The sequence below is a fragment of the Nuphar pumila genome, chromosome 17 (genome assembly GCF_984573655.1).
Source record: "Nuphar pumila chromosome 17, dmNupPumi1.hap1.1, whole genome shotgun sequence".
NCBI classification, from domain to species: Eukaryota; Viridiplantae; Streptophyta; class Magnoliopsida; order Nymphaeales; family Nymphaeaceae; genus Nuphar; species Nuphar pumila.
Genome location: NC_143265.1, coordinates 22,025,006 through 22,307,182, shown reverse-complemented (window position 1 = coordinate 22,307,182; position 282,177 = coordinate 22,025,006). Strand labels below are relative to the sequence as shown.

The 282,177-nt window shown below is 38.1% G+C and overlaps 2 protein-coding genes across 3 annotated transcripts; one reads left to right on the top strand and one right to left on the bottom strand.

Moving 5' to 3' along the window:
• Positions 1 to 16,007: 16,007 nt before the first annotated feature.
• LOC149811789 (NAD(P)-binding Rossmann-fold superfamily protein) lies at positions 16,008 to 36,569 on the bottom strand. The gene is made up of 12 exons (XM_089992620.1): positions 36,433 to 36,569; positions 36,222 to 36,277; positions 36,100 to 36,133; positions 35,257 to 35,355; positions 34,860 to 35,008; positions 34,024 to 34,062; positions 33,838 to 33,930; positions 33,649 to 33,747; positions 33,213 to 33,317; positions 20,195 to 20,278; positions 16,870 to 16,935; positions 16,008 to 16,254 (listed from the first exon to the last, which is right to left on the bottom strand). The coding sequence occupies exons 1-12, from the start codon at positions 36,500 to 36,502 to the stop codon at positions 16,165 to 16,167; spliced, it is 984 nt and encodes a 327-aa protein (XP_089848746.1). The 5' UTR covers positions 36,503 to 36,569; the 3' UTR covers positions 16,008 to 16,164.
• Positions 36,570 to 161,968: 125,399 nt separating this feature from the next.
• On the top strand, positions 161,969 to 258,864 carry LOC149811788 (chromatin modification-related protein EAF1 A-like). Of its 2 annotated transcripts, none has more exons than XM_089993731.1 (21): positions 161,969 to 163,139; positions 163,239 to 163,293; positions 163,705 to 163,802; positions 163,889 to 165,293; positions 165,370 to 165,489; positions 165,702 to 165,965; positions 168,225 to 168,422; positions 169,941 to 170,021; positions 175,594 to 175,657; positions 175,740 to 176,326; positions 176,401 to 176,454; positions 191,885 to 191,942; positions 192,031 to 192,227; positions 194,466 to 194,519; positions 194,607 to 194,687; positions 194,863 to 195,000; positions 195,174 to 195,290; positions 256,415 to 256,512; positions 256,597 to 256,767; positions 256,843 to 257,239; positions 257,407 to 258,864. In XM_089993731.1, exons 1-21 carry the CDS (start codon positions 163,051 to 163,053, stop codon positions 258,733 to 258,735), a joined length of 5,655 nt encoding a protein of 1,884 aa, XP_089849857.1. In that variant the 5' UTR covers positions 161,969 to 163,050; the 3' UTR covers positions 258,736 to 258,864. The 2 variants fall into 2 exon arrangements, with proteins under 2 accessions (XP_089849857.1, XP_089849858.1); XM_089993732.1 differs by having other exon boundaries at positions 161,970 to 163,139; positions 168,234 to 168,422.
• The last annotated feature ends 23,313 nt before the right edge of the window (positions 258,865 to 282,177 follow it).

Sequence of the window (282,177 nt, the reverse complement as noted above, 5' to 3'; positions counted from 1 at the left end):
TGATGTGGATCAAATTCTTGAAGACCTTGCTCCTAATTCATTACCCAAGTTCTAGATATTGACCAAGTAGTTTAAGAGCCTAGATCTAGCTTCAAGGATTCAAATCTTGCAAACAGATCCAATATAGCTAATCTAGACTCTAGATTCATGCTCCATTTGAAGTAAGTCACCTCAGTTAAGCGGGACATTAACAATGTGAGAACCGGCCTTGGGCGCCCCTCTTGGAGCATTAAATGCAAGTAGGACCTACATGGGGCATTCCTCTAAGAAGGGCTTGGAAAGATATGTGGGCCCTACCTCTTGGGCACCGAGCCAACCATGGCTCTAGTGAACTCTGCAGCCCTCTTAAAGGTCCTCTCCATAGAATTAGTGCAGCTCTTTGGGTTTTCTCTTTAATGGACCTTGCCCCGGTAGACCTTGTGAATTGGGCTCCACATTAATGCGTCAAGTAAAATGTTCTATCTAAGAATGACAGGCTAATCTATTTTAGATGTTTATTAATTATTATACCTTGTAGATTATGTAGTCTCGTTAGCCTATATAAGAGGCTCGTTATATAGTGTATGATATCATATAGAAGAATGAATTGAAAATTAATCATACATCCTACTCTTAAACATGTTTTCTCTCTATCTTTGGACGCCCTCCTTTCTTGGATGTTTCTCTCTCCTTCTTTACCCATGTGAGTCCCTACCTCTCAACTTATTCACCCTTTCTAAGGGCTCTTCCGTATAAGTTAAAAGTGTTGAGACCTTCCCTATGTCATGAGACTCAAGGACTTAGGCATTGCTCAAGTCAGTGGCTAAGCTAACTCTCCTTGGTGAACTTGATGCCCTACAGACCCTCAGCCTCTGCCCAAGCCATGGACTAAGCCTAGACACACCAAGTAAGTTAGAACAATACTTTTTTAAGCCTAAACCACTCCTTCACCTCTCCAAGACCATTAAACTTAGTTCTAAGCCTAAATTTTGTTTATTGTAAATTGCAGAATTTGACCCAACTTGTTTGAGTCATATCTCTCAAACCAGAGTTTATTTAAGGCTGAAACTTTAACCCTAGGTTCTCTCACGTGTTCCCAGCCTACCCTCCAAAAAACAATATTTTACCCTAAACCAATTATGAGATCCAGATTTTATACTTAAACTTATCTCAGTCAAAACACAATCCTAACTCAGTATAAAACCCTAATCCTGATCACCTATTCTCGATTTGGTATCTCCCAAACCCAGTGAAGTTAGGCCTTGATATTTTAGCAGGACCTCCTTCCACGAGTCTAGAGCCTTGCCCTAAAGTATGGTAATTTTTTTTGTAGTAGTTTGAGAGAAATGAATTTTAAGGCTAGAGAGGAGAGAGAGGCTCCAAGAATTTGTCAAGAGATGGCTCCCTAAAATCGTCCCCCATAGGGGCCTTTTATAATATTTTTTTAGGTTTTAAAAAAATGACAAGTTTTGAAATTTTTGGACTCTAAAGGGGGGGCGATTTTTGTAGAGGATTACCTATATACCCCTAGCCTAAATTATCCTAATTAATACGTAATTAACCCCTAGCTAAACCTAAAAAATCCCCAAATGTGATGTCACTTGGCATTTTCCACGATTGGGTTTTTAAAGTCCTTTAAAAACCTTTAAAAACACTAGTTTTAAAATTCAAACTTCAAAATGAGTTTTTAAAATAACTTTTGACTCTTCTAAACCTCTAACACTAACCAAGACACTGACTAACCCTAATCTAGCCCTGACTTACTCGAATATGGTGCCACTCCGAGTGGGGCCTTCTTGAGTTTTTCAAAAAGCGATTTTAAAACTTGAAATTGAGAAAGTTTTCAAAAGATTTTCAAAAGTAAACTTTGAAATTAAAATTTTTGAAATGGCATAAGGTTCTAACTGGGTCAGAACTCTTCTGGATATGGTGTCAATTGAGTGGGCCCACATCGAGTTTTGAAATTTTTGAAATAAACACTGAAAACAGCTTTGAAAAGGAGTTAAAATCAATAATTGGAATTTAAATTTTTTTAAAAATGGAGTCTCAAGCGAACTGGAACTCCGGGTTAGAATCCTGAACTCTTAGGATTCTGAGATTTTGGATTTTAAAAGCCAAATGAAAATTTTTTGAAAGAATTTATCAGAAAATGGTGAAACAGGTTGAAAAATACAGTCAGGGTTAGACTCCTAACTCGACCGAAACTTTGAAATAGAGTTCTGAACTAACTGAACTCTATAAAATGACCTAATTATTGAAAACAAATGGAAATAAATGAAAAATGGAATAAAACAGACTTCAAAACAGACTCCTGGGACAGAGTCCTGATCAGACTGAAACTCCATATTTTTTTTTGGTATTTTTCTGAAAACAGACGAGAGAACTTGTGAAAACAGTGAAAACAATAACAAATATTGAAATAAAATAGAGTTTTGATTCAACTGAGACTCTGGGAACAGAGTCCTGATTGAACTAGGACTCTCAAATTTTTGGATTTTCTGAGAAAACAAATGAGAGAATTTTGAAAAACAGTTAGAAACAGGATGAAATTGAAGTTTTGGTTCAGAGTCCTGATCTGATTAGGGCTCTGAGAAAGAGTCCTGATTCGATCAGAACTCTAAGAATTTTGGTTTTCTGATGAGCAAATGATGAATTTTAAGCAAAGTTTTTGAAAACCAATTTCGGATAGGGTCCTGATTCGATCAGGACTCTGGGGTAGAGTCGTGATTTGATCAAGACTCTAAGATAAAATCTCAGAATTTTGAAATTCTTTGATAAAAGTGTAATAGTTTTGGTAGATTGAAAGATTTCTAAAAGATTCTCTCAAAATTGAAATCAGGATCAGAGTCCTGATCCAACTAGGACTCTCTGAACAAAGTCTTGTTTTGACTGAAATTCTGAATTTCTTACTCATTTTGAAAGATTTTGAAAGATTTGATTGAAAATAGATAAAATAGCTGTAAAAGATTAGAGTTCTAATCCGATTAAAACTCTGAAGAAGAGTCCTGATCCGACTGGACTCTTGAAGAAGAGTCCTGATCCAACTAGGACTCTAAGATTTTGGCCAAAACAGAAGATTTTGAAAGGTTCTCTTCAAAAACAGGTAAAAAGGTAGTGAAAATTAGAGTTTTGATCCGACTTAGACTCCGGAAAAAGAGTCCTGATCCAACTAGGACTCTAAAATTTTTGAGATTTTTGATAAATGAAGGAATCCAAAAGTGACACCACCTAAATGGGCCTCATCTGAGAATTAAAATCAATTGAAATTGAGTTTGAAATGAATCTAGATTGTTTTCTGAGAAAACATTTCGAAATGTAGGGTCCCGGGGGTTGGAAAATGACAGAATGTTGAATAAAAACCCAGGTTTGGAAATTGATTTCGAAAGAAAAAGTTTTAAAACTCAAATCTGGATTAAATATTTTGAAAACAGGAGTGCTGGATCTCGAAAATGAGATGTAATGACATGCAATGCTATGCAGTGCAATGAAATGGTATGCCGAATGCATGCAATGACACATGAAATGTGAGCACTGGATAAAAGTGAAAATTTGGTGTGTTTACAGATGTCCCTCTTTGTTGCTAAGCCGGTTGAAAGCCGAGCTTAGTGACAAAGAAAACACACCAAATTTGGATTATAAAAATGCCCCAGTTTGGAAAATTTTAGCTGGGTATGAAAGAATCAACTCTGATGGTGATCATGATAGGTGTGAAATAGAGAATAAAGAAGAAAAATTTTACTTCAAAAGGAAGTGAGATTCAGGTTTTGCCCTTAACCTGGATGGGACAAAAAATACCTCGTGTAGAAACGAAGCTCAGGTTTGACCCTTAACCTGACCGGGAAATGAAATACCTCATCAAAGTGAAGCTCAGGTTTATACCCTTAACCTGATCGGGCAATGAAATACCTCATCAAAGGAGGCTCAAGTTTATACCCTTAACCTGATCGGGCACAAAAATGAACGGAATCATCGAGAGAAGAGACCGTGATGGAACCTTCGGATTTTGCACAATAAATCCGACAGGGGTTTTGCAAAAGGATGGAATTGGGGTCCCTAAAGTTTGAAAAGGGATTTGATTTTGGGCGCCTCATTGCTGAGACTAAATAACTTTTGAAATTTCCTTTTGCTGGAATTGGTGGCTTAACCTCAAGCCAAAATTGGACTGTCTATGATGGGACAGTGGAGACACAGGGAAGTGTGCGAATCTGAGAGCCCAGGCGCTCAGATTATACCAAAGAAGGGAAGGAATCTTGAAAACTCCCGTTATCAAGTCCTAAAAGGGATGGTGTCAGGATGTGCTAAAGATGAACCTCAAGCTCTCGATTCATGTCAGGATAGCCAGAAAATATTGTCAAAATGTTGAAAATTATTGTTGATTCAAAATAATTGGAAGTGATGCACATTGTTTTAAAGATATTCCCACTTTTCTACCTGAAGTATTACCTCTGACTGAGCTTAACTTCGTAGAATCCGGATTCGAATTCAAATTGCTCGCGATTGACTTTCTTTCAAGGAAGCTATTAATTTTCTTGATATGAGCAAAAAAGAGAGTATTCTTGATATTGCGAGAGCTATTGGTGAAAGAATATTGATAAAAGAATTTCACAAAATTAAAAAAGTTCTTGATAGATTCAGCAGTCTGATATCCTGGGATTCTTTTCTCACGATGATCTTTCTGCCCACTTTTTCTTTTCTTTTTATTGGCAGAATTAGAGCTCTCTTGGGTTTTTGGGATTACATCATCCTTCATTTTGGAGATGTCCTGACTTTTCTCTCTCTTTTTTTTGGAAGAGTACGTCACAAATTCCTTCATCTCAGAGATGTTCAGATCTTTCTTTTCACTCAGAGATTATGTTGACAGTTATTGGCTCTTTGGCGGGAAATCTCTTGATGATAGCAGAAATTAAATATCCTTTAGGGTTTGTCGGTAGGCTCATCACACTCGCCTTCATCTCGACGGTGATCTGAACTTTCCCTGGAAGGATTCGTCACAACCTCCGTCATCTTGAAGATGATTCAAATCTTCTTTGGCCCCGGGGGTCGACTCGCTTAATTTGCCTTCATCTTGATGACAATTGAGAGTTCCCTTTTGCAGATATTTAATTGCAGCTTAGGTGTTTCAGGAGATATGAAGATTGAGTGGATTTTTTTGTATCACCCAGGATATTTCGACTGTTTTATTTTTCAAGAATGGTCTTTAAAAATGTGCTATTGACTGCGATCAATATCAATCACTCATGGCTTTGCAACAACCTTGAATATTCTTTGTTGGCCATATCGCGGATTTATTCTTCATCCTTTTGGTTGGCCAATAGAAAGATTTTGAACTTTGAATCCTTTTTCGCGAAAGCTTTGTCCTTTCGAAAGTAATACTGAGGGTATTCTGAGGTAATAATTTTGTGCAATAAAGATTTTTGAAATCAACAAATATTCGATGACAAATTGGCAAAATTTTCTTGAAATCCTTTGTGAAAGCGAGCATTTGAGGCACAACGCAACACATCTATGACAGGAATTCTCTTCTCCTTTCCCCAAAGGAGAAGATTTAGAAATTGGAATTAGAAATTACTCCTCTCTTCCCTGAAGAGAAGGTGCTTGCAAAACGAACTTTCGAAGAGAAATTAAGCTTTTATCAAAACTTTCTAACATTAGACTTCTCTTATAGAAAGGGGGCCGGTATTGGTGAGGTCAGTGAATTGGTCATGACGGAACGAGTCCATCATACTCTCCCCGAAAAGAGGGCCCTTCATGATGAAAAGGCCTAGTCTGAATATATGGTCACAAGGAAAGCGAACTTCCGTCGAAGCTCTCCCTGAACTAAGAGTTCCTTGTATGAAATTGGAATTTTGTTTTGCAAACGGTTCACAAAGACACGAGTCCCTTCAAACTCTCCCTGAAAAGGGGCTAAGTGAACAAATTGGATAGCATGCGAAAAGAACGAGCTCCCTCGAACTCTCTCTATAAAAAGGGTCTCTTGCAAGAGAAAATTATTGAAATTGGATATTGGATGACCAAAAGGTCGAAATTTGGAAGTTGGAATTTTGAATTTTTGAAATTTGAATTTTGATATTTGAAATTAGAAATTAGAAATTGGAAGTTTGGAATTTGGAAATTGATATGCAGAAATTGAAAATTGAAAATTGAAAATTTGGAATTTGGAAATTAATATTTGGAAATTTGAAAATTTGGAATTTGGAAATTAATATTTGGAAATTTGAAAATTTGAAAATTTGGTAATCGGGAATTTAAAGATTGGAAATTGATTGACTCAAAAGGTCGTCATTTGAAATTGGAAATTGGATGACCTGGAGATCAAAATTATGAACGACATTGGTTCACTGGGAACGACATGGGTTCAATAGGGATTCAGCCTAAGAACGACATTGGTTCACTGGGAACGACATGGGTTCAATAGGGATTCAGCCTAAGAACGACATTGGTTCATTGGGAACGACATGGGTTCAATAGGGATTCAGCCTAAGAACGACATTGGTTCAATTGAGAACGGCATTGGTTCACTGGGAACGACATGGGTTCAATAGGGATTCAGCCTAAGAACGACATTGGTTTAATTGAGAACGACATTGGTTCATTGGGAACAACATGGGTTCAATAGGGGTTCGGCCTAAGAACGACATAGGTTCAATTGAGAACGACATTGGTTCACTGGGAACGACATGGGTTCTGTAGGGATTCAGCCTAAGAACGACATAGGTTCAATTGAGAACGACATTGGTTCACTGGGAATGACATGGGTTCTGTAGGGATTCAGCCTAAGAACGACATTGGTTCAATTGAGAACGATATTGGTTCCGCAGGGGTTCGACCTACGAACTATCAATTCCATAGGGATTTAACCTAAGGATCATAGTTTAAGGAGGAATGATTCCAACTTGTGAGCTTTAAATGGACCAGGTGCTGAACTGGGTTTTTGAGGGAAGATTCGAATCAGAATTCAACTCTTCAAGGAAAAACTAGATGAATTGGATTTTGAAAGAAAATTCGAGTCGGAACTCGGATCTTCTAGACCAACTCGCATAATAGTTTAAGTAGAAGTTCAAACTTTTAAAGGAAAGCTAGGCGGATTGGATTTGGAAGAAAATTCAAGTCGGAACTCTAATTTTGTAGACCAACTCTGAAGGAAAAGAAAACTCGGGTCGGAACCCGAATCTTCGAAGGAAAACTAAATCCATTGTGGAAGGAAAAGAAATTCGAGTCAGAACTTGAATTCCGGAGGAAAACTAGATTAACTAGAAGGAAAGAAGATTCGAGTCGGAACTCAAATCCCGAAGGAAAACTAAACCGGTTAGAAGGAAAGGAAATTCGAGTCGGAACACGGATCTCGGAGGAAAACTAGATCAACTAGAAGGAAAGAAGATTCGAGTCGGAACTCAAATCCCAAAGGAAAACTAAACCGGTTAGAAGGAAAGGAAATTCGAGTCGGAACTCGAATCCCGGAGGAAAACTAGAAGGAAAGAAAATTTGAGTCGGAACTCGAATCCCGAGGGAAAACTAGACCGGTTAGAAGGCAAGAAAATTCGAGTCGGAACTCAAATCTCGGAAGAAAACTAGATTAACTAGAAGGAAAGAAAATTTGAGTCGGAACTCGAATCCCGAGGGAAAACTGGATCAATGTGGACACTGAATTTTAAAGTGTACCAGTGCGAACACCGGATTTTGAAAATGTACTAATACAAGCATTATGTTTTGAAAAATTACCAGTATGAATATTGGGTTTTGGAAGATTACCAGTACGAGCACTGGATTTTGGAAGATTACCAGTACGAGCACTGGATTTTAAAAAGATTGCCAGTACGAGCACTGAATTTTAGGAGGTTATCAATTGACGATGGCTCGGACGACTTGCCGGGGTCTCAAGATTTTATCCCTTATCCTGAATGGGAAGTTCGATGCAAATGCAAATTGATGCAGATGAATGCAGGTGAATGCAAATGCAAATGGGTGCACATGCGTGCAAAATGAGAGATTTGTTTGATTCTGCCTGCATACAGAAAGTTTTGAAGCCAATTTTCAAAATAATGCCCCAGTATAATTGGGGAGTGAGAGTTTGGATGAAAGGATAAGTAATTGATATTTGAAGAATGCTTTCTGACTTTTGATTGATTCGGAGACTCTGAAGAGGATCATTCCTCCTAAAAAAACATTTTGCAGAGAAGGAGAATAAATGTGGCACCGAGCTTGCGGGAAAAAATAGACAACTTTATTGATATATTGAAGGAAAGTGACAACTCAAGGAAAGACAAACGGGATTGTATCATCCCATAAAAACAAGACAAGAAATTGGAAAAGCACTAGTGTTATAAATTTTTTTGAATGATTAAGGAAAAGTGTGACCAGGATGATCGGTCCTCCTTTTCATCTTCAACGAGGAGATTCTTGTTAATGTCGTCTTGAATAATATTTTTAAAGACAAAGCAGTGCTCGTTGTCGTGACCCATTGTCCGATGGAATTTGCAGAACTGATCTTTAAACCTTCCCATGGTCACAGTAGGATCCGCTATCTTGGGGAGTCTAACCGTCCCTTTGGCTATCATATATTCCAAAACTTGCTCCAGTGGCTGTTCTAAGGGAGTAAAATTGCGATCGTATCCCCAACCATGATGCTTTGGTTTTTCTTGGAATTTTAATTCAAATTGGACACTTGAGGAAGAGTTGCCATTTCGCTTATCCATTTTATCCTTTCGACTCATGAGGTCATTTCTCTCTGGGTTTGGGTTTTCTAAGCCTCCAGCATGATTTTTTTTACCTCCTCTTTTGCTTTGTTCATTGCTATTTCTGGTGGAATTGGTGAAAACTGTGGAGTGAGCCTTCAGAGATCTGACTGTGTCTTTTGCCAGCATGTATTCCAGAAAAGTCTCGAATATTTGATCCAATGGGGCCATCTTGCGATCCTGGCTCAGATCATCACGCCACACCTCTTGTCGAATGCTTGATTTCTGCTGAGACTTGGATAAGACAGTCGACTGGTATTCTTTCTTATTCTCAACGAAGAAATTCTTGTCGATATGATCTTGGACAATGTTCTTGAAGACGAAACAGTGGTCGGTATCATGCCCTACCGCCCTATGAAATTTGCAGAACTGGTTTGTGAATCTTCCCATGACTGTAGGAGGATTTGTGACTCTTGGAAGCTTTACCAATTTCTGGGCCAACATATATTCAAGGATTTCATCGAGAGACTGCTCGAGAGGAGTAAACTGGCGATCGCAATCCCAGCCGTCCCGCTTTATCTTTTCTTTCTGTTGATTCAATTTTCCATTCTGCTTTAAAGATTTCTCTTTCTGACTTGTATGATTGCCTTTATTATCTTTGCACCCATCGTGGTTGGTATTGACAAAGAAGGCGGGATTCGTCTTCTTTTTTGGATCTTGATTATTCCTGACGGGGGTGATGCTCTTGTAGAGGTTTTTGCTCGTGAAGACCTTCTTGCCTTTGTCGCGGGCTTGCAAATCTTTAATCTTCTTTGCCATTTCCTTCAGCTGTATTTGGACTGGATCATCCATTGCTTGATTTTTCAATTTATAGGTTGTCCCTTGTCTATGAGAGGATCTTTGAAGTGCTTGATGAACTTCATACTCTTCATCGGTGTCACCTACCGATCCTGATTCATCAGATGTATCTTCATGTTGGATATGTTTCTTGGATAGCTTCAAACATTTCTTGACTGACCGACCTTTTGCCCTCTGCCTGACCTGAATCTTTTCTGTACTAGCTTCGGTTTGTTCTGCCAGCATTTTGGTCATCATTTCTTTGAATATGGCATACATTTGGGGATCGATGCCATCATCCTCCTGTTGACCCTGACTCTAGATTGATCGAGGTGAGTCCATTTCTTCTTCTAAAGCGATTGAGTATGCAACACCTTCGACTGATGCAATTTTCTTTCCTGACCTCGTCTGAACCGTTTAATATCACGAATACTCTCTGCAGGGCAAAATTGATGGTTAGGCTTTTGAAAAAGATTTGATTGGAGAAGAATATTTGTTGAGAATTTTGGTAGACAATTGAAATAATATCCCATTACTAGGGATTGAGTCGTCACTGGAGTTACGACAATTGCGCTGCTATTCTTTGCAAAATAAACAATTGAAAATATGCCTTGTTACCTAGGCGAGGTTGTCAAACCAAAGTGAAATGAAGATTAAAAGAATTTTATTGAAAATATGATTTTAATAATACATTTGACAGAGGGGAGGAGACAAACAAATTTTCACCACTCTTGATAATCAGAGAACACTCGTGGACCAGGAAAATAGTGAGAGTGACAAAAGAATCTCAGCCATGTCTGGCAGAATGGTATGCTCCGGACCACTGATCTGATGTGAGATCAAACTCTGGCAAGACCCCTGATAGTGGACGAATCTCTACACGCTTTTGTCTCTGAGAGAACTGCTTGACACACCGCTCTGGATGGTAGTATGCGCAGAAGAAGGGACCAAGTAGCCTGAACCGATTGCCGTATGCATAAGTATATCTGGGAGGTGATTCCTGACGATCAAAGTAGTCCCATACGACTTCTTCCTCCTAAAGGTTATCGATCAAGAACCGGTATCGCGCAACTGGAAGAAGCTTTTCACCATTGTATCTGAATGAACTGGCTCAGGCTGGCACATGTCAGAGGAACCAAGATTGCAGGGCATAGGTACATCCTTCGACTAGAATCAATTCTCCAAGTGTGAAACGAGTTAACCCTCAGTATAAAAAGGCGAGTGCGGCCATGGCAATGGAGAGGTGGCTGGTCTGTCGACTTCCCCACCTTCGCAGAAGTTGGACTATCCTGATATCTATGTAATTCCGTCCATCGGGAAAGAGAGCTAATCCCATTGTGTATATGACCATCGCGTGCTGGATTCTTTCTCGAGCTGTTCGTGACAATGGGCTGACCTCCGCAAATGCCCCATACTGTCTGTAGATTTCGAGCAGGTCCACATATTCGTTTCCATCCTCCTCTATCAATGGCCAAGACTTGCGTCCTGTCATGCGAGCTAAAGCGTCTCGGGGGTCCAAACCCTTGACATTAATAAAAAATTGCTTCTCCAATGGATTTCCAGGCTGACCGGCTGTCTCGGGCAATCCCATGATTTCTGAAAATTCATCTATCAGCAACGTCATTTCTCCCCATGGGAACCAGAAAGTAGAAGTGCTCGGATTTCACCGTTCTGCTAGTGCATGGATCAAATTGTCGTTGACTGTCTGCTTTCCCACTGCGGACACCAGTTCTAACCCACAATCGTCCAAGTGGTCCAAAAACATACGAGAGAAGTTCTTGAACCATGAATAGTACCACCGGGGAAAGAAGGATTCAGTGCTGAGGACTCGATGCTCGAAAAGACTTTGTCGCACCTCGTAGGAGATGTGACCCTCAAGGAAGACTGAATCAAGCTGACTGGATGCCATCAGGCTGGAAAACATAGAAAATTGGAATAAGACTTGGGAAAATATAGAGATTTAAAAAAAATGTAGGCAGGATAAAATGAAGTAGGAAATTCGAGATCCAGAAGAGAGAAAGGATGAAAAATCACCTGGAGTTTTGAAGGAAATTAAGGAAAATTTGGAAAATCGTTCAGGGTTTGATGAAATATGAAGGAATACTTCATAAAATGGAAAATGAAGCATTTGAAAAATCGTCCAAGGTTTAAAGCATGGACAGTATATGGAAATGAATTGGGGATTTATGAAAAATCGTCCAGTATTTTGGAAAATTGGGAAAATATGGAAAATAACAAGGAAATGACTATAACACATTCTGCACAAACAAGTATGCACATACAACATTCCCTAAAAGCTGACTCTAGATGCACAAGTTTTGAAATAGTTGTAGGACCTTAATCCTAACTCTAAGGTTCAGATCATCTGTGTCCAATCATGTTATGCCTATATACTCAAGCTAAGGCTCGATGTACGTGGCATAAAATCAATTTCTCCGGTTCAAGTTTTCCAACATCCTTGAGCACCTGCCGATATACGTTGGACTATGGCCCTTGGTACGTGACAGGGGGGTTTTCACCCAAATAGGTGGCCCAGTTGTGAGGCTCTGTCCCGAACTATGGTTCTGGAAGAGAGCCCAGCAACGTGAAGACCGGGACAATATAGGTGGGGTGGTTTTTGAAAACATGAGCACATGCAATCAAATCAGAAGGCTCTAAAACCTAAAGAGATAGAGATTTTGAAAAATTTGAAGAAGCAAACATTGTTTTCAATCAAACCTAGATTGAGGAGGGTTGTATTAGACCTAAGTCTATGTGAGCATGAAAATTTACTCCTCAATATGGTCCTACCAAACCATACTTAGTCTATATGAGATCCATGTCAGTTGGGTTCAAGTCTAGGCTCCTAGGTTCACATGATATCATGAAATAAAAGTTGACATTCCATGGAACACGATTTTGACAATTTGAACTAAGTAGAGCATTAGATTGATCAGGCGAAGACATGTCCCATCACGGTCGCCAAACCTGTTATCATCGCAAAATTTTTACTTCTGCAAGTCAAACTGACCTTTGAAAAAGATTTTGAAAATAACTCGCCTCCGTTTTAAAATGCGGGATAATTCCGAAGAATGGGACTCGCCTGTAGGTACGAGGTTCAACCGTTCCTGGCGCCTTTACCAGGGGTAATTGAACCAAGGATCAATTGTATGCTTTGCTCTGTTCAACTTGTCTAAACCATATTTTAATTCCTAAATGCACAAAGAATCAGGCATGTGCTATGAATTTTCTGAAAATGCATATTTGAAAACATGATTTTTGCTTCAAAGATTGGAAAATATTTAGAAAATAAACTCTTTGAAAATCGTGAATCATGATTGAGATACTATATTTGAGAAAGTGAAAATCGATTTCTGAAGAAATGTAAGGATTTTGTGAAAATCGATTTTGAGAAATGTGAAATAACTTTGGAAAACTTGATTTCTTTGAATTCAAACTTTGAAATTGAAAATATAACTTAGAAAAATCGAATTTGGAACTTGGGAAATACTTGAAATATCATTTGAAAACTTAGAGTTTTGAGAAAATCGATTTTAGAATAAGACTTAGAAATTTTGAGAAAACTGATTTCTCTGAATTGAAATTGAAATTTGTAAATGCATGAATTGAATGAATATGGATTTAAAATACTTGATTTTGAGGAATTGAGAAAATCTTTTTGTATTTTTGAGAAATGCAGTGCATTTTGAAGTTAGCCTAAGAGTGTAGGCTGAATGTGGCTAATACGAAGATTATAAATCTGGGTATCATTCGTATTCTGACTATGGCCATAAATACAAATTCCACCAAGTTTGTCAACTCCGTAAAAGCTAGTGCATGTGTCATTCGTGTAGACCATGGTGAATTTATAAAATGTGCATGAATTGACCTACATAGCAGTTATATATCAAAGTTTCACTGTTTCACTTGAACCCCTCAGCTACTTGTATTTGATTTATAGGCTCTTGTACTTGTTGCTCACTTAATAAGGGCTCTCTTGAGGGGCCTTTTAGGGACCTTCAAGAGACCTTTGAGGGACCTCAGAGGGTTTTTCAAAGGTACTTTTGAGGGCCTATCGTACGCACAATCACTTTCTTGCAAAACAAAAAAACAAAACAAAACAAAAACAAAAAAAAAACTATGCCAAAATCTAAGATTAGTTTTATGAAAAATCAAGAAAACAAGATTTTAACAACCTAATCTAACAACTATAACAAACTTTGTAACAAACAACTAACTAAATAACAAACTTGATAACAAACCAACTACTTGGAACAAATACTACCTAATTCAAAATAAACAACTAAAACAACCTAACTAATTTTAATTCAAGAAAAATGTGAACTTAAACTAACTTTATTAAAACAAGAAAGAAACTAACTAATCTTGAAACAACTAAACATGCACAACAAAAAGTATTGAATAATTCTACTCTAACTAATTAATTTAGTACTGATTTTAGCAAATGACTAATGCTGAAATTATGGAATTAACTAACTAGTAAAGGAAAATGTAGGTTGCAAGACTAAATGTTCAAAAGAGTCTAAAGAAACAAAAACATTGAATCAAATAAATTAACTAAGTAATACTAAATAACCAAAAATCTACTTGCTGAATTGTTATACTAACTAATGAATGAAATAATAAGACCAGGACGTGAGCTATACTAAATTCTATTTCTAAAGCAGCCTACAGGCAACAATAAATTACTTGGCTCATGCATACAACCAGAATCACTCATGTTGCATCTTATGCTTTACCTAATGATGTGATTGTGACTTGTGCACATACACATGTTCAGTCCGGCATACAAGAAACTCCACTGACAATACCAGTCGACCGAGTCACATGACAAATGTGATCCTTGAATCACGATGGAACTTTATAACACCAGCATATACCAAGGCTCGTGTAATATATTTACCTTGATTTATATAGATTATAAACCACAGATTCACATATGAAATCAAGACTTCGGATCTTGATCACGCCCATAGATGTGGATATCAGAATGTGTGGTCTAACAAAAGCATGTTGATCTGCATGATTCATAAAATCACGTTAAACATCATAATCTCGTCTTGTCATGAATGGGATTCAATCAACTGGTTTAACCGTAATCAAAAGACCGATAAGACCTGCCTATATAGACATATCACGTTTGGTTTTTAAGTAAGAACAAACAACGTGCACTACAACTGAAACTTGTCTATTTGATGCTGAAATAAATTTATCCAAATCTCTAGATGCAATGAAACAAAAATAAAGAGAAAAACAATGTTAAACTATTGCAATAGATAAGAACAAGCAATCTAAACTAGATGTAACAAGTATGCAAAGATTAAACTATGCTATATGCAATGCTGAAATATTTATCGTATATTCTATGAAATAAATAAAAACTAATCTAAATCATAAACTATGGAGAGACAGAAGAAAAGAAGCAATCACGATCTGCTTCCGACGGAGGGGTTGAGAAAAAGAAGTGATCTTTCTTTCGAGTTACATGTACCTCCAACTTTGAGGACAAGAAAAAACCGACCCCGAAAGGGATTAGAAGCAGGAAGAACAAGGAGGAGAAAGAGAAAAAGTAAAAGGGAGAACCAGTTGAAAACGAAAAGGACGAGGAAGAGGGAGAGGATGCTGGCGTGTTTTCTCCATAGAGAGACACCCCTCTCAATTGAAAAGTTATTTTTTATACTAAAAATTTAGGTTACTCGATTTTTCCTAAAACCCCCAGTTAATTTTCAAATATTTCAATTGACCACTTCTAAAACAATGTATTTTCAGAAAAAAAATACTTCTAAACCAACTAAAATATTAGTTGATAGTTCCTAAACTAATTAAACTCCCAATTAAAAAAAGTCATAAACTATTCAAAACACTGAAAAATGCAGGAAAGAATTTAAATATGTGATTTTATCTTTATTTTGAATTTCAAAGCGGTTTTTCAAAAACATTAATAAGAATGAGCTTTTAATGCCTTTTTCGATGGATCATGCATATATATATATATATTACAGAATTTATGCATGATCAAAAGGTAACCGTGGTGTAGGTTTCAATTGATTATGAGAAAAGATCCAATGAAACAAGAAAATCGAGTCCTATTATATTGATTTAAAATAAAGGGCTAAGATCCATCCAAGACATGTTGCCTTAAATAAAGGTTTTACTTTTGTAAATGGAATTTGGAAATGAGGATAATCCGATTTAATTTTGGAAGACAATTGGTTTGGATGAGGGTTGGATGCACTTTCTAAAAACAATCTGAATCCGACACTTTTTGCTTTAACAACAAATTAATGTGTTGTCGAAACAACCAAAAACATTAAAATTGGTTTCTTCAATAAATAAAGCCAATTCCCCATACTCTTTCCATAATACTAGTAGTCTGGATAGGATTCAAATTCAAAAGTATATGTCCCAAATAGATTGATGAGATTATCCGTGGTTTTTCTCCACAGCATTAACCAAAAAGCAACCACTTCCAATCAGAGAAGAAAGAGTACCAATCAGTGCATAAAGAGTACCAATCAGTGCATAATACGGATCATTTGTATTTACACCATTTAATTCTGAAATGGATAACACTGTTACACTTGCTTATGACACTAGATTAAATTTGATACAAATTTATATAGTTTACGTAGCAGTATGTTTAATTCGCAGCTTAGGCTACCGTCTTATTGGCAACTTAGGCTACCTTCTTTCCTTTACCAAATAGCAGATTCAACCAGTAAGTACTGGAATTTTGTGCTGCTGCCTCTACACGCTTCCTTCCAATCTGGAAAAGTACAATACAATCAATCACAAATTAATGCACAAATCATATGTGATGAATGCAGAAAAGCCAATGAACCATATCCACAAACAGAACACAACATTATGCCTATAAGCCCTTTTTTTTAGTTACAAGAGAGATCCAGAGACTTGAGCGGATCCTGTAAAACGCTAGGTGAGATTAGCAATCTCACCCAGCGTTTACAACCACAAAACCCCTCAGTACAAGTGGGACCCACAGAGGGGTGGGTTTTGTGATTGTAAACACTGGGTGAGATTGCTAATCTCACCCAGCATTTTACAGGATCCGCTCTCTCCAGAGACTGGTAGCAGGTAAGTCAGACGTCAACCCCCAGCAGGGGGAAACTCCATGGCTAGGACCCTCGCCCCAGGGCCTATGCTACGCATTGGCTAAGCCTACTGAGCAAAATCAAGATAAAATTACTACAATATTCAAGGAACATAATTATGCATTTACATTTTATAGCCACCCACAATCACAACAATGACTTAATGGTACTTTGGAAATAATTAACCCATTTCACTTTATTATGGCAAATTAACTTATGAAATATTATAGTGATATCACATATGATTGAATATTCACTAGACAAAATACCGTATCCATGAGCCAGTAGCCAATGGTTGGCATATATTGGGTCAGATACATCACAAGAAGCACAGGCTGCAAAATAAATAAATCCCATTTAGTTCATGCAAGTAGAGATGAACATAGCATTCAACCTAGTTAACCAAGGAAATGGGACTTTGTATATAAAAGTTTAAAAAACACACTTAAAAACCAGGCAAACTTAAGAGAAGAAAATTACAAGCACTACTCTGAAAGCAGAAATGGTTACAAGCATGTTATCATACAAAACAGGTGTTCTTGAATACAAGTTGATATGTCTAAAGCACTGTCACAAATATCGGCGATATTTTGAAAATATCGTGAGAAATACTGAGACTTTAAGGTGGCCGATATTAAAGGTAATATCTCACGATATTTTCAACATATCGCCAGAAGACAAAATATCCCAATATTATCACGATAATATCATGATATTTTTGGGGAAAAACTCTTTTTTTTTAAAGTTTGCATCTCCTATTTTTTTGTTTCTTTATATTTTTGGAAGAAAAATAATGCAAAACTTATTATTTTCTTAGCTTTTTGTTGTTATTTTTTTCAATTTTTTAAACTCACTGGAATTTTTCAACTTTTGAAAATCTCGCCGAGATGATACTGTGAACTATACAGGTGACTATGGTCTAAAGTGACATCAGGAACTGGTTTCTTGGAGCAGCTCCGCATACTATGAACAAACTTTTCTGGTACTAATATGGCTGAAACGCTGACACCACCCAGTGTGTTCAGCACCTAAAAAATCAGATTTGAGAACCATTGACACCAGAATGACAGCAGAACTAGCCATTTTTGGTGTCAAAACCTTGAAACTAGTCTGTCGCTCTTGTTATCTGGGTACTTCTACCATCTGGTCCGAGTCCACAGTATGTTGGAAATAGCAGGGCAGGAACATAGGTAAATACCAGATGGCACTGTCCACCTACGATCAAGCAGTCTCTGGAATCTAAACAGAAACTGTGATTTACATGGTACACACCGTATATTATTCAGTTTCTCATTGTGCATGTAAAAAACTACATCCATATGGTGTCAGAAAATATACATCTTCTACTTTAATGATAAAATCCCGAAAACAGCAGATACACAAATTAGCAAGTAGGCAAGCATGTACTCACATACATAAGAACTCATATAGCGTTTCTAGCATCTTATATATGAAAATTAATATCAAGTTAATGGTCATAAAATATGAATACAAACACATGGACCAACCAAATTTACAAATAACACATAGACCAACCAAATTTACAATACTGACAATCAAATACTCTACCAAAGCAGGTGGTGGATCTGCATGGTCGAAGAACTTGCTTAGTTAAAATTTTTCCTAGCATATATGAAGTGCAAGACAATCATAAAAAGATTACATAAGCAAAGTTCTTAATCAAAGCTATCAACATGTAAATGGGCAGGAAGAATGTGATAAGTGCTATAATCCATTAAAATGTCCTAATTGGAAAATGATTCAACACCAATTCAAGACTTCATTTATTAGATAAGTTAATTCTATTACTAGATACACCTTCCTACAATGATAAAGATGAAATCACCTGAAAATCTCAAATGCAATCTCATATTTGATGCTTTTTCTCGGGAGGGTCCAAATAACAGAGTTCTTACATTACCTAGTACAGTAGCAGTGCACTACAAAGTAATAAATGCAATAGCAGATATACATGCTTAAAAAACTAGATTTACTTGGTTAGAATGCTTTCAACAAATGTTCATTAAAACAACACTTCTGACAGATTTCACTAGAAGCCAGTAAACTTTTACTTACTAAAACTAGAAAAGATGTTATATTCGGGCTTTAAATTTGCGTCAGCTTCTTCATTTCTTGTCTGCGACTTATTTCAACTATTTTACAACATACTTTTGTTTTCACCATCATAGTCTATTTTAAGGTTTCTAAAGCAGGAAGCAAAATGATGAGCAATGTCTAAAGTGGAAAGCAAGAAGCAAAATTTATTCAGATCTATGCAAAGTGAAAGTAGCAACTTCCTAGAAAGCACTAAAAATTGACTTGGGAAGTTTCTAAAAATTCAGAAGTAAAAAGAGTCAACACTATCACACTATATAACTACAAGTTTAGAATTAGGAAGTTTTCAGATATTCAAAGTAAAAAGAGTCAACATTATTCACAATATATAACATTATCAAGATTAACTGAGTTCTTGATCTATAAGAACAAACAGTATATGTTTATAATGCCTTTTCCCCCAGTAGTCAAGCTGCGGGACAGTCCTTAATGGTTTTCAAACCCGAGATACCTCAGGATACAGCTATTCTAACCAGTCCAATTAAGATAGTTGAACCCATGTTAATATAAAACATGAAATCGAAATGATTTTTTTTTCTACTGTATAAATATAAAGGCAAATCCCCATATGAATATTTTAAATCCAAGCAAAAATCATTATTCACTAATATCCTATTATTTGTATCGAACAAATGAACTTCAGAATAAAAAATAGTAAGCTAGATGCATATGACATAGTTCATATAACAGAAAGAAGATTTTGAACAATTAAAAGTGGGGAAAATACGATTTCTTTTCCACAGGAATCACAGTTCCATAATTTTTGTAGTGGAAACAACTCTTGTTCTGATGTTTGGGATCCAGTATTATCTCCTCTAGAGAAATGCATTTTCATGATATAAGGAAGCAGCTTGCCTAGCTTCCAACTGTGGAGCATCTAGGGAAGAGGCTGTGAGGATATGCAGGAACTTCTGTTAAACTTTACATATTCCAACCCTTGCAACCAGTTCTTAATCAGTTTAAAATTTTGTAAGCTGCTAACCTGGCTGTTCATGATGATTTTTAGATTTTCCTTTCAGGCAAAGGCATTTTATTGAACACATGTTATGTGGTTAATATGTGAGATTTGTTTTTATTTGCATTTATCACCTTTAATTCAAATATATACACGGTTTCAAAATCAATGTTGTGCAACATAATTTCACATAATAGAAGGGCCAATATTTCATTTTTATGTGCTTTTTATGCAAACTATAGGTGATCATTTAACTGTCAAAAAACCTTGATATACACAGTAAGAATGAGAGAAAAGTTCCATGCCATTCTTGACAGGGATTTCCAAAAGGCAGAGATAAAACTGTCTTCAATATGTTCAATTCTCAATGATGAACACCTACTACTTGAAAACTCTACATGGTGAATTTATAAAATATCTTATATCAGCAACTTAAATTTCTTTTATCGCTGCACATGTATCAGCAGGACTGTATAGGTAGCAGGAAGGCGTGTTCAAGAGAAAGTTCAAGGAAAGTGCTTAACCTGATATGATATCCAAACTTCTTTAATTCCATGTGTGGCTGCAACAACAGTAAGCTCAGCACACCTGTTTGCTGGAACACGTTTCTGATGTCCAAAGAGATGGATCAAATACTATCTCCAGTGAAATCATACATAATGGACCAAATAATCCAATACAAAATGCACAATGTGAAAAATTTCATTTGCAATGAATAAGAATTTCCAAAAGACAAACAATGGAACATTTTCCTTTTAATGCGCCATCATTTGAAGCTGATGATGAGACAATATAGTTAAAAAATCTCAATCTGCTCCAAATCCAAATATTTAACATTGTGTCAAGAAGTCCCATAACAGAACAAGAACATTGACATGATCAACATTTAGGCTCTATTTGGGAGATGGTATCTGTCCTGGTTATAACAAATCCTGGATTTGACAAATCCAGAATTTGAGAGCAATGAGATTTGCCAAAACCCAACAGCTGTTTGGGAGCCAGTATTTGGCAACCAGATGGGGTTGGAATCTTCTTGCCAACTGCTGGCTCCCAAACAGCCAATGGAGTTTTATCAATACAAGGGTCTCTTCAGTACCTTATGCTGCAATTGAATTCTTCAAACTTGATGGCCAGATAGCTCACATGTTTATAATATAGGATTTCCATTCGTTTTGCATATGGCATTGATTTATCCTAGAAGATCTTACTTCCACTAAAACCATTATCCATAGTGCTATAACAGTGAAATCAATTTGAGCATTGTAAACAAAACACCATTATCTGTGACATCATCATCTAAACAGCACCTATAAATTTATGAAATAATGTCATCCTTATTCACTTGATGTTTGAAATGTAGTGTAGTTAAATCCAACAACTTAATCCCTTGTAACTTGTCATTTGAGATTTTAAACTGAAAGTTCCATAGCTGATGCATGTGTTGGGAGTTGGAACAAATAACGCTTCCATGATACTTGTCACTTCCATCATAGAAATGCACTGAAAGATATCTAGTTCCACATTGCACAGAATAGGTTTACCATGAAACCTTTTGTAAATCATAAGTAATAATCTGAATGCGCATTTATATCCACCAAGACAATGAACACCCCCAAAACATAAACCTATTAGATCACGCAGCAGCGTGATTGATGTTAATATAATCCTTTTTTTTTAACAGCAAGTGTGCTTTAGTTAGTATAGGTTCTTAACTTATTTCAATAGTTTTAGTGTTCTGTTTGTCAGATTAGGTGCTAATTAGTATTTTGCATGGTAGATAGTTAATGCTTTGAGGTTTTTGGTAAGTAGTAGTCCAGTTCACGTTTCATTCTTTTTCATTAGTTAAGTCAATAGGTCAGAGTTAGTATTAGAATTAGTTATAGTTTCATATTATTTAGTTAGATTCAATATTTTGGCTGGTTCTTATCTTTAAGATTATAGTTGGTTTCAAGTTTTATCTATTAGAAATTTTTTATTGCTTAGTCCATTAAATAAATCAGCATTAGTTTAATTGCTTACATTAGCCTTAAGTTTAATTAGTTAGAGTTGATGAGTTTGTTAACATAGTTAGTCTTAGATTTAACATTTTCTTGAATTCAAGGAATTAGTTGTTTCAAGTTTGTTATTAACTAGTTAGAATAATAGTTTGTTACAAGTTTTTAGTTAGTTATAAATTTGTTAGAGTTAGTTTTAATTCTTGATTCTTGTTTTTATATATAACTAACATTTTTTTTAGAAATTGTTTCTTGCAGATTGTTTTTGTGTTTTTCTTTTCTTTTTGTATTTTACAGGGAAGCCCATGTGTGTGCGAAGAGCCCTCAGAAGAGCAATAGGAATAAAATACTAGTAGCTTGTTGGTTCAACTGAAGCAGTGCATTGCAAAGGAGGCATACCACAAGCAAATAAGACCCTTTTTCTTTTCTTTTAGTTTTAGGGTCATTTATTTTTAAGTTAAAATTGTAATAAGGCCTCTTTATTTTTTAGCCCTCCGCATAGGGTAGTACATTTTATTTATTTAATTATTTTTATTCAAGGCAATAAAGATTATAATTGTGTGGGATACAAAAATTGTTAAAGACATTCGACTCGGACTTCACCACTACTATGATCCGAAAATTGAAATTTGGTACATGGTTTACACAAGCGATTTTCATTGCAAAACCCTTTTAAAAATACTTTTTCAAAAAGTTGCATCTGGCGGTGCCCCTCTATTACCATAAAAGGAGAAGGGGGCAGGAGGGCTCTACCCTCCTGCGTTGGTTCAAAAGAGGAAGAGGAGAGCCCTCATGCACCTGTCGACAGAGAGAAAGGGCAAGAGGGCCAGCACCCTCCTACCGGCATCACTCAGAGAGAAGACAGAGGAGGGTCGGCGCCCTCCTACCGGCACCACACGGGAGAACAGAGAGAGGGGGAGGCAAGAGGGTCGGTGCCCTCCTGCCGACACCACATAGGGAGAAGAGAGAGGAGAGGAGAGAAGAGAGTACATGGGAGAGAAGGGGAGACGAAGGAGGGTCCTGGCGGAGGGGGTCGGGGAGAGAGATGAGCAGGAGAGGGGTGCATAGGGGAGAGAGAGAGAGAGAGAGAGGGGGGGAGGGTTGGATCCGATCGGATCCAAATTGGATCCAAAACACTTTTTTTTTTTAAAATGCGGGTGTTACAATAAGCATCCCCCTGTCTCACGAGGGCATGCTTGCTCGCTATGCATATGTCTGCATTTGGGGCAGACATCATCGGACTGTTGCCGGGGTTGGGGACCACCGTGTGGTCTCTGCCTCTTGACCGAAGGAATGAACTTCTTTCCTTCGTTGTTTTGCCTTTGGAAAGATGGTCGCTTAACTTGGCCACCTGAGGGAACCTTCTTCTGATCACCAGCAGCAATAGATGGTTTCTTGTTCAGGACACCTTTAGAATGCTCTCAATCGTCATTTAAAAGGGTGGTTGCTGCAATAGCCGCAAAGAAAGTCGAGGGCATACTGGTCAGGACCCAGTGACAGAGTCCTTCATTTAGTCCTCTAATGAAGTTTTCGGCCCGCTCACGATCATCCTCGAACAAGCTGGAGTAGTATCGCTCCAAGTTCTGAAATATCGTGGTATAATCCAACAGACTTAAGTTACCCTTGCATAACTCCAAGAATTCTATCTTCTTTTTATCTCGTACTTGTGGGAGAAAATAGTTTGCCAGAAAGGCTTCACGGAAAGCTTCCCAAGGAATAATTGTTTCTCTAGAAAAATGAATACCCCGGGTCGCATCCCACCATTTTTTAGCGTTATCCTTAAGTCGATAAGTACCGAAAACTATTTTTTTTTCTCGGGTCTCGATAGTACTTGGACAGCTCGCTCGGTCTCCTCGACCCAGTTTTCGGTGAGCTTAGGATCGACCTTGCCAGTGAAGGTCGGGGGATCCAGTTTCAAAAAAAAAAATCATAAGTGATGATGTTATGATGATGGTTTGTGATGCAATGGTATGGTGTGGACTCGGTACACACCGATCCACGATCTAGGATCAAAACGGATCCAAACGCACGCAGAAGCTTAAACGATATAGAGTCTGAACAGAACTCTGAGAAACAGATTTTCGGGACCCGAGCACTGTACTTTGATAGAAGCGGTCCAAATGAAAGTTGTGTGCGACTCACACAACTTTCCAACGAATCTAAATACACCAGATTCAGAGTAGGAATGTCCGTTCCACGAACTCGGAACCGGGACTGCTAAACAAGTCCAAAACAGACTGGCGGTTTTCACGGACAGACTGGTGGAAGGGATTTTTGACCCCTCAAACGTTAGAGTTTGCGAAAACTCACAACTAACAAAACAAAGATCAGATCCAGACTTTTTCAAAACACTAAGAATCAGAATTTTCTGAGTTTTCTACAACCCTCTATGACTTTTTTAATTTACGAAATGATGAGTTATTGTTGTAGGAATTAAAATTCAAATATTCGACAACGGAAATTGATATTTTTGAGGAACTTAGGCAACGATTCAATCAAAACACAAAACATGAACAATGTAGATCTAGATTCTAGCTTTCCATAAAATCAAAAAAATTGAAATTTCATGCAGGGAATCTTCAGATAACTAAAATACACCGAACACTACTACGAAAGTTCTGTAACAGGAATGTAACAGTGGACTTCCGTCAGTCCGACACCTTGACAGCAAATTTCAAGAGTTCAAACGAACGATTCTCGAAAAACTTTCAACTATAAAGTTATAGGAAATTGTTTTAGCTTTTTAGGAAGCTAAAGAACGCGAAAATTCGTTCAGTATTGAGTCCGACACGGAAGTTTTATTAGGGACACCTTTGTTATCTTGTAACAACGTTTTGGTCTTTTTTATAGGGTCTGAGTTCATTCACACACATCAATAATCCGAAAGAACTTGAGACCAAACAAGACAAATTATAACATAAAACACTTCTAATCATGTATTAGCAACTCTCTAATGATCTAATACAACTTAGCAACGATAAATCATGAACAATCGCAAAACAAATGCGAATAAGAGTGCCAAAAAGAACTAGAACGAAGAACCGATGGTGATATTCGGGTTGGGATCGATAATGGCCGTCGTTGGGAAGCAACCAACGCCACAAGATGAACCCGAACAGTAAGAATGGATTTCAGCAACCATAAACAAGTTGTCACAACCATCACGAGAATGACTTCTCACAAGTTCCACTTCTCTACTCACAAGATAACATGTTTCTTCCTTTCTTACCAAAGCACCACACTCAAAAGTATCTCACAAGCACCAACCAGCCACCACCCCCCACAAAACTCACGATTTTTCAAAAATGAAGAAGAAGCCCCCCTCCCCTTGGTCGACCTCCCCAATTAAAAGCATTGTGGCTTGGGAAGGGCCATAATAAAGAGGCCATGGGCCTTCCCAAGCCTTGCACCAAAAACGAGCGTGCAAGGCATCATTTTTTTGCCAAGAGCTAATAAATATCCAACAGCCCATTTTTTTACTTTGTACTGATCAACAAGATTTGAATGAGGTCGAAGATGGACCACACTCATGTGGCGCCAACTAAGATCCCTCATTGAATATGGATCTCGATCTAGATCCAGATCGTGCAGTTAAATGGATCCTGCACCAATACATTAGAGAAGCGAATATGCGAAAAATAAAAAACTACCCTTGGACCCCATACACCCTCTAGTACCACAAAAAAATCCTATAGGGTATCAGAACTATGCTCCTAAAAAAAATAAAATAAAAAGATTACATGAAATAACTATTGCTGATACAATATCAAAAAAAAATTCATTCCACAATAGAATCGAAACAAAAGAAGGGGCACGACGAGCATCAGCTAAATGGTAGATCCACTAGGACAAGGACCGTCCTGCAAGTGTGTGGATCGCCTTGGCTAGCGATGCCCGAAGCGGGTCTGGAGAGTTGGATTGGGATCCAACTCCGCTTCTGAATTCTGAATCTCTAGATGCTCTATATCAGTTTGTCTCAGTAGATGCAGCTTGATCCCTTTGAGCATGAACTTGACTTTGCATTGCATTGGTCAGGGTCTTGAGGGAATCCATGACGAATCTCCGTTATTCAGACTGTTTGTCAGTTGATTCGCCATTCGTACTTTGCATTGTCCTTTATTCATACCAAAGGATGGCTAAGTCAGGATTTGTTTAAAGAACTCAAAATCAAAATGACAAAATTTATATATATTACGAAACATCTTACAAAAACCTAGCACCGCTGGTTGATAATGCAAAAAGAAAAACTTGTCGCAAAAAGAGTTCACAGACTCTGAAATAAAACTATAAGTACCAACTCCCCTCAAGGACGGTTCGAGTATCGTCTAACATAATTCCTCGTGTTGCCAATGTGCCTAAGCCTGCGTAAAGGAGAGGGGGGTAAAGTTGGAGTTTCATTGAGGGCTCCAGGCCTGTAAGGGGTGTTGTTGGCATATAATGTGGTAAGTCTGGTATATAGAGGGGTGTAGATTCGGGAGTCTTGAAGTAGTTGGGAGAGTTGTTAGGCAAGTTGTTGCTTTGCGTACCCATTGAGTCTGATGATACCTCAACATGTCCGAGTATTCCTTGAGCACCCTGGACTAAAGAAGTTGCGCCCTCCAGTCCCTGGGCTGCAAATTGTCTTTTGTTATTACCTTCTTTAAGGTAACAAATCTCAATGGAATGCCCCAATTCTCCACAATAGAGACACTCGTCCTAAGTGTCCGGGGGACCTTCAACATCTTGTGTGCCAGATGCAATCTACTGATTGACGAGTACCTGAGACAGAATATGACTGTCTTTCCTAAAGTGCAATGCAGCCCATGTTGTGGCTAACGGTACTTGGTAAGGAAAAAGGAGTATGAGTCCCTTTGGATCCTTAAAGATGGGTGGAGGTGGTCTGTTAGCCCAATAATTTGACCAGGATGTCAGGTGTCCATTATTTCCTATAACAGACCCCATACCACTCATTGGGCGGTCACGCGTCCTACGTGCTCCACCCCCATAGGCTCTTTCTGCTTTAGCTGGCAGATCCATGCCTTGCATGGCTACCGTATGTGCATTGCCAAGACCGTCGTCAGACATAAGCTTCAAAAGAACGTAAAAAATATCTTTTTAGTCTTATCAAAGCATAAAATGTATCAAAATGTTTTTCTTAGTATAACAAACTTAGAAAAAAGGAAAAACTTATACTCAGTGCGATGTGGATGTCGGATGATCAAGAACCAATGTATTCTCTGTCGCTCTGATACCAAAGTTGTAAAGCCCCGAAATTCCGAACTTGTAAATTTAAGAAAAATTTTGAAACTTTGCAATCAATCCTTTTTCAGAGTTTAAAACAGTAGTTCAACGAAAAATAGTGTTTGAAAGAACAAGTCAACGGACCTTGGGGGCATTACAAGTGAACTTTACCTTTGCATAGAGATTTTGGATCTTCATATAATCATTGAAACTACATAGCTTTAAAAAGTTTTGATAAATAAAGTTTGTATAAAAGAAGTGTTACAAAAGAACCCTTATACAAAATTACAAAAAAGGACATGTTTAGGAGTGAAACAGCAGAGAGATAGTGGATCTTTGATATCATCACGTCATCGCGGCATCACCTGTGGTATCAACTTAGTCATTACCTACATCCCATGAAAACGGGTCAGACTTATGAAAGCCCGGTAGGTGCATTGATAACAAAAGTCAGCACAAAACTAACATATGTGTTATACATTTCGCAACATGCATTTTTAGAATAAGTAAAAATGAGCATGGAAATCTTGTTTCAATAATTACTGACCTAGGGGTATGCACATGATAAAACGTAAAAATAACTGAGATTGTCTGAGGTTTATTATTCTATGTATTTTGATACCTCAAACAACTAGCTGAGTTTGCTCCTAAGGGGATGACCTATTGACCAAGAGAGAATTCCTCAGAAGTATAAACGACAGGAGATGCATCTAAACTTCTGCAAAAGTCAATGGGATCTTAGAATAATATTTGGTAGACCAGTCCCCTAACTCCGATGATCGGAGACACCGAGTAATTGCTACTTGAGGAGCATAGTTGTTAACAACTTATCCATCGAAGTTTTTGTATCATCTCATCCTCTCTCTTAAGAGAACCAAAGAGACAAATGGGTATGTCAGGTCTTATTTTAACTAACAACTCATTCTACATGCTCTGGTCTTTTAAACCAAATCGAGCATCTTGCCTGTGACGGCGATCATTTTATTTATGTGATTTTCCTTAGCCAGGTGCTATGTTGCACTTTGAGGTCATAATAAACCTTTAGTTCATTCATCGTTGTACTAACATGTCGTGCATGTCTAACAATACCAATACGATGGGGACGATGCGAGTTTTCTCAAAAGAAAACCCCAACCACAACGATATCCCGCGCTTTAGATCGGGACCGATTTAGAAAGGGGGTTTAGAGGAACTTTTCAATGATAGATGGTTTGTCTGGTAAGTATGGATGTGACATCATTGGTCCAAGTATACAAGGGAGTCTTGCCATAAACCTGAGGTAAGCTATGTATGAAATTGTTAGGTGATGCGAATATGCAACCGTAAAATATATGTTTTACTTTTAAAGACATCGAGGAAATACGAGCTTGAAATCTCACTTGGGGATTCTTTCAACGGTAACCATGCCAGAAATATGAAGTCTCGTCTGTTGTGCTGAATGATGCACTGAAAATGGTTTTTATAGTGTTGCGAATAGAATGATGTAACAAACTTAATTTAACAGAATAAGTGACCATTGTGTGGCAGGGGTCGAACCCAAACCCAGTTCGAGTCAACTAGACCGAGACGGGTTTTTACTACTAAGCCAGTCTCGGTTTCCAATCGAGCTGGCTTGATTCCTAATCGACTAGGGACTGAGCTGAGATCAGTTGGGCCCGAGATCAGCTTAGTTCTGGCCAGGCCCAGGGAAGCAACAGCTGTTGTTGTTGTGTACGAGGGGCAGTGGCCAGAAGAAAAAGGGGGTAGGGCAGCTCGGTGGCTCGAATGAGCCGAGCCAAGCCCAACCTGAGCCCCAAGGTCCACCTCGACTTGGGGCACCCTGGCGAAAACCGAACCTAGGCTAGCACAACGACAACCCCGCTGCCACAGCCTGGGGCAGTGGAATAGAGCCACCACCCTGGTGGCTCTGGTTCCCCGTTCGAACCACACGAGAGGGGGAATGGCTGCCCAAAAAAGGAAAAGTAGCAGCTGCCTAAAGTTGCTGCTGATTTCCCTTTTCAGAAAAACCCACTGAAGAGGGTGCTAGGCACCCTCTCCCTAGCAAGCCAAAACCACCAGTGGTGGCTCTGGTTTGCCAACGAAAAGTAGGGAAGAAGAGGGAAAGGCAGCACCCGGGTGGTGCTGCCAAGCAGGGTGGCAGCATTGAGCGATGTTGCCACCAGAGAGAAAAAACAAAAAGGAGAAGGGCGGCACTCGAGTGGTGTCGCTGCTTCAGGCAGGGTGGCAACATCGAGCAATGTCGCCACCACTGAGAGAAAAAAAAAAATAGGAAGGGTAGCACCCGAGTGGTGTCGCCACTTCAGGCAGGGTGGCAGCATCGAGCGATGCCACCACCACCGAGAAAAAGGGAGAGGGTGGCACCCGAGTGGTGTCACCGCTCAGGCAGGGTGGCGACATCGATCGATGCTGCCGCCACTGAGAAAAAAAGGGGAAAGGTGGCACTCGAGTGGTGCCACCGCTTCAGGCACGGTGGCGGCATCGAGCAATGCCACCACCACCGAGAAAAGGAGAGAGGATCTGAGAGAGAGAAAGAGTAGACTTACAGGGAGAGAGATTCTGGCGTGGGTCTCCAGCAACCAGGAGAAGACGCAGAAAGGGAGAGACGGGGGCGTAGAGAGAGAGAGAGAGAGAGAGAGGAGTGTAGAGTGAAATGGGGAGAGAGGGGAGAGTGTTGTGTGTTCTCCCCCAAAGACAAATTCGCGTGTTCCAGTGTGTACGAAGGAATATCTTGGGACCCGCGATAATTCATATGCCAATGTTACCCACGATGAATTTATAATAAAATAACATATAAAAAAGGTAGATATAAGTTTGACGAAAATGTCCTTTGATAGCTATTTACGAAAATACACGTTCAGACTCAGCGAAACGAACCTAAAGTGCGCTCTCTTTCTTCTCTGTTTGAACTTCCCGTCGTCATCTTCTTCTTCTTCCTTCTCCGTGAAACACTGTAAAACCCTCTCTCTCTCTAGAGAAGAAATTAAGGGAGGCAAAGAGTCGGCGATCCAATAGTGATCGTCGTCCTCTTCCTGCTAGCAGTGGCTGGAATGCTGCCTTCGTCCAGCGGGCAACCGACTGCGGTGGCCCCTCCGCCGCCTTCGAGGGATACCTACAATAAAATCTTCCTCCAGTACGGCTTTCAGGTGAGTGAACTGGCGCGTCTACCACTACGTCGGCAATACTTCTGATCAGGGTTATGCCTTCCAGACCACCCTGACGCTGCTCAACACGGGCATTCGCACCCTCAAGTCCTAGCGGGCATTCGTCAGGTTCTGGCACCGCGAGGTCCTCATCTCGACCTTCGGCGTCGTGCTCTCTGACAGGACCCACCTCCTCGCCAATGTCAGGAATGGCACGTTCCTCTCCAGCTTCCCCGTGACAGACCGCTAAATCGAGTAGCGATTTACGAAAATCGCATAGCTAAAAAAAATGGCAAATCGCTATGCGATTTTCGTAAATCGCTATATCGAGTAGCAATTTATGAAAATCGCGTAGCGAAGAAAAAAGAAACGGCAAATCGCTAAATCAAGTAGCGATTTACGAAAATCGCGTAGCAAAAAAAAATGACAGATCACTACACGATTTTCGTAAATCGCTATATCAAGTAGCGATTTACGAAAACCGTGTAGCGAAAAAAAATGCTAAATCGCTAAATCAAGTAGTGATTTACGAAAATCGCCTAACAAAAAAATGGCAAACCGCTACATGATTTTCGTAAATCGCTATATCAAGTAGCGATTTACGAAAATCGAGTAGTGAAAAAAATGGCAAATCGCTAAATCGAGTAGCGATTTACGAAAATCGCGTAGCAAAAAAAAATTGCAAATCGCTAAATCGAGTAGCGATTTACGAAAATCGCATAGCGAAAAAAAAGGAAAATCACTAAATCGTGTAGCGAAAAAAAAACGCAAATCGCTACGCGATGTTCATAAATTGAGTAGCGATTTGCGTAAATTGCTAAATCGCGTTGCGAAAAAAAGGCAAATCGCTACGCAATTTTCGTAAATCGCATAGCGAAAAAAAAAATTGTCCTTTTCTAGAATTGTTGTTTCATGACACCAATAGCGGGAAAGGGTGTTACGAAAACCGCGAGCAAGAAACAACCGAAGGAAACAAGAACGATCAAACAAAACAAAGTAAGGATACATAGATTTACGTGGAAAAACCTCCCCTCAAATCTGAGAGGGAGTAAAAAACCACAGCCGCCCAGAAGAAAAACTTTATTGCTCTTTTTCGACAGTTACAAGAGGTAAAAAAAAGAAAGAATTTTTATACAAGGCAAGGGCGACAACCCTAAACCTAAACAAGTCGAGTCTAATCCATAAGAAACTGGGTCTCAAACATAAGCCCAAGAAAAAAAATCATCAAAGGGGACCCGCGTCGAGGGGAGCCCTCGGACCCCCCCTTCTGTAAGGGCAAAAACTCTGAATCAAGCTCCACAACTCATCAAAGGGTACTTAAGTCTTTGCAACTGCTCCTTTTCTAGAATCGTCGTTTTATGGCACCAATGGTAGAAAGGGTACTTAAGTCTTTGCAACCGCACCAGTCTCCGACGCTAACTGATGCTGACAAACATGGGGATACGAGCCGCACGTGCTTACATACATGGCGCTCATTCGAACCCGCGAACACGCACCTGCCTGTTCGGGGGGTGCACATATAACCTGCTTCGGGGAGGGAGGGGTGGGCTTCATTTTTTAAAAAGAACCCCCCCCCCTCGTGGGGGGGTTAAATAGCGTAACGGGGGGATGTCGACATCCAACCCGGATCCGGGTTGGATCTGGTCGCATCCAACCTGGATCCAACCCAAAAAAATTGGGTAAGAGGGGGCGTTTGGATTGGGTTGGATCTATGTGGGCCCAACTCAATCCATATATATATATATATATATATATATATATATATATATATATTGTTTTTTGACAGGCCTTAATTTTTTTTTCTTTTTTTTCGCTTTTGTGATAAAAAAGCTGGAAACTGTCACCCAAACAGCCCATGTTGAGTTGGTTTTTGGCAAACCAGGTTTGCCAAAAACCTAGTTTGAAGCAAAAACCTGGTTAGACAAAACCAGATTTTGCCCCCCTGTCATCCAAACAGGGCCTAAAAAATGCAAATATCCAATAGTTAGTGTTGCTTATAGTGAAGGTAGGTCATATAAATGCATCTATCATGGAAATTTTCTTATTTGCACCATATGATATGACAGGACAAGCAAAGTTTGAGTGGTTTCGTTGGGTTTACAACCTTTTATACAAGTATCTAAACTTCTTAGTATCACAAGCTACACAAACACTTAATTACCTATTGTAATAGCTTTATTAGCTTCATTTCTTAGAAGTAGCCTTTCTTTTTTCTTCAGTTGTTTTTGACATAGATTACATATTGTAATAGCTTCATCTGCATGTATGGTGTAATAGAAAGATACCTTACAATATTTCATAATATAGCATTATGCTATTTAATAGCTATGTCACATGGACTCTTCTAGAGGGTCGCCACACCTGTGTCGACGTGATGCAACGTAGGTGCGGGTGTGGCTATTTTAAAAATCAGCCGCACCGGGTGCAGTCAAACTTTCTTGGGTGCTGTCAACCGCACCCAAGATTATAAGTGTCCAAAAATGGACTCGATCAACTATGACCGAGTCCATTTCGGTCAAAAAAATTTGTGTTTTAAGGGGGAGGGGGGGTTAGGGCACATTTGCACAAAAAAATTGGGTTCAACTTTCTTCTCCTCTCAGTTTGGCAAGGGCCGAACCCAACCTTGGGTTCAACTCTCATGGTTGCTGGGTTCAGCAGAGCAGAACCCAAACCCATGCCTGGGTTGCTGAACTCAGGCCTGCTAGTTTATACTCTTGGGTTTAGCAGAACTGAACCCAGGGTTGCTGGGTTCGGCTCTGCTGAACCCATGGGCAGTGTTTCTGGATTCAACACAACCTAGGCCTCCTAGTTTATGCTCCTTATATGATAATTATTTTTATTTCATTAGTAATGCTAACTTAAAATTGTTACAGTATATATATAGATAGATAGATAGATATATACCCTCCCCATACCCCGCACCCATTTTTTTAAAGTGCTGCATCGCTGCACCCGCACCCGCATCTGCACCTACATCCGCACCCGCACCTATGTGACATTTAATAGTGCTTATTCTTTTGCTTTTCTAAACAAATAGTGCCACCAACTGCTACAATCCTCCCAATTACAAATGAAGAATGTGTTTGATGTTTCACTTTGCATTAATATAACAAAACATTTTGCTTCCAACAATAGACAAAATAGATCAATTTATAAATCAATACTCATTCTCAATCATGACATAGTACCTCAGTATGAGGGGATTGTCCAACTGAACTAGCAACTCCAGTACCCTTTGATGTGTCTATTGGCCCTGGACAGACAATAGTCACCTTGATCCCTCTTTGACATAGCTGTAACAAGAAGCACAGTATCAGGAAACAAAGAATCCAGAAAAAAAATAGTTTGTATTATGTAGCTAGAAGTAACAGCATCTTGAAGATTTCTTAACAGAGCAGAAAGGCTAACAGACAAACATAAGGAATCCTATCAGAAACCACAAAAAACAGTACACGTCAAATACAAAAAGCAAGTTACTTTTTACACTTTGTTGAATAAAAGCAAAAAAAAAATGTATAGGAACTAGAAAAGAATAAATGCCCATATCATGCAATAGATGCAAGGGAACCTCAGAATGTCCATATATGTTTCATGCTAACAAATGCTTTGATGAAATATACTTACCTCAGAACGCAGCGTATGGAAATATCCATTTATTGCATATTTAGAAGCAGAATAAATGGCTTGGCCGGGTGAAGGTGTTTTCCCTGCAGCACTGCTCATCTATGGCAAAAAAGAAACCAACAAAGATAACTTGAAAAAAGAAGGTTGATGATCAAATAAACGAGGCATAGAAAGGATTAGCTATTTTACCACCACAAAATGACCCTTTCCCCTCTTCAGCATGAAAGGTGCAAGGTGTCGAGTAAGAGCGATTGTTCCAAAAACATTCACATTAAATGTCGCCTGGAACAATGAGATATGTATTAACTTTTTCCTTTAAAACAAGATTTAAAGCGCCTACATTCCCAAAAAAAGAAAGCAGGTTCCTTTTGGTACCAGAAGAGCTTCACTAGTTGTATCCAGAACTGCTGTTTTCTGCAAACAAAGATGGAATGAGCAAAACTAAGTAAAGCTGGATATGTTGCTTTTGGAGTGCTAAAAGGCCACATTAAACTACATGAACAGACAATTCTCTGCTTGAATTTGTTTCAAACACTGTTCTCATAGAGTTTTCTTGCATGACTGCTCATGATCTCAAAGGTGCTCAAAAGGAAAAAAACTAATCACCAAAAACAAATATTTTGGATCCAAATAATCCATCTCCCTTGTTTTGGTAGTGAATGTTAAAGCTTATTTTACTGATACACGAAGACGACAAAGTCCAACCTGCAGGTTATACTTTCCTTTGATGTTTGAAAATAAGGCATAACTAGGCCACATCCTGTTTATTAGACTATGTGCAGCCCTTTTCTCTTATTTGAGGAAAAACTAGTTGACATGAGGGGATACTTTTCATACTGCATTCAAGACCTCATATTTCTAAGTGTTAATATAAACATTGAGCATTCTTTAGTGGTTAGCATATTCTGATGTTTTAATTTTTCCCCATCCGAATTAATCTAAAGATATCGAAGCCACAAGTATCCCAAAGGATACAAATCAGATGAACAGAATGAAGAACTCAATAGAATTGCAACGAGTTGTAGCAAACATGATCAGCAGCATCAGAATGCACATAGACAATTACCTAAATCCTTAAGTTGAAAATAAAAAGTACAAATAAAGTTGGCAGAAAGAAACACCTACTGTTATTGTGATTCAAGTAATTGATGAAAGGGGACAATTAAGGTTGTTCATTTCCCATAGAGTTTTTGAATAAGAGGAGCACTTACAGGGCGCTCATATGCTGCATTATGAATCATATAATCAACACCACCAGCAGCAAAAAAAGACTCAGCTTTCACCACTGCTTCCCTCAAGGAATCTTCACCAGATGCGAGATCCAAAGGTAAAATTTTCACTCCATCTGGGACATGTTTACCTACAAAAAGTACTGCACAATGAGGATCTGGGTACACCAGAAAAAATAACAAGTTTCCATATATGTACAGACATATACGTTTGTGCGTGTATATATATACACATATACGTGCATACATGTTTATTTGTATACACACACATGCATATAGATACATATACATATTTTTATATATTTGTTTGTGTAACATATATATATGCATATATATATAGAGAGAGAGAGATGAACCACCATCACAGAGAGTTAACTACCTTTCAACTCTGATTTGACTCTTTCCAGTTCAGATTCTTGCCGTGCAGAAAGGATCAGCTTTGCACCTAAACTCGCAAATTGCTTAGCAAGGGCCTCCCCTAAAAATTAAGGGTCAACCACCATAATAATTAGTATTTTTCACTCCTCTTTCCCCCCTTAAAATTAGCATGAATCAACAGGTAGTAGAGCATGATATAGTAGATTCCTAGCAATAGAATACGACCCTAGTCAAAACACATACGTTTCTCTCGTACACTATGGGAATGCTGAGATTACAAACTATTGTTCACTTCAGAATGATATTAATTTACTAAAATTAGAAAATATCATCACTTACAGAATTCATTTTCAATGTGAATATCCCAAAGCTAGAAGGAAACAGACTGCAAGAGAATTTAACAGTTTAGACATGGAAGTAGGGATGGTCTAACTTATACCCTGTACAATCCGCGTCACGATTGCCCTTATTTTCAAATACCATGATGCGTTTTCAGCATATATTACTAGCTCCAGTTTTTTCTGTTTTAGCATCAAACCAGAAAAAAAAAAGAAAAAGGAAAAGAAAATTGAGCACTTGAGTATTGTCAAGCGGATTTAATCACAAGAGACAACAGCCCTTCTACTAATAAAATTGTTCAATGAATAGTAAAATTTTAAAAAAACGGTTAAGAAATATTACCCATTCATCAGCGCCGCAACCAAATACCTCGACTAACTTTTCCATGAACAATATAATTCTCACATAAACCAACATAACTAACCAATTCAAAAGACTTCGAATAAATGAAGAGCACGTATTAAATCACAAAAGAGCTGAAAGAAAATTCAAAACGATGGCTTACCGATTCCACGGCTCGCACCCGTAATCCACACAACCTGAGAGCGACCAACATCCGGAATCCGATCAAAACCCACATGTAAACGCACACCAAAGAGAATCAAATTCGTCGAAGAAAGATCCCACCTTATCTTCCACTTCTTCGCGCTTAGGCGACCCTTTAGCTAGCAAAGTGAAATCCCCTAAAAACGAAGACACCGGACAAGAAAAAAACTTTCAATTTTGCACACTCTCTAGTCGAATATTTAGTTGCACTCCACGCAAATGAAAGAAAGAAGACACAGACCCTAACGGAATAAAACAAGAATATGCAAATCGGCAGAAAAACAACGCGCACCATCGGCTGTAGCGAATCGAAACGCCAGCAAACACGCCAAGAAAACGAAGACTAAGACGATGAGTAGCATTCTCAGAGAGAGAGAGAGAGAGAGAGAGAGAGAGTCCGATCAAATTGAGGTAGGAGCAAACTTGCTTGGTCCGATAATGGTCATATGTGTGGAGCATGGTCCTGGTCCTTAATCATATCGATATGGGCCAGATGGGTCATTATGAGCTTATGACCCGACTAACGTCGTCCAACTGCCCCCTTGACTGGGTCCCACTCAATCTCACAATTTTTGTAAGGATTTTCTTGGCCAAAAAAAAGCTATAAATTAAAAAAAAAAGGAAGAATGATTGGAAAGGATGAACATATATAACGTTTAAAAATAAAGAATATAAAACAAAAGTTAAAAGACTGAATTTATCATTATAAAATCGAGATATAAGTTTGGCTAAGGGCCATCCTTGCCTTATTGTTCATATTCAAATTAAGAATTTAAGAGATGGTTGATATGGATCGGGATGTCAATCCACATCATAGCTCATTCACCGGGTGGCGCTTAGACCCATTACTTGATCAAGTCCAAAAATCTAGCACGTGGAATCATATACCACCTCCACGAGTTAATTTGAGGACCAAACCCATTTAGAGTAGTGAACTTATGTTAGGCATTTATGGAGTATGAATGCATGTGCTCAAGAAATTCGGATCAGCTTATGACATGGAACGTGGATTTTCAAAACCGAATGTTCGAGCTGCATTGCTTTTACTTTTAGTGCGTCCTCCTTATAAACTTGTAGGTTGGATATTCCAGGTCTAGATGTGTGTATCATCTTGTTATAATTGACCTACTAAAATTTAACCTAAAAGTCAAGCTCTCATCATGTGATACTGATAGTTGGTAGACTACGTCAAAGTGACGCAATTTTCATGCTGACGTGTCTAGCTACGGTGACATGACCAAACTGATGAAAACAAACAATGACACGTACAGATGGTATTTGAATTCTTTAATTGTTTTTTAATAATGTTTTATATAAATATACATTTTATCTATTAATATGTCAAAAATTCATTTTGTGTTGAATTAAAAATTAAAAAAAAGCATGTCTTTGTGCCTGTGTTTCAAAAACATATTTTGAAGTTGTGCATCATATTTGCGTCATGCATGGGGGGTGTACCCACCTTTGTAAAAGATGTAAAATATAAAGGACACAAAAGGTAAAGAGGTTTAATGACCGTCGTAAACATTGCCTACGAGGGCTTTATTGATATGATAGGGGACACTTGTAAATGTGATGCAAATAGGTTATCGGATTTGCAAAACTACAATATAATTATACTATAGAATTGAAAATCCAACTAATAAAAGAGAAATCGCAGTAACAAGAAAATAGCATGAAAATAAAATAAATCTAAAAATAAGAGTGTTGGAAATTTTGCTTAGGCAACTGAACTTGAACTAAGTGCGCTCGAAGGCACGCGTATACATCAGTGGCGGAGCCAAAAGTTTTTACTTGGGTGGGCAGACTTCGGGTCTCGGGGACAATGCTATGATCTTGAAGGATGATCCATTTATTCGGACCAGTGGCAGAGCCAAAAAAATTTCGCTGGAGGAACAGTCGTTCGTGGAAAGATAAAACTTAAATAAGCCTTTGAATTAAAATAACAATTGTTACAAACACAAACAACAAAATTTATGAACATAATAAGATAAAACCTTAAATTGTACTTTTAAACTAAAATAAAAATTGTTCACTTAAGAAATACAAACAACTAAATTCATGAAAATTTTACAATTGGCATCTTCGATTTTTCATATTTTGAAAACAATTCATAATTGCATCATCACTGATGGTATCAAATGTCTCATTCTCTATGTAAGTAACCAAAGCATCATTGATCCATTCATCTCACATTCTATTACGTAGACGACTTTTGATATTGTTCATAGCTGAAAATGTTCTTTCAACACTTGTTGTTGCAACTGGCAAAGTTAATGCCAACTTAATCAATAGATACACATGAGAAAATACAATGTGCTTTTGAGTTGCTACCATCATCTTTGCTAGCTCTGCTAAAGATTTTAAACTTGAAAACTGATCACTGTTTTGCTTTTGATATATATATATATATATATATATATATATATATATATATATATATATATATATATATATATATATATATATATATATCCAATTGATTTTTCAATCTAATTATGTTTACTTTAGAAAAGTTCTTAGGGTAAAGCTCAGCAAGACAAATCAACTTATCTTTATCAAAAGCAGAAAAAGAATTCTTTGGACTCAAGCATGCCATTGAAAGGAGGAGCTCTGTATTTGCTTCAGTGAAACGATCATTCAACTCTTGAAGTTGCAAATCAATAATAACATAAAACACATCAATATGATAATGATGCAATGTGGTGATCTTTTCAACCTTACGTCTTGGTCGTCCTTGAGGTGTATACGAGTGCCCTAGATCAGGAATCAGAATATCAAATCTCTTACAAAATATGAACACTTTGTTTATGAGAGAGTCTCATCCATTGTCTCTCAGACCTTAAAGGCATTGTTTTGATATAGTGACTAAACTCATAGCATTTACAATGTCTTGATCTTTTCGCTGAAGTGCTTGTGAAAGATCATCAGTTATTCCCAAAACTTTACACATCAAATGTAAGCAAAACACAAATTCAAAATCTTGCAACTAATGATATAAAATAATTACATCTGAACTTTTTCTTGAATATGTATCTTCTGCAATGAAATCTAAGACTTGAATAACAGAAGAATACATATCGAGTAAATTAACCAAAGCATCATAATGAGAACCCCACCGAGTATCACCAGGTCGTTTAAAACTTATTTCTTGATTTAATCATCGTCCTGTTTCAAGTTCACCCAATGCAAGTGCTTCAGCAATTTGCATAAATTCTGTTTCTCGAATAAGCTCAGATCTCTTGTATGAAGTGGAGAAAAAAGTTGACAACCTGCCTAATATATTGAAAAACACATCAAGCAATGAATTTTTTTTTTGCAACACCAACTAATGTCAATTGAAGTTGATGTGCAAAACAATGAATATAATATGCAGATGCATTTTCATGTAATATAAGACTTTTCAATCCATTAAACTCCCCTCTCATATTACTTGCTTCATCATAACTCTGTCCACGCAAACTTGATATGCTTAATTTATTCTTACAGAATGCTTCTTCAATTGCTTGTTTGAGTGACAAAGAACTTGTTTCAAGAACATGCACAAGAGTAAGAAATCGCTCAGCCACTTGACCTTTTTCATTAACAAACCGTAAAACAATAGCCATTTGTTCTTTAGTTGATACATCATGAGAATCATCAAGTAAAATAGAAAAAAAGTATCTCCAAGTTCCATGATAATAGCATTTATGGTTTGTATAGAAGCAACATTGACAATATCCTTTTGTATATCAGGAGATATCAATTTGTTATTTTTTAGAGCACTTTTCAATACAACTTTATTTATGTCATCATTGATCTTTGCAAATATCTTCAACAACTCAATAAAATTTCTTCTATTAAGAGATTCTTCAGCTTCATCGTGCCCTCGAAATGTCAATCCTTGACTTAACAAGTATCTGATTGCATTAACAGTTGCCCAAAGGCGAAGTCTATATTCATCTTTCTGTCAAACACTTTGTTGATAAAGTATAGAATCAATATGTTGTTTTTGTTGCATCAAATTTTGACACTTCATTTGTGCTGAATTGTGAAAACTGTTAGAGCTTCCAACATGTTTATCAAACCTCTTCTTGTCTTTCCAGTTATCAAATCCTTCAGATACGAATGTCTCTACACTAATCTTCTCTGTGCTTTTTGGCCTGAAAAGATAATATTGCAAACAATATGCTTTATGCTTACTTGTACTATACTCCAACCAATCCTTATACTCATCATACCAAGCTGGAATGAACCTTCGTTTTTGGTGGTTTAGTTGAAACATACAATCTCAAGGTTGACAAGGACCTCAGATCATATATGCTCTACAAACATTATCTTGGATATTAGGATGATAACTAGAAATAGAAGGACAAAGTGCAGGGTCTACAAGTAACTCTGATTCATCATTTTCTGTTTTGAATATTTTCTGACTTGGTTCTCCTTCTCGAGTTACAAAAGATTTATCAAAGATTGACCTTTTCGTTATAAACTTATCCATTTCTACGCAAAAAAAAAAATATGACAATGTTATATAAGCCAAATCTCATTGCAAAAAAAGATCGAGTAAAATGAAATGACAACAAGAACAAGAACAAGAACAAGGTAGGGGGCGAAGCCCCCTGTTGGCAATCAGAGGAGGCAATGGAAGCAAAGTCCAGTGTCAGTCCAAAAAATAAAGTTCTTGATGAATGATAATTCATTTAGCCAACTCATAACACATAAAATTGGCCATTGAAATCAAGATAAATAGGTTTAACCTTCTTTCATAACAAGCTGTTAGAATGCCTACAGCCTATGTCACATGGATACGACTGCGGATACAAGAATACAACTATTTTTATGAAGTTTCCAGTATGACTTGTATATAAAGGGATATGGAACAGCAGTCAAAATGGAGTACCCATGCGACATAGCCTACAATAGAACTCAATCAAATTCTTAACTTTTAATAACTTCTTTTCATAAAAGTAAATAAGGCTGAGCCTAAAACTAGAGAAACAAAATAATGAAATATTAGGTACATAAGCTTGCTAGCCAACACTTGTTTACTTAATTAAAAGACTTTTCTCTGAATACTACTGGTTGTTTTCCGTGATAGATATGAGATCTCTGCAAAATATTAGATTCTTTTTAACCAGTCTTAGTTGTTTCTAGTGGTAGACCTGGTATCACCAACCAAACATGGAGGCCCTTTTTTGGAAATTATGAACATCAAATTAGTCATAAAACACAAAGAAGAAACAAGATGTCACATTGTCCAAACCAAGGATTTATATATTTAACCCAATATTTTGTTGTTAAGATCCTAAAACATCCCAAGGCCAGGTAAACTTTTGACCCTAAATCATCTACCAAAAGTTAGCTACAAAGGTTTGATGAATCATACCAACAAAAAGGAAAAACAATGAGCTTAACATGCATGTCATATTTGTCCTAATTTGACAACATAGCAAGACATAACAATTCATTATATCTAAAAAGCATTTCTGGAAGAAGTCACACAAACATACAAAAAGTAAAGCCACAAACAACAACGCTCAATCATACCAGTGCAACAATACGCATATCCAGTCCTACTCTGGCCATAGTTTGTCATAAGCATTCTGCAATATTTTTTCCATACTGCAAAGCAGAGAAGAAATAAGAAAGCCATCATTCGCTTATGATATAAAAAATGCTTAATAACTAACATATAAAATCTCGAATCAACATGAAGTGAGAAAGTCTGCTGATCAAATGCATGCTAGTGTATCCTGAAATTTAGATGAATATGGCTCCTAAATCCAGATAACATATATTATACCAATTTAAGATCCATTTCATGAAGACTGAAAATGAACTCATACTAGAAAAAATTGTGCATCTCCAATGACTGATAAATCAAAGCAAAGCACCATGCCAATACCAAAACCATTGGAAAATAACGAGCAGTAGACAAGTAGCCTGGGGTAGGACTTTCTAGGATTATGTATTTCCAATATCAAAGGTAATTCTGAAGTTTGAATTAGTTTTCTCTAAAAGGAGGATGCTGCCACTTGTGACACCCACCTTTTTCCCCATTTTAATTTAAGAAATTCATACAAACCATAAACTGAAAGAACCACCACTATCAAAAAATGCATTGGAAAAGAGACAAGAGTGTGAAAGAAAAACAATTATGTGGGGCCATATAATGTGCCTTTGGGCTCTTCAGTATGTGCAATCATCAAACAATTCTGTGGATCGTCGTCGGGGAGCCAACAATGATTTCTATCTCCAGGCATCGCCGTTTTCACCGGAGATTTAATGGCTTCTCCTCTATAAGGTCAAGGGGGTTTTAACTTTTAAGCTCTGGCCGGCCATTCAGCTGCCATCACCGGAAAGTACAAGGGATCAGACGTCGCCGAAGTCCACTGGGCACAGTGGTGGAGCCAGGGGTGGGCATGGTTGGGCGTCGTGTTGGCAGTCGTCGCCGGTAGGTCTTTCGGTCGACGACATGGGTCGTTTGATGCTTTGCGATTTCTGAGAAACAGAAGGCTTCGGTTTCTCAGAAACCGCAAACAGGGTTATCGTGTTTGCCGATCGACTAGAAAAGCAAGAGAGAAGGGGTAGGGACTAGGGAGGTTACCTGCGACAGTGCGACGGCCGACGACTAGCGATGGTTGCCGACGAAAGGAATATGGCGAAGGTCTGACTGACTGCGACATCGGTGCCTCGCGTCGTCGGAGATTGCAGCAGAGAGGGAGAAGCTCGGAGGGGGGCACCGCGGGTTCACTGAAGGGAGGCCGACGGCATTGCAGAGCACAAGGGAGGAGATTTGGCGAATGGGGTTGTTGGTGACAGATGGGGAATGCCGAAACGGAGGGGCATAGCACATAGGAGAAAGGAAAACTGGCGAGGGTTTTACCCCTCGCCCCTTTTGGCAGGCTCTAGACTCATCGAGAGCCCGGGTACCGGGTCGACTCGGTTTCACGAGTCTCGATTCGACTCGATTTCTCGAGTCATGAGTCGACTCAGTTTCAAATTTTAGGGTGGGTGGTCGCCCACCCATGCCCACCTCTGGCTCCGCCACTGGTATACATGTGCTATCTTTCAAGCGATAGTTGCCCCACTTCTGATCAAGTCTTTGATGCAATGAGTACTCTTGCAATTATGCTCCCAGAATACTATCAAGTTTTTGCCTACTCACGAAAATTTGGTTCATGTCGTGCACTAGATAAAAATTGGTTCATGTCATGCCTGAATTGGGTATGGATCTTGAGTTCAAATATGGGCATGAATCAGAATAACAATCGGATTTGGATATGAAGGAATGGATCTGAATAACAACCAAATCTAAATCTCAATAATTGATCTAAACTGCAACTCAATATGGATCTGAATTACAACTGGATTTGTATCTGAATAGTAATTGGATCTGGATCTGAATCTAAATCTAAATAATAATTAGATCTAGATTCAAACTGTAATCAGATCTAGATCTCAAGAATGCATCTGAACTTGAACCTTGAAAACCAAAAGGGGAGAGCGAGAAAGAGAGAGCAGAGCTCGTGGAGAGGAGAAGAGAGAGAATTCATGAGAGAGAAAGCATAGGAGAAGTGAGAATAAGATGAGAGTAGTGGGAGAGTACTAGGGTTTATATAGGCCCTAGCTTGCAAGCCAACAATTATCAACCATGACTAGCCAAAACACTTAGTCATGTGCCCAAATGGCTAGCCCAATAAAGGCATAAAAAATAGACAAAAATAGAGAGTCCAAAATTGACCTTTACTGAGTCAAAGGTCAACGGTAAACAGGTTTGGGTGGCTATGGACCGTTTGGACCTTTAATGCCCATTCAAAAACATTAGATAAGGTTCAAACTGATCCATATAAGATTCAAAGATGATTAATTGCAAATTCAAATTTGATAAATGGGCTTGTCAAAGTTGGTTTTACACTTGAAGATTAAATTTGTCTCAGGTACTAAAAAGAAAGTCAAAGCCAACCCAAATCGAACTGAACCAAGTTGGGTCAGGCCGAATTCAAATCCAAGTCTAGAGTCCAAGGCCCAAGGTCTAAGAATAAAGAGATGTACAAGCCCAAGATCTAATGCCCTTGAGGGCCTTGCCCATTAAGGCACCACCCCTCTATATAAGAACAAGAGGTTTCCCAATATCCTTTAATATGTGACTAAACTTTTATAGAGAACACAACACAAACAAACTTAAGAAAATAAGAAAAAAAAGTAGGAATAGTTTTGAGCCAAAATTCAACAATCATCTGCGTAGATCAAAACCATAGAAAATGATTATAGAGGTTGTTTGTAAAAATTCAGTGCATAAGTGAAAGTACCTTTTAGGTTTAAACCCCCACGTTAGTGTTACTTAGTCTTAGTCAGTTTGTGACCTCAATAGTGATAGATTTGAATTGAGAATCCAAAATGACCTTATAGACATTGTGACACAAACTTTATGCACATTAAAAGTCTTGTATTGTTGTGATCGTTGCAAAATTTTACTTTTAAAAGTCCACTTGACCTTTTGAAAAACATTTTGAAAACTTGCCTCCATTTTTTAAAAATACGGAAAAAATTGGGAAATGGAATCCGCCTGTTGGTACGAGGTTCAACCATTCCTAACGCCTTTACTAGGGGTAATCGAACCAAGGATTGAACTTTATGCCTTGCTTTGCTTAAATGTCTAAGTAATTATTCTAACTCCTAAAATGCACGAAGAATCATATATGTGCTATGATTTTTGAAAAAAAAAACATTATTTTAAAAACATGATGCATGTTTTGAAAATTGCTTTGGTTTGAAATTGCCTTGAAGTATTTTAAAGTTGAATTCCCAGCGATTTGGAAAATTGCTTTGGAAGTATACTTAAGAAAACTGCTTGAAAATATCTTGAAATGATTTTGAAATTGATTCAAAATTACTTTGAAAAATATTTAAAAATTGGATTAAAATGATTTCAAAATTAATCCGAAATTACTTTGAAAATATTTGAATTTTTTTTTAAATCATTTTGAAATGATTTTAAAAATTAACTTTGAAAATATTTCGAAAATCATTTGGAAAATGTTTGGAAATTGGTTTTAAAAATAACATTAGAATGATTATGAAATTATTTCGAAAATCATTTGGAAAATGTTTCGAGATTATTTTGAAATGACTTTCGAACATGATTTGAAATGATTTCGAAAATCACTTGGAAAATGTCTTAGAATTGATTTAAAAATGAATTTGAAAATATTTTGAAAATCACTTTGAAATTATTTTGGGATTGGAATTTAAAATCACCTTGAAATTAAAATCAAAATTAGAATGAAATTACTTTGAAATTGTAATTAAAATTGAAATTGAAACTAGATTGAAATTGAAATTGAAATCACTTTGAGATTGAAATTGAAATCACTTTGAGATTGAAATTGAAATTACTTTGAAATTGAAATTACTTTGAAATTGAAATTACTTTGAAATTGAAATTAGATTGAAATTGAAATTACTTTGAAATTGAAATTAAAATTGAAATTGAAATTGCTTGAAAATTGAATTTGAAATTGTGTCATACGCAATTTAATAAAGACGAATTTGCCACATATCCATGACTATGACCATAAATATGTTTTAAATGCTTCTTATTAAATTCAAAATATCTTAAAAATCTTTTAAAATATATAATAATTTTTAAAAATAGCCTAAAAGTGTAGGTTTTTTGTAACTTAAAAGAAATTAATAAATATGAATTTTATTTGTATTCTGACTATGGCCGAAAATATGAATCCTATTAAGTTTATTAACTTCTTAAAAGAAGGTGCATGTGTTATTCGTGTTTCACCATAATTGAATTAAAAAATACATATGACAAACCATAACAATTAATATTGAAAAAATAAACTATATGTAAATGCAATCTATCTAATGCAGAAAGGAAAATTTTCACTATTTTTTTATATTTAATTATAATTTACATTGAATAATTGAATAATAAAACAAAAAAATAAAAGAAAATGACATCTTGAGCTTTTCTTGCAAAATTAACAAATATGTTAGTAGAAAAATGTAGGCTTTTATGAATTTATCCCACAATATCAAAAAATTGAAGGATATTTTTCAAAAAAAAGTTTTTCCCATGCTTTTCATAAAATCAAAATCATGAATGAAGTAAAGGATGAATGCATGATTTGATAAACCATCAAAATGAGTAAATTATGGAAAATGAATTTTCAAAATTAGAGGAAAATGACCAAAATACCCCTAAAATTAAGACTATGGCCTTAAAATTAGGGTTTTTTGAAAAAAACATTTGAAATATATATCACATGAAAGCTCAAAAGTTTATGAAATTGATTGGAGAACTTACTAATGTGATTAAAAACATTATCAAAATACGAGATCATGAAAATAATATTTGAAATTGAGAAATTAAGTGAAAAAATGCCTAATTTGTCCATGTTTTAGCAAAATTATGATTTTTTAGAAAACCGGTTTTGAAAAATTCAATGAATGAGATGCTAAATGACCATGAAAATTTTTAAAAATTGGTGTGGAGACTTCTAAAAACCCTAGGAAAAATTAAATATTTTGGGAAATCATTGAAGAAAAACCTGATTTAGTGTCTTCGATCAGATTAAAACAAGATTTTGCAGAAATAAAATTTATAGGAAAACTTGTCAAAGTGTTTTGGGTGAAAGAGGCCGAAAATAACTCAATTAAAGCCCAAATTTGGGTCCATGGATTCAAGATACATCAGAAAAATATCTCTTTTTTACAGAATGTAAAAATTATTTCTAAATCTTTAGATATTAATGAAACAGTGAAGAATTAAAATTTAGAAACAAGAGATTAAATTTAATAGACGTGTTTTTATAATTTGGATGTTTCAGATTCTAAACCGACCAATTTATCCCAAATTTGTGGGAGAAGTTGCTTAACAAGATCAGTAAACTACTTTAATTTACAGAAATTGAAAATCTATTTTGGTTTGGGCATGGTAACTCTGCAATGTCACTGTTCAAACTCAGGAAATAAACCTGTTACAAAACATAGTGTTCTGTAACTAGTCACGGTTTTCAATAAAAATGAAATACCAAATGATCATAGAAATATCTAAAATTTGATAGAGATAAACTAAAAATGTAAGTGAAAAAAACCCTTTTTACAGATCTGGAAAACGATGTCCCATTAGGGAGATATGATTCAGACAAGTTGATCCTAGGTCTGATCAATGCCTGAGATTGCAGACAGACAAGGTTCTAGTTTCTGATAAACATAAAATAAAAATCAACGATAGAAATTGCTCAAAATTGGCAGAGGTAAACTAGACATGTCAATGAAGAAAACCCATTTTATAAATCGGAAAAATCATCTCCCATTAGGGAGATATGACTCTGACAAAATGAACTACGGTCTTCGCAAACTCTAGTGATACATAATAAAACAGCTACTAGAGGAAGAAGAAGGAAGGGAGAGAGAGAGAGAGAGGGGGGAAGAAGGAAGAAGGAAAGGAGAGAGAGAGCCAAAGAGGGCTGGAGAGAATGGATTTCTTGGGATTGGTGCCCCCCCCCCCTTTGAGGCCTATGGCCTCAAGGGGAATTAGGTTTGGGATTTTTTGAAAATCCCAACCCTGCCCTTGAGAGAAAAGACAAAAAGAAGGGCATTTTTGTGATTTTTTCCATCTTTCTCTCTTTTTTCCTTTTTCTTTTTCAAATAACCTAATTAAGGTTTATTTTGATTTTCCTAATTTTAAACTAATTAAAGTCTTAAAAGAAACCCTAATGTGGCAACACCTAAGTTGGCCCCACATTGGATTTTAAAAGCATTTAAAAGGATTTTTAAAAAAAGTTTTAAAATCAAAGTTAAAAACAAAGAAATAAAGGTGAAAAACAAAGTTTTAAAACACGACTTAGCATGAAAAGGGGTGATTAAAAAATAAGGCCACTTAAGTGGTTCTTTTGGATCAAATCGGATCTAAGATCCATTTTTAAAATACAAGCTTGATGAAACCAAAATAAAAAATCTGATTTGGATCCAGATCTGATATATTTGAAAAAGATATCTATCTGAAAACATTTCAAAACATCCGATATAAAGCATTGGGTTTTGGACTTGAAAGATTTGTTTTGAACCCAAGTTTGAAATCAGAAGACAGTTTTGAGTTTAGATCTGGATCCGAAGTTGGAAATGACAAATAGATCTGAATTATAAATTGGATCCGAATTAAGATAGAAATGGATTCTGGATCCTAGAAATTGAGGAATGGATCTCGAAATAATTGATTGGCTCCTGGATATCTAATGAGATAATTCGGGTTCAGAGAGTAGATTGGACTCTGAATTAGATAATAGAATGAATTGAATAAAATATCCAGGTCCAAGGTAGAAAATTGGTATTGGATATCACATCCAACATTGGATCTAAGATCCATTTTGAAATATGGGCTTTATAATAAAATCCAAATCGAAGTTTTAAATTGGATCCAGATTATTTTTTAAAACATTGGCTTTGAATTTGAAATGCAAGGATTGACTTTGAAATTGGATAAAAATGGGATTTTGAAATTGAATCTGAATCCAAAGTTTTGAATAAAATTGGATCTGGATCTCAAATGATGAATGAAATGATGGGGCGAATCCCGAATGATGATCGGGCCCTGAACATAGACAATAGAATGGCTTGAATAAAAATGTGGGTCCAGGATTAGAAATTGGATATTGGATCTAGCATCGGATCAAGCCCAAAATGAAGTTGAATTCCGAATATGGAGAAAATATCAGGTAAAAGAATGGATCTGAGTCCATATTGGGGATTGTCCCAACTTGAAAATTAATGTTCTAAGCAAATTATTTTGTTTTTGTTTTTGCCCTGCAGGGTGTAGAGTAACACGGTACTGGACTGATTTAAACTAATTTGAACTGAATAGAACTGAAATGAACTGAATCAAAAGTTAGTTATACTAAAGTGAACTAAATTTGAAGCCAAAACACTAGTTGGGTTGACTGGGATTAGCTCAATTTTGACTAAAATGAGCTGAAATGAAGGTTTAAGAATGTGAAAAGTAACTTTGAACTGGAACTGAACCATTAAAACTCCTGATGAACTCAAATTACACACATGAAAATAGGATCTACTAGAATTTTGACTCACTCGGATTCAATTGGATGAGATTCAAGCTAGAAATTAGCTCATTTCACCTTAAATGAACTAAATTTAGCTAGAATGAACTGACACTACTCATTGTTAGCTTAGGGAAACCAAGAATGAATGATATTTTGACTTCTCTAAACTTAAAATGAGCTTGGCTGAGTCTGACTGACAAGGGTTTAGGGATGACTTAGGGGTAAAATGGTAATTCTATTGACAAAATAGGGTAGAATAACCTCTAAACTAGGATAGACCTAGTGGTGAGGCTCATACACTGCACTGTAGGGGTTTGGCATATGTGAAATGAGGGTGTTCGGAATGGACCTGAAAAATTTGGAGTATTTACAGATGCCCCTTTTTACTGCTAAGCCTGTTGAAAGCTGAGCTTAGTGGTAAAGAAAAACACACCAAATTTCAAAATAAAAATGCCCTAGTTAGAAAATTTAAACCGAGTGTGAAAGAATTGGTTTTGAAGATGTGTTATGGAATGAGACAAGAAAATGGAAAGAAAATGTGACCTCATGGTATGAGGCTTAGGCTTGACCCTTAACTTGAACGGGACGAAAAATGCACCTCATGGGATGAGGCTCAGGTGAAACCCATGATCTGGATGGAACAAAAATACCTCATGGACTGAGGCTCAGGTTTAATCCTTACCTGAACGGGGATGAAAATACCTTATGGAATGAGGCTTAGGTTTAACCCTTACCTGAACGGGGACGAAAATACCTCATGGAATGAGGCTACAAAAGACACAAAAATGGGATTTCCTAAAGCTTTGAAAAGGGAGATTGAAACTGGGGCGTCTCATGACTGAGACTAAATAGCTTTTAAAAATGGCCTTTTTGCAAAACTTCAGGTTTAGCCCTTAACCTGAATGGGACAAAAATACCTCATGAACTGAGGTTCAAGTTTGGCCCTTATATGAACGAGGATGAAAATACCTCATGGGATGAGGTTGCAAAAGGCACGAAAATGGGATTCCCTAATGGTTTGAAAAGGGAGATTGAAACTAGGGTGTCTCTTGACTGAGACTAAATAGCTTTTGAAAATGGCCTTTTTGCAAAAATGCAGGTTTAGCCCTTAACCTGAACGGGAACAAAAATACCTCATGGAATGATGCTTAGGTGTAACCCTTAACCTGAACGGGTACAGATATACCTCATGAAATGAGGCTCATGTTTAACCCTTACCTGAACGGGAATGAAAATACCTCATGGAATGAGGCTTATGTTTAACCCTTACCTGAACGGAGACGAAAATACCTCATGGAATGAGGCTGAGGTTTAATCCGTACCTTAATGGGGACGAAAATACATCATGGGAATGAGGCTCAGGTTTAACCCTTACCTGAACAGGGACAAAAATACCTTATAAAATGAGAATGCAAAAGGCACAAAAATGAGATTCCCTAAAGCTTTGAAAAGGGAGATTGAAACAGGGGCATTTCATGACTGAGACTAAATAGCTTTTGAAAATGAGCTTTTTGCAAAAATTCAGGTTTAGCCCTTAACCTGAAAATAACTGTCTATGGCGGGACAGTGGGAAGAGCGGGGAAACATGCGCATCTGAGAGCCCGAGCACTCCGACCAAAAAGAAGGGAATGATCTTGAAAACTCAAGTTATCAAGTCCTAATGAAGGATAAAACAATGCCAACATATATCAAAATGGACATCAAGTTCTTGCTTCATATCGGGATAACAAAAAAATATTGTCAATAAGATAAAACTTATAGTTGATTCAAAATGATTAAAATGTGCATATCTGTGCAAAAAATATTTGCTTTTTCTACCTAGAGTATTACCTCTAATTGGGCTAACTTTGTAGAATCAATAATCAAATTCAAATTTGTTGTTGTTGAGTTTTTTCAATGATGCTATCTAATGTGGACTCGGTAAGCACCGATCCAAACGGATTTCAACACGCGCGAAAGTTTTTTCACAGGGATGAGTCCAAACAAGACTCTAGGAAACAGGGTTTTGAGGACCCGTGTGCTCTGTTTCGACAGAGGTGGTCCAAAGGAAAGTTGTTTACAACTCACACGCCTTCTCAACGAATCTAAAATCACTGGATTCAGATCAAAAGTGTCCATTTCACGGACTCAACACTGGGACTGCTAATCAATCCTATGACAGGCTCTCCGTGTTTGGTAGACAGCCTATTCAAAGAGGTTTTTGACTCCTTAGATGATGGAGTTTGTGAAAACTCTCAACAGATGAACTAAAAATCAGATCTTGACATTTCCAGAAAGATATAGCTCAAAATTTTTGAGCAATCCTACATACCTCTACTAAATTTAAAAAAATCTCTGACGATCTAATTGTTAACTAGCGAAACCTAATAAATGGGTTCTAGTTGGCCACGTGAATCACCTCGGATTCGGGCATGCAAATGAGAATTTCAGAAGAAACTCTGAACTTCACTATTATATAGCCGGATGTTAGCTAATCAAACTAACTTTCAGATTTTGATTTTACATCATAAATAATTAGATATTCAAAAATTATGAAGCCATACACAAAATGCTATAACAATGAATATTATATTCAGACTTAAAAAAAAGTGCAAAAAATGAATTCTTTCAGACTACTTGCAGGATGAATTAGTTAAAATGGAAAACATGAAAATTATAGATCTTTGTTTGAGATTTCTATAAAATCAAACATATTAGATTTGTATGGAAAGGATCATGAGAAATCCCCAAAATTTAAAACATTATTCACAGTGTTCTAGATGGGACAAGATCTTATAGATTCTATCCAATTGACTACTTGACAGGAAATTTCTGGGATTCTGTCGGCCAAATCAGGTTGCGACATCAACAACAATGTTGCAGGTCCATATCTTAGCTTTCCAAGAAGCCTAACAATACCAGAATTGGACCCGTATCTTAGCAGATACAGTTGATTCTTTAGAGTTGTCTCTGACAACTCCAGAAATGGGAATCCAATTTTTTGACAGAACTTAAAATTAGCATAACCACGATTTGCAGGATGTTAAAACAACTTCAATGACTCTTAAGAACATAAACAACATCAAATTTCATTCCTTAATCATTAAAAATCAACTGCATATTGCGAAAAGTAGCAGAAAGTAAGAACAAGTTTGAAACTTAAGAACAAGAGTTCGAGAAATCAAACAAGGCTCGGTTGATGACAAGGGGAAAGATATAAAGGTGCAACAGTCGGATCCTTCACCAAGTGACGAGTGGGGTGAAGGTGAAGGTGCAGACTTTTCCGAGATGCAACTTTCATGACTTTCACCAACAAGGTCCTCCACGAAACAAAACCCCCTCTCCTTTACCAACCAAACAAGAAGAACACTCACAACACTCCCTTTATAAAACCTTCACCATTTTCGTCCTTTTTTTTGTCAAAAAATCAATGCCCAGCCCTCATGGTCGACCACCATGAGGGTTTGAATTCCTCAATAAGGTGTCATAATGTTGTCGCCCACTTGCTCCAATCATGCACAAAGGGAGGTTGACTTCCTGTTATCATTGCAAAATTTTACTTTTGCAAGTCAAACTGACCTTTTAAAAAAGTTTTGAAAATAACTCACCTCCGTTTTAAAATGTAGGAAATTTTTGAGGAATGGGACTCGCTTGTCAGTATGAGGTTCAAACGTTCCTGGCACTATAACCAGGGATAATCGAACCAAGGATCAATCACGTGCTTTGCTTTATTCAACTGTCTAAATCGATGTTTATTCCTAAATGCACAAAGAATCAAGCATGTGCTATGAATTTATGAAAATGCAGATTGAAAATCATGATGTTTGCATGGAATACTTGAAAATTACTTAAAAAAGAGAACACCTTGAAAATCGTGAATTGCATTGGGAAAACATTTCTGAAGAAAAGGAAAATCAAGTTTTGAGAAAATCAATTTTTGAGAAAATCAATTTTTGAGAAAATCAATTTCTAAGATAGGATTTTGAATTGATCAAAAGAAGGGGCGTGTGGCTCTGTGCAATCTTTTCAGATGCAGTCTAACCTAGATGAATGAATGAATGCAATTGACAAAAATATTTTATGAAGAATTTGAGAAATCATTGATAAAAGGATTTTGTGCCTTATAAAATTTAGATGAAATAAATCATTTACATATCTCTGACTATGGCCACGAATATGTATGGAATATAGTTCATTTGATTATTAAAGGAGGAAATACTTAGAAAACTTTTAGAAAATATGCCATGATTTCTGAAAATGCCTAAGAGTGTAGGCCATTTGTGGCTTAAAAGAAGATAAATCTGGATATTGTTCATATTCTGACTATGGTCACAAATACGAACTCAACCGAGTTCATTAACTCCTTATAAGCTAGTGCACGTGTCATTCATGTAAATCATGGTGGATTTGAATATGCATGAATCATCATCCATCACACATTAACATTATTGAAAAACACACTATATGTAATGCAACCCTATTCTAAGTAAGAAATTAAATTCTTATTACAAATTATTTATAATTTACATCAACAATAAATTGAAATAAAGAAAAGGAAAATAAAGCAAAATACAATCTTTAATGTTCTTGCAAAAGTAGCAAACTTGTTAGTGAAGTTTTGTCGGCTTTTCAGGATTTATCCAACAATATTTAGAAATTATTGTATTTATCTGGACATAAGCCTTTTTCCATGTTTTCCTGAGATAAACATAATAAAAGATGATGCAAAATTGAATAAAAAAAATAAATAAATAACTTTGAAATTCAGAATTTTGGGAAAAATGATCAAAATGCCCCTAAAAGCAAGACTATGGCCTTGCAATCAGGGTTTTCAGAAAAGATTTTTGTAAAACTTTTAATTCAGGGATCAAACAAATTTAAATCAACACCAAATCAGGTGTGGAGCACCTTAGAATGATTATAAACATGATCAAACCCTAAACATATAAAATATTTTCTAAAAAAATCAAAATATTATAAAATAATAAAAATTTTCCCATGTTTCAGTTGAATCAGGACTCCACGGGTATCCTATTTTCACAACTTAACCAAATAATGCATCAAATGAATTCCAAATTATTAAAAAACAACATGGACACTTATGATAACCCTAAAATTAAAGTACAATAAAAAAACTTATTTTTGATATTATTTTGATATAAAAATTAAATAAAACCTAAAAATATGTGATTTTGTCGGCAGACACGTACCTGTTACAGTGTCAGACCCGAATCGGGTATCAAACCACCATAGAAATTTATAAAATTTTATAGAGAGATACTAGACATATTAAAAAAATATTCTCTTTTACATATTGAAAAAAGCATCTTTAGTTACGGAGATATCATTCTGGCAATATACGCTTGATTCCGGCGAACATGTAATGGCTCTAAAAAAGACAATTTTAATCTTGGCTTAATTAAAAATAGAAAACAATGTTCAAAAATTTCAAAAATTACACTGATAAAACTAGACATGCTTCTGAATTTGTGGCATCTTACGGATCAGAAAAATGGTCTTCGGTTAAGGAGATACAATCCACGTAAGTTGACCTAGGGCTTAAACAATGCATAACAGTCACTGTAAAATAGATTATGATTTCTAATAGAGTAAAAATAGCAAACGACCATAGAAAAATCTAAAAATTTCACAAAATATAATAGACATCTTGACAAATACACTACTTTTCATGGATTATTGATTAGATCTTTGATAAGAAAGATAATACTTCAACAAACCGTACCTGATTCTGTATAACATTTTCACGGTACAGGAACCAGGTTTTGGTTTCTGATTTTTTTAGCAGGGTTACAGAAGTCAATATAATCTGAATTTTTTATGGAAAGTCACTGACACATGCGTGATTCAACACTAAAAAATTAAAATTTATTGACAGAAAAATGCACATGAAATAATGCTATTTCTGCATGCCCAGAATCAAGAACACATATTATCAATAAAGCACATGAATAAACCTACTTTAAGCATGTAAAAACCATTAAAAAATGCAAATAATGTAACGAATAATGATTTGATGCTTAAACACATAAAATAAACATTAACATAATAAAATAAAATAAAAAATCAGGGAAAACACTATTAGAAATTTGATTTAGCCATTAAGAGAGGGATTCGACCTATCAAACGGTCGAATCTCGATCTTTTTCAAGCTTTTTGTATAGTAAATGAAAAGTAAACATTGTTAATGGATCAAAACGTGTAAGGTACCATCAAATATCAGCTAAACATCATCTTGAGGTCCTCACATGATTTTTTTTGAAATAAAAGAAAAGAAAAAGCATGCTAAAAAGGGCGACAATGGAGATTTTAATAAAAAATAAACAAAATTAAGAAAAGGGAAAAAGAGCTTACCTTGGAGCTTCAATAGAGGAGGCTGGAAGAGCTTGAGAGAAAGAGAGAGAGAGTAGAGAAAAACATGTGTAGGTTGACCAAGAGGTTCCCTATTTATATTTTTTCAAAATCATTAACTAGGATAGAGTTTTGAGAGTTTTATTTTCTCAAAATTCTTCCTAATTAGCTTAAAAAAAGGAAGGGGGGTTCTTAATTGGGTTTGACCTTTCAACCTTCCTAATTATACTCTAATTAACCTAATTGAATCCTAGTTAGCCTAAAACAAGTCCAAATATGGCACCACCTATTGTGGGCCCATATTTGATTTTAAAACTTTAAATAAAAGCTAAAACAAGGTTTTAAAAATATTAAAATGAAAGTGAGGTTTTAAAATCGCTTTTGACTCTAACCTAACTAGGACACTAGTTAATCCTAAGCTAGCCAAAGTACTTTCAAATGTGGCACCACCTAGTGCGGGCCCCACTTGTTTTTCAGAAAACGATTTTAAAAACCTGAAAATAAAGGGGTGAAAAACAAGATTTTCAAAAAGGTTTTAAAACAAGAGTTGAAAATCAAACTTCTAAATCCTCTAGAGACCTAGATGAATTAAAAATCTTTCGAATGTGGTGTCAGGTGTATGGGCACCACATTTGAGTTTTTAAAAAGGTTAGAATGAAGGTTAGAAAAAAGAAGAGTTTTTAAAACATATGAGAATAAAAACAAAGAATAAACTCGAGAAAATTAGAGTCCTAAACCAACTGAAACTTTTGGCTAGAGTTCTAAAATTTTGAAACTCTTAAATTTTGGGTTTTGAAGGACAAATGAAGAGATTTTGAAAGATTTTCTCAGAGATTAGTAAAAATTAACAAAAATAAAAAACCAGGGTTAGAGTTCTAATCAACTGGGACTTTAGAATAGAGTCTCAAAAATTTAAAACTCTTAGAATTGAATCTATTTTCAAAAAACAAGTGAAATAAAACTAAAAAGATGAAATCAGAGTCGAGTTCTAGACTGACTGAAACTCTGGGGGCAGAGTCCTAAAATTTTGAAACTCTACAGTGAAGTCCTGAAATTTTAAAATTTGATTTTTTGAAGGACAAATGAAGAAGTTTTTGAAAGATTTTAAAAAAATTGAAGTCAGGGTTAGAGTCCTAATCCAACTGAAACTCTAGAACAGAGTCCTGATCCGACTAAAACTTTAAAATTTTGATTTCTTTCAAAGAATTTTTGAAAGGTTTTCTCAAAAATAGGTGAAAATAGCGATGAAAGATAGAGTCCTAATCTGACTGAAATTCTGTGATAGAGTCCTAGTCTGACTGAAACTCTAAAATTTTTGTCTTTTGAAAGTCAGATGAGAAGGTTTTTAAAATCAAGTGAAAAATAAAAATAAAGGATGAAATCGGGATAGAGTCTTAGTCCGACTAAAACTCTGGGGTAGAATCCTAGTCCGACTAAAACTCTAAAATTTTGGGCCAAAATAAATGAAATTGACGAGTGATAGGACTACCTCTGACTTAAAACCAAAATGAAATTTTTAAAAAAGTAAAAAGACAGAGTCCTAAGTCAACTAAAACTCTGAAATTTAAGAAATTTGGATGAAGGAATCCAAAAGTGACACCACCTAGATGGGTCTCATCTGAGAATTGAGATCAATTAAAAATTAAGTTTAAAACAAATCCATATCGATTTCTAAAGAAAATATTTTGAAATATAAGATCCCGGGAGTTTACAAGTGGCAAATATCGATCTAGAACCCAGGTTTTTGAAATTGATTTTGAGATAGGGTTTTAAAATCAAATATGGATTGAAGATTTTGAAAAACTAGAGTGCTGGATCTCGAAAATGATATGCAATGACATGAAATATGATAAAATGACAGGAAATGATATGAAATAATATGAGATAACATGAAATGATATGCAAAATGCAGACCCGGGATGAGGGATTTGAAGTCCCAAACCTCTGGCAGAGACAAAGAATTGAATATTTCTATTCGAAGGCAAAAATTGATAATTAAAATTGAGATTAAATTTTGAAGTATTTGAATTTGGGGCAAAATTTGGGCTCTAGATGGCCCTTGATCAGATGTCGACCAACTGGTTCCCTGAAGAATTTAGAGAGTGGGTCCTAGTGGCAAGAGGAAAGGCTTTGTGAGCGAAGGTGAAAAATTTGGGGTGTTTACAGATGCCCCTCTTTGCTACTAACTCGGTTGAATGTCGAACTTAGTGGTAAAGAAAAACACACCAAATTTGGGCTATAAAAGTGCCCCAGTTAGGAAATCTGTCTGGGTATGAAAGAATTGATTCAGGTGATAGTGGTAGATAGAGAATGTAGAAGAAAATTCACCTCATCAAAATGAGGCTGAGGCTTAGCCCTTAACTTGAATGGGATGAAAGATACATCGCGGAGGAGGCTCAGGTGTAACCCTTAACCTGAACGGGTATGGATAAAATACCTCATAAAGTGAGGCTCAGGTGTAACCCTTAACCTGAACGGGTATGGATAATGAAATCCTCGAATGAAGAAACCATGATGGAACCTTCAGATTTTCATAATAGATTCAAGAGGGGCTTGCAAAAGGTAAAGAAAATGAGATTCAGGAGACAATCTTGGAAGATGAATAAGGCAATTCTTTTTGAAGAAGTATAAGGCAAATTTTTCGTTAGTGCAAAAGACGAATAAGGCAACTCTCTCAAAGAGGGGCAAGGGTGATTCTTTCGACAACACGAAAGATGAATAAGGCCATGTGAGGCAATTCTTTCGATAATGCGAAAGATGAATAAGGCGATGTGAGGCAATTCTTTTGACAACACGAAAGGTGAATAAGGTAATGTGGAGGAGCAGAGTGATTCTCTCAACAATACGAAAGACGAATAAGAAGATGTGAGGCAATTCTTTCGACAACGTAAAAGATGAATAAGGCGGTCTGAAAGAGCAGGACGATTCTTTCAACAACGCGAAAGACAAATAAGGCTATCCAGAGGGGAGGAGTGAGGTGAATCTTTCGACAACGCAATAGACGACTAAGGCTATCCTTTCAGAGAGAAGTGAGGCAAATCTTTCGACAACGTGAAAGACGACTAAGGCTATCCTTTCAGAGAGAAATAAGGCGAATCTTTCGACAACGCGAAAGATGGCTAAGGCTATCCTTTCGGAGAGAAGTGAGGCGAATCTTTCGACAACGTGAAAGATGACTAAGGTTATCCTTTCAGAGAGGAGCGAGGCGAATATTTCAATAACACAAAAGACGACTAAGTCTATCCTTTCGGAGAGGAGTGAGGCAAATCTTTCGATAACGCGAAAGATGAATAAGGCTATCCTTTTATAGAAAAGTGAGGTGAATCTTTCGACAACGCGAAAGATGACTAAGGCTATCCTTTTGGAGAGGAGTGAGACGAATCTTTCGACAATGCGAAAGACGACTGAGGCGATTTTTTCAGAGAGAACTAAGGTGAATCTTTCGACAATGCGAAAGATGACTAAAGCTAGCCTTTTAGAGAGGAGTGAGACAAATCTTTTGACAACGTGAAAGATGACTAAGGCTATCCTTTTGGAGAGGAGTGAGGCAAATCTTTCGACAATGCAAAAGATGACTAAGGCTATACTTTCAGAGATGAGTGAGGCAAATCTTTCGACAACGCGAAAGACGAATAAGGCTATCCTTTAAGAGAAGAGTGAGGTGAATCTTTTGACAACGCGAAAGAAGACTAAGGCGACTCTCTCAAGAATGTATAAGGTGATGCCAGAATGTGTCAAAATAGACATCAAGCTCTTGCTTCATATCGGGATAGCTAAAAAATATTGCCAAAATGATAAAAATTATAGTTGATTCAAGATTATTGAAAGTAAGCACATCTGTGTGAAAATATATTCTCTCTTTTATCTAGAGTATGACCTCCAGCTAGGCTCACTCTATAGAATCCAGAATCAAAATCAAATTAATGTTGTTGGGTTTCTTTAAGGAAGCTATCCATTTCCTTGATATGAAAAGAAAGGAAAGATATTCTTAGTTTCATAAAAACGATTTATAAAAAGGATATTGATAAAAAAAATTTACATGAATAAAGATTATTCTTGGCAGTTTTGGCAGTTTGATATCTGAGATTTACCCATGATAATCCTTTTGTGCTCTTTTTAAGACATAGAGTTTGAGTTTTCTTAGGATTTGGTGAGAATTTCATCACATCAACCTTCAACTTGATGATGTTTTGATTTTCCCTGGAAGGACATGTCACATACTTCTTCAACTTAGAGATGATCCAAGTCTTCTTTGGTCCTAGGAATTATATTGATAATATTATCTCTTTTATTGAGGTCTCTTGATGAACTTTTGCACTATTTTGAAACATGAAAAGTGAACTCTCTTGGGATTTGGCGAGAATTACATCGTATCAACCTTCAACTCGATGACGTTCTAATTTCCCTTGGAAGGACATATCGCATACTCCTTCAACTTGAATATGATTTGAGTCTTCTTTACTCCCCAGAATTAAATTGATAAAATTGTCTCATTGGATTGAAAATCTTTTGATGATAGCATTGATCAAATATCTTTTAGGGATTGGTGGAAGATTCATCACATCAGCCTTCAACTTGATGATGATTTAAACTTTCCCTGGAAGGACACATTACATACTCCTTCAACTTGGAGATGATCTAAGTCTCCTTTGGCCCTGGGGGTCTAACTCATCCATCAGTCTTCATCTTGACGATGATTGAGAGATCCCTTTTGCAGATAATTGATTACAACTTGAATGATTAGAGAGATATTGAAATTGAGTGAATTTTTTTCTCTCGGATATTTTTATTACCTTATTACCAGAAGAATGATCTTTAAAAATGTGCCATAGCTATGATCAATATCAGTTCACTTATGACTTTTCAACTTCATTGAATTTTTCCTTTACCAGTCATATCGAGGATTTTTTTCTTCATCCTTTTAGTTGACCAACAAAAAAAGCTTGAATTTTCTTCTTTCTTTGCAGAAGCTTTGTTCTTTTGGAAAGAATACTGAAGGTAATTGAGGTAATTTTTTGTGCAATAAAAGTTTGAAATCAACAACTTTTTTAACGACAAATTGGCAAAATATTATGAAATCCTTGATGAAAGAAATTACTTGATATCCGATTGACATATTGTAAACACCCCAAATTTTTTAAAAAATCTCAAAATTCCCTTTTTGCCCTTGTCCTCATCTTTTGAATAAATCGGGTTAATTTCTAATCAAAATTCTATTTATTTCTCAGATTCATTGGAATCCGGATTCAAATTTTATATTTGACCCAATTTCAGATCCAAATTGGATATCTGAAGCCAATTTTGATCCCGGATCTTCTATTCTTCAAAAAATCAAAAAAATCAATTCTTCATATTTTCTTAGATATTTTATCTGAGTTCATCCCAATTCGAGGTTGAAACTCGAATATTTACCAAAAATTTCGGATCCAGACCCGTTTTAAAATCCAATTTTCAAAACTGACCCTCCATTTACCAAAAACCTCATTTCAGAAAAACTTGCAATTTCAAAACAAATATTTTATAAAAATCTTTCAAAAACTTCGTCTAGATCCCATCTTTTAAAAATCCTCAAGATTTTTTTCATATTTTCCTCGTATTTTTAGAATTTTTGTCAGAAACACAATTTTTTTTTAAAAAATATATATTAGTTTAAACCCCTTTTGAAGAAACCATGAAAATGAGCCCCTATTTTGAAATTTTTAAAAAATTACAAGGATCAATTTTGAAAAAGGCCTAACGGCCTTCTGTTATAAAACAGAGGTCGTAGGCCTCCTCTCATCCATCGCCTCTTTACCTCCCCATTTTCACGATCGATCGCCTTCACCCCAGCACCCTTCTCCTTCTCGAATGATCGTCTTCACCCCTCCACCCTCGATCAAGGCATCAAGCCTCTCCTTGATCCCCTTTTTCTTCTTCTTCTCCCTCTTTCCCTCTCTTTTTTTCCCTTCCTCTCTGTTTCTTCACTTTTTCTCTTTTTGGATGGACTCGATTGAGCTTGCAGCAACATAAAGAGAAAGCCCTTCTCCCTCCCGATTAAAGCCATTACGGTAAGTGCCCTTCCTCACCTCTTGTTTCCTTTTTTTTTGGTTCTTTTCTTCTTCTTTTTTTCTATTTCTTTTATCTTAAGCACCCATGTAGGGTCGATTTGCTTATAGCAAGATCGGCCCACACCCGTGCAATATCAATGGAATTCTCAAATTCCAACATTCCTCTGTTGCCTTTGCAATTTTATGTGATTTACATGCTTTGATATGAGTTAAGTGTCTTTAGATTATATATATTTTCCTCATTGCCTTCATACTTAGCATCCACGGTGTTACCTATACTATTTTTTTTATCAATTTCTTGCATATTCTACCTCGATCGTGCATTTTATACTATTTACTTGTATGAATTAGCATCTGCACATCATCTGATCTTGTTATCCTTGGCAGTAAAACACCAACCAATTCATTTTTGAATCAATGGCTATATGGGTTTGCCATCTGGATTCGTAGTACCAATGTCTGATGCATCCAGAGCTATACGTTCATTGTTTTGCTCTGCTAGCAGGCAGTAGGAATAAAGAAGTCCATTTATCGTGACTACACAACCCAGGGAAATGATCGGGTTACCCTTTTCTCGGGGCTCTCTATCACTTCTGAAAGTTCTTTTGGTCTTTCTCAATTTCGGTTGGCATAGGTCTGGTATTCATGTTTACTGCCTCTTGTATGCTTGGGCAAATGGAACCAGAAACGGATGGCTCAGTGTTGACCCTGTCTATATTTCTTATGGAGAATGTATAGATTTACATCGACCCCCTCTGCCTTTATGTATTTTATTCGCTGCATCATTAGTCTCCCCTGTATTTTCCTTTTTGGATTGATCTGGAATCGAATATAATTGCAGCATATCCCCACCTCATCCACTGTAACAACATATACCTATTTATGCTCACCTAGCACTCATCTCATTGCATGCACCTTAGCTATATTGCTTATATTCGATCCACCGCAATTCTTAGTGATAATGTGGAGATAATGAGCAATGATGGTGGAGTTGGTCAGCAAGATAAAACAGGTAAAGTTGGCTCCACTTCAGAAATTAAAAACAGAAAATAAATTATGAGAACAGTGACAACCTGCCTAAATCATGTGGAAATGCTCAGGTATTTATGTTGTTGTTCACATTTTTCTTGTTGATAATGTCAAAAAGGTAATCTGAACATCAGTAGAAAAACTACAGATTCATGAATCAAATGAAGATATCGTATTGGATTTGTTGAAGTTCCCGCACATGAAGCATGAACACGAAAAGACTCGTTCATTGGGCCAAGAAAGCATGGAAATGCTCAAAATAAGAACAAGCCTCGAAGAAAAACTGAAGCAGAAGGGCATACACTACTCAATGATGCCTGAAAGAAAGCCAAAAAAAAAAAGGGGCTCCACGGACATCAAAGGAAAAAGATGAATTTGTGGATGATTCTGTTGATGAGGATAGAGTAAAGAATGTACCCACTAAACAAACAAGTGACAAACAAATGGTGAAATTATCTCAAACTTGTGGCTATGGCATGGAAGGCAGCTAAGAAGCCCAAGGTACCGTCTTACAATGCCCACTTCTTGCATCTCTATCCCCTACATCGTAGCACTCACTTCATGGTGTCACTTTCACCATTGCTACAACACCACATAGCATATTCATAATTGTAGCATGCGCCTCAAGCCCTGTTTGCAACATTGAGACATTCCATCTGATATTCTTGATAGAGTTGCATTTTGTATTAAGATGCGGTAGTATCCATCTCTGTTGTCAATCATCGCATCACTGCTCATATCTACTGTAATGTCTACATTCCATCAAGCACCCAGCTATACTTCTCCACACACCTGTTACACTACTACAACATCCCTTCACTTCTCCACTTGCATAGGCACAACACAGCCTCCCTTCACAGTACCCACTATGCTCTTGTCTTCCACCTGCACTATACTCTATCACTCCTCATATCCACTGTGCACAACACTATCTCACCACTATCCAACACATTCAATTCTACCCACAACACTTGCTACCTACCACCTTGCTGTCACCACATCCATACAGCAGCTGCCTAGCGCATTCCCATCTACCATTATGCACCTCCACCATATTATGCACATGTATATTCCACCTACTATACACAGATCCATCATCCCCTGTAGTCTCACTTACCACTAGCATCCAGCATCCACCTACACTATATACCAGCACTGCACTCATATTTATGTTCACCTCTCACAACTGCATTCATTCTTATATCACCCACTTACACCATCTCCACTTCCTGTGCACTGCCTATCACTTATAACACACCAGCTGCACCTATACATCACTTCTTCATATCTTCACCCTACAGCACCTGTTACACATTTTCATGTATATCAGTCTTTTACCTGTTGCATCCTCCACTAACAACACCTTTTCACTTCCTGTATGTATACCTACCACATACCTTCACCCTACAACACCTGTTGCACATTTCCAGGTATATCAGTCTTTTGCCTGCTGCATCCTTCACTAACAACACCTTTTCACTTCCTGTATGCATACCTACTACACACCCTCACCTTACAGCACCTGTTACACAACACCTTCTTCATTTTCCTAAATATTTGTTGTCTTCCATCTCCCTACAAACCACACAATATACTTGTGGCACTTCACATCTCACTTCATTCACCAACAACATCATCACCATTTCATCTGCATTTTCGGCATCACAACCCATCCCATTGCTGCACCACAATCACTTATACATTTGCGCATCATGCAATGCCTTTCATGGCTTTAGTGGCATGTGTATTTAGCCTTCTCATTGAACCTCCACCATAATTCTGGTTTGTATACTTGCTAATCCCATTCATGCATTTCATATTCACTGTAGATCCATGTTTTCATATATTTCCATTTTAAATGCATTCTCATAAATAGCTTTTCAATAGCATAGACATGGCATTTCATGCATTACCTAGGCATCCTCATATATATATATATATATATATACACACACACACACACACAACAACCCATGTATGGCATTTAGATGTTGCATGAACATTCTCTATTCAGACACATGCATGATGTAACGCCCCAAATATTTAACTTGAAAATTTTGGAATAATTTTTTTTTTTCTAAACAACGGAAAAGCTTTATTAAATCCTTAGTTAAATTATTAGGGTGGGTTACAAGTAATAGCACAGACTCAAGGCATTTAAGTAAAATAAATTCTTGCATTGAAATAATACAAGTTATCATTTACAACTCGAAGATTTATTACAAGTCAGAAATCCTCAGGACATCCGAAGAAGATATGGTCACATAGCACTGTCCGCAGCGACGACAGCAATTACTCGCCATACTGTTTCCTGAAAATATTAAATCAGAAGGAGTCAGACTACCACGTCTGAGTAAGAAGCATAATATCCATATGAGTGTGCACAATGTCATGTGTACAAGTATATGTGCAACAAGTTTAGATAGAACTAATCACCATTTAACAATTGATAAATGTACAGGTCACTAAAGTCAAGCATTTCATGACGTATTCCATCAACATCAAAGCATGATCCATCATATGCATAAACCATATTCATATAAGTAATAACAACTTTGAAACTAATGTGAATGTACACCTGACTTAACTAAAGCATTTCATGTAAAGTGTGCATAAAGCACAAATATCACTATTCAACACATTGTTCATAAGTTATCACAATTTCTATGTAAAGGAAAACCAATTTGAATCATGCTCTACAGGAGTCACGGCTTACTCCAACAATTTCAACATTGAGCAGTATGCATCTACTTAAAAATCTTTCTTAATGCACTAACTTTATGTTTCATCTTGTAAATTACCTGATGGGTACGCACAGACATTCAACATCGTAGCGGACCGAGACCACACGGGGGTCTATTATTTTATAACCCGTGTGACTAGCCGTACGGATATCCAAAGGGGACGGTTCACGACCGAGAGAGTACTCCCCAATGGCTAGAACTAGAATTAGGATGCACCTTGTACTTCTGCAGAAGACTTGGATCTACCACTTAGGACGCATTGGTAGTCCTGCCCCCCCTAACTCTGAGGACTGGGAACCGGGTGAGATGCCTCGCTCTCACCAAAACAAAAATTGTCCCACGGAGCTTGTACCATCTACCATCTCCAAGGTAGATCATGGGTCTGGTAACATACACAGTCTTTCAGATGTACCCAGATCCCTGGGAAAACCAATAACATATACCATTTTCAGGTATACCCAGTATCCTGGGAAACCAGTAACATATACCGTCTCAGGTATACCCAGAATCCCATATTTTTATTTTAGGTGTGCATATATTTTCATTCTTGTCTGATTAAGTCTAGTAACATACATTGTCTTTCAGATGTACCCAGAACCCCCAATAGAAATCGGTAACATATACCGCCTTTCAGGTATACCCAGAGTCTAAAATTTTCATTTATGTCATCATGTATGAATTTAACTTTTGATTTTGGTGCTAGGGTATACATATCGTACCCTATTGGTTATGCCGCAACATGGCATAACCCAACTTTACCAATTCATAAGTGCACGTATGGCACTATCAGCTTTTTGCGAAGCTGTAAGCTCGATTTTAAGCTTTCACATGATCATAGCATGAAGATGTCCTTTACTTTGTAAATTTTTCTAAAACAAACATAGATAACCTCACACAAAACATGTCGTAACACTTACGTACAAAATCATAAATCAATTTATATGCAAAATGATTAGCATCATGAATGCTCATACGACACCACAAGAGTTGTGTGTGCTTAGTTTCAACCTTGGACCATCATGCCCCTATATATATTTATTTTATAACAAAATCATATATTTAACCATAGGTGAATCCTGCATTTAACTTGGGTTCCAACATTCCTATGTCAACCACACCCCAAAACAATGTGCAACAAGATTACGTCATTAACCTCCCATTCATTTGGCTCATTTACCAATACGTACCATTTTATTCATAAACAGATAATAAGGCAATTCATCATACTATTTAATCATGAACACTATGGTGATTTTGCCATGACTAATGTAGGTGGACCATGAGGAGTTTTGACCAACTAGTGGCATGTATACTATAGTGAATTGCCAATGCAATACAAATGTATGTACAAAGTGAATTTCCTTCTTTCTTTCTTTTTTAGATATAACTACCGTAGGAGTGGAGTGACAATCTATATCCATAACAGGTTTGGATTTGTCAATGTATGACACTTGTTAATGTGATGACTGCTTTATGCCTCCAATAGATTTGCATATGTTGGAGTATGACATTTACGAATGAAATTTACAAAATTCCAAGAGTAATTGAGTTGTATACGGCAAGCGTAGCACCACCTTTAAGTTGCTACAAGTCGTAGATGATTGTAGTACGGTAAACAAATAATGGTGCCTATATGACGGAGATGTTAGGAAATGACCTAGCAATGCATCCAAGTATGAACACGACCCATATATTTTAAGTGCAGGGTTTACGCTAACCACACACTACGCAATTGAGTTGCTACTCAAGAGGTAATTAAGGGCTATTTAACTCTGTTTCAAATCAATATTTGAAAACAGCAATTCAGCAATCAAATACCCTACCAAATCAAGTTACAAATGATATATTCATGTCATTAGAGCATTTCACCGAATAGTTGGTGAGCGCTCCCCAAGCAATGCACGAACATTGTGTGGGTTGTCTGGGTACAACACGAAAATTATGAAACAACAATATATATATGACTGTATAACTCAAGAAATATTCAGATTCATATATATTTCAGAATACATGTTAAAATCAAATGAAATGGAACCCATTTGATGCTCGAATAACTTATTGTCCAAACAGGATTTTCATAGATTCAGATAGAACACAATATCACAAAAACTATATCATGTTCTACTCAAATTCAGTAGTTTTGATCAAGCACAAAAATCAGCATGTAGACAGATTTTATTTGGCATCAAATCAGATTTAGACATAGTCTAAGAAATACAAAACGTCTTTGCACATAATACAGAAATATGTGACATTTTAACACGTGAAATCCATATCCAATGGGCGATAAATAATCAGATCTCTAACACATATAAGCTTAAGCAAATGACATGGTTATCAACACTAGCAATAAAAGAAAGAGATGTCAAAGGACCAAAAGTTTGGAACCAAGTGTGATTCACGGGGCCGTTTGGGATGTTTCCACCAAACTCTTGGTAGGCGTCCCTCAGCTTGCCTAGAAACTGCACTTTGGGTGGTGTTACATCACATGAAAAAACTCAAGAATCAAACATGTCCTAATCAGCAATTACATCTAGATAATCATCCAAATAAAGCTAATTGAAAATTTCAGTTTTAACCTATCGAACAATTGATAAACAACAAATTGCATCAATAGTGGGCTTTCACATTCATGATTGTTCATTATCGTCCAACATGCACAGGAAAGAATAAATCAGCATATAGTTCAATCCTGCATGTTATTATTATTAGTATTATTATTATTATCTTTTTGAACAAAACTTAAAAATGAAAGATCAGGCCTATATTTTGAACAGTTCTCATGCTAGATCAAAGTACAGATGTCGAAGGAAACCCAGCGCTACTGCATAGCAGCAACACTAGCACGTTGTGAGCATGATTCTCAACATGATATGTGCTATCCAAGGAAAAGAAAGCCATATTCGATAGAAATAAAATGGGTAGATAGCAATACAATATTTGATATCCATTAATAGGACTGATCAAAACGAGATTTTCAGAAATTTTCATCATAAACAGAAAATCGTCAAACACACTCAGCTTTGTTTATGTCATACCACCCTATTGCTGAAATGAATATTTTCTGAAAATCACAACATGCATAATCGATATTTCATAGAACCTACATTCACTTGCATCTACTTAGGTTCACATGAATACATGGTTTTAGACTTACATCTACAAGGAAATATGCAACTTCGTCTAATTTCATGGTTACTTGTTGAAATAAATATATCACAGTAGGTGTATTTGCATGGCGAAATGCATATACATGCCCCACGACACTGCACACATGCATAGATAAGTTATGCCCTTACCTCTTTGAAGATCGAATTCGGAGGTAGCCGTGCTTCCTTCGCTCGGGCATTGAACGACCTCAAGCAAGCTTCTTGCTGGAAGTAATGGAGCAAAACTCCCGAGGATGAGCCACCCGTCCAACAATGGAGTCTACGCTTATGGAGAGAGAGAGAGAGAGAGAGAGAGAGAGAGAGAGAGAGAGAGAGAGAGAGAGAGATGAAAATGATGGAGCCCAAAATGAGTTCACGTTTTTCTTTTCTTTTCTTAAGGCCCACCTTTCCCTAATTAATCTCCTTCATTTAAGCATGATTTTTAATTTCTAAAAATTTTAGAAACTGTCCACCATTCACGTTTTTGTAACTCCCTCCTCCATATTCAAAATTCAAGAAACCCTTCCACCTTCCATTAGCCATTATTGAGTTTCCCATTTAGGAATTCATCCAGGCCCTTCCATGTATGCCTCCCCCAACACGTCTTTATTGGGGAAGTTGAAACGTCTTTCCCCTCCCCCCTTTAAAAAAATTATTTATTATAGTAAGTTGAAACGTCCTTAAAAAAAAAACATCACAAGGGGATTCGAACTGAGGACCTCTTCTGTAAGGGGTAACGAGCCCCACCAGTGTGCTATACACAATTTTGTTGCATATCTTTGCAACGAAATTTTATTTAACCACTTATAGACGTTCGATGGTTTTTTTTCCAAAAATAACGTCTTAGGTATTTATTTCTTTTTCTCTTAGTAACCAACCTCCTTAATTGAGGTCTTGAAACTCCCCACCCAAATTTCAAAATTTGGGTGGCTCATTATTTTCTTTGTTTTGAGACCTCCCCCATTAAGGTCTTCTTAATGGAGGAGTTATTACACAATTTAAATCTTTTTTACAAAAATTGTCTTTAATAAAAAGATAACGGTGCACAGAGGGATTTGAACACGAGTTCTCTTCTCTAAGGGGTAACGAGCCCCACCAGTGCGCCACTGTTTGTTTCATTGCAAACTCTTGCAATCGTAATCCTTTTATCCTCTTTTGACGCAATTTACAAAATAGCGGATTTTAACAAAATCTCTGGCGTACACGGGGATTCGACTCATGTTATCATCCTGCTAAGGCAACCAACCATACCAGTGTGCCAACTCTTACTTGGTTGCACTTCTTTGCAACTAAAACTACTTCAATGATGAGCGATGTTCAAAATCGCGTAAGTAAGACGTACAAAGTGGCGTGAGCACTGTTTATGTGGAATCAAGTCCTGAGAATCATAAATCAAAGTCATAATATATATGACTAAAAAATCCTCGAGTTTGGGACCCAAACGAGGAAAAAACCTCGTTATTTCATGTGAATTTCTGGAAAGCGTATATTACTAGGATATGGTCTTAACGAGGGCGATATTCACAAGAGATGAAACTTTAGAGATGTGCTTTGCGAATTTAACTATAATTGAAAATTTGAAATTTGATTTTAAGTGGGTTTCGACTCCATCCAAGGTCCGAATCCATATTTTATATTCGAATCCAATTACTGGATCCGTTTGATCCAATTAGATTGACTCTTCATCCTTTTTTTCGTATCCATTTCCAAGAATTATAACCTTTATTAATTTTGATAATTGTCAAAATTTTGCGGGTTTTACACATGACCATTCCATCATTTTCATTCTAAATCCAATATGATGTTCATAATCACTCTTTGTAGTTATCTATTATTTTGTGTTGATCCTGTTTTGCAGGAAAGATAAAATTCTTTCTTAAACTAGGATTTTTATCATTTCAATTCCAATTTCAAGGTTGTAATAGTTAGATATTAATGAGAATTTTACATTTTCAGCTTAGAATAAAGTGTATGAGCATGTAAATATCATAAATTACCTGTTTCATATTATTTTTCTTTTATTTAAAAAAAAAATCACAATGGTGAAACATGAATGACACGTGCACCTTTCCAAAAAGAGGTAATTAATTTGAAGTAAATGATTCACATTTATGCCCATATTCAAAATGTGGACAATACTTAGGATTTTTATCTTTTATGAAATAACATTCGAACCCCACTTGGGTCTCTTTTGAAAATCATCATATTTTACTGAAATTTTCTTTCTTTATCAGAATTTGACATGTAAATTAATTTGAAATATATTCATGGCCATAGTCAGGATATATGGACGGTTAATTTCATTTCAAATATTATAAAGGCACCAAAAAATTATTTTATTCTTTATCTTAATTTAAATACACATTATTTTATAATACATCTGTGACCATAGTCATGAATGTAGTATAACTTCAATCTTATTTCAATTCTCCTAAAGAATGACATATGCTTTTTAAATTCCAAGTTTTCAAATTCTTTCAAATCATTCATCATTTAGGATAGAATTGCATTTCTTTTTTAAATTATTTCAAATTATCTTAAAAAATCCAAGTGATTTTGAGATAAAATTTTCAAATTTACTTTTCAAACCATTTTCAACTGTTATTTATCAAATCAAATTCATCTTCTATCCTCCAACTCCACTTGATTTTAAATCTTATTTTTTGAATTTCCAATTCTTATTTCTGAACTTCATATTTCCAAAATTTCCAAATTTCATTCAAAATTCTTTATTTCTATCTCTATTTTCAAAATCCATTTACAGTCTTGAATTTTCATTCAATTGTTAATCCATTTACAGATTGAGATTTACCTTGAAATTCAATCCAACTCTCCAAATTATCTTCTCATTTTAAAATTCAAGTTTAAATTCATGTGTTAGTCTCTATTTTTCACTTCAAATTTTCAAATCTCCAAGTTCTTTCTAAAAAATTTTTGAGTTTGATTCTCAAAATTCCAATTCACTTTTCAAAGTTCTGAGGTTGATTCTAAATCCCAAAAAATTGATTTTCTCTCAAGATAAATTTCAAGATCAATTCAAGATTTTCAAATCCAATTCTCTTCTCAAATTCCTTTCCCAAATTTAAATTGAATTCTAAATTCAAATCTAAATTCTATTTCCAAAGTTCATTTTTTCTGAAATTTCAAATTCTAAACTTTTTCTTCAAAATTTCTATTTCAAATTCAATTTCAAGATTCATTTCCAATTTCAAATTTTATTTCCAAATCCAGTTTTCAATTCTATTTTCTAAACTCAATTTTTGAATTCCAAATACACTTTCAATTTCAAATCTTTCTCCTTCAAACCCAATTTTTAACTTATTTTCCAAATTTCTGATTATTTCAAACTCAGCAATTCAAAATCTCCTTGTTCAAATCTCACATTTCAAGTTTTGATACAAAGTTTAACTTTTCCAAATCAACTTCAACTGTTTAAACCATTTTTTTGAAATGCTTTCAAACTTATTCCAAAATCACTTGGAAAAATCCAAAAAATTTGAATTATTCTTTTCAAAAGCATGCATCTTTGCATTCACATTGCACAAGCATGATTCAATGTGCATTTTAGACTTAGAATAATTTCTTAGATATTATTTAGGCAAAACAAAAGGCATTTATTCGATCCTTGGTTCAATTACCCCTAGTAAAGGTGCCAGAAATGGTTGAACCTCGTACCAACGAGCGAATCCCGTCTCTCTATTTTTCCTACAAATTTTTAAAAACGAAGGCGAGTAATTTTTAAAATATTTTCAAATAAAGGTCAAGTGAGACCTTGCAAAAGAGTTCCTCTTTTCTTTCTCTTTTTTTTTCTCTTCTCTCTTCTTTTCTATCTTTTATCCCCTTCAAAAAGGGAAAAGAGGCTAGAAAGGAAAGAGAAGGAAGAGGAAAAGGAAAAGAAGAAATTTTTTGCAATGATCACAGAAGTGGCTACCGTGATGGGACTCGTTTTTGTCCGGTCAAATTTATGTCTTTTTTGTTTTGCTTTGATTTTGTCTAAGTCTTTATTATTCAAATGTCAGCTTCATTTTCATGCAAACCTTAGGAGCCTAGACTCTGTCCTAGCTGACATAATGCATATAGGATTTAAGTATGGTTTGGTAGGACCATATTGAGGAGATCTATCCATGCTTACTTAGACTTAGGTCTGAAATACAACTCTCCTCAATTCTAGGGATTGAATGCAAACAATGTATGCAAGTGTATGCTTCTTTTGATCTTCAAAATTCTATATCTTTAAGACTCTGCATTAGAGGCATCTAATTTTTTGCATGTTGAACATGTTTTCAAAAACATCCCTACCTATATTGTCCCGGTATTCACATTGCTGGGCTGTCTCACTGAACCATAGTTCAAGAGAGAGCCTCACAACTGGACCACTTATTTAGGTTAACACCCCCCTACCACGTACTTAAGGACCATAGTCCGAAGTATATCAGTAGGTGCTCAAGGATGTTGGGAAGCTATTACCTTAGAATCAGAGAAATATTTCTATGTTATGTACTTCGAGCTTCAGCCTGAGTATATCAATGTATCTTGATTGGAATAAGATTATCTGAACCATAAAGTTAGGATTAAGGTCCTACAAGCCATTTCAAATATTGCATTTAAAGTCAGCCTTTTAGGGAGTGCTGTTTATGCATCATTATTTGTACATCTGTGATTATGTGATGTTTGTTTATTCCTTATATATTTCCTTACATTTTAACTTTTCTAAAAACCTTGGATATTTATTTCAAAATTTCTTCTATTTTTCAAGATCCAGGTTGTATATTTCTTCTTCTTTATTCTTTCATAATTTTCTTAAACCCTAGACATTTTTTTCAAGGTTTCCCTATATTTCTCAAAATCTAGGTATATATTTCTTTTTCTTTATTCTTTCAGAATAAAATTTTAAATCCTAGATATTCCTTTTAAGATTTCCTTGTATTTTCATAAAATCTAGGTATATATTTCTCCTTTCATATTTCTTCAGAATTGTTTTCTAAAAACCCAAGATATCTGTTTTGAAGTCTTCTTCTATTTTTCAAAAAATCCAGGTGTATTTTTCTTTTCTTCTTCTGATTTCTTCAATTCTTTCGATCCTGCCTGCAACTTTTCAGATTTCAAATCCTGCCATCTATTTTCAAAACCTTTTTTTTTTTTCCTATCTTTCAGTGTATCTTCTAAATTCTAATCTTTGCCTTTTTGTAATAAAAATCTCTTTCGTCAAGTGATGTCCTTTTCAAAATAGCATTTGTTCATATTCTAATTGTTTATTCTATCTCACAGAGAAACAATGTGATTGTCGCAATTTTCTGTGACGACCCAATCCCTAGTAATGGGGTATCTTTTTGTCAACCTGATTCCTTCTTTTGTCAAAATTTCTTCTAAAATTCTTTTTTCTAAACATCCCATTTTTAATTTCTCCTATTTTGCTCAAATAGTCTTCTTCAAACATTATTCTTTCTTCCGTGTTATATTGGGGCATTTATTTTTATTATTTTATGAAAATTCATTTTTCAGAAAACCTGTTTGCAGGCAAGATCAAACAAACTTTTTTTCCTCAATTTTTATCAATTTTCATTAATCTTTTGTCAATCTTTTTTTTATCCTTCTTTATTAATTTTTATCATTTTTTCATCAATTCTTTCAATTTTTGTTAATTATTTTTATTCCAACCCCCCCTTCAGGTTAAGGGATAAACCTGAACCTCGTCCTTCGAGGTATCTTCTTCATTTTCCCACTCAAGTTAAGGAATAAATCTGAATTTCCCTCTAAGGTTAAGGGATAAACCTGAACCTCGTTTGTCGAGGTATTTCTTATTTCTCGTTCAGGATAAGGGATAATCCTGAATTCTTTTATCATCTTTCCCGTCTCTCCATTTTTCCCACAAATTTCCAAAAATGGAGGCAAGTAATTTTTAAAATATTTTCAAATAAAGGTCAAGTGAGACCTTGCAAAAGAGTTCCTCTCTTCTTTCTTTCTTTCTCTTCTCTCTTCTTTTCTATCTTTTATCCCCTTCAAAAAAAGAAAAGAGGCTAGAAGGGAAAAAGAAAAAAGAAGAAAAGAAAAAGAGGATTTTTTTTGCAATGATCACACATATTTGTGACTAAATTCTCCTCTCCTTTCCCCAAAGGAGAGACTCAGGCTTGACCCTTACCTGAACGGGTAATAGAAAAATACTCATCTCTTCCCTGAAAATGAGGTGTTTGCAAAATGAACTTTCGAAGAGAAATTAAATTTTTGTCAAAACTCCCTAACTTTAGACTTCTCTTATAGAAAGGTGGCCGATTGGATAAGATCGATAAATTGTCATAGAAGAGCAAGTCCATCATGCTCTCCCTGGAAACAGGGTCCTTAATGACGGGATGGCCTAACAAAAAATATTGAGGGGTCACAAGGAGAATGAGCTTCTGTCAAAGCTCTTCCTGAAAACAAGGTTCCTTGTGTGATAATAAAAAAATATTTTGCAAATTGTTCGCGAAACATGAGTCCCTTCAAACTCTCCCTAGAAAAGATGTTCAACGAACGAACAATAATTACATGCGAAAAGAATGAGATCCCTCGAACTCTCCCTGGAAAAAGGGTCCTTCACAAGGAAAATGATTGATAATTGATATTGGGCCAATTGGGAGCGAGTTCGACACAAAGGTCAAATCTTGAATGGCCATAATTGGCGGATGCAACCCGAAGGTTGGAAAATAATGATTTTGATAGAATTGATAACCTGATAGTTTGCTTGATATAAACTGGTTGACCTGGAGGTCTTCTTGGTAAACTTGATTGATCCAGAGGTCTGCTTGGTAAAATTGATAACCCGAAGGTCAGTTTGGTAAACTTGAATGACCTGTGGGTCTGATGAAGATTGACTGGCTCACGAGTCTAAAAATTGGCATTGAGCCTGAATTTTGATGCGGGACTAGTGTTTGGATTGAATTTTGGAAGAGCGACTAGTATGAAAGCCGGATTTTGAAGAAGCACCAGCATGAACACTGGGTTTTAAACAAGTACTAACACAAACACTGGATTTTAAGAAAGTACCAGCATGAACACTGGATTTTGAAAAAGTACCAGCGCGAAGCTAAATTTGGAAGGAACGTTCAAGTTGGAACTCGAATCTTCAAAGGAAAACTAGAGAAATTGGATTTGAAAGAAGATTCGAGTCGAAACTCTAATCTTCTAGACCAATTCTTGAATTTGAAGGAAGGTTTGAGTAGGAACTCGAATTTTCAAAGGAAAACTACATGAATTGGATTTGAAAAAAAATTCGAGTTAGAACCCGAATTTTCTAGACCAATTCTAGAATTTGAAGGAAAGAAAATTCGAGTTAGAACTCGAATCTTTAAAGGAAAACTAAACAAATTGGATTTGGAAGAAAAATCAAGTCGGAACTTGAATTTTCTAGACCAATTCTTGAATTTAGATTTGAAAGTTGGCTTGAAAGCTGAATTTTGAAAGCTCGATCAGTGCAAGGACTGAATTTTAGAATAGTTCAACCGGTGTGAAACTGGATTTTGGAATAGTTCGACCAGTGAAAACTGGATTTGGGTGGTTCGACCAGTGAAACCGAATTTAGGAAGTTCGACCAGTAAAAACTGGATTTAGGAAGTTTGACTAGTGAAAACTGGATTTAGGTGGTTCGACCAGTAAAAACTGGATTTAGGTGGTTCGACCAGTGAAAATTGGATATAGAGAGTTTGACCAATAAGAAACCAGATTTGGAGAGTTTGACTAGTGAAAACTGGATTTAGGTGGTTCGACCAGTAAAAATTGGATTTAGGTGATTCGACCAGTGAAAACTAGATTTGGAGAGTTTGACCAGTAAGAAACTGGATTTAGGTGATTCGACCAGTAAAAACTGGATTTAGGTAGTTCGACCAGTGGAAATCGAATTTAGTAAGTTCGACCAGCGAAAACTGGATTTAAGAAGTCCGACCAGTAAAAAACAGATTTAAGAAGTTCGACATGTAAAAACTAGATTTAGAAAGTTCGACCAGTGAAAACTGGATTTAGGAAGTTTAACCACTGAAACCGGATTTACGAAGTTCGACCAGTAAGAACTGGTTTTAGGTGGTTCAACCAGTAAGAACTGGATTTATGTGGTTCAACCAGTGAAAACCAGATTTAGGAAGTTCGACCAATGAAAACCGGATTTAGAAAGTTCGACCAGTAAAAATTGGATTTAGGAAGTTCGACCAGTAAAAATTGGATTTAGGAAGTTCGACCAGTAAAAACTAGATTTTGGAAGTTTGACCAGTGAAAACCAGATTTAGGAAGTTCGACCAGTGAAAACCAGATTTATGAAGTTTGACTAGTAAAAACTGGATTTAAAAAGTTTGACCAGTGAAAACCAGATTTAGGAAGTTCGACCAGTGAAAACCAGATTTAGGAAGTTTGACTAGTAAAAACTGGATTTAAAAAGTTTGACCAGTGAAAACTGGATTTAGGTGGTTCGACCAGTGAAACTGGATTTAGGTGGTTCGACCAGTGAAAACTGGATTTAGGAAGTTTGACCAGTAAAACTGGTTTTGAAAAAAGGCTTAACCCGAAGGTTATTTTGGCATGACTGGTGAAAATAGTTTTGATAAAAGACTCGACCCGAAGGTCAAATTTGAAAAAGACCGGTGTTTTGAAAAGTGCTTGTTAATTGTGATGGAAGATTTTCAATCTTCACCCTCATGATGGCCCGGATAACTACCGGAGTCTCAGGATTTATCCCTGATCCTGAATTGGAAATAAATTTGATGCAAATTAATGCAAATGGATGCAAATGAATGCAAAACAAATGTAAATAGATGAATGTAAATAGATGCAAATGAATGACGAGAGACTTTGTTTGATCCTGCCTGCGTAAAGGACGTTTTGAGATAAAAACAGATTTTCAAAAAAATGCCCCAGTATGACTAGGGAGTAAGATATTGGATAAAAGAATAAATAATTGATATTTGAAGAACGCTCTCTGAAGATAACAAGGGAAAAATTGACGATGCGCTTCTTGATTGATTCGGGAGGCACTCTGAAAGAGGTCACTCCTCACAAGAAGACCTTTTGCAAAAAAGAAAAAATAAAGAAGATGGCGCCAAACTATGAGGAAGATTGAAAATTTTATTGATGAAAGAAATGGGACCACATCGTCCCTACAAAATGACAAAAGAAAAATGCAAGAATGAGAGAGTATTGGCCCTGTCGCTCTTAGGATGCTGATGAGTTGGCCGCTTTGTCCTCTTCTTTGCCTTCAACAAGGAGATTTTTATCAATATAGTCTTGAATAATATTCCTAAGAACTAAGCAATACTCGATATCATGCCCCATTGCCTAATGAAACTTGTAGAATTGATCTTTAAACCTTCCTCTAATGACAAGAGGATCATCAACTTTTGGGAGCTTAATAATCTCCTTGGCCAACATATACTAAAGGATTTCTTCACGCGGCTGTCTAGGGGAGTAAAGTTACGTTTAAAACTCCAATTGTCATGCTTCAACTTTTCTTGAGTTTTTGATTTTTAATGAAATCTTGGCTGGGGAGGCCCATCGTTCTGCTTGAAGATGTCTCTCTTTCTGCTTTCCTTGTCGCTTCTAGTGGTATTCATGGTGATAGGTGCCTTTTTCTTGGGGTCTTGACGGCTCTTTGAGAGCGTAAGGTTCTTATATACACCATTCTCCACCCCCAATTCGCGCCATTCTACTCGTTTTGTTAATTCAATGAAAGATCGCGATGGGGAGGTAGAAATGAGGCCTCTCAAAGGTTGAGAAAAATTGTTCAAAATAATTAACAATGTATGTTCTTCTGATATTGGACTCCTCATTTTGTTGCAGGTGGATCTTCACCTGTGAATGAAGTCCCTGGCCTTTTCGTCTTCCTTTTACTTCAGGTTGCAGAGGTGATTCAGAGTGGGCAATGCCTTAGTATTGAACAGAAATTGCTCGATAAATAAATTGATCACCTTGTCGAACTCCTTTAACTCGATGGGATTGATATGCTTTGAGTACCACTTGCCAGCGGCGCCCTCCAAACTACGTGGAAAACAAAGGAACAAAGCTCGATTGTCCCTTTTTAACTTGGTGCATTCGGCGAAAAACATGGCGAGGTGCGCTTTAGGATCACCAGAACCATCGAACTTGATAAATTTTCTGGAGAGATTCTCAAGACTATCATCCCCTTCTAAACCATCATAAAAATTCTCACTCATGAAGACTTTCTTGCCCTTGTCACGGGCCTGCAAATCTTTGACCATGCGGGTCATCTCCTTTAACTGAAGCTGGATAGGATCATTGACTGCTGACTGCTGATTGGTCTGTTTGGTAGACTCAAGCTCTGCCTCTTGTTCTTCATCTGAGGCTTCTTCCACAGAATCTGCCCCTTCAGACTCGTTGTCCTGCAGAACCTTCTTTTGAGCGATTTTGATATGTCTCCTGATGGTTTTGCCCTTAGTTTTTTTCCTGGATGGCACCTTTCCTAAGCTAGCCTCAGCTTGCTCTAATTACATCTTGGTCATCATTTTTTGGAATAAGGTATACATGGCAGGATTGATGTCATCGCCACCTTGCTAACCCTGTCCTCTGGCCAAACTTGGGGAACTCATCCTTTCTTGCTCGCTGCTAATATCACTGACGTGCTGATATGGTGCAGTCTTCTTGCCTGATCTGGTTGAAACCATTCAACAATGTCGATACTCTCTGTAGGACAAAGGGGATAGTCAGGATAAGAAAAAATTTTGAGGGCAACAATTTGAATAAAAAGGAGAAAAGGAAAATCTGATGAGATTAGGTCAACAATTCTGAAAGGATATCCCATTACCAAGGATTGAGTCATTGCTGGAATTGCGACAATTGCATTGTTACTTCGACGAAGGAAGAACACAACTAAGGTAAACCAAAAGGGAAGGTGGGCATATAATTTTCCACTACCATGATCATGGAACTCATTGGAAAATAAGGAGAAGAGATTTTGAAAACAAGATTGAAATCCATGAGAAAAACACATAATTTTTCTTAAAGAAAATAGCAGGCAGGATCAAGATAATGCTGGAAGCTCGAGATCCAGAGGAACTGAAGGATGGAAAATCTCCTGGAGTTTTAAAGAAAATAGAGGATTTTCTGAAAAATTGTACAGGGTTTGATAAAATCTTTGTAGAAATAAAGAGAATATGAGAAAATAAATAGAAAATAAGGGATTTTGAAAATTGTCTAGTATTTTTAGAAAAATTATAGAAAAATATAAGAAAATAAAGGGAATAAAAGAAAATACTTAAAGTACATTCAATCACATCCTGCACAATCAAGTATGCTCATACAACATTCCTTAAGAAGCTGACTCTAGATGCACAAGTTTTGAAATAGCTGTAGGACCGTAACCCTAACTCTAAAGCTCAGATCATCTGTGTCCAATCATGCTATGCCGATATAGTCAAGCCGAAACCCGATGTACGTGGCATAAAAATAATTTTCTTCGGTTCTAGGCTCATGTTTTCCAACATCCTAGAGCGCATATCGATATACTTTAGACTATGGCCCTCGGTACGTGTGTAAATACCCCATTTTTTTCTCATCCATTCTCAGACACCCTCTTCTTGCAGATGCCAACCCTGGTAGGTCAGTATAAGAGTCCAGCCCCAAGTTTGTCTCAATTTAGGTGTCATTTTACCCCCCTTTCGCCAAAAAATTACCATTTTACCCCTAGGTTATCCTAGATCTCTGTCAGTCAGAGTCGACCAAGCTCATTCTTAAGCCCATAACAGTTAGAATGACAGTCATCTCTAGCTCACCTGAGCTCACAATGAGCAGATCATGTTCATTCCTACCAAAATGGGTTTATTTCTTAAAAAATGAGCTCATTTCTAATTCGAATCCAAGCCAATTGTCTCTGAGTCAATCATTCCTACTCAATCCTATTTCTCTAAGTCTATCTTGAGCTCGCCAGAAGTTCAAGTGCTCCAATTTCAGTTCAAATCCATTTCCCATTGTCTAGGAGTTCATTTTAGCCCATTTCAGCTCATTTTAGCTGAAATTGAGCTAAGTCCAGTCAGTTGAGCTAGTGTTTGAGGTTCAGTTTTAGTTCATCTCAGTATTATTGATCTTTGTTCTAGCTCAAGCCCAGTTCTTGTTTGTAACTCACTTCACTCCAGTGATCATTTCTCACCATTTCTCCAAGAACTGATATCATTTCTCGATTGTTCAGTCTAAGAGTTTAGTTGAGCCAGTGTCTTGTCAGTTTATTTGAGTTTTAAAACCCTAGAACCCAGTCCATTCCAGTTCGGGCCCTGTAGGGATAAAAACCATTTCTTGAATCATTTTGTTCATTTTTATCAAATTTATCACTTTTTAAACTAGTACAACTGTCAATCGAGGTCCAATACCTAAAATCCTTCATCCAAGGTTTGCATTTCACATGGCATTCCATATCATTTCTCATCATTTCTTATCATTTTTTATCATTTTCCATCATTTCTCATCATTTCTTATCATTTTCCATCATTTCAAATCATTTCATTACATTTCATCTCATTTTTGAGATCCAGAACTCTAGTTTTAAAATTTTCAATGCAGATTCGAATTTTAAAATCTTTGTCAAAGTTCAATTTCAAACCCTGGGTTTTTAAAATTAACATTTTTACCCCAAGACTCTAAATTTTGAAATATTTTCCTGAGAAAACAATCTGGAATCCTTTCAAACTTGCTTTTCAAAATTTTAAATCGGATTTGCTCCGTAAAGGGGTATAGAAATTTCAAACTTTGGGTTTTATTTCAAAATTGCCAAAATCTTTCATTTAATCCCAAACTCCTTTCTGAGAAATTTTACAAAATCATGTTACTCCCTTTGTTTTTGTCATTCTTTAAAAAAAAAGTGGGGCCCACTCTAAGTGGCGCCACATTTAAAAAAAAAATCAAAATTAGGATAGGTTAGTTAGTAAATTCTTGTTTAGGTTAGAATTTTTAGAAAATTCCAAAATAGAGCTTCGGTTTTGCTCTTTCTTTTTTTTAAATTCAATTTCAAGTTTTAAATGAAAAAGCTTTTCTAAAAAAAAAATGTGTGGACCCCACAAGAGAGGAGGTGACCCCCTCTCTTTCTCCTTCCTTTCCCCCCCTTTTTTCCTTTCCTTTTCCCTTTTCCTTCTTTCCTTTCTTCTTTCCTTCTTCCTCTTTCCCTTCCTTCATTTCTTTCCCTTTTCTTTCCTTCCCTCCTTTCTTCCTTTCTCCTTGTTGCCACCCTCTCTCTTTGCTAATCCCTCATCTCTCCTCTTCTTTCCTTACTTAGACCCCTCTCTCTTCTTATTGCCCCCTCCTCTTTCTAATTCCTTCAAGTACCATACGACTGGGCTATTCTCACTCCCTTTCACTCTTCTTTTTAAATCTCCACTATCTCTTTCTCTCCCTCTCAACTTCTCCTATTGTCGCCCCACTCTCTCCCTCACGTATCTCTCCCCCTCTCTTTGTTCCCCCTGGTTGCAGCCACCAGCCACAACACATCAGCCACCTACTTTTGCCCTTCCAAGACCTCCAACCGGCGCTCCATAGCTCCCTCCTTCAGTTGGTGCTCCACCACCTTCTCCAACAGTGCAGTCGGCGCTCTACCACCCCCTCCAGCAACCTCCTGACTGCAGCCCATCTTCAGTCTTAGCAGTAGCCTCTTCACTACAGCCCACACCCACCTCCTTCTTCCTTCAACCAAGCATCCAAGGAGCAACCTTCTACAGTTGCTACAACCCCAACCGGTGTACAAGAGCACCAAGGTAACGATCTCCATCCATTTTCTCTTCTTTCATTTTCTTTCTTTATATTCGTATTACTTATCACCATGAAATATAATGGGAAAACAGTTTTGAAACTGGATTCACATTTGCATAATGTTTGTTTTGAGAATAAAAAAGAAAAGAGGTAATATGTATTTTGTCAATACTATGATTACTGAAGGGATTCGTCCAATCGATGGATCGAATCCCTCCTATAGATAGTTCACATTGATTAAAACCATCCTCCCTAGATTTTGTTTTGTCATAGCATCAAGATCATATGATTTCCATGTTAGATACGACGTTTAGGTTCATTGCAGCTCTTTTTATTATATCATTCATATAATATAGACTTATTAATTTTCATTTTAGGTTCTGTAGTGTTTTAAATCTAGGTGCATAGTACAATCATTATTTCATGTGAAAATTTTTGCCAATAAATCTTTCTAATTTTATGCTGAATGCGTTTAATTGTTCCTGATTTCCTACAACAAAACCGGGTTGATTTGAGTTTTGTAACTCCATTTAAAAAATAAAATACCGAACTGGGTTTTAGGGCTGTGATATTGCTATCTGTGATTAAAGTTTAAATGGTTAATTCGAGATCCCCCTCATGGGAGATCTGATTAACAATCTGAAAAATACAGCATGTTCACACAAAGATCTAGGATCTTCCTTGATTTTATTGGAATTTTCTGTTAATATTTATTATTTTTCATAAATCTGTTTTTCCAAACCATTTTGTAGCACTTGCTACAGGTCATTAGAGCTTTAGGTCGACTTAGGTCGATCATAGCTCCCGGCCTGTAGGTCGGATACAGGGTCTATCAAAAGAGGAATTGATTCTTAGAATATATTCTGTTAGTACTTAGAGTTCCATGATTTTAGGCATTGAATTACTATTTGTTTTAGAATTTTGTGATAGATCTTCTAATTCTCTGTTCTAGTTTATTGATATGATTTAGATCTTTGTTAATCCAGTGTGTCCTCTGCAACCGTAGATCCAATGATGAAATTGTAAAAATAGGATATGGTCCTTTGTTTGTCAGAAATATCCTCCTAAATTTTTATGCATTTTGGCTACTGTTTAGTATTTTTCTCATAATTTTAGAGAAAATCCTACCATTTCTCATTAGTCTTTGATTCACCGGAATCTGATCGGTATTGCTGGAGTTGTAATTCTCCAACATTGAACTAGTTTCTAGGGTTGCTAAACTGAGAGGAACTAAAAAGGCACTGACTCAACTAAACTCCTAGCTAGACTGGATGATCGAGAAATGACATAATTCTCAGATAAATGATGAGAAATGAACATTGAAGTGAAGTGGGTAACGAGATTATACTAAATTTGAGCTAGAATGAAGGTCAGTAATACTGAGGTAAACTAAATCTAGAGCTCATACACTAGCTAGACTGACAAGACTTAGCTCAATTTCAGCTAAAATGGGCTAAAATGAACTCCAACGGTATGGAAAATAAATTTGAACTGGAAATGGGCCACTTGAACTCTTGGTGAGCTCAAGTTAAACTCAAAGGAGTAGAATTAACTATAATTGACATACTTGAGAACAATTGGCTAGAATTCGAGCTAGAATTGAGCTCATTTATCAAGAAATGGATCAATTTTAGCTAAAATGGTAAAAAATGGATAGGATTTGTTCATTGTGAGATCAGAGGAGCTAGAAATGACAAACATTCTAACCGCTTTGAACTTAAAAGTGAGCTTGGTTGACTCTCACTGACTAAGATCTAAAGTGTCTTAGGGGTAAAATGGGAATTCTATTAACAAAAAGAGCGAAATGACACCTAAACATAGAGAGACTTAGGGTTAGACTCCTAAGGGGATTGACATCTATTGAAAGGGAGTGTTTGAAGATGAACAAGAAAAATTTGAGGTGTTTACAGATGCCCCACTTTGCTACTAAGCTGGTTGAAACCCGAGCTTAGTGGCAAAGAAAAATACATCAAATTTGGGCTATAAAAATGCCCCAGCTAGAAAAGATCTGACTAGGTATGAAAGAATTGGTTCTGATGATGATGATAGATATGAAATGGGAGAATGGAGAAAAAGATTCACCTCATCGGAATGAGGCTCAGGCTTGACCCTTACCTGAATGGGAAGAAGATACCTCGTAGAGGAGGCTCAGGTTTAATCCTTACCTGAATAAAAGGCTTGAATAGAATCCTCAAGAGAAAAGATTAAGAAAGTCATGTTCAGGTTTGACCCTTACCTGAATGGAAGGCTAGAGTAGAGCCCTCGAGAGAAAAAATTGAAGAAACCATAACAAATACCTCATAGAAAATGAGGGGTTGCAAAGAAGGCAATGAAGATGGGGTTCCCTAAAAGCTTTAGAAAAGTGAGTGATCTTGGGCGCCTTATGACTAAGACTAAATAGCTTTTGAGAGATGGCCTTTTTACAAAAATGATTCAGGTTTAACCCTTATTCTGAGAGAAGAAAAATACCTCGTAGAAGAATGAGGTTCAAGCTTGGCTCTTAACCTGAACGAGGAGATGGAATCCTCGAAAGAAGAAACCATGATGGAACCTTCGGGTTTCACACAATAAATCTGAGAGGGGTTTTGCAAAAGGAAGAAAATGAGATTCTCTAAAGCTTTGAAAAGGGATTGATCTTGGGCATCTCATTGCTGAGACTAAATAGCTTTTACGGTGACCTTTTGCTGGAAATATAGATGTTGGCTCGACCTCAAACCAAAAAATGAACTATCTATGGCGGGACAGTGGGGAACACAAGGAAGTGCGTGAATCTGAGAGCCTAGGTGCTCAAGTTAAAAAGAAGGAAAGGATCTTGAAAACTTCTGTTATCAAGTCCTAAAGAAGGATAAAACAATGCTAGGATATATCAAAGATGGACATAAAGCTCTCACTTCATGTCGGAATAGCTAGAAAATGTTGCCAAAATGATAAAAGTTGTAGTTGATTCAAAATAATTGAAATATGCACATCTATGCAAAAGAAAAAATATTCCCTCTTCTACCTAGAGTATTACCTCCAACTGGGCTAACTCCGTAGAATCCAAAATCAAAATCAAATTATTATTGTAGGGTTTTTTCAAGGAAGCTATCTATTTCCTTGATATGAAAAGAGAGGAAACTTGTTCTCAGTATCATAAACGCAATTGGATGAAAAGATATTGATAAAAGAATTTCACATGAATAAAGATAATTCCTAGTAGATTTGGCAGTTTGATATCTGGGGTTTACCCATGATGATCTTTTTTCACTCTTTTGAGACATAGAGATTGAGCTTTCTTGGGGTTTGGCAAGAATTTCATCACATCAGCCTTCAACTTAGTGATGTTCTGATTTTTCCTGGAAGGACATGTCACATACTTCTTCAACTTGGAGATGATCCGAGTATTCTTTTGTCCCAAGAATCGAATTGATAATATGGTCTCTTTGATTAAAATCCCTTAAAGTCTCCTTTGGCCCCGGGGGTCTAGCTCATCCATCAGTCTTTATCTTGACGATGATTGAAAGATCTCTTTTGCATATAGTAAATTGCAGCTTGAATGATTGAGGGGATTGAGTGGATTCTTTTTACCGCGTGGGATATTTCCACTACCTTATTACCAGAAGAATAGTTCTTTAAAAATGTGTCATAGCTATGATCAATACCAATTCACTTATGACTTTTCAACATCATTGAAAAAGCTTTGAATTTTATTCTTTCTTCGCAAGAGCTCTACCCTTTTAGAAGGAATACTGAAGGTAATTTGAGGTAAATTTTTTGTGCAATAAAAGCTTTCAGATCAACTACTATTTTTTATGACAAAATGATAAAATATTCTTGAAATCCTTGGTGAAAGAGAGCGTTTGACATTCGATTGACACATCCGTGACTAGATTCTCCTCTCCTTTTCCCAAAGGAGAGACTCAGGCTTGACTCTTACCTGGACGGGTAATAAAAGATACTCCTCTCTTCCCTGAAGAGGAGGTATTTGCAAAACAAACTTTCGAAGAGAAATTAAGTTTTCGTCAAAACTCTTTAATCTTAGGCTTCTCTTATGAAAAGGTGGTCGATTGGATAAGGTCAATAAATTGTCATAAAGGAACGAGTCCATCACACTCTCCGTGGAAAGAGGGTCCTCGATGATGGGGGGGCACAAGAAAAATGAGCTTCCGTAGAAACTCTCCCTGGAAACAGGGTTCCTTGTGTGACAATGTAAACACCCCAAATTTTTCAAAATCTTTCAAATATTCCCTTTTTGCCCCTAAATTCATTTTTTGAGCAAATGAGTCATTTCAAATCTAAATTCCAGTTCATTTCTCAAGTTTTATTGAAATTAAATTCATTTCATATGTTTAAATTGATTTCGGATCTGGATCCATTGTCCAGATCCAAATCTAAGTCTCCTTGTTCAAATTTTAAATTAAAATTATAGAAAATACCAAAAATAGTTTTTAAATAGCTCGGACAGTCCATTCAACATCCGTTTGGATCCATCACATTGTATTCCTCGATTCGAGTGTCAAAACTCGAACATTTTCTCAAAATTTGGGTCCAAACCCATTCTTCTGAAGAAATTTCCCCGAAATGGTCTGAAATTCTCAGAAAAATACATTTGTAAATATTTCTCAGAAAAATACAAAAAAATTAGTGTTTAATCTTTGTTTTCATGTAAAAACTTAGATTTTTGTTCCAAAAATACAAAAAATGGAAAAATCATGAAAAGAACCAAAAACATTAGGGAAAAAAACTATGAGAAAAATAAATAAAATTTTTTTTTTTACCAAAAACCTCATTTTGAGCCATTTTACAAAAATCTTAAAAAGAGGGAATCCTTCTTTTGGAAATTTGAGAAAGGGGAAAACGGCCATCTCCCGCACGCTCCTTCCTCTCATTCCTACCCTCCATCTTCAACAACTCCTTCTTCTCTCAGCCTCCCATCTTCAACTGACCTCACGCTCAAGCTCTCGATTTCCCTTTAAGAAGAGGCCTTTGAGCCTCTTCAAAGGGATTCGTCTTCTACCCCTCCACCTTCTTCTCATTCACGGATCGCCTTTCACTCCACCATCTTCACGCTTCATCCGATTCTTCCTCCTTCTTCCCTCTTCTTCCATTGCTGCAGCAAAAGCCTTCTTCATCCCCTTCGCTCTCTGCTATCTCTCTTCCAATCTTAGCAGTAACGGCAAGCCAGAGTAAAGCCACGGCATCACCAAGTTTCATCAGCATCTCCTTCCCCTCCTTCAAAACTCTGCGAAACTGAGCAATCCCAGCCCTCCTCCTGATTATTGTAGATCAGCCGAAGAAAGGGGATTATCAGTTCCAGCAAGCATCGATCAAGTTCCCCCGATCCTCCTGCAATAGAAGGAAGGGAAGATTCCCTCTCTTGCTTCAGTCCTGCAAAAACCAACTCAAATTTTGGATTACTTCCCAACATGGTACCCTATCAAATGAGAAGTACACCTGGATCAACCTTCATTGAGTAGACTATTCTGTTGAAGCGGTTGTTTGATAGGTCTCCCATGGTGGTGCTGTCATGCCAACATCATAAAGCACTTCCAGAATTTGCTAAAAAGTGGGTCCTCCTTCCAAAAAAAAAAAGGGGGAAAACTACATGCATCAGAAAGGTACCTTACACAGAAGATCGCTTACCTGGAAAATGAAGCCTACGACACTACCAGATTTAATTGTCTTAAAGACAATCATTCTTCAAGGCTTTGGTAATATGAACTTGCAAAATCAGAGTGGACCATATATTAAGACCAGTGGCAATGAGCATAGGAACCAAAGAAGAAATTCCACCTTGAAGTGGAAGAAAATCTCTGTTGATTAAAAGAAATATATTTCTGGATTCTGCCCATTGTTGGTAGACTAGCAGAATCCTAACACACTTGCTGTCGCCATAGAGTACATTGAACCTTGGACATTCAGCCGAATAATCAAATCTATTTGGTGGCAGATTTTGACTCCATACATGTAGTCTGAGTGGAAAATTCTCAATTAATCCATGGAAGATGGCTTTCCAAGATGCCTCTGAAAAGCTTTGTCCTGCTCGAGTCGGAGGCCATGAATGTGGTTGCTTACCAGTACTAGTAAGACTGGCTATATGTGGCTAGGCTGGGTGTAGCTATGTTCAATGCCATTCTGTGTGAATCAGCTGGTGATATTCCAAATGACCCTATTTCTGATCCAATTACTAGTTCTCATGTCATTCCAATTACAGATAAAAAGTTGCTGTGGGGGTAAGGGATAAAATGCTGAAACATTCATTCAAATCTCTCTATTTGCTTGATGCCTGGAGTAATATCTTGATTCTTCTAAAGGATATACTTTTGGATGGATTTGTCAGGAAAGAGGTATGTCCAACGTTTGCTGCGTATCTCATAAAATGAATCTTGCAGAAATTTGTCCCTGATGAATTTTATCTTGAATCTGCTCCTGAGGCAATTCGTGAAACACTTGATCTGGAGAGTTTTCTTGATCATGTTCCATCTGCTAGAACCAAGCCAATAAGCAGCTGCCCATTCCCTACCTATCCTCACTGTAGCTATACTTCTTCACACTCACGCTGTAGCACATCCATCACACTTCCTGCTGCCACTGCACTTAGTCATAGCATCTCTACAACACTTGCACATTCCCATAAAATTTCTCACAACCACCCACCGGTTGCACCTATCAAATTTTCACAGTCACTGTTCACCTGTCACCACAACACCTAATTTGCACAAACCCTCCACACAACAGCTTCCATCATATGGCACTATGCTGCCTCTTTTCACTCTCACCTTTCCCTCAAAACCTTCTGTTGTAAGTATCTCAACAGCACCCTGCTGTTGCCGATTCACTAGCACTGTATTCTCCAGTCTTCACCTCTGAGAAATACCACAGAGCTGAAAAACTTTTTCAATGATTCGCAGAGAAACACTGTGGCTTCTCTTCCTCATGGCAGTTCACCAAAAGAACTGCCATAAACTGTGATTTCCCATAAGTGGTTCATCACAAGCTGCTTGGCTATCATATTTCATAAATGGTTCATCTTGGACCATCTCGGTCCTTGCTTTCATCCAGCCTCATTACCTACAGTCCACTAACTCATTTGTCATATATATATATATATATATATATATATATATATATATATATATATATATATATATATATAACATATGCATGTATATATACATATGTATAAGCATATATATCATCTTTCCATCATTCATGTCTTGATATATGAACATTTTTAGATATCCATGTGATATATGCAATTTCTTTCCATTTTTTATTATTAATCAAGTATTTTGCAGGGAATGTGAGGAGAGCATCATCATTTGAGATTTATATTTTCAAATATAAACTTTGTAATAATTTAGATCTTAATGAGAATTTACGTTTCTTGCTTTAGGTAGAATGAATGAGCATTGTAAATATCATAAATTGCTTGTCTTCATGTTTCCATCTTTATTTTCCAAAATCTCACAAATGGTGAAACACGAATGGCACGCGCACCATTCTGTAAGAGGTAATTAGTCCTAAGTTGATGATTTACATCAATGGCCATAGTCAGGATGTAAACAAGACTTAGGTTTTTTATCTTTTACGAAATAACATTGGACCCACACTGGATCCGTTTTCAAAATTCATCATATTTCCTCAAATATTTTCTTCTTTTATTAGAATTTAACTTAAAATTAACTCAAAATATATACCAATGGCCATAGTCAGGGTATATTGAGAGTTAATTTCATCTTAAATTCTATAAAAGCACCAAATGTGTTTCATTCTTCACCTGAATTTAAATATAGATTATTATATAATACATTCAATGACCATAGTCAAGGATGTATTATATCCTCAATCTTATTTTAATTCATCCAAAGAATGAAATAGCTTTTCAAAATCCAATTTCAAAATTCTTTTTAAATCATTCATCATTTAGGATAGAACTGCATCATATTTCAAAATTACTTTTTCAAAACTCCAAGTGATGTAAATATCTTCTTCAATCAAATCTTCAAATCCTGTTCATCTTTTTCAAATTATATTTCATTTTCCATCTCAGAGTCCAATTTAACTTTGAGATTTCAATTTCATTCCATATTCAAAAATCCCTAATCATTTTCAAAGTTTAATTTTTACTTCAAAAATTCAAATTCATTTTCAAAAAGCTCCAATCAAAAGGTTCAATCTTAACTTTGAGATTCTTGATTCATTTCAAATCCCAGGATTAAATTGACTTAAGATTCATCTGTATATTCAACATTCAACTTCTAAAAATTCCCTTTTCCCAAACTCAAATCAGACTTAGAAATTCTTGAATTAACTCTAAGTCTATTTTTTTTCTAAAATTCAGCATTCATATTGGATATCAGACTTCAGATCCAATTCCTCTTTAGGATCCAGAATTCAACACTCATGTTGGATCTTAGACTTCGGATCCAATTCCTCTTTAGGATCCAGAGTCCAATTCCACTTTTGGATCTTAGACTCCAAATCCAATTCCTCTTTAGGATCCAGAGTCCAATTTCACTTTTGGATCTCAGACTCCAGATCCAATTCCCAATTAAGATCCAGAATCCAATTTTGCTTTGGATCTCAGGCTTTTAGATCCAAAAATCCATCTTAGGATCCAGAATTCAATCACACTTTGGATCTCAGATTTCAGATCCAATTCTCCTTTAGGATCCAGACTCCAATTTCACTTTGGATTTTAGACTTCAGATCCGAATCTATTTTAGGATCCAAAACCCAATCTCCATTCCCAATTCTAGATTTCAAATTCAATTCCACTTTCGAAATCTTACTTTCTTTTTCTTAAATCCATGATTAAATTCAAAGTTCACCTCTGACTCTGAAACTTCATCTCCTTTCATTTTCAAAACTTTAAATCATTCTTTCTCTAAGTCAAAGATTTACTCTTTCGACTCTGATTTACTTAGACTTAGAAATTTTCTGATCTATCTCAAGTTCTAAGTTAGATTCAATCATTTCTTCACTCCTTTATCAAGTTCAAATCAGAATAACTTGGAGATTTTCAAAATATCTTTCAAAAAGAGCATACATTATTGCATTGCACAAGCATGATTCTTTGTGCATTTAGATCTTTTTAGGATAAATTCTTAGATTATATTTAGGCAAAGCAAAAAGGCATAGATTCGATCCTTGGTTCGATTACCCCTGGTAAAGGAGCCAAGAACGGTCGAACCTCATACCGACGAGCGAATCCCGTCTCTCCATCTTTTTCCCGCAAATTTTCAAAACGGAGGCGAGTAATTTTTCTAAATATTTTCAAATAAAGGTCAAGTGAGACCGCGCAAAAGGATTCCTCTTCTTTCTTTCTTTTCCCTCCTCTTTCTCTTTTCTTTCTTCTATTCTTCTCCCTTCAAAAAGGAGGAAAATAGAGGTTAGAAAAGGAAAAGAGAAGGAAGAGAGAGAAACAAGAGAATAGGAAAATTTTTACGATGATCACAGACAATAAAGATTGTTTTGCAAACTGTTCATGAAGAAATGAGTCCCTTCAAACTCTTCCTAGAAATAGGGGTTCAGCGAATAAACAATAAAGACATGCGAAAGGAATGAGCTTCCTTGAACTCTCCCAGAAAAAGGGCCAGTCGCAAGAGAAGATGATTGATAATTGAGATAGTGAGCCAATTGAAAAATGAGTTTGACATGAAGGTCAAACCTTGAAAGACCATGATTGGCAAATGCAACCCGAAGGTTGGAAAATGATAGACTTTGATAATAATGGTAACTTGAAGGTTTGCTTGATAAAATTGGTGACCCAGAGGTCTGACTGACAAAATTGGATGACCTAGAGGTCTGATTGATAAAAATGGGCATTGAGCATGAAGTTGAATTTGGAAGTTCGACCAACTCGAAAGCTGGATTTTGAAAGAAAATTTGAATCAGAACTTGAATCTTCAAAGGAAAATTAGAAAGTTTGAGTCAAAACTTGAATCTTTGAAGAAAAACTGGACCAACTCGAAAATTGGATTTTGAAAGAAAGTTTGAGTCAGAACTCGAATCTTCAAAGAAGAAATAGAAAGTTTGAGTCAAAACTTGAATCTTTGAAGGAAAACTGAACCAGCTCAAAAGTTGTATTTGGTAAAAAAACCAGTGCAAAGCTGGATTTGGTGAAAGGACCGACGCAATGTTGGATTTGGAAAAAGGACCAACGCAAAGCTGGATTTGGTGAAAGGAGCGATGCAATGTTGGATTTGGAAAAAGGACCAACGCAAAGCTGGATTTGGTAAAAGGACCAGTGTGAAACTGGATTTGGTAAAAGGATTAACGCAAAGCTGGATTTGGTAAAAGGACTAGTGCAAAACTGGATTTGGTAAAAGGACCAACGCAAAGTTGGATTTGGTAAAAGGACTAGTGCGAAATTAGATTTGGTAAAAGGACCAATGAAAAACTGGATTTGGTAAAAGGACCAGTGAAAAGCTGAATTTGAAAGAACCAGTACTAAATTGCATTTGGAAGGACCAGTGCAAAGCTGGATTTGGAAGGACCAGTGCTAAACTGAATTTGGAAGAAGCGACTACTCTGAAAATATTTGAGGATTGTGACAGGAAATTTTTTTAATTTTGCTTTCACCATGAGTTGTCATAAAAAATTGCCAAGGTCTCAGGATTTATCCCTTGTCCTGAATAGGAATTGATTCGATGTGAAAGGATGCAAATCGAAGTGAATGGGTGTCGATCAATGCAAATGAATGCAGATCAAGGCAAATTAGTGCCAATCGATGTAAATGAATGCAGGTCAGGACAAATAAAGGTCGATCGATGCAAATGAATGCAGATCAAGCAAATTGGTGTTGATCGATGCAAATGAATATAGATCAGGCAAATAGAGGCTGATTGATGCAAATGAATGCAGATCAGACAAATAGAGGTCGATCAATGCAAATGAATGCAAATCAGGCAAATAGAGGTCGATCAATGCAAATGAATGTAGATCAGGCAAATAGAGAGACAATACTTGATAATGCTTGATACTAATACTTGATAATAAAAGATGATGAAGGATGGTGAAAGATTTTGATTGATCCTACCGACTTACAAGACATTTGAAAACAAATTTTCAAAAGATGCCTCAGTGTAATAGAGAAAAGGGTATTGGATAAAAGAAGGATAATTGTCATTGAAAAATGCTCTATGAAGGCAACAGGCTTCTTGATTGATTCGGGAGGTACTCTAAAAGAAGTCACTCCTCGCAGAAGATACTTTGCAAAAAAGGAGAAGATGGTGCCAAGCTATGAGGAAAATTGATGATTTTATTGACATATTGAAGGAAAGAAATGGGATTACATTGTTCATTCATAATAATGAAAAAAGGAGAAAACATTGGCATTGGCATTTTCTTGAATGATCGAGGAAAGGTTCGGTCAGGACGGTCGATTGGCCCCCTTCTTTGTCTACCACAAGAAGCTTTTTATCGATGCAGTCTTGAATGATGTTTTTCAGGATAAAGCATCGTTCAGTATCATGCCTCATTGCTCGGTAGAACTTGCAAAAATAAACTTTCCATTTCCCTAGGGTGACTGGAGGATCGTCAACCCTTGGAAGTTTGATCATACCTTTTGCAAGCAGGTATTCAAGAATTTCCTTGAGCACATGATCTAGAGGAGTGAACTAGCGGTCATAACCCCAACCATTGTGCTTTATCTTCTCTCGAGTGCTTGATTTCTGCAGGGAGACAGAAGGCTTGTTATCATGCTTGAGGGCATCGCCCCATTAGCCTTTCATGTTGCTGCTATTGTTTTGGCCCGTGGTGTTGGTTGCACAAGTGGCTCACACTTTTCTCTTAGCATCTGAGCTATTTTTTTGAGAGCGTGAGGCTCTCATATACATCATTTTCTATCCCCATTTTGAGTCATTTGGCTCTTTCTATCAATTTGATAAAAGATCGCGATGGGGAGGTAGAGATCAGGCCCCTCAGGGGTTGTGAGACATTATTCAGAATGACTGACAATGCATGTTCCTCTGATATCAGATTCCTCATTTGATTGCAGGTGGATCTCCATCTGTGAATGAAGTCTTTGGCCTTTTTGTCATCTTTTTGCCTCAGGCTGCAAAGATGGTTCAATGTGGGCAAGGCCTCAGTATTGAATAATAACCGTTCGATAAACAACTTGACCACCTTATCCAACTCTCACAGCTCGATTGGATTAATATGCTCAAAATATCATTTGGTTGTTGTGCCTTCCAGGCTGCGCGAAAAGCATCTTAACAAAGCTCGATTGTCTCTCTTAAATCGATTGCATTCTGCAAAGAATATGACCAGGTGAGCCATGGGATCGCCAGTCCCATCAAATTTGACGAATTTGCGGGGGAGATCTTCCAGACTATCATCTCCTTCCAAGCCATCATAGAAGTCTTCACTCGTGTAGACTTTCTTGCCCTTGTCGCAGGCCTGCAAGTCTTTGACCATATGGGTCATCTCCTTAAGTTGCAGCTGAATTGGATCCTCAACTGCTGGGGTTTGAATCCTTAACTGGTTAATGTATTCGGGCTCTTGAATAAACATCTCTTGCTCTTCTTTACCTCTTCTTTTGAATCTACCCCTTCTGAAGTGCTATCATGTTGAACCTTCCTCTCGGCGATTTTGATGTATTTTCTGATGGTTTTGCCCTTAGTCTTCTTCCTGAATGGCACATTTCCTGAGCTAATCTCAGCTTGCTCTGATTGCATCTTTGTCATCATCTTTAGGAATAACTCAAACATGGCAGAATCAATGTCATCGTTGTCGTGTTGGCCCTGTCCTCTGGCTGAACCTGAGGAACTCATATTTTCTTTGCTGCTGATATCGCTGACACGCTGGTATGGTGTAGTCTTCTTGCCTGATCTGGTCTGAACCATTCAACAATGTTGATGCTCTCTGTAAGACAAAGGGGATGATCAGAATGAGGAAAATTTTTTTAGGGCAACAATTTGAATAAAAAAGATAAGAGAAAAATCTGACGATATCGGGTTGACAATTTTGAAAGGATATCCCATTACCAGGGATTGGGTCATCACTGAAATTATGACAATTGTGTTGTTACTTCGACGAAGGAAGTACGCAACTAAGGTAAGCCTAAAAGGGAAGGTGGATGGATAATTTTCTACTGCAATGATCGGGAAATTCACCAAAAAATATGAGAAAAAAATAAGGTGAAGAGAACGGATAACAGGATTAAAATCCAGGAGAAAAATACATGATTTTTGAGGAAAATAGCAAGCAGGATCAGTGTATAGATAGGACCTCGCCGTTTAAGAAATTTGAGATCCAAAAGAAAGGAAGGAAAAAGAAAAATTGCCTAGAGTTTTAAAGAAAAACAGAGTGTTTGAAAAATCATCCAGGGTTTTATAAAATCATTGAAAATATAAGAAAAATAAAAAAAAATTAATAAAAAAATGGCTAAGATACATTCACATCACATCCTGCACAAATAAGTATGTGCATACAACATTCCCTAAAAGGCTGACTCTAAATGCACAAATTTTGAAATAGTTATAGGGCTCTAATTTTAACTCTAAGGCTCAGATTATTTGTGTACAATCATGCTATGCTGATATACTCGAGCCGAAGTCCAATGTAGGTGGCATAAAAAGTATTTTCTCCGATTCTAGGCTCATATTTTCTAACATCCTTGAGCGCTTGCCGATATACTTTAAACTATGGCCCTTGGTATGTGGCAGAGGGTTCAACCCAAATAAGTGACCCAGTTGTGAGGCTTTGTCCCAAACTATGGTTCTGGAAGAAAGCCCAGTAACGTGGTGGGCAGGTAAAAATAGGTGGGGTTGTTTGGAAAAAATGATGAGCATGCAAGAAAATAGAAGGCTTTAATGACCTAAAGAAGTAGAATTTTTTAAAAATTATGAGAAGCAAACAATGTTTTCAATCAAATCCTTTATTAAAGAGGATTGTATGAGACCTAACTCTATGTGAGTATGAATAATGCCTCCTCAATCGGTCATACCGAACCATACCTAAGTCTACATGCTTTCATGTCAGTTGGGTTTGATTCTAGGCTCCTAGGTTCACATGAAATGGAATTGACATTATAGAATAACAATTTTGAGAATTGAATAGAGCAAGGTACAAGATTGATTAGGCGAAGACAGGTCCCATCACGGTTGCCAAACTTGTTATCATTGCAAAATTTTACTTTTACAAGTTAAACTGATCTTTTGAAAAAGTTTTGAAGATAACTCGTCTTTGTTTTGACAAATTTGTGGGAAAGGGACTCACCTGTCGGTACGAGGTTCAAACGTTCTTGGCGCCATAACAAGGGATAATTGAACCAAGGATCAAATATGTGCTTTGATTTACTCAACTATCTAAATTGTTATTTTATTCCTAAATGCACAAAGAATCAGGCATGTGCCATAAACTTTGAAAATTGCAGGTTGAAAACATGATGTATGCTTCAAATATTTAAAAATATTGGGAAAAAAGAGATGATTAGAAAATCATTTTTCACACTTGAAAAATATTTTTGAAGAAAAGAAAACTTGGAAAATTGTGAACTAGACTTAGAAAATATTTGGAAAACTTCTTGAAAATTGAAGATTTTGAGAAAATCAATTTTGAGGAAAACCTGGGTAACTTTGAGAAAATCGATTTTTCTAAGATGGAATTCTGAAATATATCAAAAGGGATGGACGTGTGTCCCTGTGAACTCATTTCATGATGCAATCTAAATCTATATGATGCATGGATACAATTTGTGAAAATATTTTCTGAAGGATTTGAGAAAATCATTTGTAAAAGAGATTTTTGTACCTTATAGAATTTAGATGAAATAAATTCGCTATATATCCCTGACTGCGGCCATAAATACATATTGAATATATCTCATTTGATTCTAAAAGTGAAAATACTTAGAAAAACTTTTAAAAAATGCAATGATTTCTTAAGATAGCCAAAGAGTGTAGGTTTTTGTAACTTAAAAAAAGATGATAAATTTGAGTATCGTTCGTATTCTTACTATGGACACAAATACGAACTACAGTGAGTTTATTAACTCCTTAGAAGAAGGTGCACGTGTCATTCATGTTGACCATTGTGAATTTGAAATATGTGCATAAATGATCAAATATAACAGTTACTATTTAAATTAAACTATATGCAAATGCATCCTAATCTAAACAAGAAAGTAAATTTTCTTATTCCAATATTATAATTTACATCAATAATAAACTGAAGAAAGAAAAAGAGAAATAAGGAAAAATATAATCTTGAGCTCCCATGCAAAATTAGCAAACTTGTTAGTAGACAAATGAGGGCTTTTCTGGATTTGTCCTACAACATCTGAAATTGAGAGATTATCCAGATATAAGCCTTTTCCCATGCTTTTTTGAAATAAATAAAGTATGATGCAAAACTAAATAAATAATAAAAATAAACAACATGAAAATTCAGAATTTGGAGAAAATAACTAAAATACCCTTGAAAATTGACATTTATTGCAAATTTGACATTTATTGCTTAATTTGGGGTTCAAACGGATTTAAAACAATGCCAAATCGGGTGGAGAGCACCCTAACATGATTATAAACATGATCAAACTCGAAAATTATGAAAATAATGGATGAAAACAATGAAATATACAAAGAGAACAAAATTTGTCCACGTTTTGGTTGAATCGGAACTCTACGGGCATCCTGTTTTTATGAAATAACTAAATAACATATCAAATGAATTCTAAAAATCATAAAAATCAACATGAACACTTTTAATAACCCTAAAAATAAGATGCAATCAAAAAATATATTTTTGGGATTATTTTGGATATAAGTCTTAAACAAAAAAGGGAAAAATATGCTATTTTACCTGCTATTTCGTATCAATCATGGTGTTAGTCCAGATTAACATATCAAACATCAATAAAAATTTATGAAATTAATTGAGAAACTAGACAGATTAATAAAAATAACCCTTTTTACATATTTGGAATATGATCTTTGGTTAGGGAGAAATCGTTCCGGCAATTTAACCCTAATTGTTGATAAAGTTTTAATAAGGAAAGATGATAGATTCCGATTTCGGTTAAAAATAAAATAGAACAACATCATCAAAAATTATAAAAATTTTAAAAGAAATAGTAGACATGCATATGAAAACACTCCTTTTTACAAATCATTAATACGATCTTTGGTTAGGGAGGAATCATTATGGAAAGTTGGCTTTGACTCTAAATAATGACTGATAAATGAAAAAACATGGACCTTGATTTTTAACTAAAATAAAATAGCAATCTACTTTTAAAATCTATGAAAATTAAACAAAATAAACTAGAGATTTAGACAGAAACAACCCTTTTTACGGATCATAGAGATCATCTATGGTTAGGGAGATATCGCTCTGGCAATATGAGCCAGGGTTTAGACATGCTTACCGGTTTAGGAAAAATAGGGTTTAGTTTTGGGCTAAAACATGATAATAACTGACCATGAAAATTTATGAAAAATTTATAAAATAAATTAGATATGCATACGAGCACACTACCTTTTACGGATCAGAAAAGCGCTCTTCAGTTAGGGAGATATGCTTCTGATAAAATGCTCCTAGTGTATCATAGTGTTTTCCTGGTTCAGAAAACAGGCTTCGATTTGGATTTTTGAAAACAAGGTTACAGCTCTAAAAAAAACTGATTTTTTTATTGAAAACGTAGACAGTTGCATGATTCTACCATAAAAAATTTGGATTTAAATAACAAATATAAATAGGTGAAATAGCATCATTATCAGACAGCCAGAATTGCATATCTCTGAGATAAAACCCTAATCATGATATATTTTTATTTATGCATGTAAAAATCATAAAAATATGAAATAAAGGACTCTTGATCATGATTGAATATGTAGATGATGAAAATAACATAAACGTAGCATAAAAAAATAGAAAAATCACTGGAGCATGGATCAAATTTGATTTAGCCATTAAAAGAGAGATTTGATCCATAGAAGGGTCGAATCTCGATCTTTTTCCATGCATTAACAAGATAAATGAAATATGAACATTATTCACTGAACAAAAATGTGTAAAATACATTAGATGATCAGTGGATCAGATTCTTGAACCATATACACATTTTCTTGAATGAAAAAAAAAATCTACACTACAAGGGTCGGCAATGGTGATTTAATGAAAAAAATGAATACAACAAATAAAAAAATAAAAATAAAGAAGTAAGATGGAGCTCACCTTGAGCTGCTTCAATGGAAGATCTGCTAGAGCAAGAAGGAGCTTGAGGGAGAGAGAAGATGGTTGGAGAGAGGGAGAGAATAAGATGGGTCAACCTCCCCTAGAGGGCCCTATTTATAGATTTTCAAAACTCTTAATTAAAGAGTTGGATTTGTTTTAAAGAGTTTCAAAAAATCAAAACTAAGGAGGGCGATTTTTCTTGAAGAGTTCCAACCTAACAAAACTCTTACTAATTAAACCTAATTGACTTCTAATTAAACTCTGAAATTTCTCAAATGTGGTGCTACTTATGTAGGCCCACATTTGGTATTTAAAACCCTAAATAGAAGTTAAAAAAAAACAAGGTTAAAATACTAAAATAAAGATGGAGTTTTAAAATCAAATAGACTTTGACTTTTCAAACTTCACACTTAATTGAAACTCTATTTAATCCTAAATGGGCTTAAATACCCTCAAATATGGCACCACCTAATGTGGGCCCCATTTGGTTTTTCAAAAACGATTTTAAAAGGGGAAAATAAAGGGGTTAAAAACAAGAATTTTCAAAAAATTTAAAAAGACACCTACATTTATGATTTTTTTTGTATTTTTGAAATAAGCAAAACATGGAAAAGAGATGAAATTGAATAAAGATGAAAAATTAGGGTTTGGTGCCCCCTGCAGGGTGGGCCCCACTTGAAGAAAATTGAGAAAGTTGAAAATTGATTTAAATACGAGTTCAAAATGAATCCAGATCATTTTCTTAAGGAAAAAACTTTGAAATAAAGCCCTCGAGGCTGTTCTAATGGAAAGTATCGATTTAAAACCCAGGCTTTTAAAATTTATTTTGAGTGAAAGGTTTTAAAACTTAAATCTAGATTTGAGATTTTGAAAACAAGAGTGTTGGATCTCGAAAATGATATGTGATGCATTGAAATGACATGAAATGCGATAAAATGATATAAAATGATATGAAATAACACAAAATAACTACAAAATGCAAATCCTGGATGAAGGATTTGAAGTTCTAGACCCCTGGTAGAGACAAAGAATTGAAAATTTCTGAACAAGGATGAGAATTGATGATTGGATATCAGATACGCTATTGGATCTGATCCAAATGTGAATTGGGTCTCGGATATAGCTAAAATTTTAAAGAAGGAATTGATCTGAGCCCAGATTAGCAGATGTACTAGTTTAAAAATTGATAAAATGATGTTTGAGACAAAATAATATGAGAAATGATTTTGCCTCTGCAGGGCAAAGAGTGACACTGAAAAAATGAGGTTTAACTGGTTTGAACTGGATTGAACTAGTTTTTAGGGTTTCTAAACTGAGTGGAACTAAAAAGGCACTGACTCAACTAAACTCCTAGACTGGATGATCGAGAAATGACATAATTCTCAAAGAAATGATGAGAAATAAACATTAGAGTGAAGTGGGTAACGAGACTGTACTAAATTTGAGCTAGAATGAAGGTCAGTAATACTGAGGTAAACTAAATCTAGAGCTCATACACTAGCTAGACTGACAAGACTTAGCTCAATTTCAGCTGAAATGGGCTAAAATGAACTCCAACAGTATGGAAAACAAATTTGAACTGGAAATGGGCCACTTGAACTCCTGGTGAGCTCAAGTTAGACTCAAGGGAGTAGGATTAACTGTAATTGACAGACTCGAGAACAATTGGCTAGAATTCGAGCTAGAATTGAGCTCATTTATCAAGAAATGGATCAATTTTAGCTAAAATGGTAAAAAATGGATAGGATTTGCTTATCGTGAGCTTAAGGGAGCTAAAAATGATAGACATTCTAATTGTTCTGAACTTAAAAGTGAGCTTGGTTGACTCTGACTGACTGAGATCTAAGGTGTCCTAGGGGTAAAATAGGAATTTTGCTGACAAAAAGAGCGAAATGACACATAAACGAGGAGAGACTTAGGGTTAGACTCCTAAGGGGATTGGCATCTATTGAAACTGGGTGTTTGAAGATGAACGAGAAAAATTTTGGGTGTTTATACTTGATACCAAGGCTTCTTCTTTTGCTCTGCCTGGTTTATTTGCACGGCTGGGATAAAGGCAGGTTGATTGAGACTGCCGACTTCGAAAGAATGATAGGATTCACCATCTTTGAAAGACTTGATGGAGCCCAGACTAGCCAAGCTATCGGTTATTTGGTTGTATTTTCTTTTGATATGACAAAGTTGTAATTCCTCAAAGCCACTGATGAGGGCTAAGGCAATTTTCTAGTAAGGGATTAGCATCTAGTCTTTTACTTGCCACTCAAGTTTGACCTGACTAATGACAAGCAATGAATTGCTAAAGGCATTCACTCTTTTGGCATTAAAATTTTGTAAAATTCTCAGGCCTTGTATTAGGGCTTCATACTCGGCCATATTGTGAGTATATTGAAAACCAAGCTTAAAAGAATAAAGGATCATTTTCTTCTAAGGTGCGATCAGTAAGATCTCGATCCTTATGCCTGTCATATTCTTGAAACCGTCGAAAAACAAGTTTTAAATTAGAGATTGCTGGATATTGTGAATATGCTCATTGGGGAAATCATCCTTCGCTTTGACATCTTCTGCTAGAGGAAAATCCACCAATTGATCTGCAATGGCTTGGTCTTTAATTGACTTTTGAGAAACATACTCTAAGTCATACTGTATTAGGAGAACTTGTCATTTAAAAATCCGTCCGTTGAGAAACTGTTGTTCAAGGATATACTTGAGAGGATTGAGTTTGGATAAAAATTTGATTTCAGATGTCAACAAATAATGTCTTAATTTCTGGCACATCTATACCAGAGCTTGACATGTTTTCTCTATATGAGAATATTTCTTTTCATAGTCGACAAAAGTCTTGCTTACATAGTAGATGGCATGCTCTATTCGACTGCCTTTTTCATATTGTGCTAAGAATCCACTAGAGGCATTTTGATTGACATAGATATATAATAGATGTGGCTTTCTCAGTTCTGGTGGCTTCAGAATAAGGGGATTAAGGAGGTATCACTTGATGCGCTCGAATGACTGCTGACGTTCTGGTCCCCATTCAAACTTTACTCCTTTCCTCAGTAAATGATTGAAAGGTTTGCACCTCATTGCCAAATTGGAGATTAACCGATGAATGTACTGAATACGTCCTTGGAGGTTGCATAATTCTTTGAAATTGGTGGGAGGTGGCATATCGATAATGGCTTTTGTCTTGGCAGGATCCACCTCTATTCCTTTTTTGTTGACCATGAAGTCGAGCAGTTTGCCTGATTCTACCCTGAAAACATATTTCTGAGGATTGAGCCTTAACTTGTAGAGAACGAGCCTTTCGAAAACTTGACCAAGAATGCTGATATGATCTTCTTTTTCTTTTGATTTAACAAGGATGTCGTCAACATAAGCATCCATGATTTTTTGTGTATTTGGTTATGAAAGATGATGACCATCGCCCTTTGATAAGTTGCTCCAGTATTCTTGAGCCCAAATGGCATGACTGTATAACAAAAGGTTCTACATGGCATAGTGATAGAAGTCTTTGATTGATCACGAGCGGCTAACTTGATATGATTATAACCAGAATATTCATCCATAAAAGAAAACATGGCATGACCTGTCGTGTTGTCGATCAAGAGATCAATGTTGGGGAGTGGATAATCATCCTTTGAAGTAGCCTTATTGAGATCTCTAAAGTCAATGCAAATTCAAATTTTTCTATTTTTCTTAGGGACTGTGACAATATTGGCCAACCAATCAAGATAATCAATGGATCAGATGAATCCTACTTTTAGTAGGTCCTCAAGTCCTTCTTTAACTTGCAACCTGACCCAGGGGTTCATCTTTCTTAGTTTTTGCTTGACCGGCTTGAAGTCTAGTTTCAGAATAAGATGATGCTCGACCAATTTGGGGTTCAAGCCTGTTATATCTTCATAAGTCTAGGCAAACACCTCTTGATATTGCTTAAGAAAATGGATGAGCCTCTCCTTCTCATCTGCATTAAGGCTGGTGTCGATCTTGAGGATTTTTGGATTATCTTCTGAACCAATATTGATATCCTTTGTTGGATCCTAAATCAAAGACAATGGCTCGTCTTGTTTCTAAATATGAGTGAATTCTGGCAGCTCTTGGATGGTTGGGTCAAACTCTGCGGGCTCTGCTGACCTCTGCTGACCTCTGCCCTTGCTTTTATTCGGTGGATCCTTGCCGGCCTTGGAACAACTGAGGAAAGATTGGGATTGACAATGAACTTCCTTATTGTTTTGGGAGGCATTCTGAAAGGAAAAAGATTTTAGGGAAAATTGCCCACCATGAAAGCCATATTGCAGGAGAAACAAACATAACAATAAATCATAAAGAAGATGGCATAAAGATACGAAGAAAAATGATGGTCTATTGATGATTGAGAATATACAAGAGGATGACCAATTAAGGAAAAGAAACTAGGACTGTGTCATTCTTACAAAGCAACAAGACGAAGAAAAAAAATGAGAAAACATTGGCATTGTCGCTCTTAATCTGCTTTTTTGACGAAAATGGTTCCTTTGTGCGACTCCCTCCCTATGAACCCCAATCCGGTTTTCTTTGGATGATAAATCAAGATAATGGGTTCTAGCCTACCATCTTCATTCTTTCCCAGGCCTCTGAAAGGCTGATAGTCATGCTTCAGTAGAAGATCAAATCCTTTTTTGACTTTGGAAAATTGAGGAAACAAGAGATGATCCTTGAAAGAAGTGCAGTCAAGATGCCCTCCAAGCTTGAAAAAGTGTGGTCTTTGCCATCAGACCATTGTCGAGACACTTTCTGCTAGTTGCGCCTCTTTCAACTTCAACATCTTTAGACTTTCACTGAGATTGATTTCGTCGCTTTCCCTAATACTAGAGATATTTGTTGTAAAAGTTAGGTGAGGAATCGTTGCCTGAGGCAGCCTTTCTTTAGGATCTTCACCCAAGATCATGAAAATCATGCCTCCTTTTGACCACTTGATGCATTGATGGAGCGTGGATGACACAACATTAACATTATGGATCCATGTTCATCCCAATAGGAGATTGTACATTGGTGGAACATTGACGACATGGAAAAGAATAGTATGCACCGAGTAGTTGATAAAGACTTCTAAGAAGATTTTTTTCTTTCATGGTCTATCCATGATTATCGAAGCCATAAATGGTGATGGGATCGGGTAGGTATTCTTCTTCTTTCAGCCCCAAAGCCTTCGCGGTCATTTTTGGGCAAATATTGACGTTGCTGCCTCCATGAACAAGCACATTAGGAACTGTCATTCCCCTAATCCTCACCATGATATATAAGGCATTGTTATGAAACGTGTGAGGCCTTGGCAAGTCATCATCAAAAAAGGTAATGGGCACATTGGTCATTGCTTGATTTATGATTTGCGGCATATCCTCAGGAGTGGTGCTTGGTTTTACCTTGATTTTCCTCAACAAATTGTCTAAGGTTTCTTGATGCTTTGAGGAAGCACGAGCCAGTTCAGGGATGGATACATTTGATAATGCAATAATCAGCTTCTGAACCGAATTGGTCTGCTCTTTTGCTGCCCTAATAATTTTTGCCTCTTTTGTCGGGACCTGCTTCTTAATAAACTTGTGGGGTAAAGCTGGAATCCTCTTAGCAACGGTGGTTTAGGCTTTAGTTGACTCCACCAATGAATTCATCTTGCACAAGGTTGAGATAATATTCAATTTATTTGTAGTAGAATGGGTTTGATGTAGGACCATAACTTGATGCTGGATAGAAATATCCTCTTTGAAATACGGTCAGATATGCTCTTGCGGTTGGAAAGGACATCTAGTGACGACTGCTGCTCAGTGGTCTGGAAAGGGTGCTAATAATATAGCTGGTTTGTCCTCCTCTTCATCTTCCACAAGAAGATTTTTGTTAATGCAGTCTTTGCACTATATTCTTGAGGACAAAGCAGTGCTCGGTGTCATGTCCCACTGTTCGATGAAATTTGCAAAATTGCTCCTTAAATTTTCCCATAATCATAGGAGGATCGACAACTCTTGAGAGCTTAATCATTCCCTTGATCAACATGTATTTAAGAACCTTTTCGAGCGACTGATCCAAAGGAATGAACTTGCGGTTGTTACCCCAGTCTTTGCGCTCTGGCTTATCCTGAATGTTTTCTTTTTGCTGGAAATTGGATTGAAAAGGCTTATCATTGTTCTAAAAAAACTTCCCTTTTTGACCTTTGTGGTCATTTTTGTGAAAATTAGAACCACCCAGGCTCTTGCTGTAATTGCTCTTGTTGCCTTTGTTGTTGTTGTTGTTGTTGTTGTTATTGCCGGCTGTATTGGCAGAGAAGGTGAAGTGTGCGTTCTTCTTTGAATCTCGATTGCTTTTAACAAGAGTGATACCCTCGTAAACTCCGTTCTCCATTCCCATCGCGAGCCACTCGGCTCGCTCTGTTAATTCAATGAAGGACCTAGACAGAGAGGTTGAGATAAAACTCTTCAAAGACTGAGAGAAATTATTAAGAATATTTTGGAGCGCATGCTCCTCTAAAATGGGGTTCCTCATCTTGTTGCAAATGGATCTCCACCTACAAATAAAATCTATGGCATTTTCATTGTCTTTCTGTTTAAGATTGTAGAGATGATTGAGAGTTGGCAGAGCCTCAGTGTTGAACAGGAACCATTCGATGAAGTGATTGACCACCTTGTCAAACTCTCACAACTTGATCAGATTGATATGCCTTCCAGACTGTGAGAAAAGCATCTGAATAGGGCCCAGTTGTCCCTTCAAAATCTATTACATTCTGCAAAAAAATGGCCAAATGAGCCTTGGGATCGTCGGTCCCATCGAGCTTGATAAATTTGTGAGGAAGGTCTTCCAGGTTGTCATCCCCTTTTAGGCCATCATAAAAGTCCTCACTGGTGTATACCTTCTTACCTTTGTCGCGTGCTTGCAAATCTCTAACCATGCAGGTCATTTCTTTGAGTTGCTGCTGAACTGGATCTTCAACTGGAATTTGAAGCTTGGACTTATTGACAGATTCAGGCTCAAGGATCTGCTTTTTGAATACCTGATGAGTTGGCAGGAATGTTTCTTGCTCTTCATCAGAGATTTTTTCTGTGGAATCTGCCCCTTCTAAAGTATCTTTATACTGAGCCTTTTTCTTGGTGATCTTGATATGCTTCTTGATCAACTTGTCCTTAAGTTTCTTTTTAGCAGGGACTTTCTTTGAACTCGCCTCAGCCTGCTCAGATAACATCTTTGTCATCATTTTCTGAAATAATTTATACATGGCTGGGTTGACATCATCACCGCCTGTCTGGTCCTGTCCTCTGACTGAAACCGGAGAGCTCATTTCTTCAGTGTTGTTCCTGCTGCAGTGAGGTGGAATAGTCTTCTTCTCAGACCTTGTCTGAACCATTCGATAATGCCAAGGTTTTCTGTAGAATAAAAGAATGGATAGACTGATAGAAGACTTTGAAAAAAAGTTTGATAAAGAGAATAATAAACAGGTAGGAGTTGGAATTAGGTTGATAATTGAAAAGAGTATCCCATTACCAGGGATTGGGTCGTCATAGAAATTATGACAATTGCATCATCACTCCTATAAAGAAAGTAAACAACTAAAATGTGCCTTGTTACCCAGGCGGGGTTGTCAACTATGACAAAAAAATGATGAATGAGTAAGAAAAAAAATGATTCAGGCTGACAATTAAGCAAGAGTGTTCTGTTACCCAAAATGGGGTCGTCACAGAGATGAGACAATTACGTTATTACCTTGGTAAAGGAAGTAAACAACTAAAATATGCCTTGTTACCCAGGCGAGGTCGTCAACAACGATGAGGATGCAAAAAGGAATATCATGAAGAAAGTAAATTTTATTGATGGAAAATCATAGACAAAAAGAAGGTGGGAGGAAAATCTCCTACCATTGTCAATAATTGAAAGATACATTGGGTCCCGGAAAGATGGAAAGAGTGACAAAAGCGTCTCAATTGTATTTGGCTTAATGGTATGCTCCAGACCACTGAGCAGACTTCAGATTGAACTCTGGCATGACGCCTGATAACATACGAGTTTCGACACGCCTCTGCTGCTGTGAGAACTGTCTGACACACCTCTCTGGCTGGTAGTTGACACAAAAGAAAGGCCCAAGCAATCTGTAGTGCTTTCCACGCGCAATGTGTAGCGAGGAAGTAACTCCTGTCGATTGAAGTAGTCCCAAAGGATCTCATCTTTATGCAGACTCTCAATCAAGGTGCGGTACTGAGGAGTAGGTTCTGGATCTTTGTCGTTGTATCTGAAGGAGTTGGCTTTTGTTGGCACATGTCAGAGAAACTAGGATTGTAGTGCATAGGTGCATCCTTCCACCAGAATTGAATAACCAAGAGTGAAGTGGGTCAAACCACAATAGAGAAATGCTAGGGTGGCATGGCAATTGAAAGGTGGTGGGTTTGTTGACTTCCCCACCTTCACAGAAGCTGGACGACTCTGATATCAACAAAATTCTGAACGTTCTGGAAGAAGACTAATCCTACCGTGCATAGGACCATGGCATGTTGAATTCTTTCTTCGACTGCTCTCGATAAAGTGTTAACCTCCTTGTATGCCCCATACTTGAAATAGAGCTCGAACAAATCAACAAACTAACTCCCATACGCTTCAATGAGTGGCTAGGATCTACGTTCCATCATTTGAGCTAGAGCATCTAGGACATCTAATCCCTTGACATTGATCAGAAATTGTTGCTCAATGGGATCATCTGACTGACCAGCTGGCTCCGGCAATCCCATAATATCCGAAAACTCATTCAGGAGCAGCGCCATCTCTCTCCATGAGAACCAGAAGGTGCAAGAGTGTGGATTCTATCGCTCTGCCAAGGCTTGAATGAGATTGTCATTGATAGTCTGCTTCCCTACTATTGATGCCAGTTCTAATCCGCAGTCCTCCAGATGGTCCGAAAACATATGAAAGAAGGTGGTAAACCAAGAATAGTACTACTGAGGAAGGAAAGGACCAGTTTTTAGCATCCGATACTCTGGGAGACCTTGCCTTATCTCATATGAGATGTGGACTTCGAGAAAGACAATATTGCTCTGGCTGGATGCCATTGAATATACTGGAGAAGAGAAAAAAGAGAATCAGAATGTTGTTAGAACACAAGATTTATTTGAAGAAAATAGCAGGCACGACCAGATCGATTGAAGATTTGAGATCCAAAATGACAAGGAAAGGAAAAAGGTATACACTTGGGATTTTGGAAAAATAGAAGAATTTTGAAAAGACCACGAGGGTTTGAGAAAATTATTCTGAAGATGCAGGAAAATATAAGAGGCAAGTAAGAATTGCAGTATTACATTCATATCACAACAAAGTTGCATAAACAAGGATGTGCATACAACACTCTCTAAAAAGCTGACTCTATTATGCAAATTTTGAGAAGGCTTGTAGGACCCTAATCCTAACTCTAAGGTTCAGATCATCTGAGTCCAATCCTGATATGTTGATATACTCAAGCCGAAGCTCGATGCACGTGGCATAAAAATATCTCTAGTTCTAATGTTATGATTTTCCAATAACCTTGACCACCTGTTGATATACTTTGAACTATGGCCCTCGATACGTGACAGGGGGGTTATTAGCCCAAATAAGTGGCTCAATTGTGAACCTTTATCCCAAACTATGGTTCAGGGAGAAAGCCGAGCAATGTGGTGATCGGGACAACATTGGTAGGGAGGTTTTAAAAATATGATTCAAGCATGCAAGAAATCAGAAGGCTCTAATGCAAAGGCCTAAGAAAGATATTTAAAATAAGCGAGCATACACTTGCATACAAGGTTTGCATTCAAGCCTAGATTAAGGAGGGTTGTATTTGACCTAAGTCTAAGTGAGCATGAATAGATCTCCTCAATTGGTCCTACCAAACAATGTCTAAGCCTATATGCATCAAATGTCAGTTGGGTCAGAGTCTAGGCTTCTAGGTTCACAAGTAGATGCTGACATTATGGAATAATAACTTAGACATTTAAGCAAGACAAGGAATAAGTTCAATCAAATGAGGACAGGTCTCATCTCGGTCGCCAAACTTGTGATCGCTGCAAAATTTTACTTTTGCAAATCCACTTGACCATTTGAAAAAGATTTTGAAAACTCGCCTCCATTTTTGAAAAATGCATAAAAATTTGGGAAATGGAATCCACCTATCGGTACGAGGTTCAACTGTTCTTGTCGCCTTTACTAGGGATAATCGAACCAAGGATTGAACTGTATGCCTTGCTTTGCTTAAATGTCTAAGTAATTATTCTAAGTCCTCATATGCATGAAGAATCATACATGTGCTATGATTTTTTAAAAAAATATTGTTTTAAAAACATGATGCATGTTTTAGAAATTGCTTTGGTTTGAAATTGCCTTGAAGTATTTCAAAGTTGAATTTCCAGCGATTTCAAAAACTGCTTTGGAAGTATACTTTAAAAAACTGCTTGAAAAATATCTTAAAATTGACTTGAAACTGTTTTGAAATTGATTCAAAATTATTTTGAAAAATATTTGGAAATTGCTTTGAAATGATTTCAAAATTAATCCGAAATTACTTTGAAAATATTTGGAAAATCATTTGAAAATGTCTTGAAATAATTTTGAAATGATTTTAAAAATATTTTAAAAATATTTTAAAAATTATTTGAAAAATGTTTGGAAATTGGTTTTGAAAATAACTTGAGAATGATTATGAAATTATTTCAAAAATCATTTGGAAAATGTTTCGAGATTATTTTGAAATGACTTTTGAACATGATTTGAAACAATTTTGAAATGATTTCGAAAATCACTTGGAAAATGTCTTGGAATTGATTTAAAAATGATTTTGAAAATATTTTGAAAATCACTTCAAAATTACTTGGAAATTATTTTGGGATTGGAATTTAAAATCACCATGAAATTAAAATCAAAATTAGAGTGAAATTACTTTAAAATTAAAATTAAAATTAAAATCACTTTGAAATGAAATTGAAATTAAAATTACTTTGAAATTGAAATTAAAATTAGATTGAAATTAAAATCACTTTGAGATTGAAATTACTTTGAAATTGAAATTAGGTTGAAATTGAAATTACTTTGAAATTGAAATTGAAATTGAAATCGTGACATACAAAATTTAATAAAGATGATTTTTCCATATATCCATGACTATAACCACAAATATGTTTTAAATACATCATATTAAATTTGAAATATCTTGAAAACTTTTGAAATATGTAATGAATTTTGAAAATAGCCTAACAGTGTAGGCTTTTTGTAACTTAAAAGAAATTAATAAATTTGAATTTGATTTGTATTCTGACTATGGTCGAAAATATGAATTTCATTAAGTTTATTAACTTCTTATCAGACGGTACACGTGTAATTCATGTTTCACTATAATTGAATTAAAAAATGCATATGACAAATCATAACAATTAATATTGGAAAAATAAACTATATGCAAATGCAATCTATCTAATGTAGAAAGGAAAATTTTCATAATTTTTTATATTTGATTATTATTTACATTGAATAACTGAATAATGAAATAAGAAAATAAAAGAAAATGACATCTTGAGCTTTTCTTGCAAAATTAACAAACATGTTAGTGGAAAAATGAAGGTTTTTCTGAATTTATCCCATAATATCAAAAAATTGAAGGATATTTTCCAGAAATAAGCTTTTCTCATGCTTTTCATAAAATTAAAATCATGAATGAAGTAAAAGATCAATGCATGAATTGATAAAACATCAAAATGAGTCGAATTTGGAAAATAAACTTCGAAATTAGGGGCAAAATAACCAAAATACCCCTAAAATTAATACTATGACATTAAAATTAGGGTTTTTTAAAAGAAATTTTGAAATATACATCACATGGAAGGTCAAAAGTTTATGAAATTGATTGAATAACTTACTAATGTTAATGAAAACATTATCAAAATAATAAATCATGAAAATAATATTCGAAATTGAGAAATTAAGTGAGAAAATGCCTAATTTACCCATGTTTTAGCAAAATTATGATTTTTTAGAAAACCGATTTTGAAAAATTCAATGAATGAGATGCTAAATAACGATGAAATTTTTTGAAAATTGGTGTGGAGACCACTAACAACCATAGGAACAATCTAGAGTTGAACGAGTTGGGAAATCATTGAAGAAAAACCCGAATAAGGGCCTTCTATCAGATTAAAACAAGATTTTGCAGAAATAAAATTTACAATAAAACCTGTAAGAGTGTTTTGGTTGAAAAGAGGCTTAAAAAAACTCCATTAATACCCAAATTGAATTCATAGGTTCATGACACATCAAAGAAACATCTCCTATTTACAAAATGTGAAAATCATTTCTAAAATTTGAGATATTAATAAAACATTTGAGAATTAAGTTTTAAAAATAGGAGATTAAATTTAATAGACATGTTTCTGTAACTTGGGTGTTTTAGATTCTAAACTGACTTAATTTCTCTCAAATTTATGGGGAAAGTTGCTTTAACAAGATCAGAAAACTAATCCAATTTACAAAAAATGAAAATCTATTTTGGGTTGGTCGTGGTGACTCTGCAAAGTCACTGTTCAATCTCAGAAAATGAACCTATTATAAAATATAATATTTTATAACTTATCACGGTTTTCAATGGAAATGAAATACCAAATGATCATAAAAAAATTTAAAAACTGGAAGAGATAAACTATAAATGTAAATAAAGAAAACCTTTTTTACAGATCTGAAAAATGATGTCCCATTAGAGAGATATGATTCAGACAAGTTGATCCTGGGTTTGATCAATGTCTCAAATTGCAGACACACAGGTTTTTGTTTCTGATAAACATAAAATAAAAATCGACCATATAAATTGCTTAAAATTGGCAGAGGTGAACTAGACATGTCAATGAAAAAAAACCTTTTTTACAAATCAGAAAAATAATCTCTCATTAGGGAGATATGACTTAGACAAAATGGACTAAGGTCTGAGCAAACTCAGGTGATGCAGAATGATAGAGTTTTGGTTTTTTATCACAATTAAATATAAAATGACCATGGAAATTGCTAAACATTGTCATGAATAAACTAGATTCAATCACAAAGACACTATATTTTTTGGATCAGAGAGATCATCTTTAGTTAGGGAGAAATCACTTCGGCAAGTTGGTCCTGATTCTGCTAAAATCCTGATGGTACAGAATAATAGGTTCTAACTTTTGATTTTTTAAGTGGGCCATCAGATCCCTAAAAATCATGAAAAAATCAAAGATTAATGGAAACACAATCATGAATCTACCATAAAAAAATCAGATCAAAGAGATGAAGATAAACCTCCAAAATTAGAGAGCCAATATGAGGCCAAAATCAAAATACATACAGATTGTAAAAGAGAATGAAAACATTTAATCTAATAATGCATAAGATGAAAATAAAAGCATAGATGCTATATTTTTGGATTTTAGATGAAGGAAAACAATAATCTAGAACTAAAATAATGACTAATATAGAATCAACAAAACCAAAATCAAAACAAACAAAGGCATTAAGCAATTGCTATAGCCGATTGAAGAGAAACTTGATTTTTTGAAAAATTTAAATTCTATCTTCATGATGGCTAAAATAAAATGAAATTGCAGAAATGTAAATCAACTAAAGTAATGAAAGAAAGTGAAATGAGAGAGAGAGGAGAAGATTACATGTTGTAGAGGAGGCTTGGCTGCAATTCCAATGGAGAAGAAGAAGTTGGAGGGGTGGCTACTAGAGGAAGAAGAAGGAAGGGAGAGAGAGGGGAAGAAGGAAGAGGAAAAGGAGAGAGAAAGCCAAATGGGGGCTGGAGCAAATGGATTTCTTAGGATTGTCACCCCCTCCCTAGGGGAATTAGGGTTGGGATTTTTTGAAAATTCCAACCTTACCCTTGAGGGAAAAGACAAAAATAAGGGCATTTTTGTAATTTTTTCCATTGTTCTCTTTTTTTTTCTTTTTCTTTTTCAAATAACCTAATTAAGGTTTATTTTGATTTTCCTAATTTTAAACTAACTAAAGTCTTAAAAGAAACCCTAATGTGGTGCCAGCTAAGTGGGTCCCATATTGGATTTTAAAAGCATTTAAGAGAATTTTTAAAAGGAAGTTTTAAAATCAAATTTAAAAACAAAGAAATAAAGGTGAAAAACAAAGTTTTAAAACAAGTCTTAATATGAAAAGGGGTGATTCAAAATGACACCACTTAAGTGGGTCTTTTGGATCAAATTGGATCTAAGTTCCGTTTTCAAAATACAAGCTTGATAAAATCCAAATCAGAAATCCGATCTGGACCGAGATCTGATATATTTGAAAAGATAATTTTCTAAAAACATTTCAAAACATCGGATGTAAAGCATTGGGGTTTGGATTTGAAAGATTTGTTTTGAACCCAAGTTTGAAACCAGAAGACAGTTTTGAGTTTAGATCTCGATCCGAAGTTGGAAATGACAAATGGATTTGGATCTCGAACCTTGAGTCAGAATCCATGTTTGAAAATAATGGTAGAATCTTGGATTGAAGATAAAAAATACTTAAAATGGATCCTGGATGATGAAAAGGATAGACCGAATCCTAGATATGCAGATAGAATTGGAAATTGGATCCGAATTAAGATGGAAATGGATCCAGGATCTTGGAAATTAAGGAATAGATCCGAAAATAATTGATTGGATCCTAGATATCTAATGTGATAATCCAGGTTCAGAAAGTAAATTGGACTCTAGATATAGATAATAGAATGAATTGAATAAAAGATCCAGGTCCAAGGTAGAAAATGGGTATTCGATATCAGATCCAACATTGGATCTAATATTGAAGTGGATCTAAGATCCATTTTGAAATATAGGCTTTAGAATAAAATCCAAATCGAAGTTTTAAATTGGATCCAAAATATTTTTCAAAAAGGCTTTTCAAAACATTGGCTTTGAATTTGAAATGCAAGGATTGACTTTAAAATTGGATAAAAATTGGATTTTGAAATTGAATCTAGATCTGAGGTTTTGAATAAAATTGGATCTGGATATCGAATGATGAATGAAATGATGAGGTGAATCCCGAATGATGATCGGGCCCCGAAAATAAACAATAGAATGGCTTGATTGAAAATTGTGCGTCCAGGATTAGAAATTGGATATTGGGTTTTGGATCCAGCATTGGATCAAGCCCAAAATGAAGTTGGATCTTGGATATGGAGAAATTATCAGGTAAAAGAATTGATCCGAGTCCAGATTGGGAATTGTCCCAACTTGAAAATTGATAGAATTGATATTCTGAGCAAATTATTATATTTTTATTTTTGCCCTGGACTAACACGGTACTAGACTGATTTGAACTAATTTAAACTGGATAGAACTGAAATGGACTGAATTGAAAGTTAGTTATACTAAGGTAAACTAAATCTGGAGACAAAACACTAGCTGGGCTGACTGGGATTAGCTCAATTTTGACTAAAATGAGTTGAAATGAGCTGAAATGAATGTTCAAGAATATGAAAATTGACTTTGAACTGGAACTAAACCATTCAAACTCCTGATGAACTCAAATTAGACACATGGGAAGAGGATCTACTGAAATTTTGACTGACTCAGATACAATTGGATGGGATTTGAGCTAGAAATGAACTTATTTCACTTGAAACGAACTAAATTTGGCTAGAATGAATTGACACTACTCATCATGAGCTTAGGGGAACCAAGAATGACTGATATTCTGACTCCTCTGAACTTAAAATGAGCTTGGTTGAGTCTGACTGACAAGAGTTTAGGGGTGACTTAGGGGTAAAATGATAATTTTGCTGACGAAATAGGGTAGAATGACCTTTGAACTGGGATAGACTTAGGGATGAGGCTCCTACACTATACTGCAGGGGTTTGGCATCTGTGAAATGAGGGTGTCTGGAATAGACCTAGAAAATTTGGGGTGTTTACAATTGTAGCCTAGTTTCATGAGTGTTATAGAAACAAAGTCCAAGTTTCAGCGACCCCGACCTTCACATTCATATAAGTGAGTCCATCAAGGTGTAAAATTGTTTGAAACACTCCAGCCATAAGATCTATGGATTTTATTAAGAGTTTAATTTGAACTCAACCTCTATACATAGGTTTTGAGCACTTAACATCAAGAATGGAAAAATATTAAGTGTTCAATCAAATCACTTAGAGACTTGTTCTTCTTATTGAACCACTTGACATGATTTGACCCTTATTATGTGATTGAGTTTTCAACAACAACGATTGTTTTTACACACTTAAGCATCATTCTCCTTGATGTCTTAAATATGATATTTCAATTAAGTCCCTTTGTTGACGAATCTGCTGAGTTTTGACAAGGTTTCACATATTCAATTGAGATTACTTTTTGCTTGAGTAGACTATTTATATAATTGTGCTTTAAATTGACATGTCTAAATTTTCCACCATAAATATTACTTCTCACTTTACATGTAGCTACTTGACTATCGCAATACATAACTATCAGAAGTATTAGCTTATCTTCTAACAATATCTTTATTAAGAAATTCTTTAGTCACTCAGCTTCCATACTAGCTAATGCTAGTGCTATCTACATTGCTTTCATTATAGAATGAGTTATCATAATTTGCTTATTGGATCTCCAAACATTTGCTCTAAATCTAAGGGTAAATAACTAATCACTTATGGATAATGCTTCATTGAAATCATAATATAGTTTTCATCATTGTACCCTTCAAGTACAACAGATTCTTTCTTATAGAATATCTCATAATCTAGTGTTTCTCTAAAATACTTTAGAACTCGATATATAGCATCTCAATGCTCTTCTCCTAGATTACTAATATATCAGTTCAACTTGCCCATGCTAAAAGTTATGTCTTGTCTAGTTTCATTCATTGCATATATGAGGATACCAATAATACTTGCATACTCTAATTGGGATATACTTCTTTCAATGTTAATTAACAACTTAACACAAGGATCAATCAGAGTAGCAACAAGCTTACATTCATAATGATTCTATTTTCTTAAATTTTTCTCAATGTAGTAGGATTGAGTTAATGCATAATCATTCTCGTGTCTAATCAACTTAATATCAAGTATAATATTAGCTAAAATCATATCATTCATGACAAATTTAGATTAAAAAAAAATTAGTATTATTTATGCATTATACATTATTACTCATGATTAGCATATCATCCACATAGAGACAAATAATTATAACATTACTACATTCTATTTTGTTATATATGCATTTATCAAAATCATGAATCCTAAATCCGTATAAAATAATTATTTCATGAAATTTATCATGTTATTATGTAGGTGATTGATTTAAACCATACAACGGTGTGATATAACCTTTAGGTTATTCTATATAATTTTATTTTTTTAAGACATCATTCAAAAAAATTATTTTAACATCCATTTAGTTAATTTTAAGGTTTTAAATTGATGTCAAAGCAACCATAGTTCTAATAAATGCAATCTTACTTACAGGATCGCAGGTGTCAAAATAATCAATTACAGGTTTTTTGTTTTAAGTCTTTAGTTACAAGTCTTGGTTTAAACTTTTCAATAGAGACATCGGTTCGAAGTTTTCTCTTAAAAATCTATTTGCATTCCAACAATTTAAAATCATGGGGTAAATCAACCAAACTCCAGGTTTTATTTTATATGATAAAATCTAATTCACTTTCTATAATCTATTTCCAAGAAGGGGCATAAGGAGAGGTCATATCTTCAGACAAGAAATAGGGTATCTATCTATCATATAGAGATGAAAATCAGAACTAAAATATTTTGGTTTTCTACTTTTTCAAAGTACATGCAGTATAGTGTTTGACCTAGAATATGAATCTCTATTTAAGATAAGACATGAACTAAGCAATGTGTCACCCCATAGATTATAATCTATAACAAAACTAATAAGTATTGAATTAATGTAACGACCCCAACTCCTCCCCTTTCTAAAAATGCATTTTTTTTTTACAGAAACCTTCCCAAGGATCTGGGGTCCTCACAGTTCCACTTTCCATTGGATATCCCATCACCACAAAGTACTGACAATCATCATCAATGAGTAGTAACACCAACCATTTATTTATGAACCGAAGTAAATTGTTATTACCATTCTTTATACAACCAAAGAGTACAAGAACTGAAGAGAACAACGGAGTCAAAAACAAAAATAAAATCCCTCTGCCACTGCCGAACTATCCACTCCAAAATGTGAACCTCGTCCATCCATAGTGAACAGCTCATCTCTCACTGCTCTCCATTTTCTGTAAAACCAACGAAGTAGAAGGGTCAGAACAAAATTCTGAGCACTACTATTTCAAGGAAATTAGGTGAGACAAAGATCATGAGTAAGATTTCATATGTTGGTTTGAGTGAGTGCAGATACAACCAACATGCAACATCCGATCATGCATAAGTGTAACAGATTTTTCATACTCACGGCTAAAGGACAGTAAGACAGTAATACATAGCAATAATAAAACATTTCAACATGCTTTTAAGAAATGAATTGCATATATTTACCGTATCATGAACTAGAGATCATTTCAATTGATGCATGACTTAGTGCAAAGAAGAAAATGCATGACTTCCTTATTATCTTACCTTTAAGTTTGAGTTTTCATTCCATATGCATGACCTTATTTAATGCGTACAACTTTAAGTTTTTCTTTGAAATTTCCATCGCCCGCGGATACACCAAACGGGTAAAAAAACCCCGAGGTCAAGTAGGTTCCCAGGGTAGATTAGCACACAAATTGGTATTTTATTACTGGGTTCCAACCTAACCCTCGACTGAGTCACCCTCGGAACATTAGACCTCCACATCTAATGTCGGGGACACAAGGGACACCCCACGCCCACAAGTGCCACTTCCTTTGGTACCAAACAAATTCACAGCTGTGACCAACACCACCACTCCCGGGTAAAGTGACGGGTTCTCCCTAAAACCGTGGCCAGGAGAAAGAACCTCCATATCGAGTTCTGGGGACCAAAATTCACGCACACAGAGTTTTTGTATCCTCACAGCCTCCCCAGGACTGGAAACTCTAAGATCTCCATTCTCCAGATGGAAGACCTCAGATCAAAAGTTACATTGTTCTTTATTATGTGTTTATTTAATTCAGTTCTAAATTTTGCAACACCCTATGCAAACGTGAAGTGTAAAGCTCGCATACACCCCTGCGAGAACTCATATGGGACTCCCGCCCACGAATACCATGTGAACAGTGTAGTAGTGTGCCACCATCTTACGTTGTGTAAGTGATGCAGCCAATGTGGAAACAAAACCAACTTTCTTAATAAAGTGCACAACTTACCACACCATATGCATGTACTATCCATGTACAAGTGTCTCTATGACACCCCCTACCTCTTATGCATTCATCCATCGATCATAAATTCATGACAACAATCCATGCATGATATCACATTTTAAAACCCACATTGATCCATATATGCACATGAGGCATTAAACAATACATACTTCCATGTAACATACCACATATTTCAACAAGCATTCATGATTAACACAAACAGCAGTATACTAACCAAGCTCACATTTAACTATCATGAAATGAAATGCTATCATTCATCCATCCATCAACAATTGTGTAAATCCCAGCACCTACTATGAGAAGTAGTTAGGCTTGCCACACTCGTTCTTTCGTCCTACTGTCTAAGTGGTCCACCCTACTTAGACTGCTGGCTGGAATTGGGTCATCCAGCCCATCCCTGATCATGTTACTGCACACACACCATCTTAAAACGAAAAAAAAGAAACAAACAGGCTATTCCCCTACGACTGGTGGTCCTTATAACAGAGAAAACACACCATTAGCAGCCGATTATGGAGAAACAATAATAGCATCTAGAAGAAATGCTAATAATGTCAGTCATTGGTACCCAGACATCTGTTGACAGGGGGATCCCCTGCAAATCCTTATAACATTAAAATGAACATCTTAAAGTGCATTATGTAAATGTTTTAGATTTAAAACATGCAGAATGTATACTTAAAATATTTCAGAAACATAGGCTTAAGAGTGTCACTATAAATCCCCAACTATCACCATTGCTCTCATGAACTGCAAATGAAATTTAAGAGTTATTTCGATACAACTCATAACTGGTTGAGTCCAACCCTCAATACCTTAACACAACTCAGAAAAATCATAGACTTCAGCAGACCCATGATAAAAATGACACTTCACAGCCCTTAAATTATGGTGAACCGAGCTGCTGATATGAGACTCCCTCATACATACACAAAATTTAACCCACTGTTGCAACTTAGTATAAAGCCCATGATCAAGACTATTGTAATCAAATGAAAATTGTAAAAAGATACTACGCATAAAGTAACTTAACATTCATGGTTTTAGTTCTATCAACACCCCTGTACAGGAGAAATCAGATTTTCTTTACGGGAATCGTGTTTACCCCAAAATCGACAGATGAAACCCTAGATTAGGCAAATCAGGTGCTTCCACACTGATAACCTAAATTACTACACACCAAACCAAAAATCGGTGTAGAGCACGCATGTAAAGTCAGGGATTTACATTGACAAGTTAAACCCTCATTGCTGTCCGAGTTAGGACTTCCCCTATAACCCCTCACATGGAAGATCCGAAACCCCAAATTCACCGATTTGGGGTTTTAGGTTTAGGGCTAATGAAAACCCCAAATCCTACCCTCAAACCCTCATACAAGATCGAACCCACGTTCGATCCCTCACCCATTTCCAAGAATAGCCATACCTTTTTACGGTGATTTCCGGCGGCTGGTGGCTTCCGTCGTGAAGAGGTGCAGGCCGATGGTGTTTCCCCCCCTACAGCCGTGAAGGGAAATCCTCGCAAGAGCCTTGACGGGTGCGGAAGGTCGAAGCTCCTGCCGTGAAGGGCTCCTTCCTCCACTGTGTGCGCGTCGGTCGTGAGAGGGAGGGAGGTCGAGTGGGAGAAACAAAACCTGAATGTGGGGACTTCCCCTCCTTTTTAATGCCGAGCTCCCCCCCTTTCCACCTCCTTCCGAGAAAAGAGGGGTTGGTTACGTTCTGCGTAACCCCCCTTCCACCCTCTCGACTTCTTGAAATGCAAGAATCGTGCTTGAGGCACGATTCTTGATTTTTGTTTCATAAGGCTCGCACTCGGGTCCGGGTCCAAACCCTGCGACCCGCAACACCCGATCCAACATATACTTGGATCCGGGTCTTTCTGTGCTAACGGATCCTTAGTTGGATCCTTGCGGGTCCAACTGTGGATCCGACCCTAATACCTGAGTATATTTCTAATTAGATTTATTATAAAAATCTGAATTTAACACCCATTTATTGATTCCTTTATGGGTTCGGATATCGGGTCCTAGACCCAAATCGACTAAATATGCCCTAATTCTTCTGGATATTACAATTAACTATAGTATAAGAGTCTTATTCTTAATTTCAACATCACCATTATGTTGATAAGTATACCAGTATTTTGTCTATGTATTTCATTATTTTTACAAAATTCAATTAACTCATTCACCACCTCTATCAAATCCAAAAGATTTTATTTTATAATTATGAAAGTTTTCAACCTCGACTTTGAAAATCTCATTTTTTTTAAATAATTTGTTTTTTTATTTTCATGAGATAGTCATAAACATATTTTGATAAATCATTAATAAAAGTTATAAAATAATTGTTACCCCCATGAGTTGGAGTATTTTTCAAATCACATACATCATTGTGCATTAAATCTAATAGATTGAAAAAAAATTCTGACTTTTTCACAAACTTTGTTTTAGTACAAACATCATATTTTCTAACATGTTCAATTTTGTATTTAAGAATAAGTCTTAAGTTATTCATGCCTCTCAAAGCCTTATAATTTACATGTCTTAATCTAGCATGCCACAAATCATACAAGTCAAGCATATAAACAAAAACATAATCAACTTTATTCATTAAATTGAGCTTGAACAGCTCAGTGGTGACATAACATTTGCCTACAAAGTTGTAGTTTTTCAACAGTATAATAATGTTGAATTTTTTATAACTTTAAAACCATGAGTTATAAGCAAATAGGCAGATATAAGATTTTTCATAATAGTAGGTACGTAAAATACATTTTGGAGGGTTAAGCATTTTTTGGAGGTGAAATAAAATTTTACACTCTTTTTTCCATGAATCTTATTTTCATGTTTATCTCCCATGTATATCTTATGGTTTTCTCCCACTGTTTTGTATATTTTGAACATACTTATATCATTGCATGAATAGATTATTAATCCAAAATTCATGTATCACTCTTTATCCAAATTAATCAAGAATATCCCACAGCTTCTTTGACGTAGCGACTTTCGAGTAGAAGTCGAACAGGGTATCAGAGAGTGCATTCAGTACGTGTCCACAACACATGAAGTCATCTTGCTTTGACTTTCATCTTTTGTGATTTTTATCAATGATTTCATCCTCCTATTCTTCCGAACAATCCTCTGTGAGCACGTACACCATATTTGCAATTGTGAGTAAGATAAACACCTTGTGTTACCATTATTTAAAATTGTTTCTATCGAACTGGGACAACTTGGGCAGCTATTGGTTTTTAACCTTCACAAGCGCTATATATAGTACTATCGCTTGAAAATTATTGAAAAGTTTGCTTAACTTAGTAGGTTAGGCAACTGAGCTTAAACCAGGTATGCTTGAAGGCATGTGTATACATGCACTATATTTCAAGTGATAGTTCCCCCACTTAGGATCAAGTTATTGGTGCAATGAGTACTCCTACAACTATGTTCCTAGGATACAACCAAGCTTTCACCTACTCGTGAAAAATCAGTCCATGCCCTGCACTTGGTGAGACTTATAACCTCGATACGAACTACCATGAACAACCTCTTAACTAGGATAAGAAGATCTAGGATTGAATTGGGTATGAATCCTGCATTCAGATATGAGCTTGGATCCAGAATACAAGTGTGTATAGATCAGAACAACAATTGAATCTAAATCTGAATGAATGAATCCGAATAGCAATCGAATCTGGATCTCAATACTGGATCTAAACTACAACTAGATATGGATATGAATTATAAATGGATCTATATTTGAATAGTAATTGCATCTGGATTTGAATTGTAATTGGATTTGGATCTCAAGAATGGATCTAAACTTGAAACTCAAAAACCAAAAGAGGAGAGAGAGAGAGAGAGAGAGAGCAAAGCTCGTGGAGAGGAGAAGAGAGAGCACTCGTGAGAGAGAAAGCAGAGTAGAGGAGAGAATGAGAGGAGAGAAGTGGAAGATGACTAGGGTTTATATAAGCCTCAGCCTCCAGACCACCATAAAAGGCCTTTAAGAGGCCCAAACATTCAAGAATTATGGGTCATGGTTGGCCAAAACAGCTAGCCATGAATGCTCAAATGGCTAACCCAATAAAGGCATAAAAAATAGACAAAAACAACCATAAACAGTCCAAGATCAACCTTGACTAAGTCAAAGGTCAACATGTATAGGCAACAATGGACCGTTTGAACCTTTAATGCTCATGCAATGGGCAAGGTTCAAATGAATCTCGATAAGATCCAGGAAGATCCAAAGATGATTAATTGCAAAGTCTAGGTCAATAAATGGGCTGGTTAAAGTGGATTTTATACTTGGGGATTAAATTTGTCCCAGGCACTAAAAGAAAGTCAAAGCCAAGCTGAACTAAACTGGGTTGGGCGGGACAGAATTAGAATCCAAGTTCAAGGATAAAGATATGCACAAGGCCAAGATGGAATGCCCTTTAAGGCACCACTCATCTATATAAGGACAAGAGGTTTCCCAACGTCCTTCAATATGAGACTAAACTTTTTGCAGACAACACAACACCCAACAAACTTAGAGAAATAAGAAAAATAGTGAAAAAAATTAGAGATAGTTTTGAGCCAAAATCTAACAACTTGCATGTGTTATATGAATCTTTACATTTATCATTTTTTTTAACTCTCCAAAATTTTAACCCTTAAATTTCAGAGAAATTTTTTCCTTTTTAAAACTGCGAAAACAACATTTTTCTTTGGGTTAAACATTCTGGGTGGGTTACAGTGTAATTAATTATCATAATTGAATTAAAATGTGAGCATTAATATTTAATTCAGTTTCAATAATTTAAAATACATATCAAAGTATTTTGATAACAGTAATTATTTTTTCAAAATTATCCCCAAGAAAGGAAAGATTGGCACTCGATGTCGCCTAGGCATTTTGCATCTACTCCGCAGTTGCGTATCATAATCTACCTGAAACTTCATAAAATGAATCAGACTCGTGAAAGCCTAGTAGAAAATAACATACTTATAATAAATGCACAATATCAGAATACATTCAAGCACAACCTCATATATCAATCTATAACACATATCTTAGCATGCAATAAACATAAAAATCATGCTATCAACAAAATAACAGTTCAATTTGATATATATTCATTCATGCTATGATTTGCATTAATATAATAATTTATGTACATCTATGAACACTTACAAAATACATAAACATATGCAAGATGCATGAACTTACCATTTCAGTGTTGTGAGTCCTTCATGCATGAATAAGTTCTTATTTTCAATTATCATTTTCATGCTTAAATGATGCATGTCATATTCTATTTATATGCAATTCACATTCTTGTTCCAATTGGTAATATATGTCTATGGGTGCAACTCATACTCTCCTAGTATGGAGGTATGACCCAGGTTTGTATTTTCAAGCAATTATGCCTTATTAACCTGTGCCACGCCTCAACAGTGACTACTTCGAAAAGAAAAATATAATTTTAGAGAGAGTTCCCAACCTTCTGCAACCTGATATATCAGGTTTTCCTCATAAGTCTTACCAACCATATCACGGATAAATTATGCTAGTTCATTTGCTTATGAGTCCTGTGGATGAGAGACAAAAGCAACATTTCGTGCTAAAATAATATCCCACAAAATCGTTAGTACCAGACTTACTCTCTCAATAAGCCACAAGATAATTAATTTTAATTCAATTTTTTAATTAATTCACTTATTAATCATGTCAATGCAAACATGCAACCATATTTATGGTTTAAATACAACAATATTCATGGCACTCTATACATACTTTCGATTAGTCTCTACCATAAAATCAATACAATAATGTAATCATTATTCATTTACACAGTCAAAGTAGGTTAATCATTCATATTTATGTTTGCCTAATTTAAACAATAATGAAATGCATACAGTTAACATGCATATCAGTCCAATATCTCATTTAAGCAACAATAAATATGTTGCACAAAGTAAAATACAACTAGGCACCAACACATGTCAAACTGTGCAGTTTGGATCTTTGTTAACCCGATATTGGAAACCCACCAAAAATCATAGGGACCGAATTTCACTTTCAATATTTTATTGAGACTGCCCCAACATCTAAGGAACATTGTTCAAGAAATAGAATTGCAACATTTATCGTAATAAAATTAAAAAAAATCTAGGATTGAACCCTATTTAGGAAAAGTATTAGAGAAATCCAATCAACTGCAAAAATTTATCCTGGTTTGGGGAATTTCTCAATATTTACAGAAAAATATTTTGACAAAACTGTTTTTACATAATCCTTTTTTACATGTTACCTTTCACCCAGATTATTCACAATTTATTTTGATCGGTTTTGATTAGGGTTTTAGAACTTTTAAAATCTTTGGTTAGAATAGTTCCGTTGACAGGGCAAAAAACCTATGGTCTATTGCAATAGACGTTTTAGCCTAAATACTAAATCAAACAGAATAAAACAAGATTCTAAATTCAATTCATAGATATGTAAAACACTCCAGTATTTTTTTTATATATTTACTTTGTTTCATAAAGATATTGTTTTGTTTCTAAAACTGATCAGAACAAAAAATGAAGACAAAATATCAAAGATTTCAAACTCATAAAAGATCCATTAAGAAAGAATAATAATCATGTTACTGTTGAGAATAGGTGGTTTTTAGTTTAAGTTCTTTTATATTAGAGGTCTTTTGAAATTTTGTTCTCCTAACTACTTAGATGTAATTTTTCCTTTTAGCCTCTCTCTATTTAATATAGAGAGAAGCCCTAATCTAAGATGTAACGAGATTAGTTTTCTGTGCAGTTGACTCTCTCTCTCTCTCTCTCTCTCTCTCTCTCTCTCTCTACACAGGTGGTTGCTCCCTTCTACATGGTATCAGAGCCCTCGATCTCGGAAGCGTGATCACGAGAGGACTGATCTTCACCAACGAGAAAAAAAAACCCAGACTGCGTGAAATCAGGTTTGTTGTTGCACTATTGTGGAAGATCTGATAACAAATCTGGGATGTTACCCAGATCTGTCGTCAGATCTAGGAATGGAGCTTCTGTCGTGATTTCCTAGAGCCGTAACCATTTTTTTTGAATCTAGAGTTTTTTTTTTCTCTTCGTGGGAGTTTTTTTTCGTGATCTCCTGTCGTGATTTCCTGGACATTGACGAGTTCCTGTTGTTGTGTGCCTGCCGTGATTGACGTGTTGTTGGTTGTTCCTGCTGTTTGGGTCACGCAACAAGTTTTTGTGTTGTTGCGTGCCAGCCATGATTGTCATGTTTTCTGTGTTGACTGCGTGCCAGCCGTGATTTTCATTTTTCTGTGTTGATTGCGTGCCTGCCGTGATTCTGAAATTTATTTCCTATGTTTGCTGCGTGTGATCGAGATATGATTGATCTATTTAATTGTCTTCTGAAGACTTATTGGTCGTTATGCCTTATATGTTCGGGGAACAGCAGTTGTCGTGATCATCTGTGTTGCAACTGAATATTATCGTTGGTCGTGGTGTGTTTGGGTGCAGCAATGGTCGTGACTCCCTGCTGTGTCGAGTTTTGTTTCGTGCTGTGTTAGTTTAAGCTATCCCTCTGTCGTGAAAGCAGCAGGAGTGATTCCCTGCTGGTTGTTGGTTTTTTTTTTTTTTTGGGGAAACAGCAGGGCTGATTCCTTACAGTGTTGGTAAATTCTACTTGAATACTTGTTGTTCAAGTGAGCAGTATGGCTGAAAATTCGAAATGTGATTCTAAAATGGAACAGATTGGGGAGTATAAGGCTTTTGCCAACCCCTTCTCGTACGGCTCTTCCGTAAGGTTGAATGAAACCAACTATGCCAGGTGGTCCAGAACTTTTATGATGTCGGTATCTGGATGTAAGATCTCGTGTTTTCGGATCTTAGTCAATTCATGAAAACTTTGAAATTTGGCTAAGTCTGGTAAGAAAATCGTTTGAGGCTCGAGTTTTAGATCGAAGTCTTAGAGTTGGGTTTGACCCAAGTCTCATCAGCAAGGTCTAGGCAAGCCAATCAGAGTGTGGCAAAGAGTTTTAATTTCAACTTTTAAATTCGAGCAAAATTCAAGCAAAATTCGGGTTATTTTTTGGGTGAAATTTGGAATTTGATATTCAGGTAATATATCATTGGATGCGCCTCGAAATTTGGAGCGCACCGGTATTTTACTTTTTCAAATCCGAGTTCCGGTTGGCCCAGAAATCACGTTTTTCTAAAATTTTAGCAGCTTGTTGAAACGGATCCAAAATTGGATCGGATTACATTCAAGGTGTAGGATCCAATTTTTTATGGATTTGGGTCCTAGTTAGGTCCTATAAAAATCTGGAGTTGATATAAGTCTTAATCCAAATTTGTGTATGAGTATGGGTTTGGATCTTGGATCTTGGATCTTGGATCTGAATCCAATCCAAATCCAAGCTCAACATTTTTATGACTTTAAATTCAGTTGGGAGCTTTAAATTGGGGTTATTAACATATAAAAAGTCTCCATGGTCAACATGACCAATTTTGGGAACCTTTGAATATCTAATAATAAGTAAATTCAAAAAAATAAATTTATTTATTTAATTATTATTAGTAATTTTGGGATTTGGGTTAAGAGGGTTTAAGGTTAACCCTCTTCCCTAATTAAAAAGGTTATAGAGGTTTTCATACCTTTTAGGAAAGGTAGGTCAAAAAGTCAAACAAGTATTAATTAGTAAAGGAGTCCAAAAAAAATCTGGAAACTCCCCAAAAGAGAGAAAGACCTAAGTCTGAAAACTCTCTAAAGAGTTTCCAGCTATATTAGTAAGGAAAGGAGGGGGAGGGGGCAGCCCTTCTCCCTCACTTTTCACCCTAGACAAAAAAAAAAGAGGGGAGAGAAGAAAAGAAAAAGAGAGAGAGAGAGGGGAGAAAGAAAGGAAGAGTGAAGGAGGTAGAAGAAGAAGGTTGGCGGCATCGGAGCTCAGCCCACATGCCTTCCACAGCCTCTATTCTTTTTCCAAAAAGGTACGGGTACTCCTTCTTGAAACGAATGAGAAATAGATTAAAGATTGGATTTTTTATGCATCTTTTGATGGAAATCCATAGAGAAACAGTGGACCCTCGATTTCCACTGTTACCCCTTTCGCATATGTTGTATTTTTATTGTTTGAGAAAAAAAATCAGTTTTCGCAAAAAAAATCTGTTGTATGCTGTTGTTTTTGACAACCTACACAGGTCCAAACTGGACCTGTGTACATGCTGTTGGACCCAGCCGACTGAGTCGGCTAGGCTGGGTATTCTCTTTTAAAAAAAAAAGGTATATGCATTAATAAAAATCAGTTTTTTTTTCGTAATCTGTAGTGTTGTTGTTTTTGACAGCCTACACAGGTCCAAACTGGACCTGTGTACATGCTATTGGACCTAGCCGACAGGGTCGGTTGGGCTGGGTGTGTTCCTTTCAAGAAAAAAAAATATATAAAGTAATTAATGGTGGTTTTCGAAATATGTTATGCTGTCGTTTTTGACAGCATACACAGGTCCACACTGGACCTGTGTATATGCTGTTGAGCCCAGCCAGCAAGGTCGGCTGGACTGGGCATGGCTGTAAAAAAAAAATGTGTAAAACTTTGAAATCTAATTTTTTGTTGTGTTTAGGGTTCCGGCTGTTGGTTGGCTGACTGGCAGCCAGCCGAGTGGCACTCGGCTGACTGCCAGCTGCTGGCTAAGTTGACAGGCCCAGCCAAGTGCTTGGCTGGGTGTGTGGGTGGTTTTGGCAGTGTTGGGGCAGGCCCAGTTGACCCAGTCAGTGGGGTGCTGGCCAGGGCCTTGGCTTTGAAAAAAAAATATTTTTTTATACAATATACAGAAATTTTCTGTATAGGTGGGCTTCCTGACAGCATACACAGGCCCAAACTGGGCCTGTGAATATGCTGTCAGACCCAGCCAACAGGGTCGGCTGGGCTGTGTTTGATCCTTTTCATATATATATATATATATATATATATATATATATATATATATATATATGTATATACAGGGATGCTAACATATGGCTTCTCTTTGGTGATATGTTTTCCGGGCAGCATGCGCAATCCCTGTTTTGGGCCTGCGTATATGCGGTCAGACCCAGCCGACAGGGTCGGCTGGGCTGGGCGGTAGATCATAAAACTCTTCTCATGTGGAAAGTGTATCAAGTGAGTAACATAAGTGTGTTAGCATATGAAAACAGGGCCTGGTTGTATGATTTGTAAAGTTGAAATTCTAATCTCTCGATGCATGATAAATTTTGAGCATGAATTATGTACCTACTTTTTATTTCTCTATATCTTAGGAATTGAAGTGGTTTACATGTCTGGTGGAACATGCTTACACATTGATGAACTTGACGTGTGTTGTTGCATATACATAAATACATGAAAGTTCCTTTGTCCATCTCAATACGAATCATGGTTAGAAGCATGTATGGTAATGATTGCATAAAGATGCATGCATGCGCATACCATGCATATACACAGGAAAAAGGGATAACGTGGGCAGTTTATTTTGCACATGGGAATGTCATATTATCATGTTCATCATCAATGGATTAATTTGGTACATATATGACTATACCTTGCAGGCAAGTTAATACCACTGCATACATTACATATGGTTATGATTCTTGCATTAGTGCCTCGGTGATCAAAATGAATCATCGAGGGTTTGGTAAACCCGAGCTGTGTAAATGTTTTCCCTTACTCATTTCAATGCATTGCAAATATCATGCTTTATTAATATTTCAGCTTTATTGCACTGTTCTATATGTTTCCACATGCCGGAGTCCTGTGATGGCTCTCGCGAGGTAGATGCTAGTTTTTATCTTTCTTTTTGCATATGATGTTGCAAAACTTAAGAAATTAATTCTTAATAAAAAGTAATAATAAAGCACAGTGTAATATACCTTCTGGGATCACCCATCTGAAGAATGGGGATCTTAGAAATCCGGTCTTGGGAAGACTGTGAGGATACAAAACTCCGTGTGCTTAATTTTGGTCCCCTGAACCCGATATTGAGGTTCTTTCTTCTGGCCACGGTTTTAGGGAGAGTCCGCCATTTTACCCGGGAGTGGTGTGTTTGACACAGCTGTTGTTTTTGGTACCAAGGAAGTGGCACTTGTGGGCGTGGGGTGTCCCTTGTGTCCCCGACATTAGATGTGGAGGTCTAATATTCTGAAGGTGATTCGGTCGAAGGCTAAGTTGGGACTCAGTAATAAAATACAAATTGTGTGTTAAGCTACCCTGGGAACCTAACTTAACCTCGGGGTTTGTACCTGTTTGGTGTATCCGCGGGCAATGGTAATTAAAAAGAGAAACTTAAAGCTGTATGTATTTAATAGAGCATGCATAAGGAAACAAAAGACTTAAATGAAAGATAATAAAATGATTCATGCATTGCACAAAAGACATGCATTTTCCTGTTATGCATTAGATCATGCATACTTTAATGGTTCCCTTAATCAATACATGATGGTAAGTGTTGAATGTTGATTTCTTGTTGCATGCTGAAGTTTTAGTTCATGCTACTGCTTTACTGTCTTTGCATGTTTAGCATTTATGATTGTTGCATGAATAAATTCCCAAATGCTATAAACTGTCCTGTATGTATTTCCCTCAATTGTTGCATGATATCTTATCTTAACTCTTTAACTCACTTGTTTCATTAAGAAGTAGTTGTGCTTAGGATTTCGATTTTGACACCCTACTTCATTGGTTTTTCGCAGGAACAGGTGATCAGTGAAGTCGACAGCTACTGTGAGGGCGCGGGAGTCACAATGAGTTTTGACAGTTTCCTTTGTGGACAGAGTGGCTCTTTATTTTGGTTTTTCAGTCTAGTGTTCTTGTTATTTGCTTATTGTCATCAGTGGTTACATTACTTTCTGTTGAGTCAAACACTTTATTTTTTAGATTAGTTCTTAATTCATGAATAAAGGTATTGGTTAGTTTATGGATGTTAATTGCAAGTTCTTTTGTGGGTTATGGCTATCCAGTTGGAATTGGAACTGTGAGGACCCCGGGTCTCTGTGAAGTTTTCCGCACTGTTTTAAAAGAAAGAAAAAATCCGTATTTTCAAAGGGGATGAGTTGGGGTCGTTACAGGTTTGGTATCAGAGCCACCACAATTACTTGCAATTTTATCGGCTTTGAGTGTTTAATGTTCATAATTGGTATGTGAGCCCTGTCCTGAAGCGTCAACAAGTTGTGACTCGTCCTCCAGAGCAGTCTTCTTCACTGGTGTGGCTGTTTAATACTTTTACTTAATTTATATAAGTTTCGTGTGATTATGGTAATTATAATTCAATGTTCTTTGGTGTGAATTAAAAGTCTAGTGTGATTATGGGAACGATTATTGTTCGTGATCAACCCTAAGAGAGAAGTATCAATAAGAGTCTAATTTGTAAAAGGATGTGCATTGTAGATGTCGCATTATACCCGTAGAGGCTTTTTGTCTTCTACTGCTGCTTCCACGAACTGGCAGGAGCAAAGAGATTTCATGATGAAGGCCATCCATACCCTGACGGAAACCATGACGGCTCAGGCGACTCAAACAGCGCAGGCGCTGCAAGCGACTCAGAACCTCCAGGCGGCACAAGCTGCACAAACGGCCCAAGCGGCACAGGCTGCACAGGCAGCCACGCAGGCAGCGACTCGTGACCCTCCGGTCAATATTGTTCCAAACGCAGACGACATTTCTTTCGAAAGGTTTCTGAAGTTGGACCCACCTTCCTTTTCAGGAAAGGCAGACCCAAAGGCTGCCGAAAGCTGGGTCTCGGAGATAGAGAGGGTGTTCGACGTCTTACTTGTCCCTGAGGAGAGAAAAACACCTTTTGGCACGTACCGCTTGAAGGGCGATGCCAAGAACTAGTGGGACACCCTGCAAAGGGTGAAATTTGCTGATTGGGATGAAATTCCATGGGAGACGTTCAGAGAGGAGTTTCTGGACGCATACTTTCCCCCTTACGCCGAGGAGCAGATGCAACAAAGGTTCCTCGATTTGACTCAGGGAACCATGAGTCTCGTGGAATACACTACCAAATTCCGGAGCCTTGAGAAGTATAGCCCAAACCTCTTCAAGAATGAAAAGGCAAGGGTGGCCAGATTCGTGCGTGGACAGAAGGATGGGTTACGGACTCGTGTGCTTGGGGGTCGTCCTTCTACCCTGGCCGAGGCGATCGAGTCAGCCACCGTACTGACCGAGGACTGGGAACGATTCAAAGGTGGCTTTCAGAAGAAGGGTGGCAACGGAGGGGGTTCTTCAGGCGGGACCAGGAAGAATCCTTCAACAGGAGGGGGGGTGCAGAACGAGAAGAAGCAGCGGACCCATGACGGGCGACAGCGGGGCGTGCAACAGGGCCGACCTCAGCCGCAGAGACAACAGGGGAAGGCCCAGCTGACATGTCGCAGATGCGGCAAGAATCATCCACTAGGTTTTTGCCCAACGTTCAAGGGAGTCTGCTATCAGTGCCAGCAGCCAGAGCACATTGCTCCCTTCTGTCCGAACAAGCCTGTGGTTCCAGGTGGACAGCCGCAGCAACCTCAGCAGCAGCAGGGTCAGCGCAAGACCAATGGGCGGGTCTACGCAGCGACAGCAACTTCCCAAGATGATCAGGCTGATCTGATCGAAGGTATATTCTTAGTTGTCGAACACTTTGCACGTGTTATGTTTGATTTGGGTGCAACACACAGCTTTATTTCTTCCTCGTTTGCAAAGTTGCTTGATTTAGTTCCATCTAGCCTCGAGATGGCTCTTGATGTGATGTCACCTATGGGTGCATCCTCTTCCTGTGGGAACTATTTTCCATCAGTATGCGTGGTGATAGAAGGCCATGAGTTGTCTGCCAATTTGGTTATTTTGGATATGACATTTTATGATGTCATCTTGGGTATGGACTGGTTGTCCAAGCATAATGCGACCCTCCAGTGTCGGGGCAAGAAGGTAATCTTGGAGCACCCCAAATTGTCTGCATCGTTGTGTCATTCGACGAGACCGACCGATGGGGTGAGAATCGTGTCAGCTTTGAAGGTTTCCAAGTACCATAAGAAGGGTTGCATGGTATTCTTGGCCAGTGTTTCTGCTCAAGACAGTCAGGCGACGCCCTTGGATCAGTTAGATGTTGTCCGCGAATTTCCGGATGTTTTTCCCGAGGTTTTGCCGGGTTTGCCTCCGCATCGAGAAATTGAGTTCTCGATCGAGCTAGTGCCTGATACGGCACCAGTCTCTCGCGCTCCGTATCGCATGGCACCTGCTGAGTTAGGGGAACTGAAAAAGCAGTTGCAGGAGTTTCTTGACAAAGGATTTATTAGACCAAGTGTGTCCCCTTGGGGTGCTCCGGTCCTCTTTGTTAAGAAGAAGGATGACTCAATGCGACTTTGTATTGACTACCGCATGCTGAATCAAGTAACGGTGAAGAACAAGTACCCTTTGCCTAGGATCGATGATTTGTTAGATCAGTTGAGAAGGTCCAAGGTGTTCTCGAAAATCGATCTTCGTTCGGGATATCATCAGCTGAGGATTAAAACCGAAGATATTCCTAAGACATCATTCAGGTCCATATATGGGCATTATGAATTTCTAGTGATGTCCTTTGGACTTACAAATGGCCCTGCGGCATTTATGGATCTGATGAACCGGGTTTTCAGGTTGTGGCTGGATTCTTTTTTCATCGTGTTCATAGATGACATCCTGATATATTCGGAGAGTGTGGAAGATCACCGAGAGCATTTGCGACTCGTGCTGCAGACACTGAGAGAACATCAGCTTTACGTTAAATTCTCCAAGTGTGAGTTTTGGATCGATAGGGTGATGTTTCTTGGTCACGTGATATCCGAGAGAGGTGTAGAGGTTGACCCACCCAAGGTGGAAGCCGTTTTGTCATGGGAACAACCGAAGACGGTGACAGACATTAGAAGTTTCTTGGGATTGGCAGGTTATTATTGTCGATTCATTCAAGATTTCTCGCGTATAGCGGCTCCGATGACTCGGTTGTTGCAGAAAGGAGTGAAGTTCAAGTGGTCCTCTCGCTGCGAAGACAGTTTTTAAGAGTTAAAGAAGAGGTTGACCACAGCGCCGATTTTGACATTGCCTTCCGGTACGGGTGGTTTTGTGGTATACAGTGATGCGTCGGGGACTGGACTGGGTTGTGTTCTTATGCAGCATGGAAAGGTCATAGCATACGCTTCCCGACAGTTAAAGGTGCATGAGAAGAATTATCCCACACATGACTTGGAATTAGCGGTAGTAGTGTACGCGCTGAAGATTTGGCGCCACTACCTTTATGGGGAAACGTTTGAGGTCATGTCCGACCACAAGAGTCTCAAATATATCTTCACCCAGAGGGACTTGAATTTGAGGCAACGTAGGTGGTTGGAATTCCTAAAGGATTACGACTTCTCCATCGCTTACCATCCGGGTAAGGCGAATGTGGTGGCTGATGCACTTAGTAGAAAGGCGTCAGTCATAGCAGCTAGCTTGATTGGACGCAGTTGGAATCTGGTCGAGGAGTTCGTGCGATGACAACCTTTTTCTGATGACTCTGAACGCATCCTTTGTGCCGGGATGCAGGCCCGACCAGAGATCATAGATCGAATTGAGGAACTCCAATTAGAAGATCCGGACTTTGAAAAGTTGTGCGAAAACGCTCAGAAGCCAGAAGCGCAGTTTCGCCGGGAGGAGGGCGGAACCATTATGTTCGGAGACCGGTGGTGGGTTCCAAAAGCGTTACGGGAAGAGTTGATGAGTGAAGCTCACAGGTCGAAGTATTCCGTTCACTCTGGTACCACCAAGATGTTCAAAGATCTTCAGAGGACTTATTGGTGGAATGGGATGAAACGGGACATCGCGGAGTTCGTATCTCGGTGTCTTACTTGCTAGCAAGTGAAGATTGAACACCAGAGACCAGGTGGACTTTTGCAGCCTCTTGAGATTCCAGAATGGAAGTGGGATGATATCTCAATGGACTTCAACGTAGGGCTGCCTAAGACCCGACGACAACGAGATGCCATATGGGTGATTGTGGATCGTTTGACAAAGAGTGCTCATTTTCTTCCGATCAGGATTAGTCAAAGCTTGGCCGATCTCTACGTAGAGGAGATTGTTAGGCTTCACGGAGTGCCTCGTTTGATAGTGTCAGATCGGGATCCGAGGTTCACATCTCGATTTTGGTGCCAGCTTCAGAAAGCCCTTGGCACTACCTTGAAGTTTAGTACTGCTTTCCATCCACAGACAGACGGGCAGTCAGAGCGGATGATTCAAACGCTCGAGGATATGTTGAGAGCGTGCGCTTTGGATTGGGCGGATGATTGGGACAAACATGTGAAGCTTGCAGAGTTTTCTTATAACAATAGCTTTCATGCTAGTATTGGTATGGCCCCGTATGAAGCACTGTATGGCCGACCGTGTAGATCTCCAGTTTGTTGGGATGAGGTTGGAGTGAGAGCAGTAGAGTCTCCAGAAATCGTCCAGCACTATGCGGATCAGGTGCGTTTAATTCGGCAAAGGTTGATTGCAGCTCAAAGTAGGCAAAAGAGTTATGCCGATCAGCGGCGTAGAGAGCTCAGTTTTGAGGTAGGCGATCACGTGTTTGTTCGAATCTCGCCTACGAAAAGTATCTTCCGGTTTGGAAAGAAAGGAAAGTTGAGTCCTAGGTATGTTGGACCTTTTGAAGTCCTTGGACGTGTCGGAGAGACTGCATATCGGGTAGCACTTCCTCCTCAGTTTTCGCAGATTCACGATGTTTTTCATGTCTCGATGTTGAGAAAATGCGTACCTGACCCCTCACATGTAATTCACTATGAGGCGATCGAGGTACAACCTGACTTAACTACGAACGAGAAGCCGATAGAGATTGTGGAACGTCAGGAAAGGGTACTACGCAGTAGGACGATTCCGTTCGTAAAGGTGCGTTGGCAGCATCATGGGCTAGATGAATGCACTTGGGAGCCTGAGGCAGATATGCGCCAACACTATCCTCTTTTATTTGGTACGTTCTAATTTCGAGGACGAAATTCTTTTAAGAGGGTAGGGATGTAAGATCTTGTGTTTTCGGATCTTAGTCAATTCATGAAAACTTTGAAATTTGGCTAAGTCTGGTAAGAAAATCGTTTGTGGCTCGAGTTTTAGATTGAGGTCTTAGAGTTGGGTTTGACCCAAGTCTCATTAGCAAGGTCTAGGCAAGCCAATGAGAGTGTGGCAAAGAGTTTTAATTTCAACTTTTAAATTCGAGCAAAATTCAAGCAAAATTCAGGTTATTTTTGGGCGAAATTCGGAAGTTGATATTCATGTAATATATCATTGGATGCACCTCGATATTCGAAGTGCAATGGTATTTTACTTTTTCAAATCCGAGTTTCGGTTGGCCCAGAAATCACATTTTTCTAAACTTTTAGCAGTTTGTTGAAACGGATCCGAAATTGGATCGGATTACATTCAAGGTGTAGGATCCAAATTTTTATGGATTTGGGTCCTAGTTAGGTCCTATAAAAATCTGGAGTTGATATAAGTCTTAATCCAAATTTGTGTATGAGTATGGGTTTGGATCTTGGATCAGAATCCGATCCAAATCCAAGCTCAACATTTTTATGACTTTAAATTCAGCTGGGAGCTTTAAATTGGGGTTATTAACATATAAAAAGTCTCCATGGTCAACATGACCAATTTTGGGAACCTTTGAATATCTAATAATAAGTAAATTCAAAAAAATAAATTTATTTATTTAATTATTATTAGTAATTTTGGGATTTGGGTTAAGAGGGTTTAAGGTTAACCCTCTTCCCTAATTAAAAAGGTTATAGAGGTTTTCATACCTTTTAGGAAAGGTAGGTCAAAAAGTCAAACAAGTATTAATTAGTAAAGGAGTCCAAAAAAAATCTGGAAACTCCCCAAAAGAGAGAAAGACCTAAGTCTGGAAACTCTCTAAAGAATTTCCAGCTATATTAGTAAGGAAAGGAGGGGGGGGCAGCCCTTCTCCCTCACTTTTCACCCTAGAGAAAAAAAAAGAGGGGAGAGAAGAAGAAGAGAAAGAGAGAGAGAGGGGGGAGAAAGAAAGGAAGAGTGAAGGAGGTAGAAGAAGAAGGTTGGAGGCATCGGAGCTAAGCCCACACGCCTTCCACAGCCTCTATTCTTTTTCCAAAAAGGTACGGGTACTCCTTCTTGAAACGAATGAGAAATAGGGTAAAGATTGGATTTTCCATGCATCTTTTGATGGAAATCTATAGAGAAACAGTGGACCCTCGATTTCCACCGTTACCCCTTTCGCATATGCTGTATTTTTATTGTTTCAAAAAAAAAAATCAGTTTTTGCAAAAAAAATCTGTTGTATGTTGTTGTTTTTGACAGCCTACACAGGTCCAAACTGGACCTGTGTACATGTTGTTGGACCCAGTCGACAGGGTCGGCTAGGCTGGGTATTCTCTTTTCAAAAAAAAGGTATATGCATTAATAAAAATCAGTTTTTTTTCGTAATCTGTAGTGTTGTTGTTTTTTACAGCGTACACAGGTCCAAACTAGACCTGTGTACATGCTGTTGGACCCAGCCGACAGGGTCGGCTGGGCTGGGTGTGTTCCTTTCAAGAAAAAAAAAATTATGAAGTAATTAAATGGTGGTTTTCGAAATATATTATGCTGTCATTTTTTACAGCATACACAGGTCCACACTGGACCTGTGTATATGCTGTTGAGCCCAGCCAATAAGGTCGGCTGGACTGGGCATGGCTGTAAAAAAAAATGTGTAAAACTTTGAAATCTAATTTTTTTTTGTGTTTAGGGTTCCGGTTGTTGGTTGGCTGGCTGGAAGCCAGCCGAGTGGCACTCGACTGACTGCCAGCTGCTGGCTCAGCCGACAGGCCCAGCCAAGTGCTTGGCTGGGTGTGTGGGTGGTTTTGGGAGTGCTGGGACAGGCCCAGTTGACCCAGTCAGTGGGGTGCTGGCCTGGGCCTTGGCTTTGAAAAAAAATATTTTTTATACTATATACAGAAATTTTCTGTATAGGTGGGCTTCCTGACAGCATACACAGGCCCAAACTGGGCCTGTGAATATGCTGTCAGACCCAGCCGACAGGGTCGGCTGGGCTGTGTTTGATCCTTTTCATATATATATATATATATATATATACAGGGATGTTAACATATGGCTTCCCTTTTGTGATATGTTTTCTGGGCAGCATACACAGTCCCTGTTTTGGGCCTGCGTATATGCGGTCAGACCCAGCCGACAGGGTCGGCTGGGCTGGGCGGTAGATTATAAAACTCTTCTCATGTGGAACGTGTATCAGGTGAGTAACATAAGTGTGTTAGCATATGAAAACAGGGCCTGGTTGTGTGATTTGTAAAGTTGAAATTCTAATCTCTCGATGCATGATAAATTTTGAGCATGAATTATGTACCTACTTTTTATTTCTCTATATCTTAGGAATTGAAGTGGTTTACATGTCTGGTGGAACATGCTTACACATTGATGAACTTGACGTGTGTTATTGCATATACATAAATACATGAAAGCTCCTTTGTCCATCTCAATACGAATCATGGTTAGAAGCATGTATGGTAATGATTGCATAAAGATGCATGCATGCACATACCATGCATATGCACAGGAAAAAGGGATAACGTGGGCAGTTTAATTTGCACATGGGAATATCATATTATCATGTTCATTATCAATGGATTAATTTGGTACATATATGACTATACCTTGCAGGCATGTTAATACCACTGCATACATTACATATGGTTATGATTCTTGCATTAGTGCTTCGGTGATCAAAATGAATCATCGAGGGTTTGGTAAACCCGAGCTGCGGAAATGTTTTCCCTTACTCATTTCAATGCATTGCAAATATCATGCTTTATTAATATTTCAGCTTTATTGCACTGTTCTATATGTTTCCACAGGTCGGAGTCCTATGATGGCTCTCGCGAGGTAGATGCGAGCTTTTATCTTTCTTTTTGCATATGATGTTGCAAAATTTAAGAAATTAATTCTTAATAAAAAATAATAATAAAGCACAGTGTAATATACCTTCTGGGATCACCCATCTGAAGAATGGGGATCTTAGAAATCCGGTCTTGGGGAGACTGTGAGGATACAAAACTCCGTGTGCTTAATTTTGGTCCCCTGAACCCGATATTGAGGTTCTTTCTTCTGGCCACGGTTTTAGGGAGAGTCCGTCATTTTACCCGGGAGTGGTGTGTTTGACACAGCTGTTGTTTTTGGTACCAAGGAAGTGGCACTTGTGGGCGTGGGGTGTCCCTTGTGTCCCCGACATTAGATGTGGAGGTCTAATGTTCTGAAGGTGATTCGGTCGAAGGCTAAGTTGGGACTCAGTAATAAAATACAAATTGTGTGTTAAGCTACCCTGGGAACCTAACTTAACCTCGGGGTTTGTACCTGTTTGGTGTATCCGCGGGCAATGGTAATTAAAAAAAGAAACTTAAAGTTGTATGTATTTAATAGAGCATGCATAAGGAAACAAAAGACTTAAATGAAAGATAATAAAATGATTCATGCATTGCACAAAAGACATGCATTTTCCTGTTATGCATTAGATCATGCATACTTTAATGGTTCCCTTAATCAATACATGATGGTAAGTGTTGAATGTTGATTTCTTGTTGAATGCTGAAGTTTTAGTTCATGCTACTGCTTTACTGTCTTTGCATGTTTAGCATTTATGATTGTTGCATGAATAAATTCCCAAATGCTATAAACTGTCTTGTATGTATTTCCCTCAATTGTTGCATGATATCTTATCTTAACTCTTTATCTCACTTGTTTCATTAAGAAGTAGTTGTGCTTAGGATTTCGATTCTGACACCCTACTTCATTGGTTTTTCGCAGGAACAGGTGATCAGTGAAGTCGACAGCTACTGTGAGGGCGCGGGAGTCACAATGAGTTTTGACAGTTTCCTTTGTGGACAGAGTGGCTCTTTATTTTGGTTTTTCAGTCTAGTGTTCTTGTTATTTGCTTATTGTCATCAGTGGTTACATTACTTTCTGTTGAGTCAAACACTTTATTTTTGAGATTAGTTCTTAATTCATGAATAAAGGTATTGGTTAGTTTATGGATGTTAATTGCAAGTTCTTTTGTGGGTTATGGCTATCCAGTTGGAATTGGAACTGTGAGGACCCCGGGTCTCTGTGAAGTTTTCCGCACTGTTTTAAAAGAAAGAAAAAATCCGTATTTTCAAAGGGGATGAGTTGGGGTCGTTACACTGGACATCGTCGAAAACATATTCTGTTGGAAGACGAACCACCTGAAAAATTGGGAAAATATGTTACTTGGGATGAAGATAATGACATAGTTATGTCATGGATCATGAATAGTGTCGAACCTCATATTCCAGATGGATTGATCTACTATAATACAACCAAATTGATGTGGGACAATCTTCGTGATACATACTCACAAGAAACTAATGTGAGTCGTATCCTGCAAGTAGAACAAGAGATTTATAATTTGTAGCAGGGAGATCAGACCTTGGCCCAATACTATGCCTCTGTCAAAGTTGCATTTGAAAGACTTAATGCTCACAAGCCTCTTTGTTGCTCGAAGCAAAAGGATCATCAAGAACAAACCATGGTTGCTTGTTTTCTTAAAGGTCTTTCTTCAGAATTTTCTGTTGCAAAAGTTCAAATGTTGATTGGATCAGATGTGTTACGACAATGAAGCCATACATGATACTTCAAGTACAAGGTTTTGATGATGAGCAAGTGAAATCAACTGCATTTCAGCTAAGGCTATGAAGAAATTGAAGAATTCAGTGAAGAATCTTTGAAGACTAGTGTGCATATGTTTAATTCATTAAAAGTCTTAGATTCTTGTAAGAGCCTTACTTAGAGTGCATATTTAGGTTGCATTTCACCTTAAAAGTCTTTATAAAAACTTTTCTAAAAGAAACTCTTTTGAAATTTTTTTTAGAAAACTCTTTTCTTAAATTTTCATGTTTATTAGTCGACCAATAAACTTATCAGTCGACTAATCCTTTCGCGCCATATTTTCTAAAAAGTCATTCTTGTCAAATTAGTCGACCGAAGGTTTTATCTGTCGAGTGGACAGAATGTCTATTTTCTTAAAAATTAGCAGCAGTCGACTAATGGTTTTATCAGTCGACTGAACAGAACATGTGTTTTCTGAAAAATTTAGCAGCAGTCGACTAATGCTTTTTATCAGTCGACCGAACAGAATGTTTGTTTTTCAGAAGTTTTTAGCAGCAGTCGACTAAAAGCTTTTTCAGTCTACTGATGATATTATCAGTCGACTAACTTTTCTCAAGTCGACTAAGTTTCAAAATTTCAGATTTTCAAACGGCTCGATTAACAAATCAGCCGACCGACGATAACTGTCAGTCTACTAATAATTAACTATTAGTCGACTAACTGATGTTTCAGTCGACTAATTTTGCCGTTTTCCTGAAACTTCAAAAAAGGCGTGTCTTTTCATTTTTCAAACGTTTTGATCGTTCAAAATGGACAGTTTTGACACCCTTTCATACTCTCAACGTATGGAATATTTTAACTATAAATATGAGTGCATTCTACACTCAAAAATATCAAATTCAATAGAATTATATTGAATTACTTCTTGCTTTTCACTCCTATTCATTCAAGTATTTGTTTTCTCACTCACGTGATATTTTCACTTCAGTTTTTCACTCAAATCACTTTGAGAGATAGTGAATTCGTGAGTAGAGTGTTTCAACAACCTCAAAAGTCAATTGCATCTCATTTGCATTCAAAAGGAAGGCTCATAGGTTGTATTGTAAGTTGTTATTTATTTTCTATAAAAAGAAGGACTCCTTGGTATAAAGGAGTTGTTTGCTTTCAGTGGGATTGTTACTGAAAGTGGGACCGGTTATGGTCTGTGTGATCTTGTAGTTTACAAGGTTGATAGTGGAAAATCTCAAGCGGGTTTTGCTTGGGGACTGGATGTAGGTCGGGTTTGACCGAACCAGGATAAAATCTCGTGTTCTTTGTGTGTTTGCTTTGAGATTTGCAAAATCCTTCAATATTCCGCAAAAAGTTTTAAAAGCACTATTCACACCCCCCCTCTAGTGCTCGTTGCCTCGATCCTAGTGCACTTTCATTTGGTATCAGAGCAAGCTTTGCTATTACTTTGATTTGACCATCATCTAGCATGGCAACTACAACATCTCAGCACAAAGAAGGAAGCTCCTCTGTTCGTCCTCCTCTCTTTGACAGAACAAACTATGGATACTGGAAAGTAAGAATGACAATATTCCTGCAATCCATGGATCTCGATATCTGGAGAGTTGTTTCAGAAAAGTACCAAACTCCATCAACTGATTTCAGCTGATGGACCGATGATGAAAAGAAGACTGCTTCACTTAATGCCAAGGCAATGAATGCCTTATATTGTGGCGTTGACAAGGTAGAGTTCAATCGCATCTCTCAATGTTCTACAGCTAATGAAATCTGGCATACTCTTCTCGTAACACACGAAGGTACGTCAAAGGTAAAGGAATCTAAAATTGCTTCTTTAGTTCATAAATTTGAATTGTTCAAAATGAAGCAAAATGAATCTATATCGGACATGGTAACTAGAATGACCGATATAACTAACACTTTGAAATCCCTTGAAAAAGAATATTCACAAGTGGATTTAGTCAGAAAGATTCTAAGGTGTTTAACTCCTGAATGGGAGAGAAAAACCACTGCTATTGAAGAAGCAAATGATCTCAATACTCTCACTCTTGAAGACTTAGTTGGTAACCTAATGGCATATGAGGTCCAACTTCAAGACAGACAAGAAGAAGAGCCTAAAAAGAAATCTCTTGCTTTTAAGGCTACTTCTGACTCAAAAAATTCTGAAGAAGATGAAGATGAAGATATTGCCCTCATCACAAGACAATTCAGAAGATTCATCAAAAAGGGAAGATTTCAAAGAAAGGCAAAGAAAGCAGATTCTTCCATTCCCAATGAAGTAAAGTGCTTTAACTGCAAAAAGGCAGGACATATCAAGAAAGATTATCCTCTTCTCAAATTCAAGCCCAAGGACCAATTCAAGAAGAAAAAAACATTTCAAGCCTGTTGGGATGATAGTGACTCCTCTTCCGATGAAGAATCAAATGAAGAAGTCGCCAACATGTGTTTTGTAGCACAAGAAGATTTGGTAAGTCAATTTGACTATGATGAGTTATTTGAAGCATTTAATGATTTATATGCTAAATTTAAGAGTCTTAGTTCTAAAAATAAAGAGTTAAAAACTGAAAATTTAACTCTTGACTCTCAAAATAAAGTGTTACTTCAAGAAATAGAAGATCTCAATAAGGAAAATTCTTGTCAAGCACTTGAGATAAAAGAAATTGGAGTTAGAACCAATCTCTTACAAAATGAAATATTTAGTCTTAAAGAAAAGTCAAATGATCTTCTTTCTATAGTGACCAAATTCACAAATGGTCAAGAGAATCTAGAAAAACTTCTTGGTTCTCAAAGATGCTCGGTTAATAAAACCGGATTGGGATATAGCTTCTTTGATACTCAAAATAGACCAAACTATGTGGTGAAAAATCAAAGACATTATTCTCAACCTTTTGTTCATAAAATTAAACTTTCTAGTTTTAATAGAAATGCATCTAGAAATGATTATTCTAGAAATGTTTATTCTAAATTCTTTTATAGAAAAAATATTTAGTATCAAAGGAAACCAAAATCCAAATGGATATGGGTTCCTAAGACTAACTCTCATGGACCCGAAAATAGAAAGGGGTCAAATGCTTTGTTTTCTGATTTTGTTGTAGGTACACAACATAAGGAGCAAATGGATATTGGACAGCGGCTGTTCCAAACATATGACTGGAAGGCCGGAGTTATTTTCCACCCTCCAAAATAAGGATGGAGGAACCGTCACCTTTGGTGACAATAACAAGGGAAAAGTGATAGGTATTGGTAATATTGGTAATCCAAAATTTTCCTTGATAGAAAATGTTCTTTTAATGGATGGTTTAATGCATAATTTAATATCTATTAGTCAATTATGTGATAAAGGTTTTCATGTTTCTTTTGAAAATGATTTATGCTTAATTTCTGATTTTCAATCTAAAAAGATCATTTTTAAAGGTAAAAGAAGAAACAATGTGTATGAACTATATCTAGATGAATTACCCTCTTTTAATGAAAAATGTTTTATTGTTTCAAATGAAATTCAATGGTTATGGCACAAGAGACTTGGACATGTTAATTTTAAAAGTATTTCAAAATTATCCAAGAATGATCTTGTAAGAGGCCTACCTAGAATACCATATAAAAAGGATCACTTATGTGATGCTTGTCAAAAGGGTAAACAAATTAAGAGTTCTTTTAAAGCTAAAGATATAGTTTCAACAAAACGTCCTCTTGAACTTTTACATTTAGATATATTTGGACCATCTAGAATTCAAAGTTTGAATGGTAGCAAGTATGCTTTTGTTATAGTAGATGATTATTCTTGGTTTACATGGGTGATTTTTCTAAAAAGCAAAAATGATGCTTTTTCAGAATTTTCTAAACTTTGTAGAAGAATTACAAATGAAAAATCTACATCTATTATTAAAATTCGTAGTGATCATGGTGGTGAATTTGAAAATGAATCTTTTCTAAAGTTTTGTGATTTACATGGTATATCTCACAACTTTGCTTTTCCTAGAGCGGCTTCACAAAATGGAGTTGTTGAAAGAAAGAATAGAACTTTGCAAGAATGTGCTAGAACCATGCTTCAAGATAAAAATTTACCAAAATATTTTTGGGCTGAAGCAATTAATACAGCATGTTATGTCTTAAATCATGTTCTTATTCGACCAATTTTACATAAAACATGTTTTGAATTGTATTATGATCGTATACCAAAGATCTCATATTTCAAAATTTTTGGTAGTAAATGTTTCTTGTTAAATACCAAAGATAATCTTGATAAGTTTGATTCAAAATCAGATGAATCAATATTTCTTGGATATTCTTCTAAAAGTAAAGCATATCGTATTTTCAATAAAAGAACATCTTGTATTGAAGAATCTCTACATGTTGCATTTGATGAGAATTGTGAGCAGGTTATTCCTCTAAGCGAAGAAGAAGAAGCAACACTTCAAGAAGAACCCTTGATAGAGAGTACTTCTCAAGAAAATATTCCTCTTCAACCGGTTTGGAAATAAGATCCTAATCATCCACATGAACAAGTTATTGGTGAAATAAAGAGTGGTGTTCAAACTAGAAGGCAGTTAGAAAAATATATTGCAAATGTTGCTTTCATATCTAAATCAGAACCAAAGAATATCAATGAGGCATGTGATGATGAATTTTGGCTTTTAGCCATGTCTGAAGAACTTAACCAATTTACTAGGAATGATGTTTGGGATCTAGTTGATAGACTAAAGGATCATCCAGTAATTGGAACAAGATGGGTCTTCCGAAATAAGCTGGATGAAAATGGTGAAGTCATTCGTAACAAAGCAAGGCTAGTGGCACAAGGCTATAATCAAGAAGAAAGCATAGATTTTGATGAAACCTATGCACCAGTGGCTCGATTAGAGTCAATTCGTATGATGCTTGCTTTTGTTAGTTACATGAACTTCAAGTTATATCAAATTGATGTTAAGAGTGCATTTTTAATGGACACGTCAATGAAGAAGTTTATGTAGAGCAACCCCCAGGCTTTAAAAATGAGAAATATCCATAAAAGGTCTACAAATTGAAAAGAGCTCTATATGGACTCAAACAAGCACCAAGAGCGTGGTATGAAAGACTACGAAATTTTCTAGAACAATCTGGTTTTTCCATTGGTCGGGTAGACTCCACTTTATTTATTAAACATTTTAATTCAGATATTCTTATTGTGCAAATTTATGTCGATGACATAATATTTGGTTCTACTAATGATTCTCTTTGTAAAGAATTTGCTAAGGCTATGCAGGAAGAGTTTGAAATGAGCTTGATGGGCAAATTAAACTACTTTCTTGGACTTCAAATAAAGCAAACTGAAGAAGAAATCTTCATCAATCAGGCTAAGTATACAAAAGAACTTATCAAGAGATTTGGGATGGACTCATCGAAATCAAGAAGGAATCCTATGAGTACAACTACTTCTCTTGATAAAGATGAAAATGGTAAAAGTGTAGATACTAAGCTCTACAGAGGTATGATCGGATCTCTATTATACTTAACTGCTAGTCAACCTGATATTATGTTTAGTGTTTGTATGTGTGCAAGATTTCAAGCTAATCCAAAGGAATCTCATTTAACTGCAGTAAAACAAATTATTCGTTATTTGAAAGATACTTCAGATTTCGGTTTGTTTTACCCAAAATCATCTTCCTTTGATTTAGTTTCATATAGTGATGCAGATTTTGTAGGAAGTAAATCTGATCGCAAGAGTACTAGTGGAACTTGTCATTTCTTGGGAAATTCCTTAGTCTCTTGGTTTAGTAAAAAGCAAAATTCAGTATCACTCTCAACAACTGAAGCTGAATATATAGCGGCTAGTTTAGCATGTTCACAAGTACTTTGGATGAAACAGACCTTAAAAGATTTTGGTTTAAACTACTTCACAACAACTATTTATTGTGATAACACTAGTGCTATAAATCTTTCGAAAAATCCTATTCAGCACTAAAGAACTAAGCATATTGAAGTTAGACATCATTTTTTAAGAGATCATGTGTTAAAAGGAGATATTTCGTTAAATTTTATTTCCACTAAAGAACAACATGCCGATATCTTCACTAAACCTCTTAAAAATGAAGATTTTATGAGAATTAGGAGAGAACTAGGTATTTGCTCGTTTTTTTATTTATAAAAATGCTGATTTTTTAACAAAATCTCAAAATCGCACTATATTAGTCGACCGATAAAATTCTAGTCGACTGGTGTTTTTATGTATCGCATCATATTAGTCGACCGATATAGTTCTAATCGACTGATGATATTTTTAGAATAAGTCGCACTTTTTTAGTCGACCGATAAAGTTTTAGTCGACTAAATTTTTTTAAAAAAAAATTAAGTGAAGGGACCCGACACCCCTTGGATTTGTTTTTAAAACCCGTTTTTAAAAAAAAAAAAAAAGAGGCATCGTTTCACTTCGTACCTTTTCGTTTTTCTTAAAAACGAAACCCTTAAACCCCTCTTTCTCTCTTGCCTCTCTCTCTTCCGAAAAACCCTCGGAGTGCCGTTCGACTCCATCATCGCCGGGACTTTCTTACCGTAACAGGGAGACGCCGGAATCTTCTGGCCGTGATCTTGAAACGCCGGAATCCTCTTGCAGTGACTGGCGCATCTTCAAAATACGCCGGAACTCTCTTGCCGTGTTTTAAAATAGAGATACGAGTTAAAAGTCTATTTTGCTTATGCTATTTTTGCCCTTACTCTTTTTTATTCTGACAAAGGGGGAGAAAAAGATAAAGATAGCATTACATTGAAATTGCAGGAGATCTTGAGAAAAAGATGATAGCAATTACATTACAGGAGATCTTGCATGAGAAATGCAAAATTAAGAGAAAAAGAAAGCTTTGAATGAATGTATTTCTACATACATGAAGAAATGATGAATGGAAATGCAAACCAATCAATATGTGATATATGTGCTTTAAATGTGCTAACTTTTAATGTTTTGCAGCATATTGATAGGGGGAGTAAAATCTCCATCTATGCATCTAAAAAGTTTCATCTTTGATTAAGTTTGTCATCATAAAAAAGGGAGAGATTGTTACGACAATGAAGCCATACATGATACTTCAAGTACAAGGTTTTGATGATGAGCAAGTGGAATCAACTGCATTTCAGCTAAGGCTATGAAGAAATTGAAGAATTCAGTGAAGAATCTTTGAAGACTAGTGTGCATATGTTTAATTCATTAAAAGTCTTAGATTCTTGTAAGAGCCTTACTTAGAGTGCATATTTAGGTTGCATTTCACCTTAAAAGTCTTTAGAAAAACTTTTCTAAAAGAAACTCTTTTGAAAATCTTTTTAGAAAACTCTTTTCTTAAATTTTCATGTTTATTAGTCGACCAATAAACTTATCAGTCGACTAATCCTTTCGCGCCATATTTTCTAAAAAGTCATTCTTGTCAAATTAGTCGACCGAAGGTTTTATCAGTCGACTGGACAGAATGTCTGTTTTCTGGAAAATTAGCAGCAGTCGACTAATGGTTTTATCAGTCGACTGAACAGAACATGTGTTTTCTGAAAAATTTAGCAGCAGTCGACTAATGTTTTTTATCAGTCGACCGAACAGAATGTTTGTTTTTCAGAAGTTTTTAGCAACAGTCGACTAAAAGGTTTTTCAGTCTACTGATGATATTATCAGTCGACTAACTTTTCTCAAGTCGACTAAGTTTCAAAAGTTCAGATTTTCAAACGGCTCGATTAACAGATCAGTCGACCGACGATAACTGTCAGTCTACTAATAACTAACTATTAGTCGACTAACTGATGTTTCAGTCGACTAATTTTGTCGTTTTCCTGAAACTTCAAAAAAGGCGTGTCTTTTCATTTTTCAAACGTTTTGATCATTCAAAATGGACAGTTTTGACACCCTTTCATACTCTCAACGTATGGAATATTTTAACTATAAATATGAGTGCATTCTACACTCAAAAATATCAAATTCAATAGAATTATATTGAATTACTTCTTGCTTTTCACTCCTATTCATTCAAGTATTTGTTTTCTCACTCACGTGATATTTTCACTTCAGTTTTTCACTCAAATCACTTTGAGAGATAGTGAATTCGTGAGTAGAGTGTTTCAACAACCTCAAAAGCCAATTGCATCTCATTTGCATTCAAAAGGAAGGCTCATAGGTTGTATTGTAAGTTGTTATTTATTTTCTGTAAAAAGGACTCCTTGGTGTAAAGGAGTTGTTTGCTTTCAGTGGGATTGTTACTGAAAGTGGGACCGGTTATGGTCTGTGTGATCTTGTAGTTTACAAGGTTGATAGTAGAAAATCTCAAGCGGGTTTTGCTTGGGGACTGGATGTAGGTCGGGTTTGACCGAACCAGGATAAAATCTCGTGTTCTTTGTGTGTTTGCTTTGAGATTTGCAAAATCCTTCAATATTCCGCAGAAAGTTTTAAAAGCACTATTCACCCCCCTCTAGTGCTCGTTGCCTCGATCCTAGTGCACTTTCAAGATGTTCTCACTCTTGCTGATGCATACAATCGTTTGAGTAGACTTGCGATCTCTCTGCCACAATCTCAGCCTGTGACTCAGTCATCTGCTCTTGTTGTCTCATCTGGTTATGGGCGTGAAAATACTCAGAATATCAGAGGACGTGGACGTGGTATGGGAGGCAGAGAAAAGCTTCAATGTACATTCTGTGGAAAATCTGGACATTTAGAAGATCGTTGTTGGGATAAGCATGGTCGGCCAACCTCTTCTTCATCAAAGTCATATACTCCTAAAGCAAATGTTACTACTATCGAGACAACAAACGTACAGGAGAATATCTCTGCAAGTGACCGTAGTATCACCCTCAGTCGTGCTGATTATGAAGAGTTGATATCTCTTCGTCCTTTGAGTTCCATTTTCACTCCTCGTGTAGCTGGTGTTGCCTATTCAACCGGAAATCAACTTCATCCGACTGACAGTAAGTGGATTATTGACTCTGGTGCATCCAGACATTTGTGTGAAAATTCACTTGTTTTCTCAGATATAAAGGATATTAATGCTCATCGAGGAGTCTCATTAGCCGATGGGAGTTCCTGTCCGGTCGTTGGTCAAGGAAATATTTTTATATCCTCCTCATTATAGTTGCAAAATGTTCTTCATGCTCCAAACTTTCCTCAAAGTTTACTTTCTGTTAGTTGCCTTATAAGAGAGCAAAACTGTAGAGTAATATTTGATCTGATGGGTTGTCATTTTCAGGAATTGCTGACGGGGAAGAAGATTGGTGGAGGCTATGAAGAAAATGGAGTCTACTATCTACATCATCCAATGGGTAATGTTCATGCTGCAGTGGAACACTCATTCAGTTCTGTTTAGTGGCATCGTCGTCTTGGTCATCCTTCTTTGTCAAAGCTTTGTTCGGTCTTTCCTCAAATTCCTTCCACCACATTATTTCAGTGTGAAGCATGTCAGTTGGGAAAGCATCATCGAAGTTCGTTCCCTTCGAGTCAGAGTCAGTCTAGTAATAAAGCTTTTGAACTTCTTCATGCAGATGTATGGGGTCCTAGTAAGATTCCTACTAGGACTCAGTGTCGTTATTATCTTGTTATTGTTGATGATTTCTCTAAGTTGTCATCGGTATTTTTAATAAAAGAACGATCTGAAGTTCCAAGTATTATCAAATCCCTGATTCTTTAAATAAAAACTCAGTTTGAATCTATTGTCAAGATTGTTCGCACTGATAATGCTCTCGAGTTTAAATCAAAAGGTCTGTTACAATTTTACCAAGATCATGACATCCAACCATAAACTTCTTGTGCCTATTCATCTCAACAAAATGGGGTGGCTGAGCGCAAACATTGGCACCTGCTGGATGTTGCCAGGACCATTATGATTCAATCCAATGTTCCTGCGTTATACTGGGGTGATGCGATTACCACTGCTTGATATCTGATCAACCGCATGCCTTCATCTTTTGTGGGTGATCAAATTCCATTACATATCCTAAAACCTAATGCCCCACTTTTTTCTTTCTCACCAAAAATATTTAGATGTGTTTGTTTTGTACACAAACTTGGCCCTGACCGTGATAAATTAGCCGCTCAAGCTACAAAATGCGTATTTATAGGTTATCCAAAAAATCAAAAGGGCTATCGATGTTATGATCCTATTTCTTGCCAAGAGTATGTCAGTGCGGATGTATCTTTCTTAGAATCTTCTCCATATTACTCTATTTCCGGTTCTCCGTTGCAGGTTGATCCAACTGAGTCTTTTCCATTACCTATACATCATTTTCCTTTGGAATCTGTGCCCTCATTACCGAACCAAATTTCATCCTCTTTCAGATTTAATAATCCTCTATTGGTATATGTGCGTAGAGCTCCACCTCCGCAAGAGCCTTCATCTTCTTCTTCTTCTGAGGTAAGTTCTACTGACAATAGTGATCTTCAGGATGATGATAACAGACCTATTGCTCTACGAAAGGGGACACAACAATGTACCTTATATCTCATATCTCATTTTGTCTCCCATGCTAGAATTGGACATCAGATGAAGTCTTTTATTTCAGCCTTATCTGCTGAAACTATTCCTCTGAACTATCAACAGGCAGAACTTGATAATCGCTGGAAGCTGGCTATGCAAGAAGAAATTAATGCTTTAGTATCTTAGCATACCTGGGATCTAGTTGATTCCCCAGCAGATGCTGACATTGTTGGATGTAAATGGGTATATACAATAAAGTACAAATCTGATGGTTCTATTGAAAGGTACAAGGCCAGATTAGTAGCGAAAAGGTATACTCAGACATATGGTATTGACTTCTTTGAAACTTTTTCTCCTGTTGCACGGATGGGTACCATCTGTCTTGTTCTCTCAGTAGTTGTTCAGCATGGTTGGAGCTTGTGCCAATTAGATATGAAAAATGCATTTCTATATGGGGATCTATCTGAGACCGTTTACATGCAACAACCTCCAGGATTCGAGGTTGAGGGGGGAGTGTCAGAAGGTGTGTAGATTGAGAAAGGTGATTTATGGCTTGAAACAAAGTCCTCGTGCATGGTTTTAAAAGTTGTTTGAAGTGATGTCAAGCTTGGGCTTTAATAGATCAGCAACAGATCATACACTATTTATAAAGAAAACTAGCTCTGACATAGTTGTTATGGTGGTATATGTGGATGACATCATTCTTACAGGAGATGATGTGAAAGCTATTGAAGCCACAAAGGCTCATCTTCAAAAACACTTTGTTTCAAAAGACCTTGGTTCACTCAGGTATTTTCTGGGTATAGAAGTTGTTAGGAGCCGTGAAGGGATAGTTTTGTCTCAACGAAAGTATGTTCTTGATTTATTAAAGGAAACGAGCATGTTGGGAGCTAAACCAGCAAATATTCTCATGGACCATAAAGTTCAGTTGTTTGAAGAAGGGTCAAAACCAGTTGATAGCAAAAGCTATCGCTCTCTAGTAGGGAAGCTATTATATGTAACTGTGACAAGGCCGGATATTGCTTTAGCAGTAAGCAAAGTTAGCCAGTTTATGGACAAACCAACTGAGGTACACTGAAATGCAGCCATAATGATTCTGAGATATCTAAAATCCTCTCCTAGAAAGGGGTTATTGTTCAGGAAAGGTGGAACTCTAGAGATAGTAGCCTATTCTGATGCTGACTATGCTCGATCTGTAGTAGATAGAAAATCTACCACAGAATTCTGTGTGTTTTGGGGAGACAACTTGATTTCATGGAGAAGTAAGAAACAAAATGTGGTTTCCAGGTCAAGTGCAGAATCAGAATATCGGGCTATGGCCCAAACAGCTGCTGAATTGATGTGGGTTCGCACTGTTCTTCATGATCTTTAGGTGAAGGTTTCCTCTCCAATGACCATCATGTGCGATAACAAAGCGGCAACATATATAGCAAACAATCATGTCTTCCATGAGAGAACAAAGCACATTGAGGTTGATTGCCACTATGTAAGAGATATGATTCAAGTTGGTCATATCACTACCAAATACCTAAAGTCGGAAGACCAAGTTGCATATATGTTTACAAAGCCTCTTGCTAGGCCAAATTTCTCAAAATGTTGTGACAAGCTAAGCATGATTGATATCTATGCTCCAGCTTGAGGGGGAGTGTTGAGAATAGGTAGTTTTTAGTTTAAGTTCTTTTATATTAGAGGTCTTTTGAAATTTTGTTCTCATAAGGACTTAGATGTATTTTTTCCTTTTAGCCTCTCTCTATTTAATATAGAGAGAAGCCCTAATCTAAAGTGTTACGAGATTAGTTTTCTGTGCAACCGACTCTCTCTCTCTCTACACAGGTGGTTTCTCCCTTCTACAGTTACAATACATTCAATCACTATTTTTGATGCTCTAAACATATTTATAATATCATGCAACTCATCTTTGATCATATTTATGCTAATCTTGCTAAAATATTAACATTAATCATCCAAAAATTACAAAACCTTCATAGAATATCTCAAATATAATTTTATCTATGCAAGAATTACAAGAAATCTTAAACAACAAAAAATCATGGTTTATTTATGCAATAATATGTTGTTTAATCATGCTACATATGAACTAATCTTCCATATATATCCATACCAACATTCTTTATCATAACAGATCAAAACCTTAAAACATTTTTGCCAAAACCTTCTTCAAAATGATTATCGTGTATCTTTAACCAAGATTTAGGAAAGAGACAAATTTACACCATCAAGATCTATAAAGAAACAATAAAAAATATTCTTTTATATGCATGATAAATAAAATAATAAAATATAGATCTAACTATTCACATGATTTTTGCTTTTTAGGGTTTTGAAACTAGTCTTTTCCAAATCATTTTCTCAAAACTGATATTCCAAAATACTGTTTTGGGTTTTTGAATTTTTTTCCATGTAGATCTAATAGCCATAGACATTGTAGGCATAGATTAGATGTAGATCCAAGCTTCGGATAAAAAAGAGGGTATGCTAATGCATTCCAAAATCAAATATTATGAAAGTAGAGATTTTATACCGAAAATGTATTTCCCGCAACAATACCATTGTTTTTTTATCCACTTGCACCTCGTTCTTGGTTGCTTTAGCCTTCACCAAGGTAGTTGAAGGTCTCTAATAAAGGTCTGGACTACCTCAAAGGTGGGGAGGAAGAATGAGATGTGAGGAAGAAAAAAAAAATACACTTGAATAGGGGGAGGGAGAGAGAACTAACCTTTAATCCTCTTCACGAGGATTTCTATTTATAGATGAGCTTAGGCAAGAGTCTCATCTCTAATATAAGAAGTTGATATCTATTAATATTCATTATTAATAAAATAAAAAAATAAATTATGGATTCTAACTCATTAGAATTTGAAATTAATTAAGCTAGTGAAGAAATGTGGGGACTTCTTAGCCTTGCTTGGGCTCAAGTGACATGGTAACCTTCCAAGAGGCCTTGTGATTGAATATGTATGCTTAATTGTTTATGAACACTGATATTAAAATAAATAAAGTATGCATGGTAATGTGAATGTTTGGATGCATTTAATTGTTATGATCATTGCCTAATGATGAATGTATGCTTAAGCCAAAAATAAAATAAAAGAATTGTACAATGATACATGAAGTATGCGTTTTTAAGAAAGTGCATCCATAGGCCCGAAAGAGGCCAAATCCTTAAATCGGATTAATAAGTGTGTATTGCATGGAATTAATAAATTTTAAAAAAAGGTTTAACCATGTGACACTAAAATACGATGCTTGAAAGGAGAGGACAAACAATAATTTCAGCTTTGTGGACATTGTTTGTTAGCACAAAATGTTGCTCCTCCCAAACCACGAAGATATGAAAACCCTTTACATTAGACTGTAGTGTGGAGGATAGAAACTCATGAGTAAAAATTTGATGCATTGGGATGATGACGTTGGGAGCGCTCTGTCGATACACTCGTCCCTCACCTGTAGAGTTGGTGAAATGTGTCTGACCAGGCCAAAGCTACAATTATATGAAAACACTCTTTTAGTGTGGCTCTGATCCAAGTTTAAGCATGTGTTAGGACCCATATGGCTAAGAATTGAAACCTAAATTGATTGTGCATTTAGTTAGTCATAAAATGCATCATTTAAAAAATAAGCCTAATTAAAGATAAAAAGTCACTCATGCATACAGTTCAAATTCGGCAATGATAAGTGCATGCATTATTAATTGCTCATGCATATTTAAATGCTTATGAATAAGCGATTGCTTTTGATTAAAAAAGCTATACAAGTGTGAATAATTGAATGTCTTGTAAAGCATTGCATCATATGTATGGTTAATGTGTTAATTGATAATTGTATGTGTGAGTATTGGAATATGATATTGCATGCTTGTTTTAATTTATGTGTATTGAATGGTGCTTTTCTACTGAGGACTTGTTAGTCTAACGTTATTATTAAAATATTTTTCAAGTAGCGAATAGAGGACCATGTGATGGCGAGAGGTTGCGGCAGAAATTGAGCCAAATCTTTCTCCTTTTTGCTAGTGTTTTGGATTATAAACATTCACAATTGTTTAAGGACTCTGATATTATTTAATTAAAATTTTGTAATGGATATTTATTAATTATGGATGTCAGATTTTAAATAAATTTTAAGTTTATTTGTAAATGACATGATAGATATGTAATATGCCAAAGTTTTTATCCAATTTTAAATATCTGTTGTGATTTTTAAAAGCATTTAAAAAAAATCTATGATTTTTGGGATAAAATTTTTGAGGTGTTACAGAGTCGGGGGGGGGGGGAGGGGGGGGGGGAATTGGGGGTGTTGGCATGGAGGTTTTGACGATCGAGAGATATGGGGAGGAAAGTCGGGGGGCATCAGGTTTTGTTAAAAAAGAAACCCCCTTGTGGGGGTTTTAAATAGACCAACGGGGGGGGGGGGGGGGTCGACTGGTAAGTTGGCATCCCACCTGGATCCGATCGGATCCAATCGAGATTCAAATTAAATATTTTTTTTTAAAGAACCTGAAAAAATTACTGGGTTTTACATTTTGCCCCCCTTAAAAGAATTTCGTCCTCAAAATTTTACAGAACTTAATGCTTAAAGAACAAGTAAGAGTATTTTTCTCTAATGTTGGCTTCTGGTTTCCACGTGCATTCCTCGATTCCATGATATTGCCAACGAAACTTGACTAGAAAGATAACTTTTTATCTTAGCAACTGGTCTCGTTTGTCCACAATTTCCAATGGTCTTTCTTCAAAAGTTAATTCTTCTCAAATATCCACGTTACCATATTTAATGATGTATGATGGGTCGTAAACGTGCTTCCTTAGCATGGATATGTAAAAGACATTATGGATTTGTGAATACTGAGGAGGCAGTACCACACGGTATGCTGCTACACCAATCCGATCCAAGATTTTGAATGGTCAAACGTATCTGAGACTTAGTTTCTCCTTTTCTCGAATCAGAAAATACTTGTGGTCAGGGATACCTTGACAAAAACCTTATCTTCGATCGAAAAAGTGAGTTCTCTACGTCGCTGATCAGTGTAACTCTTTCACCGACTCTTAGAAGTCTACAATCTTTCTCAGATCATCAAAACTTATTGAGTATAGTGTCGTAGTATAATTGGTCAATCCATCATTTGCTCGTCAACCTCGTCTCAATAAACTATGATCGATAAGGTCTCCAATACAATGCTTCGTATGGAGCCATCCTGATGCTAGTGTGGTCGTTGTTATTATACGTGAATTTTGCAAGACTTGTATGAAAATCTAAATTTTCCTTCCAGACCATCATGTATGCCTAAAACATGTCCTTCAGAGTTTGAATTGTTTGTTCTGATTGTCCATCGGGTTGGGGATAAAAAGTCATACTAAATTTTAACTTCATACCCAAGGTTAGTTGTAATTATCCCTAGAACCGCGAAGTGAACTGTGGGTAACAATCAAAGATAATCGAGACTGGGACTCCATGCAATTGTATAATTTCTTTAACATATAGGTCCGCTAGACTATTTGATGATTGGTTGATGCAGATCAGTAGGAAATGAGCAGACTTGGTGAGTCTATCAACGATCACCAAAATCACATCGTATTGCTTTCGAGTTCCTGGTAGACCCACAATAAAATCCATAGTAATGTCTTCTCACTTCCATTATGAAATCTCCATTTGTTGTATCACTACACTAGGCCTTTGGTGCTCTATCTTGAACTGTTGACAGGTCATATATTTTAAGACATATGATGTCACATCTCACTTCGTACTATTCCACTAATACCTTCGTTGAAGATCTTTGAATATCTTAGTGTCTCAAAGATGAATAATGTACTTGGATTTGTGAGCTTCTTCTAAAATTTTGTTTATCAACTTAAGGTCATTTGAAACTCATAAATGATCTTTCAATGATATACTCTCTTCCTTTTTAAGATAGAAAGAGGTATCATCCTGCTGGGTTCGAGCTTTTAACTTATCGTAAAACATATTATTTTTTTGTCCAATAATAATCCTAGCGAGTATCTCAAGTTGAACAGTGAGATTTGATAACCTGATAGAACCTTCCTTACTTGCAAACGACTTCCATGTGATGAAGTCCTCCACCAGCTTTCATCCAGTGCACATAAGGATGGTCAAATCGCCTGAAGTCATGTGTCTAAGCGCATTGGCTACAATGTTTGCCTTCTTGGATGACAGAAGAGGGTGAAGTCATAGTCTTTGAAGAATTTCAATCATTGTTGTTGTCTCATATTTAACTCTTTTTGAGAGACCATGTACTTGAAGCTATTATGATCGGTAAATGCTTCAAATTGTTCTTCATACAAATAGTGTCGTCAAATCTTCAACGCAAACACTACCTCTGCTAACTTTAAATCATGAGTTGGATAAATTTTTTCATAAATCTTAAGTTATGGCGAGGCATAAACGATCACTTTTCTGTTCTGCATCATAATACAACCTAAGCCCATCCCTAAGGCATCAATATAAATAACAAACCCACCATAACTAGAGGGTAGGGCTAAAATAAGAGCAGTTGTAAGTCTTTTCTTCAACATTTGAAAGCTATCCTCACACTTGTCATTCCAATCAAATTTAACTCCTTTCTTTTAGAGTTTAGTAATCAGTAGAGTGATCCTAGAAAAATGTTGGATAAATCTTTGATAGTATTCAGCTAGTCTGAGAAAACTCTAGATATCTCATGCATTCTTTGGTTGCTCCAAACTCAGTACGGCGTCTACTTTGGCAAAATTCATGGACACCCCATCTTTAGAAATAACATGCCCTAAGAACATAACCTCCTTGAGCCAAAGCTCGTACTTAGAGAACTTGACAAAAAAATATTGCTTCTGTAAGGTCTCCAAAATAATGCTCAAGTATTCACAATGTTGTTCCAGACTTTTGGAGTACATTAGGATATTGTCGATGAACACAATCACAAAGGTGTCCAAATATGACTTGAACACCCTATTTATCCATGAAAATTTGTGGGCGTATTGGTGAGTCCAAAAGGCATGCCAATAAACTCATAGTGCCCATATTTGGTTCGAAAGGTCATCTTAAAAATGTCTCATCCTTAATTCTAAGTTGATGATACTCAGATCTAAGGTCGATCTTTGAAAAAACTTGAGCTCTTTGTAGCTGATTGAACAGATTTTCGATACGAGGTATTTGGTACTTATTCTTGATTGTGGTTTGGTTGAGCATCTATTAGTCTATGCACAGTCTCAATGATCTGTCTTTCTTTTTCATGAACAATACTGGTGCTCTCAAGGGCGACACGCTGGGCCAAATGAATCCTTGTTCCATCAGCTCTTACAACTACTTCTTAAACTCCTCGAGCCCGACTAGCGCCATCTGATATGGTGCTTTAGAGATTGGCGTGGTTTCAGGTAACAACTCAATGTTGAATTATATTTCATGATGCAGAATAAGTCCTGGTAGCTCTTTCGAGAATACATCAGAAAACTCTCTAAGTACTTCTAGATCTTTGATTGGTATAAGCGTTGGTTCTGTCAGGATGACATCGACTTGGAAGGCAATGCATTCATTTTGCAAGTACTTTTATACTTTCATTGTTGATATAACTTGGTCCATAAGGATAGACCTTGAGAGTTTGAATTTCACCTTAAGAAAACTCGATTAAGACAACACGACCTTTCCATCACAGCATAAAAACCTTGGTGTGATACTTTATAGCTAATATGACATGAAACTCAATCATATCAAGCAGAATCACACATGCAGGCAAATGCTGGTTTGCCAAAACTATGTATAGATTCAGTATGTAGGTTATGCAAACTATGTTCTTTCCAATCGGGTTATACACATCAAAGACACTATTTTGAGGTTTTACAGGTATGCACAATTTATTAACAAACTTAACATCAATGAAGGAATATATGGCACTACAATAAAAAAGTACTAAAGCAGCTTGGCCAATGATTAGAATGGTACCTTAAATGAGTTATCTTTTGGTCAGTTGTTCGATCGTGGTGGCTTAAACTCGTCTCGCCACCCTCTTTTGGGTATTGAGTTGCTGCTACTGAGGAGGTCGAGGGGGATGGGGTACTTCAACATCTCCCTTGAGGTCATCCACCTCCTTTTTGCCACACTCCTGTATGAAATTGTCTATTTTGCCGCAGTATAAGCATCCTTCTGTCTCACGAGGGCATGTTTGATCGCTATGCATACATCCGCATTTGAGGCAGACATCACTGAACTGTTGTTGGTGTCAGAGACCACCTTGTGGTCTCTGCCTCTTGGCCAAAGGAATGAACTTCTTTCCTCCGTTGTTCTGCCTTTAAAAAGGTTTCAACTTAACTTGGCTACCCGAGAGAACCTTCTTATGATCACCACCAACAATAGGTGGCTTCTTGTTTAGGACACCTTTAAAAAGCTCCCAACCATTATTTAAAAGATTGGTTGCCGCAACAGTCGCAGATAAAGTCGAGGGCATACTGGTCAGGACCCGGTGTCAGAGTCCTTCCTTCAGTCCTTTAATGAATTTTCTGGCCCACTCGTGATCATCTTTGAACAGGCTGGAGCAATATCGTTCTAAGTTCTAAAATCTCGTGGTGTAATCCACCAAACTTGAGTTACCTTGGCATAACTTCAAAAATTATTTCTTTTTGTCTCGTGCATGTGAGAAAAAATAGTTTGCTAGAAATGCACCACAAAAAGCTTCTTAAGGAGTAACTGTTGCTCTCAGAAAATGGATACCCTGGGTCTCGTCCTACCATTTTTGGGTGTTATCCTTAAGCTGATATGTACAAAAAATTATCTTCTTTGTCTCAAGTATCGATAGTACTTAAAAAACTCACTCAATCTCCTTGACCCAAATTTTGGTGAGCTCAAGATCGGTCTTGCCAGCGAAGTACATGGGATCAAGTTTTAAATTTTTTTCATAAGTGATGGAGTTATGATGATGGTTCACCTTAGAAGACACAACCTGATCCCTTTTAGTACGAAGTTGACTTTGGATTGCATTGGCCAAGGTGTTGATGGAGGAAATCTATGATGAATCTGTGTTGTTCAGACCATTCGTCAATAGATTCGTTATTCATACTTTGCATCTTCATAGCAAATGATGACTAAGTCAGGATTTGTTTAAAGAACTAAAAATTAAAATGACAAAATCTATATATGTTACAAAACATCTTACAAAAACCCAACAATGTTGGTTGATAATACATAAAGAAAAACATGTCACAAAAAGAGTTCACAAACTCTGAAATAAAACTACAAGTACCAACCCCTCAGGGATGGTTTGAGTATCATCTAACATAATTCCTCGTGTTGACAGTGCACCTAAGCCTGCGCGGAGAAGAGGGAGGTAAAGTTGGAGTTTTATTGAGGGCTCCAAGCCTATAAGCGGGTGTTGTTGGTATATAATGTGGTGAGTTCGGTGTATACAAGGATATAGATTGGGGGGTCTTGTGAGTAGTTGGTTGAGTTGCTGCTTCACGTACCCGTTGAGTTCGATGATACCTCAACATGCCCAGATATTCCTTGAGCACCCAGGATTGAGGAAGCTCAATCCTTCAGTCTCCGTGCCCATCCCGTTCATCCAAGTGAGCGATGGGGAGCCCCTTCTTCTTCGATCAAACTTCTCTGTATCAATCCTTCAGATCTCCAGCCTTAATATCATCGGTGGCTGTTGGCACATCACCATCAAACAACGGACATTTGAAACATAGCATCTGAGTACGGTCCAAACAAACGTTGGACTTAGAACAATTGTTACAGAACGAACAAAACCAATGTTCTGTCTTTTTTATTCATTTTGTCCAACCCTAGACAATCCATCAAACATACCCTAAGGGTCCAACCTGATCCTTGCCCAAGCCCAACCCCAGTCCATGCCACTTTTAGATGCGAAAAGATTAGGTGCAATATGATTGCACAAATATTTATGCATTAAGCACCTCATCACCCTCCATCTTGAGGACGGGGCTAGTTGTGGGGCCAAGTTTTGGAGGGCAATCAGGTGTTTAATGCATAAATTTTGTGCTATGTGATTGCACCTGATCCAGACTTCCCTTAGATCTGGTAGGGATGAAAAACTAACAGGGTCGGATCTGGTAAGGACTCCCATAACCAAGCCATAACCCTCAAACCGATGTATATGGAGGTATCGTGAATCAATTAGACTGGACCCAGCCCGATTTTGACAGATCCATTGGGCCAGCTCGGATCCAAAACTTGAGCATATTTTCCAAAATGGGTCAGTTTTATGGTAAGAGAATTATAAAACAAGCCAGTTTGTACCTGACCTGATTCTATACTTGATTCAACTGGTTCCATGCTTTATGTGCCAGAACCGACTTGGACCCAAACCCATCTACTACATAAAACAATTAGACTCCAATAATTTTATAATCAACCCAACTATACCCGAATGACCCAAAACTTGAACCTGTTTGAACTCAAACTCGTTGCATACCTGACCTAGTAGAGATCCAAATTAATTCATACCTAAACCAATTCAATCCGACCCAATGCGTTTCATACCCAGAACCAAATCCAAACCTTTCTTACACCGATTTAGCTTGGGATCTAACTTTTAGACCTGATTTAGAAACAGGTCTGTTTAAAACCTGCGCTGTCTGTACCTGACGCAGTTTATACCAAAACCCAATAATCCGTATGGGTTTATATTTTTATCCATACCCAAACGCCAACCTGAACCTGATTAATATCGGGTCAGGCTTGGGACCAAATGTTAGACCTGTTAAAAGAAGGGAACCAGTTACGCCCCTAGCAGCTGTATACCACAAAAAAAAAAAAACACTATATTGGCTCCTAATTACCCATTCTCCAAATTGAAACCCGAACCATTGCCGTCATCCCAGTTTATAAGGATAAAAACAGGTAGGGTATGGGTAGGGATCTGACACTGGATCAATCTTTTGGAAGAGTGGTCCGGGACCGCCAGGTTTTAGATCCGGATTCTATTCAGATGGCGCATTGGAGTTTTTGGATCCGTATGAGTTGTGGTTCCAAATGGTACTGGATCTGATTAAAAACAAGTACGATTCTCGAGCTCCAAGTAGAAAAGCTACAATGGATCTAAATTGACCCTACTATGTATGTCCCGAATCCGACCCAGGATTCGGATTTACACTCATCTGTATCGGATCTGGTTTAGAACTCCATGCCGTTTACTACACCCCTACGAGTTAAATACTACTTCAGAGTTTAGAGTTTAGACTTTATAGTACCCATCACAAGATCAAAATTTGGGTCCAAATCTGATCCAACTTTCGTGCCTCTCTCTCTCTGACCTAGGGCATTGTTTTGGACAACAATTTCCGGCATCGGAGGTTTTTCCGGAGTCGATAGGAGCTGTTGATTGAGGGGAAACGATCGCCCCACCCTTTCCCCTCTCCCTCTCTACAAATTTTCTGATTCCTTCTTTTCTTTGATTCCCGGGAGCTGGACGAACGGTTTAATAGATGCCGTTGCGCTTCTTCCTCTCTTTGTTTCTCGCCTTCTTTCAAATTTGAATTGGTGTTGCGGTTTGCTGATTCTGTGCATGGGCAGCATTCCAGCATGCACTGCAACACATCCTTCTTTTAGGGTATCGAATGGTGCAGCCTTTCTGGTGTTTGGGAGTTAGGGTCCTTTTACTTCCCTTCCACACTGTACTTCATGCGGTTCTTTGTTGAAGCTTGTGGTGTATGATTCGCTCGATCGACCGCGTAATATAGGCCGAATTCGACGGAACTGTCGGCCGGCACCAGAACGGAATTGGTTTAGTGTTAACGGTGGACAAATTTCGCTTCATGGAGCGAGCAGAAGCCGCACTCGTGCGCTTTCGTTAGCTCCTGATTCGAGTTGCAGCTTGCCGCTTGTTTAAGAGGCCGTAGCACGTTGCTACCAGAACGCGCCTGCTTTTGTTTGCCTTCGACTGGCGCGGGCGGGATTCCTCCGGAATTGACGGGTTATTGAACTCCATTTCCAAGGAAATTTCTGGTTTGCATGCTGCTGGAAGCTCGAAACCTGGCTCTGGATAAGCTGCACCTGTTTGCGGAAAGTTGGCGTTAGTCGCAGTGTGTGAATTTGCAGATAAGGCACCTCTAGCGAACTTCTCTTTCGGTATGTGCCAGTTTTTCCGGGGCTTCTCCTTTGCGCCTGAAGTGGGATCCTGCGAGAACGCTTCTTCATGCAGTTTCTCGTTGGTTGTCGCCCATTGATGCTAACAAACTGAGTGGTTTTTGGAGTGTGGAACTGTTAACCAGCTCTGTAGCACAATGCATGGAGATGGTTATTCAGGAAGTGAAAATTCGAACATCACAGAGCCGGGGATGATCTGAGGCTCCATGGGAGGGGGCGGGGACGATGGAGAAGGCGCGGATAGCAAAGCCTCTCCACGTCATGCAGCCATTGAAAAGGCCCAGGCGGAGCTAAGGTAGTGCTGAATTTCTATCAACGGGCAAATTTTTTGGTTCTTTGTCTCTCTAGAGTCATTCTAAGAGCATGTATCTGTTCGGTTAATTGGTTAATTCAGGCAGGAATACGATGTCCGGGAGGAACGAAGAAGGGAATTGAAGTTTCTCGAGAAGGTACGAGCGTGGAGGTTTCTTTGGTTTTGCTTGCATTAGGATGAGGATGACGAATTCACATCTTCACTGTCCACTTCAGACCATACGTAGTTTCAATTTTTGGCGTAGTCACAATTATCGACCATTTCTTGATAACCTTTCCATTTTTATTGCGAGATTTTAGAAAATCGATATAATCCTGAAAAGTCATGATATTTTCAAAATATTGCTTATTTGAAAATATCCTTTTTTTATTGGCATATTATCACATGATTTTATTGTTATATATTTTTAATGTTTTTATAATATGTTTATATATTTTTAAAATTTAAATATACTGATATTTTTTCAAGAAAAACAGATTTTTTAATTTATCGCAAAAATTTCCTTTGCCCAGAGAATCCTAATAATGAGATTTGTGACCTTTGGCAGGGGGGCAATCCATTGAACTTCAAATTTGGGCCGGCTGCTGCGCTTAGTTTGCAGTCTACGTCGCTTGCCGATCAGCCAGCTAAGAACAATTTGACAAGGTAATCATGGTTACTTCAAGTAGCATAACGAAACTTAGTTTGCAGTAGTAATTATCTAGATGGTATTTGTCTGTTCTTATTTGCAGTGAAGCAAAATGTAGCTTTGCAATAGCAGCATTGCCGAATGGAGGAGACTCAGCGGAGAGCAGCGGAAGGCCTGGGTCTTGTCTTGGTAGGGAACCACATACTGCCGACAATCTTTTGTTCTTTGATGGGGAGAATGATCTCCTGGTTGGCAAGAGGAGCGAAGTTCGTTCTAATAAAAGAGTTCGTTCTAATAAGAGAGCAAAACTTCCAGTTACAGAAGAGTCGTCCCAGACAGGTTCAAGATGCAATGCAAAAGAAGCAGAAGATTTATTGGTTGTCCGGCTTGGCATGAAAAGGCAAGCTTATGCTCGGAGAAAAAGGTCGAGATCTAGTCGAGATGTTGCTCGGTTGTCATCTGCTGATACAGTTCAAATTCGTGCTGCTAATGGAAATTCAACTTTGTCATGGAACTGGGATTTGAAGGATGAAAAATCACCTGGAGGTGAATCACTCAAGGATAAAGAGAATAATGCTTGTTCTGTTACTAATTCAAAGCCTTCAAGTCCAAACATTAATGTCTTGGATAATCTTGCCTCCAGTACTCCATTGGAAATGGAGTTGAATTCTGTTCAGAATCAGGATGGCCCTGACAATCCAATAAAGGCAAACCCGGAAGATAAGTCAAATATTATGGTATCTGAAAAGTCCTCTGAACATGATGTATTTCATGATTCTCAGGAAGCATTTCCTGAGAAAAAACCTGATGCAATGTGTTCCACGGCATCCATCCCAGATGGTGAAAGGGAAGATGGATCATCACTTCAGCTTAATGATGCTACAACTGCTTCTCAAATTGGCGAAGCAGAAAAAGTTGCAATTATTTTTGAAGAATCTAGACCTATGGATGAAGGCAGCGGGGTAAATGCAGAGAAAAACCCTTCTGACTTGGTCTCTAAGAATGACAAATCTTCAATGATAAAAGGGGAGAGTGGTTCTAACGCTAACGCTGAAAAGCAGCCTGTCATGCCAGAGGAAAGTTTTAAATGTGATTCTGTTGACCTGCACGAGAAAAATCTTGAATCCAATCAATCCGATCTTTTGAATGCTGATGTTCAAGTTAAAGTTAAAGTTGAGGAGGAAGTATGTGATAGTAGAACCGGTTTACAGAGCAGTGAGAAACTTGTCAGTGAAAACGATGCAGGAGTATCAGGCAACCTTCCCGACAAAGTGGCTGAAAAGCTGGAAGATCAATCCAATGATCCTTCCAACTCAAAAAAGGAAAGTTTGTATTCTGAGGTCAGACCTCCTTGCACTTCTGTTCCTTCCAGCTGTTCACCTCCTGAGGATATTCTCATTGAAGAGTGTTCAATAGCTGTTACAGTGCTTGATAATGGAAGCAGTCAAAAAGAACTGGAAAAGAAGATGCATGCAGACATTATTTCCAAAGAATCTCAGGGCACAAAGGTAAAGTCTGAAACTCTTTCGCCCATATAAAAAAAGTTGTTTTTAGGCATGAAGTGACTGGACAGTTGATAGTCAGGCTGAATTGAAGAGGACTTGTGAGTTGTCAACCAATAGTACCCTTCCAGTGGAAAGGCGGAAATGTCACTGGGACTTTGTTCTTGAGGAAATGGCATGGTTAGCAAATGATTTCATGCAGGTGGGTCTTTTATATGCATCAATTGTATTTTTCTTCTTCCTAGTTGGATTTTTAGGTTCTATTTTTGCTTCTTTCAGTAATTATTCACTTACATTTGCTGTAAAATGTTCTTGCTTCGACATCCCTTTTTTCCCTTCTTGAGCAGTTTTATGCAGCTTCCATGTTGAGAAGGTTTAAGATAAGTGATAGCTGTGTTTTCATGCTTTGAGCAGGAGCGCATTTGGAAGATAGCTGCTGCAGCCCATGTTTGCCGTTTGGTTGCTCTTAGAGATCCTACCATTAAACGGATAAGAAAAGTAGCTCGCACGCTGGCAAGTGCCATCATGGATTTCTGGCAGTCAGCTAAAGCAATGCTAAAAGATGATAAATTAATCAGCACCTTGAGTGAAGGAAAAGATGTATCTTTTGGTGGATCGCTCAACAACAATTGCAGCTTGGCTTTTGAAGGGTGCATGGCAGGAGAAAATCCTGCTCAGGTGTTTTGCTTTTAGCTTATTATCATATCATCTATTTACTTGTTCATTGCATACATTATCCAAAGGTTATTCTCTCTCTCTTGCTTATTTTCATCTTATAACTAGGCTTTTACTTCATGTGATAGTGGCAATATTCTCAAGCCTGTCTAGGACATTGAGCTCAAAATGTTCATTGTTCAGCTTTTCAACAGGCACGTCAAGTTTCAGAAATGCCTATATATGGATTGTAAATTTTGTCATGCAGCTAGATCAAACCTGAACTTCTTCTGTCCTGCCACAACATGCTTTACGTAAAACTGGACATATTTGGTTTAGATTAAGATGCCCTTATCTGATGCTTAGTAAATGCTGTAAAGCTGTGGAAGGACTTTAGGTGCTTTGAGCATGTCTGTTGAATTCGTCAACTGCAAACTGTCAGATGAATGATTTACTAAATATTCTCCATGAGTGGTGAATATTGCAGTTATCTTAGAACATTCAGAAACTTGGCTCTGTGGATGGTAAAAGCCTGAGTAGCAAAATTAAAGGCTAAGTTGGGCAACTGTATATATGACTGGGAAAAGTACTTAACCCCACCTGAGACCTGATGTCATGGCCAACCTGACAACAGTGAAAGCCAAAATTTGGTCAGGTCTTGGTCCAAAATATAGAACATCTGTATATACATGTATACGTGCATGCACGTCTGTGTGCATGCATATGTGTAATTGTTTGTTTAGCGAAAACATACTCTAGCCCTAATTGTTTTAATGTAAAATTTCAACATTGTTTTGGGGTGCAATCTTGGTTAATTGTTGGCAGTTAATTTTGAACGCCTTTAAAAACTCTTGTACACATCAAAAACTCTATATCTGATCCATGTTTTCTGTTAAAAAGGCTTTGGGTATTGCATTTGTGCAGTCAGCTCCACAGAACATTTAATGTGCAAATTAGAAAATAATATGGCTGCTGGAGAGTATGCTACCCTTGAGGGTACCTTTCAATATCTTGTAGAAACTTGTGATTGCAAGTATTTATCTAGTCAATCAAAACTTGTAGATGTGTTTGCAGCGGTTTGTCTAATGAGAAACATGCCTTTGATCCAATTTTGAATTTGGTTTTTCTTTCTTGTAAAATGGTGCATCATGAATCATTGATTTTTAAATCCTTTAAAAGCCTGTCTACACATACTAAAAAGACTGTTTATCACATCTAGATGGTCAGATCTATGTAGTCAAAAGCATTAGTCAGCGCCTGGCCGGTGGACCCCTATGAGAACTAGTCGGGGCATATTTGACCTAGTTAAGACCAAAATAACAAAAAATAAGAAAAATAACAATAAATTGTTAGAGTTAATAACATATGATTATGGCTGTGAAAAACAGATATATATGTATATATATATATATATATATATATATATATATATATATATATATATATATATATATATATATATATATATATATAAAGAAGAAGAAGAAGGAAGAAAAAGAGGCGGAAAAAAGAAGAAGAAAAATAAGGGAATGTGCGAGAGGAAGACAGAATAAAAAAAGAAAAGAAAAAGGAAAGATGGGTTGAAAAGAAGAAGAAAACGGAAAGAGGAAGAAGAATAAGGGGGATGGGACAGAAGGAGAAGAAGAGAAAAAAGAAAACAAAAATGGTGTACTTTTTCCGCTTCTCCTCCACCTCCTTCTTCTCCTTTGCCTTATCACTCAAGCAGAGAGAGAGAGAGAGAGAGAGAGAGAGAGAGAGAGAGAGAGAGAGAGAGAGAGAGAGAGAGATTCCTTTTTTTACCTTTTCTTTGGTTGAAGTAAAAGAAAAAGGGCCAGTTTTGGGCCTGGTCTAACAAAAAATTATGACTATGCTGTCCCTGTGTCTAGGCAGTGACAACCTAGTTGCCGGTTAGTTGTCCTAGGCACCGACTAGTAGGCAAAAGTAAACCCTACCACATAGGTGCATGGGCTTAGGTGGCAGGGCTGCAACTAGGCCTTCTCGTTGGTGCCTAGTTGCTGACTTTGATAATAAAGGGTCAGATCCACAAAACATTGCACACAAACAGAATCATGGGGCATCAAATTGTTGCCAATTATGTTATGGATCTTGTTGTGAACTTTATTGTCATGTTCTGTTATTTTCAAGAAATTTGCCTAAAATTGGCTTCTTTGAGCAATCAGGATATGCTTACATGTTAGATTCTCTTGATGCGTCCTCTGTTTTCTTGTGCTGTTGAGCCTCTGGAATCTTCCACGTAAGTTAGAATTAAGCTTATATTGGCAGCATTTTCAGGACTACATCAAACATCCATATGCAAAATATGTTGAAAGAAAATCACCACTTCCTATTTTGTCTTATGCTGTGAGATTTCTGAAGTATGATCAACCTGATGATCTTGCTATTCAAGCTGAGGCACCAATGACTCCTGACAGAGTGGATGCTGGAATATTGCAAGCTCTATCAGAAGATCAGTCCTCTGAGGTGTGACATCTTCTTTCCCTTTTCTATCATATACCAAGTTAATGTATGTTTCTGTTGGTAAGTAGCTGGTATACATAGATGATCTGTATAGTCTCTTTCAGAATGGGGACTTTAGAATCAAGATTTTCGGATCTTAAATAGTGGCTTAGAATTTAGAAAGAGAAACTCCGCAGCTTTAGGAGCCCTAAAATTAGCGTAGCATAATAATAGTTATTTGTAGAAAGGTCACCATCAAACAAAAGATATATAGGAGTTTGCCTAAACTAGAAGGTTCTGTGAACGTCTTTGTGCGCCTACATCGTTACAAATGTCTATAATCAATGTGTATTTGATATGCTGGAAAAACACCGCATGGGGACGTGTGTCATTGTTCTGCGTTTGATATGGAGGCACATGCGCCCCTGCAGGACAAAGCATGTCCTGTGGAGCTTGTTTTTTACTGTAGCCATGCAGGATGCAAAAGTCACACTGCGATTCATGAGTTCTTGACAAGTTTATGCAAATCCAAACTTGGATTCATGAAGAAACTATGCTACCAAAACTATGAATATCTAACTTTATCTAGGAAAGCAGGAAAAACTAGGGAAAAGCAAAAAATAATGGGAAAAAGAAATAACTAGAAATTAAATAAAGGAATTAACTGGGATTTCTCATATCAACTCTGAATAAACTCTAAGAGTTCTCATCTTTTTATAGATGAGAATCCCTAACCACAATCAAAACAAACTACCTAATTGATAAACTCTACTTAAAGTAAGTTCCTGTCAAGATTAACTTCCTAATTAGATATGGGTCCATCATTTGGACCTAATATCCAAATACAAAATAAAAAAAATCTGAAACATAAAGTGGATCCAAATGGACCCTTATAGACCCGGTTCTTCTCCACTCCTGCATCACAAGTGCACCCTTAGTGTTGATGTTCTGTGCAAGTATTGAACTCTACATGTAGTCCTTACATTATGTCATGTCTATCATCTTTTAAGTGAATCTATCAACCACTAAAAGTGTTTAAGACCAATCATATTGACTGAAATCCTGTTATGTTTAGTTGAGGAACTTTTGTTAAAATCTGTTATCGTTCTCTTCCCTCCCCACCCTTCCTGAAAAAGGGCAGAAAGGAAAGAAATGATAACGCGTTTGTATTATTCCTATTGTTTTCCTTCTACAAAACTATTTATATATTTCCCCCTTCACTTCTCTGAAAAAGAATAATTTTCTTTTCACATTCAACTTATGAAAATTCTCAACCAAAACATTGAATCTGAAGCATTAGTTTTCACTAAACTATGCAGCATAGCCTTATTACTGGTTAGGTGATGTTGATTCGCAGTTCTGTTTTGTTTATGAATGGTGTGGATGGTGTTGGGCTCATCACTTTGTGAACCTCTTGTTCCTGATGGTGGAATATGGGCTTGAGCTCCTGGGCATGCAAGCCTCTATTGAATTGTATTGTTTTCAAAACATGCTCTGAAAACAGATTAGGTAGCTCAAAATGTTTGTTGGATTTCTTGTCAGGAAAGTCTTTTCTTCAGAGTTACTCCTGTTGCAATGGATACTTATCGGAAGTCTTTTGAATCTCTTTGGGCATCAAATGAGGTAATCATATTATTTTTATTTCCTAAATACCTTTTTTAAGCACTAGAAATTTAAATCATGTCAGTTGACTTTGCAGTAGATTCTATTTTTGATTCAGAATGTTAAACACTGATGGAGTTGCAACTTGCTTTCTGTCATCCATTTCCCTGTGACATCTTTGTAATGCTTGTTCATTGAATTGCTTGTAAACCTGTAAAATGCATGTCTTGTTTTGATCAGTTTCCTCATCATTCGGATGTCTGAACTATGGACTACAGTGACTACACCATATAGTAGAAATGGATTAGAAAACTAGTGGGTGTTAAAAGTGCTGCAGGAATCAGGAAAGGAGAAGGAGAGGGATAGGGGAGAAAGAGAACTCGGGTCCTTGTTGGGAATCGGCAGCAACTTGATTCTTTTACACGCTGCACTAATCCTTTATTATGCATAATATGGTTACACAAATTTTTACATGGACAAAACTGCCCTGTATAAGAAATACATATTACACATACACGTAAGAGGCGGTGGATGATATGGATCCTCTACTGGATCCATATTCGATCCATATTCTAATACCCTCCCTCAAGTTGTGCATGAGAGTAAACCATGTGCAACTTGTTCTTCAGATACCAGAAACGGTTACTTGTGAGACCTTTTGTGAACATATCGGCGACTTGATCTTCGGAAGGCACATAAACTGGTTCAATCTCTTTGTTTGCTATCTTTTGCCTGATGAAATGTTTGGTTCATTTCAATATGCTTGGTCCAACTGTGATGAACAGGGTTGAGCGCAATTTGTATAACTTTTCTATTATCACACATAAGAGTGGAACTTGAGACATTCTCTTCCATTTCTGTAAGTAGATGCCTAATCCAGGTCACTTCAGCTGTGGCAGCTGCCATAGATCTATACTCTGCCTCTGTGCTAGATCTTACCACAACCTTCTGCTTTCTACTACTCCATGAGACAAGATTTCTACCAATAAAAACACAGTATCCTGAAACATATCTTTTTTCATCTAAGTCCCCTGCCCAGTCTGCATCTGTATATGCCAATATGTCACATTTTGGTGTCCCCCATGAAGATTGTACATATGTGAGTCCATCACCCACCGTGCCTTTTAGATAACGAATAATACGTTTGACGACATCCATGTGACCAGTCTTCGGTTCATGCATGAACTGAGATACTTGATTTACGGAATATACGATGTCTGGTCTAGTAAAAGTAAGGTATTGTAACATGCCCACTAAACTACGATGCTTGCATCAGGATATAATTCACCATCACAAATGCTGAGCTTTTGATTGACAACACTGGGTGTAGGCAGAGGTTTGCAATCTGTCATTCCTGCTTTGGCCAGAAGATCAAGAGTGTATTTGTGTTGAGTTAATGACATTTTTCCATCCTGTCTGTCCACCTCTACACCAAGAAAATATCTCAGTTCCCCAAGGTCTTTCATCTTGAATCGCATACTTAGTAAAACTTTAATTCGTTGAATGTGGTCTGGAGCATTACCAGTGATCACGATATCATCAACATATATAAGTAAGAAAATCACAATGGTACCATCCTTGTATATGAATAAAGAATGATCTAGTTGGGAACGGATGAAATCGTGGTTCTGAATTTCTAAGGAGAAGCTTTCAAACCATGATCTGGAGGCTTGCTTTAAGCCATACAATGCTCTGGTTAATTTGCATACATATTCCTTTGGGTCTCCCTCTGCATAACCTTGAGGTTGCTCCATGTAAACCTCTTCTTTTAAATCCCCATGAAAGAATGCATTCTTGACATCAAGTTGACTAAGGGTCCACCCATGTTCAACTGCCAGGCCAAGAATAATACGAATAGTTCCCATTTTCACCACTGGGCTGAATGTCTCACCATAATCTTGACCGTATTCTTGAGTAAAACCTTTGGCAACAAGACGTGCTTTGTATCGTTTAATGCTACCATCCAGTTTATATTTAATCTTATAAAACTATTTCGAGCCAACAACATTTTTATCTTGGGGGGCGGGCAACTATCTCCCATGTTTGACACTCATGAAGTGCATCGATTTCCTCATTCATAACTTCAATCCATTTGTTAGAATGAATAGCTTGACAAAAACCAAGCGGTTCTTTGTGTTTTTCAATCTTGGATAGAAAGACCTGAAAATCCATTGACAAATTATCATAACTCACCCACTTTTCAATAGGATGCCTTATCCTGCCCGATCTTCTTGGTCCCTCTCTGTTATTGGACAATGCCACGTGTTCTTCAGCAGGCACATCTCTTTGCTCTTTGAGTCTCCTGGTATATACATTTTCTTTGTATCTCAGACATTCTTATTTCGATGCCTCATCCGAACCATCTCATCACGTATGCTGTTAGAAGCCAAAGTAGTATGTTCTGCAACATGTGATATAAGTTCAACACTGAGCCGTGGATCATACCAATTAGTAGTGGTGTCAATATGTTCACGATTGTAATTTGCTTTATTCTCCAGAAAACTATCTTCATCAAAAACAACATTTCTGGAAATTCTGATCTTAGTGGCAGGGTCATAGCACCTGTAACCCTTGTGTTCATCTGCATAACCTACAAATTGGCATATAGAGGCTTTATCCTGAAATTTAGTTCTCATGGATTTATCAATATGTACATAGCATGTGCATCCAAAAACTCGTAAGTACACCAAAGAGAACATAATAGAGGGACTGATTTTCAAGAATAGGCATAGGAAGCCGATTTATCACATGGGTGACGGTATGAAAGACTTTTGTCCAAAAACTAATAGGCAAGTTACAACCATGCAACATGCTCATTGCACTTTCCACAATGTGTCTGTGTTTACGTTCAACAATTCCATTTTGTTGTGGAGTGTACGGGCAAGAAACTCTACGCTGTATCCCATTATCTTGGAGGAAATCTAAAAATTCTTTGGAGGAATACTCACCACCTCCGTCACATTGGAGAATTTGATTAATTTGGGAGAATTGGGTTTTAACGTAGGCATGAAAGTGACGAAAAATAAGAAAAAACTCTAATTTGTGTTTCATAAAGAATATCTAGGTAAAGCGAGAAAAACTGTTAATAAAGGATACATAATATTTACTTCCAGAAGAGGAAGGATTGGGGGCTGGGCCCCAAACATCAGAACATATTATCTCAAAAGGCATGGAGGCTCTTTTATTTATTTGATGAAAAGGAAGTACATGACTTTTGCAGATTTGACAGCTGGGACACATTTTATTCTTCAACGAAGGTGAAACAGACTCTGGAAGAAAACCATTGGACACTAGTTTTTCAATAAAAACTTGATTATAATGACCAAGACGGGAATGCCAAAGTTCTCGCTTATTACATTGGGATATACTTAGAACACTTCTGGAGGCGTGATCAGACTTGGGGGGCTTCAGAACACTGGAGACTGGATCTTCATTGAAGATATACATGTTTCTACGTCGCTCTCATTTAGTAAACATCTTCTTCGTTTGAAGATCCTTGACAAAGACAGAAGTAAGAGTAAATTCAACCGATGAATTAGTAGAGTCAACAAGCTTAGAAACAAAGACAATGTTTTTCTTTATATTTGGTGCATTGACAACATTAGATAAATGAGTGGATGAAGATTCAATGGATGAAGATTCAAACAAAGAGATGAAGACGTTGCCTACGTTTGAAATAGGATGGTGAGTCCCATCTCCAGTCACAATATTAGATTTACCAAAATAGGGGATCAAAGTAGAGAACTTACCTGCATTGCCAGTGACATGAGCTGCTGCCCCAGAGTCTACATACCATATTTCATCATCATTCTGTTTCAGATTCAAGTTAGCCATAGCAGACAAGAAAAGATCCTTAGCATCATCACTGACCCGAAAGGTACCCACAGATCCTGATGTAGCAACATTTCTATTGTTTTGCATTCTATTGCGGTTTTGAGGTTTGAACCAGCAGTTGGCTTTGATGTGGCCATGTTTGTTGCACTGGTAGCATGTAGGAACATTCTTTGAAAGGCTGGGAGTGACATTTGGTGTAGGTAGCAACCCACATCCACCCTGAATTTGTGCTCCTCTGCCTCTGCCACGCCCTCCTTGTGCACAGTCAACAGTCATCCCTGTGGCAAGAACATCGTGCATAGATGATTGCCCTGCTGTAGTATCAGAAATGCTTTTCAAGGACATCTCGTATTGGAACAACTTAGCACGTAAATCCTCAAAACTAGGCAGCGTAGGCAAGCACAATAAAGAAGTGACAAGAACATGATACTCTGATCCCAGGGCATTCAGTGTCTGCTGCACTTTTTCTTTATCTGACACTGGATATCCAACAATGTCCAATTGATTTGTGATGCTTTTCACTTGATTTAAAAATTCAATAATGGTCATTGTCCCCTTTTTTTAAAAGCTGAAACTCACGCTTGAGATATAACACCTTAGCCTCTGATATCTGAGCTAGAGTCTCCCACAGTACTTTAGCAGTGCAATCATCAGGAATAGAAACTAATACTTCTTGTGACAATGTGGAAGTGATGTACGCGACGAGAGCCTGATTGTGCTTCATTCAAGTAACAAAGGTAGGATTACGAATAATGTTTGGTAAACCTCCATCCTCTTTTGCTTCTTGTGTGATAAATTCTGGAGGCGTTGGAGTGGAGCCATCCAAGTGACCTGAAAGATCTTGGCTTCGGATGAAAGGAGTAATCTGCCGTTTCCAAATCAAATAGTTGTTGGTATTCTGTTTTTCGGAAACTAGCTGCCCAAGGAAGTTGGAGGAAAGACCAAGTTGGCTGAACTATCCATTTGCAGACTTATGACAGAAATCAGCTGTACGACAGAAATTAGACTGATATTGTAAAGGCTGAAGCTTTATGACAAAACTCGGCACACAAAGAAACTATGTCACGACAGAATTTTAAAGAATCAAGAAGAGAATGACGACAACAAATCTGAATAAGGTGCACAATCAGATCTGGGAGATGAAACACAGACAAAGACAGATGGGAAATGCTGATTTGATTCAAATAGATCTGGAGCAGGCAAAAACAGGTGAGGAAACGCACGGCTAACGTGATCAGATGACGTTCACGTGACCAAAAGAGGTCGCGTGAGACAAGAAGGAAGAAATGAAAAGATAAAATAAGCTATTGCGTGAGACAGGAAGGAAGAAGTAAAAATAAAATAAAAATGACAAAACCTGACCTGATGACGATGAGGAGGAGAACTCAGCTTTTCACGTTCCCGATGAAGACCCTTTTTACGCCCAGAGTTGTTGTTGCTTTGATACCATGTTAAAAGTGCTGCAGGTATCGGGAAAGGAGAAGGAGAGGGATAGGGGAGAAAGAGAACTCGGGTCCTTGTTGGGAATCAGCAGCAACTTGATTCTTTTACACGCTGCACTAATCCTTTATTAAGCATAATAGGGTTACAAAAATTTTTACATGGACAAAACTGCCCTGTATAAGAAATACATATTACACATATACACCTAAGAGGCGGTGGATGATATGGATCCTCTACTGGATCCATATTCGATCCATATTCTAATAGTGGGTACCATACACTAATTCACGCTAACTCTAACAATCTGTCTTATCAGAAATCTGGCATTGGCATGAAGCATAAGGACTATGAGGCATCTTCTTTGGTTGACTCTGCCACAGGTATCAAGGATATTCTATTCCATTGTTTCCATTGATTTTATGCTTTTAGTCTTTTTCTTGATCATGTTACTACTTGATTCAGATTTTACAGCTCAAGAGACCACATATGAAGAGGATGACTGTGAAAATGGCAGCAGGTATTTGCCTGGTGCTTTTGCAGGTAGCAAGTTGTCAAAATTTGCTTCAAAGAAAAGAAAAACCTTGCAGAAGTCATATGTTGCAAGGCCATATGAATCAAAACCAATATCTGGTATGGCCTTTGGGAATTTCATAGATGGCAAGTTCGAGAACCCAATAGCACCTGTTACTGGAAAAAGGGATTCTAGCAGTCTAAATGTTGGCTCTATCCCGACAAAACGTGTTCGCACAGCTGCAAGGCAACGTGTTGTGAGCCCGTTTGGTGCTGGGGCAGTTGGAGGGGTGCACCTGGTGAACAAAAATGATGCTTCAAGTGGAGATACAAGTTCTTTTCAAGACGAACGTAGTTCATTGCAGGGTGGTTCTCAACCTAAGAAAAGCATGGAAGTTGTATCTGCAGGTGAATTTGTAAAGCAAATGCCTTTTGATGCAGCTGAAGTTTCCTCTAAATCCAAAAAGAAGGCAAAGCCTATAGGTTATAGGATCTTTTTGACTTCAACTGAAGCTCCAGGGTGCACTATTTCAGGAAAAGTATGATTATTTTCTTTGAGGGTTGAGTTAGTTACTTTATGCTATTTGCGAAGCTGATTGCAATAAATGTTCAGGGTCCTGAGTATGAACAGAGATGGCAGCCCGAACCAGTTAACCATATTGAACAGGTTATGTTGATCTTCTTTTCTGTTTAGATTTTAGTATGCTTGCCATAAGTGCTTGAAACCTGTTATGCATTAAACCATAACTTTTCACATCAATTATCCTGCTGTTTATGTAGTGAATAGGTCCAAAAATAAAATATGGTGCTTAGTTCAGCTCGTTTTGTTCCATTATTTTCTTCGGATTTATGACATAAGGAAACCAACGCCAGTTTGGGAGGCCTGCTGTTCTATGGTCACCATGCCAGGCATCCTAAAACCCTGTGGGCTGCTTCCCTCACCCTCATGTTAGATTTTGACCGTGAGATGCAAGGATGTCTGAACTATGTGGCTGCCCACTGCCAGGCTAGATACTTTTGTTACTTGAGATGCATCATTTATGATTTTATGTGAGATTGAATATTTGAATTCTTAGAATCAACTTTGAACACATTACTGTTAAATATCAAGCCCCTTTTCCTTCTTGATGTTATCACTTGGATCTTTGTTGAGTCCCAAAGTTTCTCTAATTTGTCCTATTCTTTGTACTGTTTGGTTTTTTAGTTCATTTTCTTGCCTTTTATATTACGATTGGTCTGCTGTATGAATGCACAGGGGAATTGATTTTTGCATAATGTTTCAATATTCATGCCATAGTCTTGGCATCATTAGCACCAGAGCAATTATAGGAGCTTTCTAAAACGACATCTTCTGGCTGAAATAGATATTTGAGGTGAGTCAGGCCTGGCTGAATAACCAACTGCATCAATGCATGAGCCAGAAAATGTGCTATTTTACATGGATAATGTCATAAGTGCATCAATGTCTGCCATGAGTATTAGCATCCAGCGTCTGATGCCAATTTATTTGGATGGTGATGCACCATGTGCTTTTATAACACAGGGAGGCAGAGGATGTGTAACGCCCCAACTTTTTATTTTTGAGTAAGAATTTTGGAGTAATTTTTTTTTTTTAAATAGCGGAAGTGCGAAAACACAAGTCGGGTGCATTACAGGTAAGTCACAAAGTAGTACTAAATAACTTCATTCATTCATTAAAATATCCATTACATCAATTAAAAGTAGCTACACTAATCAGAGTTCAACATAACCAAAAACACTAAATAATGGAGATCTCTTGACCCAATCCAGAACGACGCCCCAATGCTTTAAATTACTCGTTACCTGAAAAACATTTAAAGCAGAAAGGTCAGACTCTCCTGTCTGCGTAAGAAGCATTATATTTATATGTGGTGCTCAGTGTCCTGTGTACAAATATGTGCAACATTTACAGATTTACGATTGTAAAGTTCTATGCAATATAACTTGCTAAGAAGGAAATTTCTACTAAGGTAAACATGCTTTCTACTTTGCTATGAAAACAGAAAAAATACCAGATATGTATTCATTCTTACCGGCACTATGTGTTTCCATTATTTATAAGATCCACTACAAGAATTTCAACATTTACTCAAAAACATTTTGGAAAAAAATGTAAACTTTTTATGTTTATGTTTCAATTACCTTGTAGGTACGTACATACATTCAACATCGTATCAGACCGAGACCATACGGGGGTCTATTATTTAATAACCCGTATGACTAGCCGTACGGATATCCAAAGGAGACAACCCATGACCGAGAGAGTATTCCCCAGTGGCTAGAACAAGAATTAGGATGCACCCTATGACACTTCTGCAGAAGACTTGGATCTACCACCTAGGATACAATGGTAGTCCTGGTCCCTTAACTTCGTGGACTGAGGACCCGGTGAGACGCCTAGCTCTCACGAAAATACAAGAACGTCCACGAAGCTTGTACCACCTACCCTCTTCAAGGTAGACCATGGATCCAGTAACATATACAGTCTTTCAAGTATACCCAGAGCCCGGAGAATCTGGTAACATACACCATCTTGCAGGTGTACCCAAAATCTCAAAGGTTTTATTTTTATATTTTTATTTAACCTCTTCTTTATAACCATGTGCGAGCTAGCGCACCACGAGAGGTCTGGTAACATATACCCTCTTTCAGGTATACCCAGAGCCTCACGAATCTCATGTTTATAAATGCATTTTGATTTCTCAATTATTTTCCTGTGCAAGTCATTGCACCTCAGAGGATTCTCAAAATCCCGAACCCGACTTGGGGTTCACACACATAGTATTCATTTTTGAGTCAAGGTTGAAAGAAAGGAGCCTTCGATCTCCACCTTGCCTCTCACAGAGAGAGAGAGAGAGAGAGAGAGAGAGAGAGAGAGAGAGAGAGAGAGAGAGAGGTTTTTAGAGAAAGGGGTTCAGTCGATAATCGGCTGACCCTATCATTCTATTTAATGTATTAAGTAAAGTAAAAACTAGGGTACGAAAATACCCTTTTGAACATGTTAATATACATATACACCAATTGAGTCTGGACCCAATCCAATATATAAATGGATCGGGTCAGACATATACACCGTGATGACTTCTTTTCAGCCTCCCTCAAGTTGTGCATGGTGCTGAACCATGTACAACTTGCTTTTCAGAAACCAAAATCTGTCCTTCGTCAACCCTTTAGTGAGAATGTCAGCAACTTGTTTTTCAATTGGCACCTATGTCACACGGACTCGGCTCCAAGGTCGCCGCACCCGCGTCGACACGCACCGACACTGGTGCGGCTCGGACTCGGTCAACCCGACTCTGGGTGTGGTCAACGCACCCAGGGTCATTTTGGTCCATTTTTTGGATTTTTTTTTTTAATTTTTTTTTTTAATTTTCTGGGCTACAGCTGTAAGGAAAAAAACCCATCACAACTAAAAAACCTGTACACTTTCAAGTTTTAAGTACAGAATGGGCACAACTCAAGTTTTTGTGGTTTTTTCCTGTACGAAGAAAGTGAATTATTACAGTGTATGAAGTGCCCAAAAGTGAATTATTCCTGTATGAAGAAAGTGTACAGAATGCCTTCACAACTCATCACCTGTCCCCTAATGGGCACAACTTTGACCGAGTCTTATATATATATATTTTTATTTTTATTTTTATTTTTTTTAATATATATATAGCCGAGTCCCCGTGTCCAAAATTTTTTAAATTGCGCCGCACCCGTGTCACACCCGCACCCGCACCCGCACCCGCACCCATGTGACATAGGTTGGCACATACATAGGCTCAATCTCTTTATATTCAACTTTTTTTCTAATAAAATGTTGATCTATTTCAATGTGCTTTGCTCGACTATGGTGGATGGGATTGAAGGACATGTTGATGGCACTTTGATTGTCACTCAACAACAGTGACCGAGCAATCGGTTCTCTCATTTCTGTCAGGAGATGTCTTATCCATGTAGCCTCGGTCGTGGCAGTGGCCATGAATCTGTATTCAGCCTCAGTGCTCGATCTAGCAACCGCCTTTTGTTTTCTACTGCTCCAGGATATCAAGTTTGGCCCAATGAAGCTACAATAACCGGATACTGATTGTCGTTCGTCTAGATCACCCGCCCAATCAGCATCAGCATAAGTGACAATCTCATGGCCCTCATGGCCCCCGCCTGGATCTAATTCCCTTTTCTTGTATACCAGCCCATCACCAATTGTACCCTTCAAGTAACGAAGTATACGTTTGACTGCCTTCATATGTGACATATGAGGTTCATGCATAAACTGGGATACCTGATTAACCGAATATACTATATCAGGTCTAGTAAAAGTCAGATATTGCAACATGCCAACTAAGCTGCGATACTTAGTGGGATCTTCATATATGTCCCCTTCTTTTGAACTCAGTTTCTGATGAATGACACTTGGAGTTGTCAACGGCTTACAATCCGTCATGCCTGCTCTGCTGAGAATGTCCAACGTGTATTTGTGCTGAGTAAGGGTGAGTGTATCATTTCTTTTATCAACTTCTACCCCAAGAAAATATCGCAGCTCTCCCAAATCTTTCATCTTAAATCTCTGATTTAATAACTTCTTCACCTGCTCAATGTGACTTTTACTGTTCCCTGTGATGATGATGTCATCTACATATATTAATAGTAAAGTAGTGACTCCTTGTTCATTGTGAATAAATAATGAGTGATCCAGAAGGGACCGAGAGAAGCCATGCCGTTGTATCTCTAGAGAAAAACTGTCGAACCAGGAACAAGAGGCTTGTTTCAAACCATAGAGTGCTCTTTTTAACTTGCATACATATTCTTTGGCTTCTCGTTCTTCATATCCAGTGGGTGGTTTCATGTAAACTTCTTTTAAATCCCTGTGCAGAAAAGCATTTTTTACATCCAGTTGGCTCAATGTCCATCCATATTTAATGGCTAGACCCAACACAATGCAAATGGTCCCCATTTTAACTACAGGACTGAAAGTTTCATCAAAGTCTTGGCCTTCCTCTTGTGTAAATCCCTTGGCTACAAGTCTAGCCTTGTACCTTTCAATGCTCCCGTCTGGTTTATACTTTATCTTGTACACTCATTTTGACCCAACAACATTTCTGTTTTGTGGCCTGGGTACAATCTTCCATGTTCCACATTCATGTAGAGCTTCCATTTCTTCATTTATGGCTTCTACCCATCTTCTAGAACTCGCAGCTTGATAGAACATGATGGGCTCTTCCTCTTTACTTATGGATGTCAAGAACAACTGAAAATCCAATGAATTTTTTTTATAACTTATCCACCTGTCAAGTGGATGTCGAATCCGTGAGGATCTTCTGATATCCATTGTCTGTGAAGATGGATCTGTACTCGTACAAGAGACGAATGAGGGCTCTTTCTCTCGCCGGGTGTACACAATACCTTTATACCTTGCTGGTTCCAAGACATGTGGAACATTTTCTTCCGTTTGAGTTCCATTTGCTGATTCCTCATGTGTTTCCTTCTGACTGCAATTTTCTGGACAGTCTACTTTACCATTTGAAAAAAGTTCTGAATTTAACCATAGGTAGTATACCTCAAAGTTGGGGCTTGAGTTATCAGCATGAAGGGTTGAATTAGCATCCTGAGCATCAAAGTTCATCTCTGCGAAAATTACATTCCTTGATACCTTGACACGCCTACTCAGAGGATCATAGCACCTGTACCCTTTGTAGTCTTCTGCATATCCTATAAACCTACATTTTAAGGCTTTATCTTGGAACTTGTGTCTGAGTGAGCTGTCAATGTGAACATAGCAAACAGACCCAAACACACGTAATGCATGGTAATCAGGTTGTATGCCAAAAAAAGAGAAATATGGTGACTTATTTTCTAAGATACTCATGGGCAATCGATTTATCACATGGACTGTGGAGTGAAAGGCCTCAGTCCATAATGATACAAGAAGATTGCTCCCGTGCATCATGCTCATTGCAGTCTCTATAATATGTCGATGCTTCCTCTCAGCAATCCCATTTTGTTGAGGTGTATGCGGGCAAGACACTCTTCTTTTTATCCCATTATGTTGAAGGAAACCAACAAAGTCATTCAAGGAGAATTCACCTCCTCCATCACACTGGAAATTGAGAATGTTGGTAGAGAAATGATTTTGAACAAAAGAATGAAATCTTTGGAACAATCCAAAAACTTCTGATTTGTGCTTCATAAAAAATATCCAAGTATAACGTGAGTAACTATCAATGAAAATAAGATAGTATTTACTGCCAGAAAGGGAAGTAATTGGGGCATGACCCCAGACATCTGAACAAATGACCTCAAATGGCCTTGAAGCTCTTTTATTGATGGAAGCAAATGGTAAGACATGACTCTTACATAAAAGACAACTAGAACACTTTGTATCAACGACCTCTGAACTCAGACTGGACTTAGGAATAAAATTATTCAAGATAAGTTTTTCAATAAAATGACGACCATAATGGCCAAGACGACTATGCCAAAGTCTTGGCTTATTACATTCAGAAATATTAAATATAAAATCAGAATAAAAAAATTGACGTTGGTGAGGCTTCAAGGATGAATAGTCAGAATGAATGGAGGAAGGATCTTCTTGAAAGATATACATGTTGCCCATCGTTTTCCTTCAGCGAATGTCTTCCTCGTGCGAAGATCCTTGACATAAACAGAAGAGGGAGTAAATTCAACTGAAGCATTGACATCATCAACAAGTTTTGAGACAAAAACAATGTTCTTTTGAATATTAGGTGCATGGATGACACTTGGAAGTTTAAGAGAGGACTTTGACATTGGTATAATGACATTTCTAGTATGTGAGATTGAGTGATGAGATCCATCTCCTGTGACTATGCTATTCTTACCAACATAAGGAGTAAGAGTCAAGAGTTTACCTGCATCACCTGTGACATGAGTAGCTGCTCCAGAGTCGACATACCAAATTCCTTTATCATTTTGCTTCATATTCAATCCTGCCAAGGCTGCCAACAACAACTTCTTTACTTCTCCATCCTTCCTAGACTCTGCGTGTGGAGTTTTCCCTTTGTTTTGAGGATTAAACCAACAATTTGCTTTAATGTGTCCTTTCATGTTGCATAGAAAACAAGTGAGAATGGGTCTTTGTCCTTGTATATTGGGTGTCAGAAGTATGCCACGACCTCCATAGGTGTCTCTCTTGGCCTCCTTTTCCTCGAAAAGAACTTTCTCGTCCTCGGCCATAATTCATTCCCATAGCCAGCACATCTTGTGTTCCTGAATTCCCATGAGAATCTTCAGAAGATCCTTTCAGAGTCATCTCATATTGCAATAATTTCGCATGAAGATCTTCAAACTTTGGAAGTTCTGGTAAACATAATAAGGTAGTCGTCATAACATGATAGTCTGACCCCAATCCACTTAAGGTTTGTTGTACTTTATCCTTTTCACTGACAAGACACCCAACAACAGCCAGCTGGTCCGTGATGCCTTTCATTTTGTTCAAGTATTCCATAACAGACATGGAATCTTTCTTCAACATTTGAAACTCTCACTTAAGATACATAATTCTTGCCTCAGAAATTTGTGAATACGTCTGAACTAACTCATCCCACAGTTCCTTGGCCGAACAATCATCAGGAAGAGCAATGAAGACTTTCTGTGAGAGAGTTGAAGTGATGTAGGCCACTAACGATTGATCCCTCTTCATCCAAGTAACATATTCTGGGTTCTTAAGAAGAACAACAGATTGTTCTCCTTTATCGTCCGCCTTTTCCTGTGAGAGGAATTCTGGAGGCGGTGGAACAAATCCATCCAGATGACCAGAGAGGTCCTGACTCTTTATAAATGGAATGATCTGTCTTTTCCAGGTTAAGAAATTGGAGTTATTCAATTTTTCAGAGACTAGCTGACCGAGAAAGCTTGAGGACAGACATGACTGTCCATAAGAGGAATCCATGAAAACCTGGACTGACACTTAGGTATATCACAGCAGAGGACTCAGCTAACAGAGTTTTAGGTATATCACAGCCGAGGTCTCGGCTGACAGGGCACTCGGCTGACACTTAGGTATAGATCAACAGAGATGGGAGATACAACAGTTCCAGAACCCACGAAAACACCTGTTTTAGAATTACGAACAGAGTTTTAGGTATATCACAGCCGAGGTCTCGGCTGACAGGGCACTCGGCGTGAATACTTCCAGAAAGGGTCGATTTCCAGAACCCACAAAGCAGCAGTTTCAGAATCACGAACTCAGAGATATATATTTCAGAATCACGAACTCAGAAAATTTTTTCACACAGCAGAAATACTTCCAGAACCCACGAAACAACAGTTTCAGAATCACGAACTCAGAAATATCTTTTTCAGAATCACGAACTCACCGTGAATACTTCCAGAAAGGGTCGATTTCCAGAACCCACGAAGCAACAGTTTCAGAATCACGAACTCAGATATATATATTTCAGAATCACGAACTCATCGTGAATATTTCTAGAGAGGATCGATTTAAAATCACGAACTCACCGTGAAAAGCTTTCAGAAAGGATCGACTGTCACCGTGAAACAGTCACCGTGAAAAGTATCTGTCTTTTACCTTGAAATCGAGCCACCGTGAAACGAAAGCAGTTCTTCAGGCACAGTCGTCACACTGCTCTGATACCATGAAAGAAAGGAGCCTTCGATCTTCACCTTGCCTCTCACAGAGAAAGAGAGAGAGAGAGAGAGAGAGAGAGAGAGAGAGAGAGAGAGAGAGAGAGAGAGAGAGAGGTTTTTAGAGAAAGGGGTTCAGTCGATAATCGGCTGACCCTATCATTCTATTTAATGTATTAAGTAAAGTAAAAACTAGGGTACGAAAATACCCCTTTGAACATGTTAATATACATATACACCAATTGGGTCTGGACCCGATCCAATATATAAATGGATCGGGTCAGACATATACACCGTGATGACTTCTTTTCAAAGGTGCCATAAGCGCCATCAACATAGCATTTCTCAGAACATGGCTTGACTCGAAGCCCACAGTTTCATTTAAGTATTGAGTGAGGGTGTATGCACCTGCATCCCACGTACCAAGCCATCTTATATATATTCTTACGTACGCCCATAGTGAAGTCACATGGACTTCACCCAAAGTATCGGCTGTCATAAGCCTAGTTAGTACCAGCATGGGTCTTGACCCCGCACCAACGACAGTGGTACAATACTACCACCGATGCAGTGGTTGTGGTAACCCCTATGGTTGACAACAACATAGTAGCATGCGCCACTGTTCGTTTCAACACTGCAGCCTCGTAAGACAAGCACATCCACAAGTGTCGGCAGTGCAGTTGTGGCAGTGGGTTAGGGTTTGCTGCCCCACCAGAAGGGTCCCAAACCTGGTCAGACTCAGCGACTCATGTCGGTCTCAACCAGGTTCATTTGACAGACAACAGCAGCCAAGCCACGATTGGAACCAAATCAGGCCCCAGCCGAGCGTTGGGTGCCCTACAATGCCAGCAACCATTGGTCTCGACAGCAGGTAATGAGACCGACTAGGTGCAGGCCCAGCGTGCTCAACCCGCACGCTGGCACCAGTAATTCCTAGTAGCCGCGGTGGATCGCTGCCGCCGCCAGACTGGACCCAAACCCAACACTGAGTATTGGGGTCCCACTGTTCAGTCAGTCGGATAGGCCCTGTGTGCTCTGTCCCACGCGCAGGGTCCTCACTGGATGCCTGTTCGGTGAGGAACTACTACCGGGTCATACTTGGACACTCACACATGGTGTCCCGATTCATGCCATGCCTATACGGTATGGAATTCAAACAATCCGATCCCAGCAAAAACTGTGCTTTTAGGCACCTAGGGATTTGACACCCAACAACCCGTATCATAACCATGGTAACCATGGTTGTACCTTTATCTATGCAACCCATTACCCCATTCCCATGATCCTCATCGCGTTGTACACATATGCTTGCTAATAACTGTCATTTTCATTGGAGGCTATCAGACATATATGAACCCATCTGCCCTTGGTGATAATCCACCAACCAATAAAGCCTCTTGTACAAGAAACATCTCCGTAAGATCAAGTAGCAAGAGGTATCCAAGTCTAAATAAAAATCTGCCCTTTCTAGATATGATATGCTAAATTGATGGATTTGTTTTCAGGTTTCCGTAACACAACCAATGAGAATCCAAATAAATTTTAGATGTAAACTTACATCTAAATGAAACTAATAGTTACTTGAATCCAGATCTATATAATCTTGAGTCCAAGTCCATATCTGATGATGCTACATCTGATCATGTTGAATTTGGCAATACCTATATTTGAACCCAGACTTGACCATTTACATCATCAATGCAAGAGAGTATAGAATTTTCATGCCATGTACAAAACACTAAAGTGTAACCTCTAGCAATGGTCCTCATGATGTCATAGGAAACAAGGTGGGGTAAGAGGCGTATGCCATGGAGAAAAGATCTTTCCTAACAAGAACAATTAAAATGATTGAAAAGTATGAGAGGAACAAACAAATACTCGTGTGAATTATAATGGATCAAAAGAATAAGTATAGGTTTTCCAAAATGACCTTTTCTTGATCCTTATTCTTTGATCCTGATTTTTACTTTGTTTCCTACTCTACCTTTTTTTTTTTTTCAGAATTGAGGCTGGCAGCGCTCACGATTCTCTACATGGTACTCAGGAATTTCAACTCTACAAGCCTCTGTTTTTATACCAATGATAAAGAATGGCCCATTAGGCTCTTACAACCGTTTTTCTTGAGGTGACTCGGTCCACCCCTTGAGCCACCTAACTATCCTGCCGCGAGCCCAAGTCGACGGTGTAGACTCAATACATTGTGGTAGTGCTGCAGCATAGTTGCACTACAGGCCATCGACCACTACATACAACATAAGACTCCTTACCTGGTTGGAGCTTCTTGCCGGCGATAATGGTGGTTCTCTTTCCTTCACGTTGGAGCCCACTTCGTCACAAGGGAGAAGACCGTCTCGTTCAGCTATGGAGGTCGACCACCACGGTGGGAGAGAAGGAGAAAGAGGAAGAACACGTAGAGAGAGAGAGAGAGAGAGAGAGAGAGAGAGAGAGAGAGAGAGAGAGAGAGAGAGAGAGAGAGAGAGAGAGAGAGGTTCAGTCGTTTTCCCCCCTTTTCACCCAATTTAATTTACTTCCCTACTTAGGAAAATTTTGATTTTCAAAAACCTAACCTCCAGCCCACGTTTTTAGTGGGCTGCATGAAATTTCCAAAACTGCCCCCTTTCTCTCTTTAGAAAAATCTTTTCCAAGGTTGCTTTATGGGTACCCATCATCCCATTTTGTGGGATTCCACTACAAATGTGGAAAAAGGTGAAGTAAGGGATATCCACAACCTCTTTCACATTTTTTTTTCTTTTTTTTTTAAACAAGCAAAAAGATTTAGTTAACTAGTGCAAAAAGGACTCTGTGCACAGGGGGTTTTGAACCAGGGTATTCCACCAAAGGGGCAACGAATCCCACCACTTGTGCTATATTGTTTTTCGTTGCAAAGTGTGTGTATTAAATTATATTTAACTCTTTCAATTTTGTTCCGGATTGAATGCAAAAAGGTAAGGTTGTTCATTTCCACGTGGGCGCACAATGGGTTTTGAACTTGGGTTGCGACTCCACACACCCGTGCGTCCTACCACAACACCACACCATCACTTGGTGTTTACTTTTACAAAGAAATTCCTTTTATGTCTTATTAAGACGTTATCCCCCCCGTTGGTGGATCTTACCCGTTACGTATGTGGATATTTGCTTTCGGTTGTTCCAACCTTTCGTTCTCTCTCTTTAACTGTGCTTCGGATCCCACACTATCATCTCGGAACCATTGGATTTTCCCGTTTTGCCCCATGAACCGAATCAGATTATCGGATCTCATTATGGTCCGGATCCAAGTACCACTTTCAAGTGTTTGTTACCAATTTCGTTCTAGAAACCCCAAATTATCAAAATTATATTGCATAGCATAAAATCTTACTATTTCACATAAATGCTTCACTTTTATTAATTTAGAATTCCATAAATTTCACGGGTTTTACAGGATGATTGTTGAAGTCTATGTCACAGACTTACACTGGTATGCCAATTCACCCCTCGTATATGTATCAACATGGACAGGTATGGGAATGGGTGCATGGTCTGCACCTGGTGTGGTCTGGATTGGGTCAGGTTTTTTCTGAGGCCGACCCGATCCATGTTACCCAATATTTTTTTTTGGTTTCCTTTGACTCAGGTCAAAGGTGGGACCAAACCCACCCTTCATTTCTTCATTTTATGTAACGGCTAGGAAGAATCCTTGCAGCAGCAGCAACAACAGAGAGATGTTGCATTCCTCCTCCTTCTCTAGAGAAAGGGAGGGAGGGTGGTGGTGGTTTTTGTACCTGCCCCCCTGCCTCTTTTTTTTTTGTTAAGAAAGAGAAGTGCCCCCCTTCTCCTTTTATTTAAAGAATGTATGGGTTGGGTTTGGATTTTAGTCCATTCCAAACCCATATGTTATATATATATATATATATATATATTATCACTGTCACCAATATTTTGAAAATATCGTGATATTATCAGCTATTTCAAGGTAGCCGATAATATTGGGAATATATCGCAATATTTTCAAAATATCGCTAGAAACAAAATATCGCAATATTATCTCGATGTTTTTTTGAGAAAAATTCTTTTTTTTTTAAGTTTGCAATTCCAATTTTTTTGTTTCTTTTATATTCTAAAACCTTTAAAACATGTTTCTTTATATTTTTGAAAGAAAAATAATGCAAAACTTATTATTTTCTTAGTTTTTTTGTTATTTATATTTTTCAATTTTTTAAACTCTCGAGATTTATAAACTTTTGAAAATCTCTCCGAGAAATACCCTCGCTGAGAAATTACCTTTAACTATACATGTGACTATGATATATATATATATATATATATATATATATATATATATATATATATATATATATATATAGGGAAGACAGTCCAACTAAAGGAAGATCCAAAATCTACAACCGATTGATGATCGATGACGTTCCTTCTCTAACGATCGAGCTTTTCATCAAACTTTACATATTAGACTTTTATCATTCATTTAGTAAGCAACATATTTATATTATGAATTTTTGATATTTAAATGCGTTTTTGAAAGCGCTAAAAATCAATGGCCCACAATACTTTGTATTGTAAAGTATTAAATGCATTGTGAGCCATCAACTTTTCACATTTCGAAAAACATGTCTAGATGTCGTGAAGTCTTTGCGTAAAGCATATTTCTTACTAAATAGATTATAAAGAACAAATATATCAGCTATGATCTATGAAACACTCAAATATTGGAGAAGGGGAGCCGTCTGATCGTCATTGGTTGTAGATTCTGGACCTTCCTTTGGTTGGACGGTTCCCCCTCCCTATATATATATATATATATACCCATAGTTTTAGAAATTGCCGTGTCATACTCTCATACCCGTACCAGGACCTGCACCTGTACCTATGTGATGGGTTGAAGTATAATCTGTCCTATGCATGCCTCAATCTATTGCTTTTGTAACAAATCCATTTATATTTCTTTGCATGCATGAGCGCAAACCTTCTGTTTCTGCTATACTACATCCTCTAAAACTTTTTCTGTATCTCTTTTTGTAATGAGAATGAGGGGTTGTAAAAGGCTTCCTCCTATAACAAAAATTTCCGTTTTGGATGAGAGCAGGAAAAAGGGGTGGGGACAAGTTGTAGCAGGCCTTAATTGACTGAGTCAGCCTAAAAGTTGCAGTTAGTGGGGGAGAGAAATAAGCAACAAATCGTTTCAAAAACTTATGAATGATGATTAAACATTTATATCAAATTAGAGGGTGAAAAAATCAAATCTTTGCAACCTAGAAAGATCTAGATGGCACCAAGTATTTGAGAATATTGTTGTGGTAGCCAAACTAATTATTGTTTGACTTGTGTTAAACTGCAGTCCTACTCCATTTAAGAGTATAAATGATGCAGATGATGTCTAATATGAATTGGAAGTTTGGAACTGCTTGATGGTAAGTCATTCAAAAGTCTGCTTCAAGGAACTTCTGGAAGCTGCTTTTTATAGGGTGCTTGCTAATTGGAATTAGTATGCAACTTAGACTCTTGCTAGTTGTAATCAGAATACAACTTGGACTCTTCTCACTCCTTGGTGGATCAAATCAGCATCACATATAAACAACTTCCATGGGGTTGTAGAAGTTGTTGGCTATACTTATTAGGGGTCCAAACAGGCTTCTGGAGGGTGTTATGAAGAGGGAAAGATAAATCAATGGAGCATAACATTTTTCTCTTTTATATAGATAAAGTATGAACAACTTCCATGGGGCCGTAGAAGTCTTTTGCTAACTTGTGAAGAGTCCAAACAGGTTTCTAGACAGTGTTATTAGGTGAGAAGATAAATCAGAGGAGATATGCTTAGGGCATTACATCATGGTTATAATGTGTACAAGGGCCTTCTCTGGTCTTTAATCAAGTTCAGAACTTTATCCAAATGTTGTTATGTCTGATCAATCAGAATTTCCTATAACTTAGGATGGTGTAAGCATTTATGTATTTTTCTCACCTCTTTTCTCCATTTCATTAAATAATATGGGAAAAATCAACCCTGCATGCTGATATTGGTTATCATGTGTTGACACATGCATACCCTTGTTTATATAGATCCAAATCCAAATGTTTGATCTAGCCGTACAGATGTGTTTAACATAGTTTATTTATTATATTAGAATGTTTATTTTGTCTAATGCACCACAAAATTTGATTACAAATCAAAGGCTCAGAATTCATTATGGTTGTTTTACAAATGGTATAAAACGTCATGTTGAAGTCAACTTTAATGCATGAAAATAGTAAATTGGGCATTCTAAACATGATTCAAAGCTTAAATTTTGATTTGATGTAAATCAAGTGTGTAACACCCTAACTTATGGTGGTTCAGTACCACGATAGAAGCTCTCTCTCTCTCTCTATATATATATATATGTGTGTGTGTGTGTGTGTGTGTGGATATACAAGGTAATGTGAATATCCATGCTACAAACTATACATGCTGCATACGAGTTGGCATTTCCATCACTTTTTTCACACATCTGACCCTGCAGATGTGTTCAGTACGATCCATTTGCTAGGAATCGACAGTTGGATCGAGTTTTTCCAATGAAAAATACATATTTGCGAAAATTTTGACCATTGATTCTCAAACCCTATAAAAGCTTATCCATGTGTCATTATTGGATGATCCAAGAGTTGATTCCAATAAATCTAGCATGTGGATCACATCTGTATGATCATATTAATAAAATTGAAAAGGCCTATGAAAATCCCAGTTTGTATGGGAGCATGGAGATGCTCATTATATATATTTGCTGTAACTGTTTGTGTGTACAATCTAGTTGGGATCTAATAATGCAAGTTGTTTTGACTCAATATGATGTCATAAATGTGTCCAACATGCTCGATTTAGTAGGAATCGACTCTTGGATTGTGCTTTTTCAATATTTTTTTTTGTGTAGGAAACATTTGATGTATTTACGGCCATTGATTTTTTAATCGCCTGAAGAACCTGCTTCAATGTTAGAATCCAATGATTCAAATGCTGGTCCCCACTAAACAGAGCAAGTAGATCACATCCATGGGTTCAGAATTACCAAAAAGAAATTAAAAAAATGGATTTGATAAATCGTTTGTACATAGAAATGATTCATGCACATGCACACACAGATACGCGTACATGAAATATGGGCAGAGTATGCTTTTTTTGTTAATTACACTGCAAAACCGCATCTGGGATTGGAGACTTGGCCACGTTGATCTTAGCCTTCCGTAGCTATGGTGGCTGTCTCTGCTGCATAAGACTCCATGGGCACCCCCTCGACCCCCTGGGAGCCTCCTGCTTTGCCTTGCAAAAGGGGGTGCCCATATAGGGACTTGAACTCAGAGTAGGGTTAGAGTATGCTTGTTATGCTTTTATATTTGGGCCGCTATTCCATTTGAATTCACATTCTACTTCTACTGAATGCGTATATGTTTCTGGCTCGTTTCATATATTTAACAAACTATTGCATGGATTGCAGAAAGATCAGTTTAAGGAGAGAGTGGAAGAACAGTGTTTGGTAGCTAACGGGGACACTAGTATGTCTTGTTTATATTTGTTAGTAGTTTCAATGTACTCTGGCTCTCTTTCATATAAACTCTTTCTTTCACTTTGTTTTCTCTCAAGGTTTGCATGGGCAACATGCTGCAAAGAGGCCTAATCTCTCCAAACAGTTGCCTGATACTTCTGCAGAGACCATAACTCCAGTGACCGGTTCTGTACCCTCTCCTGCTGCTTCACAAATGAGTAATATTGTCAACTCAAATAAACTCATAAGGACGACTACTAATCATGATCCAAGTAGAAAAAGCAAAGTCTTAAAGGTATGTCTTTGGGGTTCAGTTTTTTATGTAAAATTTTACTAGTGTGTTTGGTAATTAATAAAAGTTTTCTGTTTTTCTATTGATTTTGTTCATTGAATCATAAAGTGATTTAAGCATGAATTATGTTGCATGTGAATGTCTTTTGGGTTCACTTTTTTATGTAAATTGTTACTAGTGTGTTTGGTAATTAATACAAGTTTTCTGTTTTTCTATTGCTTTTGTTCATTGAATCATAAAGTGATTTAAGAATGAATTGTGTTGCATGTGAACATTATTTCTAAATCTTGTTCTTTGTAAGAGTTATTGTTTTTGAGTTTGCATATTTTGAATTCTTGATGTCAAATTCATTGTCAGCTGTCAGATGCTCCATCTACAAATGGATAATACTTTGATGTCAATGTATACAAGTTGAAGGAGCAATACTCAACCAATTTCTTGGTCTATCAACCAAGAGCTATGTCACATGGGTGCGGGGGTGCGGCACTTTCTAAAACCTTGGGTGCGGCAAAATATATATATATATATATAAATAGATAGATAGATAGATAGAGAGAGAGAGAGAGAGAGAGAGAGAGAGAGAGAGAGAGAGAGAGAGAGAGAGAGAGAGAGAGAGAGAAGGGGGGTCCGGGTCCCTGGCGGGGGGTTATAGGGGTCCCGCCCCCCCCCCCCCCCCCAAGATTTTTTTTTTAGAATTCCGCAGCCCATTTCATAGGGCAATTTAAAAAAAAATCCAAAAAATGGACCAAAATGACCCTGGGTGCGTTGACCGCACTGGGTGCGTTGACCGCACTGGGTGCGTTGACCGCACTGGGTGCGTTGACCGCACTGGGTGCGTTGACCGCACCGGGTGCGGCACCTGTCTGGCCGAATCCCTGTGACATAGACCAAGAGGTTTGGTATTATTTCATTCTTTTCAGTCATGTTTTACTCACATGATTCCATTTCAATTTCTTTCCTTCACTAAAATCTAAGTACAGCAAGCAGCATTTCTGCTTATTGGTTTTGCTAGTATTTTCAATGGTGATGCTTATTTTGTTTCATGTTATTCTTTGTACTTTAATTTTAGCCTGATCTCTGACTCTACTTGTGTGGCATCTATGCCACATAGGTGTGGGTGCAAATGTGAAGCAAGCAACATGGCAACTTTAAAAAAATCGGGTGTGTGGCTGCATATATATCATAGTTTCCTGTATTGTTAAAGGTAATTTCTCGGCGAGGGTATTTCTCGGGGAGATTTTCAAATGTTGATAAATCTCGGGAATATCTCAGGAGTTTAAAAAATTGAAAAAAATATAAATAAAAACAAAAAAGCTAAGAAAATAATAAGTTTTGCATTATTTTTCTTCCAAAAATATAAAGAAACATGTTTAAAAGGTTTTGAAATATAAAAGAAACAAAAAAATAGGAAATGCAAACTTAAAAAAAAAAGAGTTTTTTGTGGATCATGTGGGAATGGATTATCATTTTGGAGTTAGAGGTTCAGAAATCAAACGATGATTTATAGGTGAAGAAGCTCCAATAGCAGATATATTCGGTAAACTGCAATGAAATAAAGGAGCACATACATGCAAAGTTGCACATGTTTCAGAGGTTAGTGGGTGATATATAGTCCTATGTTACTAGAGGATGTCAATTATATAATATATGTTTGATATTATACATGTCTGTATTCTTTTCTGTCCTCAATTGTGTCCTTGTACTTATACTTTTGAAGTCGTAGTTATGTAACATGCAATAATCTATAGCTTTATGAACTTAATAGATGGTTAGGTCACACTATCATAACTGAGGCATTTTGGGTTCGTATCATACAGTGGATTTTCCCCCAACTTGCCCATAAAAAAAGGGTAAAAAGCTGGAAAAAGGACTAACAAAGCCAAGTGTGAATGCACTATTCACCTGTATTGTCGTTAAATGTTATCAAGATGATGATGTTTGCAAGTAATGAAATAACTAATAAGCATGAACCTAATAAAGCACACAAAGAAAGCCTTAAGTTGAATGGTTCCTTGTACTGTGTGTGTATTCTTTTATTATAGTCTTCATTTCTAACATTTGGTTATTAAGCAAGTTGCCCTTATATTTATTATTTTACATGCACCCTCTCTCTCTTTCTCTCTCCACACATTCCTATGTATAGTTTAATCGAATTTAGGGAATGCACTGTCATTATTGTTTCCATTTCCTGTATTAAGAGCACTTGTGTCTGCTTAGTGATGTTAACTTTGTTCTGTGTAGTTGTCTGCTGTGCACAATGGGTCAGGGGTGCCATGGACGCTCTTTGAAGATCAGGTTGCCATCTTGTGTGAAAATTGTTACTTCTATGTTGGATGAATTTAAACTAAACAGTTGCTGATAACTATGAATTGTATGCTGCAGGCACTTGTTGTTCTTGTGCATGATATGGGTCCAAACTGGGAACTAGTAAGCGATGCTATAAATAGTACCTTGCAGTTGAAGGTGAAGCTAAATTTATTTATTTTATCTTCCTAGGCATAGTATTTTCTCTTGCTGAATATGTACCAAACCATGTTACAGATTTTTGTTGTAGTTGTTCATGTTTTTTCGTTGAAGTGTTGAACTGTGCAAGATACTGACACTCTTTTATACATTATGCACAAATTCATTCCTTTAGTGTATATTCCGGAAACCTAAGGAATGCAAGGAGCAGCACAAGGCATTAATGGACAAGAATCATGGGGATGGAGCTGATAGTGCAGAGCATTCTGGATCTTCTCAGCCATATCCATCTACCTTACCAGGAATTCCAAAGGCATCTTTTGCTACCTTTTCATCTTAATTTTGGCTACATCAAGTTCTTAGTTTTTGGTTCTTTTCTCTTGTTCAAAGCTGGTTTGGTGATTGATGTAATGTATTACGTGATTGATGTAATGTATTACATGAAAGCTTAATTTTGTTTTCTGGTTGTTTTATGCTTTTGATCAGGGCAGTGCCAGACAGTTGTTTAAACGCTTGCAGGAACCAATGGAAGATGACATACTAAAAGCTCATTTTGAGAAAATCATCTTGATTGGACAAAAGAAACATTTCCATAAGGAAAAGGTGGGTGACATTTGTCTATTGGCTGCTTTCTGGAATGATTCATTCGTCCTGCTTTGTTCTACTTTTTGGATGTAAGCCAATTGCATATGCTCTCATGAACTTTCAAATTTGTTTTGCAAAAGTTTTATCTGAGGACTCTCTCCCATTTTTGTTAATTTTGTCATTAATTGTTGATTCGCACCTGTTGTATTGTTTAAATCTTTGTTGTTAGTTTGCCTTTAATTCAAGTGTTCAAGAAATATAGATCGTTTTTTGTCTTTTGGGATAAAACATATTTTATTGTTATCTGGAACATGTTAAGGCTGCACGGAAGGTTACATAAATTGGGTTGAATCAATCTGATTCAGATCATCAACCTGTTTCATCCAGAAAGCTCGTCAAAGAGCATAGCCAGCACAATTATTCAATATAGTTTGAAATGTTTGAGGTCTTTACTGTTGGCATTTAAGTTATTATGATGTAGGTGCTTATTTCTCTGCTGTTTTGTCATTGATCCAGAAGATCTTAGTCAAATATAATTTTCATTTTGTATAAACAAAATCCTTAATCGTTAGGTGGAATGCTCTGTGAGAATTAGACAGTCGCATTAATCAGATTTGATCAATCTGACAACTGATCCATCTTGCCTGATAAGGGACTAATTCATGTGGAAGGCTTGTAAAATAAGATGACAATGGATTTGTCCTTTTCATAACAAACCAGATTATCCTATTTAGCAAAATGTTTGATAACTTATATGCATCAGGTCAACTGTTGGCATATTTTTTATGTTTTTATATTGTTATATTTTGGTTTAGAGTTTTACATATGTTTCATATTTTTAAATTTTCCTTTGTCTTTACTTTAAATTTATCATGAGATCTTCCTAGGTGAGGTGATATGTGTAATGAAAGAGATCAATTCCAACAAAAGTCACTTATGAACTTGTAAGAAGACACTTCAATCAAGCATTACACTTAATTGAATAAGCAAAAACACCCACACAAGGGTCAAAAATGATTCTTATTGAATAAGAAACCTCACTCTAGAGGGATAATACAACCCAAGGCCTTGAGGCAATTTATAGAGAAAGAGCCACATGGGAGCAGCCCAATATGGCTGTTGGGATGCTCCCAACGGTCATATTTATGACTGTTGGGAGCAGCTCCAACAGCTATATTGGAGCTGCCCCAAACAACCCAAAAATCGAAAAAGGTAAAAAGGTAAAAAATACCGAAAATAAAGGTAAAAAAGGAAAAAGATGGCTGACGCCAATTACAGTGAAAAGACCGAAATACCCTTGCTGGGTATTTCGGTTTACAAGCATGTATATATATATAGATATATATTTGAATATAAGTATATACTGTAACACCCCCCACCCCCCCTTCAAACTCATGGTGGCACAACCGAGAGTTTGCCAAGAAGGAAGTGGAATCTGGGAGATGAAAGCGCTTTGGTGAAGAAATATGCTAGTTGTTACTCGGACGGAACGTAGGGCAATGTGATGGTCTTCCTCATAAATTCTTCACAAACGTAGTGACAATCCATTTCAATATGTTTGGTCCTCTCATGAAATGTATGATTGCTTGCAATATATACAGTGCTCTTGTTGTCACAACATAATTTTGATGGTTCCACAATATGAACTCCCATATCTTCGAGAAGTTGCCTCAACCAAACCAACTCAGATGTGGTTGTTGCCATGGCACGATACTCAGCTTCCGTGGAAGAGAGAGACACCTTTTGCTACTTTTTGCATTGCCATAAAATCAAAGGATCACCTACAAAAACACAAGAACCAAGGTTTAAATTCAATTTTGGTACTATTCAAATATTTGGTATGTAAAAATTTGGTTGATTTTTAAAAATTCCAAGACTTTTGATTTTCAAGGATGTTTCATCGGCAATTGAAACATAAGAATCTTTTGAGTTAGTATGACATTCAGATAATATGGACTCATTTGGAGTCATATGAAATGAGGCACCAAAGTCAAGTATCCATGAAGTCTTACTAGGGTCCCCGTTTGTAGATTACGGCCGTTCCTGAGAAAGAAGAAGTTCGACCTTTAAGCATTGGTTGTAGTGCCTCCATTAGTTGAGCCAAAGATAGCAAACCGATACATTTGGAGTCATCATCTTCATGGCCTTCAACCAAATCAACTCTCTTATCATCTCTATGATCTTTTTTCTTTCTTTTCTATCAAAAAGGCTTGACGTGTCCCGGCTCATAACAATGATAACAAATAAATTTTCCACTCTTTTTGTATTCATGGTCACCCCTCTTCTCATTCCTTTCATAGTTGGAATTTCTTTCACTCTCATTTTTTACAAAATGAGGAGGTTTGTAACTTCTAGAATGATTGTCATGTTTTAACATAGCAAGCACGAATTTTTCGTTTTTTGAAGCGGAAGGCTTTTTCAACCTATTTTCCTCCATAGTTAACTCCTCAAGAGTTTCAACTATGGATGGAACACCTTCTTTATGAAGGAGGGCCAACTTAGTCCCTTCAAATTTGGGTCTAAGCCCGTTGATGAATTGGTAGAAATGCTCCGTTTTAATTTGATTCTCACGGAGTTCTATATCTTGAGGGGACAATGCCATTTTGGCTCAAGAAGAGTCAATTCATCCCAAAAGAGAGAGAGAGAGCATTATAATATTCCCTAATGCTCATCTCTCCTTGGATCATAGTTCTAACCTTATTTTGAACATTACAAATGTGAGCAATATTCTTAAGATTATACATGTCTTTAAGATATTTTCATGCGTCACTAGCGAAATCAAATTTCGCTAAGCTAGAACATTTGTGAATATCAACACTATTGATGAGTCATCCAATGATCTTAGAATGACCCATCTTCCATTCTTTCCATTTCTTTTCGTAGTCACAAACAACTCTAGACATTTCTTCTCCTTGGAGAGCCACTTCTTTTCCATTCTCAATCTTGGTGAGAATGAGTTTTGGTTCTTTTTCGGACCCATCCACCAAACCCTATAGGCCTTTTTCCCAAATTTTGTGCTTGACTATGGATGCCCACATTACATAGTTGGTATCATTTAGGCGTACAAGAATGTTGACCATTACTTCCCTTTCATGCTCCATTCCAATGTAATAAGCGAGAGTAGAGAAGAATGAGAAAAACAAGAGAGAGATAAGAAGGATAATACACAAAAGATGAAGTGGTGCGCTTCCCGATGTAGTGGATAGCGATCCACGATCCTTTTCTTGGTGTTATCACGATCCTCCTTTAGAAAAGATAACCTTATGCCTCACAAGCACCAAAGCTCTGATACCATGTAATGAAAGAGATCAACTCCAACAAAAGTCACTCATGAACTTGTAAGAACACACTTCAATCAAACTTAATTAAATAAGCAAAAACACCCACACAAGAGTCAAGAATGATTGTTGTTGAATAATAAACCTCACTCTAGAGGGATAATACAACCCAAGGCCTTGAGGCCAATTTATAGAGAAAGAGCCACATGGGAGCAGCCCAATATGGCTGTTGGGCTGCTCCCAACGGTCATATTTATGACTGTTGGGAGCAGCTCCAACAGCTATATTGGAGCTGCCCCAAAAAATCCAAAAATCGCAAAAGGTAAAAAATACAGAAAATAAAGGTAAAATAAAAAGGAAAAAAAAGAAAAAAGATGGCTGATGCCAATTACAGTGAAAAGACCGAAATACCCAGCAAGGGTATTTCGGTTTACAAGCATGTATATACTTGTATATATATATATATATGAATATAAGTATATACTTTAACAATATGTACCCTCCTAGATTGGCCTTGAATATAGGGAAGTGAAGGGAAGGGAAGAGGCAAAGTTGGTGATAAGGTAGGGGGTCGGCTAGCTTGGGGGAGAGAGATTAAGGTAGATGGCTTAGTTGGGTTGGTTAAGGTGAGGGGTTAGAGAGGTTTGGGTTTGGTTGAGATGGATAAGTGTGAATCTTAAGTGGTTAGGGCCTAACCACCCAAGCCTAACTCTTTAGAGTAGGGAAAACTCCCCAAGAGATTCACAAGTGAATTCTCTCTCACTTTGCATTAAGAAATCAATTAGAACAAGCATAAAATACATGAGAATGAGCCAGGAGGCTTAGGCTGAACCTTATATTAGGCTACACCCCTCCTAACTACCCTCCATATATGTTGTAATTACATTCATGCCATCCCAGCCTCAAGTAAATACAAAATGACCGCAACACAAGTTGAATTTACTAGACATGCCATGCCGCCCAATGTAGAGCCCAAGTAGGCTAGCCATGTGGGTGCATGTGACCCCCATGTTTGGCCAATGATAATGGCTAGAGAAAAGTGCATGTAACATTCCCACCCCCTTAAATTTTTCCTTGTCCTCAAGGCAACGGTTGTAGGCTCGTAAAGGCCCCTCTCAAAACAACCAAGGAGGTTTCCAAATCTTCCACAGGTCCAGCTGAATCTGAATAATGCCTGCACTCATGGACATAGCTACATGGTTGGATTTAAGATAGCTGCCTTCTCATCGTACTTTGACACTTCTTGGTTGGGTCATGGTTGTTGTTGCAATTCACAAGGTATCTCCATTGAAATAGCAAGGGTGAAGTCAAGATAGGCATATCATCGTTACCTCGTGTGACCGGTATCTCGAACAAGCAAAGCGGCATGAAAAACGTGGAGACACAGAAAATGATCCCCACTGTATGCTCTCAACAAGGTAGCAAAGTGAGTGGAATTCGTAGCTCACAGTCATCAGCTTCTATTCTCAAGCTCTGGTGAAGTAAATTCTGAACATCAGCAGAGGAAATCAACTCAAGTCCGTTCACTGTTTCAGTTGATGAGTGTGTTTGTGGCAGCTGCACTTTGATGACAAGGAATTGGGCTAAACCTATTTGGTGCATGGACATTTCTTGTCCGCAGTTAGTTTTTGTAGCATAGGTCAATACATGGTTGGCATTCTCAGAACTTGGTATCAGATCGGCCAAACCTGACTCGGCGACTCGGGCAAGTCACGGTTTTTATTTAATTTGATAAAAATTTAATAACATATGTTTCATAAATACAAAAACGTTTTTTAAAGAGTATATTCATTTGAAATATGAATTTCTCTCTCTCTCACACACACACACACATATATATATATATTTGACACACCTATAATATATATGTGTATATATATTAAACAAAAGTCTTTAAAAATATTTTAGTATCTTATACGATTTTTTAATATTTTTCCTTTTTCTTAAATATAAACAAAACATTTGATCATCTCAATATCATAATATCTTTTGATTGATGGGTTCTATATTTTTCCTAGTTAATAGAACTTTTTATGGCTACATTATATTTTATATAAGTTTTTCAATATTTTTTCCTAGTTAGAAGAAGCTAGTGTTGGTGCCTAGTGCACTGTGCCTTTATGATAGTACATTAATACTCTTGTTATGTGTATGTGAAAAAAAATAGTCCCATATCGATGGGAAGGGGTGGAAGGCCCATCCAACATGAATTATAAACAGTCCTTCCATCCACCCAACTCTACACATCCTACTTTTGGTAAGGGCCTTAAATGTAGCATTCAAGGCTATGCCTTCAATTTACCATTTTGCCCATTCAAAAGTAAACGGTGTTTTACTTTATGGTTTTGACTTTTTTTTTTAAATTATGGCTATGACTTGGCTGACCCGGCTGACCCGGCCGAGTCAATGCTAGAACTCGTTGACTCGTCCGAGTTTTGGCTGACTTGGCTGTGTCAGTTTATGGTCTCGGCTTAATTTGGTTTAAACCGAGTTCACCTAATTTCTTGACTCTGTTTGTTGCCGATACGAGTTAACTCGGCCGAGTCACGAGTTGACTCGCCGAGTTTTCCAACTATGGGGCTATATATATGTGAACAGGAATGCATCTGCAATTTGGCTTTAGCAGTTTAGCATTTTATCATTAACTCATAAATGTCATCCAATGCTAAATGCTCATTGTAATGAATTCTATTTCTGCAACAGAACAATCGCAGCAACTCCGAGGTTCACAATCCTTTGTGCCAAATTTCCATATCAGCAGTGACAGCTTAAACTTCAAAAATATATGTATTTGGACTGATGTGTAGATACCGATACCAGCTGTCTGCATATCGCTGCACTTAATCCCAAAGAAGAATCAACTCCCATAGTAAAGTTGCTGGTACAGCAGTAATCTTTCAAATTTATGAGTACTTGTGGTACTACTTGAATTCTTGCACCCCACCAGTGTCCATGCTGCAGCAGTATGTGAGAGTAGCCACCACAAAATTCTGTCATTCCTTGGCACCTCCAAATGAAAATTGTAACATTGGTCTGACTGTGGTATCTAACTGATGCGGTTTGTGCACGAAGGTTGTGATAGTGTGACCCTCGCAACCTGAATATGGCCCAGCAACTATGGCAGTAAAACTCCACCCGTGCAATGATATGTTAAATCTGTACATGTGACGTGTTCTTGGACAGAGCAGACACATCACTTGTAACAATCCCAACTCATACCCATGAAAAAATGGTAATTTTTTTTTTATACAAGTGCGTAAACATTATCAGAGATCCGGTAATATACTGCTAACCCGAGAAAACTACGAATCTCTAAAACGTTTTGAGGCTGCTTCCAGCCTAGCACTGCTTCAACCTTCGCTGGATCAACTGACACTCCGTCCTTGGATATCACGTGACCTAGAAACATAACTTGCTCAAGCAAAAACTTGCACTTGGAGAACTTGTCATACAGATGATGCTCACGAAGTATACTCAGAACGATACACAAATGTTCTCGATGCTGCTCAGGACTCTCTGAGTAGATCAAGATGTCGTCAATAAACACGATCACAAATGTATCCACAAATGGACGAAAAATCCGGTTCATCAAATCCATGAATGCAGCTAGTGCATTTGTGAGGCCAAAAAGCATCACCACGAACTCGTATAAACCATACCTCGTTCGAAAAGCTGTCTTCGTAATATCTTTCTCTCTAATACGAAGCTGATGATAACCCGATCTGAGGTCAATCTTCGAGAAAATCCTCGCTCTTTGCAACTGATCGAAAAGGTCTTCGATCCTAGGTAACGGGTATTTGTTCTTAATCGTTGGTTGGTTGAGCATCCTGTAGTAAATGCACAACCTCAAAGATCCGTCTTTTTTCTTTACAAACAACACTGATGCACTGGGCCGGATAAAACCTTTTTCCAAAAGTTCTTCCAACTGCCGCTTCAACACCTCAAGCTCTGCCGGAGCCATACGATATGGTGCCTTGGAAATAGGAGTAGTTTCAGGCAACAACTCGATACAAAATTCAATCTCTCGCTTTGGAGGTAAACCGAGCAATTCCTCTGGGAACTCCCGAACCACGTCCAAGTCTTCGATCGGAACTAACTCAGGCTCAACTGAGGTGATACTGACCAGAAACGCAGTACCCCCGTTCCGTAAATACTTTCGGGCTTTAAAAGCAAAAATCAAATGGCTATCTTGCAATGGTCGAGAAAACTTGATCTCCAAAACAGGTTGATCAGGCTGAAAAAGAACAACCTTGCCTTCTCGACAGAAAACTTGTGCATGATACTCAAATAACCAATCCATGCCTAGAATGATGTCAAACTCAGTCATGTCTAGTAGGATTACGTCAGCTGACAAGTTCTGCCCTGCCATTGACACCCCAATGCTCAGAATATAAGAATCACAAAATGACTGATCACCCCAATGCGCGATGCGGATGCTCAATGGTCAAAAATTCTTGCTTCTCTTAGCTTTGATACCAAGTTGTAATGCCCCAAAATTTTAAACTTGTAAACCTTTCAGAAAACAGACAAGAGACTAAAAAAATCTCTTTATTTCGGAGATGATTTATGAAATCAGCAGAAGACTATTATTTTGTTAATTTCAGAAAGGCAAGCTGAGAACTTTGGGCGCGTTAGCTAAAAGAACCAAAGCACACAACCCATGCTACTTGCAAACACTTGAAAAAACTACTTTCATTTAAAAAGTTCTCCAAATAGTACAAAATTCGGATATCCCAAGGAAAATCCATTACAAAACCCCAAACGTCTAAGACGCGAGCTAAGAGCAGGACGAAGAAAGTCTTGGAACCATCTTGCCATCGCCCGTGGTGTACCTAATCATCACCTGTACCCATAGAATGAGTTAGTTTCGCGAAAAACTAATAGGTGCACAAGAGAGACTACACAGTTTAAATCAGATATGCAGTTAAACAGGTAAGTAGTGCAAGCGAATAAGTAGTGCTAGCGAGTAAGTAGTGCAAGAGAGTCTCACGACCCAACAATCAGTGTGAACAAACTTTATGTTTCGATATTACTGGCTTGCGGGTACGCGCAAGCAAAACGTAGAAACAACTGAGACTAGTTCGAGCGTCTGTTATTTTATATATTTTCAATAACCCGAATAGCTAGTTCAGTCCACTCCTAAAGGGGCGACTTTAGCCGAGAGAGGATTCCCTAAAGGCTGATAAGCAGTGCCACGAATGCATCCAACTTCTGCAGAAGTGTTGAGCTAACTATTGTAGCCCCTTTCCCCTAACTTCAATGACTGAGGAGGCCGGATCATTGTCCGTGGAGTGGTTGTTAACAACTTGTCTATTGGAGTTTTGTACCGCTCTGTCCTCTCCCTTGACAGACAACAAGAAGCGAATGGGTGCGTTAGGGGTTGCTTAACTAACGACCCATTCTATGCTGTGGTCTTTAAACCACTTGAGCATCTTGCCTGTGAAGGCAAATGTGAGGCCATTTTATGTGATTACAACATTGTGCATTTAGCACTGTTCGAGGTCGCATGACCGTCTCATCCGATCATCGCAGTACTAGACGTGTAGTGCACGACTACAAGTACTCTAGGATGAAGGGGGTATAGCTCCTCAATATAAGCTTCAACAGGAGTGTTTCACAAAGATGTAATGTTTATCAACTTTACTTTTGACATTCTTTATCTTTTGAAACAACCAGTAGCTTGTGCCAACATTATGCATGTGATTTTCTAGAATCTCATCCGTTATCGTGGTATCTGCATGCTTGCATGACTCGACACCGGCCTCGATAGACGGGATACAGGTTTCTTAACAGAACCCCTGCTAAGAAGTTCGCTCGAACCCCAACTCGTTTGCAGGATTGCGTACTCGAAGAGTAAGGATCCTTGCGAGGTATCCCTTTCCTTAGACGAGGATGTGACGCTAGCTCTCAACTCAACTCTCGTCGCAAGAGAGAGACTGGTGAATGCCCCTTGCATCCTCCACGAGGATGCCTTTAAGGCATATGCAAAGAGCGAAAACCTGTGCGTCATCTGCAATAGCAAAGCAGTAACTACACATATGCAAAAGCAAGAGCCTAGGCGTAAAGCGCAATGACAAAGTAAAGACGGTAAGCAGAAGTGCAATGCAAAATCTCGGCGCGATGCGCGACGACAAGTAAAAACTATAAGCAGGAGTGCAACACAAAAACCTCGGTGCGATGCGCGACGACAAGTAAAGACTGATAGAAGGTAAAGGGCAAGGATCGCGAAACCGCGTCCTTGAGTTAAGTGCATATTCGTATAAATATATATATATATTTGTATATATATATATGTATATATTTATTTAATGGTCGTTTTTAGTTAGTTGAACTTAATTCAATTGTCCAAGTCTTTCATGCAATCTTCCCCTACCTCGGAGAGTTGCAAGCTTGCTGGCGTCTGCGGGTGTAAACGATTGATGGCTCGGGTCGCGGAGCGTGAGAGGAATCTGTCGTAACTGTAAATATGCAATATTAACGTGCAATCAAGACAAAAGTAAAAACAAGGAGAAGACTCAACTTCTCCAATACATAAGGCTGGGCAGGGTCGAACGACTCTTGCTGCCAAAAGAACAGGTGCATGGGGCATCGGCCCCCGCTGGTTATTTAAAAAGGCAGGGGCCAGGGGCCTTCGCCCCCTGCTGGAAAGGTATAAAGGGCAGGGGGCCATCGGCCTCTGTTGGAAAAGATAAAGGGGCAGGGACGTAGTCAACGCGAGCTGATGACTCACGCTTACTAGGAATCCCTCGTTGAAGACCAACCATTGCAATGATCTATCCCCATCACGCAGTAGTTTTCGAAATTTACTTGGGTTTGTCGGTCAAGGGTATAAACTTATGCACAAAGGGCAGGGGGCCATCGGCCCTTGCTGGCAAGCAAAAAGGGCAGGGGCCTTCGGCCCTTGCTGGAAAGCAAAAAAGGCAGGGGCCTTCGGCCCTTGCTGGAACAGAAAAAGGGGCAGGGGCCGATGGCCCCTGCTGGAACAGATAAAAGGCAGAGAAAGAGAGAGGCGCAGGGACCAACAACCCCCCTGCGACTTTTGGGAGCAGAGGCAAGGGCCAAAGCCCCCCCCGGTCGGCTTGCTAAACAAGGAAACGAGACAGGGGCCAAAGGCCCCTATCGGTTTCTTAGAAGAACAAGAAGCAGGGAGGAGGCTCAGCCCCTCCCCTGCCGTAACATGAAGCAGTGAGGGGGCTCAACCCCTCCCCTACCGTTAAAGGGAGCAGGGAGTGGGACTCGGCCCCTCCCCTACCGTACGGAGATGTAGGGAGGGGGCTCAGCCCCACCCCTGCAACCAAAGGGCACCGGGAGGGGAATCGGCCCCTTCCTTACCCTGCACGACACAGGGAGGGGCTTCGCCCCTCCCTCACTAAAAGGGGTCGCAGGGAGGGGGCTTTGCCCCTCCCCTGCGATCTAGGGCAGCAGGGAGGTGGCTCGCCCCCCCTCCCTGCGTAATGGAGAAACGAGGGTGGAAAGAGAGAGAGACAAACGAAAGAGGAGAAGAAGGGGAGGTGAGGGGCGATAGTGCGTACCTGGGGAGGCTGCCGGAGAGGAGCTCACCAGAGACGGGAGGTCGCCAACGTCGGTGGCGGTGCTCGGCAACGCAGAGGAGAGAGATGGGAGTCGGGAGAGACGAGGGGGCGAGAGAGACAAGAGAGTCAGGGTGGAAGGGGGTTTCGAGAACCTCCCCCCCTTCGGCCTCATTATCCTTTAAGAGGTAACAGAGGCGGTGCCTTAGTTGGGTCCGGGTCGGGTCCGGATCTGATTCGAATCCAAGGTTAATTTTTTTTTTCCAGGTTATTACAAACATACTCTCGACGGGAGATGGGATCATAACACCGGTAGCCTTTTTGATTTTTTGGATATCCAAGGAAGACACACTTGGTGGCTTGGGCAGATAATTTATCATGGTTAGGTCCAAGTTTATAAACAAAGGAAACACATCCAAATACTTTACGAGAAATCGGGAACAATAGAGCATTAGGATAGAGAATTTGAAAAGGGATTTGTTCTTCCAATGATGAAGACGACATATGATTAATGAGATAACAAGCAGTGAGAATAGCATCCCCCCATTATGAGGGTGGCATATTTGATTGGAACATATGAGTGCGAGCTACATCTAGAAGATGCCTATGTTTTCTCTCAGCAACGCCATTTTGCTGAGATGTATGGGCACAAGTAGTTTGAGGACGGATGCCACGATTTCGATAAAATTGTAACAATTCATTAGGCTTGAACTCAAGAGCATTATCATTGCGGATAATCTTGACAAGAGAATGAAACTGAGTCTTTATTTCAATGACAAAAGACATAAGCATGGAGGCAACCTCCGACCTTTCTTTTATTACGAAAACCCATGACAATCTAGAAAAATCATCAACAATAACTAAGTAATAACGACACTGAGATCGACTAGGTACTCTACTAGGTCCCCGTACATCAACATGCAAAATCTCAAACATTTCTTGACTCGATGGACTCTGACTAGAAGGAAATGAGCTTCTGAGATGTTTGCCCAATTGACAGGCGTCACACTGAAATGAATCAGACGGAGAAATCTGAGGAATAAGTCTACGAAGCTTTGGCAAAGGAACATGACCAAGATGGAGATGCCACTGATAGGTACTGGAAGATGGTTTAGACACAGAATTCATGGATCCAACCGGCTGATGTAGATAATAGACACCACCCTCCTCATGGCTTCCACCAATCTTCTTCCCCGTCAGCAAGTCCTGAAAAATACCACACACAGGATCAAATATCACCCTAAAGTTATGCTCCTTAGCAATACGACTAACAAATAGTAAGTTCTGAGGAAATGAAGGAGCATGAAGGACATTAGTCAATTGAAGTGTGGGGGATATAGGAATGTTTCCCTGGCCTACAACAGGAAAAGATCTGCCATCAACAAGTATAACATTGCGAGGTTCATCAATAGGATGTAGCTTATAAAAATTATGGGAAGTACCACACAAGTGTCTAGAGGCACCCGAATCAATAATCTATCTACTACCTTGATAACTCAGGCTATCACCTGTAGAGCATGCAACATCAACACTCAAACTAGGAAGCCGGTGAGACACCAATTCATCATACTCTGCACGACTGAGGATAACCGAATCGCTAGAGGAGGTAGTCGGAGTCTCTGCCTCGAGTTTAGCAACTTGAGCCTTGGACACATCCGGTTTAGGTGATGGGATAGGAGGTCGACCAGTCTTATCCTAGCACCTATCTTCAAGATGTCCAAGTTTACCACAATATGTACATTGAAGCCTTCCTCTTCCTCTAGTATTGCGACCACGACCTCTTCCACGACCTGAGGTGATTGCTAGGGCTGATGCCTGTGATTCAAATTGAGTTTGAGGAAGAGTGATGGCAAGCCTACTCAGACGATTATAGGCTTATGCAAGAGTAGGAACATCAGAACTAGTTAGCATTTAAACTTTGGCAACTAAAAAGTCAGATGATAATCCTGTAAGGAACGGAACCGGGCAACCATAGTATGCTCTTGATGGGTCTTCTGTTTGGTGCAGCATAAGGGTCTGTGTGCATTTAACCTCTCAAAAGCAGATTTAACAGAGGCATAGTATTGGGCCAAAGTCTGATCTCCTTGCTGCAACTGATAAATCTCCTGCTCAACTTGTAGAATACAACTCACATTGGTTTCATGAGAATATGTATCACGGAGTCCCACATTTGTTTAGCTGAGGTATAATAAATCAGTCCATCAGCTATATGAGGTTGTACACTGTTCATTATCTATGACATCATAATGTCATTGTCTTTGTCCTAGGAGACATATTTTCTAGTTCTTTCAGTGGGCTCCAATTCCAACAAGACGTGCTTTTTTCGATGACCAGAAACAAACATCATGAAGGTGCGAGACCACCTTGCATAATTAGTATCATCTAGCTTAACTGATGATCCATATGAAAAAGGGTTCACAAAGGCCCTATATTCACCAATGGCCTCTGCTTTTTGGTCATTATTTAGAGCACGTGCATCAGCCATAACCAAAAAAAATATTTGCTCACCAAGGATATCAACTAGACACTACCAAATTTTTTTTCCAACTCAGCTATTTCTGTGCAACAAGAGTCTCCTATGTAATCTACTTCCAGATCTGAATAGCGATAAGGATCATCACTCCAACCACAAACTAAAAATTTTCTTTAGCAATGACTATCGACTTCAAGATTGATTTTTTTTTCCAGCAAAGACGACCAACTTCAAGACTGGAACACCTACCATTTAATCTTCACGATAATGATCTGATCGTCAACGTTCGATAACAATCTATTTTTTTTTCAGGTCAAATCGTTGACTGCAACATATTTTAACATCCTCCAGCCAGGGCGACACCAATCTGATCTGAGTCGTGACTTCAGATCAACGTACTTTTCTTATGCGTCACAATGATCAGACACGATCTTATATATATATATATATATATATATATATATATATTTTAAAGACCCCCAAGCAGATCACGATCCATAGCATCCAAACCTTTTTCATGCTTCCTGATCAGCAGCAGCCTCGTCACCACGATCAACAACTTCAGATCCAATCACTGTTTTCAAATCAACGTGCTTTTGTTTATGCATCACGATGACCAGACACGATCAAAATAATTTTTTTATTTGACCCACGAGCAGATCACGATCCACGACATCCAGTTTTTCTTCACAATCAGCAGCAACAACGTCATCCGATCCACGACATCCAGTCCTTCTTCACGATCTGCGGCAACATCGTCATCCCAGAAGGGAGACCTGCTCTAATACCATGTTGATACTATCAGCCCTGGATTCTATTTTAGAGAGACGAGAGAGAGAGAGATAGAGTTCATTTTTTTCATTAACCCTAATCACCTATTTAAATAGGTGATTAGGTAAGATGTGATTACAAGTAGGCATACGTAGTTATGCTAAATTACGTATGACCACCACAGATGTATGAATATTGCTTTTAACAACTATCATGGAGTACTTCAACAAAATTAAGACTATTACAGATCAGTTGGCCATCGTGGGTTGTGCGGTCAGTGACAAAAATATGGTGCAACAAACTTTGAGCGAGCTGGGACTCGATTATCATATGATGGTTACTTCCTTATTGTGTTTACCAGACTGACTTGTTTTTGAAGATCTTCGTGCTAAACTCTTATAGTATGAGATGACTTTGAAGGGATTCTCTGAAGATACTCACACTCACATTGGAGCACAAGACGTTCTTGCCATAGGAGTTACTTATGGTCGAGGAGGTGGTAGGTATGAATCTTGAGAAAGAGGCGGTCAAGAGAGGAACGAACAAGGAGCTCGTAGAATATTGCCTACACCCAATATTCCTCCTAATTTGCAGAGGCAAAGGACAATATCCACTTGCTTTCTATGTAACAAAAAGGGGCACATCAATGCTAATTGTTGGTTTAATCTTTAAAATAGAGGAAAGCAATCAGAGATAAGAAAGGGAATAGATAAATTAAAGAATAGTGGAGAAGTCAAAGAGTTGTTATTATCTACCTTGGCTGACTTGAATCTGAAACAGAATGATCAAGGCACTTGGTATGTTGATTCCGGAGCAGCTACTCATGTTACTGGTGATGCTGGTAAGCTCCTAAATCTTGTTCTTTATGTTGGTAGAAATAGTATAATTACTGAAGATGGATCTCATCACCATATTTCTCACATTGGAAACTCTGTCATCCCTATGTCCAACTCTTCACTCGCTCTTTCAAATGTCATTCATGCTCCTAATATCAAGAAAAATATTGTTTCTGTCTCTAAGCTTGTAGATGATATTAATGCTTCAATTGAGTTTACTCCCTTTTCTGTTCGTATCAAGGATCTTCACACGAGGGAAACGTTCACTAAAGGAAAACGTCAAGAGAATATGTATGTGTTTCAAGAGAATCCTTCCACTTGTGTTCAGCCTGTTGCTCCCACCTTGAAGCTCACATCTTCTTCAGTTCCTCCTGAGAGTGTTTTTAATCTTTCTGAATGTATTGAGCCGAATCTTTGGCATGGTCGTCTGGGTCATTGTAGTAGTCGTTTTATTGAAAAGCTTGTTTCAAGCAGTCTTATTCCTAAGTCAAGTCTAAGTTTAAGTGTCAATGATAAAAAATGTTCTAGTTGTCATGTTCTCCCTTTTTATTCTATTAATAAAAGAGCTTCAAGACCGTTTGAAATTATCTGTTCTGATGTTTGGGGTCTGGCTCTAGTTCCTTTCATGTCTGGCATTCGATATTATCTCATCTTTGTTGATAGCTACTCTCAGTATACATGGATCTTCTTTATGAAATGTAAATCTGAAACCTTCAAGTTATTTCAGAATTTTCATTCTTTTGTTCAAAATCAATTCTCTGATAATATCCTTTGTTTCCAATGTGATGAAGGGGGTGAATTATCTTCAAGTGACTTTATTAATTTTCTCCAGACTAATGGAATAAGTAGGCGGGTGTCTTGCCCTCGTACACCTCAACAAAATGAGACTGCTGAACGGAAGCATCGTCATATTGTCTAGAGTGCAATGAGCATGATGCATGATAGTAACCTTCCAGTTACTTTCTGGGCAGGGGATTTCCATTCAGCGGTCCATATCATAAACCGATTGCCCATGAATATCTTGGAAAACAAATCACCCTATTTTTCTTTGCATGATGTTCATTCAAGTTATCATGATTTGTGTGTATTCGGGTGTGTATGTTATGTTCATGTTGACAATTCAATGCAGCACAAGTTTTAGGATAAGGTCTTGAAGTGCAGATTTGTGGGGTACGCTGATGATTATAAAGGATACAAATGTTATGATCCCGTGAGTAAGCGTATCAAAATATCCAGGAATGTTGTATTCGATGAATTAAATTTTGACCACAATGCTAACACTTCTCCTGAATTTGAAGTTTATCACACCTGGTTGAATTTTGATCTCTTTTCTAGCGTTGATGATGTTTGTTCTTCAGAATGTAATCAAAGAGATGAGGGAAACATGTCTGATGCTGCCCAAACGACTCAGGAGAGTGTGATTTCAGAACCACTCTTGGCTCCCGAAAAGTATAAATCGATGTGAGAAAGAGACCCTTCCCAACTCTGATCAGGGATGAATTCTTCTTCTGTTGATTCTTCTGCTCCCAGAAAATCTACTCGCTCTCGACATCCTATTGATAGGTGGGTTAGTTATGAGAATTTCTCGATGGATTTCCAACTCTTCTTAACCTCTTTAGGTAAGGAAGATCAACCCACAACATTTTATCAAGCAGCGAATTCTAAGAGATGGATTGAAGCTATGAATGAAGAAATGAAGTCCCTTCATGAATGTGGCACTTGGGATATTGTTCCCAGACCATATGATCGGAATGTGGTTGGGTCAAAGTGGGTGTATAAAATAAAGTATAAGCCAGATGGTACTATTGAGCGATATAAGGCTAAACTGGTTGCCAAGGGATTCACACAGGAGCAAGGACAAGACTACGATGAGACCTTTAGTCCGGTTGTGAAAATGGAAACTATCCACATCATACTATCATTGGTTATTGAGCATCAGTTGACAGCAGTCAAGTGGATGTGAAAAATGCATTTCTTCATGGAACTCTGAAGGAAGAAGTGTACATGGAGCAGCCCACTGGGTACGCAGAAGGGAACTCCAAAGCATATGTGTGCAGGTTAAAGAGAGCTATATATGGTTTGAAGCAGGCATCTCGATCTTGGTTTGACAGTTTTTCTTTTGAAGTAGAGAAATATGACTTTAATCGGTCTCTTCTTGATCATTCTCTTTTCATATTCAAATGCAAAGATCCAGTTACCTTGTTATTGATATATGTAGATGACATTATCATTACAGGTAACTCTAATGAACATATTGAGCAGATCAAAGAATTCCTGAACCACAGGTTCAAGATGAAGGATCTTGGTAAATTGCGATATTTTCTTGGAGTAGAAGTCGACAGGACTACTGAAGGCATGATACTCACCCAACTTAAGTATACCATTGATGTTCTCAGCAAGGCAGGTATGAAAGATTGCAAGCCTCTAAGCACACCCAGTGTACTTCATAAAAAACTCAGCTCCTAAGATGAAGATTTGCATGAGGACCCTACAGGGTATCGTAGGATAGTAGGGATGCTTCAATATCTCACCTTCACTCACCCTGATATTGTCTATTCAGTTAATCAGGTATCTCAGTTCATGCATGAACCACATATTGGGCATATGGAAGCTGTTAAACACATTCTTCGATATTTGAAGGAAACTATTGGGGATGGTCTTCTGTACCGAAAGAGTATGAATGGGCATCACATGCATGAACTTATTTACACAAATGCAGACTGGGCAAGAGATCCAGATGAGCGCATGTCAGTATGAGGATATTGTGTTTTCATTGGCCTAAATCTTGCCTCATGGAACAATAGGAAACAGAGGGCCATTGCCATGTCCAACACATAAGCTGAATATAGATCAATGGCAGTTGTTACAGCCGAAGTAACATGGATTCGACACTGGTTGGCAGAAGTAGGAGAATCCATATCTAGATGTATTCTCTTATGTGACAATCAAAGTGCCATCAATATGTCGTTTAATCCTATCTACCACAGTCGTGCCAAGCATATTGAAATTGATCAACATTTTGTAAGACAAACGGTCGAAGACAAGGAAATTGAACCTGAATTCGTTCGGACTGCTGATCAAGTTGCTGACTTGTTTACAAAAGGGCTTATCAAGAACCGATTTTGGATGTTGAAAGGCAAGTTGTTGATGGTTCAAAACCATATACAACTTGAGGGAGGAAGAAAAGGAGTCATCATTTATGACTGGGTTTGGATCTCGGATCCAGACCCAACTCGAGGTTATTTAGTCACATGTTCATTAATGGCCTATTGTAATTTTGCTTGTTGTGTAATGGGTATTTTCGTACCCTAATATTTATATCAGCCTGTATATAATGATAAGCCAGATACCACAGACCCTAATTGGTGTTTTCTTCTGCCACCACGTTCTCTCTCTATTCTTTATTCGTTCTTGTGATTAAATGACAGAACCCATGATTTCTAACAGCTGAACCAACAGAATGCACACGAACGAATTTTAAAATTATAATTTTATCAGTCACTGCAGATCAATAATTCACCCGTGACTTTATGCCATTGTCGCTCTAGATTTACATTTACCTAGAGGGAAGCTCTCGAACTGTTGATTTGTGCTTTTCTGTTGACCGCCTGGATCAAAACCATTACTTGAAGCAAGAATTGCAGCCTGAGTCTTAATTCTTTCACTGTTACTACTACATGGTTGACCGTCACACCCTGTGTGTTTGATTTTTTGTATACCACCCAATGTTGTGAAAAGCGTTGAGTAGAGAGGAGCTCCACCAAAAACTTAGGCGAGGCGTAACCCTCGAGGCGTAAAGCGTATGCCTCAAATTATTTTATTGAAAACTTAAAAAAACTATGAAAAAATATCTAAAAATACAAATAAATAAAAAATGCTTTATTGACGAGTCAACAAGCAATAAGAAATAAAAAATCTAAAATAAATACTAAAAATATGAGATTAACATGTAAAAGTAACTGAAAAAATGATCGAAAAGCGTAAGCCTCAAATTTTTTGTTTAAAACTTAAAAAAAAAACTATAAAAAATATCTAAAAATATAAATAAAAAATGCTTTATTGATGAAGCGACAAGCAATAAGAAATAGAAAATCTAAAATAAAATACTAAAAAATCTAAAATAAATACTAAAAAATACGAGAGATTAACATGAAACTGATTATATAACTGAGAAAAAAAACTAAGGATTAAACTATAAAAAAATATCTAAAAATACAAATAAATAAAAAAATGCTTTATTGATGAAGCAACAAGCAATAAAAAATAGAAAATCGAAAATAAATACTAAAAAAACTAAAATAAATACTAAAAAAATGCTTTATTGATGAAGCATGCCTTAGGCCGGCGCCTGGAGGTGCAGAGGGCCTCACCTCAAGGCGAGGTGTGCTGTAACACCCCATTTATTTTTAATGAAAAATCTAACATTTTTTTTTAAAGGACCTTCAACTAGATAAATGAGGAGTTACCAAAAGCTTCAATCTTATTCCATCATAACAAAGTTTATTACATCGAGTTCAGATGTCCAGAAACATTAAACAGAAAAGTAGTAATGCCATGAGACGATGCCGCCTTCCCTCACTCTGATTGTTCATTTATGTCTTCACCTGAAAACAGTAAACCACAAATGAATCAGACTACCACTGTCTGAGTAAGTGATACAGTCCAAAATACATATGTGCAGTGTCATGCGAACAAGTATGTATGAATTATGATTTAACAGAGATTTAATACTTATGTAAAAATACTTTTCTTTCTAAGGCCATCATGTCTAATATGATTTCTGAGTAAGAAACCCTATGATTTCAATTTTCTAAGTTTTGTTCCACTTGAACCCCTATCTGTCTCATTAGTTATTGCCACATCTATTGGTTTGAATCTTCATTTCATTCTTACCCTGTGGGTACGCACATGCATTCGACATCGTAGCGGACCGAGATTATACGGGGTTCATTATTTATAACCGTATAAACTGGCCGTACGGATACCCAAAAGGGGCGCAATGCTCGACCGAGAGAGATCCCCAATTGGCAAGAACTAACATTGGATGCACCCATAACTCTTCTGCAGAAGACTCGGACCCACCACCTAGGATTCACTGGTGGTCCTGGTCCCTTAACTCCGAGGACCGGGGACCGGGTGAGACGCCTCGCTCTCACAATACAAGTATGTCCCACGGAGTGTGTACCATCCACTCTCTCCAAAGTGGACCATGGGTCTGGTAACATACGCTGTGGTCCTATGTACCCAGAACCCGAGAATCCAGTAACATACACAATCGTGGTGTACCCAGAAACCCATTGAGAAATTGGTAACATATACCCTTTTTGGTATACCCAGTTCTCGCATTTATTGTCTTTCTTTATGTCCTCATCTTTATTTTTATGCTCAGTTAACCCGACCCAAATTTCTTATGTCAGCTAGTTCTCAACATTCTCATCTTTCCCATGGCATATCAAGTCAAAATTTCTAAGTTGGGTTATACACACTATAGTCATGATTCTTATGTCTGTTCTCGTCATATAATTCAAGATTCCAACCTGAGCCTAGAATTTCGGAGAAAGCTGGTAACATACCCCTTTTTATGGTGTACCCAGATCTCTCCCCAATATATTTTTATATATGTATATATATATATATATTTCTTTATTAATTTCATTAATGACAGGTCCTATCAACCTACTGTAGCGGCACTGAGTGCCAAGGTTTCGGCGGTTGCCATCAATACTCCTTTCATGAGTGATGATGCGGAAAAAAAAATATTTTGGTGATTATGCCACAAATCCCCATAATGGCGCTTACACGCCATTTTCTCATTAAACGATGCTATCCACTAACTATTGTCAGTACCCATTGTAACAAGGTAGTAACAACTACTACCCTATCCAACGCTCTAGTCCAATCCGGCTAGACTCTGCCCCTATGTTTCGGTTTTGGCCGTGTAGTACCCCATTGACAGTTGTAATGTGCCATGGTTGCAGTCAATATGACCCCCAGCCGCTTAGGTTCAGTAGGGCGCAAGGCATCCTGCTACACGCTATGGCCATTGGCCCTGTACTAGTGGCATCAGCAGGTAAGAGGTTTACAGATACTAGTCTCTGGTATTACCCAACTGACCATAACTGCAGCATCGACCAGATTTGGCATTCCCTGCTTTAACCACTAACATCAGTCCAGCGTTTTCGGTTTTCAAGCTGGATTAAAGCAATCGTCGTAATCAGATTTGATCACCAAATCTCCCAGCCCAAAAAGGGAAACATAAATCGAAGTCGAGGCGACACCCCAATTCCATTTTTGATCTAACCATTTTTTTTAAACTGAACGTGTATATTTATGTACTTGCAAAATAATGTACACATTGTTTTCGTAGTTACCTATTTGTGCTGCCCATGTAATAACCCTACCTATATATACATATATATATGTAAATGCTGAATTAATTAGGTGACTTAACATGTGGTATGAAGCATCCCAGCATGGTACAAATCCATAAGTATCTACCCATTTATCTGCTAAATAGTGTTATTGCAATAAAATCCATGAACGTTATGTGTTCAGACATAATCCAAGTATGTAACATTCCAATTACATCTCTCTACCAGACGTTGAAGAAGTGGTCTCACGGTGGTGGGTGCAAACCCAAATTTGAAAGTGTGTAACTGTTTGGTTCGATTTATATTAAGCATGCAATTTCAAAAGAATAAGCATGGGGAAACGCAAAACAGACAATCACAAGTTAAGTAATCCTACCGGTAAGCATGTATGCCAAATAAACTATTCTATCACAGAATCCTTATATTTTATTTCATTCATACAAATTCTTCGTGCGACTTTCCCCTACCTCGGGATGTGGTGCAACTGTGTGTGTCTACGAGTGTAGATGATACGAGGCTCAGGCCGCGGAGCCAGAGCGAGGTTCGATGCGAAGTCTGCAAAAGTGTGGGCATTCAACGCTATATTATTATTATGCCAAGAAAAGAGAGTCAGGCAGAGCATCGCTCCTTGCCTGTCGGTCAAAAACAATGAGAGGCGACAGGGTATGCCCCTGCTTGCAGGAATCAAGGAAGCAACAGGGAGTGAGCCCCTGGCTGCCGACGACAGTGAGGCGACAGGGGACGAGCTCCTGCCGAACAACAAGGCGGCAGGGAGCGAGCCCTTGTCGACAACACCGAGGCAGCAAGGGGGGCCAGCCCCTGCCGACAACATGCGAGGCGGTAGGGGGCCAACCCTTGCCGACAGCCGCGAGGCGGCAGGGGTCGATCCCCTGCCGACAGCAACAAGGCGGCAGTGGGGTGAGCCTTTGCTTGCCGGGAGCACCCAGGTGGCAGGGCGAGCCCCTACTAGCCGGTGATCGAGCAATGGCAGGGGAACGAACCCCTGCCGAAGAGAGAGAGAGAGAGAGAGAGAGAGAGAGAGAGAGAGAGAGAGATCGGGGCGGCAGGAGCCACCAACCTTGTAATAACCTCAATTTTTATAATTTTTATTTGAAAATAACAGGTGTTTTTCTAATTTTGGGCCTCGGATCCGTTATCGGATCCATAAAAAAATCCATAAATAACCCACAAAGGGGCGTCAAGTTATACTTATAATAGTAATTTTTAATTAAATAAATAATTAATAGTATTTATAAGAAGAAAAATAAATAAAGTTTAGTATAGAGGGTCGGACCCACAATTGGATCCACGAATCCAACTGAGGATCCGGCACTCATAGGCGAACCGGGTCCATTATTAAAATGGACCCAGCATCGCGGGTCATGGGCTCGGACCCGGACCCGAATTCTTTTTAAAAGGGGCAACCCGATAAGGGTTGCCCGATAAAGCCTAACGGGAAAAAGGAAAGGGGGGGTTACGCAGGGCGTAACCGACCTCCCCCATCTCGGCGTGAAGGGGGGAGGGGTCTTGCCCGATAAGAGGGAGTGGAGAGGGGACTCTCTTCACTCGTCTCTCTCTCTCCACTCAGTCCCTCATCTCTCTCCCTCGTCTCTCTCGCTCTCTCTGTCTGTGTGCGTGCGCCGGAGGAGAGGAGGTCGCCGGCGAGATCTCGACCACCACCAACCACGACAACAGCCGTGAGTGGAGTTTTGGCCACCAGCCACCACCGAAGGCCACTGCATCAGTGAGGAGCATCAGCCGCGGCCCTGCTTTTGCGATTGCCACTGTTGATCGCCGGAGAAATCTTCAATAAGGTACGGGTCTTCTTGGAAATAGGGTGAGGGATCGAATAGGGATTCGATTCCGTGCATGTGGTTTCGAGAGGAGAAAATCTCGGGGGTTTTGAGTAGTAACGACACCCGATTTGGGGGTTTAGCTGACAACCCCATTTCGGAACCCTAGCTATGGTTGGGGTTTCGGTGCCTAACCCTAAACCAAAAACATTTTTTTTTCAACCCAACTGGATTTGGGTATTTTCTTGCTTAATCCCACCCTGCAGAATCCCTAAATCACATCGATTTGGGATTCGACTGGGGTATCGGATAGCCCCAGTCGTGGGATTCCCGATTTCCCGAAATTGGACAACCCCAGGTTTGGGGGTTTCCTCTTTGGGGACTCGATGAACCTGATTGTGGAAGCCTGGGGCCGATTTGTGATAAAAAGAAGATTATGGTGCATGTAAATGAATTTATAAAAAAGGGAATCTGATTGTTTTCTTGTTGTGGTTCTGGTTTCTATTTAATTTAAATTTTTGTTTTGGGTATAGTGTCCTTGGAATTTTGTTCTTGGTTTGGAATCGTACTTCTAGGTCTGATTCATGTCAGGGACTTTAAATAAGAACTCTCTGGCCCGTGTAAATCTGGAGTTTTGCAATTGAACATAATGGATTCTTTGTTATTATATATCTTTTACGGAGTAAAATCTGTGAGTATATCTGTCTGTTTTAGAATCATGTTAGCTGAAATCGTGATGGTATATGATGAACTGCGACCTTATGATTTCGAGTTCGATCCAGAGACTAATATGCATGAATGGAACTCACGTGCTTGTTTTGAGTTTAATTAGGAAATGTTCTTGTTGGGTGATAAAGACAGATTGGTGGTATATGTCTAGATCCAGAACATAGCTCGCCAATCATATATTATCAAGTCACAATCTGGCTGAATGCATTAGTCCTTGAACGCAACCCTGAGTTGTGTTGTATAATCACTCTTGATATGCCTAGATAAGCTGGTGGAAATCAATATAAATAGACTTGAGACTCGTTTTGGCAGTTGGCATACATGTTAAAATCCACAATACTTATTAGCAATAGTGAATATAGATTAAGCTTAATTATAAACTGAGAAATTTCGGTGTCGAAAACATTGAATGTATTCAGTTTCTGTGGAGTACTCAAGAATGCAAGGAGTTTCTTTCGGTTGAGTACCAGACCGAACTCGTTCTGTGACTGAGCTAGGATTGGTTAAGTAAATAATTACTAGTATGCTAGTGAGTGTCTTCTGCGTTTCTTTTATTAGCTATTGTATTATAAATAGCAGAAAGATGATGGTTCGGTTTTATCAGGACATAGGCCAGTCATGTATCATTCTTTAATATATATATATATATATATATATGTATGTGTGTGTGGGTTGAAAGTGTTAGTATGGCTACATCATTAGGTGACAACATTAGGTGAATAGTGTCAGATGAATTGCAATTTTTCTTTAGCTTATAAAAATCTTGGCTTACTTAATCACTAAACTGTTACTGTTTATTCCATGATGAAAATCATGATTTGTAGCTTTTTGAGAATATGTGTCTTGTTTGGAAGTCAAATCGTTTTTTTTTGTCAACTGGTGCATGACAATAATATATGTACTTAATCAGAACTGTGTGGCAGCATGGTTTGTCTGGCTGAGACAGACAAAATTTGTTGTATGTTAAGAAACTTTGGGTTGTGGCACAGGTGCACACATGATGTGAATATGTATAACCCCGAAATGTCAATTTATAGATCCGGTTTATGTTCGTGAGTGAGGATGATAGCTCATGTTATGAGTGGAAGGTTTCATGTATCTACGTTACGGGACAGGTTTAATTATTATGCATATATGATTTGGTCTCTAGTGCATGTGCATATATGGGATCGAAGTCTATTGGCATGTATAATCATGCATAAATATTCTCATATACTTATGAAACTATGGATAAATGCATGTGTGTTAAGTGATTACAGAAAAGCACTTACACATGAATGGTCATACATGCATAGGTCGGTGGAAGCTCATGCACATTGTTAAAATGGTATGAATGAATGTGCATTTGGAATTATGTTGGTATTATGGCATACATTGTAAGTTGTTATGATTTTCGCATACGATGCATCGATGGCCTAGATGGACCATCACCGGCCTGAAGAGCCGTGGGTTTGGTTTTCTTTTATATATGTTTTTAAAAGCATCACTTAAACCACATAAGATGGTTTGGCACATTACTGCACTGTTCTAATGGTTTATACGGGCTGGAGTCCCGAATGGATCCCTGCAAGGGAGGATGCGGGTTTTCACTTTACTTTTGCGTATGTGTTGCAAACTTAAAGAAATGGACTTAATTAAAAATATAATGAATAAGAACAGTGTAATTTACATTCTGGGATATCTCATCTGGAGTATGAGAATCTTAGTTATCCGGTCTTGGGGAGACTGTGAGGATACAAAAACTCCGTGTGCGTTGTTGCCCCTGAACCCGATATTGAGGTTCTTCTCCTGGCCACGGTTTTAGGGAGAGCCGCCACTTTACCCGGGAGTGGTGTGTTAGTCACAGCTGTGAGGTTATGGTACTAAGGAAGTGACACTTGTGGGCGTGGGGTGTCCCTTTGTGTCCCCGACATTAGATGTGGAGGTCTAATGTTCCGAAGGTGATTCGGTCGAGGGCTAAGTTGGAACCCAGTAATAAAATACAAATTGTGTGCTAAGCTACCCTGGGAACCTAACTTGACCTCGGGGATTTTACCCGTTTGGTGTATCCGCGGGCGATGGAATTAAAAAGAGGAACTTAAAATTGTATGCATTTAATAGGGCATGCATATGGAAACATGAACTTAAATAAAAGAAAATAAGGTGTTCATACATTGCACATATATCATGCATAATTTTGCTATGCATTAGATCAGGCATGGTCTGTTTCTTTTCCCTGATATATGTTGTTGATGTGTGATGGTTACTCTTTAATGTATGTAGAATACTCTGCTTACTCAAAGTGAATACCTGTTATTGATTAAAGTTTATGCATACTTAAATGATGTTGCATGGATGCTTAAGTTGGATTGAGTAGATGTGATAATTGCTTTTCCTCAAGGAGAATTGCATAAAATTGTACTTGTGTTCTTTATGCTCATTTATTTTCATTAGAGGGATCTGTACGCAGAATCCTTTGGATTTCTGACCCCTCCTTTTTATGGTTTTTCACAGGAGCAGGAACTCAGTGAAGTGACTGGTGTCTGGGCAAGTCACGGGTGCTACGCACTTGCTGGATAAATCTTAGAGGGACATAATGGCTTTACTTTTGTTTTCCTTTTTGGTTCAATTAATGGAAGTTGCACTTTCAAAAATTCATTATGCAAATGTCTCTAGACATGTTTATCAGTTTTTCAATAAATGAATAATGGTTTGATGTTGGTTTGGAAAATAAGTGTAAGCTCTATCGTGGTGTGTGGTTATCCAGCGGTGAGTGGAACTGTAAAGGCCCCAGGTCTCTGGGAATATTTTCACATCAAAAAAAAAAAAAACAATTCCGCATTTTCGAGGGGATGAGTTGGGTCGTTACAAACCTCCTGCCGACCCCTTCGCAGGTCACAGAGGAGTGTGGGGGGGGGGGGGTGATAGGGGGACAACCGACCTCCCGTCGGTCGCCCGATCACCCACAGGGGAGAGGGGTGTTGCAGGGGCCATTGGCCCCCTGCCGGCACTCCGGCGAACCCCCAGAGAGAAAAGGATACGACAAGGCCCTGTAGGCCACCTGTCGGGCCTCCGATGAGCACTGAGGAAGTGGGAGGGCGCGAGAGGGGCCGTGCACCGCTTGTCGGCCTCCCGGCGAACCCTCAAGGAGAGGGTGAAGAAGGAGGGCACGGCAGCGACCATCGGCCTCCTGTCATGCCTTCCGGCGATGTGACAGAGGGAGGTGAAGGGAGAAAAGGGCGTACCTGGGAAAAGGATCGCCGACGTCGTCGGTCGGCAGTGGTCGCAGCGGCGGTGGCGATCGGCGTTGGTGGTGTGCGCTGGGAAGGAGGAGGCTCGAGAGGGAGGTGCTTCCCCTTGCCCTCCTGCGGTGCTCTTAAAGAGCTCGGGGGAGGCGATAAATGGGGAAACCCCGGTTGGTTTCCCTTGTCCGCCCGAAAACACAGGTGGGGTGCGGCGTTTGGGAAGAGGATTTCTTAAAATCCTCTTCTTGAGTCGGGTTATAAAACCCTATCGAGGATGGGCCCGGCCCGGGTCCGGACCCGGTCCGGGTCCGGACCCGGTCCGGGTCCGATACTATTTTTTTTTAAAACGTGGGTTTTACACTTGCTGCCAGAAATTTCAGTGTAGGGTATTACTAAGTGCAATGTTATTCTTGTTTGCAATCCTCCAATCAACTCTAGAATTATTTGCCACAGTGGTCAGTCTCACTCTATGGCGAACTCTGCCCAGCAATGCATACCCATTGTGGGTTTTCTGCTGCAAAAGCAAACAATAGGTGCAACAGAATTCTTCAACAACTAAGCCGGAACTGGGTGCACCTACTGCAAAATTCACTTTGCACCTAGTTTGCTTAAACTTTCCTGGATCTCTTTTAGTAATAATCAGCAACCTAATTTCTTCATTTAGCTTGCTGCAGGCTTCTACTGAGAAGCTTCTGCTACTATACATGGAAGTATTGAAGGATATCCATCTGTACCCTTCCATCTGTTTGCAGTAGACTGTTACATCATTCCATGACTGCACAACCATCTGAATTTTTCTTGCTAACACTTGGCAATCATTACCTTTATTACTCGTCACACCATGGAAAATCTGTGGGACCTTGCATTCCCTTCCTTGCAAATCCATCCCTCCTCCATTCAACTTAAGGCATTGCTTGTTTCTGTAAAAAAATTGTCTCTTACTCCCATACGCTCCTCCTCGATCAAATACCTCTGCTTGAAGCAATACATGCATCATCACATCACATGCAACACCTTTGCTTTTCAGTCACCCTTCCTTGCTGTGAACCTAGCATTTTCGAGGTCGTTTTGGTGCTCTATTTTACAAGTGTATCACATTCGTTGGTAAATTCGTCTCCTTTCTCTAGTTGCATAGTAGCAAGGCTCTGAAAAATAGGTTCAGATTTTACATCTTTTTTGTGTGCATCACCTGTTTCATCATCCAACACATCCCTTTTTTCATTTCCTTTTTTGACCTTTGTAATAGGTGTTTCATTTTCATTATTTGATTCTTAAAAAAACTGCTGTAACTTGGAGTTAGACAAGATGCAGTCCAATTCTTCTACTTCATAAGCTGAAATTGCCATAGCATCTTATCTCATCATCTCCTTTTCCAATTTTATACAAACTTCGAGCATGGAACGATAGTGCAGGATTGGTCCGATGCACCATTCATAGATCCGGAATTTTCCTAATGCTACCTACAATTTTTTAGATATGCTGCTTCTTCCTCTTTAACTCCAACTGTAACTCAAGTGTCAATGATTCAGCAAATTCTTTTGATCTGCGTACCCAACTCCAGGAGGTTCTTGAATGAGGTGTAAGGAAGTATGCCGAAGCACGAAAATACTAGCCACTTGAAGGCTTTACAAGATTACAATCATAGTGCACATGCACAAGTCCTCTATGGGACAATACAAAGATCAATAAGGCAAATAAAAGATGCACAAAAAGTAAAAAATGTAAGCCTTTTATTGATCAAGTGCTTAATACAAGCATGATATTCAAAGGGGGGAACAACTCCCATATTTATACACAAAAGGGGAAGGAGAGGACCATTGGGAGTTCCCAATGGAGTCGTTCGGAGCTCTCAACGGTCATATTTCTGACCGTTGGGAGCCCCCAATGACTCTATGGTCATTTTGACCATAGAGTCCCTAAGGGTCCTCTAAATTACAATCTAAGAAAAATAAAATATAAAAAAGAAGAAATGGAAAATAACTGTTTTAATAAAACAGTTTTATTACATGAGTGAAATGACAAAAATGCCCCTATAGGGCATATACCTATATAACTAGAAATAAACACACACACACACACAGATATATATATATATATATATATATATATATATATATATATATATATATAAATCTTAATATGAGGTACCCTCATTTCTGCTATACATTATTTCTCGAAGTGAACACAGCTGGATGCTTAATTTCCAAAGCAATTTATACAACTTCCTTGGATTTTGCATCTTCCCGAATCAACTCTTAAACTGAATTTTCTGCACTTACCTGTACTGGGGTTTTATTTAGGCCAATTGGGGTACTGTAGGGATTAGGTTTAGGTTAAAGGTTTGGTTACGTAGGTTGGGTTCAGTCTGTAACAGTTGGGTAAGAACAGGGTTCTGTGCAGAAATTTTAATTGAGAGCACAGGTGTACATAAATTCTCAAATTTGGAGGGTATGAAGTCAACACTTGTAGGAAGCTTCAGTAAAAAATTTAGTTTCAGATTCCAAGTAATTTGAGAGATGATTTTTTTAAATTGGATTATTCTTCAGGGTTGTACAGATTCAGGTTTTATAGTCTTGGAAAAACAGATTTCACCACGGAATTTTTATCTAAAATCACGTCTAAAAATTCTGAAAATTGGACAGTACGTAGTTAAGACGTGTATGGAGCTACAGTAAAATTTTGAGGGTCAAACTCTAAGTATTTTGGGAGTTACAAATTTTTTTTTTCATCTGGCTAATTTCTGGGTTGGAGAGGATCAAGGTATTGCAGACGTGGTGAAACAGGTACTACAAAAATCAGAGTTCTCAGCACAGGCGTCTAATTCCAAAAATTGGAAGGCAACAAGCTGACAAACTGAAGTAACTGTTGTCCAATTTTGATATCTAAACTCAGATCTTGGGAGATTCAATTTTTTCAATCTGACACAAAATTGGGAAATGTTCTGGACTGGGCTGTGCTGATCTAAAGTGAATTGACAACCGTTACAAGAACAACTTAGCCACTCAACCTCCAAACAAGATCTATCACCCAAACACGACTTTCCAGTTCTTCTCCACACTCCATATCACACCAAAGCATGGTAAACATAATGAACAATAGCAGGATCTCATCTACACACCAGACTCAAGAGATCAATGATCAAGATCTTGAGAACAAGGCTTGGTTAGGACCTTGTGAATTCAATCAAGATTCGACCCACAATTCATGCATACACTCCACAATCAAAATTCTTACATCAATGAACTTCTAATTCACTGTTGATTCACATATATCTAACCCAAAAGCTATCTTAAAACAATTACAAAATAAATCCTAAAAAAATGTTAGCTATATTGGGTTCTCCAACGTGGCTCTAGAGGATGCACACATGAGTCTTGTAAAAATGACTATAAAGAGACAATATGCATACAAGCACAAATACCTCACAAGCTATGTCACAGGGATTCGGCTAGCAGGGTTCCGCACCCGCGTCGATGCGACTCGACGCGGGTGCGGGTGCGGCACCGGGTGTGGTCAACCCGATCCTGGGTGCGTTGACCGCACCCAGGATCATTTAGGTTTTTTGGATTTTTTTTTTAAAATTGCCCTATGAAATGGGCTGCGAATTTTTTTTTTAAAAAAATTCTGCTGACAGCAGCTGCTGCTCCTAATCCTTCTTTTTCGTAAAGGATTTTCTCTCTCCATAATAAATGATAGACAGCTGCTGACAGCAGCTGCTGCTCCTAATCCTTCTTTTTCGTAAAGGATTTTCTCTCTCCATAATAAATGATAATGATGGTGGTAGCCGTTGGCTATTAGTATTCACTGTTCTTCTAACGAGATGGGTGCGTGCAGCTGTATATAAAATGAAATTTGAAAAAACCCGCGTCGGGGGAACCCCCGACCCCCTTATATATATATTTTACATTTTTGCCCCTGCCGCACCCCCGCACCCGGTTTTTTTGGAAGTGCCGAATCCCCGCACCCGCACCTGCACCTGCACCCATGTGACATAGCTCACAAGAGAGGTGCACAAAGGCACTCAAATAACACGTGAACAAGTACACACAAAGGCGTAAGAAAAATAATCATGCAGAAGGGCATGAAAATGAAATATATTGAAAAGGAGAAAAGAGCTTGAGCTCACAAGCTTATTTACAACAAGGGGAAATACCCCTATTTATAAGAAACCAAAGGAGGCGTTGGAGGGGCCTCCAACATAGTCGTTGGACCCCCTCCAATGGTCACACATGTGACCGTTGGAGGGGCCCAACGACTATATTGGGCCCCCCAAGGTTTGACCAAAAGGAAAAAAGAAATAAAGAAAAAGAAAAAGAAAAAGAAAAAGAAAAAGAAAAAGAAATAAAAAATAAAAGTACAACATATTTCTATTGGAATATGCACAAAACAAAAAAGACAAAAATACCCTTGTCGGGTTTTACAAGAATTACAATATATATTTATATATATATAGAGAGATATATTTGCATATATACGTGGTATATATGCAAATGTATATATATATATATATATATATATATATATATATATATATATATATATATATATATATATATATATATATATATACGAGATTACATTTTAACACCCCCCCTCAAACTTACGGTGTGATGACCGCAAGTTTGCCTAAAAGAAAATTAAATCTGGGGGAGCAAAGTGCCTTGGTGAAGAAGTCTGCTAGTTGATATTCAGATGTCACATATGGAAGATCGATAACCTTCTTCAAATATTCTTCTCGAACATAATGACAGTCCATCTCTATGTGCTTTGTGCGCTCATGAAAGGTATGATTCTTGGCAATGTATATCACACTCTTATTGTCACAACATAGCTTTGTTGGTTCTTGAATATGAACTCCCATATCTTCTAGCAGACGCTGAATCCATACTATTTTCATGGTTGTAGATGCCATGACTCTATACTCAGCTTCGGTGGAGGACAAAAAGACCTTTTGTTGCTTCTTGCACCTTCAAGAGACCAACAATTTTTCTAAGAAAACACATAAACCAATGGTAGAGTGACGGTTATTGGGGTCACCTCCCCAATCAGAATCAATATAGGCAATTAATTTTAATTCAGAAGATAAAGACAAAAATACTCTCTTATTTGCAATTCCCTTTAATTATCTGATGATGCGAAGAACGACACTCATGTGAACCGTTGTAGGAGCATGCTGAAACTGACTGGCAATATAGATCGCATGTGACAAATCAGAACGAGTGATGCTAAGATACATCAGCGAGCCTACCAATTGTCTGTAAGGAGTAGGATCGGTAAGAGAACACCCGTCACCGATCTTCATTTTTGAGCCCACTATTTCAGGAGTTTCGCAAATTTTGTCATCTGAGATTCCTGACCTATCAATAATCTCACAAGCAAGTTTAGTTTGAGATAGAAAATAACGACGTTGGGAGTAAGCAACCTTAATTCCCATGAAATATGTCAGAAACCCTAAGTCTGACATTTCAAATTTCAAAGTCAAGACCGATTTGATATCATTGACTCATTTAACATCATCACCTGTTATTAACATATCATCAACATATAATAATAATATCAGAATACCTGCATCAAATTTTCTGATAAATAATGCAGTGTCTGTATAACAGGAAGATAATCCATTTTCTAACATAACATTATTAAATCTGTCATACCAGGCTTTCAGTGTCTGTTTCAAGCCATAGAGAGCTTTTCGAAGACGAAAAACTTTATTTTTAGGAACTTTCATACCTGGTGGAGAATCCATATAAACTTTTTTATTAAGATCACCATTTAAAATTGCACTTTTAACATTCATTTAAAAAATGTTTTATTTTTTAATAGACGCAATAGTGATGAGACATCTGACTGTAACCATTCGTGTTACGGGTGAAAATGTCTCTTCATAGTCAATTCTATATTCTTGACCATACCCTTTCGCGACTAAGCGAGCTTTATACCTCTCCAGAGATCCATCGCTCTTAGTCTTAACTTTAAACACCCAACGACAACCTATAGTTTTTTTTCCAAAAGGTAAAGTTTGAAATTCCCACGTGTTAGCTTTCCTAAGAGCTTTGAGTTCATTTTCCATAGCTTCTTGTCATTCAACACATTTTTTGGCTTCCTCGAAATTTCTTGGTTCAAAATAAGAATGAAGGGCACTAAGACAAGCTCTATTTCATCATCAACAGTGGAGCTAAGAGCTTATTGTGACTCAGACTTTGGAGGACCATCTAACGATAAATATTGAATATTAGGATTTTGTATTTTTTTTGGTGATTCTTTAATATCTTGGAAGAGCAAAAAGAAACAAAGAACAACATTATCTACCAAAGAGGCTGAGTATAGAGCTATGGATTAGGCTACTGTTGAGATAGTATGGTTGAGATGGCTACTTGAAGATATGGGAGTGAAGTTGGCTAATGGGACAAAATTATATTCTGACAACCAAAGTGCTATCCATATAAGCTAAGAATTCTGAGTTTCATGAGCGTACAATGCACATCGAAATTGATTGTCACTTTACTAGAAGAGCATACTTGGATGACATCATTTCCTTGTCCTATATTGGTTCTGCACAACAGATGAGATAACAGATTTCTTTACCAAAAGTTTGTCTACTTCCCTCTTTAAAACATTCCTTGCCAAACTCGGGATGATTGTTTTCACATCTTCTCGAGTTTGAGGGGGAGTGTTAGAATATTCATGTATTTATAATGTTGTAATAATAGAATCAATGTAGTATATGTTTTCATGGTCAAGTTAGTCCAGTTTTCATGTACAGGTCTATGTTATAACTATGCAAGTTAGTAAAGGCATTCAAGTCCAGAAAATTTGTAATGAGGGGGGTTGACCCCTTTATGAGTTGTATCTCTTTCGTTTTTGACCTAACGAGAAATGGTTTTCTTCTCTCCTTGCCTCTTGTGCTAATAAGCCCATCTTTGGTGAGAAAAAATGAACTTAATAATGAAAACCATAGATTACATTAATCATTATGAGCCTTGATGAACTAAACAAAAGGTTTTGTTGTCAAAAGTTTTATGGCATTACCATGCCAAGAAAAATATTCTTACATGTGAAACCAGTAAAATGAAGAAGAGTTTTGCTAAGTATTAGATACAAATTTGTGCAACTATGAGGTGAGACACCCTTATGTGTTCACATTATCTAACATGAACTTTATGATGTATAAGATATCAATTTCATGTTTGAAAAGTTCCATAGAGTAGTTGAAGAGTGAAAATCCAAGCAGTAGCTTTTTGGGAAAGATACTAGTTGTATATGTTACTGATTTTTTACCTCTGAATGCTCAAAAATACATTTTTTCCAGTCTCTTCGCTTATCAATTTTATATTTTCTGCATTATTTTCCCTGTTTTTTCCCTCCTGAAAATGTTTGGTGTAATGTCACGTATTTTCACACTTAGTTGAATTTGAGATTTTCGAAAATTTGGCTAAGTCTGGGAGAAAAATCGTTTAAACCTCAATTTTAGATTGATGTTTTTGAGTCTGGGATTGACCCAGGTCTCATCAACTAGGTCTAAACGAGCCAATCGAAGTGAGATAAAGAGTTTTGTTTTTTACTTTTAAATTCAACCGAAATTTAGGTTTTTTTGGGCAAAATTCAGAATTTGATATTTGTGTAATATATTGTTTGATGCATCTCGGAATTCTGAGCGCAACGATATTTTGTTTTCCTAAATTCGGGTTTCGGTTGGCCTGAAAATCATGTTTTTCTGAAAATTGAGCAGTTTGTCGAAATAGATCTGGAGTTGGATCGGATTGGATCCAATGCATAAGATCCGAATTATTTTGGAGTTGGATCTTATGTAAGACTCATTTTAATCTTGATTTAATCCAGATCTTGATCCATTTTCGTTTTGGGTATGAGTTTGGATCTTGGATCTGGATCCGGATCCAAATCCAAGCCCCATGATTTTTCCAGCTTTAAATTGAATATAAAGCTTTAGTTTGGGGTTCAATAAGGTTAGGAAGCTTCTGGGTTAATTTGGTTATTTTTGGGTACCTTTAGATAATTTTTAATTAATTAATAATTAATTAATTAAATAAATACATAATATTAATTTCAGATTTTTATTTTAGAGCTGAGTAGGACTCCTTAAAAGAGTCCTTATTCCAGCTTAAGGGAGGTTAGGAAAGTGTTTTAAAAGAATTGAAAGTTTTTGTTTTGAAAAGTCAACATTTGGTAATATTTTCAAAAAATTAGGAAACTAGAGGGAGGAGAGAGAGTTTCCATCTTTTTGGGAACTCTCTCAGAGAGGGCTGGAGAAGGAGGGGCGACCTCCCATATGGGGGCCTATAAAAAGACTTCAAAAAGAGAGAAAAGTGAAAGAGAGGAAAAAATGAAGGGGGAGAGAGAAAATAAGGAAAAAAGAGGTAAAAGGGGGAAGAAGAGGAAGATATTTGATCTTTTTTAGCCATCCAACCCTTGATCCACCATTATTTTTCTTCGATTCACGCAAAGGTACGAGTTTTTCTCTTGTCTCGGATGAGAAAAATAGCCTAAATAAGCTTTAGGCAATATTTTTATGGGGAACCATGGATTCTATCTTGATCTTTCATGGTTTAATCCATGAGAATCGATGTAGGAAGGTTAGATTATTTGAGATTTATATTCCTACGATTTTTCTGCATGTTTTTATGTTTTTCTCAAGGCTAGATTATGTGATATATATATATATATATATATATATATATATATATATATATATGTTTTTGCTTTGTATGGACACTTTGGACAGATCTGGACAGTTTTGTCCCATGCTTTTAGCAGGTAGATCTGGCCACCATGATGATGGGCAGATCTGGTCAGATTTGAGCCCCTGTCCATGCTGTCCGTTCTGAACAGATCTGTCCCCTGGACATGTGTATATTTATGGACAGGTGGAAATAAAAATGTGTATATTCAGTTAATGTGAAAATTTTGAATTTATGAAGGTTTTTGGTCCGGGACAGGACGGACAGCTGTCCAGTCCCAGCCTGAACAGTTGGCTGAGACAGGACAGTCTGCTGTCCAGTCCCAGATAACTGTCTAGATTGGTGCTGGACAACTGTTGATGTGAAAAATATTATAATACACACACGCACACGCACACACACATGCACATATATATATATATATATATATATATATATATATATATATATATATATATATATATATATATATATATATATATATATATGGCTCCAGCCGATTCAGTCGGCTGGATTGAATCTGGAACAGTCCAGTCCCAGCCCACTGGTCGGCTGGGGCTGGCACGCTGTCATAACAAAAAAAAATGTATATACATGTAAAAGTTTTTTTTTGTATAAAATCTTGATTTGCTAAAGCCCCAGCCAACCTACTGTTGGCTGGGCAACTGGCCCTAACAGGGCCCAGTCAACTGAGTTGGCTGGGCCGGGAGACTGACCCAGCCAACTGAGTCGGCTGAGTGGATTCAGCAGGCCCAGACCCAGCCGACTGGGTTGGCTGGGTCGGGTACCTTAAAAAATAAAAAAAAATAAAAAGGGTATGCTGCTGTTTTACAAAATTTTTATTTGTGGGGTCGCGATCTGGTCGAGACTTGGTCAGACACGGCCATGCGCTGGCAGCCATGTCAGGCCCAGCTGAATTGAATTCAGCTGGCCTGGGCTTGCCAGGTCTGCCTGGGCATGCCCAAGTGGGTTCGGCTGGCAGTTTTTGGAGTACATTATGTGTTCAAAAAAAGAAAAGGTTTTCCGGGATAAGCATGTTGTTTGGTTTTATAAATCTGAGTAGACCCGAATGAAGCCTTATGCATGCACAATCTTAAAGGAGTGTATGTCTGAATTTGTTGATTTATTTTTCAGCACCCTTATGTTAACCTATTTTTTCCTGCTGGTTTGCCTTACGGTTCGCCGAGCCGGGTTCAGCTGGACAAGTCCAGCTACCTGTTCAGCTTAGCCGGCTGGTTTTGCAGAGTAGGACTGCCAGGCCTTGATAGACCTGCCAGGCCCAGCAGGTAGGTTCAAAAAAAAATTTATTATAAGTTTTGGTGGCTGGCTGTCAGGCCAGCCAAGCCATGTCCGTCTGGGACAGTTGCATGAAAAAGAAACAGGGGAGAAACAATATAAACATATATTGTTAAATTAAAAATTTTATGATATTGAGTCATTTGTTCTAAAAAAAAAAGAGAAAATTTTATACATATATATATATATATATGTTAGTTCAGTTTCATATGGATATCCTGAATTTTTTTGGTGTATATATATACTCGTGTTTAATCACCCACTTGATTCCTTTTTAGCAACATATTTGATTAATGGTATGCATCCTGTCATACCTCTTTACCAGGTAATAAAATATATATAATCATGCAAAGCTTATTAGGTATACACCTATGTAATTAGTGGAACAAAAATGTTTATGGGCGCTGCCATGACTCAGTTAGCTACGTAATTGTTTTTTGTTGCCATCGTATAAGCTGTTTTCAATGCTTTAACTGAATGTTTTATGCTAAGTTAAAGTTTTAATATAAGGTTGGCTTCTTATGCTCTGCAAGGAATTGATACATGTTCATACGTAGGTCATTGCATGAGTGTTCACATAATTGATTAAAGTGTGTATTGCATGAAAGCATGCATATGATATGAACCTGTGAGTTGAAGCATGTATATGACAGGAATACTTGCATTAAATGAAACTATGCTATGAACATGAATATGTGTATTGATTTGGAAGCATGTTCTTAACCTGCATACATGTGCACTCATGCATATGCTTATGAAATTATTGTTTCATGCACATCTCAAAAATTTGCATATATGAATGCGCATTGAGAAACATTTAAAAAGGAATGCATAGTGGCATGATATTTATGATTTTTGCATATGAATGCATCGATGATCAAAATGGATCATCGGAGGGTCGTGTGAGCCTTGAACATGTGTTGCTCTTCGTTTTAGTTGCTCTATGCATTGCAAAAATCAAATGAGATATTATTGTTTTTATTGCACTGTTCTATGATGCGACGGGTTGTGGTCTCATGAAGAGCTTGGCATGATTTGTAAGCTTATGTTATTAATTCTGCATGTTGATTTGCAAATGTAAAAGAGATGAATTAATAACAAGATAAAAGAAAGTAAAGAACAATGTAATTTATGCTTCCTTGATGTCCTTTCTTTAGTGTGAGAATCTTGGATACAACGGTTTTGGGGAAATTGTGAGGATAATAAAACTCCGTGTGCGTTGTTGTTGCTCCTGAACCCGATATTGAGGTTTTTCTCCTAGTCACGGTTTTAGGGAGAGTCCGTCATTTTGCCTGGGGTGGTGTAGACACAACTGCTGTTTTGGTATACCAAGAAAATTGTCACTTGTGGATGCTGATGTCCCTGGTGTCCACGACATTAGATGTTGTTTTCTAATGTTCTGATGGATGATGTTGTTTCCTGATATCGGTCGAGGGCTAAGTTTGAAACTCATTAATAAAATACAACTTGTGTGTTAAGTTATTCCAGGAACCTAACTTGTAATAATCGAATATTTTATGCGAATTTTTATGCAATTAAGTAGAATTTATGCGTTTTGGGCCTAGGATCCATTACCAGTATCCATATAAGGTAGTGGATGATTTGGGTTTGGACCCACATTGGGGCCAATCAGCTCCAAAAAAAAATGGATCCATTACCCGACTCCATGTGGATCTGTCACTCACGGATGACCCAGATCCATGTAGTTCCGCCACGCATTGCCGACCCAGATCCACTATAATAGTGGACCCGGCATCGCGGTTCCGACCCGGGCTTTATTTTATAAAACACCCGAAAATAAGAATCGTGCCTAGGGCACGATTCTTGCAAAATTGAAAGGGGAGGGGGAGGTTACAGAGGGCGTAACCGACTCCACCTTTCGCTGAGGGAGAGCCTTCGCTCGATAAAAGGGAAGGGAGAGGGTCTCGCCCTCTTTCTCTCACGCTCTGTTTCTCTCGTTCCACCTCTCTCGGCTCCCTCACAGTGGAGCAATCGATGCCGGCGACATCGCCAACCGCGACAACCACATCTCCTCACCGAACCGACATCGCAACTGTGGAAACAGCAGGCCGACCATCGACAGCAGCCTCCCGATCACGCCCTTCACTGCGGCAGGAGCAACCGGAGTCGGCCGACCATCGTCTTGCGATAGCTGTCTCCGATCGTCGAAAAAAAAGCACCAGAAAAGGTAGGATTTCTGCACTTTTCTTGTTTGGGGTTGATTGTATCTCGTGTGTGTTGTGGGTCGGTCAAGAAAGCACACCTATTGCATGCTCAGTCGTTCTTGATAGGGTTCTTGGTTGCCAGGAAGCAGAAGACACTAGATGAGTTGGGGGTTTCATATTCTAGAGTATGATAAACCTGGGTTTGGAGAAAGGGTTCGATTTTTGGTGTTGGGAGACCAGAATCGGGGTTTTCTGGGGTGATGACAGCGATTTGGGGGTTTCTGACTCTTGGTGTCGGATAACCCCAGATTTGGGGATTTCGGGCCGGTAACCAAGGGGGGCTCCCTGGGGGTTGTTAGGAGCTCTTAGTGCAAGTCTCTTTGTGGTGGGACGTTGTAGGTTCAAACCCCATTGGTGCTTTGAATAATAACTGGTGGAGGTCTGCCTAAACCCAGCCGGTAGTTGGGTAAGGATATTAAGCCTTTCATTATATACAGAAAAAATGGTTATGCATAAAATTTCAATTTTTGCAATTGTATGGGTTCTGTGATATTCAGTTTATCCGATTAAATTATGTTAGTTGTCTATGCAAACCCTGTGTTGTTGTGATACACATGAAAAAAAAATCAAGGGGCTATACTGTATCTGTATATGTCCAGTGATGCCCATTCTATCTGGTGTAATTCTATTAGTTGTATGTTGATCATATTTGTTTCTTGATCAGATTGGTTTTTCTTGATCAAACCCTGTTTCTTGATGAACTGCATGGGCAAATTCCACATCTGATTTTAATCTTTAAGCAAATTTGTATATGTTTTATTGCTTATCTAATCTTGTTTGAGAATAAAAAGCTACATTATTAAGCCTACTTTTTTTTATTGATGAGTTGTGTGGATGCAAAATGTTTGATAATGTAATCGACACCCTTAAAACTATACATGATGGTTTTGAATCTTTTATTATTTTTGGATTAGCAAGAGATGGCGACTTCATGTTAAAACAAAAAAAGTATCCTTAAGATCAGTGTTATTTTTCTTATATACCCTATTAGCAGTTAATTCTAATAGTGGACATTAGCTGTATGTAAGAGATTATTTCAGTTCATGAATGACCCTGAATATTGGCACATTTGGAGCTGTTATCAGATCTCATCTTATTTTGGTTGTGACTGATTATTGAATCTGGCTGAAGAAGTAACATGTTATCTGTTTTCTTTAAAAATTAGTTCGATTAGATACTGCACTCTTATGCATAAAATGTTATATTTCTTTTAAATTCCACCGAGGTGTGCTTCTGAACTGATTCTGTGTTTAATTGCATTCTATATTGAACAATTGTTAGCAAAAAGATAGTTTACCACACATTTCGGGATAACTTAATTGCTATTTTTGAAAAGATATTTAGCTGGAAACAAATCGGTTAGAACAAAATCTTAAGTTATATGATACTTTTGTTAACAGAGCAACTGGGTCATATTTATCAGATAGATAACTATGATGAGTACTTATGTTTAGTATATGGGGAGCAATGGGTATAACATATGACAAGAAAATTTTGAGAGTTAGTTGGATGTTTAGCTAGGAGGATAGCGGGTTCGGGATTGGTAAGCATATGCAGAAACTCATCCTTCTGTCGGATGTATATGAAAAATGTTATCTTAGCCTTTCAATATACTGATTGTGCAATCATGAAGGTGATCATGGTTCAGTTATTAACATTTTTATTTGAGCATGTATGCTTGATGTGGATATGAAATTTTGCATGTACACTCCCACACTCAAAAGAGATATGCATTGGTTAATACCTATATATGATGTAGGTGACAGGTGTAACAGGTGAGGTATTTGATGTCTAATAATATGTCATGGCAAAGTTTTGATATAGGCGCATACATGATATGAATGTGTGCAGCCCTGAAGTTTCAATTGCTGAATTTGGGTTATGTTCATGTGTGTGGATGTTAACACATGAAAATGTTTCCTGTACCTATATTGATGGGACATGTTTATTTATCGTGCATTTATGGATTTGTTTTGAGTATATGTGCATACACGAAATCGATGTGTGTTTAGCATGTAAAATCAGGTATAAATGTTCTTATGTGCTTATGGATGATGGATGAATGCATGTGTGTTAAGTGATTACATGAAAGCACTTATACATGGATGGTGAACACATGCATGTGACTATGGAAGCTCATGCACATTGTTAAAATGGTACGAATGAATGTGCATTTGGAATCATGTTGGTATTATTGGATACATTGCAAGTTGTTATGATTTTTGCATACGATGCATCAATGGTCTAGATGAATCATCACAGGCCTGGAGAGCCTTGAGCTTGGGTTTGCTTTTTCTTTAATTGTTTAAATGCATCGCAAAAATCATACTTTATATTATTGTTCTATATTGCACTGTTCGATGTGTTTCAACAGGCTGGAGTCTCGTGATGATTCTCGCAGGGATTGATGCGAGCTTTTGCCTTGTTTTTGCAAGTGGAACTGCAAAACTCAATAATTGGCTCTTAATAAAAAAATAATGAATAAGAACAATGTAATATACGTTCTGGGATATCTCATCTGGAGTATGAGAATCTTAGAGATTCGGTCTTGAGGAGACTGTGAGGATACAAAAACTCCGTGTGCTGTAATTTGTCCCCTGAACCCGATATTGAGGTTCTTTCTCCTGGCCACGGTTTTAGGGAGAGTCCGCCACTTTACTCGGGAGTGGTGTGTTGGTCACAGCTGTGAGTTTGTTTTGGTACCAAGGAAGTGGCACTTGTGGGCGTGGGTGTCCCTTGTGTCCCCGACATTAGATATGGAGGTCTAATGTTCCGATGGATGGTGCTGTTTCCTAATATCGGTCGAGGGCTAAGTTGGAACCCAGTAATAAAATACAAATTGTGTGTTAAGGTACCCTGGGAACCTACTTGACCTCGGGGTTTATACCCGTTTGGTGTATCCGCGGGCAACGGTAATTAAAAAGAGAAACTTAAATTATATGCATTTAATAGGGCATGCATATGGAAAAAGAAACTTAAGGAAAGATAATAAGAGGATCCATGCATTACACATAAGTCATGCATTTTCCTGTTATGCATTAGAACATGCATACATTATCGGTTTTCCTTAATTGTTATATCTTTGGTGGATGCGTGATGTTTAACTTTCAATGTATGTTAATTGTCTTGTTGTACTAAAATTGTGCATCATGGTATGGTTTAATGTTTCTTTATACATAATGGATGTACCTGGTGGTGTGAATACGTACCTGAATTATGAATTGTCATAATTGCATTTCTTTGAATAATTGTGTGGATTCATATTGTGGTGGTGGGATATATATATATATATATATAAATACTGCTATTAATGTTACCTATCAGTTAACTTCTGATAAATTGTTGACTATCATAGTATACACCATTGTTTATTTTTGGCATATACTGAACATCATACTTGACACACCCATATCACATACTGGATTCATGATGTACCACATTAAAAGTTACGGATTTCCTATAAATTTCAGGTGAACAATTGGAGTTAGGAGCGGATGCGGGATGTGGCCTCGATCGAGATTTTGGATTTACTGTTCCAAGAATAGTGTGAGGACTCTGATTTTAATTTTCATTGATCTTGAAATGAAAAAAATGTTTTGGTCTTGCTCCACTTGTAATGTTCTGGAATGCTTAGCCCTATGGTATGATTGGTTTCCGCTGTATAAAAAAAAATTTCTCAAAAATCTGGGTTAAGATTTCGGGGCGTTACATAACTTGACCTTGAGGATTTTACCCGTTTTATGTATCCGCGGGCAATGATAATTAGAAAGAGGAACTTAAATGTGTGTGCATCCTAATAGGGACATGCATAAGAAAGAAAATTTGATTGCAGATAATAAATTATGCATGCGTTGCATTGAAATCATGTGCATTCCTGCTATGCATTAGATCATGCATATTTACTTGTTTTCCTTAATTGTGATATATTGATGAATGCATGATATTGTTTCTTAATGCATGTTAAATGTCTTTAATACTTAAATTGTGATCCTTGTTATTAAATGTTCCCTCATGCTTAATAAATGTTCCTATTGCATGAATGAATAATTGAATTATGAATGCGTTACATTTATGTCCCTCTAAAATAGTTGACCTGTATACAGAATTCTTTGGATTCTGACACTCTACTTTTTGTATTTTTCGCAGCCTCAGATGCCTAGTGGGGTGACATGCTTCTGAGAAGAGTCACGAGAGGACCACACGACTACATGACAGATTCTTTGGACGACATGGCTCTTTCTTGCTGCTTTTCTTTTGCTTTCTTTAATTTTAATTAATTATGTTTCAGGCTCTATACGTTTGAATAAATAAAGTCTGGTTTGATTTTGGTTTGGTATGAAAGATGAGTATAAGATCCCTTGTGGTGGTGGTTGTGTTTAACTATAAAGGCCCCGGGTCTCTGGGATTGTTTCCGCACTTGTTTTAAAAAAAATGCATTTTCGAAGGGTACGAGTTGGGGTCGTTACATTTGGTGAGGGTGAAAATGTGATTGTTTCATGTGTGGTTGTATGACTTGATCTGGGTTGTGCTTTCTTATTTTGTATTGTCTCTCCTTGAATGGGTGTGCTTTGTCTTCTGCCTATGTCATTTTTATTATTTTGAATGTTAGATGCTATGTCACACGGACTCTTCTAACAGGTTACCACACCCACGTCGCACCCGCACCTAGGCGGGTGCGACACTTGGACACAACTTCCTTTGTGTTAGGTGAAATCAACCACACTGAGGTCCATTTCTATCCAAAAGTAGATTCAGTTAACCCTAATCAAGTCCATTTTTATCTATATATATATATACTCCATGCACCCAAGTTTTTTTAAAGTGCCGCATCGCTACATCCGCACATGTACCCGCATCCGCGTCCGCACCCGCACCTATGTGACATAGGTTAGATGTCACAGCTGTCGATTGTGTATTGCTGCAGTTTCCAAATTATTCTATGTATGGTTTTTATGCAAGCCTTTTGTTACACAAACAATCTCTTGCCAATTGTTGTACTTGTTGGTTCCCTTTGGGTTTCTGATATATATATATATATATATATATATATATATATATATATAGACAACTTATTGAGAGAGGAACAAAGATTTGCATATGGTTTTTATTTATTTGGAGAAGGCATATGGTAGAGTACTTAGCGATGTTCTCTGGTGGACAATGACGAAGAAAGTTGTTTCTCTCAAGTACATTAGTATAATTAAAGATATGTACGAAGGAGTAGTAACCAATGTCCGCACTTGTGGAGGGGTGACAACCAATTTTATAATACCTGTAAAAATTCGATGGGTAGTTTTATTCATATTGGACCCGGGATTCGTTACTTGGATCCAAAAAAAGGGAATATACCTATATATGAGTGTTAAAACTATATATAATAACAATATTTAATAAAGAAATAAATAAAATTATTTTGGGTTTGATTCACAGTTGGAACCATTTGGATCCAACCTGTGGATCCACCTTTATAACATGATCGGATCCACATTTAAAACCGAATCCGGATCCACGTTAGGCTGGATCCAACACTATAAAGCCGACCCAGATCCACGTTAGAGTGGATCCGGCATTGCGGGTCACGGTTCGGACCCGAAACCGGGCTTTGTTTTATAAAACACCCGAAAACAAGAATCGTGCCTAGGGCACGATTCTTGCAAGTTTGAAAGGGGAGGGGGAGGTTACAGCAAGCGTAACCGACTCCACCTTTCGCGGAGGAAGGGCCTTCGTTTGATAAAGGGGAAGGGAGAGGGTCTCGCCCTCTTTCTCTCACGCTCTCTCATCTCTCTCTCGTCTCCCTCTGCGCAAGCCATCGACGCTGCCCTGGAGTTCGTTGGAGCCTCTCTCGCCGGCACCCTCGCTACGTGTAACTGGATCGACGCCGCATGTAAAAACCACAAAAAAAATTATTGTTTTGGACCCGGGTAGGGTCGGGTCCGGACCCGACGCGCGCCCCTTTTCTTTAGGGTTTTAAAATAACCCGACTCAGGATCCCGAGCGCCGCAACACCCCCCTTTCTCCCCCTTAGTTTTCAGGTGGGTTAGGGAAACCCACCGGGGTTTCCCCTTTCATCGCCCCCGTGAAGCTTTTAAAAGCTCTGCAGGAGGGCAAAGGGAGGCACAACCCTTCGCCCCACTGTGCCGCCTCCTCCTTCTCTGCGCTCGTTGCCGCTGCCGTCGCTGCGCCTCGCCGCCCACGCCGGCCACCGCCTCCCAGGTACGCCGTCCTCCCTCTTCTCTTCCTCACCCCTCTCTGTCACCTCGCAGGAAGGTTGGCAGGCGGCTCACAGCCCCCGCAGCGGCCTCCCACCACCCCCCTGTGCCCATCAGGGCCCCGACAGGTGGCCTACGCGGCCCCTGTCGTTCCCTTTTCCCTTTGGGATTCGCCGGAGTGCCGGCAGGGGACCTATGGCCCCTGCGACACCCCCTTTCTCTGCCACCTTCGTGCTGTCAGCAGGGGCCCCGCCCCTGCCGTCTCGTGGCCATCGGCAGGGGCTGGCCCCCCCTGTCGTCTGGTGCTTTCGGCAGGGGCTGCCCCCCCTGCCGCTTCGAGGCCGTCGGCAGGGGCTGGCCCCCCTGCCGTCCTGTGTTGTTGGCAGGGGCTCAGCCCCTGCCACTTCGTGCTGTCGGCAGGGGCTGGCCCCCCTGCCGTCCTGTGTTGTCGGTAGGGGCTCAGCCCCTGCCACTTCGTGCTGTCGGCAGGGGGCTCAGCCTCTGCCACTTCGTGGCCGTCGGCAGGGGTTGTTCCCTTTGTCGTCCTGTGTTGTCGGCAGGGGCTCAGCCGTTGCCACTTCGTGCTTTCGGCAGGGGGCTCAGCCCCTGCCACTTCGTGGCCGTCGACAGGGGCTGGCCCCCTCTGCCGTCTCGTTGCTGTCGGCAGGCAGGGGCTTGTCCCCTGTCGCTTGTCTGTTTTCGGCCAGCAGGGGCACACCCCTGCTGCCTCTCTCTTTTCCGATCGATAGGCCGGTTTTCTATTTCTCCGCATGATGATTAGAGTAGCGCTGAATTCTCATACTTTTGCAGACATCGTATTGAACCCCGTTCTGGCTCCGCGGCCTGAGCCTCGTATTATCTACATGCGTAGACGCACGCAACTGCACAACATCCCGAGGTAGGGGAAAGTCGCACGAAGGGTTTGTAAGAATGAAATAAAATTATAAGGATTCTGTGATAGAATAGTTTATTTGGCATGCATTCTCACTCGTAGAATTTCCTAACTAGTGATTGTCTGTGTTGTGTTTCTGTATCCGTATTCTTTTGAAATTACATGCTTATTGTGAGCTCTACGAGTAAACTTATTGCTAGAAAGACCTTATTACTGTATTTTCGCCCTGCTCACTGTTATAAGTTACTATAGATGCCTTATTGGTTATTGCCTGATGAATCTTGTATGCGACTTCTTGATTCTTAGTATTCGAGCATGCCAAGTATAATACAGACATTTATAAAACCTTGTGATGGGTTATCTATCGAGAACCCACAAATTTACTTTCGTAATTAGACCTGAAGACAAGTATGATACAAATAGTACGGGAGGTCATTGAGTACCTCGAAGTGATTAAGTAACTCCTTATTGATATCCATGAGATAATACCGGCCTCCACAGGCCCGTTTGCTCATAGAGCAATACATGTCATGTATGAAGCAAAAGAATCATAAAACATTATGTTGCCCTCTCATCGTAGTTGTACCTCTAGGAAGGTACGATCGTACTTTTGGACAAGTACGTCCCATGTGGGTTACGATGGTGGGATAATGAAGTTGTAGCAACCTCGATGCGTGCATTTAGCACAATGCTGAGATCACATAAATGGTGACCATTCGCCTTCACAGGCAAGATGCTCGAGTGGGTCTAATAGACCAGAGCATGTACGATGGGGCGGCGGTTAAGAAACCCCCGTCGTACCCATTCGACCTTCATGGTTCATCAAGGGAGAGGATGGATGGTACAAAAACTCCAATGGACAGGTTGTTAACAACCACCCCACGGGCAAAAGACTCGGTTTTTTCCAGTCATCGGAGTTAGGGGAATTGGGATTACCATAAATTATCCTAGGTGGTAACTCCTAGGTACTTATGCAGAAGTTGGATGCATCCATGGGCCACGAATGCCTTTGGGGATTTACTCTCTTAGGCCACGAATGCCTTTGGGGATTTACTCTCTTGGTCACTGACCGTCCCCTTAGGAGCGGACTCAGTCAGCCATCCGGGTTAATGAAAACACCTGACATAATAAACCCCCAGATCGGTCTCGGTTGTTTCTACGTTTCGCGTCTGTGCGTACCCACAGGCCAGTTAATATCAGAACTTAAAGAATATCTTTTAAATAGTTGTAGATGATTGAGAGTCACACTCTGTGTATTACTTCAAACAATAGCTCTTTGCATGTGTTACACTTGTTAGAATACATTACAATTGTATTTGTTGTTTTAATATAATAAATTGTTTCTCTCATGAATGTCCTGTTTTATTTTCATTCTACTTATCTGTTCGTGCACCTACTGGTTTGCTATGAAACTGACCCATTTCATGGGCAGGTGAGGAGTAGGACTTCACTGGCGGCCGATGGCGTGGTGCAACATGGATCAAGATTTATCTTCTTTCTGCTGGCGGCTTGGCTCTGAGTCTTTTTGGAGTCTTCTTTAGATTTATTGAACTTTGGAACAAAATGCTCATTTTGTAATAAACTGCAGATTTTTAATCTATTGCCTTATTTCTTAAATTCCTTTAAGTTGTACATGTGAATGATGGTTTGTCAGCTAACGTACCCAGGATTGTTGACTTGTGCTCCTTTCTAAATATCTTCCGCTGTCGTTTTTAAAAGTTAAAACTTTAAATCTTTGAAAGGTTTTTCGATAAAGTTTTCGAAATCACAAGTCGAAATTTTGGGGCGTTACAACTTGGTATCAAAGTCAGATCAGAAAGAGGTGAATCTTGACTATTGAGCATCCCATCGCGCTGTAAGTAAGTCTTTGATATTTTATAGCATGTTTAGACTAAATTATATTCTTGTTTTATTCGTAATACCATCAGATAGATAGATCCGTTTACTGGTTCTAGCGGTAGTCGCGGTAGAGGCACGCGTAGAGTACGTGGCCGTTTCGTAAGGGAGAGGGGCGGACATGGGATGTTCGAGGCTGGTTACTGGGCTAACCGCCCTCCTCTACCCGTTTTTACGGATGAGCAAGGCTTCCCACTACCGATCGTCTACCAAATACCCTTGGCAGCAACGTGGGCTGAGGTGTATGCTCGAGAAGGTGGTTTCGCGCCTTCACACGTTCGGGTGCACCATCAGACACCACATGAGTCATCGGGAGATTTTGTTCCCCCTGAGTTAGCAGATGCGTGTGTTTTCTGTGGAGAATCAGGGCACACCATGGATGTTTGCGTCCACAAGGTCGAGCATGACGGCAAGATCGCAATTTCGACTGCAGGCGAGCAACCGCCACCTCCAGCAGTCTCAGTGGGCAGTGTATCGCCCACATACACACTTGCGACAGATTCTTCAAGTTATAGTCTTGGCTCACCGGATTATACTCCGGCGACTCCCCTCTACGGACAGGAGACCTCCTACGGGGAGCCACTTCCCTTCACCCCTAAGCGCAGATTCAGGCGCACAAGCAATAGAAGGGAATATCTTAGGAAGTACTCTAACCGTCCCTAAGGGGAGGTAGCACCTACCCAGTTTTGTTGGAGTCTGTGAACTCATTTATATTTACATAGTGCAACTTTTGCTTGTGTACCAGCACGACTGGATTCAAAATAAATGACTTTCGTAATAAAATTCTATATTTTTGCCTTTGCTCCTATACTTATGTCTTCCCGTGCTTCTTTAGTATTTTTGACTCTTAACCTTGGTTGCTTTTTAAGGATGACGGGAAACTCAAGCAACTGCATGGCTGATGAGTTGCGTGAGCAGAGGGGATTCATGATGGATACCCTCAACTCCTTGGCAGAGGCGATTCGTAACCAGGGTCGTCCCCAGCAGGATCTCCGTTCTCTTGTTGGGAATGCAACTACCGCCACGTATGAAAAATTTCTGAAGCTTGACCCTCCTACCTTCTCTGGCAAGGTTGACCCTGACTTGGCGGAGAGTTGGGTCAAAGAGGTGGAACGGGTGTTCAAGTGTTGTCCGTCCCTGACAATAAGAAGACGATGTTTAGGTCCTTTCGATTAAAGGACGACACTCGCGAGTGGTGGGACACTACCCGGAAGGTGCAGTTTCCAGGCGCGGAGGTGATTCCTTGGGAGGCCTTCCGGAGGGTTTTTCTTGGAAACTATTTTCCTCCTCATGCGAGGGAAAAGAAGAAGGTGTAATTTCTGGAGCTGTGCCAAGGCAGCTTAAGTTTGAACGAATATGTCGCCAAATTTCAATGGTTGGAGCACTACTGTCCTCACCTATTCGAGGATGATCATGAGCGGGCTGGGAAATTCATTCGCGGACTGAAGGAAGGACTCAGGCATAGGGTTCTCACCAGCATGCCCGCGACTTTTTCTTCGGCGGTAGCAGCAACCACTCTACTGAATGAGGATTGGGAGCATTCAAAAAGTGTGCAAGCCAAAAAGTCACCCGCGTCAGGTGGTGATCAGAAGAAGACCTATTCCGGTGGCCCAGGGCAGCGGCCACCATTACCAGTGAAGACTGAGGGAGGGAAGAAGCAGTTCCCTCCGGCAAAGCGCCAACGACAGCAGGGCCATCCACCGCCCAGACAGCCGTCAGGAGATAACTGCCCCAGGTGCAAGAGGCCTCACGTAGGACAACCTTGTCCGCGGGACACTGGCATATGCCTGTACTGTGGCAAGATGGGCCATTTCATACGCGACTGCTGGAAGAAAGCAGCTGATGACCTTAAGCGAACCGGCAACGTACCTCAGCCTCCTCGACCACCTCATCAGCAGCAACATCGAGCACAACCAAGCAGTGGCAGGGAGCCAGGTCGAGTTTATGTAGCCACGGTCGATCAATTAACAAAAGGGGATCTCGTTCAAGGTACCATTCTTGTTGCTGATCAAGCAGCTTTTGCACTCTTTGATTGTGGTGCTACGCAGTCGTTTGTTTAAAAAAAAATCGTAAAACAATTGCATATAACTGTAAAACCACTTGACAATGCTTTGGACGTGTATAACCCGGTTGGGAAGAACACAGTTTGCACCACTTACATACCTGTATTAGACGTAGTTGTGGCAGAGCGGCACTTGCCTGCTTGTGCTATCTTGCTTGAGATGACAGAATTTGACGTCATCCTAGGCATGGATTTGTTGCACAAGTATCATGCCAAGATATTTTTTCGTGATGGCAAGATCGTTTTATCACCTCCAGGCTCTTCGAGAGTAGAATTCAGAATCCCCAGACCTGTTCGAGCAAGCCGGATGATCTCAGCGCTTAAGGCACAGAACTTCTTGCGGAAGGGATGCACTGCCTTTTTGGTTAGTGTTATCCAATCAGATCCAATGCCCATTCTCATCAGTGAGCTGGATGTTCGCGATTATCCCGACGTTTTTCCTAAAGAGTTGTCGGGACTTCCACCGTCTCGTGAGGTAGAATTCAATATTGAATTGCTACCAGGTACGACGCCGATCTCTAAAGCACCCTACATAATGGCGCCAGCTGAGCTTGAGGAGCTGAAAAAGCAGTTGCAGGAGTTGTTGGAGCAGGGATTCATTCGCCCCAGCGTTTCTCCTTGGGGAGCTCCTGTGCTCTTCGTGAAGAAGAAGGACGGGACTTTGCGTCTGTGCATTGACTATCGAATGCTCGACCAGGCCACAATAAAAAACAAGTACCCTTTGCCGCGTATCGAAGACTTGTTCGATCAGTTGCAGAAGGCTAAGGTTTTCTCGAAAATCGATCTTATGTCTGGATACCATCAACTCAGAATTAAGAATAAGGATATTCCTAAGACGACCTTTCGGACGAGATACGGTCATTACGAGTTCACAGTCATGCCGTTCGGACTGACCAATGCTCCAACAGCTTTCATGGACTTAATGAATAGGGTGTTCAAGCCATTTTTGGACACCTTCGTAATCGTGTTCATCGACGACATTTTGGTGTACTCAGAAAGTCGAGAGCAACATCGGGAACACCTAATCACCGTGTTGGAGACCTTGCGAAAGGAACGTTTGTATGCCAAGTTCTCTAAATGTGAATTCTGGCTCGAGGAAGTCATGTTTTTGGGACACGTTATTTCTAAGGAAGGAGTGTTCGTGGACCCTGCAAAGGTTGAGGCTGTACTTAGTTGGCAGCAACCAAAGAACGCACGTGATATCAGAAGTTTTCTTGGACTAGCGGGTTACTACAGAAGATTCATTCAGGATTTTTCGAAAATTGTGTTACCCCTGACGAAGTTGCTGAAGAAAGAGGCTAAATTCTTATGGGACGAGAAGTGCGAGGCGAGTTTTCAGTTATTGAAGGAGCGACTTACCAGTGCTCCTATTTTGACCTTACCTTCTGGTAAAGGCGGATTCGTGATTTATATTGATGCCTCTGGGTCAGGCCTAGGAGCCGTAATGATGCAGAATGGGAAAGTGATCGCATACGCCTCTCAACAACTTAAAATTCACGAGAATAACTACCCAACTCACGATTTAGAGTTAGCTGCGGTGGTGTTCGCACTGAAGATTTGGCGACATTACTTGTATGGGGAGCAGTTTGAAGCATTCACTGATCATAAGAGCCTTAAGTATCTATTTTCGCAGAAAGAATTGAACATGAGACAACGGCGTTGGCTGGAATTCCTCAAGGATTACGACTTCACCCTCTTGTACCACCCAGGAAAGGCGAACGTCGTGGCTGACGCCCTCAGCCGCAAAGCACCGGAAGTTTCGATTAATGCTTTATTTGCTGGATGGAGGTTGGTCGAAGACCTAGCCTCATGGGAACTTTTCACGATCACTCAAGGTTCAATCGGCTTATCCCACCTTGTTGCTCAGCCTGAGCTAATAGCGAGGATCATCAATGGGCAGAAAACAGATGCACGCTACGAGAAGTTGAAGGCTCAAGCGATACTAGCATATACACCTTTTCGTCTGAAGGAAGATGGAAGTATATGGTTGAAGGAGCGCCTTTGGGTTCCTGACGACCCGGTCATTCGAAATGAAATTCTTGCGGAAGCCCACAAGTCTAGATACACCATTCACTCTGGCGGCACAAAGATGTTCAAGGACCTACAACGCAGTTATTGGTGGAACGGTATGAAGCGAGACGTGGCTGAGTATGTCTCAAAGTGTTTAACGTGTCAGCAAATCAAGATCGAGCACCAGAGACCCGGTGGGGTCATACAACAGATAGATATCCCTCTATGGAAGTGGGAAGATGTCACCATGGACTTCATAGTCGGTCTAGCGAGGACGCGGAGGAAGCATGACGCGATTTGGGTGATCGTCGATAGACTCACCAAGTCTGCTCACTTCCTACCTATCCGTCTCAAACAATCGTTGGATAGTCTTGTTGATCTCTATGTTAGAGAGATTGTGAGATTGCACGGTGTTCCAGTCTCGATTATCTCCGATCGTGATCCTAGATTCACTTCAAGGTTTTGGGGGCAACTTCAGTTGGCTTTGGGCACAAAGCTGAAGTTTAGTACTGCGTTTCACCCTCAGAATGACGGGCAGTCGGAACGTACGATTCAGACCTTAGAAGACATGCTTCGAGCCTGTATGATGGACTGGAAGGGAGAGTGGGATTCCCACATCAGTTTGGCGGAATTCGCGTATAACAACAGCTATCATGCGAGCATCGGGATGGCCCCATACGAAGCTTTGTATGGGAGGCCATGTTGATCACCTGTTTACTGGGACGAGGTTGGCGAACGAAGATTGGAAGCACCTATAGTTTTGCAACACTACACTCAACAAGTGCAAATGATTCAGAAACGACTCCGTACCGCTCAGAGTCGGCAGAAAAGCTATGCAGATAGACGCCGACGAGAGCTTACCTTCGATATTGGTGAGATGGTTTTTGTTAAGGTATTTCCGACAAAGAGCGTATTTTTCTTTGTAAAGGTTCGGTGGCAACATCATGGAATTGACGAATGTACTTGGGAACCTGAGAGCGATATCAGAGAAAAATATCCTGACCTGTATTTTGATTCTTCAAGGCAATAAATATTTCGCGGACGAAATTCTTTTAAGAGGGGTAGGATGTAAAAACAACAAAAAAAAATTATTGTTTTGGACCCGGGTCGGGTCGGGTCCGGACCCGACCCGAGCCCCTTTTCTTTAGGGTTTTAAAATAACCCGACTCAGGATCCCGAGCGCCGCAACACCCCCATTTCTCTCCCTTCGTTTGCGGGTGGGTTAGGGAAACCCACCGGGGTTTCCACTTTCATCCCCCCCTGAAGCTTTTAAAAGCTCTGTAGGAGGGCAAAGGGAGGCACAACCCTTCGCCACCTGTGCCGCCTCCTCCTCTGCGCTCGCTGCCGACGCCGGCCACCGCCTCCCACTGCCTCCCAGGTACGCCGTCCTCCCTCTTCTCCTCCCTCTTCTCTTCCTCACCCCCTCTCTGTCACCTCGCCGGGAGGTCGGCAGGCGGCTCACAGCCCCCGCCGCGGCCTCCCACCACCACCCTGTGCCCATCGGGGCCCCGACAGGTGGCCTACGCGGCCCCTGTCGTTCCCTTCTCCCTCTGGGATTCGCCGGAGTGCCGACAGGGGACCTATGGCCCCTGCGACACCCCCCTTTCTCTGCCACCTTCGTGCTGTCGGCAGGGCCCCCGCCCCTGCCGTCTCGTGGCCATCGGCAGGGGCTGCCCCCTCTGCCGTCTGGTGCTTTCGGCAGGGGCTGGCCCCCCCTGCCGCTTCGAGGCCGTCGGCAGGGGCTGGCCCCCCTGCCGTCCTGTGTTGTTGGCAGGGGCTCAGCCCCTGCCACTTCGTGGCCGTCGGCAGGGGCTGCCCCCCCCTGCCGTCCTGTGTTGTCGGCAGGGGGCTCAGCCCCTCCCACTTCGTGTTGTCGGCAGGGGGCTCAGCCCCTGCCACTTCGTGGTCGTCGGTAGGGGCTGGCCCCCCCTGTCGTCCTGTGTTGTCGGCAGGGGCTCATCCCCTGCCACTTCGTGTTGTCAGCAGGGGGCTCAGCCCCCTGCCACTTCGTGGCCGTCGGCAGGGGCTGCCCCCTCTTCCGTCCTGTGTTGTCGGCAGGGGCTCAGCCCCTGCCACTTCGTTGTTGTCGGCAGGGGCTGCCCCCCCCTGCCGTCTAGTTGCTGTCGGCAGGGGCTCAGCCCCTGCTGCTTCGTTGCTGTCGGCAGGCAGGGGCTTGTCCCCTGTCGCTTGTCTGTTTTCGGCTAGTAGGGGCACACCCCTGCTGCCTCTCTCTTTTCCGATCGACAGACCGGTTTTCTATTTCTCCGCATGATGATTAGAGTAGCGCTGAATTCTCATACTTTTGCAGACATCGTATCGAACCCCGCTCTTGCTCCGCGGCTTGAGCCTCGTATCATCTACACGCGTAGACGCATGCAACTGCACGACATCCCGAGGTAGGGGAAAGTCGCACGAAGGGTTTGTAAGAATGAAATAAAATTATAAGGATTCTGTGATAGAATAATATATTTGGCATGCATTCTCACTCGTAGAATTTCCTAACTAGTGATTGTCTGTGTTGTGTTTCTACATCCGTATTCTTGTGAAATTACATGCTTGTTGTGAGCTCTACGAGTAGACTCATTGCTAGAAAGACCTTATTACTGTATTTTCGCCCTGCTCACTATAGATGCCTTATTGGTTATTGCCTGATGAATCTTGTATGCGACTTCTTGATTCTTAGTATTCGAACATGCCAAGTATAATACAGACATTTATAAAACCTTGTGATGGGTTATCTATCGAGAACCCACAAATTTACTTTCGTAATTAGACCTGAAGACAAGTATGATACAAATAGTACGGGAGGTCATTGAGTACCTCGAAGTGATTAAGTAACTCCTTATTGATATCCATGAGATAATACCGGCCTCCACAGGCCCGTTTGCTCAAAGAGCAATACATGTCATGTATGAACCAAAAGAATCATAAAACATTATGTTGCCCTCTCATCGTAGTTGTACCTCTAGGAAGGTACGATCGTACTTTTGGACAAGTATGTCCCATGTGGGTTACGATGGTGGGATGATGAGGTTGTAGCAACCTCGATGTGTGCATTTAGCACAATGCTGAGATCACATAAATGGTGACCATTCGCCTTCACAGGCAAGATGCTCGAGTGAGTCTAATAGACCAGAGCATGTAGGATGGGGCGACGGTTAAGAAACCCCCGTCGTACCCATTCGACCTTCACGGTTCATCAAGGGAGAGGATGGATGGTACAAAAACTTCGATGGACAGGTTGTTAACAACCACCCCATGGGCAAAAGACTCGGTTTCTCCAGTCATCGGAGTTAGGGGAATTGGGAATCCTAGGTGGTAACTCCTAGGTACTTTTGCAGAAGTTGGATGCATCCATGGGTCACGAATGCCTTTGGGGATTTACTCTCTTGGTCACTGACCGTCCCCTTAGGAACGGACTCAGTCAGCCATCCAGGTTAATGAAAACACCTGACATAATAAACCCTCGGATCGGTCTCGGCTGTTTCTACGTTTCGCGTCTGTGCGTACCCACAGGCCAGTTAATATCAGAACTTAAAGAATATCTTTTAAATAGTTATAGATGATTGAGAGTCACACTCTGTGTATTACTTCAAACAATAGCTCTTTGCATGTGTTACACTTGTTAGAATACATTACAATTGTATTTGTTGTTTTAATATAATAAATTGTTTCTCTCATGAATGTCTTGTTTTATTTTCATTCTACTTATCTGTTCGTGCACCTACTGGTTTGTTATGAAACTGACCCATTTCATGGGCAGGTGAAGAGTAGGACTTCACTGGCGGACGATGGCGTGGTGCAACATGGATTAAGATTTATCTTCTTTCTGCTGGCGGCTTGGCTCTGGGTCTTTTTAGAGTTTTCTTTAGATTTATTGAACTTTGGAACAAAATGCTCATTTTGCCTTATTTCTTAAATTCCTTTAAGTTGTTGTACATGTGAATGATGGTTTTTCAGCTAACGTACCCAGGATTGTTGACTTGTGCTCCTTTCTAAATATCTTCTGCTGTCGTTTTTAAAAGTTAAAACTTTAAATATTTGAAAGGTTTTTCGATAAGGTTTTCGAAATCACAAGTCGAAATTTTGCGGCGTTACACCGCCGGCCTTGCTGAGCCCTTCTCTCCCTCTCGATCTTCACCTCCTCTCGTTGTAGCAGCAACCACCTCGCCGGAAAAAGGTAGGGGTTACTGTTTCTTTTCTTGTTTTGGTGTGTCCGGTGTCCAAGCATTGATGGGGTTACAGTAAGGCTCTAAATCGATTGAAAGAAAAGGGGGTTTTCGAATAATGAAAGGGGGATTTGGGGTTTATTAAATCTAAATGGGTTCGGGGTTTTCAGATTTATGCTACGAGGTGGAGTTTAATGGCTATCGGGAACCCCAAATTGGCAGAATGGGGATTTCGGCTATTGTGAAAACCCAAATGATATTGGGGTTTTCGAAAAATGGCGAGAGGTTCTGATTCATGAGTTTTCAGATTTATGCTAATAGGGTTTATACTCCTCTTAACCCCAAATACCCGAGTTGGGGGTTTCTGATTTTCGGACAGTGGTGTTAGGAACAAACCACATTGGGGGTTTGTGTTGCCGTGAATCCCCAAACCAAAACTTAGGGGTATCGGCTGCTATGAACCCAAATAAAGAAAAAAAAATGTCTACAGGGTTTTCAATAGACTGTTTATATAATACGTCTAATGAAAAACAAAAATTTATATTAGTATTTGTGTACATCAGTTTCAATTGAAAAAAAAAATGACACTTGGTCTCTGCATGTTATTTTCACTTTTTACTTCCTGTGCGAGTCATAAAATAGAAATTTGTGTTGTTGGGGTTCACATTGGCAAATTCTTTCGCAAGTAGATACTAAGACAAAAATCATGGACTGAGTGTTTGAGCAGAATACACTTCGGTGAAGTCCACGAGCAAGGCTTACGTTTTTGCATTTTACCTTAACTCTGAACATGTTTGTATTTGGCATCCATGTATCAGTGGTTCTATATCTCAAATCCATACCTGCCTGAGAGTGTATTTCTTTTCCTATTTAATCCATCATTGAAACGGTCTACAACACTTTAATATGATAAATGATAGATTCTGTTTTTTTTTTTATTGCTATGATCTATGGAATCAAAATCTGCATATTCTGATGAGTCTGTCCTAGAGTTTTCTTTTCATAAAGACATGCCTTAGCAGACAGGTTTTGTTTCTTCTTTCATATTATATCTGCTATGCGGACTCACTACACCCGATATGCTCAAAGACCATAATCTCTAACTGATAGTAGGATTTTGGTGATTTTTGGTAGGGATAGAAATAAATGGGTACTTCATAAGTTAGTCATGATTTGGAAAATTTCATTTTTGTGTTGACTGTGTGGGATTATGATTGACAAATTTTTTTCTATGACATAAACATTCTAGAATTTTGATTGAACCACTACAACCGTGAATGGCTTAAGATATACAATGCTTAACTAGAATTAAAAGATTTAATGCAAATGACAGAATTGCATGTGTAATGAAAATCAGCAAATTACTATGCTTGTTTTAAAAATTTTTTTTTTACTATGGTACCTTAAATGGTAAATGAGCAAGTTAATTACTGTTATTCCCTCCCGCTGAGTGGGTGTCTAGGAAATCTTGCCTAATGGGCAATATTCATTGAATACCCGATGCGGGTACTTGGGTCGTTAACTTTGGGTGCAAGGGAAATAAAGCTATTGAGAAACTTTCGGTTTTTGGCACAGGTCAGTGTCTAAGCATGTATAAGACATACATAAGTTAATTCAATGTTAACAAATTTATGTTGATAACTCTATCGGTTATTATATACATACATTTGAGTTTGTGAATATTTAATGGCACGTGTTAGCATGCTTTATAGTTTGTAACATATGAGGGATTTGGTGCATGTTAACATATTATTGCAAAGTTGGTTTTGAAAAGTGCATACATGAAATCAATGCGTGTTTAGCATGTAAAATCATGCATAAATGTTCTCATGTACTTATGAATTATGGACGAATGCATGTGTGTTAAGTGGTTACATGAAAGCACTTGCACATGGATGGTGAACACTTGCATATGACTGTGGAAGCTCACGCACATTGTTAAAATGGTATGGATGAATATGCATTTGGAATCATGTTGGTATTATTGCATACGTTGCAAGTTGTTATGATTTTTGCATATGATGCATCGATGATCTAAATGAATCATCGTTGGGCCTGGAGAGCCTTGGGCTTTGGGTTGCTCTTTCTTCAATTGTTTAAATGCATCCCAAAAATCACATTTTATCTTTATTGCACTGTTCTATGTGTTTCCACGGGCGGGAATCTCGTGATGGTTCTCCCAGGGGTGGATGCGAGCCTTTTCACTTTACTTTTGCATGTGGTGTTGCAAACTTAAAGAATTAACTTTAATATATATATATATATATATATATAATAAGAACAGTGTAATATACATTCTGGGATATCTCATCTGGAGTATGAGAATCTTAGATATCCGGTCTTGGGGAGACTGTGAGGATACAAAAACTCTGTGTGTTGTAATTTGGTCCCCTGAACCCGATATTGAGGTTCTTTCTCCTGGCCACGGTTTTAGGGAGAGTCCGCCACTTTACCCGGGAGTAGTGTGTTTGACACAACTGTTGTTTATGGTACCAAGGAAGTGGCACATGTGGGCGTGGGGTGTCTCTTGTGTCCCCGACATTAGATGTGAAGGTCTAATGTTCCGATGGATGGTGTTGTTTCCTGATATCGGTCGAGGGCTAAGTTGGAACCCAGTAATAAAATACAAATTGTGTGTTAAGCTACCCTGTGAACCTACTTGACCTCGGGGATTGTACCCGTTTGGTGTATCCACGGGTAACGGTAATTAAAAAGAGAAACTTAAATTGTATGCATTTAATAGGGCATGCATATGAAAGGGAAACTTAAGGAAAGATAATAAGAGGATTCATGCATTTCGCATAAGTCATGTATTTTCCTACTATGCATTAGAACATGCATATGTTATCTGTTTCCTTAATTGTTATAGGTTTGGTGGATGCATGATGTTTAACTTTCAATGTATGTTAAATGTCTTGTTGTACTAAAATTATGTATCATGGTATGGTTTAATGTTTCTTTATGCATAATGGATGTACCTTGTGGTATGAATGCGTACCTGAATTATGAACTGTCATAATTGCATTTCTTTGAATCATTGTATGAATTCGTATCTGTGGTTATGGGATATTTAAATGATTGCTTTTGATGATACTTGTCAGATTGCTTCTCATAAATTGTTGACTGTTGTAGCGTAGTTCTTTACTTATTCTTGTATGGGTTGAAAATCACATTTGGCACCCACACCATATACTTGACACATGATATACCTGCAAGAAAAATTACAGTAATTCCTACTTAGACAGTTGTAATCTAATTCCTATAAATTTTCAGGTGAAGAGTTGGATTTAGGAGCGACTGCGGAATGAGGCTTCGATCGGGATTTTGGATTTACTGTTCCAAGGATAGTGTGAGAACTCTGATCTTAATTTTCATTGATATTGAAATGAAAAGAATGTTTTGGTCTTGCTCCATCTGTAATGTTCTGGAATGCTTAGCCCTACGGTATGACTGGTTTCCGCTGTATTGAAAAAAAAATCCTTCAAATTTGGGTTAAGATTTCGAGGCGTTACATCCTATAACAGTTGGGTTACATCAATGATATGCATTAAGCCCTTTCCTATTTGCTATAGTGATGGATGAGCTTACGAGATCAATTCAAGAAAATGTGCCGTGGTGTATGTTGTTTGCTGATGATATTGTTTTGATTGATGAATCTAGAGCTAGGGTTAATGCTAAGTTAGAATTATGAAGACAGACATTGGAAGCAAGAGGTTTTAAGTTGAGTAAGAGTAAGACAAAATATATGGAATGTCGGTTTAGTAAGCAACGAAGTAGTGATGGGAGTGTACTGAAGCTTGGTGAGCAAGAAATATCGGTGGATGACTCTTTCAAATATTTGGGATTTATCATTCAAAAGTATGGAGAAATTGATGGAGATGTAAATCATAGGATAAAGGTTGGGTGGATGAAATGGAAAAATGCAACTGGAGTGTTGCGATCGTAGAATGCCATTGCGGTTGAAGGGAAAGTTTTATAAGACGACAATTAGGCCCGCTTTACTATATGGTACGGAATGTTGGGCTGCCAAGAGACATCATATTCAAAAAATGAGTGTAGCTGAGATGCGTATGCTTAGATGGATGTGTGGAAATACAATAAAAGATAAGATTCGAAACGAGGAGATACGTAAGAAGGTAGGCGTTGCATCCATTGAAAATAAGATGAGAGAGAATTGTTTACGGTGGTTTGGACATATTCGGCGAAGGCCTAATGAAATGATGCTCCAGTTAGAAGGATGAAGAAATGAAAAAATATATTAGTTAAAAGAGGTCTGGGTCGGCCTAAGAAGACTTGGATGGAGATGATAGGAAAGGATATGAATGCTTTGAACCTCACCGATGACATGGCATTAGATAGAAATGATTGGAGGAGAAGGATTCATGTGGAAGACCCAGAAAGATTTTCTTTTTGGTTCATATCGCCGACCCCAATTGTTTTGGGATGAAGGCGTAGTTGTTGTTGTTTGTTGTATATATATAGAAAAACTAGCAAATAAAATTATTGTGTCATGAATTGATTGATTATTTTTTCATCAGGTGTGTTCTTGAATTTTATGATGTCCAAATGCCATCTTTAATTGGTTTGCCGTTGCATAGTTTCTGTTGTTGTATGCTGTTACAATCTTGGTGCTGCGAGTGTCATTATTTTTTTATAACAGTTTCTTCTTTCCATCTCCTACAGATTAATCAAGAACAGAAACAATTCACTCCAATTCACTCATCGCATGCTGAAGCTCTTTCCGAAACATGCACCACCAACTTAAACAGAGCTCCACTGACGTATGTTGTGATGCTTGTTTGCATTAATTTTTGGATTTGCATTTTCCATATTCTAACCTTATTATCTTATTTGATCTACTGAAGGCCACTTGATCTCTGTGATACAACTGCCTCAGGCCCAGATGAACTCACCGCTGGCTATTATTCAGTCACACCTATCCAATATACCTCAAGTCATATGCTGCAAGGACCTGGGGGCATTGTCCTTGGAAACACTGTTCCATCACCACGTGGGCCACCTAACCAAACTGCAAGGTGGAATGATCTTGTCATTTTGCAGTAATGTTTTTCTTGTAAGTTACATGGCTGACTTGGTAGCAGACTTAATAGGGATGGTCAGAGGTGTGCTGTGGCCAAGCCAATGGGTCTACCTATGGATGAGCAGCACAGAATGCAACAGGTCAGTCAAATGGCTTCCAACAGAAACAATCAGCAAACTGGTTTGGCTGTTCCTATGGGCTTGCAAGTTGCTGGTGAACGTGTTAGTATGATGCCTGGTGGAAATGTAGGAATGATGCCTGGTACAAACAGAGGCATGCCAATGGCAAGAGCAGGATACCAAGGAATGGGTTCATCAGGAATGCTAAGCATGGTTTCTTCTGGAACAAACAATATGCTTACCTCTGGTTGTATGGGAATGCCAAACCCTGTGAATATCCAGTCAGGGGCTATTTCTAGCTTTGGTAATAGCGTTCCAAGACCACGAGAGGCTCTGCAGATGCTGAGGGTAAGTCTTGCCCTATCTTTTAATTGTGATAATTGTTTATTTATTTCCAAATAGCTGCAAATCTAGTCTGCTATTTGTGTATTTTCTGTATCTGTGGGGTTGTTCTCTTCCATTATGTTCATGGTTCTTTTGTCTACTCTAATCACATTTATTGTTCATCATTGTAGCCTGGTCAACCTTCAGAGGATCAACGTGAGATGCTAATGCAAGAGCTTCAGCTTCAAGTTACTCTAGGGAATGGCCAGGGCATGGCTTCTTTCAGTAACCTGACCACACCTTTTACAAATCAGATGGTCTCTCCACCTGTTCAAGCATTTCCTGTTCAGCATCCTCAGGCCCATCAGGTCTCACAACAGTCACATGGGCTCAACAATGCTCAACACACTCAGATGCAGAACTTAAACAGTAACACTCAACAGCAGGCATACACATATCGTTTTAAAGATCGGCAGTACCAGCAAAGAATTTCACAACAGCATCACCACCCACAGTTTGCTCCTAACATGTCACTCCCTCATGCACAACAACCACAGCATTCCATGCCACCTCTTCAGAATGGCCCCCCACAGCAACCACATCAACAACCACAGCAACAGCAACATTCTCTGCATGTCAATCATCAGCAGGCTGCTGCCCATGCAATTGCCGTTTCTCCAAATATGCAGCAACCAGTCAATTCAGCCTCCATGAGTATGAATCCCATCTCATCGCAGGTCTCTCACAAACCAAACGTTGTTCTACCACCTGATACATCTGGACCAAATCCTCAAGCTGGGGGTGTTGGAGTTCCAAATCAGGTGATAAAGCAACGACAAAGGCAGCAAATGCAGCAGCAATCTCAAGGTCACCAGCCTAGGCAGCAGTCAAAAACACAGCAGAAGGCTAAGCTTCTCAAAGTAGGAAGAGGGAGTGTCATGACAGCTCTTCCCGGAGATGGGTCTTACGCAAATGGTCTTCCAAGAATTCCAGGGAGTCAGGTAGCTGACAAAGGTGATCAGGTCATGCATACGATGCATGGTCAGCAGTTATTGCCTGGTTCTGCTTCAAGTCAAGCTCAGTCTGGTAAACAGATGCATATCGGGGCAGTGGGGTACCAAAATCGCACAAATATGCATCTTTCTCAGGCATCATCAGCCCAGTGCCAGCATCAGAAGTCTTCTTGTTCAGTTCCTCCAAGTAGGCAATTGTCACGATTGTCATCTCTCCCAGAAGGCAGCAATACAACAATCCTAGGACATATCTCAGCTCCACATATTGACAGCTTATCTGCTTCACAACATATGGCAGTTGCTCAGCCACCCACCAGTGCTGTTTCTGTTGCCATGTCTGCTAATTCTCCTTCACTGCCGCAGCAGCACCGACAACAACAACAACAAGAGCAGCAGCAGGAGCATCATATGACTCAATCCAAACATCCTATTCAGAGAAAACTGCTGAATGGCCTAGTAGCCCCTGATGCTGTTATGCAACCAATAGATCAGCCCCACAGGCTATAAACAGCCATCTTCAAACAGGCACAAGTATAATTGTCCCCTCATGCACAGATCGATTTCCATTGTCTCTGCAATTTCATCTTCTCCCATTCCTCCAAGCCAGTGGAAACCAGAACAGTTGTACGAGACTGATAGTCCTACCTCAACTGCTCACATGGCAACCATGGGAAATTCACCCCGATCAAACTCCACAGAGCCAGAATTGCTCGCTGGCTCGGGTGGCTCAGTGTTGCCACAGAGGCAGTATTCAGGTGGCATTTCAGTCCATGGACCGCAACCTCAGCACAGTTGACACTGCTTCAGCAGCAGAGCAGGGCTGCAGCTAAAAATGCATCACAACATCCTAATAGTTTAGGTCCTTACGGCAGCCCTCCTAGTTCTGGACCCCCTCGAGGACCTAGTTCTGGAGCACCTTGAGGAGGTTTATGTCGGGAAGATAGTGGCTAGTTACTACCGTTTGGGCTCTGTCACTGCATGTTGATGTATCAGTAATGTACAGTTAGGCAAATTCCATTGATGATTGATGATGATATGAGTGTCTGGAGAATCATATGGGAAAACTGAACTGTCTCCATGATGTCCTGCAGTTTGGATTTGGTCGGTCACTTCGAGCCAATTATGCCTTCACCCATATCTGAAACCAGTGAGAGGTGCGGTTCATAATCTGGGCAACACCTGCTTTATATTACTGACGGCGTGACTCAATTCATTTTTTGTATGCTAATCAAGTTTTTTTTTTTCATTAAAAAAAATGTAGCCTTTGTAGAGTTGTAAGCCTTGTGTACAGGGGACGTTATCCCATTATTAGTGTCTGTATTTGAACTGAAATTGGATCCCATGTATCCCCTTTTTCTCCCCTCATGGTTGGGTGATGGCGAGCCTGTGGCCCAGCCTAACTAGCCAGTTTGACGTCATGTTACCTTGGATGCTTGCACTTTAAAGATTAAACAAAGGCATTCGCATGTTTGCTTTCATATGTTGAAACTGGATATCAGAATAAAGTTCTGATTCCAACTCCAATGCAAAAAACAAACATTACAATCAAACACCCAAACGTCCGTTAACAGGCCAGTGTAATTTAAACCTGGGCTGGGTGATGGTGAGCCCGTGGCCCAGCCTAACTAGCCGGTTTGACTTCATGTTACTTGGATGCTTGCACTTTAAAGATTAAACAAAGGCATTCGCATGTTTGCTTTCATATGTTGAAACTCGATATCAGAATAAAGTTCAGATTCCAACTCTAATGCAAAAAACAAACATTAGAATTAAACACCCAAATCCATGAATTCCGTGATTGATAAATCAATGTCATTTGAGGATACTAAAAATAACTTATAAACTTTAATTAATTCAAATATTGTAATTAATATTATCAATAAAACCTGACATATCTATATATAATTATAATTAAGTGTAGAATTTAATTATATCATTACTTTGTTTTATAAGAAAAATCATCTCTTTCCCTTTTATTTTTCTTTATAAAAAATAATCATACTTATGAGAATTTATATCTACTTTGCGTAGAATTTAAAAAATTGAATAAGATTTTAAACACATCAAAAATCACTGAATTTTGATATATGGTTGTGAGGCTTCCGCAATCAGACTATGTCAAGTGCTATCCGTTATGATCTGATCCAAATATAAGTATATGATCCAAACATGAATTTGAATAAATATTATACATAAATAGATAATAACATCAACGGAGAGAGTGTATATTTCCCCAACTAAAGCTCTCAAATTTATGTTGATTGAAAAAAAAAAGGTGTAAGGCTAGAACAACTTACTTTAACTACTACCAAAAGAGAATCATGCTAGAGTTTTTGTATCAACCCTAAGTGTAGGAGCACACTGAATGGAGCATACCTGAGCTTGCCTCTTGGCTACATAGCATAAGATTACTCAAAAGGATTTCTTCATTGCTCTTTCCTAGGGTGAGACCTTCTATTTATAGAGTATGGGGACTCCAGTCTCTCATTAAAAAAATGAGTTTTAGTTAATGTTAACCTCCAACCACACTTTCTTAATTAACAAGGACTTATCTCATTAGATAATATTTTTAATTAAAACAAGACTCTAACAATTACAATGATTTTAGGGATACCAAAATCAAATTTTAACTAACACATTAATTACAAATATATCTTAGCAAATCCAGGGTTTTCACTCAATATATGTATATTTACTAGTATACTAATTGTGACTATATTCAAAGATGCACTAGAGGTCTAGCATTAATATGATATGCTCAGAGCTTTGTCCAGCCAATACATAGAAATCTAATACCAATATATGTCATGATGATTGTTTAAACTAAAGTTCACATAGTCAATCCTATCATGAAAGCTACTAACAAGTGTAATTATCAACTATTGTCTCTCATTAGTGCTACTTGCCCCAACGTATATCAAATTGCCATGTGTGTCGCATGTTTCACAGTCTCTGCCGCATCCTCAGGTGATTTTCCCGTATTGATGCTATGAGTAGCTCTATCTCTTTAAAACTCTTATCTTGCATCATCCCAACTCACTCTGGTTTAGATTTGTGAGACATCAAAAGCAGTGTACCTAAAGTTTTGAGGTTAGAGTTTTTTGTCGTGTCCAAATAAATACTTGTATAATTTTTAGATGAGCTCATCTTGCAACCAAAACTAGTAAAACCAAGATACAATCTTGCATAAGTCATATTTGCATGCAATACCAAAACAATATTTCATTAATATAATCAAGGTCATATTTGTTTATCCATGGATTTCATTAAAAAGTTATGCAAAACCATATTAAATATCCAACAATTTAGAATTTCAAGTATCTAAATTCAAAAGTTCCCAAACATATCCTAAAACAAGGCATGAGATAACAGTGAGTTGGGGGAACTACAACTTGCAAGCAGATGATACAAAGTTTCCTTCTGACGATGATGATCCTGATAAATGCATACCAAAGACTGTATAATCATGTTCCTACTTCATATCGTGTGTTTGGTAGTAATTGTTTTGTTTTGATAGTCAAACATGAAAGGGATAAACTACCGCCTAAAGCAGTCAAATATTATTTCACTGCATATTATATTTTGTAAGTCAAAAGGGCCATTGTTGTTATGATCCTGTGGCAGCAAGGACGTGGGCCCCTCGAGCAATCTTCTTAGAACCTTTTTACTATTTTGCTTCAGACACGCACATGAATATGTTGAAATTGATTCTTCATTTCTTGTTCTAATGACGATGATGTGGTGGCGAACCCATTTAATCCATCTCCTTTAAAGCTTTTTTTTAGACAAGCTGGTTTAGGCAGAACCCCACCAGTTATACAACCATACCATTGGAATTTGAACTTGCAACGTCATTTACTTTCAAGCTTTGCATGCCTTAAAAACTTGATCAATTTCCATGCCTCAAAAACTTGATTAATCTTTTTTTTTTTTTGAAAGGCAATCTATGGTTAGGCAGACCCTTACCAGTTATACAACAATACCATTGGGTTTTGAACATGCAATGTCCCAACACAAGGTGATGTGCAGTAGCTACTCCTACCAGACAAGCGGATCCCTGTTGATGAGTTTGGATGGGGTGCAATCACATGGCACAAAATTTGTGCATTAATCACCTGATTGCCCTCCATCAGGCCTTGGGCCCAACAAACAACTGATAGGCCTGTCCCCAAGATAGACATCTCCAAATGATCCTTATATTAAGGAAGGCACATCCTCTTTTATGACAATGCATTAGTTGGCCCAGAGTTGTTAGGGTGTCACTGGGTTGCATATTGGTTAGGTCTGGAGAGGATCCCAGATAACTCTATCTTGGTTATCTGGGATCTAGATGACCCATTTTCCATGCAAAATTGGAAAACAAAATGAGAATCAGAAAACACCCAGCTCATGACCCATTGGGTATGATTTTACATAATCCAATCGAGCCTATGCCCGAACCCAGTTGAAAGCATTGAGCCTAAATCTGGATCTTATGTCGGTCAAGATCCGATTAAGCAGAGTTGATTCAGGATTCGAATTTAATATAGTAAAGCAGGACCTTATAAAAAATGTCTGAGAACATGTTACACTTGATCTAGATCCAAACATAGATCTGTAAGAAATAATAATCTTTGAATCTGAGAAAGTCTGGTATTTCTGGAAGCTATCTCAAGCATTAAAAAAAAAAATTCCACATAAAACTATGTATATTTACCACCGTGAGGTCACCTGTGTGGCCAGCGGGGGAGATGAGATCAAAGGAGCGGCCAATTGCCATAGACAATCACATGACAACCTTGTATGGGGCCTACAGCTACAGAGTGCAGGCCCCACCTGAAATGCTGTCATGTGATTAGCTGTGTCGAATAGTCATGGCTCTGGATCCCTGCTCCCAACGGGGTGGTTGTGATCGAGGGTGCTGAGATGAAGGCACCAGAACAAACCCTACTGGCCATGGCTAAGTGCCATTGCCAATCACATGACAGCATTGTATGCAGGCACATATGAAATGCTGTCATGTGATTGGCTGTGTTGAATAGTCATGGCACTTAGCCGGTCTCTGGATCCCTGCTCGCAACGGGGTGGTTGTGAGGGTGATGAGATGAAGGCACCAGATCAAACCTTATCTGTATGTAGCTTTTAGAGGTGGGTCACGTAAGTCAGGGTGGTCGTGGAGCCCACCGGGTTTTTTCGTCGCTTCAGTGAGGATTTCTCATCATAAAAAAAAAAAATTGTATATTTTATTTAATTTGGATAATGGGCATTAATTCTTGACATAATTAATTGCTATTTAATTATGAGCTGACCCTATGATGATAGGATAAAGTTTATAATTGATAATTATGCCACATAAGGAAGGAGCCCCACCCAGATTTTCGTCGGGTTTCTCAGCATAAAAAAAAAACTTTGTATATTTTATTTAATTTGGATAATGGGCATTATTTCTTCACATAATTAATTGCATATTTATGAGCTGACCCTATAGTGATAGGATAAAGTTTATAAGTGATAATTATGCATTCTCGAGCTTTCAACTCACAAATTGGAACAAAGCAATTAGCATTAAACAAAAAATATTCAAAATGAGGTTGACCAGTAGGAAAATAAATTTTGACACCAAACAATTAAAGCCTCCAGTAAGAAGCAGGAAAAAGAAAAGAAAAGAAAAGAAAGAACCCTTTAGCTTAATTTCTGAACAAATCAAATAGATAAGAAACCATATAACTAGGGGTGTCAACGGAACTAGGTTTACCCGGACTCACCCGAACCAAACCCTGTAGGGTCTGGGTATGGTAATAAATAAGAAGACCCAGGTCCAGACCCGAAGGCCCGATTAATACATGGACCCAGTATAGTTTGTGAAATTCTATACCAGACCCAGACCCGAGTCTGGACCCAGAGGTCTGATTAATACATGGACCCAGTATAATTTGTGAAATTTTATACCAGACCCAAACCTGACCAGAGTTCTGATTAATTAATACCCGCAGTATTTCAATGTAAAAATGATAAAAAAATGTGGTTTTACTGGGTATGGTCCGGGTTTGGTTCATATAGATTTTATTGGGTCAGGATATGATTTTTCTTATAGTGAACCCGATTAGACCTGGGTTCAGACCCAATACCATACCTAAAAATCTGGTCCAAGTCTGGTTTCACCTGAGTTCGAATCAAACCTGACCCATTGACACCCCCTTACATAGAACCAGTCATTTCCCTAAGTTCCTTACACCATTAGAAAAACAAGTTATTTAGTTTTGAAGCTCAATTTATATAGTTTGCAAGAATTGACAGATTGAGACAAATTATTGTAAGATTTGTAACTTGATCGGTTCTTCCATGCGATATCGAACGCAAGACCCCTTGGTTATGAAAGTGTGGCCAAAACCGTCTTGCTATCCGATTCAACCCCTTGGTCATTAGAATTAGGAGCCATGTACTTTCGTTTATTTATTTGTTTAATTAATTTCTTTTTGCCTTATAGTAGAGTTGGAAGATATCCCCGTGGGATTCAAACCCGAGACCTCTTGGTTATAATAGTGCAACTTAACTATCCAACTATCTCGTTCGACCTCAATCCAAGCTCAAACATGATCGAATCAATATTAATAATTCAGCAGCAGCTTTAGCAAAATCTTCTGACTGTTTTTTTTACTCGAAGACAGAAAAACCAAAGTAAAAAAAAAATGAAAAAGCAAACTTTTCTATGTTTAATTAAATATCCTGGCCAAGCTGTCTTTTATGTGCCCATTATGCATGTATAATGTAACTCTCTTTGCTTTCTTTTCTCATTTTAATTTTTTAAAAGGGAATCCAAACTCAAGAATAGGTTAGTGGTTGGTAGAGTTTTGTTTTGCTTGTTATCACCTTACAAAAGCTAACTTTTAGATATTCCTCTATGAAGAGATGAGGATATAATATAACAAAACAAAACAACCACTTAAGGCAGGGTGGTCGTGGGGCCTCACCGGGACTTTTCCTTGCTTCAGCTAACATTTCGTCATAAAAATAAATAAATAAATAAATATATATATATAAAGCCCGTTACGACACATTTTATCCACTGTGATCGGGTGCTGGTTCAATGCAAAAACACCCTTTAGTTGCTGGTTTAGATGGCCACTAATTCCTTTAGATGAACGGTGGATGGTCAACCAGAGTTTTGTGGCATCCACTGTTACAGGTTTTCCTCTCTCTCTCTCTCTCTCTCTCTATATATATATATATATAGATAGAGAGAGAGAGAGAGAGAGCTAAGGTGCTTGTGATACATGCTTGATGGGTGTTTTTGCTTTTTTGATAATTTTTTTTTGCAGTTTCAACCCTATAAATGTGTTGGGCATGATTGATTTACCAAGAATCCACACCTGGATCGTGCATTTTCAATGAAAAAAATGATATTTGGAGCATAAAAATTTTACAAAGATTTTGGACCCTTGATTTTTCAAACCTTATAAAAACTCATCCATGTGTCGGAATCAAACACTTCAAGAGCTGATCCCTACAAAATCAAGTATATAAATTGCATCTATACCTTAAGAATTTAAAAATAAAACAAAAAAAACCTGAAATACCCATCAAGCATATACCGCAAGCACCTAATGTTCTCTCTCTCTCTCTCTCTCTCTCTCTCTCTCTATATATATATATATATATATATATATATATATATAACAAAACAAAAGCATGACGTTGAAACTTGAAAGGTTGGTGGCAAAATTCGGTTCACCAAACTAAATGCATCGGCATCATCTCATCCTTATGCAATTGGTACGGCTCGTCTGGATATGTAAAGTGGCAATCCTGCAATCTTGTGCAACTAGCCATCACTTGTACACATCAATGGCGTTAAGGGGATTGACCCCATAACCCACACATAAAAACTTGGTGCATCGTATACCACATCATATTTACAAGAGTAAGAATTGCGTTTGAGAAGCTATGCTTGAAGTGTGAAGTAAACAAAATTTAAGTTGTCTTTAATGCATAAAGCGATTAGAAAACACATATATGTTTAAGCGTAGGGATGTAAACGGTTCAGATTCGAAGTGGATGTGGTCAATACCATATTCAACTAATTGGGTGTTGGCTAAACGGATTTGATTTTGGATTCGGATTCAGATGGTGAAAAGCTCGTACCAGATATGCTTTTTACATGTAAAGGAATTCAGATATCCATCAAATCTGGATATTTGTTAGATTTGGTTGCAAAAAATCAAAACCATATCAGCATCCGATAATAATTGGATACACTTTTGGCTTGCCAAATGCAACTAAATAGAATTGAATAAAATTCGATTCATTGACATCCCTATTTAAGCGAGTAATATAAGCTATAATGGAAATGTGTAAAAAGTAACATGAAAATGTGTAGATAAATTGTGGTTTTAATTAAATACATTTTAAACATTTTTTCCCAAAAAATAGCTATCAGAGGTAGGTTTTATAATAAAAAATAAATTAAAAAAGAAAAAATATGAAATATGAAAAAAATCAATATTAGCGAAAGTTTAATTTCATATTTTGAGGAAAGTGAGCCACTCGTACAATTTCGATAGTGTGAAAGAATCGCATAGTTTTGCACTTGAAGCAAAAATTCCTACTTTTTTTTTATGCTTCCAATACCATGGTCCACAACCTCACCATAGTGAAACGGTTTGAATAGCAATTTTTCATGCACAAATTTAGTGTGAGATTTTTAAATTTGTTCTTTTGTTTGTATCTAGAATGCTAACTATGAACAATAGAGAGAGAGAGAGAGAGACTATACTGATCGAAACAAGAATCCAATGTGATGGGGTATGTCAACTGTTAAAAAAAACTACTGCTAAATGTCTGGATTAAGTTATATATGCATGGCAGCTTGATTGTTACAAAACATGTTCATTGATTGAAGATGTAGAACATTGAGATCAGTCAACAAATATTTGACCCATGTGAGCTTGCAACTGGCTGACGCCATTGGACGATACTCGGCCTCTACTGATGAGCTATAGAATGCTTCTTTGATTTCTATGATATTGGGTTGTCTCCATTCATGATTCTATAACCAGAAGTGGATCTTTGGGTCATGAGATAAGATGCTCAATCAGAATCAAAATATCCTACAACTTTTAATTTACTATTCTATGACATCAAGGCTCTGTGTCCAGTAGTATTTTTTAGATATTAGAGAACTTTTAGAGCAATGTTCGTATGCGATTTGCACAATTGACTTATGAATTGACTCAATATATGAACAACAAAGACAATATTTGGTCTCATGATTGTGAGATAGATAAGTCGACCAATGAGGTGTTGGTGTTTACTTGGATCTTCTAAGACATCACCATCTTCATTGTTAAGCTTTAATTGTTGTTTCATAGGAAAATTGTATGGTTTTTCCCTAAGCTACCCATGTCTTTGGAAATATCAAGGGCATATCATGTTTTGACCTAGTCACTTTGATTCCAAGAAAATATTTGAGTTGGCCAAGGTCTTTAAGACGAAATTGGCTATTAATGTGGGACTTGAGTTCTTAAATATGTGTTGGATCATTTCCAACAATGATGATGTCATCGATATACACCAAGATAAACATATTCTATTAGAATTTTGAAAAGAGGTAATAGTCAGCCTTGGATTGAATAAAACCAACACTTTTCATATACCTATAGAGTTTTGCAAACCAATTTTTGAAAGTATTTTTTAGTCCATAGATGGACTTATGTAGGCGTCCGACATGTCGTTCTCCTCTACAATAAAATCTAAGAAGTATCTGCATGTAGACCTCCTCATTTAGCTCTCTGTGGAGGAAAGCATTATTGGCATCAATTTGATAAAGGTATCAATTTCGTATGGCAACATTGGGAAGCAAACATTAAAGTGTAATAAGTTTGACAATTAGAGCATGGGTCTCATTGTAATAAGACATTCAAATTGAGTGTAGCCTTTAGTTATTAACTGCACCTTGTATCTCTCAATTGAACCATTGGATCTATACTTGATTTTATATTTTCATTTACATCCAAGAGGTTGTTTATCTCTAGGTAATTTTGTAATTGACCAAGTATTGTTCTCTTCAAGTAATCAGATTTCGACAGCCATAACATCACGTCAATATTGACACTTCATGGCTTGGATGAAGGTTTTCAACTCAGAGTTTTGACTGATGGCAGCTAGGAAAATACAGTGGTGCTGGGAGAATTTGGCATAACAAAGATAAGTACTAATGGGTAACAAGTGCTTTGAACCACATGAATTACTTGATTGAAGTATGAGAACTGCAAAGTAGCACATATAGTCCTTGATACGATAGTAGTTGACAAACTCTTTCAGATCTCTAGACTTGGAGATCTTCTTAGGTATGAGGTTTGGAATTGGTAGATGGTGTTTCGATAACATCATGGGAGGAAGGAATGTTCTGCTTGTCTAGATCTTGAATTTGGGCATCATGATTCGGGTTGATTATCTTGTTTTTCTAAGTCATTTTCTTGAGGCTCAAAGATTGGTAGGCTAGGATCTTGCCACCATCGTTGTCAGAAGTGTTTTGATTTTGAAACGAAAAATTATTTTCATAAAACTTGGGATTTCTATTAACAAAAAAATTTGTGTGTTTCAAGATCATAAACTTTATAACTAACTTGACCATAGGGACATCCAACGAAAACACATTTTTGAGCAAGGTTATCAAATTTGTGGGTGTATTAGATATTGAAAGCATAACAAAGACACCCAAAAACTTTGAGATGATCATATTTGGGTGTTTTGTTATGAAGCACTTCATAAAAAGTCTTACCCATTAATGATTTTAAAGGAAGACACCTTATCAAATAATAGGATGTGAGAAAACATTCACTCAAAAAGTTTAAATGGGCTTGATAACGAATCACCCAAGCCACATTTAATAAATCCTTATGTTTGCGCTCAATGACCCCATTTTGTTGTGAGGTCGCAACACAACTATGTTGACGGTTAATGTCATTTTTCTTAAGGTACATTTGCATGTTATTAGAAAAAAATTCAGTACCATTGTCCGATCTAAGACTTAAGACATTAGTGCCGAATTGATTTTCAATCATGTTGATGAAACTTTTGAGATGAGTATAAGTCTCAGACATATCTCATGAGATGCATCCATGTATACCTATTAAAATCATCAACTATAGTTAAAAACTATGGTGTCCCCCATATTGATGGAGTTTGATATTCACCCTATATATCACAATGGATAAGTTGAAAGGACTTAAAAGAGAATATAGAGCTATTGGAAAATGACTCTAATTTGTTTAGCCATATGACAAATAGAACAATGATCATGGGATACACATTCATTTGCTTTATTAGAATCAATAAGAATATAGTTTGAAATTTGGCAAATGACCAAGTCTATAATGCCAAAGAAAAGAAGAAGCATGCAAAGCATGTTTACCGTTAATCTAAAAAATATAAAGACCACCTTGTAGTTTACCTGCTCCAATCTTCATTTTTGAGTGAGGGTCTTGAAAGAAATAATGATCTTGTTTAAATATGACTTCACACTTCAAATTATAAATGAGTTTGCTAACGAAAATAAGATGAAAGTAGAATTGGAGAACACATAAGACATTAGACAAGGTGATTTTTGGAGATAGGATAATGTTTATCACATGAGATACACGAGCACACAATCCATTTTGTAGGCCAATGGGAAAGCATAATGCAGGTACCAGGGAAACAATATTGGATAAGGAATTTGTTATATGATCTGAAACACTAGCATAAACAATTCAAACTTGAGACATAAAAAGGCCAATAGAAGATTTAGAAATATTACCTGCAAGATTTGCCATGAGTGTAGGCTTTGATTACTTAAGTTAACAGATTACTTAAGTTAACAGAGAACTGAAGTTCGGCTTCTCTTGATCAGACGTAGCAATATTGGTGTTGGCTTGAACGTTGGAATGAGTATTGAGAAGATTCCTTTGCCAGTTGGAAAAATCGTAAAGAAAGAAACATTTGTCCTTCACATGACCGAATTTACTACAATGATCGCACTTTGGGTGTGGGTGACCTTGGCTTGATTTTGGTTGCTTGGATTTTGAATGAGTGTTTGGCTCTATTAACAATGACAATAATAGTTAATGTGTTGGAGTGAGGCACAGGTCATGTTGCCTCTCTACTTGAATCAGCAATGCATAGCCTTTGGACACGTTCAGCAGAGTAGTCATGAGGAGCAGCTGACTATGAAAAGTGTTGAATCTGTCATTTAGGCCCATCAAAAGCTGCATGAGCCTCTCTTGCTGATGTTGATCATGGATGAACTTCATAGCTCCAGATGAACATGTGGGGACTATGTATGTGGAGAGCTCATCCCACATTCCTTTTAGTTTGGTGTAATATGTTGCTATCGACATTTGCATCTGTTTTAGATTGATTATCTCCTATTGGTTCTGATAAATCTTAGGAGCATTCTACTGAGAAAACCATTCTTTGAGTTTCATCCAGATTTTGGTAGTTGATTATGCATATATCACACTCGATGCAAGATCTTTGTGAATAAAATTAAGAATCCATGATAAGACCTTGTCTGTTCCCACACAATGATATTTGATACTGGGAATGTAGGCTTTGGAATTGTACCATCAACAATGCCCAACTTATTTTTAGCACTCAATGCCGGGTGCACTACTCGACATCACATAGAGTAGTTGTCTCCGATGAGTGGTTAACAAACTAGAGAGGTCCTTGAATTATATGAGTGAGGGAGGAAATATGGGTTTGCCATTGACTCAAAGCTGGATGTAGAGGCATTGGATGAGAGGATCTCATCATTGCTGCTCTCATAAGCCATATTGAGATCTCTGACCTCAAAACTTTGATACCATGTAAATAGAGCAGAAAAAGACAATAAGGCAACGAAGCAAGGAAATTTTAAATGCATGGTACATAAATTTATAGATACGTTTAAGGGGGTTTCCTTGGGAGGGTGGTGTATGTTCCCCCCCGATGATTCACTGAATCTCACGTCTGTGTTCGGGGGGGGGGGGGGGGGGGGGGGGGCGAATGAGCAGCATGTATTTACGCACATGGGGCTCGTATTCCCATGTATGTTGACATAACTTTGCATCGGACTCTGGTGTTGTTGCAAAGACTTAATCACCCTTACTTGCTTTTCTTGCCCTGAAATGACGGTTCGAGGAAATGACAAAAATATCCTCCATTCAAAAGTTGGGAAACTACGGTTTGAGAAAAGGACAAAAAAGTCCTCCATCTAGAAAGTTTGATGTTAACTATTTAAGGTGTAGACGTTCGCTATTCATTAAACTCTTGAGCCATCTGCTGTAACAGTAGCTCCCATTATCAACGCAAACTTTGCCTTCGTCTCCAGTCGAGGTTTCTGCCTTGTTTTGTATCCTGTTTTACAATACATTGTCGCCTTCTCGTGCCTGTCTTGTGTTACAAAACATTCCCGTGTCTTCTCTTCATTTTTGTTGTCGTTAGGCATTATGGAAGAAATCAATGATGCACAAACATTCCAACCAGTGCCATTAAGGCATCGTGAGTAGCTTTCCATCTCATCATGCTATCGATGAAGAACACATGTCGTCTTGTGTGCCATTAAGGCATTGTTTTGTTACTACAGGTAGATCTTGTTCTTACGACGGTTGGAAACTTATCGATATTTGTAAGACGCTGGGACCTGTTGACAAGAAAGCTTGTTTACAAATGCTAGGAAGGGCTTCCACCCCATCAGGTATCCTACATTCACTCATTATATGCATTGTATCTCAAACCGCTGTATTAGTAACATACTACCAATTTGTGAGATATTGTTTTGTTAGTTAATATCGATTTGTTTGATATTATGCTCAATTTCTTTCGTATCGATTTGTAATTTATTGTGCGATATATTTATCGACCTTTTAGATATTATGGTTTTGTATTGTCGATTTGTAAGTTATTATGCTGAACTGTCGTATCGATTTTTAATATATTATTCGATATGTATATCGATTTGTAAGATATTATATGTTTTATAATATGTATTCATAAGATATTTGTACACAAACTTTGAAAACATGTGTGTGCAGAAACACATCGTTACACGCATTCAAATTGCTGCTCTGTCAGCGTTTTGTATTAAACTCGTTTCACAACCTCTTGGATCTACTGACAGCGTTATTGTCAACACACATGTACGACATTTCGAGTCTTTTATTGGTATGGTAAGTGACAAATCGATGCTCAGTATAAGCAAATATCAAACCACAGTTGCTTTTATACTGTCATTCATTAAATCGATTCTTTAACTTGCTAACCCTTATCGATATCCGTTGTTATATGCATCCTGATTAAATCGTAGTAAACGTATGCGCTTGCTAACACAACATGATATATTGCTTACAAAACATTCCCGTGTCTTCTCTTCTTTTGCGTTGTCGTTAGGCATTACGGAAGAAAGCAATGACGCACAAACATTCCGACCAGTGCCATTAAAGTGTCGTGAGTAGCTTTCCATCTCATTATGCTGTCGATGAAGAACGCATGTCGTCTTGTGTGCCATTAAGGCATTGTTTTGTTACTACAGGTAGATCTTGTTCTTACAATGGTTGGAAACTTATCGATATTTGTAAAATACTGGGACCTGTTGACAAGAATGCTTGTTTACAAATGCTAAGAAGGGCCTCTACCTCATCAGGTATCCTACATTCACTCGTTATATGCATTGTATCTCAAACCGCTGTATTAGTAACATACTACCGATTTGTGAGATATTGTTTTGTTAGTTAATATCAATTTGTTTGCTATTTTGCTGGTAATAGAAACTGATATATTGCTTATAACATTGTTGAGCTTATCATCAGGTTGTAATGAAGACGATGTAGCTCAATCAATTGAAAGTTATGAAGAATTGAACATCTATAGTAATGACGCAACTGAAGAATTGAACATCTGCACTAATGATGCACATGATAAGAAGGGTGCATGCATTAGACCCACTCTTGACTTGAATGTTCCAGTAGAAGAAATGCAATTCAATAATGAGGTAGATTATCACGACAGTACACATAATAAAAGTGTAGGCACTGCGAATGAACATGGAAGTACACTTGACTATGTTTCGGTAGAAGGAATGGAGTTTAATAATGAGGAAGCTGCATATAAATTTTACAATGATTATGCGCTAAAAGTTGGCTTCAGTGTGAGAAGGTTTTCTTGGTCAAAAAATGCACAGGGTGTCGTGGTGAGAAAGACATATGTTTGTTTCAAGCAAGGTTGGAAGAAATCAATGGGAAATCCAACAAGGAGCATGCCAGAATCAAGATGTGGATGTCAAGCGAGAATGGTTTTGAGAAGACATCCCAATGAGAAATTTCTAGTTCGTACTTTAATCAGTGATCATAATCATGATTTATCTGCATCATTTATCACTCCTATGTTAAGGTCACATCTTAAAGTAATTGTAGCGCATGCTGCAATGGCTGAAATAGCCGATAGCGCCGGCATTGCACCAAGGAAGACATACAATTTGTTTGCCCACATAGACGGTGGTCATGATAATGTGCCATTCACACCTTTGGATCTAAGAAACCACTTGAAAAAGAAGAGGACATATAACATGAAGAATGTAGAAATATGTTCTTTGGTTGATTACTTACAGAAGAAATCAAACAATGATCCGGGTTTCTTTAGTGCAATGCAACTGGATGAAGATGAATATGCTGTGAATATGTTTTGGGCCGATTCGAAGTCAATAGTAGATTATGAATGCTTCAATGATGTGCTTGTATTTGATACTATAGTAAAGATTAATACTGAACATTGGCTATTTGCGCAGTTTGTCGGAGTGAACCATCACTCACAGAGTTGTATATTAGGCGACGCATTTTTGTATGACCAGACCAAGGAAAGCTTTGAGTGGTTGTTCAGAGTATTTACACAGTCAATGAACGGGAAGCAACCTGAAGTTGTACTTATAGATGGTGATCATGCAATTGCGGCTGCAGTGCTTCATGTGTGGCCAGATGCACATCATCGGCTATGTTTGTGGCATATCTTTCAAAATGCAACAAAGAACATAGGACACATATTTAATCAGAAGACAGGGTTTGATAAAAAGTTTACTAGGTGTGTGCTTGAGAGCGTAGACGAGATCACCTTTATATCTGATTAAGAGGAAATGATTCAGACATACGACCTTGAAGATTGTCTGTGGTTACAAAATTTATATGCAGAAAAAGAAAAGTGGGCAATGGCTTATGGAAGACAATATTTTTGTGCTGGTATGATAAGCACATAAAGAGCTGAATCTATGCATGCCACGCTTAAGAAAACCCTGTATTCATGTTTAACAATGTTTCGTTTCATGGAACAATATGAATTATTTATAGATGGTCTAAGACAGAATGAGCTTGAACAAGACGTGAAATGCTTCAATACACGACCTCCAACTTTTGGCATGAAAATATTGATGTGACTTGCAGATCTGTATACACTAACTGTATTTGAATGGATCAAGAAAGATGTTTTTATGTCATGAATTGAAATATTGAAGGACCCATGCAAACCGAGAATATGCGCAAATACCGTATTTTATGGGAGGGCGAAAATCATCACAAAAGGTAAGAAGCACATGTCACGTACAATGTGGACAATGGAAGAGTTGAATGTTTGTGCAAAATGTATGAATTCAAAGGTATTTTATGCTGTCATGCATTAAAGGCACTTAATCAAGAGAAGATACAAGAAATACTGGAGTCTTATGTAATGCGAAGATGGAGAAGACAAACAAAGATTGAAATGCTTGATATGGACAATGTGAGTAAATCTGGTGTCGACGATAAGTGCCACATAGCCTTCCGTTACCAACAACTGTGTAGGTCATTTATGCATGTTGTTGATTTAGCATCGAGAAGTGAAGAAAGATATGTATGCATGAGAAAAGCGTCAAGGGAGTTACTTAAAAATGTGTAGTTAATTAACCTTCAGTCTGTTGTAGCGAATGAATACCAGTCGAAGATAATGGGATCGAACAACGTAGGTAAAAATCATGCTTCGCTTGACACTCCTGAGAAGTTGCGCCGTAGCCTAAACATCATCTTCAACAAGTCGGTAGTGAACGTTGTTGATTATGATGGACATATTCATGAAGCGAAGGGTATCAAAAGAAAACCTGCCTCTGATTACAGTCGTCGGAGGACAAAGGGTGCACTAGAATTGGTTGGCAAGAAAAGGTCTAAGAAACAACCAACCTCTAATCAAAAGCAACAAAACCCTTCTCATGAACAGATATGTAAGACATTATATTGCTTTCCATTACGTGAAGCTTGTCAATATCTAACTTGTGTAAAGTCCAACATGTAGCAATACCTTAAAGGCGTAATACCCAACGTGCTAACCTTCATTCCTCCCGACCAGATTTCCGGCAATGATAGCTTCAGTTTTACAAGTCTTTTGGTATGTAATCAATGTTGGGATGAGGTTTTCATTTCTTGTGAAACTTAAGGCAGTGTTTTATATTTTGTGTTTCATGACAGGCTCTGATGAATTCGCAAGAGAAAATTTGTACACAGGAATCTCGTTTGGGCTATTAATTAAGTTGTCATGCCTCTTTGCATGACCCGATTACCACATTGTCGGATTTGTTAAGAGTTTAGGGTTTCCAGCAGAGCTCGTTTACTGAGAAATTGTTGGGTTTCCCTTATTATTCAGACTGCAGGAGAACTCCTAGGACGTCCACTGATCTTGCCGAGGAATTCTTTCCTATTCGCTGGATTTTGATTTGTCGGTGACAATTTGTGGTCCGTGGTTGGTGGTGCGTGAATAGATTTCGTATTCGCTGTATAGCGATTTGTGCAGTCATCCGACTGCGATTTGTATGAGTAATCTATAACAGTCATTCGTATATGCTTAATACACATTTACAACGATTCGTAGTTCAAATCATGTGCATCAATTTTATGAGAAATTTATAACAAAGTAACAATTTCAATACAGAAATCGATGTACATACAGCATAATACAATACAAATCGAGACGAAAATTAAACATGAAGCCTCAACCCGATTGCCTATAACATAAACCCTAAACCCTAAATCCTAAATTGAATGAACATCGGAGAACACATTTGCGCTTTATGCGATCAACACAGGCATGTAATCGACGTTCGGAAATGATAAAAGTAAAGATCTATAAGAAATTATTGACGTTCACAAATCATTGTAATTCTCTACCGCTTGTACTGAAAATCGTAAAATAAATTTGCGTTGTATGCTGTCAAAAAAACATGGTAATGTTCCCCATTGAATGATAATAGTCAGCAGCGATAAGGTACGTTTGTCGTTCAAAAATCGCAATTTTACTCATCGTCATTGAATGTAAATTGCAGGACACATATGCGATTCGTACGAACAACAAAGGATGTATTGCCAAATTTTTCATTGATCGTACATTATTCATTTATCACGGTGGTTGAGCAGTAGATCTTTTAGCTCATAAATAGTCGCATAAGTACTGGACGGTGTGATTATCTTCTACTTCATGAACCAGCAACAATCAAATTGACGGTTCCTTTATAAACCTTGAGTTCCTCATTCGAACATGTAACCAGCTACATAGCAAATTGTGGTCGATGAGGCAGACGAAGACAGCTACACAACCAACAATGGCGAATCAGGCGTGAATTGTCTACACATCGTCTCCATTTTCATCAAAATTCGTCTCTTTCATGCCATTTTTGCGATTTATGTTGTGTACTGTATAATGTAATTTCAATATCGTTCATTGCAAATTTCTTATTCATTTCAATAGAACATCCACCGACGAAGTTGGGCGAAAACTTAGTCAATCACTCCTGGAGGACATCAAACGAATGCACAATGAATTCGCACAATGCAACATGATCAGTAATTTTGTTCGTATGAAACTAGTAGGAGTTGTTTATATACGTAAGTCATGTGTACGTACGTTAACAACATCATATTTGCTGCAAACAGACTATATCCGATTTCGTCAGTTATATTAAAAGCAACGCACCAAGCAAAACTATAAGCATCGTCAGCCCGTATTTTATGGTATATCAGTTGTATTTTATGTTGTTTTTGGTTATTGATTTAGTCCAGTTGATTCGTATTTTAACATTGTTGTTAACAATGTTTCGGTTTGCAGACTATCTTACGTCGTTTGCCATACTCCAGTGGATTTAAAGATGGCCTACCTTACTAGGTTAACGGTAATCATTGTAGAGACTTTTTGTCGAGTGAAAAAGTAAGTAAATAAACCTAGAGTGCAAGGTTACAACATAACAGTGCTAACAATATTTCTACGATCCATTTGCAGATATTGATTCCTACACTCTGGCAATCTGAAAAGCATTGGGTCTTATACGTGATGGATTTACATGAAAAACAACTATGGTGTTACAATTCGTTGAAAGTTGACAGTGGTTTACGACTTGACATTTCCCATCTCGTAAGATTCCATCTATATGAGTATTGTGTCGTGTACTGGGGTCATGAATTTACTTTCGACCGCATTATTCTCAGATCGGTTTCGTCAAAGGAATTTTAGGAGTCGACGTTAGTGAGTGGATCTATCGCACAGCATACCATGTTCCTTTACAAAATAATGATGTTGATTGTGGCGTATTTGTAATAAAGTACATTGAAGCGATATACAATGGTGCATAACCCTGTTTCAACTTTGTATGTCATTTCTTGGCCTCTATTATTGGGGATTAAATGCATGTCTATTGGTTCCACATTACAGTTTTTTTTGCAGATTGATATATCTGGATTCCGCAAAGAACTCTGCAAAAAATTGACGGCCTTTCTAATTGCGGAGGAGAAACTAACGCAGCCGCCACGAGGATCTAAAAGGCAACGAACAACGGTGCCCACCACGCCAGAGTAATCTCATGTTCGTCTATTTCAAGTAGATTTTAGAGACGGTACAACCAACTTGTGTGTAATCTATCCTATTTCGACCGAATATTACAAGCCGTTGTTGACCGCATGAATCACAATCTTATTTCGCGGTTTGCATTTAAAGTGTCTTAGGAAAAGAGCAATTCCTGATCAGCAAACATATCTTACCGCTATTGACCTTTATCATGAGCGCATATCTTACAACAAACATGATTTATGCATGCTCTAAAAAAACATGTATATGTTCGCCCAAAAATAATAATACTCAACAGTGACAAGGAACGTTTGTTGTTCTGAAATCGCAATATTCTTCATCGTCATTGAATGCAAATCGCAAGAAAAACATGGGATTTATACGGTAAGCATGCGCAAGTAATGAAAGCTTTTAATTGATAAAAGATGTGCACTCAACCTGCATGATTGACAGTCGCAAAATTAGATTGCGATGTATGCAATCGACAAAGGCTTCTAATGTTCGAAATGATAATAGTCAACATTGATAGGAAATGCTTGATGTTTACACATCGCTTTATTGATGACACTCACAGAATGAAAATCGCAAAAGAGATTCGTGATGAATGCGGTCAACAAGAGCCATTAATGTCGCTTTCGTAATTAGAAATAGTACACAGTGATAAGACAGGTTTGTTGTTCAGAAATGGTGGTCTAACGTCATCTTCACTGCTACTACCATGAAATCTTGTGTAATAATTTGACAAATTTTGGACTGTGAAACGACGTTTCCTTTAATTATGAGTTTGCAGACATCTGAAATAAGTCTAGACGGATACCTCAATTGCGTCGAAGTCGCTTATACACTCGATTCAAGAACAAGTCGTTTATGTAGGAATTGTCGGTTTGTCGGTTCCTTATTCACGAAGCAAAGTGGAACACATCCTTAACCTATGTAATATGTCATTCATATATAAACGAAATGTCCTATCACCCTCCGCCAGTTTTCAAATAAATATGACAGCTTTAATAAACACAGAGCAAATCTCAAATAAAATACACTCTGCATTAATGAAATTAAACAATGTCATTTCATACAGCTGTATACAAAACTAATCAATGCGATTGGACATAGTAGTTCAAATCACGGTAGCACATATCGTGTGGGTTTGATTTTAGAAATATTTTTTGGTCTTACATAAACCCACAACTTCGTCCACCCTCGTCCCAACAAATCGCCTTAGGTGTAGATTATGGACTTACACCTCGACAATGGGTCGGCCTGAGTCACTCTCCCAACTAATCCCTTCACAAAAAACGAGACATTTTTCAGATTGGTTCACAATTTGCGATTTTAATTCAATGGCATTAAGCAATATATTAATTCTAAGCATCGAGCATCTCTTCTAGCTATGCACTATTTTTGTTCACGATGGGGCATATATATTACGATTTTTATTCTCGTAAGTTCAACAATACAGTGATTTCTGAAGAACAAACCTTTCTTATCGATAATTACTTTGTCATTTGTTAAGGGTGAACATTACGTGCCTTTGTGGACCACATAAAGCATAAATCTATTTTCGCTATTTTCGTTCACGGAGTGTGAGTTATACAAAGATTTCGGAACAACAACAAAATATCTTTCGTTGTGCAATATTCTTAATTATTTAAGAGCAGCATTACTAGCATTGGTTCACCGCATACAACACAAAACTATTTCTTGTTACAATTTAATTTTCGTAGATGAAGCAGTACAACGATTTACAAGCGTGTTTTGTAAAGTTCAAATTATATTTCAACGGAGACAAATTTACAAAATTTGTAGTCTTACAAAATTTGTCTACGGAAATTGGTGTAGACAGTCTCCAAAATCTGTTAGAAATCTATTTACATCCTTGTAAACTTTTCTGGATCATGCCGTCTGTTTCCTTTGTAAGTAGTTTTGTTGGCTGATTATTTATGTTTGCCGACTTTTTAAACTCAATCAAATTTCGGCATAGTTCGTTGCGTACTTTCAGTATATCTTTCTGCAACAAAATATATAATGTGAAACCAATATATAACAGGATTCCCCAATAACAGCAGATACAAAGCTCATACAGCGTCGAAACAAGGTTCTTCTCCATTGTATATTGCTTCAATATGCTTCATTACGAATATGCCACAATCGACCCCATTACTTTATAAAGGAGCATCGTCAGCACAGAGCAACATCCACTCGGCAATGTCAACACCCAAAAGGTCATTTAGGAATCCCACCTGTGATAAATGGAGAATATAGTGAAATTCGGTCCACCTCAAATAGCTATGATTCACCTATGGATAGAAGCTTACCAAATGCATAGTGTCACGTTCTACACCACTGTGGCAGTCCAATGAGTTGTAGCACCGTAGTTGTTTTTTTCGTAAATTCATCTCGTATAAGACCCAATGTTTGGGATTTTGCCAGAGTGTAGGAAGTAAAATCTGCGAATCGATACAATATTTTATAAATCCATAGACATATCGTGATGGGGATGTTAGGACTAAACCTTGGAGAAGAGGTTTGTTCACTTACCTTTTCAAAATTCGAAAAGTCTACGCAATGATCATCGGTATTCCAACAAGGTAGTGCATCTACGAATCCACTGGTGTATGACTTTCGCCGGACGTACGTCTGTTGCACGAAATAGTAAGGTTTAACCACCAAGAAACGTGAGTAAGTCATAAAAGCAAATAAAACAATAGCAGGACAGACATACCATGAAATAAGGGGTGATGATGCGTACGGTATTGCTCATTGCGTTGCTTTGAATATAATTGACAAAATCACATATTGTTTGGTTGCAAAAATTTACGAACTTCAAAACATACAAACTGATGACCTAGAAAATGATAGTGGTTACATACGTACAAAATTACTCAGTGTTTCTGTCTACAAATTCATCTTGCATCTGCTTGATGTTATCTTTGAACTCTTTAGGGCGTTGTCGCCCACCCTTGTTTGTGGATGTTGCACTGAGTGCACCATGAGCATAGTATTCAGAATTTGACATTGAAATTATTTTCTACAGTAAACAACACAAATCAAATATACGACATAAAAAGGCAAATGTTGCCTAAACCGGTCACGAGGTTCAAAAAATATACGCCTTAAGCGCTAGTTCTGGTCATATGGATGTGGTTGTCTTCTTCTTCGGCGCCATGCCTGGTCGTATTGCTCTCATCGTCCTTTTCTTCGGCATCATGCCTAGTTGTATTGCTCACATTGTCCTCTTCTTCGGTGCCATGCCTGGACGAAGATATCAATGACACCTTTGTGACGCAGCTACGGAATCGACGTCGTCAGTCAAATATAAAGGAAACGTCATTTCACAGGCCGCCCTTTTTCGAAAACCGCCCGCAAATTAATTGATTAAATTTAAAATAAATAAAAAAACATCGTTTCGACTGTATATTATAACAATAGTTGAGTGGGAGATTGACACGACCCAACCAAACCCGGTTTTTAGGTATGTATAATCTTTGATGATTATTGTATTGATTATCATATATGGATACATCGATATATTCATGCTACATACTTTCCTTATCGGTTTTTTAATAACAAACATTCATTATCGCTTTAGACTAGTATCATTTAACACCGGCAAAATTGTTTCGTCTTGTTGTCCGCATACATTGCAAATCGATGTTGACTTACACCGTTTATAAAGGGCGATTATTACAAGCCATTGGTGGTTGCATGAATCGCTAACCTATTACTCGGCCAAACATTAGTAACCTTTGTTAATTGCATACAATTGAAATTAACGTGTACAACGATTGATGACAATGTACGTCACATTCAAGGAGGTTGAGCTAATGGAGCCATTTTTGGCCCCATTAATCATGTATGAATTTTGCAATTTTTATTCATTGGCTACGAGGAAAATTGCGATTTCTAAACAATAGACGTTCCATTTCCTATATGGCCAGCCTATTGATGACCTATATCCCTTTCCACTTAGTGTACTCTAGAACATGCGAGGCGTGTCAGTAGTACGACGATTGAATGAGAATGCCTTATGACCTCGATTAATGCTTTGTGCACGTTGTTCAACAATACTTCCATTTGTGATCAACAAAGTATTCTTATCGATGACTT

Excerpts from the sequence above, each read along its gene's own strand:
- LOC149811789 (XM_089992620.1), bottom strand. The coding sequence starts at position 36,502 with ATGCTACTCATCGTCTTAGTCTTCGTTTTCTTGGCGTGTTTGCTGGCG. Across the intron at positions 35,356-36,099 it reads GGGTGCGAGCCGTGGAATCG|GGGAGGCCCTTGCTAAGCAA; the intron begins GTAAGCCATCGT and ends CTTAATTTTTAG. Across the intron at positions 33,318-33,648 it reads TCCATACGCTGCGTTCTGAG|CTATGTCAAAGAGGGATCAA; the intron begins GTAAGTATATTT and ends TTCTTGTTACAG.
- LOC149811788 (XM_089993731.1), top strand. The coding sequence starts at position 163,051 with ATGGGAGGGGGCGGGGACGATGGAGAAGGCGCGGATAGCAAAGCCTCT. Across the intron at positions 163,803-163,888 it reads GCTAAGAACAATTTGACAAG|TGAAGCAAAATGTAGCTTTG; the intron begins GTAATCATGGTT and ends TCTTATTTGCAG. Across the intron at positions 165,294-165,369 it reads AAGAATCTCAGGGCACAAAG|GCTGAATTGAAGAGGACTTG; the intron begins GTAAAGTCTGAA and ends GTTGATAGTCAG.